General features: G+C 37.6%; 1 protein-coding gene and 1 long non-coding RNA gene across 4 annotated transcripts; one reads left to right on the forward strand and one right to left on the reverse strand.

Annotated features, from left to right (window-relative positions):
- Window positions 1-20,691: 20,691 nt before the first annotated feature.
- Megf10 (multiple EGF like domains 10) lies at window positions 20,692-191,814 on the reverse strand. Of its 3 annotated transcripts, XM_005324140.4 has the most exons (25): window positions 191,423-191,814; window positions 141,930-142,064; window positions 135,348-135,449; window positions 133,793-133,893; window positions 104,157-104,249; window positions 81,184-81,430; window positions 79,541-79,661; window positions 75,699-75,835; window positions 69,062-69,274; window positions 62,267-62,441; window positions 60,773-60,893; window positions 59,778-59,941; window positions 57,542-57,644; window positions 46,464-46,610; window positions 45,102-45,236; window positions 44,449-44,577; window positions 41,001-41,129; window positions 38,196-38,324; window positions 35,957-36,085; window positions 33,611-33,847; window positions 32,301-32,428; window positions 31,384-31,507; window positions 27,612-27,656; window positions 26,105-26,311; window positions 20,692-24,846 (listed from the first exon to the last, which is right to left on the reverse strand). In XM_005324140.4, the coding sequence occupies exons 2-25, from the start codon at window positions 142,043-142,045 to the stop codon at window positions 24,662-24,664; spliced, it is 3,417 nt and encodes a 1,138-aa protein (XP_005324197.2). In that variant the 5' UTR covers window positions 142,046-142,064; window positions 191,423-191,814; the 3' UTR covers window positions 20,692-24,661. The 3 variants fall into 3 exon arrangements, with proteins under 3 accessions (XP_005324197.2, XP_077904231.1, XP_077904220.1); XM_078048105.1 differs by lacking the exon at window positions 69,062-69,274 and having other exon boundaries at window positions 191,423-191,525; XM_078048094.1 differs by lacking the exon at window positions 27,612-27,656 and having other exon boundaries at window positions 191,423-191,525.
- LOC120885263 (uncharacterized) lies at window positions 191,351-236,321 on the forward strand. Its single transcript, XR_005727751.2, has 3 exons — window positions 191,351-191,601; window positions 234,436-234,583; window positions 235,347-236,321. It is a non-coding gene; the product is annotated as an uncharacterized LOC120885263 (long non-coding RNA).
- The last annotated feature ends 52,037 nt before the right edge of the window (window positions 236,322-288,358 follow it).

Below are 288,358 nucleotides of genomic sequence, written 5' to 3' on the forward strand. Positions count from 1 at the left end.
TACCTTGTAGACTTTTAGGGAGATCAAAACTTAAAAATTATTTACATAGAAAACTTTATTAATTTCAGCAAATTAGAGAAATCTAAGATATTATTATTTCACATTCCATCAATGTTTGTTGAGCCTCTAAAATTTTTGAAAAGATAGACTTTTGTTATTTCATGGAAATGCAGAAAAGAACATTTGAAGAGGATGTGACTTGCATGCTAATTAAAATGACTGCTACATTTAAGGAGAAATAAGACTTACATGATGAAAATAGCAAATCTGAAGTGCACATGATATTTTAGAACTTGTAAAGTGAGAATATTTTACACACATACAAAAATTTCTTTATATTTAAAGGAGCACAGAACCAATCAGAAGGTAAAAGAATAATCTAGCTGCCTCACGTTTCACTATCTTATCTCATGAGCCAAGCATGTTTCCTCCCCTCTTCAGTATTATGATCACAGTATCTGTGAAAATACTCAAGAAAATCTGTAAGTTCTATAAAATTATTATTTTCTTAGTATGCATAGCTCAGTAGTTAAGAACCCAGGCTACCTGGATTAATGGCTGCCCCTTCCCTTACTGGCTGTGCAACCTCGGACAAGTTATTTGACATTCTGTTTTGTTATGTGTAAATTAGGAATAATAACAGATTTTAACATTAATTTTCTTCGTTGTTTAAGTGAATTAATATGTTTAGGGCTTAGGCTATCATCTGGTATGTGTACCAGTAGTAAACAGATACATAGTTGTCCCTATGTTCACCAAGAATTGGTTCCAGGACCCCCATGGATACAAAAATCTATGGATGCTCAAGTCCCTTACATAATATGACTTAATATTTTCATATAACCTATGCACATCCTCTTGTATACTTTAAATCATCTCTAGATTACTTATAATGAATAATACTATGTAAATGTTATAAATAGTTGTAATACATTATTGTTTAGGGAATAATAATAAGGAAAAAGATCTATATATATTCAGTATGAATACACTTTTTTCCCAAATACTTTTGATCAGTGCAGATTTGGTTGACTCTGTGGGTGTCAACCCAATGGATACAGAAGGCCAGCTCTACATTTACTGCTGTCAGAGCACTGGATTTGGTGTTGGGAATACTAAACAGAATTCTTAGAATAGGAAGATAGGAAACTGATCTTAAGCTAAATAAACAACTTTCAAAGGGTGTAAACTAATGATTAGGTAGGAACAGAGAACTTGGCAAGAACCTGATGTAAACTATCAAATTGCTTTTGATGCATTTAAGGGAAAGTAGATTCAGTTCTTATTACATGTAGTAATGAAAGGAACAGTGGTGCAGATAATCACAAACAGAAGATGACCTGAAGTTCATTTCCATTCAACTTTGAAAAATAAGATATTATCATCTAGGGTCAATTTGTCTTAGTGTGCCTTACTAAAGTCAATATTAAAATGACTTTTTATTTTATGAAGACAACAGTCCATGGTAGGAGAAAGTAAAGCACAACTTGGCAAGGGAAAGCCAAGCTGAATCGTTATTTGGTTGCAGATAATTAACAAGATATATAATATAGTAAGAGGAAAATAAATGTTAGTGAAATCTCCAACAAACAGCAATTCTCTTTCTTCCTTTGTTCATCCCCCACACACATCACACACCTCTTTCTTTATTTCTAATACTGGAGATTGAACCCAGTGCCTCATACATGCTAGGCAAGTCAAGCACTCTATCATTGAGCTACAACCCCAAACCTTTTTAATTTTTATTTTAAGACAGGGTCTTGCTTAGGTGCCTTGGCTGGCCTTGAACTTGATATCTGATCCTCAACCAAGCACACACCGTCACACCTAGTTTAATTGCCATTTTTTTAAATTTAATTAAAAATATTTTTTTGGAAATGTAGAATTTAATGTTGATCTAATTCTGCCCTCCCTTCAGAAGATTTTGTGCATCCCTATTTATCTTAGCTATTTTAATTTTCTTTTTCCTTTGGCTTTTGTTACAACTAGCTTGAACTAACAGTGAAACATTATGTGAATTGCCTGCATAGGTATTTTCTACAGTTACCAACCAGAAACTTAAAGTGGTCACCAGAGAATTCATTTAATAACTGAATTTTTTTCCTATATTAATTCATGGATTAATTTTCTTAATAACAACAGATTCTAAATATAGAAATTAATTTTTTTCAATATTTCTCATGATACTAAACAATAGACTATAAAGGGGAAAAAAAAAGTAGTAAAGTGTAGCGACACCAAATTCAACCAAGAATCTGTTTGTGAAAGTGCGGGAATGCAATGATGTTGGAGTCCAAGTACATTTTAGAATTAAAGGCATCAAAGCTCAACATGAGATTTCTGAAACTTTTGAGGGGATTCTGTCAAATGGAGACCTACTAACACAGTACTTTCACCCTCATAATAAGCTATTATGTTTCGTACATTTAAACATTCCATTATTTTTTCTTGCAGAAGCGTGGAATTCAGATTTCCAGCGGACAATGCACAGAAACCAAAAGATCAACGTGTTTCTAAAGGATTAAATTGCTGCCAATGCTTCCCAGACTGTTTATTTATTGTGAGAAACTTAACTCTTTCGAGCTTTTCAGTAATTCACCCCTTTGTCCATGTCAGGATGAAGTGGTCTCTTGTTTCTAACAATGGACTGTTTGATGATCACATCATCAAAGCCACTGGAAGTGCACAAAGCAAGGAGGCATGTCACACTGTGCAAATGGCCTTCAGCTTGACTGCCATGGCACAGTCACTATTGTGTCCCATGAGCAGGAAAGCCAGTGCCACCGATGGTGCAGAGCTATTGGGCCAGACCATCATCCTGGACCGGAGAGTTCACTTAACATGCAAATCCAGTCCAAGACCTTATTCATGGAACTTTTACTTTAATTATTGATAGAAGAAAGTCATGAAACTGATTCTCACCCCTCTGTAAAAGATGACTAGAAATAAAAGGAGAGAATGGGCAAAAAATCATCAGATAAGACTCTGCTAAAGAACTATGCTTCCCCACAATGAGAATGGCGTATTCTATTTCGAAACAATTCCTCTTGAGCTTTTTGCTTGCCTATGCTTTCTTTCATGAGAATCTGTCAGTTTTAAGCAGAATTGAATTTGATGTTTTAAATTAGTAAATGAGGTTCATTTTCTAAAAAGTTGAATGGTAATAGTAGAAAGAATAAAAAGGCAGCACCATTGTGTAACATTTTCTTTCACTTTTATAAGAAAATAGCTGTTGCAATAAGTTACTTCCTCTGCACTCCATCTGCACAAATATATTTTATTTTTCTTGTACTGCATTGCAATTTTTTTATACATAAGTGCTTATATACTTCATTATCCTGCAAGCTACTCATGGGCATATATGATGTCTCTCTCATCCATTGTTTTGTACTCAAAAAAAGTTGGCAAATCCAATATTTGCCATAGTTAACAAAAATTAGTACAGATGTACTTACCATGAAAAACAGCTTTCCCTCCCACTCTAGAATGGCTATTCTAATTTTGTCATTAGAAGTAAATGCCATTGTTTTTTGTGTGTATGTTCCTCAAGAAGTTTTCTGTGCACATACAAATGTTTATATATTGTTCCTCCAGGCTCTGGCCCAGGACTGCCCTACCTACTAGCTGACCCATACTGGAGCCCAGCCCCAGGCCTAGGACCACCCTGCCGACCCACATGGGATCCAAGGCCAAGGTTAGTCCCAGGACGCCCAACTGACTGGCAGGCCCACACCAGAGCCTGGCCCTATGCAGGAGCCAAGACCCAGGCCCTGGTCCAGAACTGCCCTGACAACTGGCAGACCTACACAGGATTCCAGACCCACCCCACCTCCATTTAGGTACATTGCAGCCATCACCATAGCCCTCCCATGCAGTAACCTCTACCTTGGGACAACAGATAGGGTATGGAGGCAGCTGCATCTGTGAACAGATAGCATACCCTTTCAGCCTCATCTCTGAAAGTGTTTGCATTCATCTTGGGACACCCTCTCCCCACCCCCCGCCCCTGCTATCTTGAGTTACCTCCGCTATTGCCGCCACTACCTTTAGTTGCAGTGTCATTTATCGTAGGACACCAGCTGAGGTCTAGAAGACCAACACCAAGGTGAGGTCCAGGTAACTGGCAGGGACACTATAAAATTATAGGATAGAAACTATAACACCTCAGATCTGCACTTCAAGAAAGGAAGACACATAGACAACATGAAAAAACAAAGGAGGAAAGCACCCCAAACAAACCGAGTTACTACAATAATGGAATTCATGGACAGTGCAGTTAATGAAACAGCAGAGAAGGAGTTCATAATTTATATAACTAAAAAGATCTACAAGTTAAAGAATGACCTAAGTGAGCAAATACAGGCAACCATTGATCACACCAAGAAAGAGATAAGAAAGCAAACATAGGTAGCAAAAGATTACTTCAAGAAAGAGAGATTCTGAAAAAAAATCAGAAGTCCTTGAAATGAAGGAAACAAACCAAATTTTAAAAATTCAATAGAAAGCATCACCAACAGACTAGATCACTTGGAAAACAAAACATCAGATAATGAAGATAAAATATATAATATTGAAGAAGATGGTATGAACAAAACATCCAAGAATTATGGGATAACATCAAAAGACCAAATCTAAGATTTATTGGGAGAGAGGAAGGCATAGAAATGCAAACCAAAGGAACACATAATCTCTTCAATGAGATAATATTTGGAAATTTCCCAAACATTAAGAATGAAATGGAAAATGAAATACAAGAGGCTTACAGGACACCAAATGTACAAAATCACAATAGATCTACACCAAGATACATTATCATGAAAATGCCTAACATATAAAATAAGGATAGAATCTTAAAGGCTGCAAGAGAGAAGAATTAGATCACATATAGGGGGAGACCAGTTTGTATCTCAGCAGATTTTTCAATGCAGACCCTCAAAGCCAGGAGATACTGGAACAACATATACCAAGCTCTGGAAAAAAAAAAAAAAAGGATGCTAACTAAAAATCTTATATCTACCAAAGTTAAGGTTTAGATTTGATGACAAAATAAAAACCTTTCATGATAAACAAAAACTTAAAGAATTTACATGGAGAAAGCCTGCATTTCAGAGCATTTTTAGCAAAATATTCCAGGAGGTGGAATGAAAACAACATTGAAAAATGAAAAACAACAATGAAAATCAGCAAAAGGAGAAACTACCCTAAAGGAAAGGCTGATCAAAGGAGAAACCAAGTCAAGTTAAAAACCAAAAATAAACCAAAATGACTGGGAATACAAACAATATTTTAACAAAAACACTAATTTGAATGACCTAAACTCATCAATTAAAAAACATAGATTTACAGATTGGATTAAAAAAAGACCCAACAATATGCTGCCTTCAAGAGACTCACAACAAAAGACATCCACAGATTGAAGGTGAAAGGGTGAGGAAAAGATAACCACTCACATGGACCACATAAGCAGGGATTTCCATCTTCATATCAGAAAAAGTGGACTTCAAACCAAAGCTAATGAAAAGGGATAAAGAAGGACATTTCGTACTGCTTAAGAGATTCATACAACAACAAGACATAACAATCATAAATAGCTATGCCTCAAACAATGGGGCAGCTACGTATTCCAAATAAATCCTCCTCAACTACAAGAACCAAATAGACCACAGCACAATAATACTGGGTGACTTTAATACACCTCTATTACCACTGGTTAGATCTTCCAAACAAAAACTAAACAAAGAAACTATAGAACTCAATAATACAATCAATATGTCAGACTTGACAGAAATTTATAGAATATTCTATCCATCAACAAGTGAATACACTTTCTTCTCAGCAGCACATGTATCCTTCTCCAAAATAGATGTGTTATGCCACAAAGCAAGTCTTAGAAAATATGAAAAATAGAGATACTGCATTATATCTGACCATAATGGAATGAAATTAGAAATCAATGATAAAATAAAAAATAGAAGCTACTCCAACACCTGGAGACTAAACAATACGCTATTGAATGATGCATAGATAACATAAGACATCAGGGAGGAAATAAAACAACTCTTACAGATAAATGAGAATTCTGATACAATTTATCAAAATTTCTGGGACACTACAAGGCAGTGCTAAAAGGAAAGTTCATTTGCATGGAGTTCATTCATTAAAAGAAGAAAAAGTCAATAAATAAATGACCCGACATTACAGCTCAAAGCCCTAGAAAAAAAGGAACAAACCAACACCCAAAGTAGTAGAAGACAGGAATTAATTAAAATCAGGGCAGAAATCAATGAAATTGAAACAACAGAAACAGTTTTAACAAATTGACAAAACAAAAAGCTGGTTCTTTGAAAAAAAAAATATAATAGACAAACCCTTAGCCACCCTAATGAAAAGAAGGAGAGTGAAAACTCAAATTACTAAAATTTGTGATGAAAAAGGAAATATCACAACAGACACTATTGAAATACAGAAGACAATTAAAAACTATTTTGAAAATTTATATTCCAGTAAAATAGAAAACCTCAAAGACACTGACAGATTTCTAGAGATATATAATCAACTCAAACTGAGTCAAGAGGACATACACAATCTAAATAGATCAATTTCAAGCAAGAAAATAGAAGATGCCATCAAAAGCCTACCAACAAAGATAAGCCCAGGACCAGGTGGATTCATAGCTGAGTTAGTGGGACTGCGAATTTGTGCAACCAATCTGGAAAGCAGTGTGGAGATTCCTTAGAAAACTTGGAATGAAACCACCCATTGACCCAGGTATCCCACTCCTTGGTCTATACCCCAAAGACTTAAAATCAGCATATTATAATAATGCAGCCACATCAATGTTTATAGCAACTCAATTTACAATAGCTAAAAGTGTGGAAGCAACCTAGATGCCCTTCAGTAGGTGAGTAAACAAAGAATCTGTGGTATATATACACAATGGAATAATACTCAGCAATAAAAAAGAATGGAATTATGGCATTTGAAGGTAAATGGATGGAATTGGAGAATATCATGCTAAACAAAGGCTGAATTTTCTCTCTGATAAGTGGATGTTGATCCATAATGGGGGAGGGCATGGGAAAAAAGGAGGAACTTTGGATTGGACAAAGAGGAGGGAGGGGAAGAGAGACCATATGGGGGCAGAAAAGATGGTGGAATGTGATGGACATTATTACCCCAGGTACACTTATGATGTGATGCTACATCATGTATAATCAGAGAAATGAAAAGTTGTGCTTCAATTGTGTACAATGAATCAAAATGCATTCTGCTGTCCTATATACCTATTTTAAATAAATTAATTAAAATTTAAAAATATAGAAATAAAAAAGAATCAAAGTTTCCCACTACAAGTGTGTTCCTCTCCTTTTCTTGTATTTCTTGTCTTGATCTATGAATTCTGATAGTATATTCTGATAGTTTGTTGAAAACACTTATTTATATAAATTTTCTTCTTATTTAATTATATCAATACTAAATTTAGCATTGTTTGATATTAACATCAAAGTTTCCAAATTTTGTAGTATTTTACTGGTATATTTGCTCATCCCTTTAATTGTAATATATTTCAGCCACTTTATTGTTCATGGATACTTTACATATCAAATATAGTTGAGTATGACACTTACATTATCCATGTAGTATTTACATTTACATTTTTAGGTTTATATATTTACATTTGTATATAACATATATGCTTGATCTTGTCTCTGCGATTTTGTTTTATACCTTTGGCTTTTAATACTTCTTTAGATTTTCATCTTTTACTCTATGAAATTTGTTTTTTTAAACCTTTGTATGTCTATGTTTTCCTTCTAATAATTTGAAAATTTGCTTTTCTATCAGTAAATGATAACCATTACAACTTTGTTTACTTAGACTCTTACTATTTTGATCTATCACCTGTAAACATTTATACTATGAAGAACTAACATATGATTTCTCATCTCTACTAAGATGGGGCATTCATTCAACTGCAAGCAATTTTTGCTGGCTGTATTATTATTTTCAGTTCTTCCTACTTGTATTTTAACTAAAATGTTGTAATTTTTCTTTCTAGATCTATTACCTTGAGGAAGTATCTTCTTAATGTCCTCCCACTGTGAAAGACATGACAGTTAAGTGTGTTATGTCTCACATTTTCCTTCTAGTTCCATCAGTGTGATTTTGTTGTTATATTGTTACTTGTATGTAGTGGTTGTATGTAAAATTTATATCCTATTTAAAAGCTTTAATTATAACTTTTACTTTGTATTTATTTTATTCTGAAGTTACTTTAATAATCAACTTTTTTTTCTTTACTCATATTGAATGGTTATATTTTATTTTTAAGTCCATTTTCTAAAGAGTTTTTCAGTATTGGAAAATAGCTTCTTGGTATCTGAATTGTTGCATATTTGAACATGTCTTTGGTTTTCATGAAATTTGGTAACCTAGATTATCATCTTGAGAGATGGATTCTCACTGGCTTCTTGCAAAGATAGCCTATCTGAAAGTAACCATCTCACTTGCCCTTAGATGGTGTCAGTGGGATCCAGGATGCTCTGGCTCCCCCACATGTTCAAATTCATTTTGATTTTCTAAACAAGAAATGTTGAGTAGACCTTCAAGGAAACTCAACATATCTTAGGAAAAAATATGGGTTTTGGAGAATTCATTGCAAAAAATGATCAGAAGAAAAATCTATTCTCTTGACTTCCTTCCTTGACCATGACCAATTTTCACTATTCTCAGTGATGCTTCCCCACAGATGGAAGACCTGGGTTATAGCTGTCTTCTAAGTGCATCAAGTGAACAAGGGAGCAGATGTAGCTTGCCAAGTCTATTTATTTGTCTACTCTTGGTGCCTAGCACAATGCCTGATACAAAGTTAATTCTTAGTCAACATTTATTAAGTTAAGAAGAAAAGGGATTATTTGTAGAGATTTTGTAGAGGGGCTTATTTATACTCTAAAATGTACTTTGCAAATAAGTAATTCCTACATTTGCTCTTATTGAAGTAAATGTCCATTCTGTACCCAGGACTCGTTATGTTGTTTCTGAAATTATCTTTCTTATAGCTTTAGGTTCAGAGCCAAAATTGTGACAAATGAATAACATGGATTTAATATAGACAAAAACTTCTTGATTAAGGAAAGAATAATTTTTTTTTCAATTATCTTTCTCACAACCTTAGTTATCAAATTAAGATCATGGTTTATGATACATTAACAACTGTTTTAAAAGACTTAGAAGATTGCAGTAACACAGGGAAGAGCTTATTTAAAATAGTTTTGTTTATTTTTATGTTTATTTTTTAATGTAAGCACATAATTCCCACACATCTTTCATCTCCACCCCTACATACAGACATATTTTCCTTAATACATCTAGACCTTTAGTCACCTGTGGTCTTGATTAAAGTGGACCAGTAAAAAGGTCTTTTGAGTCTGAAGGGCACCACTCTTATTTTTCTACTCTAGACCTTTTAGACATGCTTTTTTCCTTATTATTATTTTAATTAACACACATGCTCCCACACAGACATCATTAATTTCTTATGTTCCTAGACACTAGCAGAGACTCTGTAGCACAGAGATTAGTTACTAGATTAGATTCCTTACTAGCAAGAGATTTAGATTCAGGTATTTGTCTTATAAGTAAGGAAATCTCCCTCATTCATTTATCTCTCATTGAAGGAAAAATAAGGGAGTGTGTGGCGGGGAGAGAGAAACTGGTACCTTTCATTAACCACATTACCTACATATTGATGTCTGTTACCAGACATTTAAACTGTTCTACTTAATCTTGTATCAATCTCTGAACTTTCCAAATAAGAAAACTAGGCATTTTTACATTGATTGGAATTGGAATCTACTACACCTTTTTTTGTTATTATTGTTGTTGTTTAGCTAAAACATGAATAAATTATTGCTACCTCTTCCAGAGATTAATTTAGCATGAGATGTTTTTGATGTTTATGTGTCCCAAAAAGATGTGTGTTATAATACTGTCTTATTAATACTGAAAAACTAGAAATAACATAAATACATAAGGATAAATAATTAAATTGTAATAGTGAATAAATAGAACAAGCTAACAAAAACTATTAAAATATACTACATAAGAATATTAAGAACATTTAGTGATATAAATGTTCAATGAAAAAAGATTCAAAACATGTACAGTATGATTCTTTGTGTTATGAGTTTAAGAACAAAATGTTAATAGTATCTATCACTGAAAGGTGATTTAATTTTCTTTTCCCGAATAAAAGCAATTCACAATGAATTAGTAAATAAGACTAAAATATTTTTTAAAATAACAACTAAGATGAATGAGTTGGACTAAAAACATATCCTAAGCACAGGTAAATTATTTCCTATGATTTTTGTTTTTACCAGTTTATCACCCCCAACAAATATTTATCAGTCTTACCGTGATTGATTTGAGAGTGTGTGCTTTTAAACCATAACTCTTATAAAGCATCCCTAGTTTTAACATTATGGGAACACAGAACCCATTTCATGTAAGCTCTTGGGAGCTATTACCTGTAGCTTAATGGTGTAAGATTCTGTTTTCATTTGACCCTATAATTGTCTTCTTGAAAATTAAATTAAATTCTTTGTCAAGCCGATAAAATGAATGTCTCAGACCTTTTTAGAGAACCTCCATTCAGGCCTACTGGGTTATTTCCCTGATGATGAGAATAGTTTAGTAGGTTTAGGGATGAAAGTTAACTTTTAGATTCCCATTGACATACAGTAAAACAGTTGCTCCAACTTGGTTTCTAAAAAGAAAGTGTTAGAATCTTTCAAATCAATTACACTTTATTAAAAATTTGATAATATCTTAAGGCCAGAAGTCTAAGAAATTCTTCAGATTCAAGTATTTATAACACATTCCAATTGAGACATTCATGCTTGTTGCTAGCCCCAAATTAAACTGTGCTCTTGGTTATTAGGGGTCAGGATCAAATCAAACTGTTGCTTAGCTCTTTGAGTCTTCTCTGACTTGGATGTCCACACAAATAGACCTCTGCTGGGTCAGAGAGCACTCAACAGATGTTCATGGGATAACTGTGCAAATTGGGTTATTAATCTCCGCTGCGTTTATCCTCTGGTTGAACATAAATCTATGGCAGGAGCTTTGGTTTCTTCATTCCAACCTTGAAGGATGTCTGCTTCTTCCTGACTTTGTACAGGGGTAGAAGTCCACCTTTTGCAAAAACCCTTTGGTTTCTAAGTATATCTTTGACCAGCAAAACTACCATCTTATCATAAGCTTGAACTTTCTGCATTCTATATGAAGAGCTTTATGATGCAAAAAACAAAACAAAACAAAACAAAACCCCTCAAACAAACAAACAGCCAAACCACAGGGCATTGTGTCTATGTGATATGATAATGCATTGCACTCTAGTGTAAGCTTCCAATTGTGTAATAGCTGTAAAAAAGCCTATCTCCTTTTCACTGATGTGTTGAAAGATTGTGAAAAAATCATCAGCTTTCAAATGTGATAAATGGCTGTACTCCGTTTTAATTTAAGCCATGGAAATACATTTGAAAGAACAACTCAGGATAGATCATATATGATGCTGAATTTGTGTAAAACATTCTTTGATAGTAAAAAATAGAGATGATAGCAAGTATTAAAAAGTAATGAGACCATTGAACAAGGTATCTGAAAATAATTGTAAAGAAATAAAAGGTTAACAGGAGTATCCAGCCCTTTTTTTCTCTTGGATTTGTCTTACCAGTTTAAGCAACTATTTGAATGCTTTGATCAGAGATAAATGAAATCATTTATTGCTTAAAATAGAAAGTGATTTATTGCCCAGCAATGTCTTGACATGAAAGGATTCAGCCATTATTCCAGAAGGGAAAAAAAAAAGTATAGAGTTGGCTCGTTTGAGTTTTAGACTCTTTCAAGCAAATAAGCAACAGTCTGACTTAGGCAGTGAAAGAACACATTTATATACATTTGTTTTAGTGACTTTTTGAATAAATATTATGAGTCTTACTTGTAGGCTGCACAAGTAGCATTTTAATATTTTAGAACTTTTAATGAAATCTGAGACTAGCAGATGCCTAGTATAGATGAAGAACATTAACATTTTTTCTCCTGGCTTCATCATTATACCCCAGGAAGAATGGTTGCTGCAAAAGGGAAGAGAATTCAGTTTCCAATAGGAGCTCCAAAAAGGTAAGGGATATATATGTTTTTACATACAGTATTCTAAATAGCACCACATATATGAAAACCTCTACATGAGATTATAAAAATGAAACTTTTCAAAATACAAATTTATTCTTATTAAAAGGAAAAGACAGCTGAAGTATTAATCATTGAAATTTTACAGTAATACAAAGCAATTTCATTACCACCATCTTAGAATGTCAAAAAAGTGAATCTGCAATATGTATATGGGGTAAAAATTGGAGTTCATAATCTGCTTGAATCAAATGTATGAAATATGATATGTCAAGAGCTTTGTAATGTTTTGAACAACTAATAATAAAAAAGTTTGAGGCAAAGAAAAGAATGTCATTAATTGACTGCAAAGCAATATTTCAGATGTCCAGTTTCTGATCAGACATGTAAGGAACCAACATACTTCTTGATATTCTCCCAAATAAATGGGAAGCTTATGTCCACACAAAAACATGCACACAGATGTTTGCAGCAGCTTTATAATTGCCAAACATGGAAGCAATCGAAATGTCCTTTGATGGGTGGATGAGGATGAACAAGTGAACTGTGGTACATGCAGGCAATGGAATATTATTCAGTACTAAAAGGGAAAGAACTATCAAGCCATAAAAATATGGAGTAAACTTAATGGAAAAGACGCATACTGTATGATTCCAACTACACAACATTTTTTTAAGAAGGCAAAACCATGGAGCCAGAAAAAGGGTCAGGTGTTTGGTGGAACGGGCGGGGGGGGGGGGAGGGTAATAAATAAATGTAGTACAGAGGACTTTTTAGAGCAGTGAAACTATTCTGTATGATACTACCATCATGGATGTATTTGATTTATACATTTCTCAAAATCCATAGAATGGACTGCAACAAGGGGGAATTCTAATGTGAAGTATGGACTTTGGGTGATAATGGTATGCCAGCATAGACTAACTGATAATGTGTCACTCCAGAGGGGATGTTAACAGACTGTGCCTGTATGAGGACGGGATAGTTGTATGGGAACTCTACTTTCTACTCAATTTTTGCTGTGAGCCTAAAATCTTAAACATTAAAGTTCATTAATTTATTTTAAAATGGTGCTTCACTTACATAAGATTATCTTTGAATTAGAAATAATATTCACTTTTATAGCAGTATTATTCAAAAAAAATGTCGGAATCTTTCCAGAATTATCTCACAGACATTCAGCTTTTCCATCCACAATTTCTCTGATATGATTGGCTACTGCAAAAACCAGTTGTCATCAGTAAGTAAAAGGAAAAGCATCTAAACAGAGCTACCCAGAAACTTCATCTTAGAGCTGAGCAGATTAAATCAAGATGGGGGCACACTAATCTTAACCTTTGCAGGCTTACACCCTTGACTCTATGCTGTAAGAATCTACCAAGTGGTATGTCAGCTCTGTAATCTCCTTTATACCATTCTTTCAATTCTAGAAAATAACATTTGTCTTTTCTTTCTTCGTCATTCTCTAATGATAAATTTGATAGCTTGTAGCTTTAACAGAAAATCTCAAAATATTTCTTAAAGCTATTTCCAGTAGGTAACTCGTTCATTTGGAGTTTTAAGATATTATACACCTTATACATCATGCCATTTCTGTGAGGAAGAACAATGTAATTTTCATTTCAAGTGAATATCTCAAGTTGAATGAGATGAATTATCTTGATAAGGGCACACAAGGTATCATAAGTGGAAATGTTTCAACAATTCTTCCAATCCTACATTCCCTCCTATTTCTATCATCCTTAACATGAGTTATGAACTTAGAATATACACTCTTAATCCTAGAGAGAATTTAAAGAAGATGCAATAAAACTCACTTCTACAGTACTACAAAAATTGGAGAAGATAAACTTAATAAATACAAAGGATTAATGACTGTGACTAACCCTTACATGGAGATGAATATTCTTTAAATAAAATGGCAAAATCTCTTCATTAAAAGCAATGTTATTTGGAAGAGGTGGTGTGGTCCCTGTGTGGTAGGATGAGAGGAGAGTATGGGAGGAGTTCAAGAGAGATGAAATGCTGCTCTACGGAGAAGTCAAATCATCTTCATTATATCCTTCTTAGGAATGCTGTGCACTGCCTACTCTAATCAACAGAGTAATGGCTTGTACAAGTATTGTTCTCCACATTTGCATGCTTGTAGGTGATAAGATGCTGAGATCAGCTGTGAGTAAAATGTCAAGCCACTACGAGCCAAGGAATTGGGTGCTGGCTAACCAGTTCTACAGGGGCTGAGTTCTCCAGCCAGCTCTGTCATTGGATAAAGTGATCCCACATACACTGCCTCTCTGAGCCATTGGTGGATTTCTTAGATTCCCCTGAGTTCCCTTGGAGAGCTTCTTCTCCCTTAGTGTCTAGGCAATTTCTAACAGTGTAAGAACTCTGACCATGAAAGTGGTGAATCTAGTTTTTAAAAATGCATAATTTAAGATATAAATAGCCATGCAAAAACTTTCCTTGAAGTTATTATTTTGGGTGGTGACACTTAATCTAAGAGATATTTGCCTGCCAAAAACAGTTATAAAGGAAATTTGCCTCATAGTATGCAATAGATGGAGTTGCATGACAATGTTGTAATGGATTATGTTTAGTTTTTAAGCTTGTTTAATGGCACTGTGCCTTTTAAACATTCATTGTATTGAATACTGACTTTTGCCTTAGAAGAATCTACAGCATTTAATGACATATACAATGTCCTTTTAAATTTTATTTTAAAGTTTTATTTACTAACAATTGTTATTATTACTACTATTATTTTTGAGAAAGAATCTTACTATGTTGCTCATGCTATCCTCAAATTAGCCATCCTCCTCCCTCTGCCTCCCAAGTAGCTGGGATTATAGGCATGTGCCACCATGCCTGACCATAATATTCTTGTGTTTGTTCATTCAATCAGAAACATTTAATGGGAACTTATTTATGTGTACCAGGTGCTGAGCTCAGAGAAGAATCAGTTACCCCATTAAGGATACACACTCTTTTAATAACCAAAAGGCATTTTCGAGTAATTAATATAGCCATGTAGTTCTTCATTCTAGGTTCAAGGATATCCATTGACAATCTTTTTCCTCTAACAGGAAAGGAGCAATATGTTGAGCCTCTGCATCTTTTTTTCTTGATTCTTTTCCTCCTCTTCTATGCTTTTTAAATAATATATTGTTTCTGAAGATGAGCATTTCAACTTAGTCTGACAAAGTTTTCTTTCAACATCTCAGGCAAGTAAGAAAAATCTTTCCTTTCATTCTAGTGTTTTAAAATCATCTTTGGCACATGACTTAGCTCTAGTATGTTTTCTATCTGAATTAAAATCTACCTGCAATGCAAATAAAATACTTAGGACATTTTTATTTTACTTTAAATAAAGTTATAATCAAGCACAAAGACCAACTATTGCTATTTATCAATACCCAGCTAATTAGTGAGTAGAAGGATTAAAGTGAATCTTTTAAAAAGTAGTATATTATGAAGGAAACAAGCAGTTGGCCTTGCTCTGGAAACACAGTAATCTATTTTTAATGGCCTGCAATAATTGGGCATCTATCCTGGAAAAAGTCTCAAGTGGGTACCATTATAAAGTTAAGGAACACTGCGTATAGTTATAAACAATGACATGATTAAATAGTTTTGTGCATAAGTGCATTTTTTTCTGAATGGCAACTCATAAATTCTTGTGCTAAGAGTTTTTCTATATTAAATGCAGCCTAGGGACCTTGAATAAAGTCACCCTCCAATTCAATATTTCTCAGGAAAGCCACTGAAGAGGAGGACTCTTCCAGGGCCAAATAATTTTTAGTCTGAAATCTCAATTAAAAAAAATAAAATAAAAAGAAAAGCATACTGTTATATTAAGGGGGAAACAAAGAAGAAGAAAGAGGGATCTGGTTCCTCTCATCTTTTCTTAGTAAATAAATGTATACTTTGTAGATAGATATCAAAGACCTGACTTAAGCTTTTAAGTAAAAGAAGAAAACATTTTGCTTAGACTAATCAGTTTTTGTTATTCTACATCCCTTAGATTCCCAGTTTTCTCCACTTGCTGCTATCATCATGAATTATTACAATTGTAGGATGAGCAGGAAGGAACACAATTTTTAAGTCACTTAAGGATGCTGAGAAAGAGCAAAGCCAACTTGGCACCGGTGAAGCAGATGGAAGGCACTCTTCATTCATTCAATCAGAATTTAATGAGTAACTGATGTGCCAGACTCTATTGAGTACTCTGGAATGGAACTCAGTGAGCCATAAAAAAGAAGAAAAATCTTTCACTTGTGGAGCTTTTAGTCTAGTTGTCAAGATAAACAAAAAATGAATAAAATAATGAAATAAATATGACTTCAGATACTAAAGCTCATGAAGATGATCAAGCAGGTAGTAGAAGAAGGGAGGGTGTTTATACCACACAAGTGATCAGGGAAGACTTCTCAAGAAGGGATGATAAAGCGCAATCCAAGATTGATGTTTTCCTTTTTCATATTAAAAACTATAGTTCAAGGGCTGGGGATATAGCTCAGTTGGTAAAGTGCTTGCCTCACTTGCACAAGGCCCTGGGTTCAATCCCCAGCACCACACACACACACACACACACACACACACGAAAGATTATAATTCAAGCCAGACATGGTGGCATACACTTGTAATCCCACTGGCTCAGGAGGCTGAGGCAGTAGCATCTTGAGTTCAAAGCCAGTCTCAGCAAAAGTGAGACGCTAAGCAATTCAGTGAGACCCTGTCTCTAAATAAAATATAAAATAGGGCTGGGGATGTGGCTCAGTGGTTGTGTGCCCCTGAGTTCAATCCTTGGTACCCCCCGGAAAAAAAAGAGAGACTATAGTTCAACTCCTACTTGGGTACCAGTTACCCCCACCTTCACTCTATATGGACCCTATTTTCTGTTCACTACCTGCTCAAGAGTTCGTAACTTATAGATATACACATTGAAGTGCATTGGTTTCTACTAGTTTCTTAATTTCAAAGGCAATATTTTGGGAGACAATAAAAGAAAAAAAATTTAAATGATAATAACTAGAATCCGTGATTGTATAAGCAAGACATGAGGGTGTTTTAAATTTTATATTTTTTACTTTTATTTTTAAAACAATAGTAGTTATTTTATATGTCCCCTTCAAAGTATAAATGTGAAACATAAATAGTTCTTGTACCTTTAGATGTGTACCACTCAAGAATTATCTTGAATTATTAAATTCTAATCAATTTTGGGATATTTATTAATATATAAAATATTAGAGTCCTGAAAGAACCAAAACCCCTTTTTTTTTGTTGTTGTTGTTACACAGAAAACTCAAATATTTATTCTAAGGCCAACACTTAATACTTTAGGCTTTCTTCTACATTTGTATATTGATAGGCTAATTTCATTATTGTATTTAGTCTTCCATTGTCAAGCCAAGTTTCTTTTTGGTTTGGTTTCATTCTGCTTTTGAAAGGCGTCTCACATGCTAGGCAAGAGCTCTACCACTGAGCTACAAACCAGACTACATGCCAGGCTTATCAGCCATACACACAAAATAGGTGCTAAGAAAGATGATCTCTTTCCCATTAACAATCAAATCAGTCTTACAACATGACTCCCAACATTGGGATGTGATGACAAATACTCAGCTTTGTTCCCAAGCCTTTGTGGTATACCATGACTGGCAGAACTCAAGCATGGAAGCCAGTACTGAGCTTCCAAACCTGCATGTAATATGTAATGGCTATTGTGTCTGTCCATGGAATTTGGCCATAGTCTAAAGTCTCCCAATTCTTCACCTTAATTTCAACATGGCACTGTTCTCTTCCAAAGAGTTGGGAAGCAATGTCTCAAGGCCCTGATCATGGTTGGACCTTGAGAGAGGACAATGTTCCTGTCACTTCTCCTGTTTGTCCTAATGTCCAAGTTGCAACTAAAGCAAAACTGACCAGTACAGCTAGCTAGAAGGCTAAGAAATAGAGGTTCAATGGTAGTTGGGTGGCATATTCTTTGGTTATGGAGTGTTCAGTGGAGGTTACAAGATATTAATGGAAAAAATTCTGCTTTCAGGCATTTAAAGATCACATATCTTATAAACCTGAACATCATCTCCTAATCATCAAATGTACCCTGACAGAGTAGATGCTTTGTCGACTATTTGATTTTTCTGTTGCATATTGGTCAGTAAGAAGTTCAAGTTATCAACACTGGAGGAAATATAACATGTCATAAGCCAAGAGCTGTGTAGGGCTCCCGCCAATTTTGTGCTTGATTTTTTCCCCTTTTTGCTATCTCCCTAATAGCAATTCAGCAAAGCATGATAAATAGGTGCTTCTGCTTTTTTAGCTTCTTATCCCATGCCAGTCCACCTCACTGGCTCCTTTTCCCCTTTTCATGTGGGCATGGCCTCTGCCTGGTCTATACTAGTTGGGTCAAAGATTTAAAGCAAAACTGAGTGGGAGCTGTTAAACCACTTGCTGACAGGTGGCCAGGATGTCTTGGGAAGAGGGACAGCTGACGGTGCAACAGGAGAGCAGCAACAACTTAATTTTTCAGGCAGTCATTTCCCTTTCCTACCAGTATCTCCTCCCCATTCATGCTCCAACTCTATACTTTCTCCTTTTGATCTGACTTTCTTTCCTTTTTAAGAAATATGTTGGGGCTGGGGATGTGGCTCAAGCGGTAGCGCGCTCGCCTAGCATGCGTGCGGCCCGGGTTCGATCCTCAGCAGCACCACATACCAACAAAGATGTTGTGTCCGCCGAGAACTAAGAAAAAATAAAAAAATAAAAGGTTAAAATTCTCTCTCTCTCTCTCTCTGTCCCCCTCTCTCACTCTCTCTTAAAAAAAAAAAAGAAATATGTTGATTCTGCTTGTATGGGTTTAAGTTCTTCTATCCTTAGAATTTAGAAATTTCACCAGGATGTATCTTTCTTTCGTATCTTTCCTGGTAGATCCTTTTATATCTAAAAATCTGAGATGCACATAAGGAAAGGGTTCTTCTATTTTTCTTTCATTACTACTTCTCTATGTTTCCCTTTTTCTTCTTCTGGATCCGCAATTATTTGTATATGGGTACTCTTGAACTAGTCTTTTTTTCTGCCCACGATTTCCCTTTTTGAAAGTTAACTCCTGATTACATTTCATCTTCTAAAACACAAATTCAGCTCAGCAATTAACATGCTATTTTTTGCATTTACATTCCTCTAATGACTATTTAAAATGGGAAATCATTATGTTTTAATTCCAGGAAACTCTGGTCCTATAATTCAATCCCTTTATTAGAGTTTTAAATCACATTTAATCTAGATTTTCTTCCATTTTCTATATATGCTCCATAATAGAGACCCTTTATGGTTTTCTAGTTGGTTCTCTTTTCCTTCTGTCTAGGTGCCATGTTCACATTGTCTTCTGATCCTTCTCAGCCTATTCATAGGGATAGCATTGTGGATTTCAACCCCTCTGTGGATCCTCCCATTCTTATGTATCAACAATCAGGGTAGGCATGATCAGCTTAGTTCTTTTGTCTTTGTAAGTGGAAGAAGGCTTCTCCATTCACATATCCAGTAAGGATAAGCTGACCTCCAGTCCAGGTGGGAACTATCCTGCCTAAGATGTCTAAGATAACCCAAAGGACAGTTAGCCTCTGTCATTGCTGCAGAACACAAATGACAGAGACATTCCTGCCTTACTTTCTCCACCCAAGTCAACTGGCTCTCCTCACATACTGCCTCCATAATCCACCCTACATCAGCTGCCAGCAATTGGTACCCTCTTACTTCCCACTAGCATCCTCTTTCAAGGACTTAATGTCTCACTGTATATGGAAAGTCTTCAGGTTGCCAAGATCAGCCCTCAATTTTTTCTGGATGGTTGTATGTGCAAGGATAGGTATGTGAATCCAGGTCACCATCTTTCCAGAAACCACATCCATATGTTTTAATAGCATTAGAAAGATAATGTGTTATTACAAGATGAAATCATACTATTATTGCTTCTGTAGCAGTAAAACATATGTGGAATTTTGTAATAGTACAAAAATAGATCAGGATGGGGTCATATGAACACATTATATATTTTGTAATGTTCATTAAATGCTCGCTTCTGACTTACCAGCCTCATCATTCATCCAATTTTGGCAAACTGGCTCATATTATTGGATAATTTTTCATAAAAGTAATATTAGCTAACATTTACTAGGTGTCAACTATGTGCAAGGTGCTGAAACAAGTGTTTTTAAGGTACAAATTTATTGAATCCCCACAAAAATCCTATGAAATAGGTACTATTGTTTGTAATATATAAACCAAGGCCTTCAGATGTTAAGCAACTTACCAGAGCCATGAGCTTAGTAAGATGCTCTGTTTTCCTGACTGAATAATGGGGGCTTAAACATAGCTCCTATATATCTCTCTCTGAATCTCCAAATGTGCTTAGCACTCAGGTCCCGAGTAAATAAACAGCTCTTCAGGGAAGAAACAATGTTTTACTCATATTTGGTCCCTAGAACACAATGCTGTAAGTGAATGCTTCAAAGTATTTTAATTATTAATGAAAGTATTGACAGGCACTGAGATTTCAAACACAAATTCACATAAGATAACCTAAAGCTATTTACAAAAGACCTGACTCAGCCACTAACCAGGGATCCATAGGTTAATAAAAATTACTTCTGTCCTTAAAGAACAAGTAATCTAAAGGAAAAGCATACACATTAGAAATTAAGTACAATAAATCACTACTGTTTTTTTAAAAATAAATATGTAAAGTGCTATGGGGCCACAAATGAAAAAAATACTAACTTTTCCAGGAAGATCATAAATCTTTTCTTCTCATTAATCAATAATAGAATCATATATAGAAATAAACACTACTTTACAGTTTTTATAGAATGTTTATTGCATTAATCTATAAACTCATTTGGTGATGTAAATGATGATGTAAACTAATTCTGATGAAAGCTTATCATCTTTGGAAAATAGAGATATTTCAATACTGAAAGCATTTTGTTCACTGTTATCAAGTAAATTCTAATGTATTTTTGTTTTGTTTTGTTTTTTTTCCTTTTAAAAATACATATTGTAATTTGGTCATATCAAAATGAAGCCTAGACTAAATATAGAACTAGAATAAGTAGACTCAGTGTCAAGATACCAATAACAAGGAGACTCTAAATGGGTAGCTTGCTGTTCATCTTCAATTAATAAACAGGCGTCCATCTCACCTCATGATTCACACTTGTATATCTATGTACACTTCCATGACATAGAGCCTTTATGAGCAAAATATCTCTTCAATATTTACTTTGAATAATAGACACATTACCCAGAGATTGAAATTTTGCTATTTTAAATAACACAAACCGAAAATGAAACTTTTAAAATTATTTTGTCTTGTAAGTGGACTTGTAATATATAGGAATTATAAAAGGAGTTGTAATACTCTTATTCAACTTTTTGAATGTTTAAGTTTAAAAAAATCCCAAGAATGGACTACTCCTGTGTCACTGAGGTCAAATGTCTACATTGAGGTCAAATGACCACATTTTCGTCAAGTTGTTTGCATTTCTCACAATATACATACCACTCAGGAATTTAGTTGAGACAGGTTATACTACTCTATTATAAAAGCATATGATTGGTTGGCCTAAAATTGGTGAATACAGGTATCATAAAGAAAATGCTAAACACATTAAACTCTTGTTAACATTACTACTATGTCATGAGAGAGGAATTGATGTCAAACACTGTAAATAAATGTGAGATTTTCCTTATCATCATAAAATTAACCACAAATAACATCTTTTTCTTATTAAAGAAAGCATATGAGTTATCATTTGGGAAAGTTTTGATGTATTTATACATACACATAAATAATTTACAAATTGTCTGAGATATCAACTTCTAGGGAAAGAAGAATAGTTTGGCTCACATTCTTATATGGTTGGCCTTTGCAAAGTATCTCCAAACTTACTCAGTGCTTTGACTGCCACAGAATATAGGAGAGAAATTATAACAAAATATCTAGAAATTTTACTTCTCAACCACTCCAAATATTATTTATAATTTTGTAATATCCAAAGTGCTAATGTGTTCTGATGCTTGAAAATTTCTGAGTGAATTCTGATGAAGGAGAACTGCTGCAGTACAACACTTCAGGCATCAGGCAGCCTTTAGAGTACACCCCTATTGTCCAGTCTCTACGTAAGTTGCTGTTACCTTTGCACATGAACCTTTCCTTTCTTAGTAGTGGGATGAGAAAAGAAGTAGGGTTTTCTTTTATCTATCTCCAGGGAATAATGGGGAAACTGAAATTTACAACTCTGAAGAGACAATCCTTAAGAAAAAGAAGGGGGAAAATATCTTATTATTATTATTTTTTTATTTAGCAAAAAGGATTCCTTGTGGCTATTGACCTACACGTGTTTTGATTCGATGCCTATCCCCAGAGTCAAAGATCAGCCAGTGGTAAACAATTGGAACAAATAGTTTCTAAGTCATTTTCCAGGCAATTTCTTATTTCCATGAATTAACTTCAGGGTTCCTTAAAGGAAACAGCAATCAAAGGAGAGAGTGTCCTATGTGTGCTTATTGTGTTATCCATCTGACCAAACTGCCATCCCAGATGCAGGTGTGTGGTGTGAAATAGCTGATATTCCAACTCCAAAACTGTCAGGGACAATGCCTAAGGACACTACTGGTGGAAGGGGTGCATAATATATAATAATCAAGTGACTTAGACAGAGGGTCATGTCTTAAAGGATTGAAGACCATCGAATTTCTCTTATGAAGCTGCTTCCTCATTCAGCCTTTCATCCCATCTACTTACTCCTATAGGTTAATGAAAGAGAAACTGGACTTCCTGCATCATATAGGCACTCTCACAAGACAACTACCTTGAAGTAAAAAGTGTTATTGAGTAATTTTGCACAAGATGAACATCTATTCTGGTTTGCCTGGAACAGTTCAGATTTAAGCCTAACACAGGAGCATTACTAATAATGCCTTAATTTACTCTCAAGTGTCCCATTTTGGATGGTAAATTATATGATGACCACAATGGAGGTCTTTAGTAAGACTAGTCTGTAGTATTCACTGCTCCCCTTCCCGCTGGTTTAACTAAGACTCGGGGAACCAACCCATCAAAAGGAACTCCATTTGTAATATTTAAAAGCTTCTCTATTTCCATTAAAAACCATTCACCTAAGTTTACTATACTTTTAGTAATGACCAGTTTTAATAGATTGAAATGATATATTCTCATTTCCTTTCTCCAAAAGAAAATAGCAATACACTTTATCAAGCAAAAGATGAATGGCAATGATGCAAAAAACAATGAACATATAATATTTTTTCATTAACAATCCAAACACTACAAAACATGGAATATACAACTTAATGAAAATACAAAATTAATGAAAAATGGGGTACATATCACATTAGCAATGCAAAAGACCAGCTTAAGCATAGTTTATCTAAATCAAAAATTAATAAAAGGAAAGTGCCCGTTTTTCAAATATGCACAAAAATATTTCGGTCACTTCTAGGGAAAAATTAATCAAAACTTTCTGCTAATTCTATATTACAGCACGTATTACTAATGGTTTATAAAACTTAAGCATCTTCTTACACTTAAAATTTACAACCTTTACCAATCATCACACACTCATTCAATCCAGTCTGTCAAAAATAAAATTATTTCATTCCTATGTTTATGAAATAATTACTGATATGTTATGAATGCCAGGTGGTGACTATGTGTGATGGAGATAGTGATCAGAATAATGTCATGGATCTAAAGTGGGTCAAGGGTCAAAGAGACCACCTCCACCTGGAATATCTGTGTGTTGACTTCTGTCAATACTTCTACTATTTCTAAAATAATTCTCATTCCAAAAAAGCTAAAGCTTTCATACTTACATTTGCTATCCTCTTCTAGTGTTCGAAGTGTATACAATCCTGCCACATGACAGAGCTTTCCTACTCCATTCATACAATCCCTACAATTCTGAGTCCAGCAGAAAAAAATAAGCAATAAGACTCAATCATATGCCCCTTGTCTTCTGTATGTTTAGTGATTCTCACTTTTCTGAAGTAAATTAATGATAAACTGCACAATCCTAGGTACCGTTCTATAATGCAAATGAGAAAACATATTTAAAATTTCCAAGAATAATACCAGTGTCCATTGCAACCCATGTGTCAAAGGAGTTCTGTAAGTTCATGCTTTTAGCCAGTGCCTTACAATAATCCATGCCTCTTGAGTGCAGTTCTAAAACTAACGGCAGTTCTAATCATGTCACTATCTCCTTCCAAGCCACCTGTACAGAGAGTACCTACGATAGGTATCAGCCTCAGCTTGAGCTTTCTGGTTCATGTTCAACAACTGCCTACCAAGTTCATTAACATGCACCAAAGGTGGCAAACTCGAGGATGAAGAACTGAACTGCAGTTCTGGAAAGGGTTCCAGCAGTTGCTCAGCGGTCCTGTGGTGTCATTCACTGCTGCTGCTGTTGCTGCTGCTGCCACTGTCCTCTCGCTTGGGAGAAGATGAACTGTCCCGGACTGGTAGCAGGTCATAATGGCAAGGGATGTGACTGTTCTTTGGGAGGTCATATGGATCCTGGGTGAGATGCCCACTATTGCTGAATATTCCTTGGACAACACTCACTGTGGGTTCTGCAATAACACATTAATTTATTAGCAAGGGGCATTTTTAAAAAATATAGCACTTCTTGCAAATATCAAACTCACAAGATTCTTTCATAAAAGTATAAGAAACTACTTGTTTTAAAAATCTGATCTTTTATAATCACATAGGGTAGCAGCTCTGTAGTTGTTGGATCAACTGACAAATACAAATGGTGTTCAGAACAAAAGGACGAGGATGTGGTTGAGGTGAAGGTATAGACAGAATACACAGAAATCTTGGAGATAAGCCGTTGTCTGAAAATCTACCTTGAGAATAATCTAGTTCAAACCCCTGATTCTACAGGTGAGAAGACCAAGGTCTTTGGAGTTTAACTCAATTCAAGGAAACAGTCAACATATTCACAACTTTAGGCCTCAAGACTCAACCTCTGAGATGAGTTCATAGCCTACTGTGGTGGGCTTTGGGGATCATTTAAAGGGGAATTATTATTGACTTAAAAATAAAATCAGTTCATTACAATTTCTATTTTTAAAAGTTGTGTTTTTACTTAAAAACAAATTGTTTTTCTTTTTTGATGATGTGTCTATGACATAAAATCAATTATTAGTCTCAAATTGGACAATTCATTTGCAAGTAATACAAAATTATTTCAAAGTCATAAATACCATGAAAGAGAGAAAGAAAAAGGGAAAAATTAAAATATATAGCTTTACTATTTAGCCAGTGATGGCTGTGTTGTTTTATCTTTTTCCAAATGGTATTCACAAAGGGGAATCCAAATAGCTTATAATTTTAAATTGAATTCCTACTAATTTGTATCAGTCACATCTGAGAATATTACTGATAAATCAGACAAGTTTAAAATAAAATGTTACAATCCTGATAAAATCATTATATTAATATAATGATTAATATATTATCATTATATATAAATATAATGATATTTATATATAAATATCATTATATAAAGGAAATAGAAGCCTCTTTCTTAATCCATTTGAACTATTTGTTTTAGCTAACTCAATACATTAGTTAATATGATACATATTCTATTCCACATATATGGTAAAATATTTACCCTGGTTACAAAACACAAGATGGATGACCAGTTGGAAGATAAGGAAAATTACTTTAAATGTGCTAAATGGTTTTTCCTGGAAAGATTCATTTGACATCAATTAATATGATCACTGCAAACACAGGTTGCATCTAAAATATTGGCCACTTACAATTTTTCCCCAAATTCTTATGCACGCAGTTCTTTCAATGGTTGGGAGAACTCACCAACTTCATAGACATTCTTATTGGCTGAAGTTGAGTTATTGATCTCTGCATATGGGGAATCTCTTCGTGCTGGTGACTTCATCTCCACATAGCCACACTCGGAGTTTTTAGGGAGAAGTACAGGTGGGTCTTTAATAGTGGCATAAGGGTTTTCAGAACTGCTTAAGGAACAGTTACTTGAATTATATTCAGAATTCTTTCCCAGATCTATGAAGAGAAATGAAAGGAAAAAAAAAGTAAATTCTGTTTTATGGACAACATCATTTCTAGGTGACAATTTACTTGGGTAGATTATTTTTTCTTCTTTAAGGTGAGGTTTCTAAAATTTTATCTACTGAAAATAATCCTGTACATTTTCCACTTGTTTTTTGAGATAATTTGTTATAACATCACCCATCTATAAAGTAATATGGTTCATCTCCAAGGGGAGTATCAATAAAAATGCCATAGACTGGATTTCATTTTGATGGTCACAATTAAATATTATCAATCTCATTTTGATTCACTAAAAGAAACTTTATTGATTAAAGCCTTTGGATTTTCAAAAGGAATTTTCAAAAGCATCACTCTAGAAATCAGCTATTAATGATCACAGGAGTATGAGAAGCTTCTGTTATCATGATGAGAAAGAGATTTGTTCTGTGAAGATGCCTTGTTAAGACTTCAGTACTGGGCGCCATATTTCTCAAGCTCATCCTGAAGAGCAGATCTTAGTCGACATATAACCATACTGATCTCTTCTTATTTTCATATATATTTCCTATTTTACACCTCTCTCCCAATCATTCATACTTTTTTCCAAAGGAAAAATGAGTATTTCCTCAGCAAACTGAAAACTTTGTTCCCTAAGACTTTAATAAGATTCACCTATTATCACCTTTTGATGTCAGTCAAACATGTTTGTGTGTTGGTGTTATTGGTTAGATATCAGGTGTTCCTCAAACACTCATGTGTGAGATGACACAGGAACACTCAGAGGTCAAGTGATTTGATTATGAGAGGTGTAACCTATTCATTGAATTGATCCACTGATTTGGATTAAGTGGGTGGTAACTCTAGTTAGGTAGGGTGTGGCTGGAAGAGATAGGTCACTGGGACTATGCCTTTGGGGTTCTTTGGTCCCTGGTGAGCTAAGCTTTCTCTGTTTCCTGATGGCCATGTTCTGAGCTATTTTCCTTCACCACGCCCTTCTGCCATGATGTTCACCTTGGGCCCAGAGCTATGGAGCTGGCCATCTGTGAACTGTGACCTCTGAAACCGTAAGCCAAAAAGAAACTTATCCTCTTTATGTTGTTCTTGTCAGCTCTTCTGGTCACAGTGATGCAAAACTGAGTAAAACAGGTGGAGTAATCATTTACATAGTGACAATCCTGGATTATCTCTATCCTATTACTTGTTTAGAAAAGGATTTCAGTCTTTGAGATAAGTGGTGTTTAAATTGTGGTTGATATATATATATATATATATATATATATATATATATATATATCCCAAATATATATCATACCTTTTAAGGATTTTCCCATATAGCTTCTGTCAAGTCCAAAAGCACCTATGATGAAGGAAGAAAACAAAAAAACACTGAAAGGAAGAAAAAAACCCATCTAATGTTCCAAACACAAGATGCAGGGTGTGCACCTATATCTGACATTCACCTGTTTATTTTATAAGGACTTAGGGAAAAGCTGTTGATTCAGCAGAATCTGAGGCACAGAGATGATCCAATATTCTTGATTCAAGGTTGCATAGTAGAGACACAGCTAAGACAAAAACTTGAGAATTCACTCCCAAGGGCAGCTCTTTCAAGGCTCTGATAGTTTTCAAATTGTTTTCTCAGTAACCATTATTCAGCTATATCATTGTTTCCACTATAATCTCTTAAAGAACGTTATGGACTTAGGTTAAAAGCAGAGAGAAATGACTTGTGATGAGAATTATACATAAGTATTGAGAGTTTTAAGAAAATGATGCTTGTGTACACGTCTCTTAGAGTGATATTAAACTCAGGTTCTGATGGTAATGGCTACTGAGCAAGGCATGCTTCTGTAAAGAAAGAGGGAGGCTTCCCTTAAGGAGGAGAGTATGTGTAATTTCAATGACTATAGGATAAGACAAGGGAACACTTTCTTCTCTAGGTTGTAAAGAGTCTAGCCTGGCTCCTGGTTGGTGGGAGACTTACAGGGTTATACAGGAAGATAGTTTAGAAGGATTTATAGTAAAGAATTAACCTTATCAAAAGAGAAGTCTGACCTTTGCCTTTAACTCCTGGGAGGTGATCCCTATGTCTTTGGATTATCCTGCCCAATAAAAGTGTCTCTGCTTTCATGGAGATTACACTAGATAGCCTAACAAAGTAATATATGGTTGGGTCATGTGACATCAGCTTGACCTCAGGAGGGGTGCAAACTAAAGATCAGTCACATGCGCAGGTGATCATATCCACAGGACCAAGCCCCCCAAATCTCTGGATACCAGAACTGGGTTGAGCTTCCCTGCTTGGCCATACTCTGTGTATATGATCACATATTTTTGCCAGGAAAAGTTAGCCCTGTCCCTGACTCCTCTGGGAGAGAAGAAATAATAGCATCTTGCTTTGCCCTTTCCTGAACTCTCCCCCAGGGGTCTCTTCTCTTGGCTTATTTTAATCCTTATTCTGTAATAAACTATAACTCTGAGTATAAGAGCATTCAGTAAGTTCTGTGAATCCTTTTAGCAAATTATTGACCTGAAGGATAAACTTGGTGACCTGTAAACTTACAGTTGGATTTAAAAGTGAGGGTGATCTTGGGGGCTTCCAGACTTTGTAGAGAGACCCCCATGGAAGGGGCAGGGCCTGTGGCCTCTGAGAGCTGTCATAACAGGGAGCTCTGTTATTCTTTCCCTAATTCCCTGACCATCTCCAAACTATGGAAAGTCTTACTAGCTGTCCATCTTGGTCTGAGCTGTGCAGTGGCTAGACTTTCCCAAGGAGACAGAAGAGCAGCATGGAGTGGAGAGAAAACAAGGAAATAAGCTGAAGCTGTGAGACCAGCCACCCAGCAAGATTCTCTCTCCACTGACTTGTATGACCTTGAGCTGTTTTACAATGGAGCAGGCAGGCTTCCTCATGAACGCCTACATGTACCAATCCCCCAGATGCGTGCTCCATAGATCCAGAATTTTCAGTGAAGACAGTATGTTCCCAACAATTAGTCCCTAAGGTGTTACTGAGACAGAAAGGAGAGATGTTTATAGGACCAGTGAAGTTATTACAGTAATTAAACAGAACAAAAGGACCTTTTTCCTCATTGCCATTGGTTGGCATCTTACTGAATATCAATTCATATACTTCTTTGGACTAAATTATAATTTAGATACTTAAAAATCTCTTTTAATGTTAAATGATTTTTACCAATAAGCATAATAAAAATGTGATATATGTATAATTGTACTGTGTCTATAAATACAAAGCTGTTGAGAATATTGGTATAGAATGCAGATGAAAGTTAAAAATTTGCACTCACTTTTCTACTGAAACATTTCTATTTCTACAATAAGAGGCATTCTTGAGCCCACAGGGATTGGTTCCTACATTCAGCATTCACAGAGAAGCAATAACCAACTTTGAGCCCTAGCTTTCTTCCTTATCTTCTTTGAAATTTTGGACAATAGAGTCAAACCCTCTGTGCTTCCCAATTCATGCACCTTTAGAACAAGATTTGTGGAATGCATGCCCAGTAAGATTGCCAGATTTGTGCAAGGTGAGGTGAAAGGAGATGTATATCACATTATGATGTACATGTACCTAACATAAAGTTGGTCAGCTTCGTTAAACACTTGATTATTTTGATATAATCATTCTGTACTGAAAATGCACTACTATGTAAATCAGTTAAGTTTGAGTTTTGACAAAACAACAAGCATGTTTCATACAATCTTTGTGATGCATTTGTCCTAAAAAAATATTTGTTATTCATCTGGGCTTTCTGGCAACCCTACCACCAAATAAATACATGAAAAAAGGTTTGTTACCACTAAGGAATGCACACACATATTGGAAACTGTACCACAGTTTTCAGGAAACTGTGAATCACAGTTCTTTAAGTGTGACTAGGTACTCCCAACTCCTTTTCAGATGATGAAAACTTGATGAAAATGATTTTCATAATAAAATAAAGATCTTATTTGCCCTTTTCACTCCAATTCTCTTGCAAGTGTACAATGGAGTTTTCCAGAAGCTATTCAAGGTGTGAGATCACAGCTGACCAAATGTAGAAAATGATGAGGATCTAGGTATTTATTTTTCAGTTAAACCAGACATCTAGGAGATTTATAAAATATAAAACACTGCTATTTTTCTAATTTGAGGGGTTTTTAAAAATGCTATTTTTCCTAAAAACATGCTTTACATAATCACAAAAAGATATATTATTATTTTAAATAAGTTAATGTTTTGGTATACATCTTAATGTGTCCTGAAAAGCTCATGTTAGGCAATGCAGGAATATTCAGAGGTGAAATGCTTACAGTCTGAGAGCTAAAACCTCATCAATGGGTTAAACCCTTTGATGGATTAAAAAGATGAATGGACTATTGGCTGGTAACTGTAGTCAGGTGGGGTGTGGCTGGAGGAAGTAGGTCACCGAAGGCATGACCTTGCCCTCTATTTGTCCTTGTCCATGGCTCCAATTCCCTCCCCCATTCCTTTCCTGGCTGCCATGAGCTGACAGCTTTCCTCTGCCACCACCCTTCCACCATGATATTCAGCCTCAGCAATGGATCTGGTCAACCATGGACTACCCATATCAATGGAAGCATTTTGGGGTCCTCAATAATCTTTAAGAATAAGAAGGGATCTGATTGCAAAAGATTTGAAGACTTTTGATTCTATTCCAGTTGATATCTGTTTCCTCACCTGAAAGGAAGGGATGTTGATCATGATGCCCAATATTAAAAGAGAACAAAGAAGAGCACATGGCCTGGCACCAAGGGAACAGTATTAAAAAACCAGCTCTAACTTTTTAACAGGCCACCAGACCTTGTGCAAGTCCCTCAACCCCTTTATGACTCAGTTTCTCAACTTTCACATGGAGAAATTCCTGGCACTCAGTAGGAACTTAATAAATTTTGTTGAACAAATACAAGACTTAGGATGGTAGTAAGTCCTATACAAGTGCTGGGCATAATTATGTGGTTTCTCTAATGTGTTTCTAATATATCACTGTGGTACAGACACAGATCTGTGACTATTTCAGATGACAGAAGCTAAAGGATCTTGCTGGAGTATGGGGCGAACGCACCGAGCTCGTTGAGGTAGCCACCGTGTTTCCAGTCTGCGGGCAGGGTCCCTGTGCAGTCCACCACGGGGCCTCTCTTCCCAGGATTCACGTTTTTAAGATTCACAAACAACTGATTGTTTTTTGACTGTTAAAAACATAAACAATAAAACATTTAAAGACACGATATAATGTGGCACAACATAGTGTTGCCTATCTGAGGAAAAGCAAGCCCAGGTCTCACCAGAGAAATGTTTGGGGTTAGGAGCATTTAGGGGGTTTGGGGCTTCAGCCTTTGCACACATGAGTTTCTTTATCTATAAAATGAGGATAATAATCATATTGATTTATGGGATTGGTGTGAAGACTGAGTTTATATTTATAGAGTGGTTAGAAATGCTTAGCACATAGTATTAGATTGTTGGTAAGTGACTCTTTTTGACTTACAAAATTAACAATTCCATATGAGCCCACCCAAATAAACGAATATTGCTGTTACTGTAGTAGAAGGGGGCTAGAAAAGGGTACTGAAAGGAAATCAGTTGGGGGAAAAATGTTGGTGATTTTACTCAGACTTGATTTTGCTAGAGGGCTTTATGTTTTTATTAATGTCATTGCAAGAAATCATTTTAAAATCTCATTTAAAATTGGAAATATTTTTTTTTCCAGGAGGTATAATGACAGGGAGTACAGACAGGGAGACTGACTCATATAGCAGCTGCCTCACCCACTAGCTGGGCAGCCACTTGGAAGGGCGTGAAGCTCCCTGTTATACAGGATTTTGTCAGTAAACCTGAGATGCCATGCCATGCTCAGAGGGCTGTTTAGAGGAATTGGACAATGTATATAAAACAGAGCAGCATGTGCAACCACAGCCCTGACTAAACTTGCTCTTTTCCTCTCTCCCTGCCTGCCTTCCAACTTGAGCCCCTTCCTCTTACCTTGGCAATGGTCATCCTGTCCCTGTTGTTGACATGAGGGGATGTGGCACACTGGGTAAGGGTGTGGTAACTGGGATTGGTGAAGTAGTGGCTGTTGGGATTTCCACCGTTGCTGTGGGGCAGGGTTTCTGCAAGAAGAGAAAGAAATGGTAAAGATGGAAGGCTCCCTTGCATCAGTGGGAAAAAAGATAACCAAAACGACAGAGCAAATGTTTGGACTGCTTCCATATCGCAAGCTGGGCAGCATCCCCTCCTGCCCAGCCCACTCAGCAAGGCTCCTAGACAGAGCAGGCATCTGCCCTTCTACCTGCCTCTGTGCACAAAGTGTGAGAGCATCCAGAGACAGCTGCTTTTAGCTCTGGGGCTAGTAAGAGCTAGGACAGCATAATTTGAAGCTACTTCTGCTCCAACTATGCTCTTTTAATTTTTAAATACTTGATTTTTTTTTAAAATTGGGGTATTACGGTTAGAATTCATTGTGATGTACATGCATCTAACATAAGTTGCTCAACTTCATTAAACATTTGATATTTTGATATAATCATTCTGTACTGAAAATGTACTACTATGTAAATCAGGTACTTTACATATTCCCCCAGAATCATATTTATAAATATGCAACCAGCCTGAAATCCTTCATTAATTAATTGCTCCAAAATTAATAAGGATTTTACATTTTCAAATTCCTCAGTTTAAACGGTTACTTCTTTTGATGGTTGAATGGGTCAATTATATATATGTATTCATTCATATATATATAATTGATTTGTGACAGAAAGGAAGATTTAGAAGAGCTTTCTAAAGCACTGCCTTGGTTACTGATGATACCAAACAATGGTTTCAGATACAACTTGTTTTTGTTGTTGTTGTTGTTTTCAGTTAATGGCTCGAGTGGACTCAGAGAGACTGGAAGTCACTGTAGAAAAGACTGAAGGCCAGAGACACAAGACCTGGTCCACTTCCCTGAGCTGCTCCATGACCTTGGTAAACTTGGCTCCTGACTCCTTCTCTCCCTTCTCACACGGGACAAGAGCTTGGGACTGAGTGCCCAGCAAAGCCTCAATTCCCTAAATCCAAAGTAACCACACAACAAGCCCAATTTAAAAAGCCTCATGGAAAATGATGGGGTGGTGGTTTTACTGCTATTGAAATGTAAAACACATCTCTAGCAATTTACACCTGTTTTGAACATGCCGTCCTCCTAGGGAGAATGGACAGAAACAATGGACAACCAAACACCCAGTTTCAAAGACCCAGGACAGAAGCCTAACTTTGCAAGGAGTGAAAGCCTCTCATGACTCCAGTCTTGCCTGAAATGGTGTAGTCTGCATTGATGACCCGCATGGCAGGAGTGTAGGTCACCGCTGGCATGCTTGACTCCTTCCCCTTCTGCTTGTGTCTATAAATAATGAACAACGCCAGTAGGAAGAGAACAACGAGGACAAGAATGATGATGCCCGCAATGGCCCCGATCTGGTAGGAGTCAGCGGGGAGGGCAGTGCTGGTTCGGCTTAGACTGTTCAAATTCCCAACGATTATAACACCAGCTAGGGAAAAACAGAAAAAAAGAATCGGATAAAGAGGACCATGTGCAGGATAAGTGCTTGATTTCTATTTACAAAAATCTCCTACTGTGCTAATGCCTGGATATTTTCAGTTCATGAAATGTTAATTTGGAAACTTCTGGAAAGAGAGCAGGAAAAGAAAAACATTCTTCACTTTCAGATGTTGTTGGTTTGTCTGTTCCCAGAGAAGGTCTGCTCTAAGCCTCAAAGAGACAGGAGTTGAATCCAAAGATTCAGCAGTAGGGCTTGGGAGCTTCTTACATATTTCAAATTTAAACCTTAAACTGGTGATTAATTTGGAACACTAATTTATCTAATTGTTGCTTTGTTTTACTTATTATTCGTTATGGACCTTATACAGAGATAAATTACAAATGCCCAACTCTCTAACTTAATATTACATTTATTTTGGTGTTTCCAAGAGTAATTTTCTTTCCAAGCTGGCATAACTCCATTATAAATCTAGTCCAAGACCTAATTCCAGAGCCTTTTACCTTAGAAGAGATCCCATTCTGTGGAAAGTTATTTTCTATTACATTAAGATTTCTCCTGATAAAACCTGATAACATCACGCTATAACATCACCCTTACTCATTAAACTCAAAATTCAGTTTTACTTAGTTCTTCTATCAAGTGAGAAAGCTTAGGGTTCCAATTTGAGAGTCGAGAAATTGGACATCTGAAAAAGTGACTCCGATGTTAGGAACTTTCCCTTTAGCTCCAAGGCTGCAGTTTCATCATCTAAAATGAGAAAAGTGGCCTTTGGTGTAGCTGCTTTCTGCTTAGATAAATGCTCCTGTGACTTTATGATTCTTAACACTAGAAGAACCTCCGATAAACTATTTTCCCTGAAACATAGAGATCTCAGGTTATTCTAGTGAGATGACAGTGCATTTATAGTCATGATATGATAATGAGGTATAACATCCAGCTGTGATTACAATCAAAGATAAACTGTGAACATGTATGTTATTTTATGAAAGAAATTAAAATTTTCAAATATGAGAGCTTAGATGGTCTGCAGAACTTCATTTGTCATAGGTCCATGTTTGTGGCCTTTCACCACCCACCTGCTGATTGCCACCAGACAGCACTGTGTGCGGTAGGAGCAGAGGCCCCCTAGAAGGCAAAACCATCAGAAGCTCCTTCTCAGAGGCCCCATCCACCCCCAGAGTAAGAACTGCCCGGGTGAGACTATGTATATCAGAAATGTTCCCAGGTGACTACGATACACATCCTAGCTAAAAACCACAGACATAAGTTTCTTAAAGTGTTCAACATATGCCTACAGTGACTTGGTCATTCCACTCCTAGCTATTCATCCAAGAGAAATGAAGTTCCATACAAATGCTGGTACGCTGTTGTTCACAGTAACTTTATCTGTAATAGCCCCCTAAACTGGAAGCAATCCAAATGTCTACCTACAGGTGAATGGTCACCAAATTTCATTGTTGTCTATCCACACAATGAAATGCTACTCGACAACAAAAAGAATGGAACTATTGAGAATAAAAGAACATGGTTTATTTAAAAATAGTTAAGCTGACAAACATAGAGGACAGTATGATTCCACTTATATAAAATTCTAGAAAATGAAAACTCATTTATAATAACAGAAAGTAGATTAGTGATTGCCTGGGACCCAAGAACTAGTGGCAGGAAGGGGCACAAGGAGACTTATTGAGCTATGGAACTTGTCATTATTATGATGATGGTTTCATGGGTATAAACATATTCTAGATTTTGTCAAATTGTATGCTTTACATAGGTGTGTCTTTTCATATATTAGTTATACCTCAATAAAACTGAAAAAAATCATAGCCCCGATAGAATGTTTGTAGAATAACAGAACCTGGCATCAAAACTGTGACATTTTCTACATACCAGTTATGTGTCCTTGGGGAAATTACTCAACCCCTTTAAGATTTAGTTTCTTAATCTGTAGGACATCAACAATACAGCATCCATCCTAGTGAGTAAATACATAGCCAGTGAGGATTACACTGGATCATAAGTGAAAATACCTGCCATTGTGTGTGCCTGGTGGTCATGCAATATGAGGTTGCAGTTATTATTTACTAGTATCCTTACCTTGATCACATCGTGCCCCTTTCCATCCTGGGCTGCAGTAACAGGTCCCAGTGATGTGGTCGCAGGTGGAGTTGTTCATACAGTCACATATCTGGCGACAGCCATAGCCATAGGTCCCTGCAGGGCACTCTGGAAAAGGAGATAAAATCAGTGTGGCTCCCCAGTCTTGGGGATCTGAAGCAAGACTGTCTCTTACTGAATGTCCCTGCATATTAGGAGGTAAGTCCTTTCAGTAAGCTCCTGTTCCGGCAGACTTGTAATGCTCAGGGTGTCCCAGAGCTGGACAGCAGACCCTGAGTCTTGGTGGGTCTCACAACTCAGGCTGCACAGGGCTAGAGACTGAATTACTCAAAATTACAGCTCCTGCCACTTCCGGCTGCTGTACACACATACTTCCCTGATGCATATAGAAAGAGTCTGTGAAACTCCCATGAAACAGATAAACGTAATCATAAAGAGGAATTTGAGATGACTCTAGCAGGCAAAATTATGGTTGGAAGGGGCCTAAACTGAGAAGCCAACTAGAGAAGCTTCCTTAAGAACACCTGTATTTTATTGGAGATTTAAGGATCCTTCTAAATACACATACTCACTTGGATCAGAGGGAGTAGAAGTAGGGGAGGACAGTTTTGTTAATTTTCTTGGTAAGAACTTCATTTGTCAAACAAAGGTTCAGACTTTGGCTCTGCAAGTTGCAGTCAGACTAAAATAGTAAGATTCTTATGATGTATATAATAAGAATTATTATATACATGAAGTTCAAAGAATAGCATAGATAAGTCAAACCTAAAAATCTTCATGACAAAATACTGGTGTTTTCATAGAATGAGCAGCAGGGGGCAATGTGTTATTATTCGCTGAGGGCTCTGCAAACACAAGGATTCTGTTTACAAATGAGCACTGGGACAAGTCTTCAAAAATACAGACATGTAAATTTGATGTTCACAGTCATTGTGGAAGCATTTAGAGGCTTTTATTTAATAAGACCTTAATTAATCAGTCATCTGGCATTCAAGTGGTGGTCAGTTTAGAGCCCATTCTGGTTTCCATGCCTATGCTTAAAAATTTATACATATACACACATACACAAAGAGGGGTGTACATGCCACCATGTGACTCAGTATCTGCTTTATGATTAAATGAAACAGATACAAAACTAAAACTGGGCTCTCACTGTCTTGAGCTGAACCCTTATGTCACTCCTGTAGCATTTGCTAGAGGGAAGGTGTGCAAAGATGAGCTGGGATCAAGCACAGGTGACTGAGACCACCTTGCTGCCCAGAGGATAGTAGGTGCTGGTGGAGTGGAGGGAAGCAATGCTTTATTGCCAAAGTCCTGCTCTGCTGATCCACCCCTCCAGGTCACACTGCCCCTATAACCATGTCTTCCTTGCTGCGCCCTTGCTAAGACTGTACTCTCTGGTGAGCAGGAATTCTCCTGCACCTCTTCCTACCTCCTAGGTCTTGTACTATATATGAGTGTGCCCCCTATAGTTCTCAGTCCTTATTTACTCATCTTAAATACCAAATGAAAGTTATAGAACAAAGGAATGATAAGCAAATTTGAAATACTCAGTTCAAGGCTAAACCTGTGAGCAGATGCATAGCTGGGGGGTAAAAATGGAAAAACAAGGATAAGGAATTCCAATAGAATATGTTCTGAGTGGAATTTTTAAAAAAATAAGGTAATATGTCATCTTGAAGGTTAAGACTCTGATGAGAAGTTGTTAGTGGATATAGTATAAAAGAACCATGTAGAAAAAGCAGTCAAAAGGGTGCAACATTTGCACAGCCTTGCTCCTGAACCAGCTCCTGGGGCTGGTACTGAGCCCTCAGTCCCGCTCCCCATCTAACACCCTCCCCTCCAATTCGAGCCTGGCCTTGCCTCAGCCATGAAGCAAGCTTGATTGCCTCTGAGCAGCCACATTCCAAAAATAAAAGAGAGAGGAAGGGCGAGCCAGAAAGAATAGAATGGAAAATTTGAATTCTGTCCTCATCCTTGTAGTCACACCTCCTCCACCCAGAGTACTGAGTGATTTGCTCAGAAGAAGCATTTGCAGGGAAAGACAATAGCAAGGATCCCAGGGAGGAGAAGTCACCTGTGCTGGTAAGTAACCAGCCATCAGCTCAAACCACATAAAAATTGCAATAATTCTGCTCTTTAATATTTCCAAACATGTAGGAAAATTGACTCCAAGGGAAAGAATTCCTGTCTAGTGACCTCATGCTCTCATACTCACTCTGCTCACAGTGCCTCCCCATGAATCCCGTGCGGCAGGTACACTGTCCAGAGATGTGGTCGCAGTCGGCTCCATTTTGACACTGGCATATCATTGCACAGTCCTTGCCATAAAACCCCAAAGGACATCCTGTGCAAGGAGGGAAGATAGCTGGGGTCTGAAGGCTGCTGAGGGAAAACACAGCTCCTGCCTCCAACACAGTTGTGTTTAAACTTCAAGGCTACTGAACCATTTGAGAATAAAGACATATGTGCATATGTCAGCTTGTCACAGGGCTTCTTAGAAGTTCTAAGAAGGGGTTTTGCAAGTAGGTTGTAATTCACAAACAGGAGGCAGAAGAGTTCCATACCTATCAGTATGACTATCGCTGGTACCTCTGAATGCAAGACTTGTGTTTTCTAATAGCATCCCTTGAAGTCTATGCATCGACGCTGTGGAGTATTCAACATACTAGCTATGTGACCTATGCCATTTCTTCTCATTCTTCACTCAACTACTTTTTAATCCTGGTCTCAAATTCCATGGACTAAATTATTAATTATTATGTCACAATAATTAATCATATAATTATTTTAATTATATTAAAATTATCTCCATGCTTTTACTTGTAGTACAGAAAGCCTCCAATTCTGCTACTAGTTTTGTCCACTGTATCAGTAATTAATTTAGACAATATTATCAACTTCACCAAAGAGGCGTGGTTGAATGCTTAACTTAAAAACAACTGTGTTTCACTGGTACCTTGAAAAAAGCAATAAGTCTTCACACTGCTCCCCAATTTCCAAGGCTTAGAACACCAGGATCCTTGGGCTAAAGACAACGCACAAGCTCTGTTGGCTCACATGGGCTGGCAGCTGCCCTGTAGGAGTGTTTGGGGGCTCTCTGACACACAAGATGCTTCAGTACAGGCTGATTCAATGGCTGTTTCCAAATGTTACATCTGCCTTTTATTTTCCTGTTTTCTTATGGTGAGACCTAATGAAAGCCTGACTTTCAAGAACAGAGACAGCACACAGATGCCAGCCTGTGAGACATTCCCCAGTGTCATGTGTTTATTTAGCACCTACTATGTACTAGATTCTTTTCACACATTCTCTCACTTAATGTTTACAGCAGCCCAGAAGTACATGGATGATGTTCCCATCTTACAATAAGAACCAAGTCCCAAGTACTCTGTCACATAGGTAGCAAATGGCAGAACAGCAGGACCATGATACAAACACAGGGAGGTCTGTCTCTAGATCCTGTGGGGCTCCCAATATATCATATTATGTCCACTTAAAAAGGTCCTCTGTTTGAAGCAGACCCCAATTTTTAGAATTATAAATTATAGCCTATAAGTACTTTAAGGAATTCAAAAATATAGATGTATAATCTCTGGAGAATATGTTTGGGACAACCTCTTTCCTTACCTTTTATCCCTTTCAAATCTTGGTTAAATGGCTACTCTCCCTTCTAGAAAATTTGAAAAGTCTTGTTCAGACTATTGTCTAATTATGTTCACTAATTAGTATTAAATAAGAATCGCCCAATTTCTGACTTGTCTTTCCTCCTCAGTTCATTGCTGGAATTTTAAATCATATGCTATTAATAATAACTATAAAACTATAATTATAAAGTAATAATATTCCTCTCTTGTCTCCTTCACTCTATTGAAAAAATGAGGTGAAAAAAAATTTTTTTCAAATGATTCTCAGCTATAGAACACTTTGTACAGAATAGTCTATTATGCTGTTATGGTGTTGATATGTGGTATCCTCCAAAAGTTCATGTGTAAGACAATGAAATTCAGAGGTAAAATGATTAGGTTATGAGTATTGTGACTAATCAGTGGATGAATCCACTGATATGGATTAATTGGATAGTAACTGTAGGCAGGTAGGGTGTAGCTGGAGGAGGTAGATCACTAGGACTGTGCCTTTGGGGCCTTTGTCCCTGGTGAGTGGAGCTCTCTCTGCTTCCTGGTGCCATGTCCTGAGTTGCTTTCCTCCACCATGCCCTTCTGCCATCATGTTTTCTGCCTTATCTCAGGCCCAGAGCTATGGAGTTGGCCAGCCATAGATTGAACCTCTGAAATTGTGAACCAAAATAAACATTTCTTTTTTAAGGTGTTCTTGTCAGGTATTTTGGTCACAGTGTCACAAAGATCACTAAAATAGATGATAAAAAGTCTCAAGGAAGAAAAAATGGCTAAGACAGTATAGGACACAGAAGGTGAAAAAGAACTAGAACAGTGTCCTCAAAACATGGTCCTGGAGTGACACTATCACCAGTCAGCAGACAGGCAAATTCTCAGATCCCAGCACAGACCTACTGAATCATTCACTCTGGAGGAGAGACCAGAATGCTATTTGCCCACTCCTCTGAGCATCTGTGAATCTCACTAAAGTTTAAGAACCACTGAATTCCCTCTTCTCCAATGGCACAAAGTAAATTAGGAAGTGAGGCTTGTTGTCTTCCCTACCTTTCCAACCTCTTATCACTTACACTGACATGCACTATTAGAATAAGTGATAGGCAATTTGCATGATATAAATAGGGTCTGGATGAAGGAGAAAAGAGAAAGAAATTATATACCATTCCACATAGCATGATTCTACCTGATGTCCTGATATAACCTAGAGGCAGAATACTTGGAAAGTGGTATCTCTTAACTGCTTAGAGAAATTCAGATATCTAGAGGTCATTGGGAAGATGAAGTGCTCCAAGAAAAGACCCTTGGTGAGCTTAGGTGGTACAAAGGGTGAGGCTGTTTATTCCTGGATATGGCTCCCCTTAGTGGGCCTCAGAAGGCTCATTGCTTACTCTGAGTGCAGTAGAGTCCCGTCCAGCCAGGAGTGCATTTACATTCTCCATCATAGGCACTGCAGAAAGCCCCATTGTGGCAGTTGCAAGTGTGGATGCAGTTTGGGCCCCAGTGGGCAGGTGGACATGCTAAAACCATAAAAAGCATAGAGGGGCATGTTAGAGTTGAGACCAGCACCAAGCAGAAGGAATTCCATTCACCCGTGCATAGTTCCTCACATGTGAAAATTAGAGGTATACAGAGGACTAAAATAACATGTTAAACCCACAATTTAGTTGTACGTGGTGGCTCATCCTAGTAACTTGGGAGGCTGAGGCAGGAGGATCGAAAGTTTGAGGTCAGCCTTAACAACTTAGCAAGACACTATCTCAAAATAAAAAAATAAAAAGAGCTGTGGATGTGACTCAGTGGTAAAGCATACTGGGTTCAATCTCCAGTACTCTCCCACCCCCCCAAAAAAACAAACCCTCACAATTTAGTGAAGAAAACCCAAATTCTGCACTAAAACTCAAGAGGCAATTCTGACTGCAACCATGACCATCATTCCTGACAGACACATTCATTCAAAACTACAGAGTAAGGTGATGGCAAGAATCATCTCAAATTTACAGATTTGGTTATGAAACAAACACACATTCCACTTCTATTATGTGGCAAGACTGTTCTGGGCACAGGGAGATAGCAGAGCACAAGACCAAGTCCAAGGCAAACCACCCTCTGGATGCTTATATTTGAGTAGAGGAGGCAGCCAACCAGCCTATCACTCAACCAACTGAAAAAAACAATGATGGTAAGCGTCATGAAGGAAATAAAATCGCAAGGAGGACAAGAAGGTCGGGAGCTACTTCTTTAAAAGAAGCTTGTCCAAGGAGAGGCCATTCCAGCAGAGATCAGATGGGGGATGTTTGATTTGGAGACCCCAGGTCATGCAATGCATGTCTCTGACTTCGAAATCCTGCATTTGTCAGTGTGTTCCAGGATTGTGGCTATAGGCTGGTTTTCCACCCTAAGGCTGCAATTAAACTCTTAACTGGAAGAAGCAGAAAATAATAACTCAGAATCATTAGGGGTCACTGCCAATGGAACAGCAATCAATAAGTCAGATAATGGAAGATCATGAGGTAAAATAATTTGATTTACACCGCCGCCCCCCCCCCCGATTTTTATTTATACAAATGCTTCAGGAACATAATTTCTTACAAGGATTACATGTAATTTATACAGGGTTACCCCATAGGGAATATGGACCAATAAAAACAATAAATAATCTGAAATAATTTTTAAAAATGAAAAAAACCTCCCATAATTGTGTAAATCATTTGTGTTCAAGAGTAAGGGAAAAAAATAGCTGATGCTCAAGATCTAGAGTGAATACTAGAGTAGATTTTTGAGGACAACACTCCTCCTTTTTTTTTTTTTACAGAGGATTAGACTAAGGTCTAATAAAAGTTAACAGTGATTTATCCAAGGTCACACAGATAAATAATAATATCCACTATTTGTTTGGTTAATACAGTTCTTTTCTTCTAAGGCCATAGAAAAACTCAGGGTGGAAATGATTAAGCCTGTAGCTCATCTGACATTTGATGCAGCATTCTTTACCTGAAATAACTGATTCCTTAGATGATACTTAATACATTTTTGTAAACCCTTTTATGTTCATAATAGATTTTAAAAAAATTTTAGTTGTAGTCAGACACAATACCTTTATTGTATTTACTTATTTTTATGTGGTGCTGAGGATCAAACCCAGCACCTTACATGTCCTAGGCAAGCTCTCTACAGTTGAGCCACAACCCCAGCCCCTCATAATAGATTTTTTTTAAGGTAAACTACTTGCATTAGGCTTTACTCCCTATAGTGGTTATAATCAGAGAATGGGAATAAGAATCAGAATTTTTATATTTTAAAAAGTAAATGGAGAGAAAGGCTTGGAAAAAAAATCATTTTACCAAGGACACCTGTCCCTTTAAATGCATCCCTTTAATTTTTCAAAGTCTCTGTTTTCACTGTGTGGACTTTTCTCTTTCTAGACAGGTTGAAAATCAGCCAAGAAGAAATATTAGATGGTTCCACAGAGTCCATAAGGGAATCAATGAAGTCAATGATCCCCATGAGAAGCAAAGGCTTTTGCCAAATAAATCAGCATCCTCTAGAGTGATTATGGGAACAGGAGACACGATTGTCTCCATTCATAGTGGTGTTCCCATTTTTGTTCCCTCTAGCACATTCCTCCTCCAAATGAGGAAGTGACCAACTTCCAAAATAAAGAGTACTCTAAATGGAGCACAGTATACCCATCATGCAATGGCAATGATATTGGGGCTTGTTTTTCTCCCTAACTGTGTCATTCAGTTTCAATATCTGTTCCTCTACCCGTCCCTGTGTCATTCTGAGTTGGATTCCTGCAACTGATGGTAGATTTTAAATGTTTATTTGAGTAGTATGCTGTTATTTCTGAAGTGCTCCCCCCCCACACACCAAACAGTGAAGCACACACCAAGGAGTTATATCTGATAACACTTCACCAAAGAGCTACAGTGGGCTCTGCCTCCTTACTCTTCAGAAATGGGAACAGCCTGCCCTACTCAGGGAAAAAACAACATTGAGAAGAAAATCTTCAGACAAAATATATTGCTCATTAATTAATATTTGCAGATTATAACTATGGAGTCTGAAATAAGTAGCCAAAAAAAAAAAAAACACCATGTAAAATCAGTACCCAGTCATTGTTTTGATTTGCTTTATGTGCATGGTGAGTGGGTTCAACGTAAACTGAGTATGTGCTATGAAATTTATAGTGAATGGAATCAGAGTACAGCTGCACATATGTTATCCTTGGTCAAAAGTTGAGAACTAAAAGTTGCACTGACCCTTTCAAAGCATTAACCATTTATGGTCAATGGCACATTTTCATGACATTGACGATCTAAAAGTCATCTACACAGTTCCTCCTAGGGTCACACAATCCCTGTCTGAAATACAGTGGTATGGGGTAGGGTAAGGGGGTAGGGGTAGCAAAGGTGAAGTTGAGCATATGAGCTGCAGTGAGGTGGGTGGTCTGCTCACAAGCCCAACAGGTTTCTAACGTTCACCTCATTTAAGTTCTTCTTCATGTGTCCATAATTAACTCTCCATATAAAAACAAAATAAAGAGATAGACTTCTAAACACGCTTATTTTTTTTAAAAAAAAATCAATGGATGGTGAGTCATTGAAAAGCAAATAGGTAAATTATTATATATTTAGGTTTTCCCCAAGACATCATTTGGATTTAGATATAGAATCATTGCAGAGAATTCTTAATGGGAAGAAAGGAATTCAAAAACTAGAATGCATTTTATAACTGATCACATATTCTTTCCTGATTGTACAAACACTCGTAAGTAAATCCTAAGGCACCTGAAAACAAACAATGGGTAATCAGTTGTTCTCCAACAAGACTTACGTTGAGAGCAATCACTGCCAATCCAACCTGGGTAGCACTGACAAGACCTGTCAATGGGGTTGCAGGTACCGTTGTTGGTGCAAGTACAAATCCCTGCACAGTTCTTCCCAAATCTGCCACTGGGACACACTGTGGAAAAGCCACATGTTAGTAATTCACATCGCAACCCATCTCACAGAATCCTAAGCCCCTTAAGGACAAGAAACGACTTCAAAGGTCACCAACCCAGCTGCCCATTTATTAGCTGCCTCTGCTAGGCAGCATCCCTCATCTTGAATGGGCTTGTTTTTACAAACACATGAGCCAAAGACTCTCATTAAGACATCACGAACTAGGAGACCTCATCTCATTTCTAGAAATCTGATTTCATGGCTTCTCGCTCAGGGAGTCAACATCCTTCCTCGTATTGATTTTTCATGGGAGGGTGTTTCCAATTAAAACTGGAGAGTAACATAGTTCAGAGAATAAAGAGCTTTGGCTGGCATGGCAAGCCCATGTTTCCAAAGCTCCAAGGCATTTCAGAAGCTGCAGACACAGCATCCTAGAGGGCTTCAATGGCTGACAGCTGCAACGGTATCCTTCAGGAAGTCTGAGAACAGAGCATGGGGCTGGCTCAACTCCACGCATCTCTTTCCAAAACCTCCATGCCTCACCTTCATTGCAGAGGGCACCCGTGAAGCCAGGCAAACAGTCGCAGAGGCCTGTGATGTGGTGGCATGGCCCGCTACTGTGGACACACTGGGGACAGGTCTGGCTACAGCGATGCCCGTAAAAACCAGGGGAGCAGACTGAAAACACAATAGAAATCGTTACCTTTCTGAGATGCATTTACCTCATATTCTACATCAGAAGCTAGTTAAAGATTTTTGAGGTTTAAAAACTTCAATGAAACAATAATACTGAGAATTTTCCAAGTATAAAACAAGAACAAGGACAAGGATGATGTAACTTTTGAGGAAGGAAAAGAAGCCACTAAACTGAATTGCTCCAGGGCAAGCGAATGGCTTAGTCCTTTTTATTTTTCTATTTATTTTCTATCATTAGTTCCAGGCCAGGCAGGGAACAGGGACACAAATAATTTTTGTTGAACAAATAAAGAAATGAAAAAAAAAATTAGATACTAGTAAGTTCTAAATAAGCTGCTGATCCTTTTATTCTTTAGGAATCAGTATTGGTAATACATAGATCTATAGACAAAATTAGATCTTTCCTCCTCAGAATGACCCAGGTCCATGATCGTACTGGAAATCAAGTAAGCAAAATGCTACGTTCTTAGGTGCTTCCCAAGGCTTTAATCAGATTTAAACAGAGGGTAACTGCATGGACTCTTAATGGTAACAAAAGAAGCAACTTAAAATGTTAGAACAGTGTATCTTCTAATTAGGTATAGATTCTTTCCTGATAACCTTTACTAAAAGATGTAGTAAAATGTTATAGATCAATTCTTAACTTAAAAATTAGTAAATATAGTAAAATTTTATAGATCATTTCCTAACTCAAAAACTCTATCAACCAATGTCAACAGTCCCAATTTTTAACTTTGCAATTCTCTTTTCCCCGTAGCACTGACGTTAAGATTACTAGCAGATGTATGATTTGCCTCAAGGTTTGGCTGATGTTGACTTCTGGTAATTGAGGTAAGACCAATGCCAAATTGCTGAATAAAATATTTACAGGTCAGTGGATTTCTAGAACACCATTTGCAAGCTCTCAGGAAAAAAAAAATCAAGAATCATATCCGGTTTCTGGTGCCAATGTGGCAATGAAATCATGACTGGGAAGAAATGGTTAAAGCCCCATCTGTTAGGTTAGTCCTGAAGGGTGAAGAGAATAAAGTTGTGGGGAAAGTTTTATTGGGGACAATTCTGCAAAGGAGAGGGGACTATTACACCCTCCTCTGCCCTTGGCTGCAACAGAACATCACTAGACACTGAGAGGAGAAAGAGAGGTCATTATTTTGTATCTCGTGCCCAGGGAAGGACAGATGGAAATTATCCCTCTAATGAGACACTTACTTCGCTGACAAGTGGTACCTCGGAATCCTGGCGCACACTCACAGATGCCGTCATCTGGGGAGCACGAAGCCCCGTTTTTACAGTAGCAAGGCAGGGAGCAGTTGGGACCCCAGCGTCCCTCAGCACACACGCTATCACAGTGTACACCTGAAACAACGCACAGGGGGCAGGGCTGAGGGAGAGACCACGTGGGGGCTTCTGCAGAGGCTAGTTAAACAGGAGGACTAAGTGCACAGTGTTAAAACTGAGTATCCTGGGCAACAGATGGTCATCTTATCAACACCCAAACACAGAAACATCCAGTGTTAAAATAACACCCAGAAGTCTTCTCTATGAAGTCACAAGGAAGGAATAAAACACCTTTGCTTTATCGATTTTTCTTCTTTAATAGGAAGGAAAAACAGGGGAGCCCAGGGCTCTGTCTACTGAAGGTAAAATTGATCAAAAATACTATTGATTTCCTTCTTTCCCCCATTTTTTGTTTTCACAGAGACATGAACAAAGTGTACAATGATAAGGCACAGCACAGAGTAGCTAAATTGTTCTACCTCGAGAAAACCCTATTGTGGAGTAAACAAATAAACACGGTCTTAAAATATTTTGTGGATAGATTGTGCAGAACAAAAAAAAAATACACTAACACTTTTCACCAAATTCCTCTTTAAAAATTTAATCTCACATTGAATAGAGGCAAAGTTTCACATTTTCACAATTATTGCTTATAGCTATGGGCTAAGCTATCGATAATTATGAAATGGTCACAGATGTTGAACTCTTGTTTTGGAAATAGAAAAACTTCAGCATCAATCATGAATGCATATATAAATGTCCAAAGGAAATATCAGGAAAAACCAAGATTTCAAAAAGGAGAATAAAACTGGTTTTATTTGAAGTACATGGAAGTCTCTCACAAGGTTGCATTTAAAGTAAAATGAGGGCCTCTTTTTTTTTTTTTTTTTTTTAAGTCAGAATTCTTCACAACTCAGAGAAATGCCCTTCCCATTGAAAGGCAATGAGTTACAATTAGTAGTGAACTGGCGACTGCTGGCCTCAGACCAGAGGGAAACACGGGAAGAACAAGCATGCACACCCTCCAGGATTCCAGAACACGATCAGCTCTAAGGGTGCTGAGCAGGCCATGTTCTTCTGCATTCCGGTTTTTGCTTCAAAAGCAATTAAGAGAAAAGTCATTGTGGCCAGAACCTTAACACGGAGCACTCCAACACTCCAAAGTGGGTGCTGCTAGTTGGTACACAGCCATTTCTTCTGAATAATGGTTTCCCACTTTTTACTGTTCCTGCTTTGCTCCTTCTGAAAGTCTCCCACGTGGTAAAGTCTGTTAAGTAGGCATGAAAGCGCACAGACCTCGTTGTGTCTAACTTGAATCAACAATAGACTTCATTTCAGCTTGGAATGCTGGCTGAAGAAAGGAGACCGGGTCCCTTTGTAAAGCTGATTGGGATTTAAATGTTCCCCATAAAATAAAATATGTGATCTGGGCCCACTGGGTTATTTTTCTCTCATGTTCAAAAAATATATTATCTTTCAAGTCTCTTTGAGAAAGCTGTAAGGGAACTGCAGACTCTACCCTCTCCAAATGTGATACACCAGCAATGGGATCTTAAGCCATTCATTCCAGCAGAAGCACCAAATACACTGAGTGAGAGTCCACCTCATACGGAAGCTGCAAACCTAAGCTTTGTTTTGTGAATGTAAAGAAAGTATCAACAGGTCTAACCAACTAGGCTTTACTCTCAGTTCCAGGAATTCAGGTCCTAATCTCTGACTATAACCAGGCTCCTGTTAACAACAGCTAAGATGGAGACCACCGCTTCACAGAGATTCAGACAACCCTAGGCATTTTAGTCTGGAACCATTAAGGGAAATCTCAGTAAAAAGTTTAAAGAAGTATAATGATGCTGCCACATCAAAATTTATAACAGCTCAATTCACAATAGCCAAGCTATGGAATTAACCTAGGTGCCCTTCAACAGATGAATGGTTAAAGAAAATGTAGTATATATACACAATGGAATATTACTCAGCCTTAAAGAAGAATGAAATTATGGCATTTCCAGTAAATGGATGGAACTAGAGACTGTTATACTAAGTGAAATAAGCCAATCCCAAAAAGCCAAAGGCCAAATGTTCTGATATGTAGATGCTAACTCACAGTAAGCAGAGGTAAGGGAAAGGAGGATGGGAATAGGAAAGACTGAATTGGACATAACTTTCCTATATTCTTATATGAATACATGACCAGTTTAACTTCACATCATGTACAACCACAAAAATTGGAAGTTATACTTCATATATGTATGATATGTCAAAATACATTCTACTGTCATGTATAGCTAAAAGAACAAATCAATTTTTTCAAAAGAAAAAAATAAGTTTGATGATATAGAAGTTAAGTGATTATCCAGTTAATCTGATAATAATCCTGAAAATTAGTACTGATTTTTGATACTTTTTTTGGTGGAGTGGCATTTGGGAGATTGAGATTTAGCCATTTAGTTCATCTACTACTTGCCAAATCATTACTTACACATTCCATTCTTAAGGGGTAGAGTACGTTGCTGCTCAAAGGCATCTGCTGCTCTTTTACATTATAGACATCATGATTCACACACAGCTTAGCACACTCTCAGTCAGAGCATGTTAGGAAAAATGACAACAGGCCAGATTGGCACTCTGAATAAAGTGATGCTTTATCTCATATCTGCTTCCTCTTCCCTTAAGAGGTTTGTCCAGCTAGTTAGCATAATCATCAGTCATAATCAACTTTATCAAGGTAATTTCCATATAAGCAACAAGGCAAGGAGATCTATTGCAAAGGTAAGCTTGTCTCAGTGATTTACCCATCATTTCTTTACCAGAGACTCAATTCTAGGGGTCATCTATCAACCTTCAGCCTCCAATCATATCAGCATATTTCAGCCGAACAGAGCTTACTTTTAAATTACTTTTATTTTTAGACTGCAAATAAATCTTTCCTTTGGATATAAATTATAAACATTCTACTATCAAACACTTCTTAAAAATTCAAACCCTTTTAATCTAGCATCAGTAAAAATAAGTCATCATTTTGCTGATATTAATGCTTAATTTCTTTGAAAACAAATATCAGGTATGTCTCTCCAGGGGTCAAGTCCAGCAAAAGATGGAAAGCCCACTTCTTCCTTATCCTTTCTCCCACAGCTACTCCTCCCCCATGGTCCCTCCCTGCCTCTGCCACCTTGCCTTCCATTTTATGTTCTGGGAAGGACAAGATAAATCTATTATTGCTGAGGTGTGCCTGGTCTGGAGAACATGAATATTTATCTAATTGTGGAATTTATCTAATTGTGGAATTTATCAAATATCTAATTGTGGAATTTCTGGCGATGAGGTTCATGGTGGAGTCTTTGGTAAGTGCTTCTCTACGATACACCTAAGTATAAGGCTGCTGATTTGACTTCCATGTCAGAAAAAATGCTGCGGTGAGGTGTGTTCTAGGATAAATAGTTGTAAGTCTGTTTTAACCATAAGGTTTTGGTTCTGTGTGTACGTGTGTCTCTTATTCCTTAATTATTTCTATGGGTCTCATCTTATTCTTGGCCAATTTTGCTAAAGTCTTATAATACATCTTTTTGTTTCCTTGATTACCAAAGATGGAGAATAGATTTTAAGTTAATAAATATTCAAGAAGTCCAACCAGATGCGGCTTGCTGGTGAGACGTTCTTTAGGAACAGTAACTCCAGGGCAATAATGGCCACAGAGATATCTAGCCTTGTCTAGGGACAATGGCCAGGGAAGGAGGTGGCTTGTCAAAGTGGGAAGAGGGCTCTGGGCTAAGGGAATAGAGGATACAAGGTTTAGAGGCCCAAAGAAGGATGTGTCTAACCTTTAGGAATTGCAAATTTCAACTGAAACTCAGGAGCTGGGATGAGCAGGTGAGGTGGGCGAGCAATCAGGCCTTGGCCACATTGAGGGAAACTAAGAACGCCATGATGTGGACTGTGAGCCTCCTCCTGGTGTTACCAAAGGAACAACTTTTAAGAAGGATAGAGTGTAACTACATTTGTGTTTTATAGGAGGGCAGAAGATGGTGTGCAGAGGGGATCTGAGAACTCTGAAAGAGAGGTTGGTGCTTGTACATGGATTGTGTTACATTAATATTTGAATCGATCAATAAGCCCAGTTCCTCTTCTCTACGTGATTCAGGACTCCTTTCCAATTGGGGAAGCAACCACAGCATGTTTTGCTTCCCTGAAGAAGTTTTTATTCAAATCAGGAAGCCCAACATCTTCCAGGGTAAGTACCTAAGTGGTCGCTCTTTCCAGCTACGGAGGTAGAAATGGCTGACCTCCTTGTTTTTGAGAGGATAAACTTCCAGGAGCTCAGGCCTGTGTGTTTTTCATGTTGAACCAGATTAGAGCAATGAAAAATTATGAGATAACTTAACAAAATTTCCTTGGAATGTTTTTTTTTTTTTTTACAAAAACATCAATACTAATTACCTTAGGAAATAATTTCCCAAAATATTTAGTAGAAGCAGCAAAACGGGAAGGGGGTTTAAAGCTTTTAAATTTGTGGAGACCTATGGTTCAATAGAAGCATCTTTTTTTCCCTGATAAATGTTCCAATGCTGATAAGGAGATCTGTGAGGAACTGTTTTTGCCAGGACGGAGGACAAAGAGCTCTTTGATAGCCCTCATGAGTTGCTAGGCGATGGCTGAGTGATCGTGATAAACTTCAGCTAAGCAGCTCTAAAGAAATGTCCCTGCATTTAATGCCTGATGCATTATGCCGGGGGGCCTCAATGTGAAACCAGCATTCAGCAGGCATTGCTTATGGTATGAATGCAGTAAATAGATCGTCTGGGGTGTCATTATTTCCCCTCTTAGACATACAACCCCCAGTCCTTATTTGTTTATATTGTTTTATATTGCTTAATTGTTTACATTCCCTAGGCCAGTATTGAAATATTTGGTGGTGTTGATCCTGGCCAAAAATCTTTCAAACATATATTAAAGGGAGAGATGAGTTAATAATAATTGAGTTTGATAATTATAGAAGGGAAGTACTCTAGCATTTAGCCGTAACACTTTTTCTGCTTTTCTGTGGCATGAGAAGTGATTCATCCTGTCTCCACCTCTATCTGTAGTGTCTGCCCTGGTAGAAGGTGAGCTTTGTGCAGGATGGGGATTGACAACCTCTATCTCCCATTCCCAGCCCCCACACAGTATGGTGGCAGAGAACTTCAAGACAATTGACAGATGGCTGCTAAATCTTCCTATTTGGATACTATGGATTTTAAAGATCCACTAAAACAGAATTTCTTCACATAGGTAACCAAGTTGAGATAAAGTCTTGGTCATATAAGTTAGCGATGTCTGCATATGTAGATGTAAGACCAAAGCACTGGAGAGTACTGACTGTCTGTATCTGAGCCCAGATAAAATGGCACAGAATGGGCTGCTGGGTAGCTGGAGCCATCAGGAAGCTTTGGATTTTTTTCCACAGCCTCTTTCCTTTAGGTGTGGGGTGCAGGGGATGAGCATCTCCTTCCATCATCACTTCAGGGACTCAAACTTCTGCTTTAATACGACTTCCTCTCCTAAAATCACACAGATACCAGCAGACATGTTATTCACCACTGGGTGCCCAAAAGGGTCAGATAGTGAGTCCTTTCCACTATGGCTGACTGGGTGCATGTTCATCAACCCTTGACAACGTTATTGCCTCCAACTTGGTTTTGCGGGTATGTGTCACTGGACAGAGGAAGGGAGGTCTTCCCTTATTGTAACAATTCAGGTATCACTAGCCTCATGGGAGATCCTGGGGACAAATCAGTCCCTGAAGCAGCAGTTTACTTGTGGTGATTGGGGACACTTGGAAAGGAGAGCTGCACAGAGGGGCTGGACCACAACAAGTCTTGTTCTGCTTGCTGGGAAGAGTGAGGAAGCTGGATTCTTCTCAACTTCACTCAGGGGCTACTGCTCCCAGTTCTCCTCTTCCTAAGCTGTTATTCTCCATTCCCCTCCTTAGCATGATACCCTGCCTTGCTAGTCTCTCATTCCCAAGAGGCCAAGAGGTTGCTTTGGTGTCCTGACCTCTTTTCTGACAGTTCAGAATTCAACTTTTATTCTAGTGTAAATGCATATTGAAACCTTCTCTTTACCATTGATTTTTCTTGTGTCACAGAAATGCCCCCTGCACCCCAAGTTCTTCAATAATTATAGTAACAAGGAGCAGCAAATCCACTCTGCATACTGGTAACTGTACTGCTTAGACTACTGGGTAACTTTTAACATGACAGACTGGGCTGTCAAGTAAGGCTGTGCAGGTTGTATGCAGCAGAAGAGCTCAGCCAAGGAGCTAAATCAGGCAGACATCCAGCCCTCACCCCTTGTGCTAAAGAGTGCATCCTGAGGGATTTCCGAGTTGTTTCCAAATTTGTACAAAATTGCACCTGTGGGGGCTCCATCCTCCTCCCCTTGTATCTTCTCCTCTTTCCCACTCCACAAATTCTCACTCAGTTGGTGTGAGGTGGTGACTGAGAATATGCAAGTGAAAAGAGTTCCCAGGTGATGGTGATCTTAGCCAGAACTGGAGACCAGGCTACAGATTACATGTGTCCCCAGACAGCTGGAATGAAATTGTGATTAGCTGTAATACTCAGCAAATAGGTGTTCTGTCTGACTGAATATATTTCTATCACTTTCAGGAAATACTTTATAGAGTATATCAATCCATTACTTTAGGAAAATACATATACATTTATATATCTATCTATATAAAACTAATATTGACAAGTAGAATTTCAGAACGACTTTGGAAAAGCCAGTCTCATTTTATAGCAGTGTGTATGTATGTGTGCTTACACGTGGGTATGTTATGTGTATGTGTGCATGTGGAATGTGTGTGAGTGTGTGTAGCAATGGTATAGGAGGAATTCAGGACATAGCCCATGTCCTTGACGTTATTTCCTTTTCCCCTGTTTTTCTACTGCAGTCTGCCTCTTTAAAAAAAAAAAAAGAAAGAAACAAAAATAGTCTGTTGAGGCCAAGAGCAGGGGCACAGGCCTGTAATCCTAGTGGCTCAGGAGGCTGAGACAGAGGATCATAAGTTCAAGGCCAGTCTGTGCAACTTAGTGAGGCCTCAGAAACTTAGTGAGACCCTGTTTTAAATGAAATATAAAAAAAAGACTAGGGATATATCTCAGTGGTAAAGCACCACTGGGTCCAATCCCTAGTACAAAAAACAAAAATCAGTAAAAAATAGCCCAATAGCTGAAAATGTTAATAAATTAGGGCTCCAAATAACCACATATCATAAAAGTGCACATCCTTATTTTCAAAAAAATTGGTGATCTTCTTTTGGAAACAGTTGCTGAGGTATCATGCAGCTTTTGTTTTGGTTATCTTCATAATAGCACACATTTTGAAGACTTTTTGTGAGTAGGCACTATCAATTATAGTGAAATAAAAGAAATTTAAAAATAAATAAATAAATAAATAAAAGCCTGTGGCCACTGTCCTAGAGGAGGAAAACAGCCAGTTAATGACAGGGTGAAGCTATGAGTGGTGATGACCACACAGGCCTGTTGATTTCTCTCACCCTTTCCATGGCTCCAAACCAGCTGATCCTGAAACAAGCACTTCACACCATCTGGACATGGCCAGCGGTAGAGCCCAGGCCCCTGTGCTGATTTCTCTGACTTCTTCAAGAAACCTTGCCGCTATACCCACACTGCCACCCTACCTGGCGATGCTCAATGTGTCAACTAGAGCCATCTTGGCGGCGAGAGGAGAGGAAGTAGAACTACTTGCTTCCTTGGGCTTCTGTTCACAGTGTGGCCCCCACCTGGTGCCTAGATGAAAAGTGAAGCCTTCTCTCTATTGACAAAGGCCCTAACAAGGAAAATACTGACGACAAGTTTATCAACGAAAGGTCATGCGTCTGTCCAGTGTCGACAACAAAATGATGTCCTGTGTAAATAACACACACAAGCTGCTCTGTCCTCTTAGAAAAATAAGCCAAATCTTGGTCCAGTGGTGCTTCTGAAGCTTTGGAATTTTATTTTCCTCTACATATGTTTGCTTGTACCAACTGGGTTCTGTGAGTGTGGCAGACAAACTCACGCAGGCTTAGATACTGACAGATGTTTGCACATCAACAGCCCACACAGAGGTCCCAAAGAAATGAGGCACTGGGACAACTGAGCTGGCCTAGGAACAATACAGACACACAGGCCATGTAGCAAAGACGCAGTGGGCAATAAGAGATATAGCCCTGTGCCTTTTAGAGAAGCAAGCCAGTCACAGATGGACAGAGGATTACAAGATTACGTTGTGTGACAAAGCCACTGCATTCCCGCAGGAGCTTGATAGGTCTAAGGCCAGATGCGATCATTTGTCTTACCCCATGACCCAGACTGTGGAATGCAACCAACACATTTTCTGCCTGGCTTCAGGCCAAATCATCTCTTGCTTTTCCCATGTCTACTAGTGTGTGCCTTTCACAGGCTCAGTCTAAATCAAAGCAGGTGGACACCTGAGTACTGATGAGGTATTCCAGGATACCTTACACTTCTATATATTCATAAGACAAAAGTGGATTTGGTAGCAGATGACCCAAAACAAATGATGAGGCCTCTCAGTTAGAAAACTTCTGAATTGGCCAGAAAGTTCAAAATGTTGTTTTGCTTAATGGTGGTCATTGAGAAATTAGTACCCGTCAGTCCATTTGAGGACTTCAAGAACTCGGGTAACGAAATCCAGTTTAATCCCCGGTGTGATTCAGTTTTAACATGGGGTAAACAGAGAGTCAACAGAAACTGAAAGGTAGAATTTTCATATTGTAAAGTCAGAGTTTTGCAAGTCAAGAAGGAACCATAAGGTTAGGAAGTCTTCTGTCTGTGGTCTCTACCAACAGAAAATGAAGTTCACGGCACCAGCCTTGGCCTCTTTCCCAAGGTGGTTCTCGGACACTAGAGATCAAGCTCATGACAATTCATCTCAGTTTACTCCTATCACAAAGTAAAGAAACTCTACAAATCCTAAGGATCTGACAGATAACCCTGAAAAGATTGCCTGTAATATCCCATGCTTATGCATCTGAAGTCTGAGTATGGCCAAGTTGGCAATACTCCCCAAATTGATCTATAGATTGAATCCCCACTAAATTTCCACCTTGCTCCTTTGTAAAAATTGATATGTTGATCCAAAAATTCATATGGAAATTCAAAGGAACCAGAACAATCAAAACAATCCTGAAAAACAACAATAACAACAACAAAAAACGAAGCTATAGGGCCGGGCACAATGGCACACACCTGTAATTCCAGCAGCTTAGGAGGCTGAGGCAGGAGGATTGTGAGTTCAAAACCAGACTCAGCAAAAGAGAGGCACTAAGCAACTCTGTGAGACTCTGTCTCTAAATGAAATACAAAATAGGGCTGTGGATGTGGCTCAGTGGTTGAGTGCCCCTGAGTTCAATCCCAGGTACCTGCCCCTCCCCCCCCCCAAATAGCAGGAGGATTCACATTTCTGAATTTTAAAACTTCCTAAAGAGCTATAGTAATCAAAACAGTGTGGTACTGGCATAAGGATGAGTATATAGACCAATGGGATAGAATAGAGAATCCAGAAAAAAACCTTTCTTACATTCATGTGCTTTTAATGGGATTTTTGACAAAGGATGTCAAGAAGATTCAATGAGGAAAGAATTTTCCTTTTCCACAAATTGTGCTTGGACAACTGGATAGTCACATGCAGAAGAGTAAAGTTTGATCCCCTCAGCATATCACATCAAAAAAAAAAAAAAAAAAAGAAAACACCTAACTCGAAATGAACCTAAAGCTACACCTACAAAATTTTTACAAGAAAGCCACAAACCTTTTTGACCTTGGATTAGGCAATGATTTTTTAAATTTGACACCAAAGCATAAGCAACAAAATTTACAAAAGAGAGAAAATGGATTTTCTCAGACTAAAAACTTTTCTGATACAAAGGACACCATTGAGAAAGTAAAAACACACACACCCTCACAAGAGAAAACACTTGCAAATCATAAATAATAAAGAATATCCATCTAAAATATACAGAGAATTGTTACAACTCAATAATTTAAAAAATTAAAAATGAGCAAATGATGTAAATAAATATTTTTACAAAGAAGATATCCAGATGGCTAATCAATGCATGGAAAGATCCTCAACATCATAAGCCATCAGGGAAACACAGAAGTAATCCACAGTGAGACACCCCTGCCGTAATAGAAAAGACAGATGTGGTAAGGTTGTGGAAAAGCTGGACCCCTCATTCATTGCTGGTGGGAATATAAAGTGGTCCTGGAAGAAGAACCGTGTTTTTGCTCATGATTTACGGACTCGGAAGATGGCACTAAATGAACAAACAAGTCTGTAGATCATGAGCAAAATCATCATCCTTCTTCTGGGACCACTGTTAGCTTGATAAACTTCCTAGCTAAAATCAGGAAGCCACATAAATAAAGAGAAATTCCCATGCTGTGGTTAGAAAATTTGTACTCAACCATATCATAAATTTGTCATGACTCCAACATAATTGTGAGAAAAAGAAAGTTTTTGAGACTTTTATTTCTAGGAAAGAATACTTAAGTATTTGCCTAGTAAAACCTTATTAATATTAATATTTTCATCTCACTAGGTTGACCTAGTTATATTCTTAGGGTTTATTTCTACCTTTCTTCCTCTCAAAGCCCAATTATACCATTAGAGTTCCTTCTGAGCTCTTCATAGCAACTCACATTCTCCCATCTTGTTGCCTAAATTCCAGCAATTGGAACCTACATGGATGATTAAGAAAACTGACCCTGCACAAATCAGCAACAACAACAACAACAAAAAAAACAGCATGGGGTGGGGGTGGGTTGCAGATTAATTACACCTAGTGATTACATTTCCTGGGTACAAATGTGTTGGCTTACTAAAGATTTTACTATATTCTCTGAAAAGTCGACTTGTGTATTTCTCTGAAAGAGTAAGGAATAGAATAGGTCATTAAGTTGGCAGGTTTCCCCTTCCAAGTAAGGACTCTGGGCTCTCACCTGACCATCCAGGGAGGCAACGGCAATGTCCCGTGGTGGGGTGGCAGCCATCTGCATGGCTGCAGTCACAACGCTCAGCACAGTTGAGCCCATACGTACCATCCTGCAAGGATGAAGGCACCAAAGACAGCAATGAGAACCTGGAGGCAAAAGGGCCACGGCCAGACATTTTGGATACAGTACCCCATTCCTCTAACACCTCTCAGGAGCGCACATTACAATCACCAAGTCCCAGATCTTCTTGGTTCTCAGAATGTGGACTTCAGAACATCAGTATTCAAAAATCTTTCAAATTCTGGTTGATAACTGACATCATGGTTGGGACAGATGAGTGGTAAAACCAAGTTTACCAATATGCTGGTGGGCATGTGTGCAATATATGTAAATATGCTGGTTAATTTTTTAAAAAATCATAAGCCACAATTCATAAAAATATTTTCTTTGTTCCTAAAAAGATTTTTATAACATAGTTCAGTGCTCCCTACAATGCATTCCTTTCTTAAGCAGAAAAGGAGAACTCTGGCCCACATAAATAAGCTATAACATTAAAAATAATTATAGTTCTAATTGCATTACATTTATTTCCCTAAGTTGTCAATGAGATGCATGGTATAGAAAAATAAAAATCTTTTGTTACTTTTGTCTAATATCCTCTTTTCCAATAAAAAGTCAACACCACATGAAATATTCTAATTTAAAGTCCTAAGGTGGTGATGGCACACCTTCCTCCTCTTCCCATTGCAGTTAGATGGGTTCGTAAATGTGTGTTGGTGTGGGAAACCCAACAGAGATGAGACTCTTGGTGAACATGATCATTTCATTTATGGGGGAAAAAATGGAAAGCTTTGCATTTGCAGGGAAAACCTTGCTCTTTCACTTCTATACCTGGGAACTGAGGGAAGATGCTACAAACCTCCCCATACCACACAGGCACTAAAGAAAACAGAGAGCACACACTGTCACCAGAGGGGAACATGAGAACCAGCATGAACAGTCAGTGGGTGTTAGATGGCATAATCATTTGTTTAGAACTGGTTAAACTAACAAACTAAACCCTTTTTTAGGCCCCACTAATATTTGATAAAGCTACATAGGATTTAGCTCTACGATGTGATGAACCCCTAAACTATCAGCCTTCTCTAATTTACTAATGCATCTAACATCCAAAAAAAAAAAAGACAAGGTTGTGCCTGGGGCTTTGCTTCGTCCACAAGCCAACGTGGGTGACCTTCCAGCCTGTTTCTAAGTACTGATCATTTGTTTATTGTTCTGAGAATCAGCAAAGCTAACTTAACTCTGTCCTGGGGCTTTGTAGAGCAGGAAAAGCTCAGGCTGGGAATCCTCTCTACTTTGGGAAGTGGGTTGGACTTAATGAGGAGGAAGCCCAGAGAGAGAAGAGCCTCCGTGGAAGTCCCTTCTCAAGGGGCCCAGTTCAAGGGGTCACATTGTTATCTTGCCATCTGATGATGTCCTGGAGGCAGAGAACACACACCACTGAGAGAATGCTTAATGGCTCAGGAGAAAAGAATCGTGACAGGAAGAAAGAGTGATGGAAGCCAGGGAAAGGAACCAGCCAAGTGCTTTGGGAAGAAAGAAATCGGCAGGTTACTACAGAAAACGCTTCCCATCTGCACCCTCTGTCAGCCGGGGAGGATATAATTTCTAATGATGCACATCTTCAAAGTAGGTCAAGGGAATGAAGTGGAGTGAATGTTGAACTTGGAAAATCTCAGGAGATTCTTGCAACCACAGAGATATTTACATTCAACCATGCCTTTTCCAAGCCTTCTTTCATCACTTCAATGAGCATTTCTGTGACGCCAGTCACCACCCCTTTTCAGCCCCCCTGTCACTTCTCATCCCAAAGGCTAAGGGATTTCCATTATAATGCAAACAAAATATTTGGAGAATGACAAGCATACACTGGGTGTTTGACCAGGGTAACTGGCTGCCACCATGAGATGAGTGTTTTAAGAGAAAATTCTTTGTGTAAGAGTGGGAAAACAGGGTGCAGATAAGAGAAAAGAAGAAAGAATTCTCATACAGTCTACCTAACCAATTGTCTTTCCTATCTTTTCCCAATCCTATGTCCAATTTGAATGCAAACACTTTGATTCTTCTAATAATTACTGAAGGTCGGTCCACATTCAGCCAATTTAAATCAGGAAAACTGCAGATAGAAGCCAACCCTTTGGCATCAGCTCCTCCCAGGAGTTCCCAGGCAGGGCTGGCATACCTGACAGGGGAGTTCACATTTCTCCCCGTGCCATCCAGGTGCACACGTGCAGGTCCCATCCAGGGTGTTGCAGGCTCCCCCGTTGAGACACTGGCATGTTAAGTTACAGCCATAGCCCCAGGTGCCACTGGGGCAGCTGATGGAGCAGTCCACCCCGTGCCAGCCTGCACAACAAGAACGCCAGAGCAATGAGGAAACAAAGGCAGCAGGGACTTGTGGTGACTTTCCGAGCCAAGTTTCCCTCCAGAAGCATCTTGCAGATGCATCACAGTGCCTCTCCGCCCCAGCCCCAGCCATACCGAGCCATGGCTCTGCTACAGAAGTCCTCCATCAGAAAGGAACAAAAGGCACCCCTGAGGACCCAAACATCCGTGTGTGCCATGTGACCTGTCAAGGATGCCAACACGGAGGAGCGCCACTGAGCCACTGGAGAAGAGCTATGGAGTGGAGCTCCTTTGACATGCAGTGATGCCCACTGTGGAAGCTGAATTTCATTCAGATCAGAAACTATGTGGGTGAAGAGGAAAGTTTGTGCTTGGAAAAAATTAAAAAAAAAAAAAAAAACAACCCCATCTTTGAAGCGGGTTCCCATTAACCATGAACAATGTGTATCCAAGATCCTGGCTCCATCTACGGATGGACACGTTCTGGGCCTCACATAGAATCTGTGCTTGGCTGCATTTCTTGTCATGATTCCAGGTCAGTCAATTTTGGGACACAGACACACGTCTGCTTGTTTACTCTTGCCCAAAGCAAAGACTCGCAGACTTCTAAAGCTGGCAGCAATTTCAGAGACCATCTAATGTAAGCCTCTTTTCATTGACTCATGAAGGCGTTAGACCTACAAGGGATGAGGGGCTTGCTGAGGTCAGCCACTGAATTTTGATGCAACTACAGCTAGAACCCTCTTCAAGATTTCTATCCCATGACTTTAGATGATAACAGGACCAGGATTAAATTTAAAAAAAAAAACAAACTCATTCACCCACTCTTACCTGCCTTGCAAGTACAAGACCCATCCACAGGAGAACAGACAGCATCGTTCTTACAGCCACATCGAGAGGAACAGTTTATCCCATAGGTGCCCTGCCGGCACGGGGTAGAGCAGTCACTTCCCTAAACAGGCACAAATAGCAAAAGGCAGGCAATTTTGCTGACTGAAATCAGGACAACACAAATAAACAAAAGTATATCATGGTGGTGCTAATTATGCTTCCTTTCTAATTTTAACACATTGCATTTTTTAAAAGTTGCTATAATGTCACCACTATATAAATTTTAGAGATGCAAGGGTAATATGATTGGTGCTCTGTTTAGGATAGAATATTAAATGGGATCCAAAGTCTGCTGCTTTCATGAGGTTTGCCTTCAGAGCATAACTAAAAAATAAACCTTTTGTCCTTGCTCAGACAAGTCGATAAATAAAAACAAATTGTAGCTGTTAAATTACCACTAGTAAATATACAAGCATAAATATGAACTATCCATTATTCCCAATGCTTCCTAGACATCCTTGTATAATATGTAATGTTTGTAGTGGGTGAAACAAAGAAATAGAACACACTCAACTAGCAGGGCAATTCAATTTATCTGCCAGCATTAAACACAGAATTGGTTTACTACCAAGGTGACTGAAGGGCATATCTTTAAAAAAAATTAAAATAAAGGAGGGACTCTTAAGGCTAATTAAGGGCTCAAAGAATTGGGACATAGGTTAGCAAACCCTGAAAAGATCTTTTCAGTTCTGTGACTGCATGACCTGCCAGTTCCACATGATGAGTTCAGGAATACCATAAACATTCGTCACAGTCCCATGTTCTCTTCTTTAAAATGGGAGGAAATAATTCCAAACAACACATTTTCCTTTAAAACAAAGATCCCTAAACTATAGGTAAGAAACCCTAGAAACTATAGACAAAATTCTGCTGTGTTAGCATACAGGTATATTTGTAGAGTCTTGGTTCTCAAAGGAAAAAGGAACCTAACTACTATATGCAACTAACTAAAGAATGTTAATACATTCAAGATCATTGTACTGTCATGTGTAACTAATTAAAACAAATAAAAAAAATAGAAAAAAAAGAATGTTAATACATAATAAATGATAACTTGATGTATGTTGTGTCTTCAAATTTCATTGAATTAAAAGAATAACTGTCAACAATAATAACTAATCTACTTGGAAAAGAAACTTCTTTGTTGCCTATAAAAGCACAGCAAAATAATTAATGAATAATTATAATGCATTATATTTCCTGGTATATTCATATATTAAATATTAATGACATGTTGAGAGTTTTGCTGGCTTTCCCATCATCATCCCAAGGTCATTACTTATGTCCCTATTCATACTTTATCCTTATTCTCTTCTTATTCATGATGTGAATGACTGGAGCACATTCACTGTTCTTTACAGCAGGTTGTACAAATCATGCTGTTGTTATGCTCCACATCCCTCTTCTCCTGCCTCTAGAGCCCAAGTCACTCACTTTGAATCCTGGGGCACAGGTGCACTTTCCAGTCACACTGTCACAGTCAGCCCCATTTTGGCAGCTGCAGATTTGTTGGCAAGCTTCCCCGTAGAATCCAGGAGAGCATGTCTCATTACAGTAGAGTCCCGACCAACCCGGCTTGCAGGCACACTCTCCAGACATGGGGTGACAGCTGAAAGACGTGGATAAAAGAAACAAATCACTCTGGGGTAAACATGACACCCAAGGCCCATGCAAATGTTGCTTTAGCCATGATCACTAAAGGATGTGTGGGTAATTCTATACACACTAATTTAAACTTCATTCCCAGGCTTGGAGTGATGTAATTAATTGGCTGAAACCTAATTGATACTGCAGAAATGTATGAAATCAACATCATGCTCTGGAATGATGACTATTACAACTCCATCTGTTCATCTGAAATTCTTTAAAGTTTCTAAAACAGAACACAACAATTCAATAAGAAGCCATCTCTATGAGAAACACTGAAGAACTCCATCCCAATGACAATACCTCATCAGTTAACCAGTGTGAAGTCCAAGGATCTCCAGAAACCGTGGCCTTGTGAATCTGTTTTTCCACTCAGCTTCCTCTACCTGATAGCAGAGCAGCTGTTGCTACCTGAAACAGCAGCCACATTGCCCGGCCAGGCGGCCAGCTGCTGCTCCAGAGCAAATGGACACATCAGCTGTGCTAAGATGCACGTGGATGTGAGTCTGACACAATAGGGCAGTCTGTGGCACACTGGACCAAAACACATGTGCTTCCCCCCAGAGGAAAACCTTAATAGTCACACTAGCTCTATGGACAACTGGAAGCCTGTTCAAAGATGATCTTCCTCCCCTTGACGGAACTCAGGCCCTCCCTTTAACTGAGGCAAACTGCAAAGTCCTGAGTGGCATCCAGAATTTGCTTAATGACCTCTCATCACAGGACTGCTCATGGACTCTCTACTCCTGGAAAGAATGATGGCCTAGAAGGGGTGAAGGCTGAGGATGTAATTCCACTTCTTGCACTGCCTCAGTAACCTCAGTGAAGGCACATAACCTCCCCTGGCCCAATGACTCATCTTTCAAACAAGGGTCTCAGCCACAACCCATAATCTCATGTTCTACGTTTATTTTTCTCCTCCTCCTCCTCCTCCTCCTTCTTCTCTTCCTCCTCCTCCTCCTTCTTCAGAAAAAGCATATAGGTTGGATGGTTTCATCCTAAATTTCAGAAATTTGTTTAAATTTTAGACCCCCCCTTCAACTAAAGGCCCATAGGCATAAACCTGGGCATCCATCATAAACATCCTCATAAAATATGGCCTAAAGAAACATTCAAATGCAATTCTGTAATTGAGATGCATTCTTGGGAGCAGAAAAAGTTCATCACTGGAACTTATCCATCCCAACGCCAAAATGCATTTTGAATCTATCCACATCTCTTCCTCTTTAATGTCACTATTCTACTCCATGCCAGTGCCAGACCTCCCCAGCTTCTCATCAGCCCAATATCCTTTCTCCCTGCTGCACACAGACTCATTCCCTAAACAGGAAAACATGTCATTCTCCTGAAAACCCTTCGAAGTTTCACTTAGAACAAGATCCACATGGTTTAATACAGCTAGTGTCACTATTTAATTATTGTTTAAACCAGGACATTTTAAAGAGTGAATAGGGAGCTCATACTTATATCCCGTCCTGTCAAAACAGATACATAGTCCCCTAAATATAGCCCGTGACACTCAGCATCAGGCCACTGTCTCTTCTCCTCCTCTCCTTTCATCATTGTTCCCTCTTTATTACTATGTTTGACCACACTAGGTTCCTTTTAGCTTATAAAAGCATCAAGCATTGTCAACTTAAGGGCCTCCCATGGGCTAGTCTGTTTTGCTGGAAAGGAATTTCCCTACTCTTTGCCTATCTCTCTCCATCTTGTCTTGCCAGGTTCAGCTTACACATCTCTTCTTCAGAGAGGTCTGCTCCAACCATCATCACCCCCCCCCACCACCACCCAAAATTTTAATGAAGTCCCTCTGGTTCTTCTCTTTTATTGCACTCTGATCTTTCTCTTCATCTCCCTTTTTCACAATTTGTAATCTTATGTTTACTTTTACAACTTCCTTCCCCTCTACAATATGGGTTCTATGAGGGCAAGAATTCAGTCTACTTTTCTCCCTGTCCTCAGCGTACCATAAAGTCTGAGTGAATAAATGAAAATGACAGTTGATGTATAGCAGATCTGACTCCAGATCTAACTTTCAGACACAGATCTGCTCCTCTCTGACATCTCTGCCATTGAGCAATGCTAAATAATAATCAATGTACCTGCATATAAATTGAGGCTTCCCCTAAAGTTAGTATTAAAAGGAATTGCTACTTATTGTAGAACACACTTCTGTGGTATCTCTGATGATACTATATGTGAATGCACAGACCAGCAGCTACTATTTATGGAGCTCTGAATGGGTGCCACTCTGATAAACACTCCATGTGCATTATTTAATCCCATCCTCATGACTGAAATAATCATTTGGGAAGAAAGAGTGAGAGAGAGACTGGGTCTCAACGGAAGTGCCCATGAATCACTGAAATTCAGATAGGGCCTATAAACACCTGCAACTCCTGAGTGACATGCCTTGGTAATATGAGGGCAATCTGCAAAAACAGGGAAAACTGGTGTGAAATTGTAAAGCTCTTCCCTGGCGTCACCTCTAAACCAGCTCCTAGCAACTCTATAGATGTGAACACTCACACCAGTGGGTTGCTGTCTCTTCCTCTGCAGATGGATCTGCATTCTCCTTTGAATATGTATTCCTAACTTTACCCAAAAGGTATCTCTTGAGATTGTTCTCATTCTCCCTTAAATATGTGTCTACTGTCCTAAAGAAAGCTCTGTCTATGCCTTTGACTGGCCCATGCTGAATTCTTTCTTGTCGGGAATGGCAAGAACCACCCTGGCCCTAAGTCAAGTTTCTCCTTTTCTCCAGGAACTCCTTGGATCCTCCTTCAGACACATCTTTTCTCCAGGGACATAATGCATGATCTCATTTTATAAACAAGGAAATAGAGGACTAGAAAGTGTAAGATTTGTTCGAACAGGTAGTGACAGAATCAAATTTAAACTCAGGTTTGTCGGTTTTTATACCAAAGAAAGCAAGTTCACTAGCAGCCTGCATGGGGGAACTAGATATAAAAGACAATAGCTAAAGTTCTGGCTTTTGCACTGATAAGAGGTCATCAGCCCCTGCAAGCAAACACAGTCATATTTAAATTTACTTCAATAACGCCCTACATTTAAAAAGAGGAACAGAAAATATTTCAAGTGATGGATTAGGTAGTTTACCTTATACTACAAAAAGGGACATTTTTGGTAAGAAACATTGGTTTACATTCACAACTTAGGCATAAATATTAAACAAAATAGATAATCTGGGGACAGAGAATTGAACTGAGAGAGAGGCAGACAGAGAAATTGATATTCAATGCCCCCCAGTGAGTAGGAATGCAGCACACTGGTTCTCAGATTGATTGACACCAAAATTAGTATTCTGCAATTTGTAATTAGATGTAGGAAGCCAGAGCACTTTGGAGGCATTTGATGTGTTCTCATGCAGGCAGCTTAATTGGTAATGAGATTTACGTGTTTATGTAGGAGCAGCAGACTAGAGGTTGAAGGGTGATACACTCAATATCTGTTTTCCATCTAAAGAACAGATTGCTTTGCGTATATAAAAATAGGATTATACACATAAGGGAATATTTGTCATTTCATATACAGATATAACTTAATACACATTTTCTAGTAAGTTTTCAATTTAATAGCTAAATTATAGCAACAGTCCTAGTATTAGACTGTATAATCCTGGCTTAAACAGAATGAGTCATTGAACTTCCTTTAATTCACTTCCTTAGATGTTATTAATGCTCAAAGGCAATGGCAATTAAGTGGCATTTACTAAGAGGCACATCCTGATTGCCAATGGCTATTGAATATCCTTATTAACAAGAGCTAATATACATATCCCACAAGGCTTTTGATTAAATATCAAATTTTATTTTATTGTTAAAAATCATTTCCACCACAAAAGTTAGTTTTAAGTTGAAAAGTTACAGTGAAATGTCTTCAGGTTCAACAATAGTACTAAAATTAAAAGTAGCAATATTGGTTATAAATGCATTCAAAGTCATTTCAGTTTTATAATTGATTGTAAAATAAAAATAGTTACAAATTCTTTGTAACTTCTCCCATCAAGAGGTGGAGCCTGTTGAGTTTGGACTTGCTTTGTCTTATAAACAAACATTAGCAAACATGACAAAACCAAGGCTTGAAATATGTTTGCATGTTGGTGCTTGCCCTGTCTAGTGCTGTTTTTAGAAGCCAGTCATGATGTAGAAAAGCCCAGGCTAGCCTGCTAGATGCTGGAGATATGTGGATCAGTCACTGCAATCACCCAGCCAAATGCCACACATGTGAGTAAGAATATCCAGGACCAATCAGCTTCCAGTCAACCTGCCAGCTGCAGGGGGACCAGCAGAAGAACCACAAAGCTGAGCTCAGTCCAAATATCCAATCAGAAAATCATCAGCAAATGCTGTTTTGTGCTAAGTTTAGGGAGTTTGTTTTTTTACGATGCAGCAAAAGCTAATCAATACAAACAAACCCCTACCCAAATATATGGCCACAATATATATCAATATGTAGATTCATAGAAATAAAAATTTACCTAAAAACAATGTAAACTATTAATTTAAATTGCATTAGTTTTTCTCAATAATTATAATGAAAGGCTTTAGGATAAATATATATCATGAATTATGTAACAGCACAGCTCAGCTTGCTTGATTAAGTGGTAAGTGAACAAGTTAGACTTTCAATTAAAACAAGAATTTCATGCCTTTGGTTTGAAGGGAACTTGTGTTTCCAAGAATTTTAAATGGAAGTTCAACATACAAGGAATTAGCAAGGGCTCAAGATATAGCTCTGTGGAAGAGTGCTTGCCTAGCATGGTGTGAGACCCTTTGTTAAATCCCTAGAACCACAAGAAAAAGAACTAATGAATAGTCAAGATATAAGAATTAACGAATGGCTACAACTGTGAGTTCAAAAAAATAGAACGATATAATCAATATTCAATGTGTCTTAATAGAAATATGTAAAAGCTAATCTTCAAAAACAGCTTTCATGATTTAGGGAAATAATAGACTTTTAAAATCTTCTATTTTATACACATTATTAGACAGATTTTCATGTTGTTTGATCTATATGATTGTAGATAATCTCACACACTTTGTTAAAGCAAACATACTTAGTTACACATGACCTGTGTCACAATTATCACAGGATTAGCATCAATCAAATAACTCTCCACCTGCATCTTGCCACTATCAATATTATCTCGGTTTATCCAACTGTTCTCATAGCAGAGCTCTTTCTTTCTATAGGTTTATTGTTCTATGTGCTTCAGCTGTATCTACATACAGCAAAGCACAATGGACAATGCTCTTGGCTAATACTACAGGACACTTACCTCTCACTGCAACAAATCTCATACTGTAGGAAAGGAACTCAAACTTATCACTTTTCTTTAATCCAACTACCTTCTTAGATATTATAGTTGAAAAACAAATAAAACCTTTCAGAGATTATTCACTTTTACCCTCCCAAATGTTTACCTAAGCCTGTCATGTAAAGAATGACAACATTTTCCAATGAGCAAAACCAGAAGTTGACTAACTCGGCTTACAAAAAAGTTACTTGAATCACATTAAGAATACAATTCTTTGATATGTCACACTTAAACATATTCCACCATAAACACACACACACACACACACACACACACACACTACAAGGGTTTTGTTGTTGTTGTTGTTTTGTTGTTGTTATTGCTTGGTTTTTGTTTTTGGTTCCTAACAACGGATTAAGGAAGAGAGACTGTCCACGTTTCTGTTTACTTTTAACTCTTGTGCTTTTGGGATTCCATGCAGCCATGAGTTATCTTCAGTTGTATAAATGAAGCAATATCTGGGCTGAATGCAAATAAAAGTAATTCTAGTAACATCCAGTCACATGCAGCTTTTCCAGAAGTCTGCAAATAAGGCCCCAAATTCTAAGTTATGTGTTTCTGGTCCTTAGAGGAAGAAAAAGAAGAGAATTGGTGGGGAGATATTTTCAGGGGCAGACTAGAAACAGTAGGGTGGGTGGGTTTGTGGTTTCCTGTTCTCAAATTCTTCAAGAGAGTTTTGAGCTAACAGACCCCTGTGGGTTCTGTGTTAAAGTAATCAATCCTGAAAAGGTATTTCCCAGGTGACAACCAAATGTGAAATACTTGCAAAATATTTCTACCTTCCCACTTCCTCTCTGTAGCCCCTTTTGCTTGCACAGACTTGTTGTCAAGTAAAAGATGTTGCACTGAGAATGGTTTTACGATCTTTTACATCCTAACCTTGGCATAAGCCCTTGTTCCTCCCCTGAATCTTTGCTTCTAAAGGCATGTCACAGAATCCCTCTCTCAGGGAAGAGTTCGACTAATCTCAGCAAATTTAATTTTTGCCAGGGGCCATTAATAGATAAAAGAATTTAATGTCAACCAATGGCCATCTAACAATTTTAGTACTTCTGACATGAGTCATCAATCACTAAGTGAAAACGTTCTCCTTGGATTTGTTAATTCCTACCCAGGACAACCCAGAGGCAGGAAAGGTCTTAGGGTGCCAAACTCTATCAATCCCTGTTTCCAAATCCTGGACAACTGAATTTAAAACTTTGGGAGGACACATTCTTCCAGGGGCAGCCAACACTCACCTGTGAGTGTTGTCCAGATGGCAGGGACATCGCTTGTCACATTTAATGCCATAGAGCCCCTCTGGACACAGGCGAGCCTCACAGAGCTCACCAGCAAAGCCGGCTTCACAGAGGCATGCGCCACTCACATGGTAACACTTCCCTCCATTGACACACCGGCAGGTCTCAGCACAGCGAACCCCATAGGTTCCAACAGGGCACTCGTCCTGACACCTATCAAGCAAGAAATGGGGACAGTAGATAGACTAGTCAATGCCAGGTGAAAATAAACGAGTTGTCTCATGGTGCAGAAGCACACCACTGTAATCCCAGCAACTCTGAAGGCTGAGACAAAAGGATTGCAAATTCAAGGCCAGCCTCAGCAATTGAGCGAGACCCTGTCTCAAATTTGAAAATGCATTGGGGATGTAGTTCAGTGGTATAGTGCCTCTGGGTTTGATTCCAGTACTGGGGTGGGCAGGGGGAGTATCTATTCAAAATGGTTATATGATGTAAAAATTAAAATTGCTTTTTGAACTTCTTATCATATAGCAATTCTCCCATTATAGGTAGAAAAACATTGAGGTGGATTACTTGGCCACACAGTAGTGACAACAGTTTGACTGTTGAACGAAGAAATTAACCAAAGCAAAATAAAATGATGAGCTCAGGACATGAAGCAAATTTCATACTTAATGCTTGCCAAAGGCATACATAGTGCGTTAGTAGGTACCAAAAAAGGGAGAAAAGCAATCGCCCAAATGTTATTCACAGTCTATAATTAAGAAATTTAAAAGCATGCGGCCCCTGTTCCAAAGGGGCGGGGGGGGGGGGAAACTTGGTAGCAAATTTGATAGTAAATTTTAATTCTCTTGGCTTTCCATGTAGAAAAAAAAAAGAAATTAATTTTTAACCTGAACCATGTCTCCACTCTCTTTAAAGTTGAATCACTGTATCTCATTTAGAAAGCTAAATAACTCATGAGGATGCCCTTTTTAAGTTTGGGGGATTCTGAGCTCAGGTGTCCTCTATTCCAACCTGGGAAGCCCAGCCAGGAGATCATACGGAGGCTTGGAGTTTCCTAACCATATTCTTGGCAAGTGGAATATTGTCCTCTGTTATGAAGAAGGGCTGCCAAAGGTCAAGGAAAAAATATCAGACCTCAAAACTTTACTTCATTGTTTGTTTGTTTGTTTGTTTAATGGCATTGGAGCTCCATCCTGGTGGAAGGACTCACTGTAGGTAAGGTGAGTGAGATGGGAAGCTGAGTTGCTGGAGGAAACCATGACAGAAAAGAGAAAATTATTCATCTCTGCTCCACAGAAAGTGCCAGTGGCTCTTGGGTTAGCCAAGTTTCCTCTTGGCAAGATGAGGTGACGGTGACGGGGCTCTCCACAACAGAAGGAGAGCTCTCTGCCAAGGGAGAGGGAGACAGGGTTTCATCTAGCTGAGCATTCACCACAAGGAGGGTACACTTTGTCTCAGCAGCCACTTCCCATGTGGCTCTCAAGTCATGCCAGACCCAGAGTCAAAATGTAGGTCAGCATTGCATTTTTCAGATCTGTATAATGCAAGCAACAAACCATGACAACAAATTCCAGAATGCTGGAAAGAAACAGTAAAAAAAAACATTCTCAAAACAGCCTTTTTACAAGGTTTTGCATATCCTGAACAGGGTATGATTGCTAGAACCACAATTCTCAGAGCAGAGGACAAATGTTGGGAATTCTCTGGTTACCTCTGGCTCTAGCATATATTGAATGTGATGGAGACAAGGAAAAGGGCCTCCTCTTGTAAGTTTGGCTTTGTTGGTTCTAGACATCTTTAGGTTCACCTGTCAACAGTTAAAGTCTTCACTCCTAGACCATTAGAGAAGTTCTGGAGAAACTGAGCTAACACTTGGCGTAAAATCCAATGTATTCTTTAGAGTTACACATGAGTACACCTATTTTTAGACCAAAGATTTTTTTTGTTTTGTTTTTTCTTGTACTGGGGATTGAACCCAGGGGTGCTCAACCACTCAGTCACATCCCTCGCCCTTTTTATTTTTCACCTAGAGACAGGATTTCACTAAATTGCTAAGGATCTCGCTAAATTGCCAAGGCTGGCTTTGAACTTGTGATTCTCCGTCTCAGCCTCCCAAGCGGCTGGGATTCTATGTGTGCGCCACTGCTCCAGGCTTTCAAAAGGTTCTCATTATTTTTAACATGTAAGGAATTTTAATGAGCCAAGTCATCTAGTTTATTCCTTAAAGATATAAACTGTAAAGAAAGAAATATTGAGATTCAATGCTGTGACCCCACCAGGGTTTCCACTGAAAGCTGGCAAAACAACTTGACAACCTGTTGGTTTTTATTTCCTTGCAAGTCAGTAACAAAAGGAGAAAGATAAACAATGTGAAATAATATTGCTTTCTCTTCTTACATGGATTTGAAGACAAACCAAAATTTATTAAGTTTTGGATTATCTGCGTGACTCCATCTTTGTTTAAAAAAAAAGCACTGTTCTAGAAGTGGTTGAAAGTGGTAAAGATAGAAAGCCTGAAAAGTATCTGCCACCAAATTACAGGGAACCAGTGTGCATAATTTATCATATCTTGGCAGAGATTTCCTTTTCTCTGGGAAAACAAAATGCATAATAACAGGTTCTGACCCATATTTATGTTTTCATTCTGTAATTAAACACGCTAGTAATTTGTATTATAAATACATAACACAGTCATTTGAATTTTACTTTCGAAAGCAGCCATCATGTCAACTTGGTTCTTTTTTCATCAGTCTGTACTTGTGTCAGCATCTGTTAATAATACTCAGGCCATCAACCACGCCAAGATGGCGGGAGGTCTTTCTAGAAGTAGACATTTTCCATCTTTTAAAAGCTTACTATTTTAATTGCACCAAATCAAAGGGTACAGTATAATAATCCTATACATGTATATGGGACTTTTTTCATCATGAAAATAAACATCATCATGGAGTAGCATTTCTGAATGGTTCCTTTATCTTAAGCTCAACATGTTTTAAGGCCTTCATACTGCTCTTGTGGCCCCAAACAGAACAAGAAAAATTCTCTCAGGAAACAATGAAAAGGGAAATACATTTTCTTAAGAGAAATGAAAGAGAACTAATAAATACTGACCAAAATAGAAATATAGAAATTTTTGATATCTACTTTTATTTATCTCAAATAATGCCCTGAAATTGGGAAGGATGAATAAGCACTCGGTAGATGTACACTAATAAAACATGACACCAATTCCCAAACCAGTGGCATCACAGACTTGTCTCAATGACATTTTGATAATTATGTCGCATCTCATTGTAACTTGAAAAGAAGGAAGTAAGTTTGTGTGAGGGGTGGCAGATCCTCCTTCCTCCCTTGTCCTTTTGAGCACACTCCTCCCTAAGAGTGACCAGAATAGTTGGGCCAATCATCATTTAGTGTGAGAGAATCATGTTCCTCGTTTAACCTAGACTTAGAGGGTCAGCTGCCTGCCTTTCTGACATCTGGAACTGCTGCTCTGGGAGAACATCAAAAGCTCTGGGAAGGAGCCAACTCTTCCATAGTTATAGTGACAGGAAAGAGCTCCTCCACTGAAGGCCAATGCTGCCTTCCCTGATGCCTGGCTTCCATGTCTGACTACCTCCTTTCATCCACATTTATCTTCATGTTTAGGATCAAATGGAACAGGCTTGGCAGAACTGCCTTGGGCTTCTACCTTAACGGAGTCCACTATTGAATCTCAGATTCCTTCATCCATCCAATCCTTACTAAGCACCCATTATGTGCCTATGTGATTGCTAGGGTATCAAAGGCCCCAGAGCAATTCTGTGATAAAACCATTAACATGAGGCACACTTTCTTAACATCTTCAGAAGAACTTCCGAGAGGATCTGCAAACATCCTCTCCTTCACTCTTAATTGACTCCCCCACATGACATTCCCTCACCACAATATCCTCCCGACCTTTCCACAAACCCCAAAGCCTCCATTTGGGTATGCCCCGTGCAGCTCTACCAACTGCAAGGTGCCTGTTGGGCGGTATTTCGCTTCCCTGTGGCTAGGAGCCTGTCCCCACATCCTGAGAATGCTTTGCTGGCCACTGCCTGTGGTGGGATCTGCCCCTGGAGCAGCAGCCATCTGTCCTAACCTCAGTGGTCAAGTTACACTGACTTCTCAAGTCAAGCCCCCTGAGGTCTCCTCCCCCACACCTCCTGCCACAAACTGCCCCAGAGCCCACTCATTGTTTTTCTTTCACAATGACAAATATGCTTGTTGTCATTGTGGTGGGTATGTAGGTTCACTCTAGAACCCAGATGGGGGTAGCCATTGAAAACAGGAATCACACCATCATCAGCCTTGGTGCCTTAGAAAACAGTAGTTATAAGAGCAATAGTTCAAGAAGCAAGCTCTATCATCATTCCTTTCTCTGTAACTTTTGTCTTCCTTGCTTTTAAAATTTACCTAACAGTTAACTGTTACTTCCTTCCCTTATATTCCAAATGAGTGTGAGCTCACTGGTTTTGTATGTGTACTGTTTTCGCTTGTCTTTAATTTTAAATTTAAATCCTTAAAGGACAATAAAATAGTTACATTCAAATTTTTAATGGTCAAAAAATGTGACATAAAATATTACTTAGGGTTCAGCTTGGTCTTGTGTCCTCCCTCATTTTTCTATAATAAAATGTTACCCAGGGCCAGAAATTACCTAATAACTTCATCTGCCTAAAATATTTCCTAGAACTAGGCTGTTGGTCACACACACACACACAAAAAAACATTCTGAGTAGACCAATTACATGTTATAAAATAACTATGTCAATAATTCATAACATCAAATAATTGAAGGAAACATATAATTTATACTAACAAAAGATTTTTTAAAAGCTTTTAATAAAATTAGGTTGATACTACTAGCAAAAATACTTAACAAAAATAGAGACTAAGGGAAAAAAAAGTATGTAAGCACAAAGAAGACAATTTACTAACAACCAATAGCAAACATGCAAATTACACTGAAGCCATTTCCAGTAAAATTAGGAAGAAGATGAGAATTCTCAAGTTGACCCCAATTTGTCAATGCTAATTCAGAGGTTCAAATTCATGCAATAATTCCAGAAAATGAAATGAATCACTATAAATATTGAAAAAGGTCAACTTAATCTGCAGATGACTGAATTGTACAACTAAATAATTTTAGTGTTTACTAAAAATAACATTAAAATTAATTTAGAAGTTTGGCAGGGTGACTAAATTATAAAGTAAACATTCACAAGTGTTTTTCTTTATCTAGAAATATTCAATTAAAAACTGAATTGGAATTTTAAAAATCATACAGTTCTTAGAAGTATATTAATCAGAAATTTCAGGGTGTATGTGGGAAGGAGAAAAAAACAAATAAACCCTACTTATTAAAAAAGTCATAAAATAGAATGTTAGAAAAAAAGAGGCAAAAGGGATTTTTAATTCACAGGCATCACAAAACCCATGACAGCTAATTTTATACAGTTCACAGACATCACTTAATTATAACAACAACTATTTGTATCAACTGCAGGACTGTCCTGAGGCCTGAAGGCTTTAATGTACTAACTTCTAATTTCATTCTTATGATACCCTTAGGGTAAAGTATGATTACGACTCGAACATTACAAATAGAGTCATTTCCAAGGACACACTGGCCTAAACCCAGGTTCCAAAACCTTTTGTTCTTAATCATTATACCCTTCTGCCTGTCGAGTCTTTTCTCCAATTTACATACACATCCAGTAAGTTTGAGTCCCCAGTCTTCTAGGATAAAACAGATCAAGAGCAAATCAGAAGTAGGGTGAGCAAACCCTGAGGTAACAGTTTAGCGCCTACACAGGAAATGACAAACCATGGTGCAAGAAACACCTGAGCCAGCCCTTGCTCCTATTTCATGTGGGTCAGAGAACCCTGGAGTCCCAGGGGTCTGACTGTATCACCACCACATGGTATCACATAGTAGGATGACTAATATTCTTAACAGAATGGTATATCATAGAAAGGTAAACTTTATGCTCTTTAAAGGTACCTAAGTATACATCCCATTTTTAAATCAATTGATCCAAAAATACTTAAAATGTAAATGGCATCCTGAACACTCAATTTTTCAGGATAACACATTCATCTTGAGTTCTGAATAGCTGATATTTTATGATCTCTCTCTCTCTCTCTCTCTCTCTCTCTCTCTCTCTCTCTCTCCTTTCTCCATGATATTTCTCTCTGGGTTTCATTGTTGTTGTTATTTTGTCTTGTCTCGTACTAGAGATTGATCCCAGGGGTGCTTTACCACTGAGCAACCTTTTTACTTTTAATTTTGAAACAGGGTCCCCCCTAAGTTGATGAGTTTGACCTCAAACTTGTGATCATCCTCCCTCAGCCTCCTGAGTCACTGGGATTATAGTCACGAGCCACCAAGCCCATCTTCTCCATTATCTTCAGTTCATTAACTGTGATTCAGTTTCTGCATGTTGAATTAGGATAAAATCTTTCAAACACATGAATACTCAACAGATGCTTCTGGAATCTTATGTAACAGTTATAGACACATGGTTCTAAAGATGCTTCCCAGACACTCCAAACTTTTCCTCCATGCCATTATGAATAGCTGGAGAAGTACAAGAGTGTCCCTTACCGTTCCCCTGTGTATCCTGGACTGCAATGACATTGGCCTGTGGCAGCATCACATGTCCCTCCGTTGTGGCACTGACATTCTTGGGAGCAGTTCTTTCCAAAGCGACCCTCAGGGCAAGGCTGACCGCACACTGTGCCCTGTATTCAAAGAGACTTGGAAAATTAAATGGGCTTCCAGCCAGAGAAGGATGGAAGGAGGGAGAAGGAAAGAGAAGAAACAGAATGGGAAGGAAGGAGATAGGAACTGGGCTGCAAGAAAATTAAAGAATATTAAAACACATAAACTGATCATCATCTCATAAATGTTAGAAATTTTAAGTGGGCTTATTTACTTGGTAAGCTCAAATCTCCAGGTACATTGTAAGACAGCAGAATAGTAATCCTAAGAAAAATCCATATTTAAAACTGAAGCCTCAGATAAAGTTACGTCAAATTATTATGACAACCTAAGGAATTTATAAATCCTCCTAAGTGTTCTTCCTTGTGTCTTACATGCACAATAAGTCAACAATACTTACTGAGCATCCGTTACATAAAAGGCAACATCTGGTGCAAATGGAATATCCAAATGTTTTACCATATGTTCCAGAGAAAATACACATCCTCATCGGCTGTATTTCTTAAAATCTAACAAAACATAAGTCTGAAATTTTATGTACCTGAATTAACAGCCACATGGCATAAGAAATACTTGCACAGGAATGAACCTTGGCATTTATTTCAGAAGAAAAAAGCTTTTATTTTCAGTAGGTTCAATGGGTACTTCTGAGCCAAGATCAATAGGAAAGCTTATTCCCAGGAAGAAAAATTGAGAAAAGTAAATTGGACATTTCTCCTTACCCTAGAGAATATCCATCTTGTCAAGTACAATCCTTGTATTTATTCCAAATCTGTTTGGATATGAGTAAGATACTATTCTGAGAAGTCAAAGAAATACTCTAATATTTATACTCCACTTAGCTACAAACTTGGTCTTGTAGCTCCTAATTTCCTGGGGTTATAGCTAGTGAGGGTATTTATTGTAGTTATAATTAGAGTTAATATCATATCTCCCATAACAGGGATTTTTCAATGGTTTTAATGGTCAGAAGCTGCTTTGCCCTCTCTCTTTCTCTTAAAAAAAAAAAAAGGCAGACTGTGAACACTCTGAAATTGGAGCCTAGCAAACACCAGATGGTTTTGTAAATGTTTATTCTGGATAGCATAAGAAAATACATTTCCTCTAACTACTGGCTACCCACAAAGGCAGTTGGTGTGCTAATTAAGTCTCCTCTGGTGGTTTCTAGCTATCTACAAACAGGGAAAGTTCTCCTACAGACACTTGGAACCGAAAAATCCTTTGAGAGATGATTCAAATTAGTGCTTAACTGAGAATCATCTATGTGCTGAGCATAGTGCTAAACACCGAAAATCAAAGAAAAGTTCACAACCCCTAATTAGTTCACAGACAGGTGTAAAAATCATTCTAATCCTTCTGTTCTAACACAACACACTATACTTAGTGTAAGGTGGAAACATGACTGAAGGACCTTGCCGAGGGTGGAGAGTCTGCACACGGTGAGCAGGTGTGCTGGTGCAAATCCTCACTTGGGCCTAATCCTCACTACCCATCATGGTTAAGCTCCAGGGATGATGTTGAAATCTTGTTTATGAATAAGGACTAATGTGAGCCAGCAGCTTTAAGGGGGACATTATTTTTATTAGTTGAAATATATGTGTATGTAGGGATAATAGGAGTTATGTGCTTACCTTTGAAAGATACCTAAAATGATAGAACAAATAAAGTATAAAGTTGGAAGCCCAGCCACACACAGAGGAGTTCAAAGAAAGTTGTTAAGGGAGGCAGCCCAGAGCCTAGAGGAAGTGGTGGAGGGCAGGCTGGAGGGGACCCTGAGAGAGGGCCCACCTGTTCACCTGTGGGACACAATGCAAGGTTATGGTTACCACTATCCCACATCAAGACCACCCCAGCTGAAAAGAAAAAGCTCCAAATGTAGAAACATTTGAATATTGCGCCCTTTGTGCACATATTGTTCATGATCAATATTCAATTTTTTCTTCTTCAAGATGAAGCAGTCCCATAAAGAGTATTTACACAAAAGTCCTAGGAGCAGAATGCCTGTAGTTGCTCATCCACAGAGCTCTTGGGACACTGACGCTCCAGCAAAATCCTTCCCTCGCCAAGAACCAGTGTTGGCAAAAGGCCAAATACAGGAGATGAAAGAATAGGAGGAGCCAAAGATAATCTAGCATTTCTACCTTGGACAACTGAGAAAAAAGTGGTGGGTTTCACTCAGATTTTTTTAAAAATTAGAGGTGGAGTAGCCTTAAGGAAGCCTTCATGGGCACATGACCAATTTGAGTTTATTTTCATTAACTTTGCAGGGCCGGCTGGAATGAGCCCCATACTACTCCAGGGGCTCCCTCTTCACCTCATCCTCAGGCTCTCAGTGAAAGCTCCCTTCCTTCTGACTCATTTCCTTATGAAGTTTCTCTACCCTGAGCTTCTAGAATCAGACATGGTCTGGCCTATTCACCATTTCTGACCCCACCTGGGGTCTGAGAGCCATGTATACTTGCCCCCGTGGCCTTGACATTTTGAACTCTCCAAGACCTTCCTTGAGAGCAGACTGCCAGTTCTCTGTCCTATGCCCACAATAAAGAAAATTTCCAATTATCAAGCCTGAGGTGTCTAACACGAGAGTGACAAATACACATCTGGGCTCAGGGCAGGGAGATCAAGATCTGGGGAAATCAATATCTGATTTTTAAAGTTTTGGGTCTATATGAGATTTTTGGAGAGTGTTCACAGTAACAGAAGAAAGATAAGACTGAAAACTAGGAAATGCTGTAAATAAGTGGTATATAAAAGAAAGGGAACTAAGAGATCATTAGTAAGAGAAGCAGGAAGGGGAGGGTGAAGAGGTTAAGGAAGGAAGACGTGTGATCCACCAGTCAAAGCTCTGAGAAGTGAAGCAGGGTGGGAACAGAAGAGTCCTCAGTGGATCTGGCAATTAAGAAGTCACTTGAGATCTTTGCAAGCTTCTGGGACCCTTGTCAATAATAGGAAAGCAAAGTGCTCTTCTTACTCAATGATTAATGAAGGAAACATACATTGGTCATTCATACTTCTGCCTTCGAGCAGGTATATGCACAAAGCACCCCATAGAGATGAGAACAAATGTTATTCCAGATCTCAGATGAGTCTAATTGGCAATGCTCTGATGTTGTGTCTTCCACCTAGCACTAAGCTTGTGAAATTGCTATGTGAAAACAGGGTCATGATCAAAGTTTGGAAAGTGTCGTGAAGCATAGCTTCCCCCTGTATTATTACACCAAAGGCCCTGAGAAGTTCTACAGTACTTGGTAACTGGAGGTACACTTGCTTTACCCTTGGGTGTCTCCAGACTTACATAACCAAATTATGTAACACTTTCTCACATAACATTTAGAATAATGTTCTCAAAGAACAACAGCAATCCACAAACCTAATTATGGAAATGACTATTAAATAACTCCAGTGTTTATCAGCTCTTGCTATCGTGTGTGAGACCAGGTATTTGTCTCCTTTTTATCCTTAGGGAAAATACAGGACAGATGGCTGCTATTTTTTTTCCCTAAGGATCCTTAATGTGCTTCAAGTCTAGGACTAAATCACCTTCTGCCTTCTCTGGACTAAAGGATTTGAGTTTTTAAATTAATAAGTAATTTCAATTCTGGAACCTTTAACCATCATTGCTACTTTCTTTTGCACTAACTAATGTCCTCCACAGGGTGTTTGCCTGAGTGTCCTGGATCAGGTGACTTTGTGGGGAGTGGTGCGGGGGTTGAAAGGAAGCTCACCATCCAGCCAGAAGGGCAAGAGCATTCTCCAGTGACGTGATGGCACACTCCTCCATTTTGACAGGGGCATCTCTGCTCACACTGGGGGCCATGTTTGCCAGGAGGACAGAGATCTTCACAGCTGAGGGATTAAAGTATAACAGAAGACACCATTATTTACCCAACCACATCATCCTCAGGTTCACAGACATAACAGCACCCAGGAACCTAAAACCTACAAACTTTCTCCATTCAATGATTATTCATTAATTAATTCCAAGAACATTAATCATATTGGCTGATATATCTTTGAGGGGCCACCCAGTCCTTCTCTTGTTTGGGGGTACTTTCTAATGAAACCTGTTCAGTTCTACCTGAGAGCACCTGGAAGTAAAATGGCCAAACATGCATTGGTGACAGGAACCGTCCATAAAACTCTTACAAAGAACTTGCACTACAGGTAAGTCTACTTTTGTTAGTGTGTTTGTTCTAACCTCAAAGATCGTAGAAACATTTGCAAATCGCCCCCTTTGTGCACATATTGTTCATAATCAATATTCAACTTTCTCTTCTCCAGACTGACAAGTGTCCAATCCTTTAACCTATGTCATAAGGACCTTCTTCTCCAAGCCTTTGTCTTTTTTGCTCTCCTGTGAAACCACTCCAAGTTTCACACACCCCTATTCAACTGTGACCTTCATGAAAATCCATAAAAGCAATGTTACCAATTAAATAGTGTGAGCTGATCGTCCATTCTTCTGAAAATCAGGGCTCTCCAGGATATTGCAGTTTTTTTTTTTTTTTATTTAGTCCTGTTTCATAGACATTGCCACTGCTGGCAGGAAGTATTTACCTAATCAGCTGCATTTTTTCCAAGTGTTTGGTTTGGTGATTTACAAGTGTAATTTTCTCAGTAAGGAAACAAGGTTTTTCTCTCTCATTTTTTTTTCTTTTTTTGTGGCAAATTCTCTTATTCTGTTTGCTAATGGAAGCAAACTGAAAAATGCCTTTCCCACAAAATAAAGAAAGTAATGGGAGGTTAATTAATTGTTTCAATGTTCTCCAGAAAAAAATAAAGTATTTGCATTTATTCTACATGGATGTGATACATATATCTTTATATCCACAAAGCAACATGTTTCCATGGGTATTAAATAACCAAGTTAATCTTTTTATTATGAACTATTTGTAACAGAAAGTCCTCCTTTCCTTTGCTCTTTTGTAAGATAATAAATCCACCCAGCTTATCCAGCTAATTAATTGCCACAAAGAGCAGAACAACCTGGACCACTAACAGTCACCAGTAACAGTCACCAGTCACCAGTGAATGCAACTAGATTGAGAGATCTCTCTCTCTGAGAGATTCAGAGCAGAAATGCAAATCTGCTGCAATCTCTCACAAATATTGCCATTCTAACTTCTTCACCTCACCAAAAAGGAAGCTGGAAAGCTGGCTGGCCCTAGGACTTTAACTAAGCTCTGACATTCAAAGTCAAATAGCAGGATTACCTACTGGTTATCTCCTTATCCAGGCCTGAAGTCCAGACTGGTCAGTAGCTATTCAGGCAGCAAGAGAAACCAGGCACAAGGAATACAGTGGTGGCACAGCAGGAATGGAGAGAGTGGGTGGGTTCTGCCACACTGCTCAGCAGTGTGTCACTTACAAGGCTCCAGTGTATCCCGGTGAGCAACGGCATTCCCCAGTGACATGATCGCAGGTAGCTCCATTCTGGCACTGGCATTTCTGGTGACAATCATTACCATAGGTGCCCTGCTCGCAGCGGTCCTCACAGCGCCAGCCCCGGAATCCTGCAGCACAGTGGCAGGCCCCTGTGATGGGGTTGCACAGAGCCTTATTTTTGCACTGGCACCGGCTGCTGCAGTGAGGCCCCCAATGATCACCATCACAGGCTGAGGTTGGAGAAAAACAGAGGAGGGTATCAGAGAACAGATGTGGATCATGACAAACTCTGCAGACAGTTTCCTCTCCTTAGAGAGAATGACTGGCTAACCCTGTCACCATTCCTTAACTGGGCACCAGAGCCCCGGCACCAACTCATGACAATGTTGCACAAACATGCCTAGCACCAATTGGGCTACATCCTATCACTCCATTGCTTAAGGATCATCACATTTTCCAGTACCACTTCTTTGCCCAGGCTTTTTCCTGTACCCAGAGCGTGGAGTTTGATGTGGCTAGAGTAATGAATGAATGAGCTGAGGAGGCTAGGGGTGTGGCATCGAGAGCAGGCTGGCCAGGCATCTGGGATTGATCTCAGATGGTGGCTTTTATACACGTTAGATTGGGATGTGGATTGCATCTCGAGTAAAAGCGACCAGTAATGAAGGATTTAAACTTGGAGAGATGGTACAGATATGCTTCCTGCTAAATGGGAGAAAGGGCAGGAAGGGACTAACAATGAGAGGCAGACAGATGGAGCAGGGAGAACTGCAATAGTTCAGATCAGTGAGGGAGCCTGATCCTTAAGATGACAGTGAAGAAGGAGAAGGGACGCAGGGCAGCTACTGGGGAGCAGACTGACTCTGCTGCATTCTGGGTTTCTCTAAGGAGGAAACTGCAGATCTGCTTTCAAGGTATCAGTCAACATGTGTGTGATTGGGTAAACCAGCTACCTTCCAAAGAAACAGAAAAATAATGGGCTAATGTCTTTAGTTAAACTGACCTACTAAAAAAAATTTGGACAAACCTGAAACTGAAAATGGGCAGCAAATAAAAATAAAAACAGGTAAGACACAGGCTGCAAGACAAAGTCAATGAGCACAAAAGGAGGAGTGGGGAAGGGGGAAAACCTCAGTTGCAAATATTCTAAAAAATTACAAAGGGAGTTGATAAACAAAACCTACTCAATATGTATTGCCCAGCCAGCATTGCATTTATTTATTAATTAGATGCTATAAAAATCACTAGAAGAAAGGCACCCTATCTAGAGCTCTTAGGATAAATTGTTTTATGATTTAAAAAGTCATTTCATTCCATAAAAATTTTGTAACTTCAACAGATCTAGAATGAACTATTATTTTAAAACAATAACTCTAGATACACAGCAAACAACTCTTTAGAATTGCAGGATCCATCTTCCAATACTAGAGTACACCTTTGATTTCATAATATCAAAAGGTTTAAATGAATAATTCTATTTTTAATCAGTATGGCTTTGGTCTCATTAGTATTTTAATAAACACACTTTAACACAATTTAAAACAATGAGAGAGAATTATTGAACCTAAAGCAGATCAAGAAAGCAATTACCTAAGAACTCACAATCTTCTTTCACTAAATAAGATTAGGTAATAATTCCAAAATGAGCTTTAAGCCCATTGTCATTCATATCAGTTGTTTCTTTTATTGCCTCTGGATAGGGAAACAGAACTTGGTTTTTAAATTGTAACACTTTTAATCTGAGATCTTAAAGGAAAAAATATATATTTAAAAAAGTTACATGGTGTGTTCCTTTAGGTCCTCTTAGCTTTCCCAAGTAGGGAAAAAATAGGTCCCCCACAGTAAATTCCATAGACTTTTATAACCCATTTCCTGGTTCATCAATCCTTAAGAGTATGGGGGAAATCTTCCTTCCATGAAGACAAATCTATTATCCCATCTTGTAATCTTTTCCCCCGTCTTCCTCACAATAGAGTTGACGCAGTTAATCACCAATGTGTGTATCATAAAGGATCTTATTCCCGATGCATGAGTGTAACCTTGACCCTGTTCTTTTCTAGAGTAAATACTGTTACTCCAGTACTTCTACGTATTTTCCAAAGGTTTGTTTACTTTTTGCTATTCTTCTGTGCTAAACCCTTCCCAAGGGTTTCATATCCCATATTCCAAGTTTTAGAACCTGAGATACTGAATTAGTACCCAACTGCTGCCCATGTTCAAGGAAAATTGGTTGGTTGACATAAAAGACAATTTTAGCCAATAAAATTACCTTGGTAAGAATACCAAGATCATGTCAAAAGCACTTTAAAAAATTGTATTAGTTGAGTCTAGTTATTTTCCACTGTGGCATTACGATAAGAGTGAGCTCTGGACACACACATTTTATAGAACATGTTTTATGACAGAAGAGTGGTAGAAAGAAGCAGTGAGGGGACAGAACTTGTCTCTCCTCCGCTTCATGACCCTTTTCTACGTCCCATTCAACAATTTCCCAGAAAGGCAGTCAGATGGAAACCAGTTCCAGCTCTATTTTCTTGGGATCACACACACACACACACACACACACACACACACACACACACACACTTCCTTACGACATGTCCTCATGATAGAAATGAGTTTATAGCAGCAATTGATAATTATCAGCATAGAAAAAAGAGTCCGGGCCTTTTAAAGAAATATTATCACACCGACATGGTTAATTTCTCAGCTATATCTAAGCACTCTGGCATGCTTTGAAGTGACAGCTTCCCTGCTTTGGGCTGTGTTTTCCTGAAAAGCCACTGATACACAGACCTCACAGTGTGAATACTGTACATCAATATGAGCTATTCTGAGGGTGAAAATCCACCCAGAGAAGTTTACAGACAAATAGTCAGGAAGTAGAGCAGGGAGGACACAGAAGCCTGGGTTGAATTCAGGCATCTCTGTGACTTCCTTTCCTTTCTTCAGTTGTTGTAGTTAACTACTTCAAAACACTCATTCTTAAATGTATTCCAGCGAGTTTCACAGTCTACATCATAAAAAGCCAGCTTTCTTCCCTAATTCCTAAAAGTTCCAGGGTGTGCTGACTTTGTCTAGACAAGAAGCAGAATTTGCTCTTTATGTTAGTTCAGAATTTGCCCAATTATCCTAAGTTCACACACTATGTTTGAACAGAGAGTTTAGAGAAAGTCTAAATTCAAACAATCTGACATCTTTTTGTTAAGACTTTAATCTCAAGGGGCAGGATCTTCTCCACTCTTCAAGAGAAAGTGACTGGCTGGTTACTCTCAGACAGCTAGAAAAACTTAGATAGCAAGGAAAGAGCTGGAAGATCCTAAAGGGAAAAAGAAGTAAAGGAACAAAATTTTGTTTCACATTAAGTTGAAAGGAGCCTAAATGCTAGTGAATGATGACTCATTTTCAGCTTCTGGTTTCAGCTCTTACTGTGCTAACAGCTGGAAATGGGCTCTCAGATGCAATATGCCCAGATTCATGCAGATGTTTCTAGAGACAACTTAATGAGGGTCTCAGACAGGCACAGACAGCTTGCTCTAATAAGCTCTCATAATAGGTCAGAAATAAAAGGAATTTTAAACTACTGTGTAGAATCAGAACTACATAATCCACGCTCCAACCCTTAGTGAAAAATTGTTAAGCATTGGATTCTGCCAAAACAATGAACTCACACTGGAACCCTTAGGGCTGCAACTTCCAAAGACCCCAGAAAACACAGGTCACATTCATTGGCTGAGCTGAGATTTATTCAGTTGAAATCTATTAAATACCTGCAATGTGCCAGATAAGGAGCTTCACCTGTGGTTCAACAGACAACGATACACTACATCTCTAGAAGCTTTCAGTTTAATGGAACAGACATTACATTGTTAGGTAATAAAATACTGTGTAATAATTAGTAAGGGAAGGATATAGGTAAGACACAATTGGAAACACAGCAATGATACTTAACCATTGTTGGAGCATCAGGAAAGCCTTCTCAGCTAAAATGATGCCTAAGCTGAGTCCTAAATGCTGAGTGTACCATATTTAGATAAAGGAAGTAGGGGTGTGAGGGGGTGAGGTCTGCTGAAGGCATTACGCTCAGAGAAAATAATGCATGTAACAGCCAAATGTCCATGAATATCATCTGGACTTGTATGCAATTGCAATAATTATCATCTTTTATACTTATATGCATAACAAAAAGAAAGAAGTAGAACTGTATTAAGTAGAGATAGTAGACCTGTCCTCTCCCTCTGTCAATCCTTCCCAGTGTTCCAAAAATAGTCCATCAACCTCTATCCTTTAGGCACATTTTTGAAATCCAATTTAAGATGTAATATATTTTCCCTTACTTATTTTGTACTTAGATCACGATTTTTATTTATGTTTGCCTGTTTCATATCTTCCCAGTGAAACTGAATTTCATAGATGTTAAGACACACCAGACACTCTTTCTTGATCTTAGCAGGTGTCAACAGAAGGTTTTGTACAAACACTTCATGAAAGTCACCTGGTTGACAATGATGGTTGGATGCTTTCTGACTTCAAGGATGATAAACTGTAAAAATTTGTGCAACCTGAGTCATGAGTAGGATAATTATTGCTGAGGGCCATTACCAAGTAGGAATGACGCATCGAAATTTCCTTGCCAAGCGTACCCCATGCTGCTTAGAGGACATTCGATGGGACATTGCATGCATGCTTTTTAATAAGGTGACCTTGCTCAAGGACCAAGGCAGATCCGGGTTTAGAGCTGATCAGGTTTGAGGAAGTAACCGGCTCCTTGAGTTTAAGGTGTTGCCAGTTTAAGATAATGGGTTTTAGGGAAGTTGGAGATTGAAGATTATTGCTGGGATTAGGGTGTTCCTGTTGCTTGTTCCCGTTGAGTTCTCGTGAGATTAAAAGGGGATTTGGAGAGAGCCTCGTGGAGTAGGTGAATTGTGCGGGCAGACGGCAGAACGTTTTGCCCCTGGACCTGTGTGGAGGCGGTGTGAGAGCGGGAATAAAGAATTGCTGTTTGAACCTACAAAGCTGTGAGTGCCTCGTGATTCTGGTGCCAAGCCGAGACACTGGCCTTTGGCAATTATAATGTCAAGACCAATACAGTGACAATGCTAACCTTTCCCACCATGTAGAAACCAGCACTCTTAAACAGTACTACAGGAGAGTAAATAACCACATCCTTTTTAGAGATTTTTATATACTTTACTCTGGCAAAGTATTTCAAAAGCTTTCTTTCTAGCAATTCCTCTTTGGGGAATTTTTCTCAAAGAAATGAGTATATACATATGTAAAGACACTAACAACTCATAATAGCTGAATATCTAACTCATTAATAATACTGAAGTGTTTCCACGGACTCTATTCTGAGCACTTGAGATGAAATAAGTCTCAGGGGCCTACATGGAATAGGTACCATTGTTTTCCCTGTGTCAGATAAAAAAAAAAAAAATCAAGAACCAGGTGACTTGCTCAAAGTTTTACAGACAATAAAAGATTGAATGCAGACATATCGTCTCCAGAGTCTATGAATGAAGATACTATATTTTACTCTCTCCAAAGTTGTAAGGATGTTTATCTCAGCACTGTTAATAACAAAAAAACAAACAGGAAGCAACCTAATTTTCCAGTAAGAGGGGGCCTTTGAAAAAATTACATGATCGTGCAACAGAATACTTTACACAATTAAAAGTTATATTATAGGAGTGGCATAGAGTGCACAAGAGTTACTGACCACCATGCATATTGAGCCAAATTACAGGGAAAAAAAAAAAAAAGGTCTTTTAATGAGTATGCCAGGCTAGGAGCAGACTCGTGCCTCAAAGAAACTCCCAAGTACCTGAATTTGGGAAGTACAGAGTTTATAAAGACAAAAACCATAAGAACAATTGAGGTACACATAGGTTAGAAATATCTGTTCAGACAAATATTTGGATTACATAAGAGAATGTTTTGATTACACATTTCAGAGTCATTTTGTTATACTTCAGGGCCATAGTCAGGGACAAGGGAAGATCCTCCTGTACTGGAAACATAGATACAGCTGTCAGGAGACTGAAAAGAAAATATTTTAAGTAAGCATACAATGGAGTTAGGTCAGAACAAAATGGTGTTACTTTAGTTCTATTTCACTTCAGAAGAATATTTAATGAACTGGAAGAATGTTTGCAACATCATAATTGTACAAAGTAGATTAAAATTTGTATGGAAAATATTTAATTTTAGCAATGTATTAGAACGAGCCAGATAAAACTGTCAATAATTTAGGTTAAAAATGGCCAAATACAGTAATCACCTATGGTTGGACCTGATATGTGGAGGATGGGAGAAAAGGGAAAAAATGACTAAGACAGGGAAATAGTGGGACACTGAACATTTGCACAGTAAAATGGTACTACTGGGTATCTCTGTGTCTTGAGATTATGCTTGCATTTTCTTTCATTCACTTAGTTTAACTATCTTCTTAATGTTCTACAATAAGTATGTAGAAGAAAAACAACCGTACTAGTCAGCTTTCCATTTCTTTGACCTGAGATAAAAGACTTACCTGAGACAAAAAACTTAAAAGGAAGAAAGATTTATTTTTGGTACACAGTTTCAGAGATTTCAGTCTATGGACACTGACCTGTTGCTTTTGTGAGTATGGCAGAGCATCATGGCAGAAATGTGAGGCAGAGGAAAGATGCTCACCTCATGGAAGAGAGAGAAAGAGGAAGAAGGGCCAAAGTAACAATATCTCCCTCAAGGGCATACCCCCAGTAATCTCACCTCCCTCCTCTAGACCTTAGCTCCTCGTTTCCATCACCTCCCATTAATGCCATCAATTGTGGACTAAGCCTTTAACACATGAACTGTGGGGACATTTAAGACTCAAACCAGAACAACCATCAAGAAGTCGTTTTTTTTTTTTAAACGATTCTATGTGCTGAACATTTATATCATGACAAGATCAGTGCTTCATGCTTTACACACCTCTTTCTAGTCTTCCTGACATTTAAAGCAAGATGAGAATCCCCATCACATATAGCACAAAGAGCATATTTAGGATTAGAACATTTAGATAAAATGTCCAAAAATGCCCAACTAGCAAGTGGTGGTATCAGTACCTAAACACAAGACTTTCTGTTCACAAAATAACAAGTTCTTTTCATGAGGCTCTTCTACAATGGGAATACTGAAATTACATTTTGTGTAGATAGAATATACTACAATTATGTTTTTGCCCAACATGATCCATTAAGGCAGAGCAGCAAATGATACTGAGCAAGACTCTGTGATTAACAATTGACTTTAGGAGTTTAGGAAGAGTTTAAGAGGACTGAAAATAGAAAGTTACTTTAGAAGTGAGAACATTGAACATTTATCAAAGGAAAAATAAGATTCAGGATATGGTCATATCTGAAGAGCTTCTTCAAGTTGGTAAGAATTTTATGCAAACAAACAAACAAAAAACCTGAAAGTTCACTGTGAAAATATTACTGAAGCTCTTAGTTTTAGGAGCATACAGACCTGAAAACTAGGCCCATGTAGCACCTGACACATGAGCAGCACTCAAGAAATACTTGGTAAGTGAATAAAAGTGATTGTGAATGTAGAGAATTGCAACTTTTCTAAGCAGAGAAGTCCATAAAATCATTAATAAAGATTCCAGGTATATTTTCCTCTCCTAACCTATCTCAAACCCTGAGCCCAAGTCCATGTAAAGAATATGGGGAGGGGGCATATGGAGATACGTGAGTTGGGGAGAGAATTTCTGAGAGATATCAAGTTTCTAATGTGCACCAAGCATTATTGGAGACACTACAAAGCTATGTTATTTAAATCTTACAATAACTCAATGAGACAGGCATAAGTATTACAATATTTCCATGTGCAAAATAAACTCAGATGGTAATTTGCTCAAAGCCCCATGGTATTCAAGTGGCAAAGTGAGAGTTCAACCCAATCCTATCAGTGTGGTGCCTCCAAAGTTGGCCATCCCAAACAAATGGTGGACACCAAATACAAAATTAAAATCAGTATAGATTGATAGTTTCTGCTGATTTCCAAAGGGGAAGATTCTAGAACAAAAGCTTCACAGCTGAGACTTAATACTTGGTTGACTAAAATGACAATTCCCAGGCTTTAAGGTATGTTAATGAGAATAGTTATGACCAAAAAAAATATACCAACAAGTCCACAATCACATTTGACATAAAAACAAATAAACAAAAAACAGGCATTGGGTAGTCTTTGAACACATGGAAATAATCTATTAGGTCTCCTGCCTTCATGTAGACAAAGGGCAATGAAAGGAACATAATGAGAGAGAAACAGAAATGCCAAACTGAGAGGCACTCTGGAGGAAGGAATAAGGGCACGCTAATGCATTGTCTCATCATCCAAGGATTCCTTCAGCTCCAGGGGATGAAATCATTTTGGCCTTAAGTGATGTCTACCTCCAAATTCACCTTGTTATAAAACCCCTCAATCACTCTCTGGCTCAAGGAGAGGGTGTAACCATTGAACATCAGACGCACCCAGGGCAGGCCAGGCCACATGCACTTCACAACTATGGAAACACGGGCAAGGCTCTGATCCTTGTTATAACTAACTTTATTTTTATAAAATAAGACTGGTGGAACACACTCATGATACAAATTGCCCTTGTTGTCGTGTGTGGCACAGCAGTGATCCAGTAGCAGCAGAAATTTTATTCTGTGGTTTGCATATTAAAACATTCTACTCCTAGGACAATTTCCACCAGGTGTAGATGAAGCTGGAACAAGAAGTCTGACATTGGATTTTATTATATGTTTGTCTTGCCAAAAAGAATGACTTGTTTCTCACAATGCAAATTTCAAAAATAAAGTTACTAAGTAAAAAGCAATCCCTGGACCCCTCATGTACTTTTATAAAGGCAACCAGAAAAAGCACAGATCTGCAATGAAACTTAGCACTACCTCACATCCTTTTTATAATTGCCAATTAAAAATTGGGTTTGGAAATACTCCACTTACTGATGACTCTATGTCCAGCAGTATAGGCTTAGACATGGGGCCTATATATGTAAAAGGAGAAAAAAAAAAACCAAACACATGAATTTCTTAGTAACCCCCATCTTAGTGTAAAGAATAGGTTGTCATAAATAAAATCCGGGAAATTCTACCAAATTAGTGTGCACCAAACTTCAAACTGCCTTGATTTTGCCTCAGCTTATCTGTGCCCTGGTTTACGAAGTAAGGCCTCAGAGGCAACCTTGAAACATGTTCTGAACTACATGATGCTTCATTTAAGTAACTCATTCTGAATCACAGAGAGCAAAAAAAAAAAAAAAAAAAGTATTGTTGTGTTAGATCTAAACAAATCTAGATGAAGTGAATAGGTCAGGATTTAGTTTAATAATTCTGAAATCTAAGCCTAATTGTAAAATTACATGGGGATCAGCAACCATGGGGATAGTTTTTTACCATAACCTTACAGGTGGATGATATACTGAATCTTAGAACTCAAGCTCATCTGGGGAAAGAGATGTCAGCTTTCAATGTATGACTACCCTCAGCAGGTTGCTGTTTGACATAACTGAGGCCGTAAGTGCCCTTACCATGCAAATGTCAAGTATCTTTCAGGGCATATCAATGTCTGCATACTGACTTGAAAATTTTTACATGAAGTTTGGCCATGGATGCTCTCCATTGGCTTTAACAGGAAAATCCATGACTACAAGAGAAATTAATAGGAGAGAAAATTCAGCCCTTAATCTTCTAAGATCCAGACAAAGCACAAATAAGTTACTTTACAAATTACTTCTACAGCGGGTTTTTTTTTTTTTTTTTTTTTTTTTTTAAGAAGAGAACAAAATAGTTTTCTGCTGTCTCAGAAGATAGGAAACCAGGGTTCTTCCTGAAACACACACCCTTTCTTCTTAAGCCTCCATCCTCAGGGTCTTTTATCTCCCTATGATTTCATTCCTCGTGCTTCAGGCTAACAAGGCTGTGGTGTGTCCTTCCCTTTGTTAACACAGAAGAAAAGACCCTCATTCAAAACATCAAGCGCTTTAAAAATAAAACAACTTTGTAAAGCTTCTCCATCCATGAAGAAGAACAATAAAAATGTATTTTCCAGATCCCCTGAAAGCACTAAAACCCCATGCCCTTCACATGTCAAAACCCTCCAAGAGCTGACAGAGTGCCAGCAATCATCACGGACAACCACCCAGTGCCATTTAGGTTAATTTCATTCATTGACTGAAAAAGAATCTTTATTCTTTGTTAAAAAATGTTTGTTAAATGAATTTCAAAGCATGAACTGTCATTTTATAACCTCAGTTTAGGTTTAGCTCAAATTACAAACCAGAAAAAAAAAGGATGTGAGATGTTTGTGGTTTAAAGCACCTAAATATATATGTGGGTGTCTCTCTATGAAAGCATATTGATGACCCTAGATCCTACTAGTGGTACATAAAATTCTCAAGGATATAAATTATGAGCTAAGATTAAGTAAGGATTTGGGGTATTACATTTATTCATTAACATCAAAAGAATAACAACCACCTTGGGAGTTGTTACAGGATGACTTATTTTATGAAGTCTTATCCTATTTGTATTATTTTGCTTATTTATTCTTTCGTATTCTCTTATAGTTGTAAGCATCTCCTTTGGCTACTAATCATATATACTGAACATGCACTACTTGTCACTAACAGAGACTAGCTAGGATTTCCACCGTGAGATCTATCATTTAATAACATGCTCAGGGTTCAAGTGCACATGATTTGAAGAACACAGAAGACCTATGTCTATAGCACCCTTGGACACAGAGGAGGGAGAAGAAAGGGAGAGAGGGTTCCCCAGAGGAGGTAGGGCTTGAGATGAGTATTGAGGTATAAGGATTCGAGACCACCGTCGTGCAAGTACTTACCACCTTCATAATGATTTGCCTAAAATCCCACGATAAGAAAAGGAGGCCCTCAATGCCAAAATGATGATTTGAAACTTTTAATATAGTTTTTTTTTGAGAAAAATTTAGTCTCCTGTATACAGGAGACTATATATAATATCCATGACAAAGGCCCAGGCATCCACCACTGAAAATTAACTGTTATGAGCATCACTGCATCACTGATTGCCAGAAATAACACACTGTAGAGAAAGCAGGCCTGGCTTCCAGTTCCTTCTTAATCCCTTCTCTAAAGGTAACAATGTCATGGTTTCCTTCTAGTCTGAGGGTGTGTATTTGAGCATGTGTTCAGAAACAATACATGGAATTGCCTATGTACTTATTAGTTTTTACATAAAATACATATGGGAAACAGCACATCACTGTGCTTTTTCTGCCCAATAATATGATACCAACATCTCCCAATATTGACACATCTACTAATACAGTAGAATGTTAGATACCAGTTCATTGTAATGGAATATTTAATTTTTCAAATGAACTTGTTGGCATTGAGGGTTTTGTTTTCTTACTGTGGGATTTTAGGCAAATCATTTAAGGTCTCTGCCTTTAGTCTCTCATGTCCAAAATAAAGATAGTAAGTATTTGCACAATGGTGGTCCTAGATACTTAGCCTTCAATACTCACCTGAACCCCATCTCCCCTGCGAAGCCTCACTCCCTCTACTCCATAACTATTCCCCACTGCACAGCATGTCATCAGATTAACAGCCTCACAATACATTTAGCTATTACCCATACTTGGTCATGTTATTTCTACGTCTTCCCTATTACAAACATGCAAAGATTATATCCTCCTCCATACATGTATGCAAGGATTTCCCTAAAGTATATACAAGAATTATAAAGAGGTCTGGGTCTATAGCTCAATGGCAGAGCGCTTGCCTACTACATGGGAGGCACTGGATTCATTCCTTAGGACCACATTAAAATAAAAACAAAGTCATTCTGTCCATCTACAACTACAAAAACAATTTTTTAAAGAATTATAAAGAGTTAGAAATAAAATTGCTGGGTTGTATGGTGCACACATACTAAAATTTACCCAGAAGAAAGCCAAACTGACATCTAAAGTTCCTCAGACAACCTACTTTCATGGGAGTTCTATATGAAAACTTCCTTTCACAACCTCACTAACTCTTGATATTTTTAGACTTCTTAGCCTTTGCCAACTAGATGGTGAGAAATAGTATCTGTTCCTTTAATCCGCATTTCCCTGGTTATTACAAACACAACCATGTATATGTTTATTAGTTAATCAGGTTTTCTAGCCTCTAAATTGTCTTCTTGTATCCTTGGCCTGTTCAAAACTAAAAGAGATTTTTTTTCTTATTAATTTGCAGGAGTTTTTTTCCACATTTTCTATATACTAGTTAGTTGTTTTATGTAGTACAAAATTCTATTCCCAGTCTCTTGCTTCTATCTTTAAAAAAAATCCTTCTCTCTTAAAGAAATTTTAAAATTTGATGTGGTCTGAATAGTCTAAGAACTGACTTACAGCATGAATAAATCTGTTTATGTAGTACTAATTTTACAAAGTAAGGTTATTTTTTTAAGTGGCTGATTTTCTTGAATGTATGAATAGAATATTGGGGTTATATACTAGGCTAGAGTTCAAATCAATTCCATTAAAATGTGAACTTTCTTTGAAAGTTCCCTCCACTAGTTTTGTGCAATGACAATATCATTCAGTTTTCACACAATTTTTTAAAAATGCCATTGGTTCATGGACCAAGAGGTATGCTCTTATAACCTCTACCATTTAACCTAATAGATTAGTCTTTATAAGTAAGATTAAATATTGCCATTTTATTATTTTCTATCCTTTATTAGTTTCATGCATCTTAAGTATGTTTAATTTGCTCCAGGCTCCAGGAACAAATGTTCAAACTCTTTGAAATCAAGTAGGTTTTCTAAGAACTAAAAGATGCTCTGACTATAGAAGAAAAAAGGGTGATTAGTTTTTTAAAACAACAACAACAAAAAATTGCCTCTAAGGAAATCTTCAAGTATTAAAAAAAATTGTTTGTCACAATCACAAACAATAAGGTATCAGCTATAGCCATGAAAGAGAATGAATTACAAATAATTAGAAAATTTAATTTCAGCCAGCTGACAATATAAACCTGTATGACAAGATGAACATGCATCCATTAGAATCAGCTGTAGCCTAAACAATATGAGATGGGAACAAGAGGGTCCACAGGATCATCTGAAGAGCATCATTATCTCATTCTAAACAGAGGAGCCAAGAAGCACATCACCACATCCAGAAAAATGGTTCTTACATGTTTATATGCAAGAAATTATTAAGATTTATGATCTAATATTTCTGTTCTTTGTATGAATATTTTTTTAAAGTGAGCTAAGTTATTCCTTGCTATTTATTTGCTAAAAAGGAGAGTCTAAAGATGTTAATGAAATTCTAGTCATTGCTGTGTGATTTGGAATAATTTGTCGTCTGAATTTCCTTGCCTAATTTCTCACTGTTCATACTGCATTTGGGTACAAATGAACAACTAAGGTCTACACTGTCACACAAAATCCTCACCTTGAAAAGGAATATACAAATGTTTAGATGGCAAAACTGTTAAGCTTTCTCCATTCACATAATAGTTGACTTTCAAACAAACTTCTTCATCACGTGATCACCATTTCAGAAGTCTCACCCTGCATGAGTAATACCCTTGATGCTTACCCTACCATGTATTCTCTACTGCATGTGAGGAGCTCCCGATTTCACATTTTCCTCCACATTCATGAAAACTATCTGTTGTATTTGGCTTAGCTTCTACAGTTTTATTTCAGCTCCCAGTTTATGGGCAAGGACTCTTCTGCTAAGTCCCCAGGATGATTGAGCCTACTTTGCACAGAACCGGGGTGAATCCCAAAGCCAAGGAGGCCGTGCTTCTTAAACCCACAGATGAAAGGCTTCATCTTCTGCCCTTTTTCTAGAAGACCTTGGACTCCTGCAAAGGCTTGGCCAGTTTGTTTCCAACATTCAGTTCCTTGATTAAGCTGAAAGAAAGCCCCTTGAAAGAAGAAGCAATCTTACTCATTTCTCATATCTCATTTTTATGTCCATTACTGCTCCTGGCACATTTATACCTTCATTCTTTCCATCTGTAAAAATTTACTGAACATTATTGCATGCCTCACACCATGCTAGACATTGAGATAGCTAGACCACAGTGAATAAAACAGACAAAATTCATGTTTTTATGTGGCTTACATCCTGGAGGAGAAGACAAACCAAAAAGAAACAAATATTTTCAGAGAGCCATTTGGAACAAGATTAAAGAGGAGATGTGATAGAGTCACAGGATGCTCACTGTAAGTAGAGGTCAAGGAAGTCTATCATGGTGAACCTTAGGCTAAGATCTAATTGACCAAAGGAAGCCATGCAAGGCTCCAAGGGGAACAGCATTTGGGGCAGAAGAAAGATCAAGAACAAAGGCAAAAATGAAACTCGTGTGTTCCAGAGGAGACAGTCAGAGGCTATAAAGCAGTGTGACATCCTCAAAGGAAGGAGGACGGGAAGGAGTCAGATCATGCAGGGGTTGGTGGATCATGGAGATTATTCTAACCTTATGGGAAACACTGGGGAATTCAGGGAGGAAAAGCATCATGCTCTGGTGCATATTTTAACAAGATCACTCAGGTCTCAATACAGAAAACTGACTCTAGTGAAACCTGAGGAAGAAGCAGGGAGCCCAGCAAGGAGACTATCGTCATCACCTGTGGAGAGACGATGAGATGATGGCTTGGTTGGAGTGGCAGCCCTAGACACGGCGAGAAGGGATTAGATTTGGTCAGAATTTAGAGTTAAACCAACAAGATGTGCTGATAAATGAATATTGCACAAAGTTAAAAACAAATCAATAAATGATGTGGAGTGGAGTTAAATGGCTTGACAGTCCAGCCACTGCCTACAAAATCACTAGCGTGAGTAATGTAAACGTCTATAGTATTTTCACTGTGCCAGAAGCAGTATAAGCCAGACATGAATTCATCGGGCTTGGATATCCATGACCAGAGGTTGGAAATAATGAAAAAAAGAAAAAAAAAAAAAACATTTCTGTCTGGAGAACCTCCTGGCAGAACACCTGTGGACAAAGAAGTACCGGCTAATGATGGGTGTGTCCTGCTGAAGACAGAGATCCACAATGATGTCCCATTCTTAAGCATGTGAGAAGAGAGGCACAGAAATATCATAGAAAGGAGGGCAGCAAAGATAGGGTTGAAGGAATGGGGCGGGGCCTTTCTCTGCCCCTCCAGGTAGTAGAAAGACAAAGCCAGGGCTTTCTGTCTATGACTTTCAAACTATTTGGACAATCCATTATTGAAATTACCTTCAGGGTTGGTTCTGTTGAACCATTCTTAGCTCCATTCTTCCAAACCTATCATCAGTGTCTGCCCCCTCCCCACCACACCAGGGAACCCAAATGATTTCCTACTCTTTGCTGCTCCATCAAGCTGATTTCTAAAGTCATTTTGACAGGGCTTTGGGCATGTTAAGGGGTAGCTGTGGGGACATGACTTCCAGGGTCTTTTCTCCTCAGACGACATCGATCCCACTATTGTGTCCAAGCACTAGATCTATACAGCAGACCTTACTAGGGAATGTCAGCTCTTGGTGCCTTACAATTTCTGACTTGTAATACATTTCAAATGGATTCCTTTACCCTAATACCCTGCAGGCAAAGTCTTATTACTGACTGCACAACGCACAGCATGCCTTCTTTATACAAAAGGTTATCAGTGTTCCTGATGTTGCACCTGAAAAAGCTGGAGATAGTCTTGCCTCTGAGGCATATTTTCATCACTTAGAAGGACCAGAAATGCTGTTAGTGACCAAATAAAAACCCAGTTTGGATTTGCTAGACCAAAATTAATTTCCCTCTTTGCCCCTATTTGGTACTAATGTCAAAAACAAGACGCCTGGGGAATAAGCATTTGAAAACCATTTGCTGACTTCTGACTGCTGGAGGATTTAGGACTCCCCCATCCCTGCCCTATAGCCAGAGGAGAAATAAATTTCTCTATAGACACTTAGAACATTATAAATAGGATTATATAGGTTAAGAAAACAAATATGTTATTACTACTCATATAAAAGGTCCAAAGGGTTTCCAAAACAAATAAAGGTCTCAGGAATTATATATACATATCCATTAAAGTAAGTCACACATGAAACCACTTCCTGGAAACAAATTGTGATTGTAATCTGGCTCAACATTTTTAATATTATAAATGAGGGAACTCCACTCCAGATTGGTGCTATTATTAGTTCATCATCTCTAGTGTCTCTCAGAAGGTTGATTTTTTTTCCAACATGACTATATCATTTTATGTCCCCTTAACGAGAAACGGTTCTCTGCATCTTTACAAACATGTGACATTGTTATTATTTTTTATTTTAGCTATGATTTTTAAATTTTTTTATTTGTTACAATTAGTTATACATGACAGTAGGATGCATTTTGACACGTCATACATAAATGGGGTACAACTTCTCTTTCTTCTGGTTGTACATATTGGGAAATACACTGGCCAGTTGGTTTTCATACTTGTCTCGTGTGTCTACTTCTGCCGCCTGCTCTTATTCCTCTGTGGTTGCTAACTCTGGTTGCTTTCACTCATCCTCCTCTCCAAATCAGAAGACAGTGTGCCACTGTGGTTAAGGTTAGTGGTTCTGCATGAGATGTGAGTCTGGCTCCACCATTTGCTAGATATATAAACTCGGGTAAGTCAATTTTTCAGCACACCCTCCCCTCCATTTCATTAGCTGTAAACTAGGAACTATAATTCTAACCAGCTCATAGTATGTTGTGAATATTAACTGAGGTGATTCTTGTACTCCTACAATGATGCTTGACCAACCACCAAAGGTTCAGTAAAGATGAACTTCCACTTGCAATATCATCAACAATGTGACCCAACTTCTCCACCCTTGGTGTCAACAGATGACCTCTCCTGCCAGTTTGCCAAGAGAAGAAAGGTCACAGACTACCCACTCCCTCAGGTCCTCTTTTCCACTGTCTTCATGCCCCACACACCCAGGAACCCATCTGCATCCACTCCAGCCACTCTTTCCATCCTTGTTCTCTGGGGACAGGAAGTGCTCCTTGCTAATGCCTTCATCATTGGCAAGGATCCACACTCACTCATCTGCCAGCTATTTTCTCAGGAGCCCTGTTCCCGTATTAAATGACCCCCTCTCGAAAATGAGTCACCAGTATCTCCTTCTTTTCTTTCAGCATCCTTCCATCGTCTGAGTCATTTTCATCTTAAAACACAAATAAAAGAAAAAAATAAAAGTTTTTCTTGACCTTACATTTACTTCTTACTTCTTACATTTACTTATTTATTTCTCCCTCTTCTTGGATTCTCAGAGAAATTTCTGGAGAGGTATTTTACACCTTATCATCCTCTTTCATAGCCTCCCACCTCATAGCAACCTGCTTTTATCCCCCAGCATTATACTAAGCCCTTCTTGCTCTTGTGGCCTCACAAAACCTCTTAGTCCATTACCCAACTCCATGTACTTTTTCTCCTATCCACCTCTTTACCTGGAGCCATTCTCTTGGTCACACTTTGTTACCTTTCTCCTAAGGAATGAGCTCTGTAAGACCAGGAACCATTCCTCATTTGCTCTTTCATCCCCAGCATCCAGCATGATACTGTGAACATAGCAATTACTCGATGGAAGTTCACAAAATGAACACATGAATGACCTCTGAATTGTACAGAATCATGCCCTTCATTCAATCTAATTAAATGGAACAAACATTTCTGTGCTCTACCATATGCCAGGCATGATAGAGGCTACAGAGATTAATAACAACGGCCCCTGCCTTCCTGGAGTTGTTTATCATCCTGTGAGGGAGGAAGAGGAATGGAGGTTTATGCTTGGACAGATAGATTGATGGGGGTAAAAACAGAGAGAGAGAAGAGGAAAGAGGGGAGGGAAGAAAGAGACAGGTAAAATAGATGAATGTCGTTCATTCGTATAGGTGAGGGTATACATTAGGATGCCAATAAAAGTAAAAATATGTGTGTGCTTTTTCAAGAAAATCATTTTAATCAAATTTAAAAAGAGGCAATATGTCTGACTGTAGTCAAGTAAATCATGATTTCATTCCAGGGGAACAAACTTTGTACAGCTCTCTGGCACATCTGATTTTTTTATACAGAGAATACACTGAGACCTAGGAACACCAACTATCTCATAGGTAATCTTTTTTATTGGCATGGTAAAGTCTCAAATGGAAATCTTTATAAAAACTAAACCTTTGAAAATGTTTCCCAATCTCTTAATCTTCCATGTATTTTAGAAAGGAAAACAGTGTAATAGTTATTAATTTATTGTCATCTGACCATTTGGGATTCTAAACGTCAATAACTGGCTGAGTGAGTGATTCTGATTATCAAGGGGAGATTGGGTTGCTGCTGCACATAGGGGAAGGAGAACCATATCTGGACCCCAGGGATCCTGGGGAGTACCCTTAATGCTTCCATACTCAGTAAGTAGTAAAGGTTAACAGAAAACATCAACAACCCAAAAAAGGCAGGGTAGGTAGGAACTCAAACCTTTCTGGATGAAGGTTTGAGCCAATCCATCAGGTAAAAAACTTCAAGCTTCTAAGGTCCTTGATAAATACAGGGGAAATATTGAATGGAGAGTAAAAGAAGGAGACCATACAAACCATAATTATAGCCTTGTTACTGATTGCAGAGAGGAGGGATGTAGTAGCTTTTAATATTTTTCCATTTTTTTGTTATGTATATGTATTTATTTTATTTTCTATTTTCTCTTTCTTTCCATTTTTATTTTATCTTATATACAAATTATTGGAAGTTAACTTTAGTATCTTGGAAACAGAATATTCAGTCAAACTGTGTTTGGATTTGAAAAAAATTAATGTATCCAGTAATGGATACAATTATTGGGATTTGCATCTCCTTACACTGACAAGAGAGTAAAAACACCTTGTAAAATGAATAACTATTTCATATTAGGTGGGAATACAGAGTTGTTTTGTTGGTATGTAGGAATTCAAATGCATTTAGAATAATGCATATAGGAGCCAAGTAACCAAAGGTGCAGACTGCAACAGCTATCTATTTATTGCCTTCTAGCTCTAAATTTATCCTTCATTGCCTGTTCTACAAAAGTGTATATGGGCCCTTTAAATCTTTTTTTTCTTTGCCTGCTAGTTGAATGTTAAGCATTTTCAGTAGAGGGCGCAGGAGGGACACTGCAGATAAGGAATTGTCTATTCTAATCCCAGTGTGTTTGCTCTGCAGCCAACTCCTGCAGTCTAAGTACAATGCCAAAGGCTTATCTAGGACCTGCTCCCCAGCACCTACAGCTTCTACAGTGCTCTGTTTCTGCAGCATAAGGGGCTGCTCTAGCACCAAGATCTTGAAGCATGGGCAGCTTCTTTAGCATCCAAATCCTGCAGTACACTGGCCAGCAGCAACCATCAGCCAACATCTGCCCTCCCTATCCCCCTGCCCTTTTTTTTTTTTTTAAACAGAGTTCTTCTGGTGAGATACCACTCCATGAAGAGCTTTCTCGGGTATCCTTTAGGACAGATTTCCAGCAAGTTCTGCTAAAGCAGTACCACAGCGACCTCCCTGCCAGTGAGCTGTGGCTGTGCCCTTTCCAGTGAGGTCTAGTCCACATATCTCTGGGACTTCCTTTCTGGACAATCCATCTACACTGTAAGGGTAGTGACTACTCCTTATATCTACTATTTCTGAGCTTTATAGCTCAATCTACCTCATCATTCAATCCCTCATCATTCCAACCACAGTTAATAATTCTTTTTATCAAACTTTCTCTTTTCAATTCCCTGTGCATCATCCGAGTAGCAATGGGCACATGCAGCACCCAGATCCTGGTTTTCAAATATCATTCTCCAATAGAAAGAACTAGGGCTTCTTTCAGAAATGGCCCAAGGCTAAGACAGGAAAAATACACCAAGGGCCTGGAGTATCGTATAGTAACAGAAAGGAATGCAGTGCTCAAATTCACAAGGACAGGCATGTCCAAAGGACACAATGGCCAAGGCTGAAACTATTCAAGCAACAATATAAATAATGTGATATTGTCATATAACTCAATGTACGTGAGTCCAAACTGATATAAATTATTAAGTAAATGAAGGAAAAGAAACATGTCTTTTTTTTTAAAGAATTCCAAACAATATAGGTAGATGTTCCTTCCTCAATAAATGGGTAGATTGTGTGGCTTGCTTTTACACAATAGCATAGGAAAGGGGGAAAATTCTACGTTTACATGGAAAAATCTGGCCAACACAACTTCATCAAACAGTGAAGGCTAACCAGGTGATGGCATCATGGGTGAATCTCCTGCGACTCTCCTGATTTCATGTGATGAGAAAGACACTTCAACTCTGCACTGTTCTTTTCAAAATTCATCACCCTCAGCATGAAAAATACCAGACAAGCACAGACTGGGGTCCTGTGCAGTCCCTCCTCCACACTGTCAAGGCCATGAAAAACAAGGGAAGATGGAGAAACGGTCACAGAGGATACTGGGGAGATGTGAACATGGTATGAGGCTCTGGATGGGAATCGGGAACAAAAAGAGGACATTTGTGGAAAAACTGATGAGATCCAAACAACTTCTGGAACTTATTCACTACCAATGTGCTAATGTCAGTTTCTCAATTTTGATAAACTGATGGTAATTTAAGAAGTTAACGATAGAGGACATTGGATATAGAGATATAGAAACTTTCTGTACTATCTTTGCAACAATTCTGTAAATCTAAAATTGTTTTGAAATAAAAATTTTACTCAAAAAAAATGACTGTGGTTTCTGTCTCCTGATTGAAACTTACCGGGTACCAAGAGTCCATCTAATTATAAAAGCAGTCATTTTATGAATCTAATATACATCATCAAAGATATGCAGTAACCATAGAGAAGGAAAAATGGAAATAGAATCACTGGAAATTAGGCAGTTTTAATTCTGATATATAATAGATGACTAGAACACACATTTTGTTTCCCAAGTTATGTGACCAAGAATAAACAGCTCAGCACAGCTTTTGAGATAGGGGTAACTGCCACAGACAAAAATCCAGGTAACAAAACCCAGTATAGTACTTTCTTGTGCTTAATAAAGGTGTTAGAAATGATTTTTCTCTGAACATCTTTAAAGTCTTTAGACATCCGTTCATGCTTATTTATGCTTTTGTTCATTATAAAGCCAAAACATGAGTTGTAGAGAATATACTACAAGTAGTATTAATTACCATTTTCCAGTATTAAAAGAGCATGTGTTCTCAGAATTCTAGAGTCTTCGTTCAAAAGTCAGTAAACTCTAAAACAAAGCAATGATTTTTTTTTTTAACTAGAAGGCCCAAATCAGTTCTATAGTCCAAAACCAATGTAGGCTTTTTGCACACAAACACTATTCAGCCTGATCTATTAGCTTGAGGTAGGCTACAGTTTTTAGCAAAGTATGAGTAGAACTGAAATTATTCCACAGCATTCTTTGCCCTGGAAGTAGTAACAAACCTCACTTTGTAAACAAAGAATACATCCACTCTCTCCTTTCCCACTGGTTTATAACAATGTTATTTTTTCTCTAAAATGTCTGGGCTCGACTGATTTTTTAAGTTGGAAAAGTTAATGAAAGCAATATTGCATTTGAGGTCAGTCGGCCAGAAAGATGGACATGAGCCAAATCCCACATCCCAAACATTCTGCCTCAATGGCATGTGAACAAAATGCCCACTCTCCTCCTGCTTCCCAACAGAAGCAAAACAAAGCCCTGCAAGACAGTTACCCACTGGAATTGAGATGCCTGTCCAGAGCAGAAAGACACACACACACACACACACACACACACTCCCTGTCCAAGGTACAATAGCGGGGCTCTTTCACACCAAGAATTCTGTGCACAGGCAGCACAAGGGCTTCCCCTGGAGATGCTGCTTCAGAGAAAGCCAAGAGATCACAAGTTCAAAACCAGCAGTCCCAACAAGGTCAAGAGTAGCTTCCCATACTCCAAAGTAAGCAACTAAAATTCTTAAAACCAGTTTATCTAGACAGCTTAAAGTCCTTTCAGACTAATCTCAGAAAATCATTTAGTAGCAATGAAGAAAAATCTGTGCTAACACAGGAACATGCTAATTTTTAAAAACTATTATTTCCTTTTTATGTGTGTAATGTTCTGTGCACTACAGCTTAGTTGCACTTTAATTTCCTCTTACATTTTTCAAGGCCAAAAAGGAAGAGCAGGAAGTGGACACAATTAAGTGGGCAGAATGAGTTAGCCAGAAGACTTAAATTTTAACTATGAAATTTAGAAAAACAACTGTATTCCATGACATTCCATTATTTAAATCTGCACAACAATGAATATAGGATTTTAGATATAGCCTGCCCGTATCATTCTAGAGTTACAACTCTAGCATAATGAAGACACATTGTACACTATGTTATGATTTCATTTAGCAAGTATCAAAACATTCTCGAATTTTCATATATTACAAATTTATCTCCCCAAAATTAACTGGACATACGCTCATTATTTCCATCTCAGAATTCAAAGACAAATTGATATATTAGTATCAAAAGTACCAATTTTACTTCTAAGTTAAAACCAACGGGTGATAAATTTTAATCACTAAGAAAGCATCTTAGATAAACCAAGTTAAAAACAAAAGTTAGAGTATTATCCAACTGCCTTAAAATAAAGAATATAAATTTTGGACCTACTCTAGAAAACACACTAATACTCATAAAAGTCTGAGTATCAGATCGTTAAAATCTCCTTTATACATACTTTTCTTTATGCCTAATTAACAACAGTTCCGTATGTAATACATGAACGTGTTTAAAAGGAACTCATTGGAATGAATTGGATTTGGAATCCACACCATGCTCTGTTTGGGATGAAGAGGGAAACTGTAGCTCTGGGTAATCTGCAGACAAGGGGCTCATACAGCAAAAACATCCCCAAGACAGACAACAGCAGGTGGAAACTTACCACTGGAGCAGTTGGTCCCACCCCAGCCAGGCTCGCACTGACAGGTGTTTGGAGCAATGCAGCGCCCATGGACACATTTATCAGCACAGTGAGCTGTCAGAGAGAAAATCAATCAAATAAAGAAAGTTGGCACAAGAAAAAAAAAAAAAGCCAACAACACAGCTGTTGCACATCCTAGGCTCAAGTGTCACTTAAAAACAACATGCATGCTTGATAATTTTCTTCAATCCATTCCTCAGTCCTCTTACAGTCCACTGGCACAACTAAACAATTTCCCTTCTTATTGTGATATCTCCAAATAAATTCCTCCAGTTCTATTTGCTTAATTCTACTTCATGCTAAATTAGGAAAGAAGTTTCAAGGAAAATTGCCTAATCCACTTTTTTTTTAAAAAAAGAAAATTTATAAAAGACCACCAAATGTATCCTGTTTGGGGAGGAGAGTATGTGGAGAAACAAACCAGAAAGCAAAACACCAGGACCACAGCAGCACAGCAGACCGAGAGGTGATTGCCTCCACAAAGCATTCACCACAAACAAGTCACCTTCCTTTGTGAAGACCCTGTTCACATCTCTGATGTGGCAGAATGGCACAGTCTTTATCTGTTGAGGAAAATACTTGACAAATGTCATCTGGGTCTTCAGAAAATATTAAATCTCAATTCTCTTCCATAAGTGACTGTCTCAGCCAGGACCCAGCACTTGGAGACAAGGGGACACCACTGCAAATGGTCTGAAGACTACTTTCCAAAAGCAGAATTCAGCTGAATGACAGGAAAGAGATCAAAATACTGTCGGTGAACACTGACATCATCTTCCACCTTGTTCCTCTCTCATTGTTTAGACACCATCCAAAATATCTAGGTAGATGAGCAATTGTGAGGGCAACTTGGAAGAGTCTGGGGTTCAGGTAGTTCAAAATTTTATTTCAGGGTGGGGTAAGACACCCTGTGCTCTGGATGTGTCTCATTAATATATTCTTATTACAAAAGTAGAACAGGTTTCCTGCCCAAACATAAAATACCAATAAGTGAAATAGACCTCATCTCAATTCCACAAACTAATAACATTCTGATGGTTATAGAATCCTTCAGGAATTGTTTTCCCTATATATTTTTCTCCTCATAAAAAATAAAAGTAAAAAAGCTTTCAAATGATTTTCTACTCAATATAATGAGAAAAATATTTTCAAGTCATAAAATATTCTTTTATACATTTTATCCACTAGCATATATGTAGTATATATATAATGTGTGTGTGTGTGTGTGTGTGTGTGTGTGTATATATATATATATAAAATGATCCAAAATGATGATCACTTCTAAAATCCTGATCTTTGACATGAAGAGATCTATAGGAAAATAATTTAGCTTACCTTTAAACCAAACAGAAACTGGCTGTGGTGGCTGATTTAAAAAAAAAAAAAAATGCCATACAAACTGAAGAACATCATGCTAAGTGAAATAAGCCAGACTCAGAAAATCAAGGGTTGAATGCTTCCTGTCAGGTACAGAAGCTAGAGAGAGAAATGGGGAAAATGTAATGAACAAAAGGGGAGCAAAGTCTCAGGATAATAGAAGGGAAACCAATAGAGTAGAGGAAAGAGGGAGGAAGAGAAGGTAGGCATAGAAAAGTACTGGGGAAAGAAATTTGCCAAACTGTGCTATGTCCATGTACAAATATGACACAACAGACCATGCACGTGTGTGCGTGTGTGTGTGCATGTGTATACACAGATGTATAATTATAATGCTCTAATTTAAATGGCAATCACAGAAGGGAGGTCAGTAGAACAGAGCAAGTGGGTGGGAGTGGGAAGAGGGGAGGAGCAGGGGAAGCACTGGGGAATGAGATTAATTAAATTTTGTTATGTGCCTGTAAGAATATGGCATCCAAATCTTCAAAGTTCAAATCTTTGTGTCTGTTGAATATAATAGTGTAGTCCTCTCTAATTAATTTTTACTAAGGGAATGTTATAAAGTTAATCTCTAAGGTAAATTCATATTGGTAAAATTTTCCTTTATTTGTGTTTATATCTTGGAAATCCATACAAGATTCCATATCACCAAAAAAATAATTCTAGCACTTGAAAAATCTGAAAATCTCTGGGTTCCCATGAAGCTGGATCTGATGGGAACCACCTAGGTTTCATATGTGTTAGGGGCTGGCTATGAAAGGAAGATGTTCAGAATATTCTATAGACTGGTCTCAATTTCTGCTTTCCCCTTTTTTCCCCCATTTTTTCTTTATTTACCCTCTTTTTCATTTTCTACCACTCATCTTTCTATCTCCACAAACTACTTCTTTGATCTACACAATTATCATAGAGGCCACAGATTAAAATTTGACTTCAGTTGTAGTTGGGTTCAGTCTTAACCCCAGGGTGACCCCATGTGATTTCCCCTGCACCATGTGAAAGGTAAGATTGGGTTGAAAGGAGCAGGGTAAGATTATTAAGGAAGATTGAGCAAGAAGGCCTAGTACTTTGCTCCAACATCAAGATAACATTTATTAACATGGGCAAATAAATGTATATAAATTAAGCCTATGTTCTAGAGAGTTAGGAATCAGAATTGCATATTCTTGGATCTCAAGCCATTGTTTTCTTTTGTTGTTCTTACTGTTTTAATTCTGAAAAAGGACAGTAAGTATGTTTTCATATACAGAATTAAAATAGACCTGCTTTGGAATGCTTTTAGATTGTTGGGTAATTATACAAATGTTCTTGTGTTCCTAATGAGTGCAAACTTTGTGTTTTTATGAAAGAAATGTAAAGTCCAGTCATGTACGATAAATGAAAAAAAAATGATGGTACTTTTAAAATATGGATTATTTTTATATATAAAAAAAAAACCCTGGCTTATTTTTACGAAAACCTGGGCTAGCATTTGGGCAAAATCTGGAACACAATGTGGGTAGGTCATTAACAGAAAAGAAATTTCCTGAAAGTTACTTAAGAATTGGAAGGGAGAATCTGCTTTCCTAGTGCTTTCCTTTTTTTCAATTATAGCTCAAGTCAATGGAATCACCTTTAAAAATTGAGTCCTGTAGTCAAATAATGGCCTTAATGATGGGAAAGATTGTTGGGATCCACTCTAAAAGAAATAAACACAAAATTCTACTTCTGTGATATAGTAACTTCATGCAGCATTAGACTCTGTCATTCAAGTGCCATCTCTGCCCCATTCTCTTCTTCTGCCACCTCTGGACTATTACCAAGTCCTCACACAATGGTCAGAAGAACAGGGAAGCAAGAGAGAAGAGAGCCATGGAACTGTGTGTTCTGTGATGTCCCAACTCACCAAGCTACAGAAACACTGTGAAATATGTGATAACACTGACCCCCTTGGGACTCAGCAGAGTTAGATCCTACCCCAGGCTCATCTTTCCTTATTCAGCTTTAGATGCCAAGCTTAAGTGCTGAGCTTCCAACAGAATCCACGTGGAAAATCAAAACAAGCTTCAGACACAAAATCCTGTGGCATACCAAAGGGAACTAGAAAGGAACAAAGGAAACTGAGGTCCCCTTTAGCAAATGTTCAAAGCTTGGCTCTCAAGCACAGGTACAAAGGACCCTCATAATTGTGGGGTGTTTTTTTTTTTCATGCCTGAGAGATTCCTTATCCATGTCCTTTCTTTTAAATATTTTAAAGATGTTCTACCCAATATAATTTATTTTATCCTATCTCTCTTTAAGAAAATCACTAAATATTTTATAATAAATTTTTGGTGACTTTTTTTTTTTTTGAGGCCAGATAGAAGCTGGAAGCTGAATCTCCACCCACACTTAGTATCGTGCTGTAGACACATCAAACTGCAGGAGGCAAAGGTCTCCTCTCCCTCAAGAACTGGGAGACAACAGGCACTAATGAGAAGAGCAGGCCATGTCTTTGAAGTGAAAGCTGTGGACAGTCTGTCTGCTTGGTGGACAGGTGAGGACTGACATGATGACCCTGGAATCTTCTCTAATTAGGCTCCTGTTTCAGCCTTAGTTCCTAAATCCATCTAAATCCCATTACCAATGCCATGAACCTCATTGTTTCACTTGTAAATACTTGGCTTTAATACCGAAAGCCATTAACTATAGTCAATTGTTTTTTTCCTCTACCACATATATTTTTCTTTGGATTTACACCTAGGAATGGAATGTATGTGAAAGGAAGAGTAAGCAGAATAAAAAAAAAACTCCTTTAAAACCCAATTATATCTCTAAAGAAAATACAAGCCATTGTCCTAAAGGATATAATGTAATAAATCCATTTACATTAATTTGGAAAATGTTTCTAAGGTTAAAGTATCTCCTGAAAGTCACTATCTAACAGATACAACCTTCCAGCTAATCTATCTTTTCTCATTAGATCCTTTTATTCTGAGTTATGAATAAAGAGGATGAGTCACAAATTTTATTTTTTGAATGTATTCAGTGAGTTGCTATAAAAGAACATAAATTTTTAGAATTAAAGGTAACTTTACTGAATACCATCCTTGTATTTTTCAGGGAAAGTGAATAACTTCATCAATATTGGTAGCTAGGGTTTAAAAAAGAAGTAGGATTAAACCTGGATCTCTAATTTTGGGGAGTCCAAAACATTATGATGGTTTTAATGGTAGTGGGAGGGGAGCATGGGTAAAAAGATGGTAGAAGGTGTGTTGGACCAGCTACTAAGACAGGTGTACCACAAGGCTAGGAACCAGGAGTCGGAAGATTCAAAGGAGGAAAAGTGAGAAAGCAAAGAAAGTGGACTTCCAAGGTAAACTTCATGCCCTCACACTTCTGTCAGAGGTCAATTATGTGCAAAGTCTTTACATAATTTAATTGGTACTATAAGGTTCAGTGCAGACATGAGTCATCTGTTTTCATATTTTCAAACATAATATTGTAGACTACACTATTGTATTTGTAAAAAGGGACGGGGATTCTTTTTCTTCTGCTTAACATTTACTGATGTAGCAGTCACATTTCTAAGCTCTGCTGTGGATACAAAAATGGCAGATTAGGAACTCTTAGTCTGCAGAGGAAATCAAATATAGGATCACCAAATCCAACAAACACAATGCATGATGCAGGGGTAATAACAGAGATATGAGCAAAATAATGTGGGAATGCAGTGAATGATTCCACCGGTATGAAATGGCTGAACAGGCAACTCTATATAAACAGAAAATATATTAGCTGGTTATCTAGGGCTTATTAAATGTGAAGTGATAGCTGATGGATACATTTGTTTTACATGATGAAAATGTTTCATGCAATGATTGTACAACTCTGTGAATACACTAAAATCCATTAAATGATATAAATTGTTCAGATGCAAGATGTGTCAATTATATATTTTTTAAATTGTCATAAAAATACTATGGGATTTGAGGGAGGGGAATAATTAATTATAGCTGGGGTGAGATCAAGGAGAATCTCATGAAAGAGAGAACATCTGAGCTGAGGAAGTGGATACCTTTATAACAAAGTTTCAAGGAAGAATGGCCTATGACAACTGCTTCACACTTCATCCTCCTTGTACCCTTCCAAAGTTGCATAACATTGCTTGGGGTCATGGGCTCTTACCTCTAGTGGCTACTAGTGGCTGATTGTACAAAGATGAATAATCAGTCATGGAGAGAGCAAGAGAACACTAGGATCCTAGAAGTTTACATATAGTAAAAGTAATGAAAAAAATTCTATATCTAAAATCCCTTTTCTGTCCATTCCTTAAAAGGCTTCCATGTCTCTTAAGGACAAGTACAAATGACTAATATTAACAGTATCTTTGTAGACATTGCTAATTCTTCATCTAATGTTCCCTCTATCCTTATTATCAGAATCCCACTTTTACCAGTGATGGCCAATTGACCAGCAATGAACTACATTTCTTGGCTCTCTTTCTAGACTGAAGTGTCCATGTGGAAAATGGTGCAAGGTAAAAGATTCAGTTGGTAATTCCAGTCCCCTACTTTTCCTCCTTTCTGATACCTGGTATATGGACAAATGACTGAATTCAAAATCCATCTATGACCCTTTAAAATGGGACAAGAGAACTATGGAACTCTTTACTCTGAATTCCTTCCATGGATGAATGAATGTCATAAACCACTTCCTGACTTCTCCTTACATGAGGATAATAAACCCTAGTATGTAGAGATTTCTGTTTCAGATGTCTATTTCTTGCAGCCAAATATAATTCCTAATACACTCCGGTTTTGGGAGATCTTTCAGTTGAGTCCATTACTAAACTAAATAAGCAACTATACTAAAAGAATAAACTGAAGACGAATCTGTCTGAGGAGAAGATATAAACATTCAGAATTTCTACCAGACCTTTGCAGTAAAGGTGTCAAAACCTAAATCTAAGTGGGATGGACAAAAAATGTGAGAAAAATTAAAATCCTACCATTAGATATATATATCCTATCTTTTTCCTAAACACCATTTGACTCAAATTACAATGTGAGGAGAGTTAAATATGGACACTACAAACCCTAAAACAATGACAGAAACAACAAAACTAAGTTATAGCTAATAAATCAACAAAAAGATAAAATCAAATCATAAATAATATTCAACTTAAACAGAAGCCATAAAAAAGGAAAATGAGGAAAAAATACTGATGGGACAAGCAGGAAATAAACTTAACTACATCAATAATCACATTAATTGTAAATGGTCTAAATTTCTCATTTAAAAGACAAGAGATTATCATATTGGATTTTTTAAAAAAGCAAGTTTCAAGATAATGCTACTTATAAGAAGTACACTTTAGGGGCTGGGGATGTGGCTCAAGCAGTAGCGCGCTCTCCTGGCATGCGTGCGGCCCGGGTTCGATCCTCAGCACCACATACCAACAAAGATGTTGTGTCCGCCGAGAACTAAAAAATAAATATTAAAAATTCTCTCTCTTGTAAAATTGGGAGTTCATAACCCACTTCAATCTAATGTATGAAATATGATATGTCAAGAGCTTTGTAATGTTGTGAACAACCAATAAAAAAATTTAAAAAAAAAATTCTCTCTCTTTCTCTCTCCCCTCTCTCACTCTCTCTTTAAAAAAAAAAAAAGAAGTACACTTTAGATATAAAAACATAAACAAGTTAAATGTAAAATAATTTTAAAAGATATATCATACTACACTAATCAAAAAAGCTGGAGTAGTTAAATTAACATCAAAGAAGATTTTAGAATAAAGACTATTATCTGAGAGAAAGCAAGTCACTTTATAATTATAAAATGTTTAAAATGTTTCAAAATAGGGTAATAATTCTAAACATCTGTCCATTTAATAACATAGTTTTGGAAACTTCAATTAGAAATAGACAAAATTAAACTGGGAAACTTGAATCACTAGTCCCAATATTTGATAGAACAACTAGACAGAAAATCAGAAGAGAATATTAGATTTTCACATAACTATCACTTCACCCAATGGCAGAAAAATACATATTCAAGTGCATATAGAACATTTACATGGTTATATCATATTCTGAGAAATAAATCAATAATAAATATTTTTAAATTAAGGCATAAAAATACTTACTGATCACAATGTAATATAGAAATCAATAACAGACATCTGAGAAATCCCTTAAATAATTAAAAACTAAACAACAAGCTCCTAAGTAACTCATAAGTCATTGAAGAACTAAAAAAAGAAGTTAAAACATATCTTAAAGTGAATGAATATGAAATCACACGTCAAAATTTGTGAAATGCTATTGAAGCAGCTTGTGGGACTAAATGCCTACATCACAAAAGAAGAAAGTTATCAAATTAATTATTGCAGCCTTCATCTTAAGAAACTAGAAAACAAAGACCAAACTAAACCCAAAGGAGGGGCTTCTTTCCTTATGAGAAAGAAAATAATACAAATCACAGAAGAAAGCAATGAAATAAAAAGAATAGAGGCAAAAGAAAAATTAATAAACAAAATCTGATACTTATCAGTAAAATGGATCAGCTTTCAAAGAGGCATATCAGGAGAAAATACAAATAATACCAGTATCAGAAATGAGAGAAGTGATATTATTATTATAGAATCTGCTGATATTAAAAATAAAATAAAGGGATATCATTAGTAATTTTATACCAATAAATTTGATAACCCAGATGAAATGAAGAAACTACAAAGCTTATTATAGTGGAAATAAATAATATGAATAGATTTACATATTTTAAAATATAGTTAAAAATCTTCCCATAAAGAAAACCCAAGTTCCAGATGGCTTTAATAGTGAATTTTACCAAATATTAAAAAAGAAACAATACCCATTCTACAAAAATTCTTTTAGAAAATTGTAGAAAAGGGAATATTTCTCAACTAGACAAAACAAAGGCATTTATAGTAAAAGAAAACTACAAACAAATATGAAAATTCTCTGCAAATATGAACAGAATGGAGTTTCCTCAACCTGACAAAGGACAAATACAAAAAGCTTGCTACTAATATTATACTCAGGGGTAAGAGAATGAATGCTTTCCCCTAAGATTAGAAAAAAAGGCAAAAAAAAAAGTCTGCTCTTATAGTATTTGAAACTAGCCTGAAGGGCTCAGCAAGTATAATAAGGCAAGAAAAAGAAATAAATGTTAGCCACATTGGGAAGGAAGAAGTAAAACTGTCTTAATTTACAGACTTTGTAAATATCTGTGTTTATTTAAAAAATCTGATGGAATCAACAAAAAAGTACTAAGAATAACAAGAAAGTTTTAATAAGGTTGCACATAAAAAATCAATATATATATAAAACCTACATTCTTTATACTAGTAATAAATCATCAAAAAATGAACTTTTAAAAGCAATTCATAATAATATCAAATATGTACAATGCTTGGGCAAAAATCTAACCAAAGATGTGAAAGATCCACACACTAAAAACTAACAAGAATGCTGTGAAAAATTAAAGTATAAAACAAAACTATCAAACAATTTGACCTATTTGATATTTACAGAACACTCCACCAAACAGCAGAATATGCATATTAAATAGTGAGGTAGACCTTGCTTACTAGTCAGATGACTTGATATTATTAAGATGTCAATTCTTTTCCAAATAGATCTATAGATTCAATATTATACCAATCAAAATTCCAGAAACTTTTTTTTAGAAACTGAGAAGCTGATTTTAAAATTCCTATATATATATATGAATTACTTAGAGTAGTAAAAGTCACTACAGAAAAGGAAAAACAAAAAACAAAATTGAAGGACTAACATCACCAGAGTTAAAGATTTGTTACAAAGCTAAAATTATCAAGACAGTGTAATGTTGATATAAACATAGACAAATAAATCAATGGAACAAAATAGATAACCCAGAAATAAGTCCACACAAATTTTGACAATTATTTTTTGACAAAAGCACAGAGGCAATTCAGGGAAGAAAGAAGTCTTTTCAACAATGCTGAGAAAATTGAATATCCATGTACAAATAACTTGAATATGCAATCTTATAACACATACAAAAATTAACTCAAAGTGAATTATAGATCTAAATAAAAATGGGATTTTTTAATCTCTTAAAGAAAATAGAGCAGTAAACCTTTGTGATCTTGATTTGGGCAAAGAATTCTTACATATAGCAACAAAACACAATCTGCAAAAGAACAAACTAATAAATTTATTAATCAAAATTAAAGGACTCCTGCCCTTCAAAAAACACCACTAAGTGAATGAACAGACTAGTGACAAACTGGAAAAAGTATTTTCAAAAATACATATCTGATATAGAACTTGTATCCAGAATATATAAAGAACAATTAAGAAAAAAATAAACAGATAATTTTTTTAAAAAAGTTCTGTTAACAGAACAATAAATAAATGGGCACAGGATTTGACCTTTCACTAAAGAAGACACAATAAGGATAAGTAAAGCTCATGAAAAGATGTTTAATACCATTAGTCACTACAACGGTTCAATATAAAAACACAGCAAGACATTAATAGACATGTATTTGAATGATAGCAATTAAAAAGATTGTGTATCAAGTGCTGGAAAGGATGCAGAAAAACTTGAACTCTTTACATATGACTAGTGAAAATGTAAATGAACGACCACTTTGGAAAAGTTCGTCAGTTTCTTAAAAAACTGATAGACATTTGGGTTGTCTCTAGATTTTGGCTGTCGTCATAAATAAAGCAGCTCTGAACACCTGTGTACAAACACCAAGTGATTCAGCCATTCCATCCCAGGTATCACTCAAGAGAAAAGAAAACATGTCCATGCAAAAACTTGAACTTAAATTTTCAAAACAGCTCTTTTATAATTATCAAAAACTAGAAACTATCCAAATACGCAAGTTGGGTGCAGTGGTACACACCTGTAATCACAGTAACTCTGGAGATGCGGCAGGGGGATCGCAACTTTGAAGTGAGCCTCAGCAACTTAGTGAGGCACTAAGCAACTAAGCAAGACCTTACCTCAAATTTTTTGAAAAGCAATAATAATTAAAAGGCTACAGATGTAGCTTAGTAGTAAAGTGCCCCAAGGTTCAATCTCCAGGATCTTCTCAAGATGTGCATAACAATATGAAAGGATAAATAAATTGTGGTATATCCATGATAGCAAACTACTTGGTGATAAAAAGGAATGAACTAATGATGCTCAGGACAGTACGGATGAATCTCAAGGGGACCATTCCGAATGAAAGAGACCAGGCACAAAATAGAACATACTGTATTATTTAATTTATATAAAGTTTTAGAACATACACAATAATCTAGAGTGACAGAAAGCAGATCCATGGTTGCCTAAGGTAGACAGAAAAGAGAGGAGGAGACAGAGGAATTACAAAGAGGTTGTGAGGAAACATTTGTTATGTGATGAGCAGGTTCACTACCGTGATTGAGAGCTTCACAGTTGTATATGTATGTCAATACTTATCAAATTGTACACTTCAATATGAGCACTTTATTTTGTGTAACTTTTATCTCAATGAAACTGTTTGTTTGTTGTTTTTAACTAACTAGAGTGTGAAGAGAACTTCCAGAGAGGAGCAAAGAGCTCTCTCAATATAGGAAAATTGTCAGGGAGGAAAATTTAAGCTAACATTAAAACACACATTGCAGTTTCAGTAAGAGTCCACGGTTGTGGATGTGGGGACTCTTCAAAAGCCTATGAAGCATTGACTTGAAACTCTCTCAAGAAATATGTTTGGGGAAATGCTAATACATTAAAAAAAAATCACAATGTGAATTCCTACCAAGCTTTTCCTCTACAAACTAAATTACTTGTACTGAAAAAAAAAAAAAAGTTTGTGTTGAAATAGACTTGTAATGGATCCTGCACAAGGGATTGAAATACCATCTGTGGAGCACATAATCCTATTCATTTATTTGAAAATGGAAAGAGTTTTTGTCTAATTCCACACTGACATAGGCATTATCTATTTTGGCCACGACTCTCACACTGGGTCTCTGAGTTGAATCAGATTTAAGAAACATAAGTAACATGATCCTAATGAACCACAGTTTCAAAATGGTGACAAGTACTGAAATAGGCTTTAGTTTGCTTAGTAGAAATTACTAACAACTCAGCCTATAATAGGTCGGATGATACAACTGTAAATCAATTCAATCTGAGAAAGATTTAAAAATCATCCACATACAGTTTAGAAAAGACACCAGAATGAAAGGGCTTACATTTGAGACAAATTATGTCCTGCTTGGCCTGTTCTGTCTGTAAGAAATACATAAGAATCCTACAGGAAGTGCCATACCAGGCACTTCTGATTTTAGAATGGCATTTCTCTTGGTCTGACCACTCTCTGTGCAGGCACAAAATTCTTTCAGAAATACCCTTTCCCACAGCATGTTTTCTGCCACATGGTATTTCCTCTGGTCTGGCCTGCTTGGTCTTGCTGGAACTTTCTCCAGACACTTTGCCCAATACATCTGAATCACATGATAATAATAATAATTTTAAAAAGGCCAGCATTAGAGAGAGCTAAGAGGGAAGTGAAGTCACAGTTGGAGCTACCACTTTCCCACTCAGTCTCCTCACCTTCCTGTCTCCCCTATGGTGGCCTCTGAACATTTCCTTGTGGACGACTCATATTCTTTCCACTCTCCTTTCATGTCCACACCAGTTTGAGAATACATGAAGTCTTCTTGCCCAAGGCTCAATACCTAATAATGACAGCTAATATTATTCCCCTCGTCTGAAACATTTGCTTTTCAGTATAGAAAGTTTGAGCCAAATGTATTAGTTAAGCTATAGAATTTCTTCAGAAAGAAGAGCAAAAGCAGGCTTCAGTGTTTTTGCTACTCGGATGCCCTACCAAAATCCAGAGAATATAAACTCAAGTGCCTTCAGGAGCCAGAGGGTTGGATGAATCAGGGGAGTACTATACATCAGTGGGGTCCAGGAAAACTCATAGAGCTTGCTTATGAGCAAGCTGAGCTGCCCTCAGTCTCCTGTCTAGTGTCGCATGCGAACATCAAAGACAGTGTCCAAGTGGCCTAATGAAAGTTGGAAGATGAAAGTTCTAAGTTTTATGGTAAAATGTGTTAAAATATAAGACACTGTATGGACCAAACAAAACATGATCCTACATCAATAGATGGGCATGATGGTGTGCCCTGACAGTCCCAGCTATTCAAAGGGTTGAGGCAGGAAGACTGTTTGAACCTGGGAGTTCAAGGTCAGCCTGGGTAACATAGCAGGAGACTGCCTCAAAAAAAAAAAAAAAAAGAAAAACTAAAACCTGATTATATGTCAGATCATCTAGCTGCTAGTGGGAAAACTGAAACACAGACTCATTTACAACTATTTACAAAAATATAAGGGAAGTTCCTGAAAGAACATACAATAAAGGGCCCTTAAGTTCTTCCAAGGTCATATTTTAAACTTAACTGTCCTTTTTTCTTGAGTTTTAGTGTTTGACCCTGCCAAATCTGTCATTTATATAGCTATTCTAAATTTCACATCAAGAGGCTGGGGTTGTGGCTCAGCAGTAGAGTGCTCGTCTCGCACATGCAGGACCCTGGGTTCGATCCTCAGCACCATGTAAAAAAAAAAAAAATTAAAAATGAGTGAAATAAAGGTATTGTGTCCAACTATAAAAGAAATATTTTAAAAATAAAAATAAATAAATAAAATAAATTTCCCATCAAGAGCCACTTTATACCATACATATTGACAACTTTACTTTGAACAATTGGCCATGAAATACTTCTATTGGTAATAGTTTGAAATTTGGAAGAGCGGTCCAGCTGACACTGTTCCCATCAGGGTCTCCCTCCCTGCCACAGCAAAGGTAAGGAAGTGTCTATTATACCCTCTGAGACTGAACTCCCATCTTCCCTCTCTTTGGGTTGTTAAAACAGATGATTGTCCTTAGAGGAAATTAAAGACCCAAAGAAAGAATCTCTAGTCAAATGTAAATTTTTTATTTCTAAGTTTATAGAAAAGAAGACTAAATCCCTTAAAGCAATGTTTTGCAAATAAGTAGATTCTGATGAAACTAGTCTATTTCATCAGACTCTAAGGAGAAAAGGGGGAGGGAGGAGGGAAAAAATTTCATGGTCAAATAAATTTAAGACACTCCTTTACTTCAGGCATTCTGGGAGCCTTTAACAGGCAAAAGTAATCTCTAAGAACTGGATCCAGAACGTGGCACTTTACAGCCTAACTGAATAATGCAACAGTGAACCCTGCAGGATGAGTATCCCATGGCTCATGCCAGGGACAAGAAACTACAGGCAATGCCCAGGATCCAACTTTCTGGAAAGCTATGATCCTTCTGGGATCAAAAAACAGGTTTCATGGGGCGGGGGGCGGGGAGGTGGGGTCCCATTTCCTTTTAAGTCCCTTAATTCCATGCTAAGCAATAAACTAACTTAGTTATTGTTTTTAAGCTTAAACGGTCATTAGTTTGACTACCATATCTTCAAACTAGCTGTAACTGCCTTTTCCACTGCAATGTATCCAGCTGGGCTTTCAAGGAAGCCTACCTCCAGATGATGCTGCCCTCTGTGACCTAAAAAAGAAGTCTTCTTTTCACTCTCTAGGCATTCTAGCTCATTTCCCCCAGGGCTTATTTTAGAATTATTTATCAAGGAAAAAAATATAGTTCTGCAACTTAGGATAAAGCTACAGCTGAGAGAAAACCAGGGTCAATGTAGCATTGATTCTACCAGCACATCAGCCTCTCACTCCCCTTGGCATCTCTGTGTGTGGCCCAGATGGATGCCCTACGTTTACCACCAGATTATCTGTAAAAAAATGCTGGCAGTCGCTATCCCAGGCTGAAAACAAGCAAGTCTGTCACCACCTGGTCATGTCAATGCTTTGTGGTGGCTCATTCAGATCAAAATGTGGTTTTTTCCCATTATTTTTAAATTACTTTGCCCTAAAAAGATTGAACCGTAGTACAATAAAAATTGCTTCTCAGTTCTGGGCTTTTATATTAGCTATTATCTGTTCCTGCAAGGATATTGCATAAATTATTAAGCCTGTAAAAATTCTACCTGTCCTACAAAGACTGCAATTTCAGGAACTCACTTTCCAGAGATAAAGCAGGATTCCTCATTGTTTCTCTTTGTCCAGTCTTCATGGCGCTCTATAGTCAGGCTTGCTTTAGCAAGAAAAAAAAAAATAGGCAGCAGACCTTATTTCCATCTGATTAAATTGGGACTATCTTGAATTCATAGAGGATTTTTTAATTAAACTCATAGCTTCTATATATAAAATTTTAAGTAGCAAGCAAGCGTTGGCAATCAGTGAAACAACAAAGGTTTCCTGCATTATTTATTAGATCCTATCTTCATTACTAGCAGAGTCCAACAACCCAAACCAGAAAACATAAGTTTAAGTTCCAGTTGATGTGTGGGAAAATTGGCATTTCTGCTTGTTGCAGTTTGTGGACAAAGGGCCTTTCCCTGCATTTACTGGTAGGTTCCTCTGAACCAAGTTGGACTCCATAGCAACAGAGTGCAGGGTCCCTATGGAAACGTGAAAAAATCCACTGTCGGTGGCAGGAAGGGCATCATGGGTAGGTATACTTAGGGGCATGCCATCTGATTGTTGTCACTTCAGGGTCTCTGGCTAGCCTAACAGGATTACCTCACTTTTATCTCTATTCAAAAGGGTCTACTAAAAAGAGCCTGTACACTCGTGTTTTTTTTTTTTTTTTTGGAAATACTTGATAAGATCACAACTTTATTATTAAACAAGCCTGTGAGAATCAAACAAACCCAGAACAGAAGGTCCTGCCTGCCTTGAACTTGAAAGAAAAGTGCTTCTGCTTTCCTACAGCCCTCACCTGTCTCCCCAAATCCACAAGCTTTCCCCTAAACAATCCTCTGCCATAGGCTGAATCTTCATGGCTCAAAACAGGGATCTTGTCTGGCATTCAGCAACTCCCAGTCTGGGCCCAAAGATTTTTAGCAGGAAAATTTCAAAATGCACAAAGCCTGAAATGTGTCCTTACATCATCGCCGGGCGGGAAAGAAAAGACCTCTGTGCAGCTTTGCCCCAAAGCCTTGCTTGGTTGGCCAATTGTTCAAGCCTGTCCATCCTGCTCCTAAATAGACACCCCCTGTGGCTGACACATGTGACTACTGACAATCATTTTCAATCCCCAATCAAAATTGTGGGCAACGGTTAGTTTAACAAGTATTCGGGCTCACAAAGAGGAAGTTAATCTTTCCTGGGGACAATATAGCAGGCACAGTAAATATGATTTCTCCATTAAATGATAAAGCTAAGTACAATAGAAGTCTACAACCCGGTGAGTGATTTAGGAGCCACAATTTGTATCTCCCTGATTCTGGAGGTCCAAAATGCCAAAGAATGCCAGGCAGTCATTACAAAGGTGACACTCCAGGTATGGTGGGGGGGGGGGGCCTCCAACCACCCACTGCATCACTCTACATCACTCTGCCCTTCCTCTCTTAACCCTGACATGGCCTTAGAATTCTTTAAACACAATGTTTAGGAAGCCATTTCTAAGAGTGGCTCTCTCAAAAAGAAAGGTAATTTTTTGTTGTTGTTGTTGTTAATTCCAGCATAATATAACTTAATGTTTCAATATAAAAAGAAGAAATAGGGCAAGAGGTATAGGATAGAGGGCAAATAGCCTAATGTGTGGCCTATCTGTCTCCTAGAAGGAAAGGAGGCCTGGTAAATAGGCTGCAGGTGTTTGCAAGCCCTCTCCCCAGCGTGTGGGTTTAAACTCGCTGCTTTCTGAACCATGACATTCAAACAAGAGCAGAGTTCATCTGCAGAACATCTTTTCATATAAACACCAACCACAGTTCCAGCTCCTTATTTGCCTACAGCCAGTTCAGTTTTGCATAAAGTTGGCCAAGTTAATAATCAGCTGTGAATATTTATTCACTGCTCTGGTAATCAATTGTCACACTCTTCTCTGCTAAGAACAGGAAATCATATAGAGTTCAGTGTGTGGGAGTTAAGGCTTCTTATTTACGGTCCCAAAGTTCTCTTAACGAGTGCCAAAGACAGGCCGGGCACTTCCATGGGAACTGATCTCTCACCATCAGAGATAGCCTGCAAGGCAGTAGGGAGGGTGACCCAGTTCCCAAACCTCTTCCCACAGTCTTCCTTGCAAGTCACATAGCCTGAATGCCCCATTAGAGTTTTTAACTCTGAGTGGGCATTTGACTTCCATTGAAGAAAAAAATAGGGTAACATGCTTAAATCTACCCCAAGGAGAACAATTGTCAGATGGTCCCTTCCTTCACAGCAGCATCCAGCAGGGGAAGACAAGGCATCTGGGGCAAAGAGAATGGGAGCTAGACTGGAGAAGGGACCCCTGACCATCTCCTCTGTCCATTCATGATTCCGCTGCAGGCAGCCCTGCTTACAATGATCTTCTTTGTCTGCCATCAGCCAAGATGAAGCCAAGGGCATCCGAGGGAGAATGTATGGCTGGCTTTGTGTCTGGATTTACCAATCCTTCCCACACAGGGGTAGTTGCCAACTTCCCACTCTGCCGTATTTCCTGTGAGCTTTTCCAAGTCCCATGTAACCAAATATCCAGGCCATCTCCAACTTGGTAAGAGTCCGTTTCCAAAGATCTGCAGGTAGCTCCAAGCACCTGAGAGTGTTGTCAGTGATGGTGACACCCCCAAGGCAGCCTCCGAAGCTCACTTACTTCAAAATGCTCCTAAATGAACCACGGTCGTGTGGGGATCATGACTGTCAACTCCTCCCCACGGGTCAGCACGTGTGCATTTCGGTTTGTCCAAGAGCTCCTGTCACTGCCATGGGATGAGAGGCTCCTCCTCTCCCTATGGAGCTTGTGGTTGGGGACAGTGGGAGATGATGAGACCCCTCTGGCTCCCAAGCTCCCCTAGGCCTGCAAATAGTGGAAAAGGAAAGGAGCCCTGTGGGACTTTGAGAGGAGAAGAGAACAGGCACCCATGCTGTTGCTGAGGGTAAGGGGCTTGGCCTTCCCGCCGGTTTAGACCCCGGGGCCTTCGTTAATCAAGCATCAGTCTCAAACTGTCTCCTTTACCAGCTGCCAAAACAGGCTTTTTACGTTTTTACTTTTGTTTTCCTTTTCTGCTCTCACCTGTTCTTTCTACTCAAGCCTCTCTGTGGCTTTCTAAAGGACAAGTGGTCCCCTTTGACCTCCCGCCCTGCTCTTATCTTTAAGCCAAATAAAAATGGTTAAAAAATACAAAATTTTTAAGAGGAACAGTGTCACTAGTAATTAAAGAAATTCAAAATAAAACAAGATACTATTTTTTTTCCATTCAACAGATCAGAAGTAATAATAATACCTCCTGCTGACAGAGATGTGGGGAAATGGGCAGAAGGGGGAGGCAGGTAAATTGTTGCAACCTGTCTGAACAGTAATTTAGGAATTTGTATCAAAACACATTAATACATGGTTAGGGTTGTTCTTGTCTCTCAATATGCAATATCTCCTTCCCACAGAAATATATTATACAGATGCTCTCGAAGCCTGGTTAGGCCATGTGACTAAATTATGGCCATGTGATATAAGAGGAAACGGAAGGTGATCACTTCTAGGAACCTTCCTTAGGAAACAGCTGGAAGTGTTACTTGCTTCCTTCTCCCACCTTTTCCATCTGCTACTTGGGACCTAGACTGAGGTGTGAAGGTCAATAATGGGAATGAAAATAAAGACCCAGAGATGGTGGAACAGATAGATTCCAAATGGCCCCTGTCCCTCACTGGCTTCCCCACCTCCGGGCAACTCATAGTCAAATCTAATCCTATGTCATTCACTATGTATACTCTTCGCTATGGTTTGGCCCTCCCAATAGTTTGGTTTTGGTTAGTGTGTCCCCCCAAAAGGGTTCATGTATTAGAGTCTTGGTCCCCAGGATGGTGGTGTTGAAAAGTAGTATGTATAAACCTTTAGGAAATGGGGTTGGGTGGGAATTTTGGATTGGTGGTGGTATGCTCTTTAAAAGGGGTTGAGGTAGTTCTCCTGGGACCCTGTCTAGTTCTCATAAAAGGGTAGTTATAAAAGTTTAAGCCTGTCCCCCCATCCTCTCTGGCTTCCTGTCTGATGATGTGATCTCATATTCCCACCACCATGTGATACAAGCGAGAGAGTCCTCATTAGAGCTGAGCCAATGGCAGTGATAACTATGCCTATGAACCACCAGAACTGTGAGCTAAATGAACCTCTGTTCTTTATAAAGTTAGACTGCCTCAGGTATTTCATTATAGTAACACAAAACAGACTACTATACCCTTTGTACCAGAAGTTCTACTTAAAAGAATTTATCTTATGAATCACTTAGGTGTGCAAAGAAATATATAAAATAATGCTCGCTATAATCAATAAATTATTTAAGTGACTAGCATTAAGATACATCAATATAGTAATATCTAGCCACAAAATGATTAATTTATTAGTCATTAAGAATTAATTTATCAGATGTAATTTATTTATAAGGAAATATATCCACAATATAAGGACTAATGAACTAAATAGTTTGTTGAAAAAAATGTAAGTATGCATGATACAATCTATATATTTGTTTTGGATTTAAAGAAATGGAAAAATATTTATAAAACTATACACCAAAATGACAGGACAATGAGTTAATTATTTTCCCCTCTGTTTTCCACAGGCCAAAAGAAAAAATGGCTTCCCTGCGAAAGATAATTTTAAGAAAAATTTTTTAAAATACGACAAATTCCTCTCTGTTTAAAAGTAGACTAAACAGAATGGCAAATATCAAGAATTCAAGCAATAATAAGCGCTGACAAGGAAGTAAGGAAAAAGGTACACTGATTCATTGCTGGTGAAATTGCAAAATGATGCAGTATCTCCATACTTTAAAAAATTTTAGATTCTTTAAAAAAACTTAGACGGGAACCACCATGTGACCCAGCTATAAGAAAGGGAAAGAACTGAAAAAGGGAGCGGGGGAGCAAGAGGAAAGGAGGAAAGAAAGGGGAAAAGAGAGAGGATGAGGAAGGAAGGATGAAGTAGGAAAACAGAAAAGGGAAGTGAGCAAGAAAAAAAAGACAGAACAGACACTACAGATTTTGGGACACACTTGACCTATTTGTGCTTTGTCTCTTTTCATGTTAAGAACACAATCAAAATTCTAAATTAGACAACTATATGGAGTCTTGGGCAAAATGCAGAATGAGGACAATGAGAAGACAAGAGATAGCTGATATTTGTAGAGGAAATTAATACCCTGAAATAGAGCCCCACAGCTGGTACTCTCATAACTTCAGACAATAGGTGGGATGAGCCAAAGACCAAGAAGGGAAAGAGCAGACAAGATGACCTGAAAGGTTGTGATTTCACTTCCAAAATAACCATGAGATTTGAGAAATGCAATTAATATTATTTAACATTTACAAGACAAATGTGATCATAAAAGGTAAGAATTATATGAAAAGAATACATGACTCTGTCGGCTATCATGGTAGCTAGGCCAAAAAATAGTACATTTATTTATTTTTAACAAAGATATGCAAAATTCAATACACTGAGGTAGTCAACTGGGTTGAACATTCTTATTGAATTTGAAACATACTAAGAAATAATGTCTCCATTAAAGAATACAAGATAGGCCATCTGGAATAGAAGACGGACTCTGAATGCTGCATCCAGATAGTAATCAAAGACAAGTTCTTTAAAAAGTCAGCAACAATACAAAGGAAGACCACTCAGCCTTAAGAAAGCAAGAAATCCTGACACATATAACAACATGAATGAAACTCAAGAGCAATATGCTAAGTGAAATATGCCAATCACGAAAGGATGAATACCATATGACTACTCATGAAGTGTTTAAAGTGTCAGACTCATAGAAAGTAGAAAAAATGGATGCCAAGAGCAGGGCAAAGAGAGGGAGGAAGAGTTCAATGGGTACAGAGTTTCAGTCTCACAAGATGAAAAAGTTCCAGAGATCTGTTGCACAATAATGTGAATATATTACCACTACTAGACCGTGCACTTTAGGATGGTTAAGATGATAAATTTAATGTCATTTTTTAACCACAATAAAGGTAGGTATCCAGAAAAAGTCAATAAGTACCAAAATTATATTAAAAAATAAACTAAAAAACGTAAGATGCATGATTATTTGCTTAAAGGGTATCTTTTGACCTTGTTAAGATTTTAAGATTTTGAAATAAGTACAGAAATGTACTTACATGTAGAAACAAAATGTATAGTGTTCATAGTTTTACTTTTAAAAAAATTTGTAATATTTAAGAAAATATGTCTGTAGAATAAAAGGTCAGCCTTCTAATTTCAGTTTTTAAATATGTTATAAAACAATTGATGTACAATGCTATTTTAGAGTTGAATACTAAATATTAAAACATTTTTAAATATCTAAGATTTCATCTTATTTACAATTAAGCCTTATAAGATTTATAAAATTTATTTAAATACACAGGAAGTTCTGTCAGTTTGGAAGATGAGTTAATTACAATGAAAATCAAACTTATTAAATGTGTAAACTCCATTTTAAAAACTTCAGGGTGTTTAAGTTTGTAAAGCAATAGTCAAAGGCCTCCATATTTTATTAAAATTTGTGAGACTGATGAATGAAAAACATCTGTAAGCTGAATTTTGCATAAAAAGCAACTAGATTTTTGGATGTATAATGCTAGTAAGTCAAATATTAATTATAAATTCAAAGTGAATTTCTAAGCAGGCTTTCCTACATTGCACATGCTCGTGTACACAGGCACACCAACACACATACGCACACATACACACACACACACACACACACACACACACACACACCACAAACTAAACATTTAACAATACTAAATAGCAGTTAGAATACCCAGGTGGTCTGGCTTATTGTACCAAGAAGTCATTGCCTTTATAATTTGAAGCAAAAATTTTTAAAAGTATTTTTGTTATAAAAATTAATTCCACATTTAAACTTGATTGCATTTCAAATTTAAAATGGCTATGTGTGTATTACAGATTTAGAATCTAAAAACAAAAATGGGCTTTTTCATTTCAAGAACACTCTGTCTATTCAGAGAAAGAGCAAATGAAAATACATTTTTATATGACTAGACAGGAACTGATTATATTAATTATCTCTAATCACAGTAATCACAAACACATGGAAATAAATTAATTAATTGAGATGCAAGTTTTGGCAAGTCAGCTTGATATTCATGATAAAGAATTGCTGTGAAGCTAGGCACAGTAGCACACGCCTGTAATCTGAATTTGGGAGGTTGAGGCAAGAGAATCACAAGTTCAAGGCCAGCCTGTGCATCTTAGGGATGCCCTGTCTCAAAATATACTAAAACAGGGCTGGAATGTAGCTCAGTGGCAGAGGACTTGCCTAGCATGTGCAAGGCCCTGGGTTCAACTCATTGCTGAAATAATAATAATAATAAAGAACGAAAAGAAATTCCATGGAATTATTTAATTTCATGAAATTATTTAATTTAATAATAAAAAATTATTTTAATTTTTTATTAAAAATTTAATTATTTAATTTCATTTTCTTTCAACTTAATGTTTATACAACTTAGAGCTATGGTAGAATGATTCCAGAGTATTTTTAACTGATATTCAAACACTATTAAAACCAAAGCTTTTAGTTTGTAATACTCACTTTCAGTTTGTAATACTATACATGCAAGTATCTCACAATGTTCAAAACACTTTCATGTCTTACTTGATCCTAACAGCAAGCCCATGTGATTAATAGCTATTAAAACACATTTTACACATAAGAAAGTAATGTCCATAGAAATTAAACCCAGTATTCAAGGATACTGTACATACAGGGTTAGCTTTGGGATTTGTTCTGTGTTTAATTTGCCTGTTTCTTCCATTCTAGATTGAGAATCTGGACCTTTTTTTCTAGGAAGCCAGAAAGATGAGGTAATAAATGTAACAATTTTCCTTGGAAAACTATATGTAGCCATGCACATGATGCTTAGGGTGCTCGTATGTGCATTTATGGTCAGATGATGAGTATATGGAAAGAAGAAAACAGTATCCAGAGGTTTCTCAACCACAAACTTTTATTTTTTATTTATTTATTTTTTTTAAGAGAGAGGTGAAAGAGAGAGAGAGAGAGGGAGGAGAGAGAATTTTTTTTAATATTTATTTTTTAGTTTTTTGGCGGACACAACATCTTTGTTTGTAAGTGGTGTTGAGGATCGAACCCAGGCCGCACGCATGCCAGGCGAGCGCGTTACCGCTTAAGCCACATCCCCAGCCCCAACCACGAACTTTTAAACTATCACACTTCTTACTTCCTTCTCTCCTTAACATAACTGTAGATCTATATATTCATTTTGATCGATGTAGGCAACAAAAAGTATTGGCTAACTCTCAGCCATCTCATGAAGAACACAGAAAATAGCAATGTACACAACAGGAATATTTATTATAAAACTGATTATGTTAATAAAAATATATTGGAGCATTTCTGAGTCAACATTTATTTAAGTACCTGAGATTTTAATCGATAGCACTTTTTAAGAGGTCATTTTTGTGGCATTAAAAAACATGTATCAGTATACACACACACACACACACACACATATGAAAACATATACACACATATACATGTACACATACACATATACATTAAAAACATTTCTTCATTAATACTTAAAGTTCTCCAAATAAAAAATAAATAAACACATCCATAGTGTTTCTTAACACAGATTAGGCAAGAATACTAATCCAAGGATGAACAAATTTAGGGTTTAATTAAATTTATGACCAGAGTAAAATCTCCTCAATCACAGATTTCTTTATGTCCTAGTAATCTTCTTTATAAAAATTTTTCCAACCTATTCTCTTTGCCAACCAGTTTCTTAGAAAAGGCTTCTGGCCTTGCCATACACCACTCTCTCTTTTTTGTTCTTCGTGCCTGATAACAGGCCTTTATCTGCAAGACAAAAAGCCTGTTCCTCAAAGTGTGCTCTGTGGACCAACAGCTTCTGCACAGCCTCAGAATTCAATAGAAATACATATATTTGGGCCCCAGACAAGACCTACAGAAACAGAACCTGAATTTTAACAGCCTCCCAGATATTCCACTGGCACATTTCAGTCAGAAGCAGAGCTGGTCTCTTCATTGTGCTTCATACACAAGAAAACTAGGTTTCTTTCCCTCCAAGAAACCCCACAGCTGATGAAATGAACTACCACTTCAGCGGGCACCAGCTGCCTGTTGTATGTGAACATGGAAAAGGAGCCACATCCTGAGACAGTTTCCACAAACCCCAGGCCATCCCCGCCATGAAAGAGTAAGTGAAGAAATTTCAAGATCTTTCTGAGCTACCCTTCTTACTGAAAGTACTGAGAAGGAGGAAGCACCTGCCTAGGCTCCTGTGCTAGATTTCTGGAAGGTACTTATGTAGCAGTAAGCACTATCCTGAACACCCACCAAGTACACCTATGAGGTTGGTTGGCCTCAATCAACACATTTGTGAACTATTTATTTAATTTCTCTAAAGTTCTTTGTTTTTAGAGACCTTTTAAAAATCCAGTTTCAAAAGAACACTATTTCATTGATTGTAATTACTTTTAAAAGAAAGAATGCAAATAACAATGATTGCTGGTGAGGATGTGGGAGAAAAGGTACACTTATACCTTGTTGGTGAGGCAGCAAATTTGTGCATTCCTTCTAGAAAACAGTATGGAGACTCCTCAAAAGATTAGGAATGGAACCACCAAATGACCCAACCATCTTACCCCTTGGTTTCTATCCAAAAGAACTAAAATCAGCATATTATAGTGATACATTCATACCAATGTTTATGGCAGCACAATTCACAATAGCCTAGTTATAGAACCAGTGTAGATGCCCACCAATAGAAATGGGTAAGGAAAATGTAGTATATATACACAATGGAATTTACCCAGTTATGAAGAATAAAATTATATCATTTGCTGATAAAGGGATGAAACTGGAGCTCATCATGCTGAGTAACATAAACCAGATTCAGAAAGTAACAGGTCAAATGTTTTTCTCATATGCAGAAGCTAGAGAGAAGTAAGGATTAAAAAAAGGGTGATCTCATAAAAATCAAAGGGAGAAGAGTGGAGTAAAAAACGAGAATCAAGGAAAAGAAGGGATGGAAAAGGAGAAGTAGTGGGGATTGAAATGGAGTAAATTATGTTACATGCATTTATGATTATATATAACTATAACTCACAAATAAAAACATAAGAAGTTTTTTAAAAGATGTGCATTTCATATCAAAAAAGAAAGTCTTGAATGTAAAGAACATAGAATTGAATTTGTGAATAAAAGTTAATTTCTTGACTGCTTTTCAGAGGCAAAATTAGCTAATAACATTCTCTTTGTTTGTTTGTTTTTATCTGTGAAGTCATATAACCACGATGGAACTAAGAAATTATTGACAAAATATGGACAGTATTAGATAATCCTTGGTTCATAAAATGTTCTGTCACTTTCATTTCTTTTATTTTGGTTAAGCATCTCATTTTCCATTTAGAGCATATACCAGCACCATCCCCCACCATTCACCACCAATGAATCAAACTGGAAAAGTTATTTAATGTCTCAAAGGCTCAGCTTCCTCATCTATAAAATGAGTATAATTATATCTGCCTCACAGTGATCTTCTAGGAATTTAATAAGATAATACGTGTGGCCGCTCCATAGAAAGCACTCAATAGGGTTAACTATAACTTTGTTATGACTTAAATACATTTTAAAAGTGCTTAGGGGAAGCACTATAGGATCAGGAAGTATATCTGGCTCAGATATCTTTATAATCTCCAGAGCCCAGCCCATTGGTTTTTACATTATAGATACCAAATCAATGTATGTTAAATTTGACTGAGTTGAATCCATTGTGCTGAATCTGATTTTTCCTATGAAGAAGGGGAAGAAATGACTTGATATAAGAAACAATTAATTCTCTTACATGAAAAAGTAGACTAGAAACCTGCATTCTTCCCAAGCAGAAGTTCCACTAAACTGCATGGCCCTAGCACCCTATTCTGTGGTCTCTGTACACTATCCTTACAGTTCTGAGATAGACACTATTAATAGACCCTTCACCAAGTTGAGCCTGGCTAGGGGTTTTCTGAGGCCACCCCTCCATTGTCCCTGCTGATAGAGAACAGACTTGAGTGGTGGGAACATGAGTTTAAAGGAATAATCCTATTAACAGAGCCCACTGTGCTAGCCCCCACATACTTTCTTTTTTAAAAAAGAAAGGAGGCTGGCTTTGAACCCTTGATCCTCCTACTTCAGCCTCCCAAACCACTGGGATTACACGCATGTGCCACTGCGCCCAATTTAAAACAGCAATTTACGGCTGGGGACATAGCTCAGTTGGTAGAATGTTTGCCTCACATGCCCAAAGCCCTGGTTCAATCCCCAGCACCACAAAAAAAAAAAAAAAGAAAGAAAGAAAGAAAGAAAGGAAAGGCAATTTACCTGCAGCCCTGCCTGATAAATTATTCCCCCTAACCACAAAATCTTTAAGAATAGGTTCCGGTTAGAACCAGCAGCATGAGCCAAACTAACCTAGGGTGGGGTGGAGGCTTGAAAGTCTGATGCCATACTGAAAGTCAAAAGGTGGACTTGGGCAGGACTCTCTCGAAACTTCCCTGAGATCCCCAATAAAACTAGAGGGCAGGAAGGGCACGCTGTCCCTCTCCCATCTGAAAGAACCCACTCTCTCCTTTGAGGGTATCCCCTTTTCCCCTTGCCTATCCTTTGGATACACTTGTACCTGTAACTCTGAGCAACATGTCTGAAATTTTTTGGCTTGATGTAAGAATGGGTCTCCACGCTGCCTCACTTTCACAGCAGGCCTCTGCCCTGTAACAATGGCCAGCTCTGAACTAGTAGGCAACTCTCCAGAGGAGGAGGACTAGAAAAGATGACACTTTAGCATGCATGTCCTTAACAATTTCCTGATGAAGAGCTAGGGTTTTTTTTTTGTTTTGTTTTCAAGTAGATAGAATATTTATTTATTTATTCTTTTTAGCTATACAGGACAGTAAAATATGTATTTTGACATATTATACATACATGGAACCTAATTTCCCATTCATGTGGTTGTACATGATGTGGAGTTACACTGGTTGTGTATTCATATATGAACACAGGAAAGTTGTCTGATTCATTCTACTGTCTTTCCTATTCCCATCCAGTTTTTATATTTGTAAAGCTTTCTAATCTTTGAAGCTAGGAAGGAGGATAGGGAAAGGTAAGAACCAAAAGTACAGGTTGCTAACAGTAGAGCTGGGTGGGCCAGCCAGGTCCCCATAGGAAGGGGCAGAAGGTGAGCCCAGGTCAAGCCTCCAGAATGGCCCTCAGCAGTGCCATCTACTGTGCCAGGGCTGTGTTGAGGGACAGGAGGATGGGATTCGGCTCCCCTGAAGGGGCTACTTAAGCTACACAAAAGAAACTCTCTTCAAATACAGGCATTTATCTGTAGAAAAGCATCCTTTTTTGCCTTTCAGGTAAACTGAGTACCAAACATTAAACTAAAACAAGGACTGACTCCTGCAATGGAATTCCTTTGGTAACTGGAAACAGTTAAAAATGGTGACTGTGCTATCCGCCTAGCAGCAAAACCTGGTTGAAAAAGAGCTGATGAAAACACTACCCAAAATCCTGTGTTTGTTCTTCCTTCTCCATTCACAAGGGTGCTTCACCAGAGCCAGCTGTGAGAGCACAGAAGAGTGACTACAAGGCACCCCCAAGAACAGGGAAGTGAGAGAAGAAGGCAGTCTGTCTCTGGGGGTTCAGTAAAGAAATCAAGATATCACAGTCAAGAGATGCAAAATACTCTTAAAGAGACCAAATAGCTCCCAGGCTGTGAGAGGAGAAAGTAAGCTGATTAAATATATTAACATATCTAAAGGGAAAATGTTTTAGTCTCCAGGGGCAGCTGGTCAGCTGGAAGGCCTAAGAAAAAGAGAATTCCAGTGGAAAATGCCAAAGGTGTCCATCCATGCAGTCCAGGGGTCACCTTGCAATCTGTCTGGTAGAAGACAAAGATTTATTTTGAACCAATAAAATTCCAGGCACTGTGTGAACTTCCTTAACTTTCCAAGAATGGCTGCACTATTGAATCAAATAATAGACAGGCTGAGCTATGGAAGGCTGTGGCTCTGAAACTCTGAAACTCTAACCGACCTTGCTTGGATCCACACTCCCTGCAACAGGTGGCCAATAAAATCTGCTTCCCACCTGCCTGCCGGCCTTCAAGAAGATGATTCTGCAAGCTGTATACGGGGTAAAATGGGAGTTCATAACCCACTTGAATCAAAATGTGAAATATGATATATCAAGAACTATGTAATGTTTTGAACAACCAACAATAAAAATAAATAAATAAATAAATAAATAAATAAATAAATAAATAAATAAATAAAAATTAAAAAAAAAAAAAAGAAGATGATGCAGGGCCAAAAGATAGAGGGAAGAAAACTCCTCCAACTCTGTGTAAGGTGTGACATAGCATCTTGACTTTCTGAATAGGTCCTATGATCTGAGTTAATATAAATGCATCCTGGAAGACAAAAATAGTGTCTCTGTGTGTTGACAAATATGCTTTACAGACATCAAAATAACAACAACAGAGGATTCTAGAAATGGGCCAGCCTGGCCAGCCAGGTCTCCACACCTCAGCACTGTGTGCTAAGTTTTGCTTTCTTTTCAAAGTTTCACATAAGCCTGGGGCCAACTGAGATCAGTTCATGATTATTCTCTAAGATGTTTGATATAAACATGTAATTTTTCTTATTCAGCATCATTATTAATCAAAGACATGCAAATTAAGAAAAAATTGCAAAGGGAAAATTGGCACTGGGTAAAAGCTAAAAGGCATTCTCATTTGCTGCCGGTGTGTATATAAACTGGAAATATTCAAAAGTCTTAGAAATATGTACGCCTCTGACCCAGCAATTCTCCTTACAGAAATTTAGCCTTTCTCAATTAAAAACATGAGCAATTATGTAACCACAATGATGGGTTTCGGAGTAGTTCATAATAGGTCTAACTTGGAATTATATAAATATTCAAATGTTAAAATAAGTTAAATAAATAGCTATAATGCAATAATATACTCACATTGCAATATGTTTCAAAAGTACATTTTCTGACCCAGAAAGCCATTCACAATGTATTTTTTAATTTTCTTTTTTTTTATCAAATTACACGTTCTGGGTTTGGGGGGGGGTGTTAGTGTTTTGTACACTTATTATCATGTATAGCTCTATAGGTTCTGAATCAAAGTTGAGGAGCTGCCCTTATCTGCACAAAGAATAGAATCTAAAAGTTGGAAGGAAATTGAGGTATGTACTGAACCCAAGTCTTCTATGAGACACAAAAGGTACAAATGATTTATCTGAGGCCACCTAGCTGAGTGATGGCAGAGCCAGTGTCACAAACTCAGATCTGTCCAGACATTTCTGTTGCCTGCAAATTACAGTAGAACCTTGTCTCTATGCTAATCAACATTAGTGTCTCCACTCAGAAAGTGGAGGTTCCCCTCTCGCTGTATGTCAAGCCAAGAAATTTGAGTAAAATACTTCTTGAGGATCTCTAAGAGACACACAATAATAAGAAACCTCAACTGCAAACTGTATCCTTTATAATCTTCTAGAATTTTCTACATGTGTCATAGAATACCGGACCTGTCTCAGGACAACTCAGAATGAATTGGAGAGATGCAGAGTGGAGAAATGAGGGGAAATGACCCCAAAAATGAGGTTGTACTTTGTGACTCATACTTAGTCATTTCTTAATGTGAGCACTCCCCTACATTTAATAACCCCCATCATTCTATGCACCAGAAAAGAATACATCAGCCTCCCAGCAGTTAACTGGGGTCAGCAGCAGCAAAATTAAGTCTCTGTTCTCTTCTGTGACCTAAGTGCAGTGACTCCTGACCAATTTCCAAAGAAACATTTATGGAAGAACTGCAAGGCCACATCCAACCTTGAATCATCTTTCTGCAAGAGCTGTTTTCTCTCCAAGCAATATTTATTTGAAGGCTTTTGATATGACAGGGGGATACAGTCGATGCCTCACTCCTTAGAGAAGCCAAGAAAGTAGCAATCAAGAGTGAAAGGGAATGTTCCGGACGCCCCATCTCCCCAGGCCTCCATCTCACTGTCACTGACAGAAGCAAAACAGCACTGAGAAAAGCAAGGGCATCTTGTAAGGAATGAACGTCTTACTTACGGACACACATGTCCCTGCTTTCATAAAATCCAGGACAACACTGGGATTTGCGCCTATACATAGTTTTTTCCCCATGTCGATAGGCAGTCCGATAACTGATTCTATATAAAGAGAAAAAAAAATTACATGTTAGTTCTTTTGACCCACAATTTTGTCAAAATAAATTTCTATTTTAATTTTAAAAAGCTCTTAATTATAATAAAAGTAGGCAAAGAAAGTACTTTCAAAAAATAAGAAGAGGGGCTGGGGTTGTGGCTCAGTGGTAGAGTGCTCACCTAGCTCATTCAATCTTTAGCACCACATAAAATAAAATAAAGGTATTGTGTCCAACTACAACTAAAAAACAAAATATTTTTAAAAAATTAGAAGAAACATAGAAAATTTGTCTTAACCTATTTTATTCTGACTCCAGAAAATTTTCTGAGATTATGTTGTGATTCCTTAAGTCAACCTACATTTTAAGGCTACACTTTATTAGAAGTTTCATGGTTCCCCTGCTTCATTTATCTTGAAATAACTTGAAAAGTTTTGATCAGTTTCACATATGATACCTGCCTAATCATCATTCACTTACATATGTTTTAAAGAAAGGACTCAGAGAATTTCTTTAAAAATCTCTATGCAGTCTCTTCCCACTATAAAGCAGAAGGCAAATAGATGCCTTTCTAGTTAACTAAAGCATCATTCATTCACTGGTTCACATATATAATACATGTTTATTAAGCACTTACTATATTCCAGGCACTGTTCTAAGAACTGAAGAAATGACAATGAGCAAAACAATACAAAGTCCTTACTCTCAGGAAACTTTCACCTTACTGAGGGAAGACAGCTCTGGTAGAATTTGTTTAATAAAGATGTATTTTAAATAGTTAGGTCATAAAATGGCTGGTACTGGTATTCTAGGGAATAGAATTTGACAGGAAAGGAAGACTAGTTTAGATAGAATGGTTAAGGACAACTTATGTGAAGAAATGACATCAGGCATAACATCATTCAGTGCAGTATAAGCCAGCAGGTGCCAACACTCGACTCATAACTCATACTACTATAAATACTTTACCTACAAAACTAGGGTATCAGGGTTCCCTTCTTTAAAAATACTAATAATAACATCTAATAATAGTTTCATTTTGTTTCTACATTCACATTAGTAGAATAAAATATAAAGTCTATTTTAATTAAGGGTCAAATTTAAGCATAAATTGAGCCTGATCTTCAATTAGAAACATGCTGAAACATGAATCTCTTGCTCTCTCTAGTGATGTCCATGTTTAAGAGTGTCTCCCCCAGACATGCAAATAAAGAAGCTGAGTGAATACTTGCTGAACAAATGATGGTAAACAGCATGCATTTCCTGTAGCTGTCAGTTCCCACCAGGCATGGGCCATCTCTCGGCCTTCCTGTATCAGGAGCAAGGCTAGGACAGTAGTGAGCCCTCCATAACTAGCCACTGAATGCATAGCTGTGCATTCTCAAGTAACTGATACCTAAGGTGGTATCTGACTCCACTGCCAGGTAGCCAAACTCATAAGCATATCTGAGTCTTCATTACCTGTGCCGTGTGCATTTAAACCAGTTTAGGATGTCAGTACAGCTGGTGTAGTAAATCTGATCAAAGGGATGCGGGTATGACTCTTGCACAGTCACTGAATAGCTGGGGAAAAAAAAAAAAACAAGGAAAATAAAGTATCCATATTTTTTCCTTTTTACAATAATGACATAAACCACACTATAAAACAATTGTAGGCTAAATTGTTTGCAACTCCATACTGACTTTTAACAGAGAATCTCTATATTTTCATAGGATTTTATTTGAATAAGAAGCCCCCAAAGACCAGTCTTAACAATATCTTTCAATGACAAGACTTCATTCTGTACATTTCAAAGGAAATCAACTTTCACTATTCACTATAAACCCAAATATTCACCAATTTAAAGCATTTCACTGTATTTTTTTTTTTTTTGTATTTAATTCCCTCCCCTTATCCCAGGGCTCCAGGAATAGCAAAAGCCTTCCACAAAAAAAGTTTTTGATTTACTTCTGCATGCAGATAATAAGGTTAATCAGTGAAGAGACAATTCAAGTATTCATAACAGAGTACATTCGCTACTGATTCTGAAAAATCAGAAAGAACATTTTTCTCTGGTGGGAATTTGGAATAATTTGCTTTCATGTTCCTGTCCTACTTCTATTTCTCAGGCAGCAGAAGAGAATATACAACATCTAAATAAAAACTCCAAAAAAAATTCTTTAAACTTAGCTCTAAACATATGTCTGAGACAATTACTCTGAAACAATCATACCAACAGCTTGTTGCTACTTAAACATTCTGTTTTCTGACACGTTCTCACTAACAGCTTCTTGTTAGAGTAAAAACATACAGTCTTGTCAGCTCCAAAATGTGAGTGGATTACTTCCATGAAATACAAAGAACATTCAATACTTGGTCCCATACTTCTTAACTTTAAAGTTTACTACATACTCAAGAGCTTAATGGCTCCCTACAAGAAAACCAGGAGAATTTTATTTTTCTAAACAGTTTATTCTATTCTCTTTAAGTTTCTTAAAGATTTCCACTGAAGTCTTCATGCTAACAAACAAAATGGGCCATAATTACAGACCCACTTGAGCAAATCAATAGCTCAAGTTCATTAATAGGAACTATCCACTAGAGAAGGTATGGGGGGAATGAGGTTGAGATTTCAGCATGAAGAGTTCAGGTTAGACAAATGACAGAAACTTGTGATTTAAAAAGCTCTGTGGTGCTGGCCTCACAAACAATGGGTCTTCTTTCTGAAGCTGGCTTCTGGTAGCTTTTATATAGTTAGGCTTCAGTAGGAGATACATGAAATAATCATACTATACATGTTTGTATATATTTCATTTGGGGGGATAATGCAATTTGATTTCTAGATAAATTCATGAATCTTTCACAAATGTTAGGCAAAAGAAAAAGGTCTTATTAAAAAGACCACTGGCTTAGAAGGTGAGGTCATAATCTGACCTGACACTAGGAACTGGATGACCTTCAACAGAAAACCTCACTTCCCTGGGTCTTAATTATCTCATCTTGACATAAAGAGGTCAGACAGTGTTGAAGATCCCTTCCCATTTGGAATCCTAAATTTCTAACATACAACCTATATTTCTACCCCAGCAAAAGATCTTTGTTGCTACCAGTAAACATAGGTTCACACGAGAATAGTTTGTACAACTGCCTGTATACTGTGATATAACTCATTTGGGTTAAAACAGGAGACCTCTGCTAAAATATTAATGTTCTTGTAATTGTTTCTCACAAGAAGCTATTGATATTTTCCTCAGATCCAAAGCAGTGTCCTGAGGTTCTGGTTGGTGCAATTCTAAGCCTTGCATGTCAATAGTTTTTTCCTGCCTGGCCAGCTACTTATAGATAACTGAATCTTGAGACTAATTGTATCAACCTCTTTTGCATTAGTAGTGGTGAGTGAACAAATGTCTTCCATATCTGGACCTGATGTATAGGTGCAGTCCTACCAGCAGGAAAGAGACTTCCCACCACTCTGAATGAATCTGGTGAAAAGCCCTTCTCCCACCAGGCTGTGAGTACAAATTGAGCTGAATTCAATCAGTTTATTGGATCTAGACTAGATAGAACATTCCCAGAAAGTTCCAAAGACTATATTATTATATAAGACTCTATTATCCTGGCCAGTTCCATTTGAAATGGGTGGGAGAATTGACTCCATAATCAAACATGAAAAACATTTCACTTCTACCAGCCATGAAGATTCCTTAAATAAGGGGAAATGTTCAAGTACATTAATTTCCTCATCTTGCCACTTGTTGCTCACTAACAACACACATTTCACAGGATGCCTCGCTGGTGTAGGACATAAACAGACAAAATAGGAGAAGTGTGCCAAGCCTCTCCAACTCAAATTTCATTTCTTTTACTTTTTCATACATTCTTTTCTGTACAGAATTCTTCTCTCTCTCTCTCTCTCTCTCTCTCTCTCTCTCTCTCTCTCTCTCTCTCTCTCTCTCTCTCTCTTTCTTCATTTTTAAGGGTATTATACTGCAAAATTTGGAAAAAAAATTTAAGAGGCAGAGAACTCTATAACTTTTAAATAACCACCAATACTGTTTTGCTCTGCTTCTTCTTCTCTAGGGTTTTCCAGTTTTTAGTTTGAGGGTTTTATTTACATTTTTTTCCATATTGTAATCATGCCATGCCTATATTTTTGAAACTTGGCTACATCATAAGCATTTTTCATGTTGGTAAATATAGTCTTCAAATGATGATTGCCAAATGTTCTGTAAGTGACTTTATCTAATTTGCTCAATACCCACCTATCACCAGGCAATTAGTTGGTCATTGTTCAGTGGGCCCACTTGCTGGAGGCCCTAAGTTTGCAGCATGAAGACAAATATCTTTGATGCAGGCTGACCTCCTCTGATCATCACTGCTCTGGCCACTATTTGAACTGAATTAGCTCCTCTGCTGACAGTCCAGGGAACTCTACGTTCTTCAGCAGCTGCTCCTCCAGCCATAAAGTGGGAAGACACCTTCCCACTGTCTAGTCTATTCTGGTTTTTGTGGTAAATGAGGTCTCAGCGCTAGTGAGTCAGCCCAGATTCAATACTCACACCAGAATAACTAGGCACCATCCTACCCCTGTCACCTCTCAAATGTCACCATGTAAAACACTGATTTAGAGTCTCTATAAAGCAGACAGTGTGGAGCAAACTGTGGTGCAAAAGGAATCTGATCCCAATTCAGCACTATTTTCAGCATTAGAATGCAAAACTCCTTATTTCCTGGTTGTTTGTTGAATCTTCTCAAACACACTGAAAACATATCATCATCATGATTTTAACCTATTAAGTGTTATCCAGGAGAAACCGCAGCAAGATTTAATTTAAGGTCAAAAAAATCGGGGTGGGGAGAAGCCATTACCACTTGGACACATTCCAAAGTGGTTAATTACATGTTATCTGCCTAAATTATCTTGTTACTTTAATCAGATATGGTAATAATCATCATTTCTTAGCTCACTTCAGTACTGCTGATTCTATTATTTCCATTTCTGTATTAGCAATTGAACGTTTGGGCAAAGAGTGGTTTCTCTTTCTTAGTGCCTTTTTGAGAAGAATCCTCACTAGATAGAAGAGCTCCAATTCACAGAATGGAAAAAGAGGATGGGAAGGAGGAACAGAGAATTTCACACAATTATTCATTTTCCAAAAGGATGTTGTGCAGAATTCCTTTAATCACAAAAGTGCCTGTGTATTTTTAATGATTTCATTTTCTTTCTTTTCATTTTATGCACAATTTCTTAGACTCACAATTGCCGCATTCAAACAAGGCACAACTCTATTTAAAAATAAATATTCAGATATCAGTGGGGGTGAAACTAAAGGGCACTAATAGAAGCATTTTTGTTTGATGCTTCTCAAATTTAATGTGCAGACAAATCCCCAGGGGAGCTTGTTAAAATTCAAATTGTGACTCCATGGGGCTGGGGTGGGGCCCAGAGTGAGTTTCTCATGAGCTCAGGACCCAGGTCCACAGATCACACTGAGAAGCAAGGATCCAGGTGATTCCATGGCTTTGAACCATGGGGTACAGGTGAATTTTAATATAAAAAAAGGATACAATGACCCCTACTACCAAGAATTGTATTCTTGGAGCTAATTTTCTCTCCTCATTTTAATTCAAGCCCATTTTGAAAGTACAGAACCTATCACCTGTACCTTTACTAGATCATTTTAATTTACCTTTCTATACCTTTTTCATTCCTTTAGAAACAATTCCACTTTCTTTTACCTTTTCTCTAGAAATCATTAGTCTTAAAAGAGGAAACTTATCAATAAGACTACAATTTGAATCCTTTCTAGCAGTCGTTTTAAAAACTCATTTCCCTATTTCTCCCCACTCAAAGAGAGAGTTTGCCTTAGTCAGTTGTGCAACTGCAGAATTATATGAAGTTTAAAGATTACTGTGCCCCTTGTCTATCTGTCATGATCTCTACACCCCATCCCAATGGATGTTTGTATTTGGTCATCTCATACACTACTAGGAAGTAGACTCACTCACTTGGTGATTATATGTTGAGCCACTGCCACATGCAAGGCAGTGTTCTGGAGAAAGGGAAGGATCAGTGGTAAACAGAACAACACAGTATGTATTGACAGCCTTGGGAAAATGTTGAGTTGAGCAAGGAATTAGTACACATTTTGTACCTATAAGCAGGTACTAGATTATTTGAAGCCTTGGATTTTTTTCCTCCAATACTCTTTCCTTCAGAACCTATTTGTTTATATCTCATCATTTTGGCTGCTCCCATATCTACTATCCCAAACACTTCCAGGCCCATGACTCAAGCTGTTTTTTATGAACACAATATGGCAAACACATTCTCTTCCCTCTCAAACACGCTCTCCTTTTAGTTTTCCCTATGTGCAATGAACCTCTACTCTTTCACACAGTAGGTGCTGAATTCCGGCAGACCTCTTGCACATCCTGTAGTCAATGCATCATCAAGATCTGTTGATCTGTTGATTCAGAACATCTCACAAACTTGACTTTTCCTGCTATCATCCTCTATGAAATTAAACAACCAATAGTCTTTCCTTTTTCTAAATTTGATATGTACCCACTTGTGTATTCATAAACTCATTTCTATTATTTTAATATTAATTGCATACTCTCTTAGTGAGATGTCTTAGGGGAGGTTCTGTAAAAATCATAAAGATAATTAATAGGCTGTTTTCCTCTTCAGTTCTACATAAAATAGTTAATATCACAAATATGTTATACACATATTTACAGCTTAACATTTCATAGTGATATATGACTTCATCGATGGAATGAGTAATTTTGTTTTTGTTGTCCTTATTGTAATACTATCAATGAGAGGAGGACCAGGCCTTACCAAAAAGTAATGCTATGAGGAAGGAACCAGAGATCCCAAAGAAGAACACCACTGAAGTGCTAGAAGAACCTCTGGACTTTGGGCTTCCTAACAGCATGACAACAGATGAGCTCTGGTTTACTAATTATGGTACTGAGGGTAACATGAAAACCAGACCAAGAGTTTGATATAATTGTACTCCCAGCTAGTCAAATACATTTTACCCTTTAGTACTTAGCACCTTTAATTTGTTTGAAATGCTTGCATTCACATTGTTATTTTTAGATAAAGATAATTTCTTGGGAATAAAAGTAATACATAAGAACAGAGCAGACTCTATTTGTGCTACCAATCATGTTTGTCCTACATATCACCAATCACTTGTGTTACTTTTGGTTCCAAAAGGAACATAAGATCCCCGAGGTTGACTGGTTTTTTGTATTGTTGTTGTTGTTTGTTTGTTTTGTTTTAATTTTTGTTTTTTCGAACTTCTGTGTTTCCTACTGCAAATTGCAGAAACCTGGACACTGCTAATGTTGGGCAAATGTTGAGCAAGGAATCAGTACAAATTTTGTACCTATAAGCTGCTTTCCCACAATGCATCCAATCTCCCCCTCCTCCAGCGCTGTACTTGCTCTGGGCACAGTCCTAATGGTCCACAGCTACCGGTTTCAAGCTATCTTTGATTCCTAGAATTCTCCCAACCATTGCTATCCACTCATCTTTCAGCTCTTCAAGAACCATCTCAGGGGAAACCACCCCCATGAGCCTTGCCCCATCCTCCAAAACTGGGGTCTCTCTTTTTAAGCCATCAAAGGCACAATTTTTTTATCTCAGACGTTCTAACACTTTAGTGTTTTGTTCCCTGCTGCCTCATGCTGCTCCCTCATTGTTCCCAAGCATAGGCCCAGCTCTCCAAAATTACTGCAAATAGAGTCAGAGCAGGCAAGACCTTAGGGACTTCATTCTAATTGAGGTATTAATGTTTTCCCCAGGTCTTCAATTGCACCTGTATTAGAATCAGATCTATCAAGGGTTTTTTTTTTTCTACACAATATATATTCTATAAGACCAAAGTGAGTAATACTACTCAACCTATTAGATATGCCTAATGATTTTTACAGAAAAGCAATTTCACAGTCTCCTTGAATTCTAATTTTATATGTCAGAGTGATAATGATAATATACAGAGGAACTTCTGGGCAATTATTCCTCAGGCTGCTTTGAGAATGGTTACCTTTCCCAATGGCTGCACACATTAGGGTCTTCAAGATTCAGAGGCAATGCTGTCTTAATCCAGTGGCACAGCAGTAAACAGACAAGGCTCAGGCATGAATTCAAAGAAATAATCATTTTTTTCCTGAAGAACAACCTGCAAAAAAAAAAAAAAAGAACTGCATTAAAATCACCCAAACAGAATTCTTTTTAGTAGAGCAATCACTCAGTACCAGTTGTCTCTAGGGCTGACATGTGCATAACAGTCCATGTATTTAAATAGCCAGGGCACTAGATTTTGTGGTTCACAAAAGAGAGGTGTTTCTTATGTTGTGCAGAGTGCCTACGGAATTGTAAATCACTAAAATGTGCAGATCATCATTAATCACCACCACCACAAAAGCCCTTCTCATCCACGCCAGCTGATTATTAAAGGAATCCACCAGAACAACACAGAGCTTCCAGATTCTCTCACCAGGCATATTCCCTTCTGGAAGAAGAAGGCCCACAGAGAAATCTGGCCTCATTTGTCCTAGAGAATAAACAGAAGTTCCTTTGACTCCAAGAAAGGCACCTCTGGCTCAAGCTGAGAGTCATTCAATAATTCTTTCAACATGGACTGAATGCCTACCCAAACTTAGGTGCCATGAGAAACTGGTTACAAAATATAGAACTAGTCCCCTTCCCTATCCTTTAAGATTCTTATAATGTATTGATTGTGACATAAGTATCTTAAATGCACTGCTTCAGTTTCTCCATTTGCTGAAAATAAACTATCTTGTAGTGGTTTCTGCAAAAATAAATAAATAGAAAAATAAAAGGTGTTTAGAGGTCCATTTTGGGAAAAAAAAACAAAGCTAAAGTTCATAATCAAAAAACAAATGGCAACATATTTGGAAGCCTGGAAAACAGGTAAGCTGGCAAAAGAGAGGAAAAAGAAGAGGGAGAATGTTCCAGACAGAGAGATCCAGGGGTGAGGGAGGACCAGGTGCATCTGGGGAACTCAAATCAATTCATAGCAAGAGAAAGGAGATAGTTGGAGAAGGAGACTGGGGGCATACCACAGCAGGTTTCATAAGCCATTGTAAAATATGGAACTTCATCCCAGGATAACAGGGAGCTAGTAAAGGGTACTGAGTGACACTGGAAAGATGACTCTGGCTATAGGGGACAACAGGTCAGATGCCAATGTGGCAAACCAGGAAGCAGATCTGGGCTGGCAGGGAGTTGAGTGACTCTAGGAGACTTTTAGAAGGTGGAACCATAGGACTTGGCTACCAAATGCAAGACCAGGGGAAAAGAAAGACTTCTGGTTTAGTCCTGGTGGAAATGATCAGTTGTTCATTGCGATTGGAAGCACAAAACCCTCCTCCTCTGGGGAGGGAAGCTTCAAGTTCAGTGTTAGATGAATCAAATTTGAGGTTTCTATGAGGTATTCCAGTAAAGCCACCTACAGGAATTTGGTGAACATCTACTATTTGCCAGGCACATGTATGTAACAATTGTAATATCATATGCACCTGGGAATCACAAGCATTTCTTCACCTCTTGGAAGTTAACACTCAGAAGGAAAAGCTCAATTGTCACACTGTGTCATTGTAAAAATGGACATCAAATTAGAAATAGCTGATCCATTGACTAAATTACAGGAAAAAAAAGCATTAACCTGCCTGTTGTGAAACTAATAACAATGGGGCAGATTATTCAATCCAAGCTATCATTTCCAGACTTTAATTTTCCATACCATGAAGTTAACAGTTCTTGGTATTTGAGAATCAAATGTATTAAATGATAACTTTTTTTATTTGAAAAGATAATATTAAATAAATAATAAATGAAAATGAAAGGGAAAAAACCAACTAGGATGTAGTTTAGCCTTCAAATTCAGGGGGACAGATTCAACAAGGAAATAGTAAAATAAATTCTCCAAGATCAAGACTGCAGAGAAGGGCAAGTATTTTAAATATGTTATGGCAAATTATTTATCTCTGACTCCACAAAGACTAAAGTAAGAGAAAGTGATTTGGAATAAAAAAGTATCTGAGTTTGTAAGATAATTTTAAAATAGTGTTTGTCATTAAGAGAAGTTGTGAAATCTTTAGGAAGCATATTCTAATGCAATATATAAAGCATAATTAGCCAAAATATGACTTATAACATAACTGCAATTATTGATATTTCTCACTGGCTTACATTAAAAAGTTGTAAAATCTGAAGTTTAACATTATGTAACAAAAAAGCTATTCCATCTAACTGGAATGAATTAAAAATGATGATGATGAGGAGGAGGAGAATGATAAATAATGGCTAACATTTCCTGGCTTATTATTGTGAGCTAGACACAGTACTGAGCTCCTCATGAACTATCTATTTAATCCTCACAGCTTGCCCAAAAAGTAGGGGTTTTATTGTTCTCATTTTACAGCTGAACACATGTAATATATGCCTAGTGTTTCCCTCATCTGTCAGAAAAAGAAGACATTTATTATATTTGGTTGTAACAAATAAGCAGAGCAAATATCTCTCTGTCTCATAGCTTTTCTTTGCCAGGGTAAGCATTTTGTTTCAATGAAGTGTGAAATTCATATATTAACTTTCATTCTTTCCTCAAAGACAAAATGAAGGTTGGTGAGCAGTAATCTGCTATCTCCTCATAAACAATTACCCCAAATTGAGGAGTTTATTTCCTGAGTCACCATCTCAGATCAAACCATCCATTTACCAATTAGAAATGTTTAGTCTGTAAAGTTAGAAATTACCCCCAAGCAAATAAAACTGCCAAGGAAAACAATGAGACTGTGTGATCTCTCAATGTAAAAATTGTGACACTAGACTTCCAGTTTCTCTTTTTGCTTTGCACCTGACGCAATGCTTGTGAAAGTGGATGGCAGGAAAAAGGCAGAATTTGGTCACCTCCTCATTGCTTTTTAAATTCAGCATGTAGAAATGTCAAACTGCATCACAAAGTCACAGGTGGCATTTGTGGAAGGAAAAAGATCAGTATGTTAAAAGATGTGTATATGTAGAGGATAGGAAAGGCAGCAGAATACAACAGACACTAGTATGGCAGTATGTAAAAACGTGGATGTGTAACCGATGTGGTTCTGCAATCTGTATACCGGGGAAAAATGGGGTTCATAACCCACTTGAATCAAATGTATGAAATATGATATGTCAAGAGCTATGTAATGTTTTGAACAACTAATAATAAAAAATAATAAATAAATAAATAAAATAAAAACAAAAGATTTTTTTAAAAAAGATGTGTATGTGTGTGGTTTCCTATATAAATTTGATCCCTTCATCCCCAAGCAGTTTATTAATTAAAATCAGAAAATTAACTGAGTTCTAGAACAACCTAAATTAGAGAATAAGATGTCAAAAGTAAAAGGAATGGCTAGATCAATATACGGTGATCAAGCAAACTCATGTAAGATGGTAAAACTGAGAAAACAGTGCAAATGTTATAAATGTTGGAAAAAGAAGACATCTCACAAATATGTTAATAAACTATACCTATAGAAACACAACATTTCACTATAATAGAAAATTCAGACTGCCCTTTTGTTCCATATTGTTTAATGAAGGCTCTGATATGCAATCCAACAGTTAACAGAGCATTACATTGTGCTCTATTTTATTTGTTGTCTTCTATAGGTGAGCATGCTTTTTTCTTTAAGCCTGATTTGGTGAAGGAAAAGTTGAATATGTTTTCCCCTATTTCTGTCTTCTATGCTTTCATATAATTTTCTACACTAGAGTGAAAATAAAAACAAAATATAATTTTTAAAAAATAGCATTATTTCAATTGGAAAAAAGCAACACAGTAGTAATGTGCTTCATTAAAGAGAAATATTTTGAATATATTCAAAACTCTAAATTGAATATTAAGATACCCTCACCCACCCGGTCTTCATCGTCAAATAATTTTCCTTATGATTCCATTTAACAAAATTTTAAATGTAAAAAATATAAGTCATTTGCATGAACCCCCTAGTGCCAAACTTGATTGCATCCCAGATCATTCACTTAATTATTATGAAAAAATCAAAACAGAAAATCAGTACAACTGATTAGCATTGCTAAAGTGCTCCTATTAGAAGAGGAGACACAGCCCGCAGAGTTAACTCTTCCTGCCTTGCAGCTCCGCTTGGAATACAGGCTTGCTTATGCCACCATAAAAGCCTCCATAATCAGGTTGAATAAAATCCTTGCAATGGATGAGTCTGGTACTCATAATAAACAGTATTTTCTTTATCAGTGTGTTAAGGAGAAATAAATAACAGGGTGTCTGCTTACTAATTTATTTTGCAACAACAGAGGGATAAACGATTCTAGGCAAATCCTTTTGGGCTCTAAATTCGATTACCTTTCTAAAACCATTAATTGTACACATAGAAATAACTAGGGTCCCCACATCCAGTTTTTTTTCTCAAGCTTATTACCTATCTCCAAGATCTTCTCAAAGTATTCTAGATTAAAACCAATTTCTTAATTAAGAATAGCCACTTTTCCACAATCAATTTTCCCCTCTGGATGCCAAGAGCCATCTATTCCACTTGGCCACTCTATCAGGCCTAGAGAGGTTGTGCTGCTTGCTTCTCCTCAAACGACTCAGACAGGCTGCCCAGGTGGGGGAGAAGGCGATGTGCTGTTCTTCCTGAGGCTTCGTGCCTATGAACATGGTGTCCATAGTTCAGCTTCAGCATATCAATGATTAACTTTTTCTGCTTGCCCTGAGAACACCCTCAGATGAGAACATCTATGGAAATACAACTTTGCTGATAAAAGGAATCCTTGAGGCACAGTCATGATTTGTATTTTCACCACTCAATGTGTGTCACTCAGCTTTGTGCTAACAAACCAATTGGCCTTATTGCTTTGGGTCTGAAGTGTCAGGTGCTCAGGTGGGGAAGGCCTGTTTACCTCATGGCCAGGTGTGACAGAGAGAGGAAGGCATGAGGTCCCACTATCCCCTTCAAGAGCACACCTCCAATGATCTAAAACCTCCTTCTAGGACCCACCTCTTAATGTTTCCACCACCCCTTAACAGTACACGCTGGGGAACAGCCTTTAACACATGCACCTTTGGGGAACATTCAAGATCTAAACGAGAGACTAGTCATTCTAACAGCACATTCCATTGCCCAAGCATGACTCTTCATTTCAAGCTGTACATGTGTAATGGTTAATTTGAATTGTCGATTTGATTGGATTAAGCGATGCCTCTGATTGAAAGGCTTCTGGGTGTGTTAATGAGGGTGTGTCCAGTAATGACTGGCAGGTGGGAGAGCAAACTGAAGTGGAGACCCTCTCTAAGCATGAGCAGCACTGTCCAACAGGATGGTGGCTTGGATGGAATAAATGTTGGAAAAACAAGGAAGCAGCAGCAGATGCAAGCTTGATTCTTCTTGAAGGGGTTCGTGATTGCTGCTGTAATCACCTGAGGATATCAGACTCTTGCTTCTTCACTTTTCCAAAGAGGACTCTGCCAGTGATTCTCCAGGGATTTTGCAGAAGCCTTCCATCTCAGACTAGGGTAGCATCATTGATCCCTCTTGTTCTGGGGTTTCAGCCTCTTGGACTGCACAACTACTGGTTCTTCCATCTCTCCAGGATGCAGACAGCCACGGTGGACTATCCAGCTTCTGGCTGTGTAAGCCAATCTAATAAGTCTCCTTTTTATAATTATACTGTTGATTCTGTTCCTCTAGAGAACCCTGATTATATAATATGTGATTATATAGTTATATAAACAAGACTCCCCAAATCCCTACACATTAACATGAAGAGAGTGTTAAAGAATGGTTCTAGAATTTCTTGGGCAACTTCCCATCAAGCAAAAACCAGACAAGGTCCTAATGATGTCTGGCATTGAGCTACCCTGAGAGAGCTCACAATCCCATACTGAAGACAGCTACAAACTGCATTTCAATACAGCATGATACACACTGTGATTAAGACCTAAATGGCTGCCGTGGGAACATAAGGATAAAGCCTCATCTATGTAATCAGCCAACCCCACAGTCATCATGTAGGTGGAGTTAAGGGATAGCCTGGAGAAGATCGTGGTGATCCATTTATCAACTTTAGAGATTATAATGTCCCTATGAATCCATCATTCACAACTTTGGGGAAAATCCACCAACAGTACTCATTAAAGATCTAAATGCAAGAAACTATGGGGACTATTGTGATTTACAAGCTTTGACTCTGGCCTTAATAATTCAAAATCTACTGGGGAGAAAAATGATAAACAAAATATGAATATTTGCCAAATGAGTCAACTTCGAAATGACTTGCCAGGACTTTAAAAGGAACAAAACTCAACATGAGCATGAAGACTCATGAAAAAAGTTAATCTTGAACCTAGGATTTAAAAAGAAAAAGAACTAGAAGTTCTTGTAATCTCACTAGTCCATAGGGTAGGATCTATTATCCCCATTTGAGAACACTGAGACAAATAGGACAAAGTAGAGACTACAGCAAAACTGACTGACAGCTGCAATATCTGTGACCTATCTTAACATCAGCCTGGATAAAAGGAAGTGTTTGGGTAAATGAAGACCTACCAGGGGTCACAAGGCAAAGAAAAACATATGAACCAAGGCTTGGAGGTGGAGAGCAAAAGGTTTTGTTAGGGGTTATGAAAAGCAATGTTAGAAAAGAAGGTAGTGCTCAGTGATGAAGGGTCAGTCTTAAGCATTGGGCTTAAGATTAATTTATCCTGTCTGCAGTAGAACTTACTTGAAGTCTTTGAGCAGCAGAAGAAGAAAGAGAAGGAGGAGGAGAAACTGAGGGGAGGGAGTAGAAGAGGAGCAGAAAGAGAAGAAGATGTGGTTTGGGGAAATTTAACAAAGAATGTGCATAAAACCTCACTGAGGGACCAAATCCTTCAGAGACAAAGACTGTACAGAGGGGACTGCACTCAGGCGTGAAGTGGAAAAACCTTCCTAGACTGATAGCCTAAGGTATAGGAAGTATGTGAGAAAAATAAAAGAAAGATAAGAAGAACTGGAAGAAATAATAGAAATTAGAGTTGCTGTCAGATGAGCTGTTTTGGGTTAAGCTTTTCTGAATCCCAGTTTTATTTTCTAGGTTAAGTGCATCTCTTACTAGGCAAAAATCAAACAACAACAAAAAGAAAAAATAAAAGAAAAATAGTCCTTTTGTAAAGCTTACTCATTCTCTCATGCTGTTCATAAACTATGCTCTACTACTAACTGTAACTGTACCCTATTATTGTAGCTAGACTCCAAGATGGCCTCCAATGGTCCCTGCATTATGTAACTCTACTCACATTCAATAGAGTAGACTTGCATAACCAATAAGGTATTGCAGAAATGACAGAGTAGAACTTCAAAGCCTAGGTCTTAAAGATACTAGTTCCATTTTGTTCTTAGATCTCCTTTCTGTGGGAAGTCATCTATCATTGCAAGGAGTTCTAGTGAAAGAGTCACATGGGTGAGGAACTGAGACCTCCTGCAATAGTCATATTCATGATCCACTTTGGAAGCAGATCCTCCAGCCTCTGTAAAGTTCTTATTTCCTGCCTACATACTGACTACAACCTCATGAGACCCTGAACCACGAGCATAACTACTCCCAAATGTTTAAGCCACTAAATTTTGAGGTAATGTTATACAGCAATTAAAAACCAATATACTTATATATAAGTATTTCCATACCAAATTATTTTGTTTTACTTCTAACATATCATCCAATAATGCCCACCATTTTGTTAGCATTGTCAGTAGTGTATTACACAGAGGAGACTACCTGCAATGATTCTGAAGTCTCTTCCCAATATTCTAAATCCTGGCAAGAGCCCATCATCTTCTAATTACAGTTTGTTATTTTGTGCCTAGAGGCATGACCTCATCAATGCCTGTGTTTGAGGCACATCTGCTGTTTTTTTACACAAAGCACTGTCCTACATTGTTCTGCCATTTATCTTTAACCATTTATCATGTGCTTGTTCACAAAAATTGACCTACCTTATAATAACTTGGAGAGTTAATCATGTACTTTGTGCTACAGATTATTTATAGAACATTTAATAATTGATTCCAAGCTCTTCTCTGGGTTACTTTTTCATCTGCTAATAAAATGTTCCTTTTATCTTCCTGCATTTGAAGTCGTTTTCTATGATTATCCCTGATTAAACAAATATAAAAATTTTAATAGTAAGGGCCTTTAACACCCTACTTTCAGAATTGGATAGATCACCCAGACCAAAAAATCAACAAAGAAATGACAGAGTTAAACTGCATCCTAGACCAAACAGATCTAAAGCATATCTACAGAACAATTCACCCAACACCTAAAGAATATATGTCCTTGGGCTGGGTTTGTGGCTCAGTGATAGAATGCTTGCCTCCCACACGTGAGGCCCTGGGTTCAATCCTCAGCACCACATAAAAATAAATAAATAAAAATAAAGATACTGTGTCCATCTACAACTAAAACAAATTTTAAAAATGAACATACTTCTTAATGGCACATAGAATATTCTCCAAGACAGATAGTATATTAGGCTACAGAACAATTCTCAAAAAAAATTTTTTTTTTTTTAAATTCTGGGCCCCGGAGATACAGTTAAGTGGTAGAGTACTTGCCTAGCACACATTAAGCCCTAAGTTTGATTATCAGCACCACCACCCCTCCCCCCCGAAAAAAAAATTAGTTAAAATTGTATCTTTTCTAGTCACATTGTGGTAAAACCAGGAACCAAAAAATAAGAAAAACTTTGGAACCTATGCAAATCCTTGGAAATTAAAAATATTAACTCTTAAATAATCAGTGTCTCAAGAAGAAAATTAAGTAGGAAATGGAAAAATTTCTTGAACCAAATGAAAACAGAAACAGAATGTACCAAAGCTTACGGAAAAAAGCAAAAGTATAACTGAAAGAAAAGTTTACAGCAATCAACACCAACATCAAAAAAAGTATAAAGATCTCAAATAAACAACATATCACTCTGCCTGAAGTAGCTGGAAACACAAGAGCAAACCAAACCCAAAATTAGTAGAAGAGAATAATAAAGATCTGAAGAGAAATAAATGAAATAAAGAAAAAAAAACAGTTGAAAACATCAACAAAATGAAGAGCTGTTTCTTCAAAAAGATAAACAAAATTGACAAACTCTTACTAGACTAGGAAAAAGCCTAAAAATTCAAATCAGAAATGAAAAAGAAGTCATTACAACTGACACCATAGAAATACAAAGGATTACAAGAAAATTATTATAAACAACTATATGGAACAAATTTGGTAACCTAGAAGAAAAGAAAAAATTATGGGACACTTCTTACCAAGACTGAACCATGAAGAAATAGAATATCTGAACAGATTAATAATGCAGAATGAGGTTGAAACAGTAATTAAAATTCTCCCATCAAAGAACAGTCCAGGGTCAGAAGACTTCACTACTGAATTCTACCAAAAGTTAAAAAAAAAAAAAAAAACTAATGCGAATTCTTAAATGATTCCAAAAAATGAAAAGGAAGGAATTCTTCCAAACTCACTCTATGAGGAGAGCATTGCACTAATACCAAAATCAAACAAGGACACAACAAAGAAAGAAAGCCACAGGCAAATATCCCTGATGAACAGAGATGCAAAAATTCTCAACAAAACAGTAGAGAACAAAATCCAATAGCACATTAAAAAGATTATTCATGGGACTGGAGTTGTGGCTCAGTGGTAGAGCACTTGCCTGGCACATGTGAGGCCCTGGGTTGGATCCTCAGCACTGCATATAAATAAATAAACAAATAAAATAAAAGATCTATTTAAACTAAAAAATATTTTTAAAAAATATATTATTCATTATGATCAAGTGGGATTCATCCTAAAATACAAGAATTTTCAAAATAATCAATGAATGTGATACATCACAGAAATATACATCAAGAAGAAGAACAAAAAAATTATCATCTCAATAGATATAGAAAAGGCATTTGATAAAATGCAACATCACTTCACCATGAAAATTCTGAACAAATTAGGTATTGGAGGACATAATACAGACCACTTAATGAGCCAATAGCTAACATCTTACTGGAATGGGGGAAAGGTGAAGGTTTTCTCACTTAAGATCTAGAAGATCACAATGCTCACTTTAATTTCTTTTATTGAATGCAGCACTGTAAGTCTCAGCCAGAGCAATCAGGCAAAAAACAGAAAGAAATTAAAGGGCATTGGAATCAAAAGCAGGAAGTCAAATTGTCACTGTTTGCAGATGACATGATCTTATGCAGAGATCCCCAAAGACTCCACCAAAATATTATTAGATTTAATAAACAAATTCAGCCAATTTGCAGAATACAAAATCAATACACAAAAATCAGTAGCATTGCAATATGACCAAAGACAATTATCTGAAATAGAAACCAAGAAAGCAACTCCATTTACAATAGTCACAAAAAAATAAGATAAAATACTTACTAACAAGTTTAATAAAAGAAATTAAAGATCTCTATAATAAAAATAATAAAATGATGATGAAAGAAATTGAAGAAGTCTTGAAGAAGTAGAAAGCCTTCCATGTTCATGGATTGAAAGAATCAATATTATTAAAATGGCCACACTACCCAAAACTATTTATGGATTCAATATAATCCCTATCAAAATACTAATGATAATTTTCATAGATCTAAACTAGGGAAAACAATTTAAAATTTATATGGAACCAAAAGGAAAAAAAAAAACCTAATAACTAATGTCATCTTAAGCATAAAGAACAAAGCAAGAGGCACTATACTACCTGACTTCAAAACAAACTATAAGACTATAGTAATCAAAACAGCATGGTAGCATGGTACTGACATAATAACAGACACATCCACCAATGGAACAGAAGAAAGCCAAGAAGTAAACCCACAAATGTATAGCAAAGTTTCAACAAAGTGCTAAGAACTTTTACTAGAGAAAGGACAGACTTTTCAATAAATCATGCTGGGAAAATTGAATACCCATGTGCAGAAGAATAAAGTAAAAATGAATTAAAGACTTTAAGTGTGAAGCCTGAAGCTATGAAACTACTAGAAGAAAACAAAAGGGAAATGTTTCAGGACATTGAGACGGGCAAGAAATTTTTAGAAGAATCCAAAAGCACAGGAAACAAAAGCCAAAATAGACCAATGAGATTACATCAAACTAAAAAACTTCTGCATAGCAAAATGAAAAATCAAGAGAGCAGAGACAACCTACAGATGGGAGAAAATATTTGCAAATGGTGTTTCTGGATGAAATAACAGAAGCTCCATGTGAAGAAGATAGATCATGACCACAGAGCCAGTTTGTGGGTGGCCCAACACTAGAACATAGAACTCAGGTCTCTTCACTTCCACTCAAATTAACTCTCCATCAGAAAAAAACAGTCATTGTCTTTCTAAAATAACAGTCCCTCTGTATATTATAATAACAACTGTTTCTTAAAATATAAATTCATTAAATGTTAGATTCTCCAAGTGACTGAGCTACTTACTGGTCAAAACTGAAAACGTGAGTTATTTCCACATTTATACTGTACAGATGTCTCAAATAATCAATGACTGGTGATTCAGCCACCATTCTTTCCGGTGGACACTGTTCAACCACTAATCTAGACCAGGATATAGAGCAACCACAGGTATCTCTTTCAGCAGGCATTGCCAAAAAAGAATCTGGACATTTTTATACTTGTGGTTTGGAGCCCACATGGTGAAAAGCTTTGAAGATTTGAGGCAAAAAATGCAAGGAAACTGCTGAGAAAGTGTACCTAGGCAAAAGAATGTAATTATTCAAAGCTGAATTTGGTTAGGACATTCAAGAAAAATGCTTAGTTAGGCAGCCTCTTCTCCCATCTCTGCTTCTTTACTAAACACACACACATATATATATATGCAAATATAAAGAGCCACAACCCAAACCCCAACTTTATGACCCTTAAAATAGGGCTTTGTTTTAGTAGATAAAATGCCACATGCTGAATTAGCAGCACCACTTCCTGTGGTATCCAGACAGCTCTTTCATTCAAGAATTGACCCTGTCTGACCCCAAGTAATAGTTAGAGAACAACTTCATATTGATGGGGAAACTGAAAGCTATTCTCCATACTACTTCCTTCATTTACATTATCCATAATTCTCTCTTCTGATTGCCCTGTGACTTCTGAAGTATCCTCTTCTCAATTTTAGTGAAATTCATGAACTAGAAGCCATGGAACAGGAGGGTGTGGTGATGGGGGTAAATTCTGGTCTGGCTCAGGACCAAACTGATCTTTGTCAGACCAGTTACTCCCTCGCTTCATTATTTTTCTTTCAGAAACATCAGCAAGGAAAGCATTTTCAATGGCAAGTAAACTTTTAATGAGAGTTGTGTTTTCCCTTTGCCTAAAATCTAATGCCTAAAATTCATTGACTTCAATGTTAATATACCTTATATATTAATGTAGCAATAAGTTGGTAGAATACTCTAATTTCACAGATAATGATACTGTGATCTAGAGATTCAGTGTACGTACAAGGTCACAAAGCTATTTCTTAAAGAGCTTTTTCTTACCCTGACATTGGGCCAAAATTTAAGATCCTGTCAGTTTGTCTTGTCCAATAATATGAATTGCTACACATAAAAATAATAAAAACACAATTACTTTTTTTTTCTGTGGCTGATGCAGTTCTTTAAATAGAGTACAAATGTAGAAATAATGAGCCCTGGGGTGTTTATAAAAGTTTAACACTGAAAAATTGATTAAATGGCCAAAGACTTTCATAAGGCAACTTGTGAATGCTCCTTTTCATTCCTAAAATGAGGAGTTTGCAGTGAATTATGTCTACCTAATCTATGTTCAAAGGAGCAAATAAGATGGCCATGAAAGTAGTTTTGCTAATAGCCGCATGAAGGAGTTGATGGGAGGGAAACTGACACAACCCAATTTCCTCAGAGTAATGATGCTATTTCAGCTCTCTGCAGTATCCTCAATACCTAGAACAGCACCTGGCAGAGAAGTCAGCAAGTGAATGAATGTTATGTAAAGAACATAAAGCATAGAGCAAAGTCAAGTATGTGGACTTGAACAATGAACACAAGAAAAACAACAGAAGAAAAGAATTTGAGACAAGATTTGGAATTAATGAATTGGACAAATAGTCTGTTGTAAATGTGCATTTTAAGTCTCAAGCTTTTTAGGAATCGGTAATTTCTATGTACCATGATGCAGTTGTGCATCCCATAAGTACCTTAAAAATGTGCCTCTTTTTTATTTTTTAATAGTTCTGGGGGAGGACTTTGAGTTTGTTTATTTGTTTTAAATTGGGAATAATTTTACAAGTTTTATGGCCTCATTGGCATTTTAGTTTTTCCTCCATCATTGTTAGCCAATTATGCTTGATCTGCCTACTGGAAATATTTTTGTTAGCTTATTTTTCATGTTTAATGAAAGCATTTTCAAGTCAATTTTCCAGTGGCAAAATTGTTGAGGAGTTCTCTCTCACTTCATGTATTTATAAGCCCTGTATATTATAAGATGATTTTACAACTTTTTTTAAACAAATAATTTGGCAATTTCATCTGTTTTCTGAAGTTTGGGGCCTACTTAGTACAGTCTCGTCATTTTAAGCTGTTCAACACTTTTATATTTGAGCAAAAAAAAAAAATTCCTTTAGTTTGGTTGGGTATTCCTGAAAAGGTCATGAAGTTTGTATCCCTTAGTTTGTTTTGTTTTTGTTTTTCATTGTAAAGATTAAATTGGTATCCTAGTCAGCTTGGATTACTATAACAAAACGCCATAAACTAGGTGACTTAAACACAACAGAAATTTATTTCTCAGAGATCTGGAGGCTAGAAAATCCAAGATTAAGATACTAGCACATTCAGTGTCTGAGGAGGGTCTATTTCCTATTTCCTAGACGGTGCCTAGCAGTATCCCCAAGTAGCCTTCTGGGGTCTCCAATTCCATTTACTGATTCCTTTACCAATAGCACGGTTTTAAAAACCAGTGGCTAGAAACACTAACTTTGACTAGTTTTTTTCAGTTTGATGAATTCAACTTTTTTATTAATCAAATTCCAAATTTGATTGATATACTACCATCAATTCTTCAAAAACAAAACAAAAAAAATCACAGCATCACATTCTCTTGCTTAAAAGTTTTTGTACTGGGCACGATGGCACATGTCTGTAACCCCAGTGACTTTGGAGGCTGAGGGACAAGGATCTCAAGTATCACAAGCTCAAAGACAACCTCAGCAACTTAGCAAGACCCTAAGCAACTTAGCGAGACCCTGTCTTAAAATAAAAAATCAGGCTGGGATTGTGGCTCAGTGGTTAAGCATCCCTGGGTTCAATTCTTTGTACAAAAAAAAAAAAAAAAAAGCTTTTGAGAGCTTACCTTTGAGGTCAAGTCCAAACTGGAGATTAAGATGATCTGAGTCTGCCTCATAATTCAGCAGACTCTCACACAGACCCTCACTGAAACAATTCTCAGGTACTTGAATTATCTAAAATATTTTAGGTTTCCATTTTCTGTTTTTGCCCATGTTATCCCTTTCGCTTTGGAATGCCCTCGCTTATCCTTCAAGGGTCAAATGTCACTTCCCTTTAGCTGGGCTGACATGACCTCCTTCTTTGCTTCCATCTCACTCTGGAACATCCCGAGTGTAGATGATTCAGTGTCAGAGTAGCAGCACACACTGTCTCATTCATCTTTTTGTCCACTAGCTGGTGCACTCCTTAATGTCAGAATGGCACACTGTTCATCTCGACATGTTCCTGGTACATGTGGAAAGCTCAATAATATTTCTTAACTTCTAATGAATGAGCGTTGAATGAAACATAGGAAAAATAAAGCTCAGGATATGCAAATCAGTTCTGGATTGAAATATTTTTTTCAAATAAAAAAGGAAGAAATGGAAAGTCAAGATTATTCCATTTGACTGCTAAACTATAGAAATGCAGTGAAAAATTCTAGAGTTGAAACAAAATGACTGCAGTGCTAGTGATTATAAACATACAAAGAACAATGAAAGTTTTGCTTGGAAAATATTTGTTTTAACTGGAGAAAAATTTATGTAGTCTGAAGAAAACGTTTAAACTCTTCTAGGACTTAATTAATAATTGTTCTATAAATTCATTTATAAGCTGAAGCGTTTCTTCTTGAGGACATTCATCAACTCTTAGTGTCTCTATTGCCTTTGGTCATGATTCCTGTGGGCTTGGAGTTTGTCTCAGTTGCGGGCAAGAGGAAGTGACCATGAGCCACACATTTGGGGGCAGCTAAAGGAGCATCCTGTGAGCCTGCTGAGAATAAGGAAATAGCAACAAGAAGCAAGAAAGACAGACTACAGGAAGAGGGATAGTCATTTGCTGTGCTAGGAATTTTTTGACATATTGCATCCACTGCTAAAAAGCATGATGCCCGGGGTCTACCTGAGTGACCTGGTAGAGGAACCATTTCAGCAAACTTCATCAGGAAAGCAATGTCTGAGAGAATCCAGAATGAACCTTCAAGAAATCCAGATTATGACAGTTGATAGCAACTGAGGAGGGCTGTTGGCTTCAGTGTGTTCATGAAGTATCAATACAGTTTAGTACAAATGCAGCTTAGAAAAAGGAAACATTTTATTACAAAGTGATTTAAAATCTATACTTGAAATAAAGACTGAAAGGAAAAGAAAAAGATTCATATCTCTGTAAGGCTTAATTTTGAGAAGTAGTTAAAGTATATGATGATCTCTGATAAAAGTCACACTGTGACTGAAAGTAAAAGAATATTTTAATGGACCCCAAATGTATATAAACATTTGTACATCACCCAAAGAAGGCAAGAATTCCCTTCATGCACAGGTAGGCATAAATATTAACAACAAAGAAATAAACTTAATGTTACTATCAAAATAATTACAGTTTCCATGGAGGGAAAGCACTTTTACTCTTAGGCAGTTTCCTAATAACTCTTAAAGCGCAATCTGAACCAAGGCAGCTGAAGGTCTGTGAACTGAAACTGTGAGTTCTGAACTTGCCAAGACCACAGGCTTTTGAACAATGGGCATTTTCCTTGATCTCTTTTCTTCCATTCTTGTCCTTACCAAATATCATTTCCCTTTTGCCTTTATTATAAATGTTCTGCTCTTCCTCAACTCAGGTATTTTTTATTTCCAAATCTCTAATGGCAGCATCTTTACTTTATTGTACATACTGGAAACTACAGGTAGCTCAAAAAGGGACCCCATCACACTGGGTACATTCATTTCCTTCTTACAGAGAATCAGCCCCCATAAACTATATTACTGTAATTTGTTCAAGTTTTTAAGCTTCCAAATCATTTAACTTAAAAGGGGAAATAAAATCTAATGGGTTTAAACTATACACAAAGCCTATCTCAATTAAGGGTCTATGGAGGATGGAAATAGTGTTCAGCCGGATATATATTTTTCCTGCCCTGCTAATTTGACACAGTCTAGAATCTATTTCTGTGATTCCCTCAGGTCAACATATAAGCCTCCCTAATTGTTTTGAAATGCAAACATCATATAAGCTCTATGTCAACTTCTTTCTCTCTTTGCAATAATTTGTTCTATCATTCCATATCTAGTTAATAATGTGTTCGAAGCACAAGTAAAAATATTCCTTAGACTTTTTACTAGAAACTACAGAGAAATCTGTAATAGAATCAATTTTCCACATCCTTCATCTAATATCTGATACCTGCATGTTACTTGGGGCTGCTGGTCATCTTTCTCTTTATAATTATTAACACATATAAATGATACAAATTCATGTGTTTCACTCTGACATTTCCATATATGTACAAATTATGCTTTTTTCACGTCCACCCTATCTTCTACTGTCTTTTGTGCCCCCCTCCTTGTATCTCTCCTCCCAGTACCCTTCTTTTCCCCCTAAGATTCCCATAGTTCATTTTCTACTTCCAGATGACTTTTTTAGTTCTACACATGAGAGAAAACACGTGATACTTGTCTTTCTCCTTCTGAGTTATTTGCTTAATTAACATAACATCTTACAGTTCCATCCATTTTCCTGTAAATGACATGATTTTCTTCTTTATGGTTCAATCAAACTCCACATATATAATATTTTCTTTATCCATAAATCTTTTAACAGGCATCTAAGCTGACTCCATATTTTAGTTATTGAAAACAGTGCTGCAATAAACATAGGTGTGCAGGTATTCTTTGATATGTTGGCTTCATTTCCTTTAGATAAATATTCAGGAGTGATATAGGTGGATCATATAGGAGTTCTATTTTTAGTTTTTTGAGGAACCTCCACACTGTTTTTCATAGTGGCTGTACAAATTTACATTCCCACTAATAGTATAGAAGAATTCCTTTTTCTCCATATCCTTGGTAGCACTTTTTTTTAATTATAGCCATTATGAGATGGAATCTCAATATAGTTTTTATTTGTATTTCCCTAATGGATAAAGATATTTAGCATCTTTTCATATATTTATTGATCATTTGTACTTCTTTTTTTCCTGCCAGTACCGACAATTAAACCCAGGGGCCCTCTGCCACTGAGCTAGCCCCAGTCCTGTTTTTTCATTTTGAGACAGGGTCTCACTAAGTGGCTGAGGATCTCACTAAGTTTCTGAGGCTAGCTTTGAACTTAGATCCTCCAGTCTCTGCTTCCCAAGTCACCGAGATTGCAAGCATGCACCATCATGCCTGGCTGTACCTTCCTCTTTTGAGAAGTATCTATTTAAATCATTTGTCTGTTTTGATTGGATTACTTGTTCCTTGGTAAACAACAAGTTTTTTGACTTCTTTATATATTCTGTATATTAATCCTCTGTCAGATGAATAGCTGGCAAGGATTGTCTGTTTCACTTTATGGCTTATTTCCTTTGCATTTGGAAGTTTTTTAATTTGATGTGATCTATTTGTTAATTCCTGGGCTATTAAAATTCTGCTCAGGAAAATGTTGCCTATACCAATATCTTAATGTGTTCCCCTATGTCCCAAAGTTTCAGATCTTATATTGAAGCCTTTGATCATTTTGAATTGATTTTTATACAGAGTGAAAGACAGAGGTCTAATTTCAATCTTTGGTATGTGAATAGCCAGTTGTCTGAACAGGATTTGTTGAAGAGGCTGTCTTTTCTCCAATGTAACTTTCTGGCAACTTTGCAAAGAATCAGTTGGTGATAGCTGTGTGCATTTATTTCTGGGTCCTTTATTCTATTCCATTGGTCTATGTATCTCTTTTATTCTAATACCATGCTGTTTCTGTTACTATAGCTCTGTAGTATATTTTGAAGTCAACTATCGAGATGTCTCCAGCATAGCTCTTTTTGCTTACAATTGTTTTGGCTAGGGCTGGGAATGTGGCTCAGGCGGTAGCGCGCTCGCCTGGCATGCGTGCGGCCCGGATTCGATCCCCAGCGGCACATACCAACAAAGATGTTGTGTCCGCCGAGAACTAAGAAATAAATATTAAAATTAAAAAAAAATTGTTTTGGCTATTTGGGATCTAATATGCTTCTATATGAATTTTAGGATGATTTTTCTAAATCTATGAAGAATGTTATTGATATTTTAATAGGAATTGCATTGCATCTAGATTCTTTGGGTAGTACAACCATTTAAAAAATATTAACTCTTCTAATCCATGGAAATGGAAGGTCTTTCCATCTTCTAGTGTATTCTTCCACTTCCTTCCTCACTATTTTGTGATTTTTATTGGAGAGGCCTTGCATCTCCTTGGTTAGATTTATCCTAAGTTGTTTCTTGTTTTTTTTTTAAACTATTGTGAATGGGATGTTTCCCTGATTTCTTTATCAGCAAGTTCATTATTGGCATATTAAAAAGTTCTTATTTTCTGTATGTTGATTTTGTGTCCTCCTACTTTGCTAAATTTGTTCATTGGTTCTCAAAGTGGAATCTTTAGGATTTCTAAGTATAGAATCAGATCATGTGGAAACAAGAATAATTTGACTTCTTCCTTCTCTACTTGATCTCTCTTCCTCTTGTCTGATTGCTCTGGCTGAAATTTCAAGTACTATATGGAATAAGAGTGGTGACAGTAGACAGCCTTGTCTCCTTTCTGATTTTAAAAGAAATCCTCTCCATTTTTTCTATTCAATATGATGTTGGCTATGGGTTTGTTGTATGTAGCCTTTATTATGTTCAGGTAGAATCCTTCTAGACATAATTTATTCCAGTTTTTGTCATGAAGGTAAGCTGAATTTTATTAAAGGCTTTTTCTGCATCATTGAAATGATTATGTGGTTTTTATCCTTTATTCTAACATATGTGCTAAATCATGTTTATTAATTTGTGTAGGGTGAACATCCCTGGAATAAAACCAACCCAATTATGGTGTGAGATCTTTTTAATGTGCTGTTGAATTCAACACAAGTATTTTATTGCAAGTATTTTATTGGGGATTTTTGTGTGATGTTCACAAATGATATAAGTATATAGTTTTCTTTTTCTTTCTTTCTTTCATTCTTTTTTGTTGTTGTTATTGTTGTTTTTGTTGTTTCCTTATCAGGTTTGGTAATAGGGTAATACTGGCTTCATAGAATGAGTCCCTTCCCTTTCTGTATTATGAAATAGCTGGAGGAGTATTAGCATTAGTTCTTCTTTAAAAATCTGCTAAAATTTAGCAGTGAATCAATCTATCTAGTCCTGGACTTTTCTTTGTTGGAAGCCTTTATATTACTGCTTCAATCTCATTGCTTGTCAATAATCTACTTAGGTTTTCTATCCCCTTTATTCAATTTCTGGTAGGTCATATGTGTCCAGAAATTTGTTAATTTCTTCTAAACTTTCCAGTTTATTGGCATTTAGTTTTTCAAAATATTCCTTAGTTATATAATGAATTTGGGTGGTATATGTTATAATATCCTTTTTTTCCATTTCTCGTCTCATTTGGGTCTTCTCTTTCTTTTGGTTAGTTTTGCTAAGGGTTTGTTATATCTTCCAATAACCATTGACCCTTTGTGTTATTCTTTTAGTCTCGATTCCACTTATTTATGCTCTGACTTTTGTTATTTCTTTCCTTTTACTGACTCGAGTTTGGTTTGTTCTTGTTTTTCTAAGACCTTCAGATATCCTTAGGTTATTTTTTTTTCCTGAGAATTTTTTTTTATTGTTGGTCGTTCAAAACATTACATAGTTCTTAATACATCATATTTCACAGTTTGATTCAAGCGGGTTATGAACTCCCAACTTTACCCTGTATACAGATTGCTGTATCCCATCAGTTACCCTTCCATTGATTGACATATTGCCTTTCTAGTGTCTGATGTATTCTGCTGTCAGTCCTATTCTCTACTATCCCCCCTCCCCTCCCCTCCCCTCCCCTTTTCTCTCTCTACCCTTTCTACTGTAAATCATTTCTTCCATTTGTATTATCTTGTTTTACCCCTCCTTTCCTCTTATATATCATTTTGTATAACCTTGAGGATCACCTTCCATTTCCATGCGATTTCCCTTCTCACTCCCTTTCCCTCCCACCTCTCATCCCTGTTTAATGTAAATCTTCTTCTCAAGCTCTTCGTCCCTACCCTGTCCTTGTTTACTCCCCTTATATCAAAGGGGTCATTTGGTATTTGTTTTTTAACGATTGACTAGCTTCACTTAGCATAATCTGCTCTAATGCCATCCATTTCCCTCCAAATTCTATGATTTTGTCATTTTTTAATGCAGAGTAATACTCCATTGTGTATAAATGCCACATTTTTTTAATCCATTCATCTATTGAAGGGCATCTAGGCTGATTCCACCATCTTGCTATCGTGAATTGTGCTGCTATGAACATCGATGTAGCAGTGTCCCTGTAGCATGCTCTTATTAGGTCTTTAGGGAATAGACCGAGAAGGGGAATAGCTGGGTCAAATGGTGATTCCATTCCCAGCTTTCCAAGAAATCTCCATACTGCTTTCCAAATTGGCTGCACCAATTTGCAGTCCCACCAACAATGTACAAGTGTACCCTTTTCCCCACATCCTCGCCAGCACTTATTGTTGTTTGACTTTGTAATGGCTGCCAATCTTACTGGAGTGAGATGGTATCTTAGGGTGGTTTTGATTTGCATTTCTCTGGCTGCTAGCGATGGTGAGCATTTTTTCATGTACTTATTGATTGATTGTATGTCCTCCTCTGAGAAGTGGTCTGTTCAGGTCCTTGGCCCATTTATTGATTGGATTATTTGTTATCTTATTGTCTAATTCAGCAAAGTGGCAGGATATAAGATCAACACGCATAAATCAAAGGCATTCCTGTATATCAGCAACAAATCCTCTGAAACGGAAATGAGGACAACTACTCCATTCACAATATCCCCCCAAAAAATAAAATACTTGGGAATCAACCTAACAAAAGAGGTGAAAGATTTATATAATGAAAATTACAGAACCCTAAAGAAAGATGTAGAAGAAGACCTTAGAAGATGGAAAAATATACCCTGCTCATGGATAGACAGAACTAACATCATCAAAATGGGAATATTACCAAAAGTTCTCTATAAGTTCAATGCAATACCAATCAAAATCCCAACAGCATTTATTGTAGAAATAGATAAAAGAATCATGAAATTCATATGGAATAATAAAAGACCCAGAATAGCAAAAACAATGCTAAGCAGGAAGTGTGAATCAGGCGGTATAGTGATACCAGACTTCAAACTATACTACAGAGCAATAGTAACAAAAACAGCATGTTACTGGTACCAAAACAGGCGGGTGGACCAATGGTACAGAATAGAGGACACAGTAACCAATCCACAAAACTACAACTATCTTATATTTGATAAAGGGGCTAAAAGCATGCAATGGAGGAAGGATAGCATCTTCAACAAATGGTGCTGGGAAAACTGGAAATCCATTTGCATCAAAATGAATCTGAACCCCTATCTCTCGCCATGCACAAAAGTTAACTCAAAATGGATCAAGGAGCTTGATATTAAATCAGAGACACGGCATCTGATAGAAGAAAAAGTTGGTTATGATCTACATACTGTGGGATCGGGCCCCAAATTCCTCAATAGGACACCCATATCGCAAGAGTTAACAACTAGAATCAACAAATGGGACTTACTCAAACTAAAAAGTTTTTTCTCAGCAAAAGAAACAATAAGAGAGATAAACAGGGAGCCTACATCCTGGGAACAAATCTTTAATCCACACACTTCAGATAGAGCCCTAATAACCAGAATATACAAAGAACTCAAAAAATTAGACAATAAGATAACAAATATCCTTAGGTTATTTACTTGTTTTTTAATGCAGACACTCGTAACTAAGATTCCCCTCTTGGTACCCAGATTCTGGTGTGTCGTGTTTCCATTTTCATATGATTCTATGAATTTATGAATGTTCCTTCTGATTTCTTCAAAGATCTATTGTGCATTCAGAAGGGTATTGTTCCATCTCCATGTGTTTTTACAATTTCTATAGCTTCCCTTGCTGTTGATTTCTAGTTTCATTCTATTATGATCTGATGAGATGCAAGAAATTCTTTCACTTTTTGAACTTGTTAAGGATTACTTTATGGCCTAATATATAATCTGTTTTAGAAAAGGTTCCATGTGCTGATGAAAAGAACATGTATTCTACAGCTTTTGGATGGACTATTCTGTAGATGTCTTTTAAATCCATTTGATCTATAGTGTAATTTAACTCTGATGTATCTTTGTTGACTTTTTTGTCTAGATGATCTATCAGTGAGACTGGGGTAATGAAGTCACCCACTATTGTTGTATTGGAGTCATCTCTCCATTTAGTGTTTTATAAAATCGGGTGTTCCAGCATTCAGTGCATATATATATTTATAACCAATATATCTTCTTGATAAATTGTTCCTTTTGTCCATATGTAATGATCTTCTTTGTCTTTATGACCAATACTGGCTTGAAGTCTACTTTATTAGATATAAGGGTAGCTACTTCTGCTTTTGGATTCCATTTGCTTAGAATATCATTTTCTATCCTTTCAGCCTGGGTATGTCTTTGGCCAGTGAGGTGAATTTCTTGCAGGTAGCAAATTTTCAGGTCTTGCATTTTAATCCAACCAGCCAGTCTGCATCTTTTAATGGATTAATTTTCAACTATTTACATTCAGAGTTATTATTGAATGGTATGAGATTCTTGTCATTTTGTTGTCTGTCTTTTGGCTGTTTTAAAAAATCTGTGTTCATTTCTCTCTTATTCATCTTCGAGGTCTATGATTTTCTGGATTAATTATGTTGGATTCTTTCCTAATTCTCATTTGCTTGTATGCTCTTCTAGTGAGGTTTATTCTTTCCCATGCTTTCATGACTGTGTTTATCTTTCCTCTTCTTGTGGGTGTAGGATTTTCTCAAGTGTCTTCTCTATGCTGGTTGAGTGGTCTGCTTATCATAGCAGGTCTTAATTTCTTCATCAATTCTGAAAGATAACTTTTCTAAACATAGTAGTCATTGGAAGTTTTTTTTTTCTTTCAGAACTTGAAATACATCATTCTCTACTCTCCTGGCCTTTAGAAATTCTGCTGATAAGTCTGCTGTTATTTGGATGACTCTGCCTTTAAATGTGACTTGATGATCCCCTCCCGCACTTTTAATTTTCTTTCTTCATTCTATACTTTTGCAGTTAATGTGCTGTGGGGAGTTTCTTTGCTGGTTATGTGTACTCGGGATTCTAAATGCATCCTGTAACTAGATGTCTATGTCTTTGCCAAGATTTGGGAAATTTCATGCTATAATTTCAATAAGTTTTCTATGCTTTCAGCTTATGGCTCTTCTCCCACATGTACTGTAATTATGCATCAGCTTGGTCTTTTCATGGTGTTCCAGAGATCTTTGATGTTCTGTTCATTCTTCCTTATTTTTTTCCTTATTCCTGTTTGAATGTGATAATTCCTTAACCTTATATTCAAGCCCTTATAGTCTTTCTTCCACTTGATCTAGTCTATTGTTAAAGTTTTCAGCAGAGTTATTAAACTGGCTCGTTTAACTTTTCATTTCCAAGATTTCTGCTTGTTTGTTTTTTCCCCAAATCTCTTTTGGTTGAATTGCTCATTCATGTCCTGCATTGTCTTCCTCAATTTTTCTGGCTGTTTATTTGTATCTCCTTGGAATTCACTGAGCTTATTAAAACTCATTCTTTTGAATTCTTTGGCACTTCACTCATTTTTGGTATCTTTGGAATTAGTTACTTAGTTGATGTGCCCAGGAATATCAGGTTGTTGGAAGGTGTTGAGATTAATTCCAATTATACATCATAGTGTAGGGTACAGGAGTGACTTACGCTGAGATATCTTGTCGATGCATTATCCACAACCATTGTGTTACTTCTCTTTGCTGTTGTTATGGGGTTGAAAATCCAGGAGTAGGATTTCAGCACTCCTCTCAGTTATGGGTATTTGGGCTGGATTAACAGCTGAGGATTTTTATCTCCCCTATTCTTTAAGTTGAAGTATCTAACAAGGTTCAAGAAAGGCTAGGTCATGAATGGAGGAAGTTGAAGTTTCTATAAGCTGGACTGGGAGTGTAGGTCAGTGGAAGAGTACCCACCCAAAATTCGTGTTCCTTAGCACTGATTAGAAAGAAAAAAAAACAAATGGCAATATCACACACACACACACAAAAAAAAACAGGAAAATAAAATAAAAACAATCACAACATATCAACAATAGAAAATAAAAATATTGTTCAAACAAAATATTGGGGCAAAAATAATATAGCATAAACTAAAAAGTCTTTTAAATAATAAAAGTAAAATTAATTTTAAAAAGAGAAGTGGAAAAGAAGAAAATTAAAAGACAAAGAGGAAAGCAGGAGAAAGGTAAGAAAGTAAAAAAAAACAAAAAAGAAAAGAAAAATATTAAATATCAAAAATTTTTAAAAGAAAACAAAACTATATACACAAATGAAAAACAACAACAATAAAGTATTAATTAAGAAATAACAATTTCCTGTCTGCCAGGATGCTCAATTGTGCAGGCAAGAGTGGATGACTGCAACCTATGGTAACCAGAGCCACTTTCTTTGTCTTCTTAGGGTGTGTCCCCCTTGGAGAGAGCAAAGGCTGGGGTTATTCATTCCTCTCCTCCATGCTGGACAGGCAACCTGTGGGAGTGATTTGTGGCTAGAGCCCAGTGGAATGCCTCTCAACTTCCCTGCATGTAAAAAAATGAGCTCCAGCAGAAATCAGAGCTCCCAGGCAAAAATTATTTGTGCTGTACCCTCTGAAAGCAGGGAGAGATTATGGAGTCACAGCTATCGGTGCTGTGGCATGGAAGTGGGCCCCCTGCAGTTCACTGCCCCTGATTCCCAAGTTGGGAAACAGCTCCCACTCAAAATCACACCCTACTGCTGTTTCCTCAGATCTCTGCAGCTGGCTTCCCAAATCAGTGGTTCTGCTCCTCATCTTTTGACATAAACAATCCCATCTCCTTAACTAGACTCCAAGGTTGTTGGAAACAAAGCCTATGGTTTTCTTTTGTCTCCCATTCCACTCCTCCCTGATTTGTCTTTCTCTCCTCCATCTGTAAGAATATAACAGACGCTCAAATGGTTGCAGGGTTAGGAGCTATGAGGTCACAAAACATTAACATATTGGATATGGAGCTGAGAGGTTGCAGACAGTGAGGGGATCATATCCTGTGAGTCATAATCAATTCTCATGAGTCCAAAGGGATGAGGTGAGAGATAAATAACTGAGAATAGAATCCACAACTGAGAAAACAAATGCCTCAGCTAGGAGCTAAAGAGTTTGGGAAACAATCTTAATGTGACCTCTTCTGCCAGGAGGTAGCACTTGAGCTCAGGGCTGCTCTTGGTTGGCCAAGTTTCCACTTTATGTAAAAGCATCTCCTGAACTAACAGAAATATGTCCCTCCAACAGTACAACTGGAACTGGAACTAGAATACAAACTGTATCAACCCAGAACTTCTTGCCATTCTTAGGAAAAACATAAGCTACTGTTCTGAATCTTATTTAAAAAAAAAAAAAATCTTTGCTTTTCCAGCAACCAATGGTCCTGAGGACAGTATCTTTGAACCATAGGTCTTTCCCACTGTACCTAGGAGTTCTCACTTTTAGATTCATGCTATATACAGAAATAGTTTCCTTTTTCTAAAATTTGTTCTTTTTAGATATACATGACAGTGGAGTATATTCTGACATATCACACATACATGGAGCATAACTTCCCATTCTTGTGGTTGTACATGATGTGGAGTTACACTGGTGATATATTCATATGAGAACATAGGAAAGTTATCTGATTCATGCTACTGCCTTTTCTATTCTCATCCCTTCTCCTTCCATTTATTCCCCTTTGTCCAAGCCAAAGTACTTCTATTTTTCCCTGCCCCCATTCACCCCCACCAATTGTGTGTTAGCATCCATCTATCAGAGAAAACATTCGGCCTTTGATTAGGAATGGTTTCTTAAAACAGATTTTAATGTGACTAAATCTGAGTCTGCATGTTGCTGATTTTATATTTAGCAAGAAACACATTTGGCAACAATAGAAGAAAAGATTGCCTTGATGGATAACAATGGTAAAAATAGAGTTATAAATATTAGATTTATAACTCATGAGTAAACAAATACAAAATACCATCAAGGTTAGTATTGCCTTTATATGTGTGTGTACAAATGCAAAATGCACACCAATGACTTCTTCATGCAAACTGGATGAGCTGGTTAAGTTTATGCTGTTTTATACAAGTATCAAAATTAAATTAAACCTTAATTCTGTTGAGTCATCTGTTAAAAAATAAAATTAAGAACCCAGTCAACTAGAAATTATCTTGGGAATATGCTGAAAACTCAAAATTACATTTGGAAACAAGTAATGAATAATTTTACAAAAGGGATGCATGAACTGGATGAGGAACAAAAAAAAAGGTCATCTCCATAACATAAATATCGCTTCCCAATCTTCACTATCCAATGGAGCCACATACAGCCATGTCAGAAATGGGCCGAGCACCTGGCTGTCTTTACCAAAAGCCCCACAGTCACACAGTCCCAGGTCTTCACAGTCCAGGAAGAACTCAAGAGAAAGTTTTATGTCATGCGCTCTTAGTATTGAGGACATGCACTTTCTACCTGTCCCAAGTCATTAAATTCTTAGATTAATTTCCTTTAATGATGAGCCAGACTCACATTCATCATTTTAAAAAGAAAGGAAAACAACCTTAATGAAGACATTTGCTTTAGAAACTGCCACAATCAAAGATAGGTCTTTTCAGATGTAATTAACTTTTTTTCCAAGATAATTTATCCTATTAAAATATGGTAATTTACTATGGTTTCAGGTTATCTGAAACCTTTCTAAGATTGAAAGCTAAAGTTAACTTCTTGCTACAAGCAGTATTATATGAACCTAAGAGCATTTTATATACAAATATTTTATATTCACACAAGACCATAAAACCCTTTGTTTATATCCAACATTCTTAGAGGGATCTGGTTGTGCCCAGGAATTTGCACATGGTTTGATATGGAGTGCAAAGGGAAGCCCAGGAAGAGCGTAAGGATTCAACCTTCCCCTGGCAAAATCCTTGACTGACATAGACTTCACAGGAAAGCCCTTGCACAGATGTAATTTTTGATAACATCGGTATGCCCAGTTCAAAATTCAGTGTGATCGAACGTTTAATGAGGCAATTTGTTATTCTCTGAAATAAAATGAAAAAATAGAGACAGAGTTCTTCAGGCTTAATTAGCACATCTGTTATTAGGCACTTTACCATGATTGACTGGAGTGTATGTCGGACACAGTGCCAAAAAGCCTCCATTAAAGCAACTTCCCACTCACTGCCTGAATTGCATCAGTCTCTGCGACATACAGGATTTCCATGGCAAACAAGCAAAGCCTAGTGCCCGAAAGCCCCTGTGCCAGCTGAAGGCACTTTATCCTGGTGCCAGTTAAGAAGGAAGCAGCCCTGGGCTGCTTGCTCTGACTCCTGTCTCTCTTTGGCGTTCTCTTCCACCCTTTGCCTTGTCCCCACATCCTTCCAACACTTGATAAAAAGGTGCACCTTGCAGAAGGAGCAAGGTGAGACCAGGACGGGCTGAGCTACTGTTTTGTTCTGATGCCTGCATATGGACTTTAAAAGTCAGTGAGGATGGGATGAAGATTAAAAGCATTTCCTGGCTCCTGAGGTAATTAGGACATCAAGAAGCCAGCTTCTCTGGATACCTAGTCCCTCAGAGGTCTTAGGCCCTTATGAACAAAGATGATTATTTCTGAAAACCAACAACCAAATGAGATTTCAGGAATATAATGTCTGCATATTAGAGAAAGTTATTGCCATCATTTCTTGTCCTCAGTAAAACTATTCAGTGATTCCTTCAAGTATGTTATTCTGGCAAGTGGGAGATTTACTAATTAAACTGCAGTTCATTTGCAAAAGATTGCCTGTACATAATGTGCCATCATTCAACTTCTTTAAAAAAATACCAAAATCTGGACACCCACAGCTCTCTGTATCCCTAAGTCAAGTTCCTATGCAGGCAGGAGAAAAGGGACAATTTACTAGTACACAAAACCACTCTTCAGACCAGACACATAAGCATAAAAGCCACAGTAAGCAACCTCCTATCTGCACACATGCTGAGTAGAGAAATACACAACCACTCACCTAACTCAACCCTGGATGTCTAAAGCAAACAGCAAGTCCAGTGACTCAGAAGTTCAAGGTGCGGCTGAAGCAATGAGAAAAGACTAAAACACATACACCATTTAAATGCATTCTGCCGGTGTAAAGAGAAATGTCCTTCAGGCATTCTCTGTTTTAAATTTCCTATCAGAAATGAGACTGTATAAATTATGACATACTCCCCAGTTGCTTTTTTATCCCAAGCAATATCTATAGCATTTTGGATGTGTGGTTGCTATTAATGGTGATTTTGTACACAGAAGATAATTCAGAAACAATGGCAATTAAAGTGGGAGAAATTGACAAGTAGGGAAAGGGTTTTCTATTTAGAAGGATCTTCCCAAAACTTAATAAAAGAAATATATACCATTTTATAAAAAGGTATAAGTATTTATAAAATGTTAATGGGCTATACACTTTGAGAAGATTAAGATACGGAATAACTCTCTCTTGGGATGGGAACTGAGGGTTAGTTCCCTAGAGATTGCTCTAAGGGCCGACCACTTCTAACAATCTATCCAGTTGAGCATGATAGGGGAAGTGGGCTTTAAGAAGTAGAACTCAGCCTTTTCAGGTAAATGGAGCCTAGTTTGGAGCCATCTACTTCTGGCAGGGCAAAATTGCTGAAGGGCTCTTCATATTCCTCAGACTTTCTGAAATCTGCCCTTTCTATCCCAGGCACCTATAATAAAAATGATTGAGGCTATTTTCAAACTAAGCCTTTCCTCCTTACTCACAAAGGAACCCTTGGGATTCCCTTGAGAAGAGGAAAGATAATAGAGCATGGCAAAAATGAAACTGACGAATTCCAAAGTCACATAAAGGTCATTCTCCAAACAAGCAAAGAAGAGTCATCTCAAAGCATAATTCCTTCAAAAGAATTTTTACAAACAATGGCTTTTTGTGGTATTACAGAGAAGCGAGCTATACGTTTAAAGAATCTAAAATCAATTTGGCAATGATCCCTAACATGATACTAAAACCCTTGCTAATGAAACAAAACACAGATAAACAGAGTTCTCAAAATTAAAAACTTTTTGTGCATCAAAGGATGTCATCAACAGAATGAAAAGACAAAACCCAAAGTGGCAGAATCAGAATCTAGAATAAGAACTCCTACAATTCAATAAATGAAACAAAGCACCTAATTTTAAAAATGGGCAAAGGATTTGCATAGACTTTTTATTTCAAGGTTTTGTTTCTTTTAAACTTCACAGGATTTTTAGTCTGTAACATTTCAACCATACTTTATATAATCCATTTCCTTATTATAGATTTTCAAAGAGAAAACAGCAAAATTGAAAGCAAAGTTTCATCTGTAACTCTCTCTTCTTTGCAACGTGGAATTTCATTCAGTTCAGTGGTGTTATTGTTGCTTGTAGGGTGGATGCCAGGGATGGGGTGAAGGCAGGAAGTTGGGGGCATGGAGAGATAATGGTCAAAGATGTGAACTTTCAGATAGAAGATGAATAAATTCTAAAAATCTAAGGTACAGTGTAACAACTATAGTTCATGACACTGTATCATATATTTGAAATTTGTTAAGGGAGATATTAAGGATTCTCATCAGAAAAAAAAAAGCAGCTAAGTAAAGTGATGGATGTGGTTAAACAACTGAGTCTGGTAATCATTTCACACTGGAAACATCTGTAAAATCATCACATTGTACACTTTCAATATATCCAACTTTGCCAGTTATGCCTTCAAATGCACATAATTTATGTCATATTTAAAATAAATTGTTTTTAAATATCAATGATAATTATCATTTTACATAGATATTTCCTTAAAATTGATACACTAAAGACTAACAGGCACATGAAAAGATGCTTAAGGCCACTCATCATTAGAGAGGTACAAATCAAAACCACAGTGCGACACCACTTAAACTCATTAGAATAGCTATGAGAAACACCCCCACACACACACTCACACACACACCACCCAGTCCAAGGACAAAACAGAAAACATTAAGTGTCGGTGAGGTTGTGGAGAAACTGGAGCCTTGCACACAGCTGGTGGAAATGTAAAATAGAGGGGCCACTGTGAACAAGATGGCAGTTCCTCAAAACAAGAATAACAACAAATCATGGTGTTAGCATACAATGTGGTAATGCCACTTCTTGGTATACATCCCCAAAGAACTGAAAGCAGGGACTTGAAAAAATATTTATATGCCAATGTTCACAATAGCATTATCTGTAATACTCAAAAGGTGGAAATGGCATAAATGTCTATTATTGAATGAATGGATAAGCAAAATGTAGCATGTACACACAATACAACAATAATCATCCTTAAAAAGAGAGCAAACTCTGACACATGCTATAACTTGGATGAACCTTGAAATACTCATATAAGTAAAATCACAAATGGACAAATACTATATGATTATACTTACACAGAACCTAAAGCAGTCAAAATCATATTGACAGAAAGTAGAATAGTGGTGGCCAGGGGCTTAGGAGAGGGGAAAGGGAAGTTGCTGTCTAACAGGTATAGAAATTCAATTCAGGATAACAAAAATTGTTCTAAAGATGGATGATGGTGGTTGGTGCAGAACAATGTGAAATGTTCTTAAAATGCAATTCGGTTAAAAGTGGTGAATTTTATGGCATATGTATTTTATCACAATAAAAAAAATTTAAAGCAAGCCAAGTTATAAGGAATAGATAATAAATATCTGCCCCAAAGTAAACTCCTTGTTTACTTCTTTTCACTGTCCATCTGCGTAATTAAGACAGACATCCATGAATTCTTCCATGGATTGCACAGATTACACAGGGACTGGCAATCCAGTTGCTGGAACCTTAGTGGAAGGAGGGAAAACCTATCAACAGTCAATATTGTTGGCCCAGTCTCAAAGTTTTCTGCTTCTAGAAAGCTCTTTAACAGATGGCAATCTCTCCAGAACCCAGACACAGAAGCCAAAACAACAATGTAACTTTCTCTTAACTTCAAGCAAAGGGAAACCAAGAGGGCATCAACCATTCATTCAAAGCCATGGTACCATGCCACATACAACTCCAGCTCCAAACCACTGCCTGCCTGAATTCAAACTTTGACGATTGTTAAACTTGGAAACCCTTAGGAATCTGGACCTGCTTGTATTCCCTACTGTCTCAGAAAACTTCTAATGAATTTGAGATTTAAAAGGAAATTGTCTTCCTCAATTTCAATTCTTAATTCCTCACTTCAGATTTTCTAGGTCATAACAAAGCAGCTTTGCTTTCAGATTTCATGTTTTTCCTCTCCGGTAATTGCTAACAAAGTTAGGATTACAGAAAACAGTGCTTTTTGAGTTTAGAATACAAATGTCAAGCCCTTCTGGCAGGTACTCCCACAGACCAGTTGTTATTTATAATACCTATAGGGAGAAAAGAGCTTAAAAGATCAGGTCACACTGCACTTTCCAACAAAGCAGGCCACAGCTGTACAAGAGATTCTGAGCAACTGCTCTGTGAAGAGACAGCAAGACCTCTGTTTTTCTGCAGGGTCTGCTCGGGTCACGACATGTGGCATGGATTAGAGAGTCCTGGGCTCTATTACCCCATGGAGCTGCACTGGGATCTGCACTCGGTGCACCAGAACAGAGGCTCTGGGCCATCACCTGGCACCCTTCAGGGTCTCTTGGAGAACAGAAGCAGATATTATTAGGTATTAAAATTTCTTTTAATCCAACAATTTTTTCATGAAAAGTTCAAAAAAGAGAGAACGTAGTTCATTTTTTTTTTATACGTTTTCCCCCAAGATCTGTCATGGTGGGGTAGAAGAAATTGTGTCCTCACGAACAGAAGATTTGGATTTGGTCTGTTTCTAGCTAAATTTTGAGACTCGGTGAAAGGTATACTTTAACAGAAATAGGTTCCACAGACATGTTTAGGCTGTGCCCTAACCATGAAGCCACATAGAAGAAAGCCCAGAAAAACAGCTGCCCATAACGCATCTCAGCTTCTCCACAGCACAGAAGAGGCAGAAAGAATGGCTTTGTAAGGCCCCCAGTTGACCCTCTTCCATTTGGTGTCCAGCTCCGGGGCCAGGCCAGACACTGTCTCAGGCAAAGGCAGGCTCTGCTGTACATGCTGCCAGGAGGGAGTCCTCACCTGTACCCACAATCTGCTCAGCTGCACCCCCACAATGTGGACCCAGGCCTTGGGACTCCCTAGTCACTTTTATGGGATTGAAGAGAGCCTTCCTGATCTCTTGGTCTTATAAGTAGACTGAAGCACAGCAGCACTGTTTAAGGTCCCTAAGATCAATCAGGGGGCCAGAGCTAGGAATTAGGGCAAGCTCCTTGGGCTCTTGGTGCAGTGATCTTTCCACTACTTTGGGCTTTCCAATAGAGCTCTAGAGGAGAAGTATGATGCCTTTACTCTAGGAGCATTTTCTTACTTCACTCAAGGCCATGCCAAAACAAAACAAAACAAAAAAATTAATGGATTGGTGACATAGTCCTTGAGATCTGCAGCACAGTCAATGCTTTTCATTGTACCAGGATTAGAAAACAAAGCATTACCTCAAATTGATGCAATTCTAAAGTCAGCAGCTATGCTCATGAGTAACACTGGAATTTTAAACTCAGATGATTCCAGCACCTCCCACAGCTCAGCATCAACTACATTTAAGATAAACCTCACACAGAGTCAATGAAGTGACACTTCCTAAAAATGAATCTCTCCTTAAGGAGCTTAGCTTCATCTGGACTTTCTCCTGTGAATTCCCCACTGGACCTTCAGTAATGAATCTGAGACCTGATGCTAACCATCACCACAAACACCTTCACTCCCCCAGAGACCGGCCCTGCTGGATGGACAGTATGGCCACTATGCCCAGTTTTTTTTATTTTTTTTAACCCCTTGGGCACAGCAACCAGAGCCAGGCAGTGAGACCCAGTCTCCTCAGATGTGAGAGAGCACACCATGGATGAAGCCACACAATGGATCCCAGTATACACACCTAGGGTTTTGCTCTCTGTTATTGTTTGGATGTGAGGTGTCCCCCAAAAGCTTACATGTGAGACAGCACAAGAAGGTTCAGAGGAGAAAGGACTGGGTTGTGAGTTAATTCCCAATCAGTGAATTAATCCCCTGATAGGGATTAATTGAAAGGTAACTGAAGTGATAGGGTGTGGCTGGAGGAGGTGGGAATTGGGGAGTGGCTTTGGGGTATAAATTTGTATCTGGCAGGTGGAGACCCCTCTCTGCTTCCTGATCATCATGTGAGCTGCTTCCTTCTGCCCCACTCTTCCGCCATGTTGTTCTGCCTCATCTCGAGCCCCAAGGGATGGAGCTGGCCTTCTATGGACTAAGACGTCTGAAACTGTGAGCCCTCAAATAAGCTTTTCCTCCTCTGCGATTGTTCTGGTCAGATCCTTTAGTCACAACCGCGAAAAAGTTGACTAAAACACTCTCCCAGGGTTTTACTCGTGAGGCACAGATGTTGGGAAGCTGTCCTTGTTTTAAAAGGGCTGGTTCTGAGAACTCAGTGATAACACTTGCCCAGCTTCTAACCGCCCTTTCTTTACTCACCAACACCTTGTTCTGAAAAACTACCTGTCAGAACTTGGTTGCCATCCTTCACACCAATGTCCTACTTACCAGTGAGTCTTACCAGAAAGGACACGGTCAGCCACTAACCCATGAAAACACCGCAGTCTCCCCTAGTGCCAGTGAGTGAATCCACACGCCATTGTGGCTCCAACGGCACGGCCTCATCCTCACAAATGGTACCACCTAGCCCAGAAATGAAAAGTGCTCTTCCAAATTCTCCAATTTGGCAGGATCCTCCTGAGGTAAAGCTACAAGAAATCCTCCTAGGATAGAAAGAGTTACTGTCTGCCTGCCCAGAAAAATCCAGAAAGATCCGAATCCTCTCCCACTGGGAAAGGACTATATACATGCACAAGCTTAAAATTCTGAAACTTAACTTACACTAGCTTCCAGAAGGTACTTCGACTTCATAACAACACAATACCCTCAACCACAGACAACTGTGCTGGGAGGCGACCCTGGGAATAGAGTATTAGCTTACAGGATGATCAGGATTGTGAAGGCAAACTGCACCGCAGTGCTGGGCTGCAGAGAGGCCCTCTGAACCATCCCCAGGGGCTGCACCAATAGAACTTCAAAGCATCATTTACATACTGCCTGGAAAGAAAGGCAAGGCAGTTTTTTTCCAGCCCTCAGCTTGGCAGAGCTCCACATCACAAGCCCTTTTGTTTTTGTTGTTTTCTAAATGGCAGAAGAGAAGTGCCTTGGCTCCAGGTTGGTCTTTGACATAATAAAGGAGACCTTTAGACTCAACTGTACTCAGGAGTACTGCCCTGCCCCCCACCCTTGGCTCATCCAGGTGCAGTCATTCCCCTCCTGGAAGGAGGTGCGAGAGCCGCCTCCCCTCTCCTGGCCAGGTTAAGTGCTGCCTTCCCTGGTGACTGGTGACGGTGGCTTAGCTACTCACCTTCCCTCTCACTGCCAGTCTGGCTGCATCCTATGAAGGAACAACTATAAAGCCAAGTTCAAACGCTAAGGGTCCCGTGCATTCCATGTCCTTACTTCGTCCCTCCCAAGGACAATGAGTACTAGCTTCTGACTGTGTCACTGTGAATTAGCACCTGCACCAGCAGAAGCACGGGCTGGGGAAGTTTTAATCAAGCCATGAATCGAGCTTTTAGCCTCACTGGGTTGTCGTGGGAGATCAAGTCAATATTGGACATCTAGGTAGTAGGACTATGGATTAGGTCCAGTTTTTTAAGTTACTGGTATGTCACCACAGTTCTGAATAATCTTGAAAGTAGTCTGGCCCACAAATGTTTTTTAAATGTTTTGGTCTATTGGGGTTGGTCTGCTAGAGCTGCTACAGTGAAATACCATGAACTGGTGTTAAACTAATGGAAATTCATTTCTCTGAGTTCTGGAGGCTGGAAGTTGGGAATCAAGGTCCTGATGACTTGGTTTCTGGTAAGGTCTTTGTCCTCAGCCTATAGATGACTGTCCTTCCACTGTGTCTTTAAAAGGCAGAGAGAGAGGATTCTGCTCTCTTCCTCTTCTTGTAAGGGCACAATTCTGTCAAATCAGAGCCCCACACTTACTACTCCATTTAACCTTTATCACCTCCTTACAGGATTTATCTCCAAATACAGTCACATTGTTGGAGAATAGACAGATGAGGATGAGGGGGGGGGACATGAGGTTAAGAGAATAATTCTATAAAATGGGCCCATTGTGCTGATCCCCACATGCTTTCTAAGAAGCAATTTACCTAGAGCCCTGCCTGGCCTACGTGAACAGGATAGGTCATATTCCTCAGCAACCTAGCTGTTAACTGCAGGAGAAACGCAGACCTAAGTTGACATCAATGGGAGGTACCCAAGAGACTTTTGTGACCAGATCCTGAAACTCTGGGAGGTAAGGAGAGTTCCCTAAACATAAAATCTGTAAAGATGTATGGTTAAGAATCCAATTAGAGCGGGTCAGCATGGACGGAGGTGACCTAGAGTTGCCATGGTAGTGGGGACTTGAAAGTTTGATGTCACTCTATTGTCAAGTCAAAAGTCAAGGGACAGATCTGGGCAGGACTCTCTGGAAGCTTCTCTGGAATCCCCTATAAATCTGGAGTACAGGAAAGACACATTGCCCCTCTCTTCTCTGAGAGGACCCACTTCTCCCTTCAGAGTGTCCCCTTTCCCTTTTGCTATGCATTCAATAAACTCACTTCTAGACTCTGAGAAACATGTCTGAAATCTTTCTGACTTGATTGCAGGAATTGGGGTTTGAGGAGGGGGTCTTCACACTGCCTCAGTATCTCAGAAAGCCCCAGCTCCATAACAACATTGGGGGTTAGAGCTTCCATATGTGAATTTGAAGGGGATGCAATTCAGTCCATAGGACTATACTTCACCATTCAGAAAGGAAAATGTGATAGATCCCCTGTGCCCAAGGAACTTATATTCTAGAATCAATTTATACTAGAGATAGATGAGCCTTCAAGGTTTATGTAGTTTCTTCCTGCAAGCTCCAGGATTTCTTCTAGATGCAACCCAAGAATGGATCTTCTGCTGTAGTGTCAACTATTCACCCAATTTGTGCTGAGGTAGCCTATGGCACTTTTGATAAGAGAATGCAAAGACATTACATTCAAACTGTGACTGTGTCCCCAGACAGAGGCTAGCTGTGCAAAGGTCCAGGTCATCCACCACATTCCTGGTCCTCAGACTCCTAACACTGAAAGGGCAGTAACTCTCAGGCCAGGATGTTTCCCAAGACTTCTTGGTTTAGAGTGTAGAGGGAGCATTATCTGGAGGTTCTGCCCTAGCCAAGATCAAGACTTTGGCTTGTTAGGAGAACTTTGCTGTTTGCCTGAATTATAAAGGCAAGATTTGTATGCTAATTAATTCAGCAAGTTCATAGCCAGAATAGCATAGCACATTAAAGAGAGCTTAGACCTGAGAAATACAAGGATTATGGAATAGACTCACTGAATTAAAAGCAGAAGTAACCTAAATAAATCCTTTGGTAGAAATTAGTCAGTGACAAACAAATCAAATTTCCTGAGCACCTGATATATGCCAGGTATTAAGTCCTTTTCATTTATAATCTCAATCCTCATAGTAACTCTATAAAGGAGTGACAGTCATTATCCCCATGTAAATGATGAAGAAGCTGAAATACAGGATACTTAACTGTCTTCAGGACATACATCTAATAAATAAGCAAGTGAGCCCAAATGAGAAAATCTGATTCTAGAACCTACACTCTAAGCCATTATCCTATGGCACATCCATGCCTTTATTTTACAATTACATTTTTCCTCTGAAAGTAGCAATCAAAGTTTGAAATGTATACTAGAATGCACATCCCAGAAGACAGAACCTGTTTAAATATTACCCTATACTTAGCATTTAAGATCACACAGAACATAGTAAGTGCTGAGTACTTATTGACTAAATAAATAATGGGTTAAATTTAGTGAAATTTCTATGATAGTCTCATCATTTTCTCCCCCATTTTTATTTCATTTTGTATTCTTGTTATCAATTGCAAACCCTTTCTATCTACTGATTTAAGCACTGGCAGACAGCATCCTAGGATTCCTCTTCTTGGCTCCAAACACACTTCCAACCTTATTTCTTAATATTTTATTACACAAACACTCCACTGCCTGTTCCTGCCTGCTCCTGCTCCTGCCTTGGCCAACCCCCAGCCACATGCATTTCTACCGGTTCCTCTTCTCTCATCACATGAAGCTCATTTATCTTTCAAAGTTTCATCTCTTTCAAGAAGCCTTGTGTCAAGTTCAGTGATCTCCGTTTTTTGAGATGGATTCACCCAAAATGTATTACCTGTTCCTCATCCTTTCATATCTTCATAAACAAATTCATAATGTGGTAAAGGCAAGGGCCATGTCTTGCTATTTGTAGTATTCTCCCCAATATGCTGTGAAAGCTTGCCTTATAGCAGACACATTATGAACTCAGAGCAACTGAACAGAGCAGGTACATCTTGCCTGAATGCAAAACATTTTCTTCATTTTTAAAATAAAGGTTCAAATATTTTTTCATTGAGATTAAATTCACATAACCTAGAATTTATCATGTTAGCCATGTTATGCATTCATTGTCACTACTTGTCCCTATCTAGCTCCAGAACATTTCCAACTCTGAAAGAAAACTGAACATTCATTCCCCATCTCTCACGTCCCCCAAGTACCTGCAAAACATGAATCTATCTTCTGCTTGTAAGAATTTGCCTCTTCTAGCTATTTAATATAAAAGGAATCATAACCTACGTGGTTTTTGTGCTTGTCAACTTTCATTAATCATTATCTTTTCAAGGTTCATCCATGTTGTAGCATGTATCACATTTTCTTCCTTTTTATGACTGAATAATACTCCAATGTGTGGATATATCACATTTGGCTTATCTATTCATCAGTTGATGGGCATATGAGTTGTTTCTACCCCTAAAATTATTTTTTGATATTTTGAATTATGCTTTTGTGAACATTTATACACAAGATTTTTATGGGAACACCTGTTTTCAATTCTGCTGTTATCTTGGGGAAACAAGTTCACACTAGCACCTCATTGAATTCTTTAGTCAAGATAAATAACTCTGGTAAAACACTATTCTCATTTAAAAAAAAAATGTATGCCCATGAGTGAACTTAACTGAATATTAAATTCCTTATAGTTTGTGTTAGAGACTACTCTTTCTAAATTCTGTTTTTAATTAATTTGATCTTATGTAAGCACTTGAATGATTCATTCATAAGAAGCATAAGCCAAACTGATTTACTAGATGTGTTAATTTTTCTTCCTCACTTAACATTATCTGGCATTAAATCATGACAAGCAATAATACTGGGAGCTTACTCTGAGCCTACCACTATGCTAAGTGCAACACGTAATGAAAAGAGGTTCAGAGAACTTCAGGAACCTGCCCAAGATCATGAAGCTTTAAGGATTAGGGATGAGATCCCAACCTAGATTGTCATATTACCTGCAGTAAATGACGGGGCCATTGACCAAGACATCAAAATTTAGTCTCTTCAACTACAACTTTCAATCACATGGTTTGTGTAGTCAACATTTAACTTTAAAAGCCTACATTCAAAAAGAGGTATACAGAGTGGATACTCAGAGAGGTGATAAGACATTCCAAAGTCAAGGGCCCCAAACTCTCCTTTGGAAAATAAATTGCTCACATTTTCTCCATTTAAGTCTATCAGCTCCATGTTATACAAGAAAACTGGAATGTTCTATGAATGCAATGGCCCAATCTGGTAGTCCACCCAGCCCCACATGGATGAATGACAGGAGTCCTCTAGACAGAAAAAGGACCACAGGCTGCTCTGGGGCAGGAAGCATCTTTTGGCTTCCAGGGCTATTCTGCCTGCATAAATGATGCTGCTGGAGTTCACTGTGGAGTTTAGCAAGTGACAGCTGAAATAAGTAAGCAATATCACTGCACCTCAATGAAAAAACAATGGGAGAAAAAAATGGGAAGCATTCCAAGTTAGACTTTAGGAGAGATGGCGTCTAAAGTTCCAGAAGGATATCCATGACCTAGAAAGCCTTTTCCTGATTTTTTCTGGCAGATGACAATGAAGGGAGGACAGTGGAGAAGGAGATTTACAGCGTGGCCAACTCTGAGGGGTGCTTTGCTATAGATTCTAGAGGGGTTCCCTGACACTGTTGATCTCTAAGGCACCAGATTTGCTGCCTGCAAGAATATAACAATGGCTTTGACGGTACTGGCCCAGTGCTTTCTGACACTTGGCTCTTCTGGCTATGGGTGAACCCACAGATATTTAAAGCTCTAGTCCTTTCCAGACCCAACAGGATCCAGAGTATGAGGCAGATGGGGTTCCCGGTTGACCATTTCCCATCATAGCTAGCGTTCAATTCTACGTTGAACATAGGCTTTAATTTTTGAACTTTTTATTAAAGTCTGAGATGCATACAAAAATGATACACAAATGTCAGCTGAACTGCTCAATCATCTTTCACAAACCAAACACATCCATACCACCAGTGCCCAATTACACCTAACAGTATCAGCAACCCAAAGACCCAACACGGGCACAGCTTTTGATTATGACAGAAATCTAAGTCTCAGCAAGCATCCTATGCCTAAAAGAGCATGTCATATTAAATGCGCTACCTGGGGCGTGAAAAACAACAAGAAGGAAAAAAGACCCGTGTAAATGTTCCTATTGTTTTTCAGCTGCACCTATGCAGAATTTCAAGTACAGCACAGTGATCATCCCTCAGAGCATTGAGGGATAACCTCTAGAAATCACACAAATTGCCAAAGGAAAGGCCTTAATGACAATGAATTGAAAATTAACTAATCAAGCTAGTGTTTAACACAGTCCTTTGACCACCTGTGAATTCCTCATTTCTCATTCTCCACTCCAAAGGCATCTTATATCATTACCAAAACCAAATATCCATTTAGTAAGGAAGAAACAAACTGCAGGGGGTGGGGGGGTGGGAAGACAAGGAAGAAAACAAAGGCACTTGCCCCCTTGCAAGCCACTTGTTTCTCCTTCTTTAATGGATTTACAATGATAATCTATAATCAAGGTACAAGGCAGCCTTAATTATAAAGGAGCTCTAAGTGACCTCCAACAAATCATATATTGCCCTCTCCTGGGTACAAACCCACTTAAGTCAAATACTTCCAGACAGAAAACATTGTATCTCAGAGACAAAAGGATGCTACTGGCCCATGAGCACCAGCTGCCCAAACACTCCATATAAATGGGCTCTCCAGAATCATCACATCCAGGAAAGGCCTTCCCCAATCTACCTAACCTAAGTTTATATTCTGTGCTGAAAGAAAGAAAAGGTAAGGAAGGAAAGAAGGAAGGAGAAGAGAAGAGAGAAATGAAAAAGGAACACCATGCCCACAGGGACTAGGGACTAAGTCTCTTTGAAGGAAACCCAAAGGCAAGTTGAATGAATGACATACTTTTTTTTTTTCATAAAGGGAGTAATCAGGCTCAAAGAACCATCCTGTTCCAAAAGTCTGTGACCTTTGTAAAGGCTATGACCTTGAATTTGAATCTTGTGACATAAAGAATGTATCCAATTGTTGAGCTCAGGATTAGATCTTCACAGGAAGTTTGCAACTCTCCCTCCAGGCTGGAATCCAATTTGGATATTGGGGGTGAGGAGTGGTATCTAAATGGCATCTAGAGAGTCCCAGCAACCTCCTATCTATCCAAATCATATCAATAACTTTCTAGTTAATTTCATTGTATTTGAACCCCCCAAAAAATTCTCAGCTTCAATGCTGCTATCCAAATCTAGATGTGGAAGGGAATTTTTTTTCTACTTCATACACACAATGACCATACCCAGAGCAAAGAACTTTGAGGCTAAAAGCCTTGGTTTAGGTGAGCCCTCAGATCAGACCCCTGTCTGCAATAAACCTGGGGGCAGAAGAGATTGAGAAGTGCACCCATGCCTGTAATAGATTGATTGAGATATTTTTACTTTTAAAATCCAAGTAAAACTGCAATCAAATATGTCAGTGGACATGGCTGAGAACAATCCTTCCTTGGCCAAAGACCCACTAGAGTTGTTACAGCCTTGTGTCTTCCTAACACCATGTCAGCTCCTCCAAAACCAGCAGATTAATGAAGCTTCTACAGAGTTACTTTTCCCCTTCCCAAATCCTACCTCTGACACATTGCTGAAGTAGTTTAACTGCGGAAGGCCTTGACCTCCTTTCTTTGTCTCTCTGAATCAAGTGTGTCTGTTTCCTTGGGGCTACCAAGCTCAGTTGGAAGGCCGGACGGCTGGACAGAGCAGAGTGGAGCATCAGCCAACCCCCGAACAATGGGTCCCTTTCTCTGGCTGTCACATGAAAAGCGTTGTGTTACAGCCATTGTCCCTCCAAGTAAGGAAGAGAGGCACGGGTTTTCACAGACCAGCTATTCTCTGTGATCCCCTCTGGCCAAGTCACTAAAATTTGGGGAAAATATGGGGGCTGGAGAAAAGCATACCTTTCAAATGGGGTGGGGTACTATAACCCTGACCAGGATTCTGGTGCAATCATGGACCATCTGCATCAGTTAACCTGGTTAAAAATACACATCCCTGCTCCCACTCCATTCGTACCTACTGAAACAAAACCTAGAGAGACACCAGTATTTGTAGGTGATTCTCATGCCTCGGAAGTTTGAGAACTTGGACTGAACAGGTACCTCTAGCATTTCTAACCTCATTAATGGTCTTATGTTGCACATCTGTTTAAGTGACAAACCAAGGGTAAGGAGGATAGTGAAAGGACTTTGTACCTCAGTACATTATATCATAGTTATCAAATTTTAGTGTGAGAGGCAAAAGAAAAAAAAACCTAGGAAGAAGAGAGGTAAAAAAGACAAGGGCACCAGGGAAATATGGAAAAGGAGACAGGGACAATTTTTAAATGCTAATGGCTATTCAGAAGACAATAGGAGTATGGAAGGCGGGTCATCAATGATCAAGAGAGGAGAAGGAATGAAGAGAGTAGAGGGAGGGCACTGGAGCAAGCTGGTATAGGCTGAGATCTACAGAGAAGAAGGGACACTGAGAAAGTTCCAATGGCAGGATGAACTTTTAAAAATGCTTAATATTCTAAGTTTTAAAATATGAACTTTTCCCACAATTACAAGCCTTAAAAGTAAACTCCCAAGCCACATGCTTGGTGGCATTTTATGAAGTGAAGGAATCAGAGTGATGTTCATGGTGGAGTGGAAGACTTCATGATAAAAGAGACAGTATAGTCATGTGGCAAAATAACCTTTAAACTTCATAACAACAAATATAAATTCAGATCCTAATGACACTAGAAGAAACAAGAGCTCTGTCTCCATCCCTATAGTGATTTATAGAATTCCCATAGTGATTGAAAGGAAAAACAGTTTCCCATTTCACACTCTCTCATGGAATGGGGTGGTGAACCTTTAGCCAATTTTTACTTGAATCTCAATAAGGTGTCCCAAACCATCTCTGGTTTATATAATAAATAATGGCAGTATAACCTGAGGAGTATCTTTATACATTTAGTGCTATGGGTAGGGGAAGAATCCGCTTGTATGAATCCATAAATAATTTTCATAAAACAATTCTCAACTGTTAACCCAGCACTCCTGTGTAATGGTTTAGTTACTGTTATTTGAAGTTGTCTTGCAAATTTCTGCCCACATATGTTGGCTGAGTCCATTCCCCTACCTAAGATACGCTATACATTGAAATCCTCTCTCTCACACTGCCAGGAAACCCCTGACGAGCACACAGAGCCATCTCCCTGGAATGAACTTCAGAGCAACTCTCAAAACTGCCCAAGTGACCCCTAATGCAACTAGCCTTATCTGGTCAGGTGTATTTTTTTTTAACCTACATTTTTTTTTTTTTTGTAGTTACACGTAGTATTTACTCCTGGGCCCTGTATACCTAATAAATATCTGATGGATAAGGAAAAACACAAACCTCAAACCAATTAATTTCTTAAAAAACCAAAGTCACATCTTGTCATCCAAAATTTGAGAAGACACCCCTCAAGACATCAATAGGATGGGTACTTAAATTTTTTTGTTTTAATTAGAGGACTAGGGCAAAGATTTCATAGTTCTATTTCATTCCCTAAGAAACAAGTTAAATTTGTGTATTTTGGTTTTCTTTTTTTAATATTTATTTTTTAGTTTTAGGTAGACATTTATGTGGTTCTGAGGATCGAACCTAGTACCTCATGCATGCTAGGTGAGCACTCTACCACTGAGCCACAACCCCAGCTCTTGTATTTTGGTTTTCAATGTGCCATCAAAAATTTTCTGTAAGGGGCTGGGGGTACAACTCAGTGGTAGAGTACATGGTTAGCATACAGGAGTGCCTGGGTTCATCTCTAACACCAAAAACATTATTTTTTTTAAAACCAAAAAATGAGTCTTTACCAGAAAGTATTTAAAAGGTCCACTACAGGAACTACCAGCTATGGCCATGCTTGAGAACCAGCCAAATGTGTACAGCTCATCTGCATAAGACATGATGTACATGTCAAGGCCCTTGGTGGGTCCCTACAATGGGGCCTCCTCACTCCCAATGGCAAGATGTTTTTAACAGATGTTACTATCCTGCAAAGTACCCATAAAAACGAGGCTTTCCATACTGAAATTCCATTTTCTCTGTCTTAGAAATAGGGAGGGGTACAATTTATTACCCTGTGGGCAGGAAACTGAGGTGGTTAAAATGCTTCACATAGTTTCTTTATCTAGGAGAATAAATTACTAGAAATGAAACCAGAGAGGAAATTGATAGAGATAAACGGTGATAATAACAGGACATATTATCACATTCACACTTTCAGGGTGGCTAATGGTACAGAGTATGCAGCATCAAACATGGCAACTTATTATAGTTCTGCAAATGAAGCCCTTCAAGGGAAGGTTAACACTGGTTTGTATCTTACTGTTTTCTTCATAGTGTGATAAATCCTTTTATTAAGTCCCCTGAATTAATCCACTACAATAACTATGTTTAAAGAGAGAAAGAATGATCACATGAAATGATCACCTTTTAAGCTAATTTAAAAGGTGAAGAAAAGAGAGATAAGAGATAAATATAAAACTTGGGGAAATTCAGATACAAGGAAGGAAGGAAGGAAAGAAGGAAGGAAGGAAGGGAGGGAGGGAGGGGAGAAGGAGAGGGGGGAAGGGGGAAGGGAAAGGAGGGAGGGAAGAGTGAGTTAGGAAACCAGTTAAAAAAAAATCATGCAAACGTCCTGGAAGAAAATGATATGAGCTAACACTAAAGTTCAATTTTGGAAACAATTTAAAAAGAAGACAAGTCGGCGGAACTCAATGAATCTAACGTTAACTCTTAAAACTAAGCTCATTTTTAAAACTACAATACACACACCACTGAGAACCTGAGTACAGGCAGTCCTTAAGATGACTGTGTTAGGTTAAATAGTCTGGATTCTGACTATTGATGCTGCTACTTCCGCACCCTGTGTCACAGATACTTATAACCAGCCTGTAATGGGACATTTCCTCTTGTTTATTTTAAGGTAGAGCTGCCCATCAGCTAACAGTTCAGTTTTTATAGCATGATTACCTTTGTCTTTACCCTGGGAATTGTCCACTCACTTATTCAACTGTTTCAGCATATTTTCATTATTACAAAAAAAATGGGGAATAGGGAAGTTAAAATCCTGAGAGTAATTATGAGAAGTATTTTTCTAATAAATTTAAGTGAGACAAAGATGAAAGTTATTACACATATCAAAAATGGCAAATCCTTCAAAGCCAGCCTCAGCAATTTGGCAAGGAGCTAAGCAACTCAGTGAGAACCTGTCTCTAAATTAAAAAAGAAAAAAAAAATACATAATAGGGCAGAGGATGTGGCTCAGTGGTCAAGTGCCCGAGTTCAATCCCTGGTACCCGACCCTCCAAAAATGGCAAATCTTTGACCCAAATCAGACCTTTATTGAACTTGAACAGTTCAACCTTTTTTAAATTGGGAGGGAATAACCAAAATTATAGAAATTTTAAAGAAAGTAGTATATACACTAAATTCTGTGTCTCAGTAGCAAGGGTAATTAGAGATTTTTGCAATATATTTGGCTGTCTAGGGTCATCATCCCTTATAACACCCAGGCTGTGCACAATCTTTGGACCTACTTTCAGAAATGCATCCTTTCAGGAAAGTAGGAAAGACAGGGTCAAACCAGTCACCATGTTTCTGATCAAATTCACAAATACATGCAAGATACGATTTATGTTTATAAACTGAAAAGCATGAGGCAAAGTTGGTTATTTTTATTGGCATTGGCACTTGCATTCCCAGTTCCCTGACACTGTCATTTGCAACCAAAAATATAAAGGCAGCTCTTTTATCATAGTGCCTGTCACAACATCGAACATGGAACATTAATTCACTGGGATTTGGTGTTTCATATGTCCACCTGAAACAGTCTATCTTGTATTTTTTTTCCACTCCGGACTATTGAATTTGTAGATTATGTCTGGCCAAACTGCAAATTCTCTACTGCCTTCTCCACAACACTTCATAGGTACATGGTGACTGTCCCAAACAATTTGTATGCTAAGAAAATATAAACCATCATTCATTTATTCGTTCTTCTCCCACACTCTCTGGACATTTATTATATAACTACCATGTGCCAGCCACTTGGACAAGGGCTTTCAATAAGAACAAGGAATTCACCAATCTTTCAGGGATAAACATTCAGATAAAAAGGTGATAGATTGCTATGTAAAAGTTATCCACAAAGAGGAACAGGACTCTTGAGATACCCCTGGGTTAATGTGAGAAAGTGAGGAAAAGATCAGAGGGAAAGTCTGATTTAAACTGTACCTTGAAGGCTACATGAGTAGTAGGTTGTTGGTTAGAAAAGAGGAACAAAGACATTTCCAGCAGAGAGAACAGCACACATAGGTCATAGAGGAGTGAAAGAGCACAATATATTTGGAAAACTCACAAGATCAAGATCTGTGGGGGCCGGGGGGGCTGGAGAGGGTTGTAGAGAAACAACCCTTAGAAGAGAGTGCAAAGGGGGTCTCATGTACCACAATAGAGAGGCTGAGCCTTATGCTATAAGCCAGTGTTTCTCCAAACGTGATTCTACCAGATTCACCTGTAGATGGGCTCAAAACACTGATTTCTGGCCCTTGTATCTGGGATGAAGCCCTGGAATCAGTATTTTCAGCAAGCACCTGGGTGACCCTGATGTTCATAATCCAGAGAGCTACCAATGATTTTTAAAGGAGGCCATAATGTGATCGGATTTGTATTTTATAAATACACTTCTGGACAAAGCAGTCCGTCTTGAAGAAGGCAGATCCATGGCTGCTAAAAGAGCTTGAGGCTTGACTTTGCATTAGAACCACCTGGGGAACTTGTAAAATCACAGATTTTTCACACCTCACTCAAGACTCACTGCATCTGAAGCAAGGTGGAGGGGGCTAGGATTTATATTAGGCTGAACCACATGAAATCTCATTTTTTTAGCTCAAAAATTATCAAATATTGGCAATTTCTCATATCTCAATCCAATATTTTTAACAACACCTCATCCCCATGTTTCTGATACAAATCAATGTCTGAACATAGCTGATGAATTACAAGCAGAGCTAAATGCTTTCCACTTTTTATTAATCACCTCTGTCATTACTCATGATGATTAATGTGCCAAGATAGAAGTTTCATAATTTATGTACCTAAAACAGATGTTTAAAGAAAATGGGGGAGGGGTCAAAATAGCTACCAATGAGGTAAGGCGACCAAGTAAAGATTTCAGAGTAAGAAGGAACACTGAAGATTAGCCAGCTCTTTCCCGAACACCCAACACAAGTTTATACATGAGGAAACCAGTGTCTAAATGGAGAAGCAACATGCTTATAGTCATACTGAATGTTTTATTCAGTTCTTCAACAATATTACTTCCACATGCATTTTAAAAGCTATTGAACTAGGCACTGTGGCCTACACCTGTAAAATTGGTGTCTTGGAGGATAGAGGTAGGAGGATCAAAAGTTCAAGGTCAGCCTTAGAAACTTAGTGAGAACCTGCCTCAAATTAAAAAGGGCTGGTGACTTAGTTCAGTGATAAAGTGCTCCTGAGTTCAACCCCCACTACCAACAAATAAATAAAAGCAAAAGCTTTTCAAATCATCATAGTTTAGAAGTATCTAGGATTTAATTTAAAGAGTGCTAGTATCGCATGAAGGAAGCCCTAACATAGTTGAAATGAGATGGAGGTAGTCATAAGGCAAATACTTATGTGCATCCATTTTTAAAATCAAACCAAAGAACTTAAATAATACAAAATCCAGAACAGTGCTTGGAATATAATAGATGCTTAATAAATATTTATTGAGTGAATGAAAGACCTCCAAAAAATAGGTTAAAGAAGTATATTAATGCAAAGCGTTTCTAAGGAAGAGTCCAGGAGGTGAACTGAGTGTAGATTTCCCATCTCCTCACGGGTTCCAAGCACCCTTTGGTGTCCATTATCATTGGTGGTAGTGAACCTCACAGAGGAGCAGTCTTTAAAGCCCATCCAAATAGAAATAATAACTAACACTTACTGATAGCTCATAAAAGTTACATAATAGCAATACACCCATAGTTAGCGCTAGCTCTATACTAAAATAATAACTAGCACTTGCCTACTAGGAGTCAGGCTTGTCAGGACTTTGTGTACATTAACTCATTTAATCCCTGCAACAACCCTCTAGTGTAAGCACTGCTATTATTATTTTGATGTGGATGGAGAGGTTAAGTAACACAAAAGCACACAATTGGAAAGTAGCAGAGTGGAGTGTTAAACCCAGGTGACCTGGTCCCCAGAGTTTACCAACCAAACTCTCCAACTTCTCTGTGGGAAACAAAAAGCTGCCTGCAAGCTGACCCCTTGTAGCACTCACGTCAGGAAGATGGCATTTCTGGATAATGAAATTTGGCCCTAGTCTTTTCATCCATAGGAATGAAACATGTTTTATTTGGAAAGACTATACACAAAGTGAGAGCCAGGAATCAACAAAATAAGGCAAGAAGAACCAAGAAGGACTGTTATTATTATCTGCCTTGACCCAGAATGGTTATCACTGCCTATGAATAGAAATAATGACTAATTTGAGCTAATAAAATGCCAAACTTGGACTCCTCCCCTTAAGAATGTGAGTCTTCATGTGAAGACACTTTCAAAAGATGCAGCAAATAAGGAATTTAAAATAAAAAGACCAACACAGGATAAATGTCTTCAAAATAAGTAACTATGGCTTGAAGAACTGTCCTTCCAGCACTCCCTGAGGAGCCGAGCGTTCTGACCAGGACCCCCTGGTACAAGCCATCCAGCCTGACACCCCTAAAGAACACTGAGAATGCAGGAATGGGGAGCATCCTGCAAGCCTGATGAGTTAACTGCACAACCCGAATATCAAGTACTAAAGAAAGAAAAGTTTAGAAAACAAGTCAAGATCCCAGAGAAATGAAGCAGATCTAAAGAGAAGGGCCCAGTTGAAACAGCTTTTCATTCCAGGATTCCAACCCCACCTCCCCAGTCTCCCTTCATCCAGCTATGTCACGGGTCAACATGAAACCAATACAGGCTAGGCAATATAAAAGCAGAAATTATGCAAAATAAAATGCATACTGGAGATGTCTTCCCAGGAAAAAAAAATACTCTTAAGAATTCCCTACACTTTCCCATAATAACAAACCATAACAACAAACTGCTGAGACACACATAAACAACCCCAGACTGCGCCCAATTCACCCCACTTCAAATCGTACTAGAGTATCCTGGCTGAGGGATAGGTGCCCTGTGCCCATAAGAAGGCTCTCAGAGTCCGGCCAAGTCCAATGGCCTCTACAGTTGAGTTTGCCTAACTCTTACCCAAGTCCCAAGATCTTGAGATTCTCAGCGCCACCTTTTCCCCCACGGCCTTCGCTCAACGCCAGCCAAGATACAAAATCTGTTCCAAACCGCGCAGTTAACCTCCAAGCAGTGTCCCAGAAGAAAGCAATACTTGCGAGTCTTCGCTTAGGCGCAGAGGTGGGAGGCGCGGGAAAGAGGTAGGTCGCAAAGTGTTTCCAGACACTGTGTTTTTCGCACCGGAGAAAGTACTCGCGACAAACTTGAACAAGGTCTTCCCTGTCTGGCCCGAGATGCTGGAGGAGGAGGAGGAGAGTAACCCGAGCTGGGGCCGGGATGCGCGCAGTTGCCGCTGCTGCAGCTGCTGCCGCCGGGGCAGTGGCCGCTGAGGGGGTGTCGTTTGGCGCCGCTCTCGGTCCCTACTGCAATAGACAGAATCCTTGTGGCGGGACTCCTTCACCCGGGTCGCAGTTCTCCCCTCTCTGAGCAGCTTCCACCGCTTGGGGTGACCCCGCCAATGGCCGGGTCACGAAGTTGGCAAACCTTTGGGGTCGCCGCAGGGGTTGAACGAAGTGGTGGCAGAGTGTGGTTCTGGTCTTCGTCCTGACCCACTTTCAGTGCGAACCCCTTGTCGAAGTCCACGGGAGGTGTTCTATACACTCTCTAAGGATTTGGGGGACCGGGCCAGCGCCCGAGCGGCCAACTGGAGTGGACGGCGCGTCCCCACTAGTGTCAAGGGAGGGAGGGCAAGTAAGAGACCGAGAAGGGGTAGGTGGCCACGCGGTGCCACCGTGCGCTATGCAGCAGCAAAGTGGTTGTGAACGTAGGTCAGGGAGGTGGGGATGGAGGGCGGAGGATGGGAGAGCCCGCTTTACAGAGGCGGGCGGGGAAGAGAACTCCTGGGACGCGCGAGAAAATCCCCCCAGGCCCTCTGCGAGGCCTCGCACGGTGATTTCTTGGGGAATGGCTCCCTCTGCTGACTTGGCGAGGAGGCCCCGGGAGACCAGTGATGGAATGTTCACCCCGTGCACACGCTGTATCTACTCAGTGGATTGGACGGGAATCTGCTTCTCAGACTGTCCACCTTTAGCTTCCAGACTGAAGAATTTTCCCAACTCTAGACGACCCAGAAAGATACCAGCCTCTCTAACTGCTAGAAAGTTCTTCCTTATTATTTCTTATGGTAATTATACACACACCCCCTCCAAAAAAAAAAAAAAAAAAAAAAAAAAAAAAAGACTGGCTTGGGCCCCATAGTCACACCAAATAATCCTCTCCTACCAGGCTTCTTTTCTTCACGTTAATGTGAGCTCGCTCTTCCCCTCTCTCTCTCTCTCTCTCTCTCTCTCTCTCTCTCTCTCTCTCTCTCTCTCTCTCTCTCTCTCTCTCTCAAGATCTCAAGTGCATATGTGTCCCTAGTCAGTAACCACTCCTGGCAAATAGTCTGGAATCTGATTTACGTTTGAATGAATGCATATAAAGAATGAATGAGCATATTCATCGTGTGAACAAAAATGAACGTGTTTGAAACCTATCCGTATCCTCCTGGCTCTCCCCTGGAAACACACTGGGGAAGACCGTTTCTGCGGGTGAGGTAGTTGGTTGGTTTAGGAGACATCATTGCCGGTTCTCTGGTAACAGTACCTACTTTTGCCTTTGGGTTACCACATCTGCCACACAGTACGGTGGGAAGGTCGTTTAGGATGGTTAGGTTTTGCCCTGCTCAGAAGTAGGCACCTCACCTAAACTAGCCCCTCATGCCTTCCCTGCCAGAAACCTGAAAGTTGATCAGAAAAGTCAAAGAGAGATCAACCTAGAGCTGATTGATCCATATCAAGGATATCAGTAAGTAGTTTATATCACTTATTATCCAAAGTCATCCTGCTTTTGCTTTATAAAATTTGTTCTCTGCTTTCCTTTGGATGTTTTAATTGGCTTTATTGGAACAAAATTAATGTACATTCCATATATTCTCATATGAAGTGCACAGTCTGATGAGTTTCCAACAATGTTCACACCTGTGACCACTACCCCAATCAAGATAATGGACAATTACAATTCCCCTAAGATGCTCTTTGAAGTCAGTCCTCCACCTCATACCACTCTAGCTCCACTGAGTTATTTTTATAACTACGGATTTATCTTTTCTAGAATTTCATGTGAATAAAATAATATAATGCATATTCCTTCATTCAGCATGTTTTTGAAATTTATCCTGTTGTTTTGCTTGTATCCAATTTTTTGATCATTTTTATTGCTGAGTTGTACTCCAGGAGTACAACACCATTTGCCCATTTACCAAATGTTGATGGACATTGAGGTTGTTTCCACTATAGGGGCATTATGAATAAAGCTGCTAGGAACATTCTTATACATATTCTTTGTAGACATATGTTGTGGTTTCTCTTCTCTCATAGGAGTGGAATTAATAGTTCATACACAAGTGTGTGTTTAACTGTAGAATACACTGTTGAACAAATTTCCTAAATGGTAGTATCAATTTACATTCCCATCAGCAATGCATGAGAGTTATTCTATATCCTCTGCAAAAACTTGGTATTTGCTCTTTTTATTTAGTCATTCTTTTGGCTATGTAAAGGTATCTCATTTAAATTTGCATTTCCTTAATAGTAATAATGGAGAGCATCAAAAATGTTTACTACCATTAAATTTATTTTAAAAATTTATTTCATGTGATTTTGTGACATTTGTTCTTTGGTAAAGTGTCCAAATTTTTGCTTGATCTTTATTTTTTAATTTTTTTTATTTTTTTAATTGGTTGTTCACAACATTACAAAGCTCTTGATATATCATATTTCATATATTAGATTGAAGTGGGTTATGAACTTCCAATTTTACCCTAAATGCAGATTGCAGAATCACGTCGGTTACACATCCACAATTTTACATAATACCCTATTAGTAATTGTTGTATTCTGCTACCTTTCCTATCCTCTACTATCCCCCCTCCCCTTCCCTCACATCTTCTCTCTCTACCCCATCTACTGTAATTCATTTCTCTCCTTGTTTATTTTCCCATTCCCCTCACAACCTCTTATATGTAATTTTGTATAGCAATGAAGGTCTCCCTTCATTTCCATGCAATTTCCCTTTTCTCTCCCTTTCCCTCCCATCTCATGTCTCTGTTTAATGTTAATCTTTTCTTCCTGCTCTTCCTCCCTGCTCTGTTCATAGTTGCTCTCATTATATCAAAGAAGACATTTGGTATTTGTTTTTTAGGGATTGGCTAGCTTCACTAAGCATAATCTGCTCTAGTGCCATTCATTTCCCTGCAAATTCCATGATTTTGTCATTTTTTAGTGCTGCATAATATTCCATGGTGTATAAATGCCACTTTTTTTTTATCCATTCATCTATTGAAGGGCATCTGGGTTGGTTCCACAGTCTAGCTATTGTGAATTGTGCTGCTATGAACATCGATGTGGCAGTATCCCTGTAGTACGCTCTTTTAAGGTCTTCAGGGAATAGTCCAAGAAGGGCAATAGCTGGGTCAAATGGTGGTTCCATTCCCAGCTTTCCTAGGAATCTCCATACTGCTTTCCAAATTGGCTGCACCAATTTGCAGTCCCACCAGCAATGTACAAGTGTACCCTTTTCTCCACATCCTCGCCAGCACTTGTTGTTGTTTGAGTTCATAGTGGCTGCCAATCTTACTGGAGTGAGATGGTATCTTAGGGTGGTTTTGATTTGCATTTCTCTGACTGCTGGAGATGGTGAGCATTTTTTCATGTACTTGTTGATTGATTGTATATCCTCCTCTGAGAAGTGTCTGTTCAGGTCCTTGGTCCATTTGTTGATTGGGTTATTTGTTATCTTATTGACTGATTTTTTGAGTTCTTTGAATACTCTGGATATTAGGGCTCTATCTGAAGTGTGAGGAGTAAAAATTTGTTCCCAGGATGTAGGCTCCCTATTTACCTCTCTTATTGTTTTTTCTCTTGCTGAGAAAAAACTTTTTAGTTTAAGTATTTGCTTGATCTTTAATTGAGTCATTTGTATTCTTGTTATTGGGTTAAAGGAGTTCTTTATATATTTTAAATACTAGGCCTTTGTCATACACACACCCCCCCACACACACACACACATACATATATATATACATATTTCTTATAAGGTATCTTTCTTAAAGGTATCTTTCAAGCAGTAGTTTTGCATTTTGATAAAATTCAATTTATTAATTTCTCTGTTTTGTGGTTGTACTTGTTATATAATCTGAATAATCTTTGCTTACTGCAAGGTCATGAACTAAAATAAGTCAATTTTTGTGCATGGTATGAGGTAAAGACTGAGGTTCATTATTGTTAACATGCATATGCAGTTGTTTCAGCACTATTTGTTTATAAATTAACTTTTTCCTATTGAATGACTTTGCTACTTTTAGTGAAAATCAATTGACCATATGTGAGTGTGTTTATTTTTAGTCTCACTATTCCTTTCATTTGATCTATATTTTTACTCTTTTACCAATACCCTACTGACTTGATTATTACAACTTTATAATAAAACTCCAACTTTGATAAAAATAAGTTTTCCGACTTTGCTCCTCTTTTTCCCAAAATTTGTTTAGCCCTTCTACTTTGTTGTTGCTTTGATTTGGCTTATCTCTTCCATATGATTTCAGAATTAATTTGTCAATGTTTTAAAAACTCACTTTTGAAATTGAGAGTGCTTTGGATCAATTGACAATTTTTTTTTCCTTCTGTTAGTTTGCTCACCTTTTTTTTTCTACTGACCAATTTAGGAGCAATGACATGTGAACAATATTGAATTCTCCAATCTATGAACATGTTATGTACCTCCAACTAATTTATATATTAACTTACCTCGAAATATTTTATAGATTTTAACATAGCAATTTTGCACATACGTAAATGTTATCCCATTTTTATATTTGATGCTATTGTAAATGGAATTATTTTTTTAATTTTAGTTTCCAATTGTGCAATGCTAGTATAGAGAAATAACATGGATTTTTTAATATAGTGGTTATACTTTGCAACTTGGCTAAATTTACTTAGTCCTAGTAGCTTTCAAGGAATCTTTAGGATTTTCCACATGTAAATAAATACAGTTTTACCTTTTATAAAATAATTTCCTACAGTGTTGGGGTTAGAAACAGGGCCTCATGTATGCTAGGTGAGCATTCTACCTCTAAGCTATATTCCCACCCCCTTTTTAAAATTTATTTTAAGACAATATCTCACTAAATTACTCCAATTTACTTGCAATCTTCCTGCCTCAGCCTCCTGAGTAGCTGAGAAAACAGGTGTGCTCCACCATGCCCAGCCAGTTATATTTATTTCCTAGCCTTATTGTAGTGGGTAGGATAATCAGTGTCGTGTTTCATAAACTGGTAATAGTTAATATCTTAGCATTGTTATTCATCTTAGGTCAAAAGCAGTCTCTTATCATTAGTATGTTGTATGTTTCATAAATCCCCTTTATTGACTAAGAAAGTTCCTTTTTATTCGTGTACTTCATTAAAAGTTGCTTATTTTACCATAAATAACTTTCTAATCTTGTCAAATGTTTTTCTGCATCAATTGAAACTATTTTATTATTTCTCTCTTTTTTGTGTGTTGGTCTATTGAATTAATTGGTAAACCTGCCTTGAATTGTATTAATTGTATTAATTACAATTATTACTAGGTCAATGTGCATTATACCCTTATTTGAAACTAAAGACTGGTCCTTTGAATAGGTGGGAAAAAAAAATGGATGAACCTCCAACCAGGTAAAGAACAAAAATACAAACAAATGTTCTTCCTGAATATAGACACAAAAATCCTGAATAAAATTTTAGCAAATCAAATTTTAAAATATAAATAAATAAAAATAGGAGAGGCCATTGCAGAATGTAAGCTTATAAATATGGCAGATGATTAACTCTTTTTTTTTTACTTCATTCAATCCTAATAATGACCAGAGGTATGTATCCTTATTTCTTTTTCACAGGTAAGAAATAAAAGACTCAGAGAGATCAATTAACTTACTCCTGATCACAAAGCTAGTAAGAGGCAGAGGCAGGGCTGACCCCAGCTGATTTCAAAGCTTAGGCTCTCTCCACCTCTTCACCTCTCTCAGAACTACCTTGATCTATTCTGGTCTTCTCATTACCCACCATGTTTCTTTAGAGTTCACTGGTGTGCTATGTCTATTTATTTTTCCCCGTGGAATTTGAAGATATGCTCAGTATAGTTTGATTTTTCTTAGACAGAATCTTTGCTTAGGAGACTAGGGAGCTCTTGGGTAAATGCAGTTTCATCTCTCCTCACAACACAAACGCAGGCAAGACTGGCATAGGTCATATCTCTAATCACAGATGGGGAGAAGTGGAAAAGTGGAGTTCTTGGCCCGGGAGGGCCCCCTCCTTCCTCTTGTAGATTTTCTTTACACTCACTTCTCCAGGATGATGTTTGTCCAGCTTTTTTAAAAGATTGCTCTCTTGAGGCTGTATCTCAGTGGTAAAGTGCTCTTTCAATCCCCAGTACTTCAAAAAACAAACAGTGAAAAAAATCACTCTCTTTTAAAGGTAATGGGTTTAAAAAGGGAGGAGAGGGCAAAGGATAAGGAAATAATATTTGTGGCACTTGACCCTCTAACAGAAACTGTGGGTAATTTTCTTTCTCCTTTATGTAGCATGTCTCCACAGATAGAAGACAATCCTGGTAGTCTTATGAAGAAGGGCAGGCAACAAAGGGATCCATATGCAGTTTTTCATTCCCCTAGTTCAGTGTTTTCTTTTTTAATTTTTTAAATGTGATCCACAGTGAGAAGTATATCTATCATCGTGACCAAATTCATTTCTTCATATGTATATGATTACAGCAAGTTTCATGAAACAACACTTACTATTCACAATGTACTCTGATGGTTTCTGTACCAGTGCTTCTTGACAGTTAATGTGCACATTAATTCGTTAGGAAGTTTATTAAACATGAGATTCTGATTCACAATCTGGGATGAGGCTTGCAGTTATCAAACTCCTAGGTGGATGCCTCTCTTTCTGGGACAGCACCTTGGGCAGCAAAATTCTATACTATGTAAATTTATATAAATGATAAATTACTTTTATGACTTTGAAAAGCATTTGCACTGGCAGATTGTAAAAGCATTGCTGTTGTATTTCCTTGTGTAACACCATGCTTAGGGCAGCTCTAGGATTGACAGCATGCCTGTCTAGGATATTCTTGTAAAAGTAGCTTTCCTGTAGAGTGGTGTCATATACCAAGAACAAAAATGATAGAGGTCAAAAGAAGGATATCTTTTTGACATCTTTTAATTGCAACACTTCACACAATTTAAAAATCTATTACAATTTGGACTAAATAAATATAAGCATTCTATCTAATGAGGACTCTTGTGTATATGAAACAAAGTCCACAGAAGATGATTGAGGGTGATGGTGACAATGACATACGTATCAGAAAAAAAATTCTGTGGCCTCACCCTCTTTAATCTTCGATATGAATGCTTTCTGTGTCCGGGTCTCTGTTTTCAAGTAACAAAGGTCACCTGTGACTAGCCTAATAAAAACAAAACTGCGGAAAGTTTTTGAGGGATTCCAGAAAAATGGAATTTCAACCAAAGTTGAAAGTGAGCAAGAACCCCTCTAGAAGACTGGAATGGAGGAATCAAATCCCTGGTCCATAGTCTCAGAGTAGACCAGCCTGGGTAGGCTGCCCCCTCAAAGATTAATGAACTGGAACCATTTCTTTTCTTGGTCTTCACATCATGCTCTCAAGATCAAGATCAGAGTCACAGGAGAAAGCATCCACTTGGCTGAACTTGTATTTCACATTCCTTCCTGGCTGTCCTTGGGAAAATAGGAAGAATTTGGCCCTTCAAACTTCCATAGCGGGGCAGATACTGAGAGATGATTCCTCCAGGAGCACAGGAAAGTAAGATGAAATATGCCAAAAATAAGTCAGACTGCCAGTGAGATGAGGCAATGCATGCTCAGCCATCAGTAAACTATACTGGAAGCAGCACTGTGAGTCCGTCAGGGCTGTTACGACCAGTGTAACAGGTGGTGAGTGGGGTTTTCCAGAGGCTACTATGTCAGAGCCAAGGTGGGGTCAGTGACCCTATTCTAATGAGTGGATCCAAACCTTGCAGGACTTAATAAAAGGCATCAGAAAACCAGCTCTAAGAGCACCAGCAACCACTGCCACCTGTCCCCCACAAAGACCCAATCCTATTATTTTACTCTCATAGGGAAAAAAAAAAAAACAACAACTAAAGAGTTCTAGCAGAGTTGTCAGAATTTCAGTCATGGGAACTCATTGCCCAACTGGCCACTTATCCCTTCCCAATATGAGAGACAAGGGCAAAATTTCTTTCCTCCCTGTAAAGGGTACGGATGGAGAAGAAGCAATCAGAGATGAAGAGTGCTAGCAAGAGGTGAAAGCTGGCACCTTCACCCCTTGTGAGCCTTCTATTTAGTGCATAAAACAGGCCGATCTCTCTCCACATTTGAACAGGAAAGGAATTGGAAAGAGACAACAATTGGAAGCTTCTGTTCTTTTCTGTGCCTCTCCCAAGGAGAGGCAAGAGCTTAATGTTCTTAGGGCCACATGGACATCCCTGGAGGGATCCAGATCTAAGCAATCTCACTGCCCTGTCTAAAAGGTTGCTGGTAGTAGAAAAGCAGGAGTTGACAGGGCAGAATGCAGAACTCAGCCTGCAGTGTGGCCCACATTATAGGCCTGTACAACTGGGCCCCAATAGGATCTCCACCCATGTGCTGCCCTTTGACAGGGCCTAGATATATGCCACAGGCACGATTGACCCATCCACTGTGACATACAGCTGCAGTGATCAAGCAGGAGGCGTCAATCTCTTCCCTCATCCCTCTCTCCAGGATCTCAACACTGTGTTTAGAGTCAGAAAGATGGACCCAAGAGAGGAAGAAAGAGAAAGAAACAGAGGAGGAGAGAAGCAAAGTACACCCAGTTCCCCCCTGTAGGGCCATTTGCAACATTGGTCAAAGCCTTGACTCATTAAAGTCTAAAAGTGTCTAGAATGCTGCAGGAGCTTCCCAAGATGATGTGAAGGGACAGCAAACTCTACATTAAAGCACACCTGAAGACAATGTAGGGAAATAAAATAAAGGACTTCATGCCAGCATCCCACTGAGTTCAGACTCTCCAAGAAACTAGCTATACAGCACAAGAAAGTGGCTTTGAGTCATTTTGGCAATAATAATAATAATAATAATTTATTGGGATGCCACTGGAGCTCAATATAAAACACAAAAGGCTTGACAACTAGATTGGGAAGGTGCTCAGGGACAGAGGGAGGCTCTGCATCTAGAGCTAAAATCACTCCATGGAACTGGTCTGAGTAATCCTTGTTCCATCACCAAATGCCAGATACTGGACTTGTCAGCATCAACACCTCTAGCCCTGGACACCAACTCTGAGGAACAGAGGGTTGTTGCCTCCATTGAGCTGCCAGAAAGAATTCTCCATTGTCCAAGATCCTAATTCAAAGTCCCTGGTAAATGCACTTGACTGAGCCTCAGTCACATGCCCAAGGCCCAGTTGCAAGAAGCAAGTGTTTGTTCTTTTTGTTGTTTCTTTTCTATAAGGAAGGCTCTTCTTCTCATGAAGTTTCACAAGCAGAGTTGCTATTTTGTCCCAAATAGGGATAATACATGTCTCTATTAGCCAAATTAGCAAGTCTTCCCTTCTTACAGTGGTTACAGGCCATCATCAGGGTTAAGGGGGGAAAATCACATCTGGATTGCAGCCTCATTTCCCTGTCTGCTAGGAATCTACACCCAGTGCACAAACTGAATGCTCATAAGGTGAGCACTTCTCAAACTCAAAAGGCATTACAACTGAGGTAGCAGCTGAGGGGAGACATCCGGCTCAGGGAGATGGATGATGAGCATGCCGCTTGGTGAAGAACAGTTGAGAAGTGCTGTTAGGAAAGCAAAACAAGTGAGTGAGCGAAAACCTGGCAAAAATTGGACTTTCACACATCAAGTGAAACTTGATGGTTCACACATCAAGTGAACCACCATCATGAGATGAGTGTGTCTTGGCATCATGTGTGCAATTTGACCTCTGAAGAATGAAGGCATCAGTGCCGTTGAGAGTGGGTAGGCACATCTGAATCGTCATGCAGAGTTACTTGGAACCAGTAAAAGCTTAAGGGTGTATTTGTTAAGATTTACATTGACTCCCTGCTGAGGGCCATTACCAAGTAGGAATGACGCATCGAAATTTCCTTGCCAAGCATACCCCATGCTGCTTAGAGGACATTCGATGGGACATTGCATGCATGCTTTAATAAGGTGACCTTGCTCAAGGACCAAGGCGGATCCGGGTTTAGAGCTGATCAGGTTTGAGGAAGTAACAGGCTCCTTGAGTTTAAGGCGTTGCCAGTTTAAGATAATGGGTTTTAGGGAAGTTGGAGGTTGAAGATTATTGCTGGGATTAGGGTGTTCCTGCTGCTTGTTCCCATTGAGATTAAAATGGGATTTGGAGATAGCCTAGTGGAGTAGGTGAATTGTGCGGGCAGACAGGAGAACGCGATTGCCCCTGGACCTGTGTGGAGGCGGTGTGAGAGCGGGAATAAAGAATTGCTGTTTGAACCTACAAAGCTGTGTGGTGGCTCGTGATTCTGGTACCAAGCCGAGACATTGGCTTTGGCAACTCCCTTCCTGAATCAGAAAATAATTTTCTCAAAAAAGATTTATGAAAAAATATTATATTTTTATTAAAATTAATATTCATTTGTTCCAAATTATTAAAATAATTTTGTCAACTGTGAAAGAAAAAGGCAGAAATTGTTTAGTACTACATAAAAATTAACATGCACTTTTACCTACATATGCATTAACTTAAACACAAATAAGTTAGTACTGTTTTCATTCTGAAAAAAAAAAGAGTAGAAAAGAAAAGCAGATTGATCAGATCATTTGATATTGACTAATTGGAGAAAGTAGACTTGATTCAATTAAATGATTTGTACATAGCATTTCCCTGCATCAGATCAATTGTACTGTCCATGTATTACATACTCGATGCTTCTGGGTTGGTGGACTATACAGATGCTATGTCTGTAAAGTTTCCACAGTGGAGGAGAGGGTTGAAAGTCTCTTTGGAGAGAGTTTACAACAGAATGGAAGGAGCAGCATCGCTAAGTGGGTAAAGAAAACAGAGCTGGGCAGAAGGAAGAATGGACTGTAATCCAGTTGTTGTAGTCAGCTTTATCACTGCTATGATGAAAGGACCTGACCAGAATGATTGTAAAGGAGGGAAAGTTTATTTGGGGGCTTGTGGTTTCAGAGGTCTCAATCTATAGAGAGCAAGCTCCATTCCTCAGGGCTCAAGGTGAGGCAGGAAATCGTGGTGGAAGAGTGTGGCAGAGGGAAGTGGCTCACGTGGTAATCAAGGAAGCAGAGAGAGAGATTTCCACTTGCCAGATACAAATATATACCCCAAATCCAGGACCCCAATGAACCACTTCCTCTAGCCACACCCCACCTGCCTCCAGTTATCACCCAGTTAATCCCATCAGGGATTAATTCACTGATAAGGTTAAGGCTATAACCCAATGATTTCTCCTCCAAACCTTCTTTCATTGTCTTACATGTGAGCTTTTGGGGGACACCTCACATCCTAACCATAACACCAGTTAACCATGGGTTCTTCCAAGTGGGCTTGAGTTGAGGCAAAGGTACCCAAGTTTTACCTCATTCATGGAAGAGTGAAGGAATGCAAGCTGCCCTCAGAGTAAGAGTATAACCATGGGGAGGAAATTCTCTGCTGCTGAGGGGATTCCTGGTACAATGCAGCTGGAAGTCACCACAGCCAATAAACCTTTACAGCTAGGGAAATGAGTGCCTTGCTCCTGAACGTGCCTCGGTTGGTATCCACCACCCTATCCCCATACCTCTCAATTTCACCTCCTGCTGTTCGTCTGTTGCTCTATGCTCTAGGGACTTTGGTCTCCTGACTTTTCTTCAGATACAGTCGACTGGTTTCCACATTAGAGAGCCCTTGCTGTTCTCTGCCTGCATGGTGTGGTTTGCTCTCTGACCTCCTGAATGTCTTATTTTGTGAGACTTCCTTTCAGTATGGCTGCCTACCCTGGCTTCCCCCACACACCTGATCTCCTTTTCCACACTCTAGTTTTTCTTTTTTATTTTTGTAACCCTTTTCACCTTATAATATCCTATATAACTTACCTATTCATGATAAGTATTGTTTGGTATCTGTCTTATCCCCACTAGAACATAAGCTTCACCAGGGAAAGGATCTTTATCTATTTTGTTCTTTATCTGTTTTGTTTACTGATCCATCTCCAGCACTGAGAGGTGTCCTGGTGCATAGTAATTCTCAAATATAACGAACATATTTTAAATGAAAGTTTTACAGCTCAGTGGAGGATTTTTATTTTCCACTTGGAAATTATCTTTTTTAACTAGGAAATTATTTTTAAGATCAGAGTCTTCTGAAAATGAATTTATTTAATTCACTTAATACATCTGCCCAAACCACAGAGTTGCCCAAAATACAGCTCTCAGGAGAGGCAGGTTTATCGCTCAGATTATAATCATTATCTCATTCCTGCTATTAAAGCAAAGAAAAGGAGGAGGAGCTGCAGACAAAGAATTAATTAATCAAGGCTTTAACTTTTCTGGAAACCAGGGAATTTGTATCAGCTTGCTCTGTTATTTACCTAACATTATCCTCCGGAATATTAATATTACATCTTATGATTTACAGCCTTCTATGGCTACAACATGTACACAAAGGCAAAGAGCGAGTGCCCTGGAAAAATCTCTTCTTACAGAACTCGTACATAATTTGCTTAAGAGCCTTCACGCCTTGGAATATGATTCGCATTAAAATGACAGACTATTTTACTAAAATTCAGTGTTTTGCAGCCCTTCCCATAACACAGTAAGAAAAGGCTAGTCATGTTCATATGGTATGCTGGGGTGAACAAGGAATTGGAGCCCTGGGCAAGGCATCTCTGGTCACCCAGCCCTGCTCTGCAGCCCCTGGCAGCCCTCAGGCTGGTTGACCTATCAGTGGGGAAGCTCTGCAAGATCAGAGGATGTCAGAGCAAGTTAATTCTCAAACGGTGGGTGAAATCAGTTCTCCATGACAAACCTGATTAACAACTTCAAATTACTTTCATCCTCAATTTTCTTACAAATATATTTTCCTGTAACAAACAGACTCTATTCTCAGTGTTTCAAGTATCAGCCCCTTGAATTTTTAAAGTGAACATTTGAATATCATAGGAAAGTTCTTCACCTTTTCTATTGGATTTGTCCATTGACCCCCATTCCGCTTCATCAATTCTCTCTCCTTTACGTTTCAGAGGCAGCAAGCCCAAGAAGCATTTTCTTTCCCTGATGCTCCAGCTAGCATAGTCCTGGATGCATTGTTATGCTGCATCTTACAAGTAAACTCACATGATATTTGAAAGATAACAGGAGAAAGAAATATTTTTCTTCTTTCTCTGGGCACAGCAGAAGGCACAGCACCAGCCTCCCAGACATGAGTTTCTGCCATGACTTCAATGACTTCTCCAGCCATTCCACCAATCCTGGAGCAAGTCCCATGAGATAAGTAGGAGCTCTGCATATTCCAGACCCTGGGAAACAGAGGTGCACCTAGAAGCTAGTGGTAGACCCTTGATGCACCCTCTTTCTACCCTTGATCACCTAAGCACCTGAGGCCTTGTATTAAATCCTCTGCTTCGAATATCTACAATGTTTTTCTTGTTCTAGTCTAAATCTTGACTGAAACGCCATTCTTGGGAAACTGACATAGAGACTTTTTTGATATAAGGCAATAATAAATATACACCTTTACCTTTCATTGCACGGTAACATGTTACCCCATGCTGAATACTCCCAAGCTTCATCCTAACTATTTACCAGGATGAAGTGGCCAGCAAAGGGCTGTCTCTTCATGTCTCAGCAGACTCTCACATTCTTTAAATTTCCTATTAAGGTACCAACAAGAGCTATGGATTCTACTCTAGTTATTTCTTGGCTTAAGATAAAGAAAATCAAGCTTATAATTTAATTTCTGTACCACCCAAAAAAAAAACATAACCAGAAAACAAGAGAGATGTGAGTATCTAAATGAAAATCAAGGGCTCTTTCTAGGGGGGGGGGAAGGCAAATGAACTTAAAGAAGGAAACAAAACATTCACTATCATCTAACTATATAAAATAAAGTAATCTTTATCTCACATATTACAAATAGGTAGATAAAAAATTTAAGTGGTAAAAGAAACAAATAGGTAGATAAAAAATTTAAGTGGTAAAAGAAATAACCCATAAAAAATACTAGAAAATAAATAACCCATAAAAATATTAGAAGATAATCTCAGTGACTGTTTTTAAATTGCTTATTTGAGAAAACATTTTCTAAGTATGATGCAGAACACAGAACCTACTTTTTAAAGATAGAGGTTTTTCAATTTGGAAGTTTTAAAAATACATCAGAATTAGAAGCAATAGTACCTACCAACTAGATTTTAAACTTGTTTGCATTGGGCCAGTCTGTTTGTTCCTCTCTGTATTTTCGTTTTATCATGCCAAAGCAAATTTAAAATATTAAAGATATTTCACTCCCAAATTCTTCAGCATGAATATCCAAAAAACTAGAATATACTCCTACAAAACCATGATATCTTTGTCACCTAATGAAACTGATCACTCCAAAACATCATCTATACTTGATCCACTCTTAAATTTTCTCTTTGAAATAAATAAATAAATATATATATATATATATATACCTTAGCTATTTCTCTCAAGACCAGCATCAAGCATTACATTGGATTTTTATCTCTCTTTTAAACCTTTTAAGATCTGAAATATTCTCCTCTACTTCCACTTTTTCTTAGGGCATTGACTTTTCTAAACTCAGATCATTTTTTCTTATAGAAAACACCACATTCTGGATTGATTGTTTCTCCATGTTGTTATTTAACATGATTTAGACTGCAAGGTCCATTCTAAACAAGGAGAAAGAATTGATGCAGATATCCAGAGCTGTTCAATGACCTGTCAGTTGTGGTGGAAATAGTTCCTATCTATGTGGTTCACCGTGGTAACCACTAGTCACATAGCTTTTCAGCACATGAAGCGTAGCTTGTGTGACCAAGAACTAGATCTTAATTGAATTGAATTTTAATTAATTTAATTTTAAAACTTAAATAGTCATACCTGGCTAGTGCCTGCTGAATCATTTGGGTAATATAAAAATGAATATAAAGTACCTATACTCTACATAAGTAGGTATTTGAAAAATGTTAACTCTTCTGCCTCCCAAATATATTTTAAAGAGAATATACTACAAAATATAGTATCCTGTAGTTGTAAATAAAGCTGTATGCTTGACATTGTTGTATGATTAAGATCTTTTCAATAGGCATCTGTTTTCTTCAGGAATCTTCATGATTGGCACCAAGTGCTATAACTATCTAGGAGATGGATAGATAGATAGATAGATAGATAGATAGATAGATAGATAGATTGATTAATGTATTTTTTCAGTACTAGAGATTAAAACCAATGGTGCTCTACCACTGATCTATATCCCCAACCCTTTTTATTTTTTATCTTGAGACAGTCTTGCTAAGTTGCTGAAGCTTGCTTTGAACTTGTGATCCTCTTGCTTCAGCCTCCCTTTAGCTGGAATTGTAGGTGTTGTGCCACCATGCCCAACTTGGAGTCTGTATCTTTAACACATGTACCTAAGACTTAAGAATTAGAATTCACATTTTCTGAAACACACATTTTCTATGTGTTCATTTTTCTTTCAAATTGCTTTATAGCCTTGTGTTAGAATTACTTTGAACAAGCCAAAACAGTGAGATTCAATCCTGAAACATTTATTCCAATTTAGAAAGAGGATTCTTTTTTCCTCTGGGAGTGAGACTGGAAATATTGAAGCTGGGGCCCCCTGCAAGTACCAGATAGAGAGCACAACAGTGAGAAAAGCAGAACTAAGACACAGAGGAGGAAAAACTGTTTCATTTTATTCTCTGGATCCAGCCATGCCTGCGGCCCAAAATGTAGACTGTGGAAGATCATGTGTATACTTTTCTGTTTTACAAGCCAATAATATCTTTTTTTTCCCTAAACTAATTTGAATTGTATTTCTGTCTTTGGCACTGAAAGAGTGTTATCAAAATGTAGCCAACAAAAGATCACAGAATTTAAAAGGAGACGAACTGGATTCTAATAAATTTCAGATCTAGTTTCCACATGTAGAGATAACAATGGCCTAGGCCTTGTCACCAAGACTACACGAGAAGGTATGTTCTGCACTTTGGAGATGCTTCAAATATGCTAGCTCCCCTTTTGAAGTTCCCTTGACAGCTATGTGGATACTAAATCCTTGAGCTCTCGCATACTGTTTTTCTTTTCTGTTGCTCGTTAAAAATTTCTCTGTTTATACCCATAGGAAATGTGAGATCCTCTGGATCCAATTTTAAAACGGAGAAGAGCATTTCAAACAACTGGTAACAGAACATTTCCCACCTAGTTTCTAAGAGAACCAGTTTAGGGAGCAATGAAATTTTCTTTGAGCCATACAAACCCCACATGGTGGCTGTGGACTCATGGAGATCTTCCCACAGTCTATTTTGATTTCTGTCATCAACATGATGGGGATTGGATTGTGCAGGCTCTAGCCACATGATTCAATTCCTTTTGCCTTCTCAAACAAAACTGTGTGTGGAATCTCCTTTATTGGCACTGAAGATTTATTCACTTTTTATGATCATACTAGATTTAAGTTAAGTAGCTTAATAATCAGCCTGAATATAATTAACTAATCATTTACAGGATTACCTAGGCTAAAAATCGACACAGTAAAATAGAGTAAGCATGCTCCTGCCCATCTAAATCCCTGTGTTAATAAAGGTGATCAGATTATACAATTCAAATGCTTTTTTAAGGAAATATCCCTGGCATAAAGGATTAGAAATATGTTTAAACTAAATTTAGAATTCAGGAAAAGCAATCCTACAGCTTACTTTACCTTATTTTTTTGCTCCAGCTAAGCTCTTAAGCTGAATAAATTAAAGTCTCCAAGATGTTTAAACAGTTCGGTATATATTAGTATGCTATGGTTCATTATAAAAATACAGTTGTAAAATTATTGCCAAATCACCCCTAATACCTGCTTAGTCATACCTGGAAATCCCTAGCAAAGGCATGAATGTCCTGCTTACCTGTTCATTTTAGCTTCTTGTCTATAATCTTTCACCTTTCTTTCCCAAAGTCTCATCCCTGGCTCTGACACAATGCATCACATTCATGAAACTATCTATCAAATCTGTCAGGAAAAGGGCTGCTTTCTACTAATAATCTATCTAAAATAATTTCTTGTACCTTTAATATTGTCTTTCATTCTTTTAAAAGTTTACCAGAGTATGTTTCAAAATTTAGAAAAGCAATGTCTTTAAAGATAAGCAACACCTACTTCTTCATATGTTCTTAAAGGAGTAGGAATTGGGGTGGGGGTTGTGCTAAGGACTGAACCCAGAATCTTGTGTATGCTAAGCACACATTTTCCACTGAGCTACTCTCCTAGCCCAGCAGTAGCATGGCCCCTATTGTTACTCTCTGCAATGAATTTGACCAATCTGTACCCGTCTCTTCTCTACTTCCACCCATGAATGGTAGAATAAAGCTTCAAAGCATTATTTGATATAAAATTTTCTTCATCTCTTCCAAGGCTTTTCTTTTTAGTCCAGGCAATTTCACTTAAGGATCCAATTTAGGAGAAGAAAGAGATAGAGCTAGAAAACAAAAGTATGTTAGACAGAAATATCTATAAAGAGATATGACAATTTTTCTTAGACTCAATTTTAGAATTCTCTGGACTGGAATGGGAAAAGAACATAGAATATGATGACAAATGGAATAAAGTCAATTGGTCCCTACATCTGTGCCCCTTCCAAGATCATGGAGTAGTAAATTGGTCCTTGATAGAGATGCGTGGACCTTTGAATAAAAGGAGGCTTGTGGCCTGCTTTCCATCTTGATACCCCAGTGATGGCAAGCCAAGCCCCCACAGAGTCCTGGCATTGATGTTAACCGTGTGCCAGAGACTGTTTTGGTTCCCACTCTTGAAGCTCTCCCTTGTAACATATGTTTCTTAAAACAGTAGAAATTGGGGGGGGTGGGGCGCTGCTAGATATTTAACACAGGGCCTTGTGCATGCTTAGCGCACAGATTACAGGGGAGAAAGAAGGCAGAGCCACATCCTCTGACCCTGGCTCTGACAGCAGAGGAACTGCACTGGCTCTGAAGGGACAAAGAGCATAGGTTTGGAGGAATTGGGGATTAAACAGGTGTGGTACCTGCAGCAGAAATAGCAGCTTCCCAAAGTTCATGAATATGGGATCATGAATATGGGGCTGGGGTTATAGCTCAGTTGGGAGAGTGCTTGCCTTGCACGCAAAGGCCCTGGGTTTGATCGCCAGCATCGCAAAAACAAACAAAGTTCATGAATATGAACTAACGTCACCTTCTCACTCCCTCCCTTCTTTCTCTTTCATCCTCTCCAGTGATTTTGCACTTAATTCCCTGTGCTAAATCCCACTCTCATTTAAATCTCTAGAGTGGTTTGTTTTCTTAACTAGATTCTGATTGATATTATTGCCTAGAGAGCATCCATCCTCTTTATTCTCTGCCTAATAAATTCTTTATTTGTTCAGTCTTCATCTTTTCCCCAAGGATCTTAAGAGACAGTGACTCCACCCTCAGCTTCAGGATTTGGCCTGGTTTGGGTCAAAGGATAATTTCAATTCTCTTACTAGAAGATGATTCAGAAATGGGCATGTGGCCCTGCTATGCCAATGAAAGAAGAGGGGGCTTTGCCAGAGACTTCTGGGAACGCTCTTTTTTGGGGGTGTCGGGGGTAACCGGGGTTGAACTAGGGCACATTCCATCCATAGTTTGTATTTTATTTAGAGACAGCGTCTCACTGAGTTTCTCAGCATCTTGCTTTTTGCTGAGGCTGGCTTTGAGCTCACAATCTTCCTGCCTCAGCCTCTGAGCCACAAGGATTAAAGGTGATCACCACTAGGCCTGGCAACACTCTTCATTCTTAAGTGAGGATCATGAGAAACCAAATAGATATAAAAGAGAAAGCCCTAATTCCTGGTGATGGCTATAATGCAATCAAAACAGGAGCTTCATTTTTTAATGGTGGTGATAGTATAGAGGCAGGGTACAGATAGAGAACCTAAGCATTCAAGTGCATTATTGAACTATTGGAACAATTCTGCCTAAAGCCCACCTCACTTCTTGACTTATATAAGCAAGCAACTTGCCTTAGGTCAGTGGAGATGAGTCTCCTGTTTTTCAAAGCTGGGAACAACTTACTAGATAATTTGAACCACCATGGTTCGGCAGAGAGTGCTTAAGACAACTCTCCAGTTTCCCTCAGCCCCAGAGTGGCACAAGATATCATCTAAGTTACCCCTAAAGGCTGATCAACTACAGAGGCTTCATAGCCATGATGAGGGGACAAAGCAGCACAAGTCACAGAAAACCTTATAGGAACATGGGCATCACAATTGACTCCACAACAGGAGATAATGACCAGGAACCAGGTGGTGCCCACATTATGGCAGATGCATACAGGACAGATGGACCACACTCTCTCCCCTTGACATGTTAATGCAACTCAAGATATCTGCCCCCATCCCTCAAACCTTGGAAGCATGATGAATTGACTGTTCATTTTCCACCAGCAAAAAAATGGAAGCTAAAAATAGTGATTGTTAGATCATAGAAAATAAAGTTATAGGTTGAGAAATTAAAACCCTAGAAGTATACATCCCAATTAGGCAGAACTCATTCTATGACTGGAGATAGCAGGTAGATAAGTCGTGGTTATGTTGGTCATCTGAAATAGCTCCCACCAGCTCTCTTTTTATCAATTATACCCTCATGGAGAGTCACAGTCAGTCTCACTGCATCCTCCTCTGCTGCCTGTTCTCATCTGGGACTGTTTAGACTTCAAGGTCAGACCAATAGAACTGATGCTGTGATGGGTCCTGATCACAAGGCTTACAGTAGAATGGCCCCTTGGCCACTCTGCAGTAACCCTCACCACCATTGGCTTCTTGATCAAAAGATGGATGCATAACTAGGTGTCTTAGTTTATTTTGTGTTGCTTGAGTAATTTATAATAAACAGAAATATATTATTTCTCATGGTTTGGGACTGAGAAGTCCAAGATCAAGGTGCTGACATCTTTTGAGGTCCTTTTTGCTGCATCATGCTTGACAGGAGCATCACAAGGCACAGGGGGAAAAAAAGGGCAAGAGAGGAAAAAGAGGAGTGCAGTGACCCCAATTTCTCAATAACAGCCCTGGTGCATTCATGAGGGGGGAGCCCTGAGGCCCTAAACACCTCTTAAAGGTCCCCCTCCCGATAACATCACATGACAGTTAAATGTCAGCATGAGCTTCAGAGGGGACAGACATTCAAACCATAGCCTAGAAATAGAAAAGAGAAATTTAGAGCATGCCCATAAATTCTATTCTGCAATCTTCTGCTTCCCTTCTAGGTCTTCTGAAATCACATTGCTCCAAATCTGAGGTAAAGAATAAGTTTCACATAACTATTGGTGCATGATATTCAACTCAAAGTTGGTCTAACATTGAACATGAAAGCACCTACAACTACTTTCCCTAATTAATGTTGTGGAATATAGTATCTTGGAACACCTGCTGTCATCATGTAATTCCTTAGTTCTTAACTTTTACTTTCCTCATGTATGTGTTGTAACCCCTTAAAGCCAATCCCATTTTCTTAGTGTTGCTGTACATGACCCTAAGGAGACAGAAACTGATGCTAACACAAAGTCCCAATTCTGAGAGGAAATGTTTTCCATGTTTTTGTTCCACAGGAAGAGAATTTGCTGTGAGAACAGGAATACTAAACACAATTGGAGGAGTAAAACTAAAGGTCAGATTGATGGGTCTCTGTCTGATTCCTACTCAAACTTTTCTTAAGCCAGGTGCTGTGTCCCATGCCTTTAACTCCAGCCACTTGGGAGGCTGAGGCAAGAAGACTGCAAGTTTGAGACCAATCTGGGAAAGTTAGTGAGACCCTATCTCAAAAAATAAAAAGAGCTGGAGTGTGGGTCAGTGAAAGAGCACCCCTTAGCTAAATCCCAGTACCAATAAAATTAAATTAAAATTCTCTATTAAAGAAATTTAAACCCCTGACTTGCAGAAAATAATCTCATTTTTATATTTAAACACTCTATTTAAAATATTTTTTAGTTGAATTCTTGGAAGATAACGTTCCTAGAATCATAGAAACAGATATTAATGTTTTTAAAAATGTGAAAAAAAATTTGTTTATTCTCTTTGCTAGCTCTCACAATTTTTTAAACAGGTAAGTAACAGTTAATTATTATGTACATTCCCATTACCAAAAAATTTAAATTACAATTATACTTATTCTGGAACTCACCACCAAAAAATTGAGTTTCTTCTTAGGCTTCCTAAAGACAAAGCTTTCTTACATTTGAACATTTATTTAAAAAAATTTTTTTAGTTATCAATGGACCTTTATTTAATTTATTTATATGAGGTGCTGAGAATCAAACCCAGTGCCTCACACATGCTAAGCAAGCACTCTACCATTAAGCTATAACCCCAGCCCCATTTATTTTTATTTTTTTCTATTTTTTTTTCATTTTTCTTATTGATTGTTCAAAACATTACAGAGCTCATGATATATCATCTTTCATATATTTGACTCAATTGGGTTTTGAACTCCCCAAATACATAATGCAGACTCACTTCTGTTACATACTCACATTTTTACATAATGGCATATTAGTGACTGTTGTATTCTGCTACCTTTCCTATCCCCTACTATCCCCCCTCCCCTCCCCTCCCCTCCCATCTTCTCTCTCTACCTCCTCTGCTGTTGTTCAATTCTCTCCCCTTTTTCCCCCTCCCCCTTGCCCCTCATAACCTCTTATAATTTTGTGTATCACTGAAGGTCTCCTACCATTTCCATATGTTTTCCCTTCTCTCTCCCTTTCTCTCCCCCCATTCGTCTTAGTTTACTGTTAGCCTTTTCCTCATGCTCTTCCTTCCTGTTCTATTCTTAGTGGCTCTCTTTATATCAAAGAAGACATCTGACATTTGTTTTTTAGGGCTTGGCTAGCTTCACTTAGCATAATCTGCTCTAATGCCATCCATTTCCCTGCAAATTCTATGATTTTGTCATTTCTTAGTGCTGCATAATACTCCATTGTGTATAGCTGCCACAATTTTTTTATCCACTCATCTATTGAAGGGCATCTAGGTTGGTTCCACAGTCTAGCTATTGTGAATTGTGCTGCTATAATCATTGATGTGGCCGTATCCGTATAGTGCGCTCTTTTAAGGTCCTCAGGGAATAGTCCAAGAAGGGCAATAGCTGGGTCAAATGGTGGTTCCATTCCCAGCTTTCCCAGGAATCTCCATACTGCTTTCCAAATTGGCCTCACCATTTTGCAGTCCCACCAGCAGTGTACAAGTGTGCCCTTTTCCCCACATCCTCGCCAACACTTATTGTTGTTTGACTTCATAATGGCTGCCAATCTTACTGGAGTGAAATGGTATCTTAGGGTGGTTTTGATTTGCATTTCTCTGACTGCTAGAGATGGTGAGCATTTTCTCATGTGCTTGTGGATTGATTGTATGTCCTCCTCTGAGAAGTGTCTGTTCAGGTCCTCGGCCCATTTGTTGATTGGATTATTTGTTATCTTATTGTTTAATTTTTTGAGTTCTTTGTACATTCTGGATATTAGGGCTCTATCTGAGGTATGAGGGGTAAAAATTTGTTCCCAGGATGTAGGCTCTCTATTTACCTCTTTTACTGTTTCTCTTGCTGAGAAAAAACTTTTTAGTTTAAGTAGGTCCCATTTGTTTATTCTTGTTATTAACTCTTGGGCTACGGGCGTTCTATTAAGGAATTTGGAGCCCGACCCCACAATATGTAGATCGTAGCCAACTTTTCCTTCTATCAGAAGCAGTGTCTCTGTTTTCCCATTTATTTTTAAAGTTTATATAGAATGTGATTCATAGACAGGGATTTATACCATGTGTCATTGGCTAATTTTTTTTTTAATTATCAATGACACTTGTTAAAGATGGCAAGGCAGATTTCATTCAAAGGGAAGAGGCCAGGACAATAGCTATATAGACCAGTGCATCAGAGTCTTGTAGTAGGGGACTGAGATTGGACTCAATTCTAACTCCAACAAAGACGTGGGGATTTTTAACTGAGGAGCATGGTTTTCTTTTTAAACCAATTTGATAGGATTATTGCTGGAAGAACATCAGGAGGATATCAAGAGTGGTTGGATATCAAGAATGAAGGATTTTCCCCAAACTGACTTAGCAGGATTCTTGCTCTTAATGGATTCTATGAGAACAGGGAAGGTCACTCAGGGTCAAACCTAGTTCAGCAGAGGACTCAGAGGAGCCTGACTAATATCTTGGTCACAGGAGAGTCTATCACTACTTTTACTGAAATAATCGCTGTTAAAAAAATACAACTGTGTATATTAAACTAGGTTTGTCATAATAGATGGTTTTACCCACCAACTTAGAATTATCCCGCTCAGGTACCACCTGATTGAGCTCAATTTTTTCCATCCTACATGAACAGAATGGGGATTTTTCTTAACATTAACATGTCTTAACATTTAGAAACATAAAGATGTATTATTTAAAAAGGGCTTAACAGATTAATTTTAGAATACAGTGACAGAGTTTCTGGCATGCAAGCTGCAGGGGCTTCTAGGGTCTAAGGGGCAGTGATAGGAGCACAGTTCCCCCAGAGGATACCAGTCATAAGTCTGAGATGAAAGAGGCAGAGTGACAACAGTTTTCTCTAGGACCTAGTAGGACAAGAAGCCAATACTCTCACCCAGTTCCCTGGACTCTAATGAATAAAGTGTTTCCCATGTACAAGAGTGGAATTCATAAAAGAGGAAGACACAGAACCCAGCAAATCGGAACTCCAACATCAAAAAAGGAAAAGTTCTATTCCCAGGATGACAAGGAGAGATCCTCAAATGCAGACAGATGACATATCCAGAGAGTGGGCATTCCTTTATGGAGTGGAAGGATGGGCCCACAATGCACATTCTCAAAAACTGAAACTCTTTTATTTATTTTTATTTGTTCCAATTAGTTATGCCTGACAGCAGAATGTATTTTGACTCTTTGTACACAGATAGAGCAGGACTTTTCATTTTTCTGGTTGTACACGATGCAGAGTCACACCATTTGTGCAATCATTCTGTACCTAGGGTAACAATTACTATCTCATTCCACTGTCCTTCCCACTCCCAAACCCCTCCTCTCCCTTCCCTTCCCTCTGCCCAATCCAAAGTTCCTCCATTCTTCCCTTGCCCCCACCCACTCCATTATGGATCAGCATTCATATATTAGAGAAAACATTTGGCATTTGGTAAAATCTGGAATTCTTGAGCTGGTGTTGTAGCTCAGTGCTCGCCATGCATATGTGAGTCATTGGGTTTGATTCTTCAGCAGCATATAAAAACAAATAAAATAAATAAAGATATTGTGTCCATCTACAACTAAAAAATATATATATTTTAAAAAAAGAAAAATGGAATTCTTAGATTTTTCTCAAATGCTTAACTATACTGAGAAATTCTATTGAGAGATTTTTTCATATTCATTCTCTCTCTCTTCCTCTCTCCCCCCTCCCTTCCCACTCTTTCTGCTTTTCCCCATCTCCAACAATAATAAAACAACTTTAAAAAGTAGATAATTAACAACAGGTACGGTTACAAGTTGATGGGAGGAATAAGTGCTACTGGTCTATAGCACAGTAGGGTGACTGTGATGTATTATATATTACAAAGCAGCTAGAAAGGTTTTCAGATGCTTTCATTGCAAAGAAATGGTAACCGTATAAAATGATAAATATGCTATTTACTCTGATTTAACCATCTTATAATGTAAACAAGTTCACTTTGAACCCAATAAATATGTACAACTATTGTGTGCCAATTTTTTTTTTAAATGCAAGCAATTTTGAGTCCTAGAAAAGCAAGTTACATAGGAAAGAAAATAAGATGCTGTTACACTCACCTGTGAGTAATATTTACATAGACGTTCTAATTTTAACATTGGATATACATAGAACCAAAAATATTAGAATGGGAAGAGAAGATGAAATGCTTGTTTTTGTGTAGTATGTTTGAATGATAAGAGTGTGACAGTTTGGGATTTGAGAGGAGGGTAAGAAAATTAAATCTATCTTCCACTTTAGGAAATCAATAGGTAATATTCAAAACAAAAAGAGAAAAATGAAACTTAAATAGCTGAAAAAATCCACTTGTTTGAAAATATAGATATAAATACCAGTAAAAACTGCTTAAAGTGTTGAAAATTGTTGACTTGGAAGTGGGTATCAGAAGCTGGAAAGAAAAAAAGCTAAGTTTTGCTGTTCTAAGATAGCAGAACTCAGCATATTTAGAGTGAATATTTGTATCTTTGACAAAAATAAAGATTTATTCTCATCATGAAGAAATGATGAATGCTTAAGATGATAGATAACCTAAGTAACTTGAGCTGATCAAAACACAGTATATAGCCAGGCACATTTGCACAGGCTTGTAATCCCAGCAGCTCAGAATGCTGAGGTAGGACAATTGTGAGTTCAAAGCCAGCCTCAGCAAATTAGCAAGGCTCTAAGGAATTTAGCAAGACCTTTTCTTTAAATTAAGTATAAAATGGGATTTGACTCAGGAATTAAACATCCTTGGGCTCAATCCCCAGTACCAAAAATATATATGTACATATATATAAATATACCAAAATTTCACACTGTACCTCATAAAAATATGCAATTATTGCCAATAAAATTTTTCTAAAAATTAAATAAGAATCACTTCTAAATCTCCCCAAATCCCCTTACTCTTTTCATTGGAACTGCATTGAGTTTATAAAAATATAATTTTTAGGGAAAAAACATCTTTATAATCCTGAATATTTTCCTCTAGAAACATAGTGAAGACTTATTTTCTTTCCTCAAAAGAGTGTATCATACCCAAAGCATTCCCAATCCTGGTGTCGAAGAAGGTGGAGATCACTTAGTAAGGCAGCTGGGAAGCCTCTAGCTATGGAGACAAGTAAGCAGAGAAGACCTCTGTCCCACACTGTAAGGAACTGTGTTTTATCTGCAACCTTAATCTTAAAAGACCACCTGTGGTCCCTTACCCCAAACCTCCAGATAGCTCAATCTTGGTTTCAGACTTCAAGGCCCTGAACAGAAAACCCAGATAAGCCATGCCTAGATCCCTGACATACAAAGCTCAGAACTAATAACTGGGTAGCTTTAAGCTGCTAAGTTTGTTGTGGTTGTTTATAGAGCAATACAAAACTAGTACATGTGGTGAACTGCACTGATTGATTTTTCTGACGTTGAATCAATCTTTCACTCTCAGAATAAACCTCACTTAGTCATGATTTATTACCTTTTTTATGTGTTGTTGGTTGTGATTTGTTAAAAATTTGTAAGGTTTTTGTGGTCATATTTACAAGGACTATTAGCCTGCAGTTATTTTTCTTGTAATGAGTTGTTTGAATTTGACCTAAAAGATAATACTGGCTTTACAATAAATTGGAGAGTATTCCCCCTTTAAAAAAAAAAAAAAGAGTCATGTTTTTTTTCTAAAAAGTCCTATGTATTTTCTGCCATTTATGCCTAGGCACAGTATAATACTTTTTTTGTTACTGTGATGACATCTTTCCCCATTGTATATTATAAATAAATGTTGCTAATACATAGGGAAGCTCTATATTTTCCTTGTAACTTACCACTTTACTGAATGCTTATCTCTTAATACTTTTTCAAATGATTATCTTCCATTTTCTAGGAAGACAATTACAAAAATATGCAAGTAATTATAATGGTGTATTATCATTTTCTTTTCAGATACATATCACTCATTCCTTTTATTATCCTATTGCATTAGATAGCACTTATGGAATACAGCTTTAATAATGGGGACATTTTGTTGTATTGTTCCCAACTTGAATGAGAACACTCCTGGTTTCCCCAACATGCAATTTTTTTTTTGGATTAACATTAATCTATTTTTTCTATATATAGAACTTCCCCTACCTAAAAATTCCTCATATTTTAACATATTAGTGTTTGATATCACACCACAACTAAGAATAATCCCTGGCCCAATAAAAATGTGTTGGATGAATGAATCAATGAATAGAAAAGTCACTATAGATAGCCAGGTGCTTTGTCTCTTTTAACCTATGAAAACATTAGTATTTGTCATAGTATTAAGCAACTGTTTTATTTGGAGAATAAGTATCACCTCATTATCAACGGGATTTTCTAGTACTTCACTTTAAATGCTTGCCTCTGTGTTTACAAGTATGAACTGTAGCTTTGTTTTTATTACCTTTATCAGATTCACTTTCAGCATTACATTACCATACCAAATTAATTAATTAAAATATTGCATGTCTTTGCTCTGCAACAACTTTAGTCCTAGGAGTTAGCTATGAAGTTAAGAGCATTTGCCAAGAAACAATCTGCCTCATAGTGCAAAAACTTCAACTTCTTTCATAGATATTCTGTTTCATTGACCTTTATAATATAGGATGTGCATCAGCAGGTTTTCGTTATAAAATGTTAAAACTATAGCTAAGTGTGAAGAATAAAAATGTGAGGATATACCTCACATCCCTACTTTTGCCCAGAATTAACCAGGGTTAAGAGTTTAGTACTTTCCTTTCAGTATTTTTCTAATGTCTTCACATACTTACAGATAAACACATAATGCATGTGTGTGTGCATGCACACACACATGTAAAATAATAAATGGATGAATTATTTGGAAACTTTACTCTTTATCTTCCTACCAACAGATTATCAGTGGGCTAATTTGCCACATCCTTGCCAACTCTGGGTATTTTCAAGCCTTTATATTGTAGCTAATCAGATGAGTAAAAAATGATTAAACTGTTATCATATAAATTTACATTCTAGGATTGCCAATAAAGTCAAGCATTTTTGTAGGGTTTTCTGATTATATTTGTATTTCTTTTTATATGAATTGTTTTTTAATATTTTCTCTCACTTTTACATTTTAGTGTTTGTCTTTTTCCTACTGATTCATATTGATATCAATCCTTTCTAACATAATGCAAACACATTTCCAGATGTGGGTTGGCCATTGACATTGTACAATATGGGGTTTTTTGATACAGAAATTTATTTTTAGTTTTTAATGTATTTAAATAAGTGATTATTTTCCTTTGTGGCTTTAACAGTTTATTATTTTTTACTTACGTAGGCTTCTTCATCCCAAGCTTATGAATATATATATATTCTTTCTACAGTTCCACTTAGTTTTATATCAGTTTTGTCTAGTTTTTATACAGCTTTGTGTGTAGCTCTTTTGGTATGACTCAAAGTATATATGTCTAACTGTGTTTAAATCAATCATCTCTAACTATTTCTTTCAAAATGGGCAACCAAACTTTACCTTAACTAGTGGACTAATTCATCATCTTCCTACTAATTTGTCACCTTTATCATTAATAGCAATCACCCTCACATGATTCTGACTATATTCCACCCACTCATCTAAGGTATATTAACTTATTTAATATTTACAGCAACCACAAAGTATTGGTAGTATCATGATCTCCATCTTACATATAAGGAAACTAAGGCACAGAGAGTACCATTCCAGGAATGCATAGCTACTATGTGGCCTGCCTGGATTCCAATGTCCATATTACTTTCTCTAGATCATATTAAATCTTATTAACTAATATCTCTGCCTATACTTGCACGAACCTTCACCTTTACAATGATCTTTTCGAATGTGTTTTAATTTCTGAAAGAGAAGTTCTCCATTTTTTTCCTCCCAGAATTTTCAGTCTGGACTTGTTATTTTCTCTGCCTTTTGACTTATAAGATCAACTTTGCAAATAATGACTTGTATTGCATGACATTTCTAAATTGACTTAGGAAGGATTGATATTTCAAAATATTGTCTTTATATTTGGGAAGGGGCTATTGATTCTAATAAATTTTTCAAGTAATTTCTTGGATTTTCAAGGAAACTTTTTGTTTGTAAATAATTATAACTAAATCTCTCCTTTATAATATTCATGTCATGTTATTCTTTTTTTGTCTTCTTGCATTGAGTGAGGTAAGACCAAGTTCAAATGGCAACAATGCCAGGAGGAAGTTCATCTTACTTCTAGACTTAGTAGGAGTACCTCAACATTTTATATCAAATATTGTATTTGTTCTCAGTTTATGCTAATCTTTGTTTGTATAAGGAAATTCTTTCTATTGCTAGCTTACCAAAATTTATTTTTTACTTGTTAAAAACAAGTAAGAAGTGATTATCAAATTTTAGCAAATGAATTATATTGTTCATATTGATAGGTCATGAATTTTTTTCTCTTTTGATCTATTTATCTAGTAAATTACATTGAAGGATTTCCTAGTGTTGAGTCATCTTTATGTTAATAATAGCTACACTTAATGTATTCTTACTATGTGCCACAGTCTTTATTAAACCTTTATTACATAAATATACATATACATTTAAGCTTGTTGACTCTTCTGGATGAACTGACTTTTCCTATATAAATTTTTTATCTGTAGTAATAATAATCATCGTCTTCAAGTCTACTTTATCTGATGTTAATACAGTCACATAAATTAATTTATGGTAACTGTATATATTCTTCATGTCTTTCAACCAATCTTCATGATCTTATTTAAAGAGTACTTCTTATGGATACCATTTAGTTGGCTTCTATTATAAAAGTCAGTCTAATAATCTTTACTTTTAATTATATATTTGGTACATTTTATGTTGAATATAGTTATTAATATGGTTGCCTTTAATTCTGTCATTTGCAATTTCTTCTATTATCTCATCTCATATTTGTTTCTTTGGTGGTAATTGTCTTCATTCTTAGATTAATAAAGTATTTTTTAATATTCCATTTTATGGAGCTTGTACTCATTCTGTGCTCTTGCATACTCTTTGTGCATGTATGTGCACACATTTGTGTGTATTAATGATTGCTTTAGAAATTACTGTATAAATCCCTAAGTTACAATAATCTATTTCTAATGGATATTGTTACATTTAACATAGAATTTAAGATTTTTCCCAAAACAGAATTTCATTTACCCCATCAAATTTTAGTGCTGTTGTCATAGTTTAGCATTACATATGTTATAGTAATGCCACAATACATTGTTATTACTTTTACTTGAACCAATACCTTATCTTTTAAAAAAGTTAAAGTTTAAAAAAACAAAATTCATTTATGCTTATATACAGATGTACTAGGTCTAATGATCTTCACTCTCTCCTATAGTTTCAATTGTTATCTTCAGCCCTCAGAATTTTCTTAAGCATGTGGTTTAGTGGCATGAATACTGTAGACAAATTTCTTCAACTTATGTTCACCTGAAAATATTTTTTAACCTTCACTCTTGAAGAATATTTTGAAGGAGATACTGTTTTGGTTTGTATGAGTCTCTTAAAACTAAAAGATTTACCTTTTTCACCAGTTTTTAATTTTTGTTATTGTTTCTTTTTTATTTTAATTAGGTATATATGACAGCAAATGCATTCTGATTTATTGTACACAATTGCAACACAACTTTTCATTTCTCTGGCTGTACTTGATGTAGCATCACACCCTATGTGCCATCTTATATATATCTAGGGTAATGATGTCCACTCCATTCCATCATCTTTCCTGCCCCCATGAACCCTCTCAACCCTCCCTCCCCTTTGCCCAAAGTTCCTCTATTTTTCCCATGCCTCCCCCTCCCTCTTCCCATGCCTCCCCCCAGCTCAGCATCCACTTATCAGAGAGAACATTCGACCTTTGGTTTTTTTGGCATTGGCATAATTCCCTTAGCATGATATTCTTCAACTCCATCCATTTACCTGCAAATGCCATACTTTTATTATCTTTTAATGCTGAGTAATATTCTATTGTGTATATATATACTACATTTTCTTCATCTGTTGAAGGGCATCTAGGTTGCCTCTACAATTTAGCTATTGTGAATTGAGCTGCTATGAACATTGATGTGGCTGCATTACTATAGTATGCTGATTTTAAGTCCTTTGTGTATAGACTGAGGAGTGGGATAGCTGTGTCAAATGGCGGTTCCATTCCAAGTTTTCTAAGGCATCTTTATACTGCTTTCCATAGTGGTTGCACCAATTTGCAGTGCCACCAGCAATATATGAGTATGCCTTTTCCCCCACATTCTCACCAACATTTACTGTTGTCTGTATTCTTGAAAACTGCCATTCTGACTGGAGTGAAATGAAATCTTAGAGTATTTTTGATTTGCATTTCTCTAATTACTAGAGATGTTGAACATTTTTTCATATATTTGTTGATCGAATGTGTATCTTCTTCTGAGAAGTGTCTGTTCAGCTCCTTAGCCCATTTATTGATTGAGTTGTTTGGTTTTTTTGGTGTTAAGTTTTTTGAGTTCTTTATATTCCCCGGAGATTAGTGGTGTTATCTGATATGTGTGTGGCAAAAATTTGCTCCCGAAATGTGGGCTCTCTCTTTACTTCATTGATTGTTTCTTTTGCTCAGAAGAAGCTTTTTAGTTTGAATCCATCCCATTTAGGAATTCTTGATTTTATTTCTTGTGCTTCAGGAGTTTGTTAAGGAAGTCATGGCCTAATTCGACATGATGAAGATTTGTGCCTACTTTTTCCTCTATTAGGCACAGGGTCTCTGGTCTAATTCTAGGTCCTTGATCCACTTTGTGTTGAGTTTTGTGCATGGTGAGAGATAGGGGTTTATTTTCAATTTGCTGCAAATGGATTTCCAGTTCTCCCAGCACCATTTGTTGAAGAGGCTATACCTCAACATTGTAAAAGCTGTATGTGCTAAACTCAAAGCCAACATCATTCTAAATGGCAAAATATTGTAAGCATTCCCTCTAAAAACTAGAACAAGACAGGGATGCCCTCTTTCACCATTTCTATTCAACATAGTCATTGAAACTCTAACCAGAGCAATTAGATGAAAGAAATTAAGGGAATACAGGATACAAATAGGAAAAGAAGAACTCAAATTATCATTATTTGCTGACAACATGATTCTATACTTAGAGGATCCAAAAAACTCCACCAGAAAATTTCTAGAATTAATTAATGAATTCATCACAGTAGCAGGATATAAAATCAATACCTATAAATCAAATGCATTTCTATACATCAGTGATGAATCTTCTGAAAGAGAAATTAGGAAAACTATTCACAATAGCCTCAAAATAAATAAAATATTTGGGAATCAACATAGAAGTGAAAGACCTCTACAATGAAAACTACAGAACACTAAAGAAAGAAATTGAAGAAAACCTTAGAAGATGGAAAGATCTCCCATATTCTTGGATAAGCAAAATTAATATTGTCAAAATGACCAAATTACCCAAAGCACTATACAGATTCAATGTGATTTCAATTAAAATCCCAACCTCATTCCTTATAGAAATAGAAAAAACAATTATGAAATTCATTTGGAAAAATAAGAAACTCAGAATAGTCAAAGCAATCCTTAGCAAGAAGAGTGTTATTGTTTCTTGAAGTAGTTCCAACCCATTCTCTTTTCCTTTGCTTCTGAGACTTAGATTACATGTGAACAATTGATATCATCTCATTAAATACTGAGGTTCTGTTAAATTTTTTTAAAAGAGAGAGAGAGCGAGAATCTTTTTTTTTTTTTTGTAGATGGACAAAACACAATGCCTTTATTTTTTTTTTAATGTCGTGCTGAGAATCGAACCCAGGTCCCGCCAGTGCTAGGCGAATGCTCTACTGCTGAACCACAATCCTAGCCCTCTGTTAATTTTTAAATGTCTATTTTCTCTCTGACTTTCAGTTTTGATGTTTTCTATTGATATGTTATCAAGCCTTTTGACCTTTTATGCAGAAGTGTTTATTCTCCTCTTTAACCATTGACGGAAACTATAACTTCTAATATTTTTAAAAATTGTTTTTTTAATTTTAAATTTATTTATTTATTCTAATTTGCTATACATGACAGCAGAATGCATTTCAATACATAGTACACATACAGAGCACAATTTTTCATGTCCCTGGTTGTTCACAAAGTAGAGTCACACCATTCATGTCTTAAAACATGTACATAGGGTAATAATGCCCATCTCATTCCACCATCTTTTCTACCTCCATACCCCCTCCCTTCCCCTCCCTGCCCTTTGCCCTATGTAAAGTTCCTCCATTCCTCCCATGCTCCCCCCACATCCCCATTGTGGATCAGCATCCATATATCAGAGAAAACTTTCAATAATTGGTTATTTTTAATATCTTATATTTCTTTTTTGAGAGTTCCTTATGTCCATATTTTTCTTTAAATCCTCAAACATGTTTATATTTGTTGCCTTTAAAACAGTGTGATACAAGGGCTGGGGTTGTGGCTCAGTGGCAGAGCACTCACCTAGCATGTGCAGGGCACTGGGATTGATCCTCAGCACCAACCACATAAAAATAAAATAAGGTATTGTGTCCAGCTACAACTAAAGCAAAATATTTTTTTAAAAAACAGTGTGATACAGTGAGTCTAACCATTTCTATATCCACAAGGCACTAATTAAAAAAAAATACTATAAGTAAATAGCAGAAATATCAATAGAATAGAGGAGAGGGAGGTGGGAAGGGAAAGAGGAAGTACTGGGGACTGAATTAGAGCAAATTATATTCCATGTTTTAATATTTATGTCAAAATTAATCCTAATGGTATGAATGACTATAAAGAACTAATTTTTAAAAACCATGTGATAACTAAAATTTGAGCCATCTTGGGATCTTTCTATTGCATACTTAAAAACCATGATTAAGCTGAGCACAGTGGCATACACCTGTAATCTCAGCAACTTGGGAGGCTGAGGCAGGAGGATCACAATTCCAAAGCCAGCCTCAGCAACTGCGAGGAGCTGAGCAACCCAGTGAGACGCTGTCTCTAAATAAAATTCAAACTAGATATGGAGACGTGGCTCAGTGGATGAGTGACCTTGAGTTCAATCCCCAGTACCAAAAGAAAACCATGATTACAAGTCACATTTTTCTGTGTCTTTGCATATGTCATAATTTGATTATCAGGCCATGTTATCTTTCTTTCAAAAGTGGAGAGTTTTCTTCTGGCCAATGACTACACTATTGACTCGTACTTGATCTTTCTGGCTTCATCATATACTTTTCTTGAGATGAATTATATAGATTGTTTTTGTCTTAATCTTCAGGTAATATATTACTCCTTGCTCCCTAAAGAGCGCCCTTTCTGAAGTTTCAATTGAATGACTGACATACTTGATAAAGTCTTTCACAACATTTGGATTAAAGTTCCAATGTCTCTTAGCACTGCAGACCTCTGGCATTTCTATCCATGCATTAGTTCCATAGCAGCCATTGCCTTGCAAACTCTTGACATCTTGCAGAATCTCAACCTGCACATGCAAAACTCATCCAAAGAGCTAAGAAGAATGCCCACAAAAATCCTGAAACCTCCTTCTGTATAGTTCCCTTTTCTCTGGAACCCCAGCTTAAAAATCCCAACTACCTCCCTAGTCCTATATTTGAACTTTTGCCTACTCAGTAAGATAGGTGATCTTTACTTGGGATCCACCCCTATGTGTCATATTCAGGAAAGTACCCTCGGACATAAAATAATAGAGTCCACCTCATGTATTTTCTGTCTCTAAGACATGCCTGCACTGCCCATTTGCCAATGCTAAAAATAATTACCTCAACATATTTATGTTAGTTTCATAGTGGAAGGTGAAATCCAATAACGTTACTCTATTGAGGCCTGGAAATAAAATTATAATAGAGAAAACTAGTATATTCGAATAATAAACCTAATATTTCTTTTTATTCCTTTCATCTTATTTCATGGATTCTTTTAATCATATTTTCTTGTTGAACCTCCACAACACACGCGCACACACACACACACACACACACACAATTTGCCATCCTTTGGAATAATAAGAATGTCTTTATTTTTTAAGTATTTTTTAATTTATTCTGTTTAATTATACATGACAGTAGAATGTATTTTGACATACCATACATAAATACAATATAACTTCCCATTCTTGTGGTTGTGTATGATGTATAGTTGTATTTCTTTTTCTTCTTTCTTACATAGTTTTCTCTAATAGTCTCATTAAAATTAGTTTTATTTAAAATTCTTTAAAATACATTTTAATTTATTCTTTACTAATGTCAAGAACACAGTTAAACGCATAAACCCTCCTAGTTTTAAATAAAAATTTTATCTCACTTTACTTCCTCTTTCCCCACATCTCTCCTTACCATACACAAGTAGGGAACTGTAGGTCTTTTTTAATATTATAGATATTATATAGATCTAACACTGTTTTGTTAGAAATTGAAATTAGTTTCACAACCACCTTTCAAACAATCTTTACACTTAAATCTAAGTTTTTATTGCTCACCTCTACTTTTTCTAAAATATGACCTTGCCTTTCTCAAATCCTCTTTTTTGAATAGTTTTTATTCAAGTGCCTACTTTAAATTCTTTTATCCAAAAAGCATACATGAGTCATATAGCTTCTGAATTCTTATTCCAGTTCTGGAATTCAAATCAGGGTTTTATTTACCTTCATATTTAGATAACAATTTGGCTTGGTCTAGAGTTCTTAGAATATAATGCTTTCCCTTCAGAAGATTCCTCTGAGGTCTTCTAGCATTAGTATTGCCAGTAAGGAGTCTAATGCCAGACATGTGTGTGTGTGTGTGTGTGTGTGTGTGTGTGTGTGTGTGAGAGAGAGAGAGAGAGAGAGAGAGAGAGAGAGAGAGAGAGAGAGAGAGAGAGAATTTTCCAGCATTTCCTCTTTTTCAAAGATATGGTAAACCTTATAAATACAATCCCTTTTTTTATTATACTCAACTGGTCTTTGATAAAACTTCTTCTTCAACTCAGAAAAATTGTGTTCTTATATTTCTTCTATTACTGCCTGTCAGCTATTTCTATTGTTTTCCCCTTCTAGAACTCTTACAATGGCAATACTGCTACTCCTCTTCCAATCTTTTAAATTTCCAACTCTTGGAGTTTGTACTCAGAATTCTGGAAGAATATTCCATAGATACTCTTCTTTTTACTTCCAAGAGATAATGCTTCTTCTATATTTTTACTTCCTTATAGAACTCTTTAATTACAAAAATTAATATAAGATCCTTTTGAATCTAAGAAAATTAGCTCCCCAAGTTCATATTTAATGGCAACTTGGTTTAATAGATGTTATTTAATCTGAGTGCACACATTTGATCCACCTCATTTGAACCACTGAATTTCTTAATTTATCTGGCAGTTTTTCTCTTATCATTACAGAGGAAGAATTAATTTTTCCAACATGAGCAGCCTAAATGTGAAAAGCAGGTGGTCAGTGCCCTCCTCATTCACTCCCAGGGCTCCACCATTTCCAATCAAAAGTCCACAGTCTCATGGATAAAAATAAGAATTTTCTGATGATGATACACAGTCTTGCTATATCCCTTTTATATTCCTTGGCCTGGAACAGGGAAGAGGAAAGCATCAAACATGTAATTAGAATACCATCTTTTCACAGAATTTTGCATTTATTTTTCCTAGATTGTGATAAGAAAAAAATTTTGTATTTGTTTCTAACTTATGAAAAATAAAATCCCTTAAAAGAAAAATTGAATATCCTTTAAATTCCTTCTTATAGAGGTGTAGAAAAGCTATTTTTATTTCAGCATTCTTATGAAAGAAACAGTTTTGGAAGGGATGAATTTTTAAATTACTTCCCCCACTAAAAACATTTTGAAATTCTTTCCGTGAAACCATCTTTTACAATCTTGAAATTACTGTAGACTTTTGTGTCCGACTGCCCAAACAAGGACTGGGAGATATGCCCATGAAAGTTAACCTCGGCTGAAAACAACCATGAGGTAGAAAAAACACTGGGAACATCTGTATTTTATCCTGCCAATATGTTCTCTCTTGTGCTGGGAGCACAGGATGTCTTTACTCTGTCAGCTGGAAAAATATTATCTCTCTGCTGGAATGAAACAAGTGTGGAATATATATTATGCTACCACATTACATGCATACCTAAGCAGAAAACAAAGAAAATAGCCATTTAATATATAACTCAATTTTGCCTCCAGGGACAGATAAAAAATTTTATTATAATACCCAAATGGTACAGTACATAAATATACATGGGAAATGTGATAGGGCTAAGTTAGGCTATTTGGCCAGATACCTGATGGCTAAAAATTTATCATCTGATCTCCATCTTAATCCTTCCTTCCTAGAGACATGAAGTAGGCTATATTTTTTTTTATGAAGGCCAGGAATTTGGGGCAAAGGAAACCAAAACTCATCACCATTTTTCAGCAGACCATTAATTTTTAAATGTCTGTGGAAAGTAGTTATTGGCTGATATCTCTCAGTTTCATTTCAAGCATCATACTTTATACAGTTTATTTAATAAACAAGCAAAATATTTTAAAAATGATAACGGAGGCTAAATTGGTAATTTAATAACTTTAGATGATTCTAGGAGCTTAGCTATGTTTGCCCTTTTGGAAATCAATAACTTTTCATTTGGAATTTAAATCCACTTTAATGAGCATTCTGCCAGCAGCAGTTTTATTCAGAATCTGAGCTTACACAAACAAAAGTAATAGAGGCTTTTACCTAGATAACAATTTACAGTTAACTTTTACAGACAATGTGACTGATTTGAATGTATAAGTCCCTTCAATTCCATCTTTATATGTTTCTTAAAACTGTTAAATATTTTGAACCTGAGAAAAGGTTATATGAGAAGAGTGTTCTCAATGTGAGAAATCTTTTTATTGTTGTTCTTATAAGTTATACATGACAGTAGAATGTCTTTTGATATATTATACATATATGGAGTAGAACTTCCCATTATTCTGGGAAGTTCCTGGCCTTCGTAAACATGATGCAGAATTACATTGGTCGTGTATTCATATATGTACGTAGAAAAGTAATGTTCAATTCTCAATGTGAGGAATCAATGTTGCTCAATTATTTGTAACGGTACTCTTCCAGTACTGGTGCTCTCTTTGGAAGCCCATACAAAGCAATCATTTGGCTTTCTGATAGGCAGTAAATGAGAAACATCCTATTTTGAAACCACTGACTTTCTATATAAGTTGCCTATTTTAGAGTATCATCAAATTGAAATATTTGTCAACATACAATACCCTATTTTCTTGAATCTTTTCATTTATCCTGATTCAACACTGGTAATGTGCTCTGTATTGCTTTCCTCCCAATAAGAAACCATTTGGGGTCTAGCAGTTTATCCCATAAAACTAATTAAAAGACTCTCCATAAAAAAAGGGCTAAGTCTACCATTTCTATAAGCACAATTCCCTGGCTCTGAGCCCCAGGGACCCAAGTATCTCTGGGAGTCTCCAGAGGATGTTCAAGGAAGAAACTATAGCCTTTACACTCATCACTGCTTCTCTGTGAGATGCCATCTTGTCTTTCAGCGACATAGCTGCAAAGCTATCACATCTATAGTGCACCAAGGTCGTGCTACATTCCCTTCGTAATTTTTTTATGAAATTCTTTGTAAAAAAGCAACTATTTCACCCTCTTATAACTTAGACCCAAGGCTATATAAGTCATAGCTCCCATTTTGCCCTCTTCCCAGCAGCCTTTTAACAAAATCTCTGCATAAACCTAATTAATTAATTAATTTGAATAAACAGAAAATAAAGCATATCACAAAATAGACATTGAGGCACACTCTAAATCCCAGTTTAGGTTCAGCTGAAACCCCTTTCCCCACTTGTAAACATCCAAGGTCAACCTATATCAACACTTACTGTGTTGCTTAATGAATATTTCCTTGTTACCTGTAAGGAGAGAGATTACCTGAGAATGACAGTAGCAAAATGGAAAGCAAGCCAGGAGCTGAAGAGAGGCCCCTGTCCCTTCATCTGAGCCCCTGAAACCAGCATCCCAACTTAGGTTTCCCCAGTTACAAATGCCAGTAAATTTCCTTTTTTGCTTAAGTCAGTTTGAATTTGGTTTTATGTCACTTTCAACTGAAATGATCCTGAATAATATACTAATAATTACCAAATTTTATAGGGTTATGTAAATATCACTGCCTCAGGAACTTGAAACAACAAATCCCAGAGATTTCCAACTATAAATTCTATGGCCTAATAAGTGATTTAATTATGCATGCACATACAGATCACTTTCCAAACTATATATATAGAGAGAGAGAGAAAAATAAGGAGAGACAAATCTGAAGAAGGAATGAACTTTTGCATCTTGAAGCAATGTATTAAGCAGAAGACATCTGCCCAATGTCTAGAACCAGGAAGATAAATGATTCCACTTTATGTTGTTATTAAATTGTATTACTCTTCATTAAAGTTAAATGCATTTAGAGGAATTAAGCTTATCAAAAAGTTGGCAGTGCAATATAAGTGATGATTCTTTGTTTATTTGACAACATCCTCCTGTGAGTTGATTCACAATTTTAATTTTGGAAAACAATATTTCCTTGATGGGGGCTGACAGAATGATGTGAGTGGCTGCATCATTTTGCATGAAGTCATATCAATTGTGAAGGGAAACAGAAGCCAAGTGACTTAAACAATTTTTCAGGGAGCATTCTGACAATATAATGTTTCTATATTGTGAGAGAGAACCACATAAATTTAAGAATTGAAATTAAGCCTCAAGAGACTATCTTCGATCTTTTTAAGAAAACAACAATGGAACACTATAAAGACAAAAAATGCTAAATATTTTTAGTAAAAAAATATTGATAAAAATATGTATCAGGCTGGGGATATAGCTCAGTTGGTAGAATACTTGCCTCAGATGCACAAGGCTCTGGGTTCAATCCCCAACACAAATATATATATATATTACAAGTACCTACTATTGACCCAACAGTGAACAAAATAGATATCAAATAGCTAGCAACCCAGTGAGAGCAAAGTATTAATTCAATCCTAGAGAATTATAATTCCCATGGGAATATTACCATGGAAATTTTTGCCCACCATACTGGGGCTTTATCCTAGGCAGATAAGCCAGGAAAGAAGCCCATGAAAAGTGGTAGTAAATAATGAAGAAGCACTAAGGATCCATGAGCTGGTAAACCAGTGAAAAAAGCTGCAGAATATGGAGGACTCAAGCTGAACTTGGGTGGTAAAAGGTTTCCTCCAAATACAATTGGCAGACCCTGAAGAGTTTGGGGGCAAGGCCTAGAATTTTGCATTTTTTAAAAATCAATTTGGCCTCCGGTTTAGAAATGCAGTGGGATGGGGCCAGGGTCTAGTCAAGAGAAAATGGTAGCTGGAGCTGAATAGGAGTAATGTAAGTGGTTATGAGATACAGAAAGAGAAACCCTCTATCCTTCTTATGGAACAGCTATTGAAATCAGCATCATAAAATCCAAATCATTCCCTTTTTAAATCTATTTTTGGGGCAAATCTTGAATATCTAAAAATAACATAATGAATCCCTTTGTACTCAACATGAAGATTCAGCAACAGCCAACACTGGATTAATCTTGCTTGATTTTTAATCATATAAATAGATAAATAGATATCTCAAGCTTTCAGAAAAGTTGGGGAAATAGTACAATAATCATTCATTTATAATTTATCTAAATTTAGATAAATTTATAATTTATCTAAATTTAGTAATTGCTAACATTTTGCTAACTTTGTATTATGCAAACATATATGTACAATAAACATAGATTATTTGTTTTTTTGCATTATTTATTTCTCAAGAAAAAAAAGACAGTCTTATATAAAACTATTATATAATTATCACTCCAAAAATTTAACATTATCTAACATGCAGCACATATTCAAAATCTCCCATTTGTCACAAAAGTGTCCTTTATATTTGTTTTCTCCCCTGATTCAAGATTTTAAAAAACAAAGATCATGCATTGCATTTTTTTGTTCTGTCCCTGTCATTTGCATCAATCTTAAGAGTTCCTCAGCCTTTTTGTCTTTCGTGACATTGATGCCTCTGATGGGTCCCAGCCAGTTGCTCTGTAGAATGTCCTTTGATGTGTATTTGGCTGATTGTTTCCTCATGATTACATTCAGGTGAAACATTTTTAGCAGTACTATCACATAGGTGATGCTGTGTCCTTCTCAATGTATCACATCAGGAGCCATATGATGTCAGTTGTATCATTATTAATGATGATTCTTTCACTTTTTCAACCGATTGAATTCATATCCTGTAGACATAATCCATTACTGAGGAAACCAGACAAGGACTGCAAAATATAATTTCTATTTCCTCATGAGCCATCATGCCAAGAGACATTTACACAGGTCATTTATACAGACAGAGCTTTATTAGTTTTATTCAGGAAAGAAGGATATAGATCATAAATTGACACCCCTGGGGGATGAATATTCTGCAACAATTAGGAGAAATCGGCTTGCCTGGGAAATAGAATCCTGAGAGGAAGTGAAGTATGCAAATGAGGTGCATGCCCTCAGGAGCCAGACTATCAGGTGGACATCCTGGTCCTGCTGCTAAACCTGTGTGATTTGAGGCAGGTTCTTAACCTTTCTGTACCTGCATGTATGAGCACTGAGTTGTTAGGTGGGCCACATCCAGCACATGACAGGCTCTCAATGGTGTGATATTGGTGACAACAATGTTTCTAATGAACTCCCTGTTTTGACTAAAGGAAGACCATAGATCTTCCTTATAAAAGATACTGTCTCAAGTTTAGACCCTGTTAAAATTACTATATGATAAAATGTCAATGTTTGTGTAAAATCACTAACATCTTCAACTAATGAGAACTACTTTGGGCAGGCAGGAGAATTTGATCTTCACAATTAGATGACCAGCATTAATATTTCCCAAGCAATAAATGTTAATCTCAACAATGAACAGTGTCCAACACAGGAAAATTCTTTAAAAGTTTTCATAGACCTCAAGTGCCACTTAGATACTTTTAGCATAGATATATACAAACCTACAGCTAGGTGGAAGTATCTTACACTTATAGCTCTTGCAATTGTGAAATTTTGCATATTAAATTTCCCATTGATACAATGAAAACACACATGTATAGGCAGGTACTGAAATCAATTGTCAATACTCAGTTCTAAGGCAGACTTCAGATAATTCACAATTGCTTATATTTTTTAAATGTCATCCAAATAGAAACACAATATTATTATTGGTGGTAATTTTAAATTTACCAATTATTTTCAGATCCTGGAATATACTGCTATGGAAGAAATCTAAGAGTCAAATATTAGTGGCACAACAACAATGCTAAAAACTAGGTAAACCTAAAAAGTGGCAATGGATTAGACAGAGGGGACATATTTGAGAATATTCAGTACACTATTTGGACAAAACTCTAACATCAAATTGTTGTGGGTGGGAAGGAACATGATTCAGGAGCAACTCCCAGGTTTCTGTCCCAGGCAAGTATGTTCAGTAAGGTGAGCAAACAAAGAGGAGATAGAAGTTTGGGACATAAAGACACTGAACATGCTGAATTTAAGGCATCTGTGAAACTAAGTCTGGCCATTAGAAGAAGCTGAATGAATAATTGCAAAAAAAAATGCATCTATGGATAAAATAAATTCAATGTTCTATATTAACAAATTATAATTTACATAATATTAAATACCAATATAAAAATCATATATGTGTCTTTGTGGATGCATTGAGGAGAAAAGAATTCCCAGAATATATACTCTGTTACCCAAAACTTGGTTTGCTCACTCAGAAGGCACATTAACTTGGATAAAATGGTATGGAATGTAGCAGTCACTGATGGTTGATTATTAAATATCCATTTACCCTTCTTTATTAACAGAACCTTAATTTTTTCTCAGGGTGGCAATGTGCCAATCCAAAAATGTCAATTCCAGCTCCTGTTGTACCCGTGAATGGCCATTTCACACTGTTATGGCCAATGCAATACAAGCAAAAGTCAGTGGCTAGAACTTCTGGGACATCTCCTGAAAAGGAGCATGGACTTAGGTGATTAAATGTTTTTTTCTTGCCCTTCTTCCTGCCCAGAAACATAATGGTGGAGGGTAGAGCAAGTATATTGTGATCGTGAGACCCTAAGAACATGGTAAGAATTACTGAATGCAGACATAGGAGAATCTTAGGGACTTCATGAAGCCCCAGTATCAACCCTGGATTTCCTGCTTCCAGATATGAATAACTAAAAATAATAAACCCCTAATTTCATAACTCACTTTTTTTTGTTTCTTGAGGTTTGGTGAATTTCTACCAACACAGAAGCCCTATTTGAAACAGTCTTAAGTAAAAACTCCCTGCAGTTAATATAATGTCCAGGAAAAATTAAGGAGTTGATTCCCACCTAGATGCAACAAGAAACTTCTCAACCAGACTAGTATGTCTCCTGGTTCAGCCTCTGATTAGACAAAGTGAGGGGCTAAAGAAGGCTAGCAGCCAGATTATCAGGCTATGATAAAGGAGTTCCAATAAGACTGTACCTACCGAATCTGCAAAATTTTAACATCCTCCACCATTTTCTTGTTTTTCCTTTTTTTTTCTTTTTGCTTTTCCCTTCATTAACCTAAAGATAAAGTTAATGAAAAAATAAAGTAAAAATGTTTCATTTTTCTTAACAATTATGATTATCTCCTCCCGCATTGCGTGTGCATGTGGGGGGGGGGGGAGAGGCGGTATTGGTACAGGGAATAGAACCCAGGGACATTTTACCACTGAGCTACATCCTCAGCATTCTGTCTTTTTTTTTTTTTTTTTTCAGAGACACAGTCTCACAAAATGGATCAAGGACCTAGGAATTAAACCAGAGACTCTGTGTCTAATGGAAGAAAAAGTAGGCCCTAATCTTCGTCATTTGGGATTAGGCCCCAACTTCCTTAATAAGATTCCTGTAGCACAAGAACTAAAACCAAGAATCAATAAATGGAATTAAATCAAACTAAAAAGTTTCTTCTCAGCAAAAGAAATAATCTGTGAGGTGAACAGAGAGCCTACATCCTGGGAGCAAATTTTTACCCCTCACACATCAGATAGAGCACTAATCTCTAGGGTATATAAAGAACTAAAAAAGCTAAGCACTAAAAAAAAAAATTACCCAATCAACAACTGAGCCAAGGACCTGAACAGACACTTCTCAGAAGAGGATATACAATCAACATATATATGAAAAAATCAACAAATATATGAAAAAATGTTCATCATCTCTAGCAATCAGAGAAATGCAAATCAAAACTACTCTAAGCTATCATCTCACTCCAGTCAGAATGGCAGCTATTATGAAGACAAACAACAATAAGTGTTGGCGAGGATGTGGGGAAAAAGGCACACTCATACATTGCTGGTGGGACTGCAAATTGGTGCAGCCAAAATGGAAAGCAGTACGGAGATTCCTCAGAAAACTGGGAATGGAACCACCATTTGACCCAGCTATCCCTCTCCTTGGTCTATACACAAAGGACTTAAAAAACAGCATACTACAGGGACCCAGCCACATCAATGTTTATAGCAGCACAATTCACAATAGCTAAACTGTGGAGCCAATCTAGATGCCCTTCAGTGGATGAATGAATAAAAAAAAATGTGGCATATATACACAATGGAATTTTACTCAGCAATAAAAGAGAATAAAATCATGGCATTTGCAGGTAAATGAATGGTGTTGGAGAAGATAATGCTAAATGAAGTTAGCCAATCCCAAAAAAAAAAAAAAGTGCTGAATGTTTTTTCTGATATAAGGAGGCTGACTCATAGTGGGGTAGGGAGGGGGAGCATGGGAGGAATAGATGAATTCTAGATAGGACAGAGGGGTGGGAGGGAAAGGGAGGGGACAGGGGATTAGCAAGGATGGTGGAATGTGATAGACATCATTGTCCAAAGTACATATATGAAGACACGAATTGGTGTCAACATACTTTATATACAACCAGAGATATGAAAAATTGTGCTGTATATATGTAATAAGAATTGTAATACATTCCACAGTCATTTATTTTTTAAAATCGATAAAAAAAATTGAAAAAAAATAAAAAAGAGATACAGTCACACTAAATTCCTGAGGCTAGCCTCAAACTTAGAATCCTTCTGCCTCAACCTCCCTGGCCTATATATATCTTAAAAAAAAAAATCACTGAATAACTGTTATGTACCCTAAAGACACTGACTATTTACAGCACCTAGAATAGTATCATGCATGTGTTTATCCAGCAAATATTTTATAAGAATCTGTGTTCTGGATCCTGGGACATAAAATGAACTGAACATGGAACCTGTCCTTAAGGTTCTAGAAGTCTACAGATAATGCTCAAGGCTCACATGCTTGTAAATAGTAAATTCTCAGTGAGTACTTACTTATATTAATTGCTACCATTTTAAAGCTTCATTTAGTTACTCACAGGGAAATTTAAGCAGAATGGAGAAGATAATTGAGTTAAGGAGGGAGCTTTTAGATGCTTCTCTTACAAACATTATTACACTTACGAGCACAATAAAATAGCATGATAACTTAAAAGTGTGGTTTAATCATTTCCATTTTGAAAATAGATCATTTTTATTTACAAAGCAAATGTGCAAAATAAAAATATTGCCGACTTATTTGAAATCCACGAAAAATGCTGAAAGGAGGAACTGTTCTTGAAAACTCATTTTCTCTTCCTAGGGTTTTTTTCCCCTTAGCCTTTTATTATTTTCTGCAATTATGGCTGTTTTGGAATTCACTGTTAATGTGTAACAAGATCCCATCAAAAATGTTTGTGGATGAATCAAGAAACACTTACTGGAGACCGTGGCACAGGCCACAGTGGAGACAGAATTCCTGGGCTCCCTCTCTTCAGTTCTCAGCCTGTGTGCAGACTCTTCCTCTCCAGTTCCCCGTTCTGTGATTCTACTTGCCTTCAAGGGCAATCTTTCTGTTTTCAATCTCCCAGGCATGCCACACAGTAGGCTAGTAAATGGATGGATGGGGCCTGCAATTAAGAAGGCTGAGATAATTTGGTTGTTTATTCATTTAACAAATATTTTTGACCATTTATTATGTGTCTAGCATTGATCTAAGCCCTGTAAAACAGTCATAAACAAGATAGTCAAATGTCTGCCCATTAGAGCTTGCATCTCATGAAGGAGGATAAAAGTAAGTACATACACAATCTAGGAGATTATAGACAGAGCTATGAAAGAAATAAATGGGGTTAATGAAGCTATGAAAGAAATAAATGGGGTTATGTGATAGTCATTGATGTTTTGATATTTAAGGAAAGACCTGATTGATGGAAAGTTGATAGATTCCAAGGAAGAACATTTCAGGCATCTCGTCCTTAATGTGTCTAAGGCACAAAAAAGAAAGAGAGAGAGAGAGAGAGAGAGAGAGAGAGAGAGAGAGAGAGAGAGAGAGAGAGAGAGAGAGACCAGTGTGGCAAGAACTGGGAGCAGGAGAGAGAGAATTAACTGGTTAGGTCAATAGAAATGGATTAGCTTGTGGAGGACCTAGCAGTCATGCTGAGGAATTAGACTTTTATTTAAGAGTATAGAATGTATTTGATGTGGTTTAAGCAGAGGTATGAAGCTATTTGATTTTTAAAGTATATCTATGATTACTAGGTGGATAGTAGAATTAGAGATAGCAATTAGGAAAACACTTCATAAAGTCAGGAGAGAGAAGGGAGAAAATTCAATTCTTTGGAATTGGAACTTATGGGACTTTCAGATGGAGTCACCAAGATGCTGGCTAGAAGACTTGGGTAGATGGCTATGCCCTTTCCTAACACAGGAAAACATTCCAAACCCATCTTGTCTAACAATAAGCAATTTGGTTTGTTCAACTTTGAAATGAAGATGTTGAGAGAAATGGAATAGATGGACCAAGACACCATTTCAGCACTAAAATATCACACTTTTACCAAACACTAGGGCTTGACTATGTTTTCCTTGCTTTCCATTAGGAAAACAGCATAAGCTTTGGAATGACAGAAGCTAGGATTCAAATAAAACCTCCACAGAGCCATGTGACAAATTGCATTTGTTTGCCTCAGTCTCCTCATTTGCAAAATGGAATTATCAGAGAGACCTGCCTCACTAGCAATATCATCATGTAAGGCCCCTGCAATATAATGGTGCAGTTAAGCACACATTCTTCTCCTGACAGACTTGGCTTCATTTCTTCTCTTCTTTCATTCACTTCACTTTGTACAACTCCTAATTCGGTAACTTCTCATTTCCTCTGAGGTTAAAATAACTCCAAGATTGAGGACTTCCAGAGCACAATTGTCCTATGTCCCTTCCTCCCGATGATGGTCTCTTTGGTCCTCTCAGACATCTCAGCTGGATGCCACGCATTGCAAGGTGAGGCAACACAGGCAGCTGGGGATGAGAGGTTACCAACACCAGGTGTTTAACATTTAAGCTTAACTTCAATTTCTACCCCTCTCCCTGTTTGACGGATCTGAGAAGGGAGAATGTGAACAGCAAGCACTCCATCTGAGAAGAAAAAGGGAAGGAACACTTTGGGCTTACTGGTGAGGTCAGTCTGAAATCTCACCAATATACCTTTTCTGCTGATGACCATGTTGCCAGACATTTAGAGGAACAAGACAGACAAACTACAACAAGGGATACTATGGTCTTATCGGCTGCCTGTGCCACATGTTTAGTTACCCCAAACTCAGAGTTTAGTAAAGAATGATTCACTTTTTTTCATTTATGCCTCTCCTTTTCATTTATCTTATCACTCCATTCCCCCCCACCCCTAGAAAGAGTTTCCCAATAAAAGAGTTCTCCAAGTGTCCACCAAAAGGTTTTTGAACATTTCTTGCTATCCAGCCAGAAACTCCTGTGGTTTCTGCTCTGGCAGCTAGAGGGCAGTGTAAGTCTCTCCACCCTCCCTTAGCCTCCTCACACACTGCTTCTTGTGGCCTCCCAGCTAAGAGCATAGTGAGAGAAGACACACTGGAGAGTGGGGGTAGATAACCATGTTCCAGAGCAGCAGAGGGAGAGAGAGAGACTTGAAGAAAAATAAGCACCACTTAGGTCACACATGGCCTTTCTGGCCTCTGGCTTCCTCCTGGCTCACACAGTAGTAGCTGCCTTCATGCTCATCCCCAGCAACCTCACCTTCCCTCAACTTGCTGGACATCCTCTCCCTACACCCAGTTTTTCAAATTCTTCACCTATGAGCTCATGTCAGCCTCACCCTTTCAAGTTTACACACAAACTCACTGGGCACCTCCCTTAAGGTCATGCTGACAGGCCTCTGGACCTCTCCACCCTGTGTTGGCCCCTCAGGCCTCGTGGCTCTGGCTGGAAGAGGTGACTCGCTCTTAGGGCTTGGCGTACTATAACAAGGTTGGCCACACCAGCAGAGCCTAATTCCAGAGAGGCTGGCTGCTGGAGGGCTGCCAAGCGCCACAGGCAGGGAGGAGATAATATGTGAGTAAACCACAGAGCCCAAAGCACGAGTGCCCAAGATGCCACCAAGGGTCACAGGCGAAACAGGAGCAGCTGGTTTTGGTGGGCAGGTCCAGGTGTGGAACTAGAACCAGGATGAGAGAAGCAACGATAACATCACATCACCTTACAATTACAGAGAGCACTGTGCTTCCTAAATCTCACTCAGAATACCCTGCTTTACCTGTTACTTTGTGTAAGAAGGGCACGTATTATGGATACCCTTTTGATAAGTGAGAAAACTGAGCCCACTGGAAGGTCAAGCAGTTTGTTCAGATTGCAGACATTAATGACAGAGTTGGGCTAGACTCCATTACCAGGGTGACAAGTTTGCCCAAACACCACTGACCTATATAAAATCACCTAGCAGGAGCTTGGGAAGAAGGAGGTCAGATTCCTCACCACCTCAAATACTACAGAGCCTTTACTGTGCCATTCAGTATGTCCAGGTGCTGAAAGGAAGGAGCAAGGAAGGAGATCACAGCTGAGGCCAGAAGATATAAAAGGACTTTGAATGTGAGGGTTTCATCACCCTCACACTGCAGACCCACTGGGCACAGCCTCTCACAAGAGATTGAGTCCTCTCCCCATGGGTTGAGTCCTTATAACCAGAATATTGTAACTGCAAGAGCTCATGGGAAAAAGGCTGTAACCCACTCACCCAAAATTTCTGCCCACAGGAAACTCTTCTGTTTGCAACTCAAATACAGGCTTTTTCCAATCCCCCCCTGAATGTTTAAGGAAGAGAAAGAAAAGACCAAATATGAAAGCTCTCTTGTTGATAATCTATGGTTTGGAATGAGAAATGGGTGTTTCAGTTTTGTTTTTAAGCAAATTCTCCTTTTCTAAAAAATTTTCTTTCAAAAAATTTGGTAAGAGTCAAAGTGAATCAATGTGTATTCCATATTTTTGCATCCACTTTAGTAGATTTTTAATGCACCAGGTGTGGTGGCACACGCCTATAATCCCAGTGGCTCAAGAGTCTGACAGGAGAATGGCAAGTTCAAAGCTAGCTTCAGCAATAGCAAGGCGCTAAGCAACTCAGTGAGACTCTGTCTCTAAATAAAACACAAAATAGGACTGGGGATGTGGCTCAGTAGTGACGTGCCCCTGAGTTCAATCCCCAGTACAAAAAAAAAAAAAAACAGGTGACATAATAGGTAAAGTCAAACTGACACTTATGTAAAGAGAAAAAACTTACTAGAAGAAACTATCTTACATACCTTACAAGAACCCAGTTGTATTAACAAAGCTCTGCTGCCGTGAAGAATACAGCTCATAGACAGGTGGATGAATGATTTGTACGTTTTCAAACATTCACTGAATATCTTATGTATACATATATATTAACTTTGAAAAAGCTTTAATTGATAATTCCCAGATATACTTCATTTCTGTTCATCTTGTGGAAGAGGTTGTTTCAAGAGAAGACCAGGCAGGTCTGATTCAAAAACCCAGCCAAGACGGTTGGACACCAAGTCTCCTTTACCCTCTTCAGATATCAGATGGGTTTGAGGTACCAAATTGGAAATTCTCTTAGTCACATGAAATGCTAATAGTTTTAGTACTTGTCCTAGTTGTGTATCAGCTTGTGGCCATCCCATAGGAACAGTGGGGCAGGAAATGAGGCACACTCAAAAAATGGGCAATGACTCAACTAATACCTGATTTTAGTCAATTTTAATATAATGTTTTGACTCCTCTTTGAATTTATCTATGACCCGTGTCAAGCTGTTCTCTTCCAGGACTCACCTTGGTAAAAATGAAATTATAGTTTTCATCCACATCACAAACGCTATGTGAAGTGAGGGAGGTAACCTATCAGGCCATTTGTAGAATAACCAAAACTAAACTAAACTTCTGTTACTACCTCATGTCTTTAGAACACCTCCTTAAATTACCTATAGGAGTCTATTTTTCTTTCAATTTGGACTTTATTTTACTGAAGGAAAAAAAAAAAAACTAGAGTGCAAAGAGCCAAAGTACATGTTAAGGTATCATGAGTCACGGAACCTCGCTCCAAGGTAGAGATTGCAGTTCTTTTTCCTGAAGAAATGTTTCATCTGAGAAGACAGCAAGTAGTGTGGCCACTTGCTGACCTCTTGATGAACTGCAGATCCTATGAGAAGGATCCTTAAATCACATTTCAGGATGGCTCCCTCAAAAGTCACAGGGCATCTACAATAAAGAAATGATGCAAGAATAGAGGCAGGACACCTCTGTTCTTGGGAAAAAAAGAATTCTTGAGGAGTATATTTTGAAGAATTTCGTGGCAACAAAAAAAGAAGACAGAACCACATTATTGGATGAGCCAAAGCAAAAGAAGTCGAGGCCCAGAACACAATTTGGAAAAAGGCTACAGCTCAGGTAGTAGCCAATTCCTATGGCAAAGTCCTTGCAGAACTTAGATTTGTTGATGGGGAAAAAAAAAAATCAAAAGTAGAATGGAAAGCAGTCATCAGTATAATTAATTAAAGGACTATTTATGAAATACCTGGTCCAGGTAGTCCCTCCCACTGCATTCCTATCTCCTTGCATCAAAGCAATTAGACTGTGGAATTTGAGCTGCAGAACAGCTGCCTTCTTATGCCTTCCACACCCATAAGTCCTGAAGAAAAGCATGTCCCACCCACAGAAGAGCTCACAGTCAGACCTCTCAGCCCTGAAGGTCAGCTGAGAAGATTGTAAAACAACACAAAAGCAAGGAAAACTCATGACAGCATTCATAGGATTGATCTCTCAACACTTAAAGATATCCACCGAAGAGGTAAGAGATTAGAGAAGGGACCCAAGGGAACTTTGGGGATTGATGAAACTATTTACTATGTTGATTATGGTAGTAGAAAAAGGACTATGGGCATGGATGTTAGTCGACTTTATTTTAGGTATGTATGTTGGTCAGCTTTTCATGCTGACAAAAAAATACCTGAGAAAAATAACTTAGAAGGGGAAAGATTTATTTTGGCTCATGATTTAAGAGGTTTTAGTCCATGGTTGGATGACTCCATTGCTTTGGGCCTGAAGTGAGGCAAAACATCATGGTGGAAGGGTGTGGCAGAAGAAAGCTACTCACCTCATGACAGCCAGGATGGAGAGAGAGAGAGCAAGCAGAGGGGATGGGGACAAGAAATATCCTTCCAGGGCACACACCCAGCGGCCTACTTCTTCCAACTAGGTCCTACCTCCCATAGCCTGCTCTACCTCCCAGTAATGTCATCAAATTATGAATCCATCAATGGATGAGTCCACTGATGACCTCAGAGCCCTAATGATCCAGTCACCTTCACAAAGTTTCCACCTCTGAATGCGGCTGCATTGTGGACCACACCTTCAACATATGAGGTTTGGGGAGACATTCCAGATCCAAGCCATAACAGCATTTATCAAAAATCATCAAACTGAACACGTTAAAAGGATAAATTTTACTGTCTATAAATTTTACTTCAATAAAACTGAACTTCAAAAAAGAAGCAGAAAGCATGAGAGGAAAAAGAAGTAAAGTTGTTGACATTCATCGTGGCCCTGGAAAGTTTGCTTTTCTGATAGTACAGAGGAGAGGTGAATGGAAAGTTTGGTTCACCTTAACAAGGGCATTAGGGTTACCTGGTTGGCTCAGAAGCAGGAGGAAGAGAGAATACTGACTAGACAGAGAACACACCAGGCCAGGCATTCCAAAGGACTTTCTTTTATTTAATTCAGTACAGTGAAAACATCTACTCAGAGAGAAATTTCTCATCTCCCCAGGCAGGACGTTTCAAGATGTCTTACATTAACCTAAAACATCTAGATAGATGCCCAATAAATATGAACTAAATAACATGGAAATAAAAGTAACACTAGAGTCTTCTTATTAAAAAAAAAAAGAAAAGAAAAGAAAAAGGAATAACCAGAAAACAAGAAAAAGTTACTAAAAATTTAAAATATGGCTGATTAAAGGCCTTACCTACAACAGAAGGGCGGAAAAATTAAGTCAAGGAAATCTACCAAAATGATAAGCAAAGAAAAGAAAAAGGAAAAGAAAAATCAAATATTCGAAAAAAAAAAAGTAAAAATCATGGAAAATCAATAGAACTCCTATTTCCACCTATCAGAAATACCAGGGGAAGAGAACTGGAAAAAAAAATGCACAGGAGAAAATCATTAAAGAAACACTAGTTGAAGAATGGATAGGAAGAATGTAGTATTATACTATATGCATACAATGAAATGTCAGCCACCCATAAAAAGGAACGAAGTACTGATACATGCTACAATGTGAATGAACTTGGGAAACATTATGCTAAGTGGAAGAAAACAGGCACAAAGGCCACCCATGTATTATATGACTCCATTTATATGAAATATCCAGAAGAGACAAAACCATAGGGATGAAAAGTAGATTTAGTGGTTTATCAGGGGTTAGAAGAAGAAGTGACTGGGGAATGAGTGATTGCTAATGAGTATGAGGCTTCTCTTGGGGGTGATGGAAATGTTGAAACTAGATGTGATGTTTGCACAGATTTACAAATATACAAAAACAATTGTGTTCTTCAGAAGTATGGATTATAATTTCTATGAATTAGGTACAATTTTTTTAAAAAAGAAATGGTAAAAGGAAATTTCCAGAAATGCAAAAAATAAGAAGAGTATGATGTGAGTAAATATGCAGATTCTCAGTCCTAAGTCCATTCTTATAGAATCGAACACTAAAAAAAGCATGAAAGCTAAAAAGATCAGGAAAAATAGTTATAGAAATATTAAAATGAAATTGGCATCAAACTTCTCATCTCCAATATTGCTGGAAAATGGAACAGTGTCTTTCCATACTTCTGTACAAACATGTTATGGACTGATTAGAGTAGAAAGTCAGACACCTAAGAAAATATAGAAGTTCCCTCTAAGATATCATCTCACTCCAGTCAGAAGGCAACTATTATGAAGACAAAAAACAATAAGTGTTGGTGAGGATGGTGGGGGGGAGGCACACTCATACATTATTGGTGGGACTGCAAATTGGTACAGCCAATATGGAAAGCAGTATGGAGATGCCTTGGGAATCTGGGAATGGAACCACCATTTGCTAGTCCTCTCCTCTATCCATACCCAAAAGACTTAAAAACAGCATACTACAGGGACCCAGCCACATCAATGTTTATAGCAGCACAATTCACAATAGCTAAACTGTGGAGCCAACCTAGATGCCCTTCAGTGGATGAATGGATAAAAAAAAATGTGGCATATATACACAATGGAATTTTACTCAGCAATAAAAGAGAATAAAATCATGGCATTTGCAGGTAAATGGATGGTGTTGGAGAAGTTAATGCTAAGTGAAGTTAGCCAATCCAAAAAAAACAAATGCTGAATGTTTTCTCTAATATAAGGAAGATGACTCATAAGTGGGGTAGGGAGGGGGAGCATGGGAGGAATAGATGAATTCTAGATAGGGCAGAGGGTTGGGAGGGAAAGGGAGAGGGCAGGGGATTAGCAAGGATGGTGGAATGTGATAGACATCATTATCCAAAGTTTATGTATGAAGACACAAATTGGTGTCAATATACTTTATATACAACCAGAGAAATGAAAAAAAATGTGCTGTATATGTGTAATAAGAATTCTAATGCATTCCACTGTCATTTACTTTTTAAAAAATCAATAAAAAAAGAAAAACTCTTAATGGAAATATTCAAAAAAAAGAAAGAAAATATAGTAGTTCCCACTTATTCGTGAGGGATAAGTTCTAACTGCCCCCAACAGAATGTCAAAAACTGCAGACAGTTCCAAACCCTATATGTAGGGGTCCCCCCGCCCCGTGCCTAAGATAAAGTTTAACTTATAAATTAGGCATATTAAGAGATTAACAACTAATTCTAGAATAGAATAAGAATGGCAATATATCATAATAAAGTATTATTTTCATCTTTTAACCTAAAGGAAGCATTTTACAGGGTCTCTGGCTTATCTTGACTTTCAGCATCAATATTCTACTGTTTTGGGGGCATTATTCTGTAAAATAAGGGTTACTTTGAACACAAGAACAATTCATACAACAATTCATCTGCCAAGACAGCTACTAAAATATAAATATGTGTAACATAGATTCACTGGACAAAGGGACAAGTCATGTCCCAGGTGGGATAGTATGGAACAACATGAGATTTCATCACGCTACTCAGAATGGCATGCAATTAATTTATGCATTGTTTATTTTTGGAATATTTTATTTAATATTTTCAGATCATATATCATACAGTTGACCATAGAGAACTAAAACTTTGGAAAGTGAGACTGAATAAGATGGGGCTTCTATAATATCTTCTAAGAAAATGCTTTTCATTCAACAAATAGTGTGATTAATAAACTGGTGGTCTTAGTGATATAATGAAAACTCTGTACTCTCAACAAGAAAAATACAAGACAATAAGCAATTGGGGATAAATTGGTGGCATGATGACATCACCAAAGACCCAGGTTCCTCCCATCTTTTTGCTCTACCACCTAAGTGCTGGTGAGGGTCTCCACTCATGATCCAAATGGCTGCTGATTCCAGGTACTAGTTTTTGTACAACCATATCTGACATCAGGAAGGAAAATGGCAGAGACAAAAAAGACTAACTCCCACAAGATTATCTCCTTTTATTTCTTTTTCAAAAGTCATCATCCCTTCCCAATCCAACCTATTCAAATCCTTCCCTTTTGTTACATTTTGTTGGCCAGATTTAGGCCACCTCGTTTCCCCTAGACCAATCACCAGGCCAAGAAAATTTAGATTACTATAATCAATGTGTAACAATTACATGGTATCATCTGGGCCTGAGCACATTATTCCCTGAACAAAGCTCATGTTTTTTGACAAGGAAGAATAAGGGATTGACTATGGAATAGGCAATAACAAGGTCACCAGGCTGACTGACTGACCAATTAATTAACCAACTACCATCCCTCATGAGGACACCACTGCCAACCTGTCTATCAGACTCACAAAGCCCAAACTCCCTCGTGACAAAAGGCTCCACAGTCATGAGGCCTCAGTCCTATGTTAATTTAATGTATATTAATCTTTTGAGATAAAACCATTAGTCATGTGTTGGCATCTGCAAATTAACACTGGCTTCTGAGGAGAAACTCTGGAGAAAAAAAAAAAAAAAACCATACCACTGCATTTTTCAAAGGTTTAACATCAAAAATTTATCAAGTGTAAAAACCCAGTCTGTTTGATACTGTTAAAATGATTAATATTACAAATAGCTTCTAGAAACAAGGCACATCTGACAACCTGAAGAATTGGAAGAGGAGGCAAACATTTTCCTTTCCGAATTAAGAAAATTTAGTTCCATCATTTGCATTTTCCCTCCCTCATATTATTTTCATGTCTCTGGCACTCTTCTTGATTCAAAGACTTTCCTGAGGATTCTATTTATCAGACAGGTATTGACTTGTTTTTCAGCAACCCTATCATGGTTGATTTACTAATACATCCCACAGACTTTCTGTGAAATCTATATAGGTAAGGCCCATAGTGCCTCATAATTCCCACCTATTTTAAGTGAAGGACTTAATGCATAGATGGGATCTGACATATGAGTGTTGCTCACCGGTTCACTGTCAGAGCAGGTCTGAATAATTAGCACGAGCTGCTCTTCTTTCCAGATATTAATACCTTATATCATAAATGTCAAGCATTGCACAAAGATGCAACTGGAAAACCTCCGAAGGGAAGGGAGCCCATAATTCATGAAGGTTTCACTCTATTTTCCTTCCATTTTACTATCAGAAAGTAAACCCAAGGCAGTGAAATTTTAAATCCTGCCCTGTCTTAATTTATTACTTAACGCTGTGCTTTCCCTGAAGCTGTACCCTGAAGAGAGGGCTGAGAGGGGCGGAGACTTCTCAGCTGGGCCATGGGAGGATAAGAATGCAAGAGGGGTTCATAGAAAACAAAGCCTCATGAGGTTCTCCTGAAAAGTGGGTGCTCTTTACACCCAATGCTGCATCCTGGGTCTTTGGGACAGGGAGACCTAGCACTTGTAGAACACAGTCCCATGTGAGGAAGGTGTTTCTAAGACGTCTTAGCCCCTTCCCTACTCCGTAAAGAAAATAATCTCTTTTATGGTTAGAGAATAAATATGAGAATGAATGTTATAATGTGATATTCATAAATTTTAATGAACTTGCTGAGGATATCAGGCTTTAAGTAAACAACCTACTCAAACTTGGTTCTGCAGTGAGGGCACATGCAAACCCAATAACAAGGATAACTCTTGCAATTGCGATCATAGGGTCTCTAGTGAAGAGATGAAGTCCCTGCTTTCTAAAAAAATAAATAAATAAAAACTTTAAAAAACCAATCAATTCTATCTTTAGAGACTGCTGGCCGTTAGATAGTTCCAATCTTACTCAGCTGAGGTCAATTTCTCCCAAACTCCTGTCAGTCCATCTTATTTATCCCTTCAGGGTCCCAAAGGGTAATTCTAGCTTTTTTTTTTCTTCTAGAGTCCTTTGTGTATTTGAAAAATGCAATATCTAAAACTCCTATAACTCAAGCTAAGCTCCCTAACCACTCTGCCTGTGACTCAGTTTCAGTCCCTCCTCTGAATTAAACCCGGTCTCACTGTCTTTCTTAATGGGAGTTCACCCAAACAATAGGTAAAATAAAATCACAGCCACAAAAATAATTGTGCTTATTATTTCCTGAGCAATCACTATGTATCACACACCTTTGCTATGCACCTCACATTCATCATCTTATTTCATTCTTACAAAAATAGTATTATGGAACCTTTTTAATACTTCCAACATACAGATGAAGAAACTGAAACTGAAAGACACAAGTCACTACCATTAGTCTCAAAATCCTGTATGGAACAAAGCCAGGATTAATCAGGGCAGAGCTTTTAGCCCCTATGCTATCTCCCATCCAAATCCAGAAGTATCACTTCCCTTCTTTTATGAATATGGATGAAGACCAAGTTTGCTCTTTTTTGTGGCTCACAGAATTTGTTCCCAACTCTGTATCTTCAGCCCACACACATCTCTTGCATCCTAGGTTCTTATATCCAACAGCTCATTGGACATCAATCACTTAGACAACTCCTAACTGCCTCCAGCTCAACGTATCCAATGCTGAATACATCATCTTCTCTTCCAAATATGCTCCTCTCCTGCTATTCTCCAGAATCAGAAAGTGTTTTCATTATCCTCTCAGTAATCTCAAGGCCGAACTTGGAGAGTCACCTTGAATTCTCCTCCTGCCCCGACATCCACATCACCAAGTCCTTCATTCCTCTTCTATGTCATTTTCATCTCTGCCCACTTCCCATCTGAAATGTCATTGTGGAAGCCACCAACAACATCTCACCTGAAATGGCTATAATAGCTTTCTAACAAGGTCACCCCTTGGGAGTGATGTTGGTGGGGAAAATCTGACCAAGTCACTTCCTGGTTTTCCATCCCACAAAAATAATATTCAAGCTCTTTAAGTGAATTGCAAAACCCTTTGACACCTGCCCCAGTCCTCCCTCTCCAACTTCACCCCTTGTTAATTACCTCACACCCTTTACACCTCAATGTTAACAAACGTCCTCCCATTCCTTCAGTGATCTGTGTCATCTTACCTCCAGGCCTTTACACATGCTGTTCCCTCTTACTGTAACATTCCTTCTTCTCCCCATTGCCTAGTGAGCTTTGATGTCACATTCTCAAGGTGAGCTTCCCCATGTTAAAGTGACATATTCCATAGGATACTGATTTTATTCTACCATTGCATATGCCCTCCTTTTTGGTTACTTCTTACTTAATTGTTTTCATAAAGAAATAAATTTATTTCTATATTGTTCCTCATTAAAACCCAGGACTGAGCGAAGAATGAGCTTAAAAAAAAATGTTTGTTGAACAAATGACTGAAGGAATGAAATAATAGCAGTCAAAATCCTGCTCAGTCATGATGCACCTAAGTTATGTTTCCTTCAGTATATATTTATAGTTGTGGCATTTGGATTCCAAAGAGGATATTATATTTATCCTCCATCCTAACCTTTATGTCATTAGGTTCAGTTCATCATTTCAGATTGCTGAGATGTTTTTGGATCTTGATGCTCTAACGTATTCTCTAGCATATTAGCTATCACCTACCAATTGAGTGTTATCTGAAAACCTGATTAGCATACTTTCTATATCTTCATTAGGCAAGGACAGAGCCTAGTGACACCCATTAGACACCCACCTCCATTAATCAGCACCCATTGGATATGCTAATTCAATCAGGTTCAAATATGCTACATTTTTTCTTATCCTCAAAAATATCATGGGTAAACTTGTCAAGAGCCTTGATGAAGCCCAAATAAAGATTACTATAAACCTTCAATCCCATGATTCTTTTTGGTAATGTAGCACTGACAGATAATATTCCAATAATATCCCCCGGGCATACTAAAGTTTTTGTGAAATTTCCAGAAGCACATCTAAAATTCTACCTTTTTTTTCCCCTCTCCCATTAAAGAAATTACATTGGAAAGCAAGTGGGTGACTGAGGTACAGGGACAGACCAAGCAAGAGTCCCAATTGTTCTGGACTTGAAGTTCAGATGGTTTCAGATGGTAGCTGGAAACTGGTCACCAAGTGGTTATCCCACCCCCACAGCCTGCAGGCAATCTGTACTTGGTCAGCCAGTATTTCTCTCTCCTCCAAGGAAACACAACAGCCCAGCTCCCTTTCCTCTGACCTTGTCTCGGCACTCATTTCACATGGCACTATATTCTTTCTATCATAGTTCCCTGGTAGGACTATGTTATTAAACTGAATTCACTTAACATTAAGAGAGACTAAGAAAATGCAGGGACCTGAAGAACTAGATAGTCCACCAAAAAAAAATTATACTCTGAAACCATGAATTCACTGACCAATGTAGCACTCTCCTTTCCTCCTAGTCGACAGCCTCTGAATTACATGAGGTGATTAGTGCCAGATGGACTATGTCCATGAATAAAGCAGAGATCAGTGAGACAGTCACCATCCACAACACAGCATACTGGTTTCAGGGGGCATCAAAGTAAGGCAGAAAAAAATTAAAATATGTTTTTTCTTCTAGTGAGACCACTTTAGCTCCTGGTGCTAGGTAAGATCTCTGGGACAGGGTCCTTAAGGAATACTAGAATTTTATTTCCTTGTGAAAATGGGCTCATAGAGTTATAACATCCTATTTCTAAGATACCATGCTTTTGGACAAGACTCTACTTATGACCTATAAGGTCAGCAGCAAACAATGGTTTAGAGGAACTCAGAAAAAACTGAACTGCCCCATGCTCAGAGAATGAGGAAAAGTGAATGTGAGATTGAAATGAAGAAAGTCATATTTTGACTCAATAAACTCAGAAACTAAAAATTAAAGAGATCTTTAACCCACAAACTTGTGACAAAGGGAACACAAGGGTTAGCTAGTTGTGGCAGACACTGTTAGTTGCCTCCCCCAAGCTTCTCCCTATCATTTCCTCGTAAAAGAACCCTGAATTGATTTTAAGCAGGACACATTGTTATCCAGCTAAAAGATGACATGTCCCAGCTTCCCTTTCCGTCAACTTAGGACATAACTAGTTTGGGCTAACGAGCTGAAAGAAGAGGGGTTTTGTGCTAAGTTCGGGGAATCTTTTTGTAAGGGAAAGGGTACATTTCTTCGCTCACCTTCCTGCACCTTGCTGCTTGAAATGACAATATAATGGCTAGACCTGAGTAGCCATTGTAGGCTGTGAGGTGGCCTTGAGGATAGAAGACACACTGAGAATACAGAAAACTATGTGCAGTTTCCTGACATTGTTCCTGCCATACCAGCCCTGGATTGCCTTATCTCTGTTTCTTTTATGTGAGGGAGACATAAACTATCTTGTTTAAAATGTTATTTTGGGGATCATTTTTCTTACAGCCAAAGCTCAAAATCATCACTGATCCTTCTTCCATATGTTCACAAAAGACTCGGGCTCAGCCCAACTGTCTGACTACCCAGGCTTATCACAAGAGGAGCTAGGCCAATTAGGCATCACTCTTGCCAGGGGAACCAAAAGTAAACTTTTAACCTCTTCTCCAAAGAAAATATTGCATAGAATTTTGTGAGATTTCTGATCTAAAAAGCATTATTTGTCTTGTCTGATGTAACCGAAAGGTGCTGCCTCATTTGGAATCATGTTTTGGAAAATTATTTCTTTTTACTGTTCCAAGAACCTCAGATAAAGAGAAGTGACCCAAAGTCTAGTGGAGCCTGTGCTTGCTACCTTTGCTCTCCTACCAGTTGTGCTACAAAGCCCATTCTGAAATTTCTAGTCACTCATTTCCTCCAATCATCCCCAGAACAGGGTCCTGAACAGAGGGACATAATGCCAAGGATACCAGTGAAGTTAGGGTTTGATCATTTAAAACTCATGTTTAAGGAAAGGGAGGGAAGAACAGATTATTCTCAATTGTGGTGACTCAGTTCCTAACATCTCAACAGGGGAATAGGGAGGTAGGTTCCACACCTCTGATGAAGTTTAAGGTGAATGGAAAGATGCCACGTGAGAGAGGAACTAGACAATGGCTTCTGCTGTCAACTCAGGACCCTCAACTCCAGCCTTTGTCAGAGAAGCTTCTTCGGGCTGGGGATGTGGCTCAAGCGGTAGCGCGCTCGCCTGGCATGCGTGCGGCCCAGGTTCGATCCTCAGCACCACATACCAACAAAGATGTTGTGTCCGCTGAGAACTAAAAAATAAATATTAAAAATTCTAAAAAAAAAAAAAGAGAAGCTTCTTCCTAGTCAGCAGCCACAGTCACCATCTTCTGAGGAGAACCAAGCTCAGGTGCTACAGGTATCTCCTCCAAGGAAAGATGTCACTGAAAAACAGGAGCCCTATGACCATCTGAGGAAAAGTTGCTGTGGGATCCCTGGGAACTATGGAATGCACCCTTCTTCCTGTTTCCATATAATTCTACAGACAGCCTCACTGTCAACCAGGTGGCAGAGCTGATAGGTCAGATGGCCATTCCTGATGCCCTGCTCATGGAATGATATGATCTAAATGGTTATTATCCTCAATAAAAATTGGGTGAGGAGAAAAAAAATTGTCTTTCCCTGTGTTAGAAAGGCAAAAATCACATCCCCAAATTCCAAACTCTGTCATTTGGAATTTATCTACATCCTTCTTAAAAACCTTTATACTTTCAATTTCTTACCTCTTGGGATAACATGTTCCATGGTTTCACTATCCATCATGTAAAGGGACTGGTAGTTCTATTGATTTGTTCTAAATTAACTCAACATCTTCAGGCCTGGATAATGCAACCTTGGTGACATGATAGTCATCCTGATTAAAAAGGCAAGAGACTGTGTCTGCCCGTCACAGGATTACTATTGAACTTGAACCACAGTCAGTGCTCAACTGGCATTCACAACCTAAGCCGAGTGCTTCAAGGACCAAGTGGCACCTATTCCTCTCCATCTTCTTGAGAACTCTAGAAAGCCATTGTTCAATCCTCTGTGCTCCATTTAATTTCTACTCCATAAGAGATGAAACTAGGGATCAGCCTCTAAGAAAATCATTGGGAAACTATTTGGTATTACCTTCAACAAAACAAGATTATTTGCTAGTGTCCTTCTTCAATGTCACCACCTCCCTGGGCATCTGCCCTGTCCCCATAACAAAAGTTAAATTGCCAAGGCCAATGTCTCGGCTTGGCACCAGAATCACGAGGCACTCACAGCTTTGTAGGTTCAAACAGCAATTCTTTATTCCAGCTCTCACACCGCCTCCACACAGGTCCAGGGGCAAACACGTTCTTCCGTCTCCCGCACAAACCACCTACTCCACGAGGCTCTCTCCAAATCCCATTTTAATCTCACGAGAACTCAACTGGAACAAGCAGCAGGAACACCCTAATCCCAGCAATAATCTTCAACCGCCAACTTCCCTAAAACCCATTATCTTAAACTGGCAACGCCTTAAACTCAAGGAGCCGGTTACTTCCTCAAACCTGATCAGCTCTAAACCCAGATCCGCCTTGGTCCTTGAGCAAGGTCACCTTATTAAAGCATGCATGCAATGTTCCATCAAATGTCCTCTAAGCAGCATGGGGTACGCTTGGCAAGGAAATTTCGATGCGTCATTCCTACTTGGTAATGGCCCTCAGCATCTCCCCCCTTCTGATTAATTAAACAACAAGCAATGCGGCTTAGGACCGTGCCTGGTAGGTTGTCCAATTCAACATATGGTTCTTACCCGTCATCGGATGAACTGACCTCTAGGCGTCAGTCCCCTGTCTTAGGTTGAATCCACTGCAATCAGATCAACCCGTCGCTGACTACCGGTCCAACATTCAGCCATGCTTGTGGATAGGCCTAAGCACCAGTGGGGGGGTGAGGTTCTTGCCTCACCTCTGTTGGCCCCCAAATTTAACCTTGGTGCCAGTGGGGGGGTGAGGTTCTTGCCTCACCTCTGTTGGCCCCCAAATTTTAGACCATCACTAGTAGAAGGGAGGAAGATACAGAAATGCCACAACACCAAGCCAATTGACGGCTCCTTTGGAAAAATTGCATCACTGGTGACACCATCAGCAAAGATGTCAGCATTACCACAATTAACATGGGGTGCGCTGGCAAGGAAATTGCATCACTGGTGACACCATCAGCAAAAATATGCCAGCAGTACCACAATTCGCTGCACCAGACGATAGTTCACAATGCATGCAACTGATATATAGTCCAGGCAAGTTCTGCAGGCAGTTCAAATCGGAGGAGTCTATCAATATGTCCATTTCCTCCCAAAGTAAATCAAGTCCTTGATTGAGCATTACTTGTTGAGTTATATTCATTGATGCATCAGTTTATACAGTTTACTGTGGTAGCTATCATAGAAGCTGTAGTTTGGTTTTCTTTGTCTTCACCGGCACTGGGATGGAGATGGGAATTCTGGCAATGATGTTAAAGAGACATTATCCTGAACAGAATTATTAAATATGATGAAAAGGAAAAGTGAAAGTAAACAAACAGATCTGTTAATCACCTTTAAAAACAATAGTAAGCAAACAGATCTATTAACCACCTTTGAAAACAATCATTAACAGCTGTTTACCTAATTAGATTAAACCACTTAAATCACGTGAATAAAAAAAAAATTTGGATCCATTTTTTCATGAGCGCTCCTCATATAAAAATATGGACATACACACATACTGACATGCAACACAAAACAGTGCAGACATAACATACAACACATAAGACAATAATAACGGCCTTGTAGCTTTACCTAGGTAAAATCTCCATTGCAATGTTTAAAAACTCCACAGTCAAAAAATAAAACACAGTCAAAAAACAAAACTGATCAGAAAAACATTAACCTAGGTTTGTATGAGCTCAAAAAATAAAATAGAACTACGATGTGGGAAAAATGCAATAATAAAATAGATATTGAAAAAAAAGGCACCGTGGTTAATCACTGTCGCAGATGTAAGAATAGCCAAGCTGGAGCTCTGGATTTCAGCTGTTATGGATTTCAGTCAAATCATCTTCTTTTTCTGTAGAAATTGTTTTGGTTAACCTCTCTGGAATCCAAATCGGCTGCTGTTCTCCCTGTGGGAACACACAAACGGAACCCCGACTCCAGACAATAACTGGGTCGGGACCTTTCCATTGTCCTGTTAGAATATCTTTCCAAAGTACCTTAGGCTTATGTACATTTTTCGGATACATATGTCTTTCCGCAGCACTAAGTCCTGATGAATCCAAATTTAGAAAGTTTAGAGTAAAAAGGGTTATTTTAAGTTTATCTTTGGGGGATATATACCCCTTTCCAATTCCCTCTTTTTGCTTTAATAGGTACGTTTTAATAGTTTGATGAGCTCTTTCAACTATGCCTTGTCCCTGTGGATTGTATGGGATTCCTGTTATATGAGTAATACCAAATGATGAGCAAAATTGTTTAAAAGATTTAGACGTATAACCAGGACCGTTATCAGTTTTTAACTGTTTAGGAACACCCACAGTGGCAAAATTTTGTAAGCAATGAGCTATAACATCTTTAGTTTTTTCTCCGGCATGAAGGGAGCCCATCAAAAATCCGGAAGAAGTATCAACTGTAACATGTAAATATTTTAATTTTCCAAATTCTGGCAAGTGTGTGACATCCATCTGCCAAATATGGTTAGGTATCAGTCCTCTAGGATTGACTCCAAGATTAACTTGTGGTAAAAAGGTCACACAATTTTGACATTGTTTTATTATATGCCTGGCTTGTTCCTTAGTTATTTTAAAACGCTTCTGTAAAGTATTAGCGTTAACATGAAACCTTTTATGAAAATTTGTAGCTTCTTCTACAGTAGAAAAAATATGTATATCATGTGTAGTTTTATCTGCTAAATCATTGCCCAAACTAAGGGCTCCAGGCAATCCTGTATGTGCCCTGATATGTCCTATAAAGAATGGATCTTTTCTATCCCAGATTAGACTTTGTATAGTGGAAAACAAAGAGAAAACAGTAGAGGAAGGGGAAATCCTACCAGCATCTTCAAGGGATATTATAGCATTAACTACATACTGGCTATCAGAGAATAAATTAAATACAGAATCTTTGAACATCATAAAAGCTTGTAGAACTGCATTAAGCTCTACCTTTTGAGCTGACTGTTTGGGAACTAAAAATGTAAAAGTTTGATCAGGGGTAACTACTGCAGCTGTACCATTATTAGACCCATCAGTGAATATATTTGGAGCATTCACGATAGGTGTTTTTCTTGTCATTTTAGGAAAAACTACAGGATGCTTAGACCAAAAAGACAACAAAGGATTAGATGGTAAATGATTATCAAATGAAACATTTGATTTACACATGATTATTGCCCAAGTATTTAATTCATTAGCTAACTCATCAATTTGCTCCATAGTATATGGAGTAATAATTTTATTGGGAGAAATTCCAAACACTGCCTTTGCTGCTCTTATACCTTTGAGTATTAATTGTCCTACAGCCTCAGGATACCTAGTAAGAATAGTGTTAGGAGAATAAGATAAATGTATCCACAATAATGGACCTTCCTGCCAAAATACTCCTGTAGGAATATTTCTTGTTGGTAGTACAATAAATAATAAAGGCAAACTTATATCAATTCTATCTAAATGCATATTTTCCATATATGTCTCAATAATTTTTAATGCCTTTCTAGCTTTAGGAGTTAACATTCGGGGTGAATTTGGATCTGATGGACCTTTTAGAATATCAAATAAAGGTCCCAACTCTCCTGTTGGTATGCCTAGATAAGGCCTTATCCAATTTATATCTCCCAACAACTTTTGAAAGTCATTAAGTGATTTGAGTTGATCTACTCGTATTTGAATTTTAGGTGGACGGACCATGGTTGAGGATAATAGAACTCCTAAATAATTAATTGGAAAATTTAATTGTACTTTGTCTATTCCTATCTCTAGATTATAATTTTTTAACAAGTTTGTAAGTGTGGCATAACATTCCAGCAATGTGTTTTTATCTTTATGTGCCAATAATACATCATCCATATAGTGAAATATTTTTAGTTCAGGATTTTGATTTCTAAGTGGCTGGATTGCTTTATTAACATATATTTGACACATAGTTGGACTGTTAGCCATTGTGTCCTGGGCACCACCCTGATGGGGTTTCTGGGTTCCTCCACTGCCCCGTATATTTGTGGTTGTGGGCCCCGGAGCATTGGGCCCCCCGGTCCGTTTTTTGGCAATGAAGCCTGGTGCCTTTCTCCACGATATCGTGGGTAAATACCTGATCCTTGTCCATTTTTTGATAGTAATGGACTCCACCATGCTTACCGTGAAGGGGGCTTGAGGACCATAGGTTGTTACAGCCTCCTTTAACTGCTTCACTGTGTTAAATTCTAAAATACGGTGAATTCGCCGCCCTCCTGCCTGTTCAAATACAGGGCATGCTAATCTTTGAGGTCCTGTCTCAGGATCCCATCTATCAACTACGGGGTTTGAGGGCCACTCAGCTGTCTCCATCGGTGGGGCTGTTGGTTGAATTACACCCTCTGGTAAAACGGAGTTAGTGACAGCCTCTTGTTGTGGCCTTTTTTCTAATAACCCCTTTTCCTTTAAATTTTCTCCCTTTCTCTGACTAGCTTGAGAGACCTTCTCTTTTGCTTGACCTAAAATGTCTTCCTCCATGGTCTGAATCTCTAACAATTTACTTAACACTTTTTCGGCTTCTTTTTTAATAATTTCTAATCTTCTATAAAGATAGCGCAATCCAATAAGATAACACAAAACAAAACCACAACTGAATGAAACAAAAACTGAATAAAAATTCACTGTATCAATTTTCTCTTTCTCGGGGCTAACAAACTTCAAACCTTGAGCCAACCATTTTTCCCAGTTTGCCTGAGAAATTTCTAGGGATAGGCAGCTTGAAACAAAAACGAAATAAATCAAAACAAGAACACATTGTTTTTTGAAATGGTCACCCATTCTCTCGCCTTCCCTCAGGGGGGAGCGATTTTACTCACCTCCAAATTTTAGACGTTCCGCGTACGGGCCACCAAAATGCCAAGGCCAATGTCTCGGCTTGGCACCAGAATCACGAGGCACTCACAGCTTTGTAGGTTCAAACAGCAATTCTTTATTCCAGCTCTCACACCGCCTCCACACAGGTCCAGGGGCAAACACGTTCTTCCGTCTCCCGCACAAACCACCTACTCCACGAGGCTCTCTCCAAATCCCATTTTAATCTCACGAGAACTCAACTGGAACAAGCAGCAGGAACACCCTAATCCCAGCAATAATCTTCAACCGCCAACTTCCCTAAAACCCATTATCTTAAACTGGCAACGCCTTAAACTCAAGGAGCCGGTTACTTCCTCAAACCTGATCAGCTCTAAACCCAGATCCGCCTTGGTCCTTGAGCAAGGTCACCTTATTAAAGCATGCATGCAATGTTCCATCAAATGTCCTCTAAGCAGCATGGGGTACGCTTGGCAAGGAAATTTCGATGCGTCATTCCTACTTGGTAATGGCCCTCAGCATTAAATGATTCATCATCAAATCAAGACACAATTTATCTTCATCCAAATAGAGTAAAGCAGACTCAGGCCACACCTGAGCCTCTGTGTTAGGTATAGAACTGAATTCTTCCCGTGTGAATGTCTGTCCTTTCTGATTCTTCTTAGACTCTTTCTTCTCTGTGAACTTAAGCAATCCTGTCGTTTTAAGCCAATGGCTGAACAAAAACAGATAAACTTCTGAATCCAAAATAGAGAGCAGTAGATCAAAAGAAACATTTTAAAGGATTTCGAGATACTAAGGGTATCTCAACATCCATATTTGAGCTTCATCTCATTCTTGTGTATTTCAACTGGGAAATTTTAAAGTAATTCTTCTAGTTTTTACAAATAGTTTTTTTTTCAGCTCTAAGAAATTATCGTCTGATATACATTATGATCAGAAGTTCAGACTACTACAGGACTATTGTGACTAGTTTGGAAAGAGTCAATATTTTTTAGTTGGAAAAACTGATTCTAAAATTTCAAGTGGGCATTGGTTGGCCATGCATTCAATTCATTCAGCCTGACAGTACTGATAATATCCTGAGTCACTGAGAGTTATCATTTACTTCCAAGACCTTGGTTACTTACCATTGTCAGAGGCCTCATTCTGTGACCTATAAAGACTTTTCTCCTAGTTAATATCTAGGAAGTTTTCTGTTAGCACTTTTCGCATATAAAGTCATCCATGTCACCCACCAATTCCATTTATCGTTTCCTAAAATAAAATAGACATGGGTCTATGAGTTTGGAGAATCTATCCACACCCAAGTTTCAAGGAAATTTGAAACACAGGTTACCATTGGAGCTGGCTAACTTGGAATTGCTGAGCAATACTTGATGCAAATATTGTACTGATGCTAATGGGAATGGCATTTATAAAGATCTCACCTATTTTGGACATTGAAACCTAAATGTGTGACCATTTTAGGACCCATTGTTAATATCATTGATCAGCTTGAAGAGTTAGTAAGACATAACATAGGCTCCCTTAGCGTGCTTCCCTCTCTGGGAAAGATATTTTTGATCTTTATTAGTAGGATATTTTTCTTCAGTATATCTGAAGGTATTCTCCAATATAATGCCAATTTGTGGCCAAATTTCCCTTCTGAGAGACATTTTGGAAGCAGACATCTGACTTCACTTTATATATATCATTTTTACTCCACACATAGCATCTAGAGAACAACATACATTGCACATTTCTAACAAAAGTCTTTTATACATTTCTAACAAAAGTCTTTTAAGGTAAACTTGTGGACCTGGCATGGTGGTGCACACCTGTAAACCCAGCAGCTCGGGAGGCTGAGGCAGAAGGATCGCAAGTTCCAAGCCAGCCTCAGCAAAAGCGAGGCCATAAGCAACTCAGGGAGACCTTGACTCTAAAAAAATACAAATTAGGGCTGAGGATGTGGCTTAGTGGTCAAGTGCCCCTGAGTTCAATCCACGGTACCAGGAAAAAAAGTAGACTTGTAGTTGAATCACAGAAGAGCCTTTATTTTGAATATTCATGAAACTCCTCTCACTTGGTTCTTTTTCAAAGAAGAATGAATGAGAGAGAGAGGAGAGACAGAGAGAAACAAAGAAAGTAAAGCAGCCTGACAATAGAAGTAGTATATTGCTCTGACAGAGTGGGGAAGGATATATAAAGACTGTCTGAAAGTCCCAGTCCCTCCAGTGTGCCTCTGTGTCCAGTGGGCAAGCAGCAATTCGGCAAAATCCTGCTGGTTTTTAGTTTTTGCTTTGTCTTTTTACGAGCATAGCCCGCATGCTCTGGGCCCACAAGATGAGTGATTAGGGACGTGTCAAGTGGAGAGATGCTGCCAAGCCTTGCAAATGAGTTTGTAGTTAATGCTGTCGCCAGTTGCTTTCCAGATGCTTTCAAATACATGAAGGACGCTCCTTGAATGACGAGCTTTTAACCTTGCAGCTGGTCATTTATTTTTCTGATGAGGACATGCCACTGTCTCAACTTCCAGGTGGTTGTTCACTGTAGGCAATAATGGCCTCTTGTTTACTAATCTCCAAACTGCACCACGTGTCCTCGGCTCATTATTGTGTATGATCCTCTGAGAGCCAAACAATTGTGAATAATCGCTTTTGATCCTTCTTTGTTGTGTTATAGAGAATCATAAAGTCTAATATCTACTGAGAGAAACAAAAAATCGTATGGGAATGACTGTGTATGCGTGTGTGTGTGTGTGTGAGTGTACCTGTGTGTGTTTTAAGAGCAAACTTGGAATCAGAAGTTCCAAAAACCAGAGCAAACCCATCCAACAAAATATGCTTTCCAAAATAAAATAGTGAAAGACAAAAACCCCAGGTAAAAACTCTACTCCTTAGAAATGTTTGATGTTAGCCAGTCAAGCATAAGGGTTCCACATTCCTATTTTACAGCATACATTCCATTTATTGCATTTATAATTTACTTAATTTCTATCCCTGCATACTCATACCCCTTGTGAACCTTAATAAAATCAGGAATTTTATATAAATCCCCAGTGGTGGATGCTTTCAGAATTAGGCAAAATCCTTTCATTATAGTAGATTCTGAATAATTGTTTCATTCTGTCGATGAGAGAAAGCCATGATTGCTAAGCCTACAGTGGTGCATAATATGGTAAATCAGCTTAATGATGTGTGAATAAAACTATATTAAGAAAAAAAAAGCTTGTTTCCCTGGATTCAAAAGGGGAGAGAAAAAAAAAACAATCCTGGGTGCTTCAGGGAGACTGAAAAATCTATACTGCAGAGTTCTAGGATTTTTTTTTTTTTTGGTTTTTTGTTTCCAAAGCCTTAAAACAACATGAGAAAAACTGAAGTAACTTGGACAAAAGGCAGTCTCATGAATAACCCACTAGGCGTGAGATCTCAGCTTGGTTTATATTTACACATTATATCCAGAAGTTAAAAATTTAAAAAGCTCTGAAGAACTAACCTTGGTTTGAAAGGCTGGGTAGGGGAGAGAGCTCTTTTTTTTTCCATATCAATATGAAATCCCAATGTTTGCTGCAGTTGTCATAACAACTGTTTTTAAATAAAATTTCTATTATTCAACAAATATTGGCATCCACAACATGGTACCACCTAAAAAGTGTTACCTTTTCTTATCCCCATAAAAATGGCTTATGTGGCTAAAGACGTAGGTGGAATTCCATGTCTCGGCAGAAATTTCTCAGTTAGGGGTGGAAGGCTTCCAAGAATATATCATAGCCTCAATTTGATTCTCTAATTTCCCATTTTCACAAGTCATCACCTACCTGGGCCAGAAAATCGATGGGGGATAGAACACAATGGTTTCACCACCAAGACCGTTACTCAAGCTGCTCTCCACCAAGTGGGAAAATCTAGCAGCTCCAAATGAGGAATTTTTTTTTTTTTCAGGAAAACCTGTATCTTGGAATTGCTGAGTTCCAAAACTCCTCTCTCACAGAGACTATATGAGAGACTTTATTTTGAATGTAAATTATAATTCTTACACACACATAAAAATTTCAACAACATAAATGACAATATGGTGAATCACAGCCCCTTTCCATCCTAAATTCCCTCAAAACTAATCTTAATACTAACTTGTACACATATTCAAACAGGTATTTTTTCCCCTTTTTTCCCTATTTAGAATAGTATGTGCATTGTTCCACACTTGGCACTTTTCACTTAATGTATGTTGGAGAGTATTCCATATCAGTATGTATATGGACAGTTGCTTTATTCTTTTTCAGAGTGGCATGATTCCATTCCTAATGTTTACTATTTAAGTTGTTCAGGTGTTTTACCCCTGTAAATAATGCTGCAACATATGTCCTTGTATTTTTGTCTGTTTATTGTAATAGTTATTTAACAATCCCCTTGTCTTGTATATTAACCCTCTCCAGTTTTCTAACCTTCCACATTCCTGGCAGAGTAGTACGTCTATGAAGCAAGATTGATCATGTCACACTCCTACTTTAGCCCATCAACAGTTTTCTCATTGCCACAGAATATATCCAAATTCCTCAGCAAGTAAAAATCCACTGTCAGATCCCATCTGCCTTTTTAGCTTTAACTCCTATCACTCCTCATCACACATCCAAAAATGCTACTCTGTTGAAACAACAGTCAAAATTTTTCTGGCTTGCTCATGCCCCTCATGCCCTACATCATTTATCTTTGTCCCTTCTGGGGACTGGTTGGATGGGCAAGTGGTCATGTTTGAATTGGCCTTTAGTTCTGAACAGGAACCCTCCAGAAAAGCTTTATTTATCTACTTGATTCCCACTTAGTTTCTACCTGAGGATCCCAGCTAAAACTCATCCCAGACATTGTAATAAACCCACTGCCACTTTTGCATGGGGTGGGAGTTGAATGTTGATGTCATCTGTCTCCAAAGACCTTGCCTGGACTTCTGATCTTGCTCTACTATGGCCTCTGCAACCCATAACATGTGCGATATCCTTGTGTCCCCATCCAAAAACTAACATTATTATGTGCCACAGACGATCAAATAGAGAAGCCGAACACTTTAAAACATGACTGTAGCTAATTGTATACCACCAGGCTCTGTGTTCAAGGGTGTGCTTGATATTGATATAATATGCCAAGCACAAGCAGAGAGATCTTTAATCAATGCCAGCTAAAATGAATATTGAGTCTGCTTCCTCCCTTCCCTCTACAAGAACATTCCTGGGGGAGGTAGAAGAAATATTTTCTTTACAGTAAGGTCACTGTTATGGGCAAATGGATGGACTGTCTCTGTGTCATGAAAAACACGAGGAAACTGCTTTAAAACATACCCCCACAGGACCAATTGTTAGATTTATTTCCTTGCACTAAGGAATTGTCTACAGAAAAGCAATATTAAAATACAAATATCTCTTTTAGCAAGAGAAGCAATACATTAATGCAAAAAGAAAATCACCAAACGTTTGTATTTAGCTTTTACTACTTTGTTCGAAAATATTTGAAAGTAGATTTTTAAAAAGAGTAAGATGTAAACCCTTTAAGAAATACATTTTTGTAAGAAATATTAATTATATCCTGTCAGGTGAAAAAAAAAGATTATAAATGAGTGTTATAACATTATCCCATTTTTGTAAATGAAAAAAGAATGTGAAAATGCCAGACTCCCCTTTCTCCTAAAAGGATGGTAAAAATTGGCTTCACAATGTTCATAGTATTAATAAGTAACTGGTAGAATAGGGGTAATTTTTAATCCTCTTTTTATATGCTCCTTTTGTTTTAATTTTTAATAAATATGCATTTCTGTAAGAAGAAAACATCCATAAAATTTATAATTATATATATATATATATATATATATATATATATATATATATATATATATATTTCATACACTTTTCTGTATCTTTTGGGGAGTTAGGTTTTTGATTTCTCTTTGTTTCTAGGTTTAATTAAAGCATGCCCTCAATGGAGATGAACATTTAATGTGAAGGAAAATGAATAAATGGGATTTGAAAGAGAAAAGGAGGCATTGTACAGATACTTTATCTCCTGAGAACTGAACCATGTGACCTAAGGGAAATTTTTTCTTCTCTGAACCAAATGAGAGTCAAAGAGGTAAAAATCAGCAGAAAAACCCTGGGAATGCTTAGGGTACATGAGCACACCTTGCTTTTTTTTAGGGAATTCCGTGAACATAACAAAATGGGAAAGAAATTGCCTTCATAGGCTTTGACATTTAAGCAGAAACTTCCTGAGTCATGTGAATGGCTGTACAGATTTCATTTTTAAATTTTATTATTATATTTTACTGTATCAAGAATACTTAACATGAGGTCTTCCTTCTTAACAATATTTTAAGTGTGCAATACATTGTTGTTATTAGAGGTACAATGTTATACAGCAGATCTCCAGAGCTCATTCATCTTGCTGAACTGAAACTTTATGCCTGAGATTTAGTAGCTCCATATTTTCCCCTTCCCCCAATCCCTGGTAATCACCATTCCACTCTTTGGTTCTATGAATTTGACTATATTAGATACCTCATATAAATGGAATCATTTGTCTTTCTATGACAAGCTTATTTCATTTAGCATAATGCACTCAAGTTTCATCCATATTGTTACACATTGCAGAATTTCCTGCCTTTTAAAGCTGATTAATATTACATTCTATATATTCAACACATCTTCCTTATCCATTCATCTGTTGATGAACATTTAGATCATTTCCACATCTTGGCTATTGTAGGCAATGCTGCAATGAGTGTGGATATCTTCGAGATTCTGATTTCACTTCTTATAGATAAATACCTGGAAGTGAGATTGCTGGTATGGTAATTCTAATTTTTAAATATTTTAGGAAACTTCATGTTTTCCTTAACACCACACCACTTTGCATTCTTACAAGCACTGTGCAATGGCTCCAATTTCTCCACATTGTCATCAACAGTTGTTGTCTTTGAGTTTTTTAGTAATCATCATCCTGATAGGCTTGAAGTGACTCCCATTATGGTTTTGACTTGTATATCCCTGATGATTAGTGACACTGAACATTTTTTTTCTTTATCTATTGGCCATTTGTGTATTTTCTTTAAAGAAACCTATTTATGATCCTAGCCCATTCTTTATTGCATTATTAGTTTTTGTGCTTATGAGTTGTGAAAGTTCCTTATATGCTTTGGAGAATAACCTCTTATCAGATGTATGATTTGCAAATATTTTCTCCCATTCCATACATTGTCATTTATTTGCTGGGCAGAAGCTCCCACTTGTTTTTTTTTTTTTTGTCTATGCTTTTGGTGTGATATCCATGGTATTAGTCAGCTTTTTATCAGATCAATATATCTGACACAAACAATTTGGAGGAAGAAGGGTTTATTTTGATTCATGGTTTCAGAGGTCTCAGTCCATGATCGGCTGGCTCCATTGCTCTGGGCCTGAGGTGAAACAGGCCAGTCCAGACAAAATCAATACCAAGACTGATGTCAGGAAGCTTCTGTCCTATGAGTTTTACAGTTTATAGCTTCACATTTAAATCTTTAATCCATTTTGAGATGATGTTTGTGTAGGCATAAGATTTTTATCTAATTCCTTTATTTGCATGTTTTTATACACTTTTCTCAGTATCTTCTGTCCACGATACTATCCTTTCCTTATAATGTATTCCTGGCATCCTTGTCAAACACCCAACAACTGTACATGCATAGATTTATTTTCTTCCACTGGACTATGTCCATTGTTATGCCAACACCACAGTGTTTTAATTACTGTTATTTTGTAAAAGATTTTGAAATGAGAAAGTGTGATGCCTCCGGCTTTGACCTTTCTCAGGATCAGTTTAGCAGTTCTTGGTCTTTTGTAATTTCATATGAATTATAAGGTTTTTTCCCATTTCTGTACCAAATGCTATTGAGTTTTGATAAGAATTGGATTGAATATAGATCACTGTGTGTAGTATGGACATTTTAACCATAGGTCTTCCAGCGGGTGAACATATCTTTAACTATTGTGAATGTGAACTTTAATTTCTTTCAATAATGGTTTGTAGTTTTCAGTATATAAGTATTTCACCTCCTCTGTTTATTCCTAAGTATTTTATTCTTTATTTTTGGTGTTATTGTAGTTGGGGATATTTTCTTAGTTTCCTTTTCAGGTAATTCATTTTAGCATATAGAAATGCAACTAATTTTTGTATGTTGATTTGGTATTCTGCAGTTGTACTAAATTCATTTACTAGTTCTTGCAGGTTTTTTTAATAGAGTCTTCAGGGTTTTGTAAATATATAATATTGTTTGCAAACAGAGATAATTTTATTTTTTCCTCTCTAATGTGGATGCATTTTATTTCTTTTGCGTTTTTAATTGTTCTGACTAGGATTTCCAGTACTATATTGAATACATGTTGTGAGAATGTGCATCCTTGCTTTATTACTGATCTTAGAGGAAAAACTTTCTGTTTTTCACCATTTTGTATGATGTTAGTTGTGGTATTTTTTATATTTGGCCTTCATTTTATTGATTTTTTATAATAAGTGTTTTTTCTGTATCTATTGAAAAATTTTATTCGTTATAATATTAATGTAATGTATCACTTTAATTGATTTTTGTAATGTAAACCATATATAAAACCCAGAAGTAAATTCCACTTGTTCATGGTGTATGATCCTTTTAATATGCTGTTAGATTTGTTTTGTTAGTATTTTTTGAGGTTTCTTGACGGGTTTCTGTTCTCGCGACTAAAAGGCTCAGGGGTCACTCCAGTTGAACTGGACTGACTGGGCTGCGCAAAATAATCACACAAAAGACACAAATACCTTTTTGTTTGGGGTCGCTGTGATGGCTCCTCTGACCTTAAAGGTCTGCAGAAAGAGAGCGAGAGCATGTGCTGACCCCTTTTCTTGAGGAGAAGCTATTCAAATGAGGCAAGGGGTCAGGTTTCAGGGGGCTGAGTATCTTCATGATGTCCACTGTCAGCAGGTTGACTGACACCTGGGTAGGCCACACCCAAGGGCACAGTAAGAGAAGGGGACACACACAAGGCACTTCCATGGAAGATTCTATCCTAAATAGGGCAAGGGGTTATATTACAAAGGAACAGGTGAGCATAGCTCCACCCATGGGGCTGCAGCAAGACACACCCATGCACGAGACACCGACCCTGGAACCCAAGAAGGGTAGGGAAAGCTCTACCACATTTCTGTGGCTGAGTGCCTCATCACCAGCCAGAGAGTGTGACTCAATCACATGCAAGGTTGGTCTCCCACAGTTTCTGTTTTGTTTTAATCCAAATTCTTCAGAAATACTGGCCTATACTTTTCTTTCTTATAGTGTCTTTATCAGGTTTTGGTATCAGAGTAATTCTGGCCTCAGAATAGGAGTTTGGAAATATTACTCTTCATCAGTGTTTTAGAAGAATTTAAGAAGAATTGGCATTAATTCTTCTTAAACATTTGGGAGAATTTACCAGTAAATCTAGTCCTGGCCTTTTCTTTGTTTGGAAGTTATGATTATTGATTCAATCTCCTGGTTAAAGAATTTTTTTTCTTAGTCTTGCTAAGCTATATGTTTCTAGACACTTATTCATTTCTTCTAGGTTACCCAGCTTTTTGGTGGGTATAATTATTCCTAGTGGTCTCTGATCATCCTTTTTATTTCTATAACACCAGTTGTAATATATTTTATTTCATTTCTGATTTTTATTTATTTGAGTCCCCCCCCCTTAGTCTAGCTAATGGCTTTTTTATTTTATCTTTTTTAAAAATCTGACTCTTAGTTTCATTGATTACTTTTTCTGTCTTCCATTTCATTTATTTCTGTTCTAATTTTGCTGTTTCCTTCCTTCTGCTAACTTTGGGCTTAGGTTGTCCTTTTTTCTTTGGCTCTTTCAGGTGTAAAGTTAGGTTTTTTATTTGAGATCTTTTTGTTGTTGTTGTTAAATAAAGGCCCATACCATTCTGAACTTCTCTTTTAGTACTGCTTTTACTGCCTCCCATAAGTTCTGAGTATGTTGTGTTTTCATTTTCATTTGTTTTGAAGTATTTTCCAATTTCCTTTTTTAATTTTTCCTTTGACTCAGTAATTGTTTAAGAATCTCTCGTTTCACTTCCTCATATTTGTGTATTCTCCAGCCTTCCTTTTGCTATTGCTTTCTAGTTTCATTCCATCATGGTAAGAAAAGATACTTGGTATAATTTTAATCTTCTGAAGTTTGGCAAAACTTGTTCTATAATCTCATGTGATTTCTCTGTAGAACATTCTGTGTACTCAAAATTATGTGCATTCTGCTACTGTTGGGTGGTATCTTTTGTATGTTTTTTTTGGATCCGTTGGGTCTCTAGTTTTGTTCATGTCTTCTGTTTCCTTATTGATTTTCAGTCTGAATGTTCTGAGTAGCAAAGTCTCTTAGTGTTGTTGTGCTGCTGACTATTTCTTTCTTCTTTCAGTGTTTGCTTTATATATATATGCATTCTCATACAGGGTACATATTATTTATTTCTGTTAACTTAAACTGTTTGTCATCATATAGTGTTCTCTTTTCTCTCACAACAGTTTTTTACTTAAAGCCTATTTTTGTCATACAAGTATAGTCTGCTTTGTTCTCTTTTAGTTACCATTTTAATGGAGTATATGTGTGTGTGTGTGTGTGGTTCTTTTTCCATTCCTTCTCTTTCAGCCTATGTGTATTGTTAAATCTAAGGTGAATTTCTTGTAGATAGCATACAGTTGGTCTCATTTTTTTTATCCATTTAATCATTTTGTGTCTTTTGATTAGGTTAAGTTAAAACCACTTATGTTTAAAGTAATTATAGATAGGAAAGAATTCATTATTACTCTTTTACTAATTGTTTTCTGTTAGTCTTATATCTTTTCCTCTCCTGCTATCTTCCTTTGTTTTGTTGATTGACTTTTTTTTTTGGAGGGGGGTATGGAAGCTTTGATCCCTCTCTCTTTTTCTCTTGTGTAATTTCTATAGGTATTTTGTATATGGATGTGGTTACCTTGGTGCTTATATAGGATAAAACAATCTGTTTTATACTAATAACAATATAAGATGAATTTTGTGCAAAAATCCTATGCTTTAATTTCTCCTTCCCCATGCACATTTTATGTTTGTTGTCACATTTGATGTTATTACTGTCATATTTTACATCTATCCATACTGTACATTTTAAACTATTTTAGTCATGTTTATTTTTAATATTTTTGTCTTTAACTTTTATACTAGAATTGAAAGTGGTTTTCCCATCACCATTACGGTAATACAGTATTGTAATTTGTCTATATATTTAAGTTCCATATTTTCTTATGTTAAAATGTTTCTGTTTAGCATCCTTTCATTTCAACTTCAAGAACTTCCTTTAACACTTCTTGTTAGGCAGATCTGGTAGTGATGGGCTTTGCAGCTTGTGTTTGTCCCAGAAAAATTATCACTTGGAATGAAATAGAGATACAGACTTCCTCAGACAAAAAAAAAAAAAAAAAAGGCTGAGGGATTTCATAATAAAGGAAATTTATCCATGAGTTGTGCTGAATTGATGTATTTGCAAAGGAGTAGAAGATCCAGGACTTCCTACTCCACATTTTGCTAATGTCAGTTTCTATAGGTTTCTAAATAGCAGAAATATATTGGAGAAAAAAAAACAAAAATTCTCTCCAAGAAACAAAAGGGAAAAAATAGAATAAGTAGCAATCAATTAAAGTTGTAATCAATTAAGTAGTAATCAATTAAATTTGATGCTTATGTGACAAATTTACCATATTATACATAGGTTAAATTGCATATAAATATTTATATAAAGAAAAATCAATATTTACTATTTAAAATAAAGCCTTATGTTTGAAGGGAGGAAAGCACATTTAGTTGACCATAGATTTTCCTGATATGCAACGCTATCCAGCCTCTCTTCACTCCCCTGACCTCCTCCATAATTCTCTCCTCCATAAGGTCAATGAAAAAAAAAAAAAACAAATAAACAAAAAAAGATAAGCTACAGCTTTACTTTCCCAGAAAAGCTATGCTGGTTTTATTTGCATGGGTTTATGTTGAATGATCTACTAATCAAATCAGAGTGCAGGCTTTCAAAGCCTTTCATTTCTAAAGTCTGAGTAAAGCAATACATCAATTAATAAAAGGAGAGCTTTTTTGAAATTGCACAGTACCTTTTAGTTTATAAAATGCATTTCATCTTCAAGTCAACTCAATTTAAATAGCTACTTCAAGTGTCCATCTCTAGTTTTTCTCTGATCAGAATCCATTCTCCCCACTTCTTTTGGTAATAGACCTCTTAGTTTTCCTTCAAGGAGGCACCTTCCCGACTCCCACATGATTCAGATGAGAACCCATGCCCAAATCTAAGTATGAATTATGTCTCAGGCTTGAGCAATCAGTGTATTCCACCTCTCTGGCCACAATGATTATTCTGAGACAAACATGAGACTTAAATCAATCACAAAGACTAAATTGTGGGATTTTCCTGAAGTGAATAAACCCAGAGGCAGGTCATAGAAAGAAAATAAGACATAAAAGACTAATGTTCAAATTGACTATTTTTGCTGGAGCCAGTACTGCCAAAGAATATTCTTTGGGCCTGACCGGGTTGACCCATTGTTCCAGGTAGCCCTTGACTGAGGCATTTCCTAGGACCTGAGATTTTCATTGCTAGAATCTGGAAAGTCCTGAGAAAGCCAGAGTGAACGGGTCACCACACTGCAGCACAAAGTGAGAGGACACAGCCAGGAAGTGGGATTCAAATTCTCTTTCTTTACCAAGGGAGACAAATTGTGATTCTCTTTTTGTGTTCCAAGAAAAAAAGTGTCCACAGTTCCAGGCAGAAATTTTAGAGAAAATGAATCTAGCAGCGATCAGTTCCTTTATTCTATCTAATCCTTAAATGATTAGGAAAAAAAATAATCTAAGTTCATTTTTAACAGCCTCATTTTTCAATTATCAAGTGCTGAATTAAAATGGAACGCAAACACTAAAATTTAACACACTGCTAAAAATGAACATGTCTAAAATATTAATAGCAACTCTAAATGATTTATCATGCCCTCTTGGGCGTATTTTATGATTTATTGATGTCATTTTAGCGGCTCCATGGGTGACAGTCACCTCACTGTGTGTGTGCTCTGGTGGGTTTCTAGGCTAGTTATTCAGTAAACTGCACACTCATACCTTTACTGCACACACATCAGATTGTAGATGAAGTAGAAAAAGTAAAGATGTTAATAGTTTCCATATATCAGAGAACTGTAGGACTAAAGAGCTTTAAAAGTGATTATTTCTCATTTTCTTGACTTCATACAGGGCCACACTGGAACTGTCTTCAATCAATCTCCCTTGTTAATTTATAATGTCAGTCTTTCTTGGCAAGAAATTCTCCTTTGAATCTAACCTTCGCCCTCTCTGCATCAAGCAAACCTGTTTTCTAGAGAATAGCTCACAATTTCTTTGTTAGTTAACTTCCCTTCTTTGACCCAATAATGCATTTTTCAAACCCTCCTGTTCATCTCACAGATAATACTGTTCAACCCTCTACTCTATAATTTCCTCCTAGCTCTCTAAAAATTTCCTAAGACTCTGAGATTCTGATTCTCAAAATCTTGTCAACTGAAACTGGGATTGCTTTTACTTCTTCCCGTCACACTAGTCCTGATATCTCTCAGTAACCAAAAGCTCTCATTCTGCCTTCCGGATGAACAGACCTTCTTTCTTTCCATCTTCTCTTCACTATAAGTCACACACATCCAAGCAGGAGTCACACAGGCCCAAGCTTCTGGGGAATGGCCCTGTTTGAAAATTACCAACCCACCCTCCACCTGCTTTGCCCTTCAAAACTTCACTCTCTTTAATATGGGAGTATGAGGATGGGGGGATTTGGGAAGGGGGCTTTCTGAGAGCCTACCAAATCAAATCATGTTGACAATTCTTGACTTCCTGTTTGAAATTATAACCAAACTCCAGAATTCTGAGTAGTATTAATAAACTAGGAAAAAGAAAACCTCATAGCCCTTTTATTCTGCGTGTATTTTTCTGCATCCAATATTTCACTTGTTTTTTGAATTTGAGTTCAGTATTGTTGACTTACAGTCACAATTTTTTTTTTTTTTTTACCAGACATGGCTAGCTACTTCTTCATTTTGGTGACGTTTGTTTTTCCTTATTATATTATTGTAATTATGTAGGCAGCAATCAATGATCCTCAGATGTAGTATGTGATTTCTAAAGTTTAACTTAGGCAAACAATTCACCATAGGAACCAAAGAAGAAATAGAAGCAGTGTGCTAAATCTGCCACATTGCTACTTTATGTCAGACATTTAAGAGATGATTATGCTTGTGAAGTCATCAGAACAACGATTACTCAACATGTACCTTGAGTACTTATATATAATTTAGTACTTTCCTGGTCATAAATGTGTAGGGAGTACAAGTCAGGCCTGGCCAGGCACCAGATAAGGGTCAGTGACTTGAATTAGGATTTCTGGCAGCTCCCATTTGAGTACTGAGAAGTGTTGGTTGGAACCTCTGGAGTGCAGACTCAGAGCTGGAGTTAGAAGTGCAAAAGACTCACTGCACTGGGGAATAACATTTATGAAAAGAGGAGGAGACAGGATTGCACATGGGGCACTGTCAGACTATGATGTTGATTTGACAAAGTCTCAGCTGGATGTGAAACTCTGAATAAAGACGACCCATTAGTAAGATCAGTGTTAGGGGATGGCTAGGCCTTATAGAAGCCCAAGAAGAGTTTGATGTGGAATCAAAAGCTGAAGCAGCCTGAAAAGAGTTAACATCAAGAATTGTCAAATAACTCTACTCTGGGAAGCTTTGCATGATGTTCTTTCTTGAAGCAGGGCTTGAGCTAAGACAAAAAAAAATTAAAGTACAGGAAAGCTGAAGATCAAACTATATATATGGAGCCAAGAATTCTAAACTCAGTGAAATAGGTTCAACTCAAATAGGGTCAGAATTATAAAGGATGGGAGGGAGGGTTATAGCTCAGGAAGACCTGAGCATTTTGTTTAACACCAGCTGGAATTTAAGTTATTCTTTTGTCGACAAGAGAAGGCACAAGGTCATTATGACTTAAAGAGTCAGGGATATGATATACCATTAAAAAAATATAAAGCATTCATCTGCTCTAGGCAGGGACATGGTTTAAATCCCTTTGGTCCTATAGCATTTGCTCTATGTTCTACTGCTTAGAAGCAGACGCTAAAATGACATAGTTACCACTGTTCCATAGACATGCAGAGGTCTGGCAAGGTGGTTAAAGATGCAGGCTCCGAAATGACCCAATCAGTTCAAGTCCTAGTACCACTCCTTCAAGTTCTGTGACCTTGAGAACGTTCTTAATCCCTACAACTTCATTATATGTAAAATATAGACCAAAAAAAAGCATCAGTCAGACAGGATTATTGTTAAGATTTAAACCCATGTTATTCAAAACGTGGGTCCTGGACCAGCAACATCATCATCATCAGGAAACCTCTTAGAAAGAAATATAGAAGAATTTTGGATCCCATCAGAGAACTTAAGAATCAGAATCCACACTGTACAACATCTCCAGGAGATTTTTGTATACATTAAAGGTTGAAAAACACTGGGTTAATGATATGGTGTACATCAAACTCTTAATATAGTGTTTGGCATGTTCTAAACCACACAATAGACATGACTTGCTATTGTTTTGGTTAGTATAGTTATTTTCATTCTGAATCATCTTGGAAAGGCACATCACTTACAAACTATAAAAATGATAATAATGATCATGTCCAGCTACCTGAGGACCAGATAAACTTTTAAAGTCCTTTCAAATTCTAGGAGACCCCTGTAATGTCCTCATGATCATATAATGTTAATAATTAATACTTCACACACATTTACTAAATGTTAGGTGCTGTTCTCAGTACTTTATATGTGTCATCTGATTTAATCATCCAAACAATGCTATGAGTATTATTTGTAACATTTATTTTATCACTAAATAAACTGAAACATGAGACATTAGATAATTTGCTCAATAAAACACACAGGGTTAGAGTCAGAATTTGAACTTTGGCAGTCTAACATAACAAACTACCTTCTCAATGTTGTCCCATTACAATCAGTGCAATCAACTATAGCAATGACACATCGTAGCTATAGCAGTTGACATTCAGACTGTGGGTTCTCAAACCTGACTGCACATTGTACACTAGAGTATTTCTCAAAGAGTGGAGATTTTTAAAAACGTATACATTAAGTCTCCTCCCTAGAGATTATTTCAGTAGATTAGAAAAGCAGCCAAGGTTCTTTTTTTTTAAGTTGTTGGAGATTAATCTGATGCAGAATCAAGATGAAGAATGTAGGGAAGACTGGATCAACTTGCCATTTCTTCTGCATTCAGTATGTGGTAGATTAAACTTCTTTCCAATAAAGAAAACAGAGAAAGAAGGGAAATAAAAGAGAGGGAGAGAGGTTGGTTATGAAAGTGTGAGCAATTCTCCCTAACTTTTGCAACAATCCTGGTGTTTACATGGCTTTCCTGCAGGTATGGCAGATGGTCATTGTGCATTTCCTGAGCTGCTGTTGCTTGGGGGGATGCTTAATGGCACCAATAGGAAATGTCTTGATGCCACTCAATGGACTGATCTATTTTCAATTTACCTCCACCAGGAAGACACATTTTCACCCAAAATAAACTGAATAGGAGCCTCCATATAACCTAAGACATCAGTGAGAGGACCACACCACTGCTGGATGAGAGAACATGAATAAGGAGAGTGAGTGATCAGAGGAGGAAAGAATGGAATCACAGAATCCACAGGTGTATAGGAGTGTAGAAGAACGACGACATTTTCCAGAGGGTTTCACATCTAAGCAGGTCTACAGAACCAGTTGACAAACCCTAGACTTGAAGCAAACTTTAGCCCTGACATACATAGAGCCAGAGAACAGTCTGAAAATAGCAATACAGACTCATCCCCACCCAGATAGGTAGTCAAGGGCATTGGTGAGTAGAGTGTGGAGACAAGAATAGAAGTGCAGGAGAACAGAGATGCTAACAGAAAACAGTGCCTGAACCACTCACCTAGAGGAGGGAGAACTGAAAATGAGATTAAATTCTACCTTATGATAGCTTGTAGTTTGTTGTCTACATTAATGCTGAAGTTGAAAGCTAGTTTTAATTCCAGGATTTGGTTTCAATCATTCTTAACAGATCATTTTATTAACTCTGTAAAGCCTTAATTCAAGAAACCCTGAAGATTAACAAAGATACCTGGACCAAGTAGACCCAGGCTGAACATGACTGCTAGTCTGATGCCCAACTTGAGTAAACAGAAATGCCTGGAAATCTCTGCTCCTCGTTTATTTCACTCCTCGTGTGTAACACATCACACAACTATCCCTCAAAGGCTATAGAAAGATAACAGGTTAGCAAACAATGAGGAAAAAATTGCTCTTTCTGTGAATAGGGTATTTTGAATTGGAAATGATGGAATGATGTACTAGACTACAGCATACTTAGTAAGAATACTAGATTTCAATGGAGTGAAATCAATAGCTGAAATTTAGGTGGTATTTGGGTTAAAAACAATAGATAATGGTTTATAAATAAAGCTTTAATTAACATTTATTCTTAAATAAGATATTACAGATTTTACTTTGTTGTTTTTTAGCATTCCAGAATTCTTCAGGGATGCTGTGGGTACAGGGACTACCCACAGTGGTGAATAATTCATGCAGCTGTAGAGCCACAGATAAAAAAGAGAAGAGAAGTTGATTGGGTTTTTTCCCAAGAAATTGTTAATGTTACATTACATTTTATTGAACTGGCCTCAAAAAATAACAGAGCCTGAACATTATTATTGCAGTTATTACCTTTCCTTTCCAAGTGCCATATCTTGTTCTCTCTTGAGTTGATACATTCTGATTACTTTTGCTTACTTTTGAGATTTGCTTTTCCTAGGAAAAAAATGTTTAACGAAAACCTCTCATATTTGAATTTCTTCAAGTTATAACCATTTGCTCTCAAATTTAAATAATTTCCGTTATCTTATTGGAATCAGTTTTTTCGTTTCCAACGTACGTCTTCTACTTAACATATAACTATTCCTTGGTGCCCTTTCTCCCTAACTACAAAGGACAAATGTGTCTTTCATTAGTCACAGTCATAGCTACAGCCCACATTGCCCAAGGAATCAGGACAGCTGACACTTCTGCACAAATATGACTACAGCAGAATTGAGTGTGACTGAAAGATTCCAAGAGTCCAATTCACCTTGGATTAAGCCAGAGAACCGATTTCCAGGACCTTGAAAACAGCTGTCATGAAGCAGACAGTCTATTCTGTGAGAGGCTCAGATGTGGGGCCCAGTTTGGGCTATTTGCTTCTTTCCATTCCCAGAGGAGCATCAGTGATCAATTCTACTGTTTCCCATCAGACTTATCACTGCTTTTTTGAAACTGTGTTTCTCCCCTGCGTACATGATACTTATGATGCTTCCAATGTTTTTATTTGAGGTTTTTTATTTTTTTTATACAATTTGACTGTTTTGTGTATGTGTGGTTTGGCAGGATGTGTTATTTATTGTGGTCATTTAGAGAAAAAGGTCAGAGATCTTTCTTTATGCTCAGTCTTAAACTGTTAAGCTTTCCCCTCTTATTGCTGACTAAAATTACAATTCTGCATAGAATAGTATACAAACTAGATTCAAATGTATCCGTGAGTTGCAGAAACTTCTCTGGCTCAGCAGGGGCAACTTGAAGCCATCTTTGGGCACAGAAAATCCATGTCAGGTTCAGGCTGCCCCCGTTTGAACTCTTCCTCTCCCCAGGCCATCATCCTCAAAATATTAACTTACGGATAACCAGAGTTGCTAATGTCAAGAGAAATGGAGAGATAATATCAGTAAAATATAATATGTGTAACCAGCATTTCTCCTAGTATGTCTTGAATAACCACCAGACTCATCCCAGCAGGGTTCCCAATGAGTGCTTGAACCCCCAGTGTCTCTATTAGCAGGAAGTCAACTTATTTCTTGAATCCCTTCACCCATTCCATACAACTAGAATTTCAGGGTGCTAACCAATGGGGAGAGAGTCCTGCTTGTTCCTGTCTTATTACTTTGTACTTTGAAGCCAAATGCACTCACTTACGGCTGGAGGTTTTGACAAGCATTGCAGAAGCTGCTTAATGAGAAAGAGCAGTAACACCAAAGACTGCTGAAGCCTGGACAACTTGGAAGTGGTTTCCTCCCCACTGATGCTGCCCCTTCCACTGAAGCAATCCAAAGAGATTGGCTGAGGCTGGGATTCTACCAATCTGCCACTTTTCTAGGCTATGGTGCCTTTTCCTGAGGCCAAAGTCTCCATGGAAAATTCCAATCCCTTAGTGTTAGTCTCAGCCAAGAAACTCCATCCTAACCTGCCTGGACTTCCAAATGCAGCACTTTAGTTCAGGTCAAGACTTCCGTGAACACAGAACTACCTGATTCCTTACTTGTTACCCTCTAGAAATAGAAGTTCCTTCTATTTTCAGACTCATGCCCAAGCTCACATCTTCCCACTAAATGAACAAAACATCTTTCAGAGGAGGAAGAACCCATCAACAACTGCTAGGCTGTGATCTCTACTGTTCCTAAATTCTGTATAGGAACAAGGCAGTCATCTACTTTCATGTATATTTTCTTCTTGACACTGTATAGCAGACAAATGTGAGAATATTGGAAGACCTTCTGGGATTCATTTCATATGCACTAAAAATGCATATGATCATATATTAACATATCAGTGGTGAAAGTGGTTTCTTCTGATAAGGAGATGCAGGGAATGAAATCAGAAAATAGCTGTTTCTTGTACGACAAAATGTAGAATACTTTGACATCTTAAAATATGACCATTTATAGATTTCATAATATAAAAACAAAACATCAAAGAATAATAATTCTTTGAGATGAAATGAAAGAACTTTGGAGAACAGAAGCAAGTCACATACATAGTCTCGGAAAAGAGGTTGACTCCAGACTTCTCAGCAATTGATTTCAAGAACAATGGGAAAATGTTTTCTAAGTTTTAAGGAAAATTGTTTCCATTAGAATTCTGTACCCAAAGTCATGCCTTGCAGAAGAACAGACTTCATTACACATGCAAAGCATATTGGCCAGGTTTAAGCTGAAAGGATTAGTTACAAAATAGAGCTCACAGACAGAGTAGAGGACTCAACACCAAGCTGAGGCTATGGCCTCTCACAAAACCAGGAGGCTGCTGTCCATGTCATCATCAGGAGGTTGCCAAATTAGGTGCATGGTCACATGTTGGATTAGAGTTTTGTCATGCTGTCTCACTCAGCTCTGCACTAGCAGAAGAGAAGCCTCAGGCCCTGTCTCCTTCCCAAGTCATTCAGTTCTGGATCCAGATTTTTGAATGTGGTAGTAATGGAGTTGACTGATGCACTCAGAACCACATGTCTGCAAACTAACAACTGGAAAATGAACTGAAAAAACTTCTTTGTTGATAATGCAGAATGTATAATGTAGGAAACTGTCAAAATAATGGGAGGGTGGGTTCAAATATTGGAGGAAGCCAGAATGACAAATCACTCACTACTCCACACAAACTTTTACTTCTATGAATTCATTGTTAGGAAGATGATAGTAGCTCAAACCAGAGAATGAATCATTGAATAAAGAGATATGAATTGGGAAATATGAGATCTAACATAAGGAGGCAAAGGAAATTCCCAAGGCGATGATGAGGGAAGATGTAAAAAGCAATCCAGAGCAGAGCTATAGAGCTTGTGTGGGAGAGGAGAAAGGGAGAAGGGAGTAATTGGATGCATTACTTGATGTGCTAAACTCTATTGAAAGTACCCAAAACTGCCAGAAGATTACAATAGGCATAGAGATCACTGAACAACTTTAGGAGCAAGAAAATAAAATAATAAGAAAATAAAAAGTTATATATAAGGAAATATAAGCCTGGAGAATATAGCTCAGTGGTAGAGCACAGGCTTAGCATAAATAAAGCCCTAGTTTGAATCCTTAGCACCAAGAAAAAAATAAAGGAGGTAGGGAGGAAAGGAAGGAAGGATGAATGGAAGGATGGATAAAAGAGAGAAAAAGAAAATTTTAGGTGCTGTATGTCTCAGGTGTGAAGAGCATTCATATGAACCTGATACTGTAAACACTGAATACTGTTGATAGAAGCAGAGACATAAGGGAGGATGGGAATAAGGAGGGGAAGAGAACCTGGGGGAAGGAAAATACTGTGGGCATAAGTGCCAAGACCTCTTCGTCCACTTAGGAGGTCAAGGATGATAGTCAACAATTCAGAACCAAGAAATAGCAATATAGACATTCTGTTGAGAATATGAAAGCAAATACCAGGGGAAAGAGAAAAAAAAGGTGAAAATTGTTGCCTCCAGGGAGCAGAATTTTGTAACGAGAGAGAGCAAGGACTCTGTTGTCACAGTAAATGTAAATCTGACAGCAGTCTCACTTTTGACCATATATATGTGTGTGTATATGTATGTATGTGTGTATATGTTTGTGTGTATATGTATGTATGTGTGTATATGTTTGTGTGTATATACATGTATGTGTGTATATACGTGTATATATATATATGTTTGTATATATATATGTCACTTAAAATACACACATTAATTAAAATTAAAATTAGATATAGGAAAAAGCACTTCTTGCCATACACCTGTAGCCTCTCTTTAAGACTCATACATCTTCTGTCTCCAATTCTTCCCATTCTATGATACACCTGCTCGTTCTATAAGCCATTCTCTCATCCTGTCAAGATGAAAAACTACATCGGCCACTGGCTCCTTTCCAAAAATCAACCCTAGAGAAACTATAGAAGCTAGAGGAAAATGGATTGAGGAACTAATAACAAAAAGTAAAATAAAATAAAATACTGTGAGGAGTCCTTGGGGAGCCTGGAGACTTGAGAGTTGCTATTTGGTGGAGGGGAGGGTGGAAGGAGAGAATAGATTCTGCTTGGAGGATGGGAGTGAGAGGTGGCTGTGAGAAGGAGGTCAGAGGAGAATGATGTTTTCCTTGTGCCACAGGACAATCATAGCCTCCTCAGTTATCACAGATTTGCAGCAACCACCAAGACTGAGAAAGGTACAATCAGAGCAGGGCAAAAGCTATGCAGGAGTAAGAAAGACTGACGGACTAACCTTGGGCATCAGCTTTTGTAACCCTCCCACACCAAAGCTGGGGCAGGGGGATTAAATCCGTGGAGACTGCTTAGAGAGAGTTTAAATGTGAAAAAACTAGAGGATGACAAGTGCAGGATGGTCACCATTAGCCTGTAGCCCCTGAGGCTCTGCACTCTGGGCTTCTCCCCTGGGCTTTAACTCACCTGGAAGTATTCAACTGGAGGCTAGGGTTTCGCACCCGTTGACTCCCCACACAACCATGTCTTGTAACTGATACTCCAAGGGAAAAAGGAGTTCTCAGAACATAGAAAGACCTGAATGGAATAGAACTACTCTTTTACACAAGAATTCTCAATAATATAAGCCATCTAAGTTAGTATTATGGGAAGAAACTGACAAAGAAATTAAAATAATGATGATGGTGAATATATTAGGAGGTTAAGGCTGATCAGCAATATGAAGAAAGAATATGAAAACATTAAAAAGGACAAAGTTGAATATTAGGTATAAGATATAGAAGAGTTGAGGTGAATAAAACAATAGATAAGATGTATACCCAAATAGATAAAGGTGATGAATAAATCAGCCAGTGGAAGATGAGATTGTAGAACTCTCCTAGAGATCAACAGAAAATGGTAGAGAGGGAGGAAATATCGAAGAAAGCTAGGCACTGTGGAGGGTGGAAATGAGAGTGTTAACATGTGTGGGCTGTGGCTTAGTAACGTGGCAGGGAGGCTGAACTTCATTTCCCCAAATTCCCTTTCTGTATATTTCACTTAGAGTGGGTCACAAGAACCTTGTGGAAGTTTTGCAGGGTGCTGTCTTTTTTGTGCTATGTGTTCCTTGATGTGAAGCCTCCAATTGCTGCACTTTCCTTGCTAAGCTTTTCTGATTCCTGGTCCAGGTGTGGGTTTGGCAACTGTGATGAAAGCCCCCTGTTTCTGCAAGAAATACACATTATCAAGGTTAGAGACAACAAAAACTCATATGAGTTTCAATCTGCCCTTGCAGGCACCAGTTCTTGAGCTTACTAGTGTGTCACATCTGTATTGGAGAAATACTGGAATGGCCCACTACTGTGTGTCTTCTCATATGCTACATTCAATGACATCATACTGGTAGCATGAAATTGGTCATAGGGATAGCATTCACAACACAAGGGCTGAAAATGCTGAAATCGGGACTTAAGGTGTTGTTTTGCTGATTGTATAGAACAGGAGTCACTGTGGCCTGTAGGACAAATCCAACCTACCACCTATTTTGTAAATAAATTTTGATGGATCACAAACACATCCACTAGCTTACCCAGTGTCTGTGACAGCTCTCGCTCTATAATGGCAGTTGAATAGTTGCAGTATACATCATCTGGACCAAACAGCCTAATATATTTCTTGTCTGGCCCTTACAGACAAAATTGCTGGGCCATGGTGTAGACTTAAGCAAATAATGGAGAAAATGTTAACAATGTGGGTTAAAAGGGCTTCAAGTTTATAGCTGTTACTTTGTAAATAGCACAAAAGACTGAAAATTAGTCATACAATGTTTAAAAATTATTATACTATTCAGTAAAGAAGTCACTTACATCATGGACAAATGAGTCAAGATTCTACTTTTGTTTTTTCATTTCACTTCTCTCTTATCCATTAGTGTAAATGAAAGCATTAACCTACAGTCATGTGAAAACCACACTCATCAATTGCAACCACAGGTTGGTTATGGTAGAAAAGTTTGGTAAAGACTTTTTGCAGGCAAGGTTATGGGTCAAGAGCATGGGGTGGATTGCTCAGGAGTTTCAGTGGTTCATGGGAGTTTTCTGAAATAAACCAGCTAAAATCTGGATACTAGGTGTACTTGTTTCTATTTGGTGTATTTGCTTCTTGGAACTTTCAGCTGTCGACCGTAAGGAATACATGCATGAATATACACTGCTATGGTTTGGATGCCACTACTAAAATTCATGTTAAAATTGAATCCTCAAGTGAGGTATGAAGAAGTGGGACAAGATAATCTAGTCATAGGGTATGGATCAATTAATTAATGGATTAATGAATTAGCAGATTTGGGAGTTATTTTAGAGGTGCTTTTGTTAGAAACGTGAGCTCCTCTGGTTTGCCAGGTAATGCCTCCCAGATCCAGTGGAAAGACCCTCCACAGATGCCAAGCAGATGCTGATAGAATGCTTTTGGACTTCCAGAACTGTGAGCTAAATAGACCTCTTTTCTTTATAAATTATCCATCGGCAGTATTTAGTTGTAGCAACAGAAAATAAACTAAGGCATACATACACACTCATACATATCGTATCCATACATACAAATATATATGCATATATACATACACATGTACATGTATATTTATATATATACATGAACACACAAACAGGTACACAACATATATATATACATTTTTTAGAAATTGTGGTGAGATGGACAAGAAGAGACGAGTCTTGTTAAAACAAAAAGAAAAAAGTTTGGTAAAAATCAAATAAAATATTCTGTATCTATTAACTATATGGAATTTACAATAGAGAATGTTGTCTATTTCGTTACTACTTAAAATCACCTGCTAAACATCATTTACATTAGCAAAATTAAAAAATACATACATATGTGTGTGTTAAACATTTACCAGTACAGCACTGGTTACATAGCATACTGATTCCACTTATTAAATGTTTATTGCCCTATAAAATCAATAAAATGGGATTGCATCAAATTAAAAAGCTTCCACACAGAAAGAAAATAGAGTGAGAATACAGCCTACAGAATAGGAGAAAAATCTTTGCCAGCTATTCCTTTGACAGAGGATTAATATTCAGAATATATAAGAACTAAAAAAAAAACTGAAAAAAAGAATATAAGAAAAATTTATTTTATAATAAAGCCAAGGTTTTAATTATGAAGGCCTATTACCTCATTTCAAAATATAAAGTGTGACAAGTACACCAAAAAAGATATAAAACAATGAAGTAAGTGTAAAACAAATGTTGACGTATATATTTCCCAGTTTGAGAAACTGACCATTAATAGATATTCTTTTAAAATACATTAATTTAATTTTTGCATGGGCAATAATTGTGTTTCAAGCAAAAATAGTTTTTATGATGATGTAAATTTTCTATAAACAATCTCTCCTGATAATACTATAAATTCAGGATAAAATGTAAAACCAACTAGCTGTGGATTCAGATGAGTAAATAAAAGCAGATAACTGTGAAAAAAAAAACACTTAATACCCAAAACACAAATACTCCAATCAATAAATGGGCAATTAAATGAATTGACACTTCTCAAAAGAAGAAATACAAATGGTCAATAATTACATGAAAAAAAAATGTTCAACATATTTAGATGTCAGGGAAATGCAAATCAAAACTGAATTGAAATTCCATCTCACCCCAGTCAGAATGACCATCATCAAGAAGACAAAAAACAATAAATGCTGGCAAGGGTGTGGGGTAAAAGAAACACTTATACACTATTAATGGGAATGTAAATTGGTACACCACTAAGGAAATCCGTATGGAGATTCCTCAAAAACTCAAAAATAGAACTACCATATATGACCCAGCTATCCCATTCCTGTGAACATACCCAAAGGAATTAAAATCAGCCTATTATACAGATACCTAGGAACCCATGTTTATCACAGCACAATTATCGTAGCCAGTTATGAAATCAGCCTAGGTACCCATCAAAGGATGAAAAGATAAAGAAAATATGATATATTTATTCAGCCATAAAAAAGAAAGAAAGAAATTATATTTTCAGGAAAATGGACAGAACTAGAGATCATAATGTTAAGTGAAATAAACTAGAAGAAAGACAAAGTATCACATGTTTTGCCTCATATGTGGACTCTAGGTCGGGGAGAGAGAGGATGAGATATATGAATGCAACAGAAAGACAGTTAAAGAATAGGAAGGGGACTGGAGAAGGAGGGAGGAGAGTGTGGAGAGTAATGGAGTATATGCAATGAAACCCAGATTTCTGTATAATTAAAATGCACTAATAATAAAAAAAATGAGTTTATTGCTCTGGTTTAACATGAACAACATAATGAAAACATTCTATGATACTCATCCAGAACTATAAGCCAAGGAATAATGCTTTTTAATAGTTTGGTCAGCTAGGTTCCATTAATACACATCATAATTAAATTTTCCTAGCTGTGCTCATCTTTCTTCCTCTAATACTAAAAATAGTTAATTTTTTAGAATTTCATCTTTCCTCACTGATTTGGGATGCTGCCTTTATTGTATGCTAAATTTCCATGTGCAAATTTGCATATTTCTTGTTTTTATTTTTGTCCCACAGTTTGTCTGTCTATTCATTGTCAATACCAAGCTGTCACCTATATGGGGTTGATGGCCCATTTTAACGTTTGGTACCAGCAGCCCCTTCACTCTCTCACCCGATTGCTTTTTCTTGTCAGGGTGTTTGGCTATTCTTGCTTGCTTGTTGTTCAAATTACAAATTTTATAATTAACTGGTCTGGCTACAGAGAGAAAAAATATCTGATGATGTGCTTACTGAAAACTTCATAAATTCATAAGTTAAAATAGAGAAAATTGATATTTTCATGATGCTGAATTTTTCTACCCAAGAACAAGGTCGTTTTCCATTTGTTAAAATTGACTTTTGTGACTTTCAAGTGTGTTTTCCTCAAATAGGCATTTTTTTTTTTAGGTTTATTTCCAATCAAGTTGATATCTTGGCACTTATTTTCTTTTTTATATCATAAATGTCATCCGCCTTCCCATTATAATTCGTATTTGCTTTTGTTTCCATCGTGAAAACTATTGACATATAAATGTTGAATTTCAAAGCTACTACTTTACTAATTATTTTAGTTTGAGGAAAACTTTTAATACATTCTTTTGTATTTTCTGGATATATAATCATGTCATTCCAAAATAGAATTCTAGCTTTTAGTTTCCAACTATTCTAACTTTTAGTTTTCTCTTGTCTGATTATAACAATTAATAGCTTCAAAATGATGTTTAGAAATAGAAACTGTATGATCCCTTTCTGGAACCTGACTTTGGTGGGGAAAATTTCAGTGTTTCCTCATTAAATAAGATGCCAGTTTGGGGGCTGAATTATATATATTTTATCATTTATAAAGTATGTCAGGTCCAATAATGGTCTCCAAAGATATCAGGTTCTATTCCCTAGAAATTGCAATTGTTACCTTCTAGGTCTAAGACTTAGCAGATAGGATTAAATTTAGGATGTTAGGATAAGAGATTATCCTGGATTATACACATGGGCCCTAAAAGTAATCACATGTATCCTCAAGAAGGGAGACAGGAGATTGGACATCTACAGTAGAAAAAAAGGCAATGTGACAGAGTGATTCTGCCACAAGCCATAGAACACTGGCAGCCACCAAAAAAGTGGAAGAGGCAAGGAACAAATTGTCCCCTGGAGCCTCCAGAGAGCCTGCAAATAAGCCAAACCTCAACCTCAGTCTAGTGACACTGACTCCATATTTCTGATCTTCAGAAGTATGTAGCAGTGTGTAAGAATAGCAGAACAATGAGCGAATACATTTCTGTGATTTTAAGTCACCAAGTTTATGATCATTTGTTACAACAGCCAGTAAATTGTAACAGGAAGTATCCAATAAGACTTTTTAACATGAATAGACAATGACATATCAAAAGTCTTCTTTTCATCTATGGATACAATCATGAGGTTTTTCCTCTAGCTCTGTTAATGTGATGGATTATATTTATGCATTTTCTTCGATTAAACCACCTTTGTATTCCTGTAATAAATTGCCCTGAGTAGTAATGTCTTATTTCAGACCTGCTTTATTAATTCTTTAAGATAGTAGAATGAAATGAATATTATTACTTTATATATACTTTATTTATGACTGCATGACCAATGGGATTCTACAACATGTATAATCAGAAAAAATGAGAAGTTATACCACATCTATATACGATATATCAAGGTGCATAAATGCATTCTACTGTCATGTATAACTAATTAAAGCAAATTTTATAAATTTTTTAAAAACAATTTTGCTTCCATACCATAGGAAGTAACATTGATATGTTTTCTCTTTTGGTGCAATCTGTCTCAAGTTTTGAGATCACTATTATTCTCAATTCATAAAACAAATTCAGAATTTTACTTTATTTTCTAGTCTTGGGAATGATTTGAGTAACCTGTTCAGATGCAAATATCTAGAGCTGGTGCTGCTTATTGTGGGGGAACTCATAAACTACTCCATTTCTATTTATTCAATAAAAATTGATCAATTAATTGTGTTTTTTAATTTTAAATTTTCTTTTAAAAAATGATTTTACCTCGGTATTATTTATACTTATTTGCATAGATTTGGGCAAAATTTTCTCATGATTTAAAAAATTTCACTTATTTTTTTATTCTTATTGCTCTCTTGTCACTTTTAATTTATTTGTATTTTTCCTTTCTCCTTCGTTTCCTTCATTACATTAATTTTTTTTCCGAACAAAAATGTCAGTTTTTTAAATTCCATTGTTTTAAATTTATCTTATTAATTTCTGTTTTTGTTTTTATTAACTTTTCCTTCTTCTTTCTTCCAAAATACATTTTTTTTCTAGCTCTTTGAATTTGGTGCTTAACTCAGTCTTATTTTTTAAAATCATTATTGCAATAGAAGTTAATGTCATGATATTTTCCCTGATATAGCTACACACCACAACTCTGATATGTTGTGTTTCCATTATCAATGTTTTAAAACAGTTTTCAGTTTTATTTTGCATTTCCTTTAAACTCCCAAATCATTTAATAACAGGTTTCAAATTTACAAATTGAAGACCTCTTTTAACATTTTGTTATTAATTTCTATTTGTTACATAAAACTCAGAAAAAGTATTTTATTTCTTTTTTTTAGAATTCATTAAAGCTATTTAATATAAGGTCAAATTTTCATGGCTGTTCTATTAGCACTTAACAAAAATATACAGTCTCCATTATCAGTGTTTGACACTTAATGTATCTATAGAATTATGTTATTTTATTATGCTGTCCTCTGTATTCTAGCTAAATTTTTTCCTCTTCTCTTATATACTTACAACATCTACCACCGTTTATCTTTGAAGATTAAATTACCTTGATTTAAAGTTCACAACTCAGTTTTTTCCTCTCCCTGATATATTTAGATACGTTATATATCTTCTGCCCTAAATTAGTACTGTCATGAAGTCTGATGATAATCCATTTTCCTTTTTAAAATTTTTTTTCTTTCTCCTAAATGCCCAGAGAATTCTCTTTCCTTTTTAAAACAAAGTCCAAAAGTTTTGCTAGGCTTTTTTTTTTCATATTAGACAACAGAGATTTTTTTATTTCAACTTTAAACTTCAGATAGAAAAAAAAATGTTTCCCTAATTGGATACAAAAATAAATTTGCATATGAGTTTATTTTAAAATCATGGAATGGCTAACTATAAAAGAGAACAAATGGATTGAACTTCATAGGATGGCTACTCCATGGAGAATTAAACTTCAAAATAACCCAAAAAAGTTGAATTACCTAACATGAAAAAAATAATAAAATAATAGCAAAAGTAATAAATAACAATAAAAAAAATGATAGCAAACACTATGTGTCAGGAACTTTTCCATGCAGTGTATTTCAAGAAAATTTTTATTTCTACAACAGCACTGATGTAGTTACTATTATTTTTTTTACTCTTTTTTTTTATTGGTTGTTCACAACA

The sequence above is a fragment of the Ictidomys tridecemlineatus genome, chromosome 1, assembly GCF_052094955.1.
Source record: "Ictidomys tridecemlineatus isolate mIctTri1 chromosome 1, mIctTri1.hap1, whole genome shotgun sequence".
Classification (NCBI taxonomy): Eukaryota; Metazoa; Chordata; class Mammalia; order Rodentia; family Sciuridae; genus Ictidomys; species Ictidomys tridecemlineatus.

Bases quoted from the DNA above. Each gene is read 5' to 3' on its own strand.
- Megf10 (XM_005324140.4), bottom strand. From the start codon at position 142,045: ATGATTATTTCTTTGAATTCATGCCTGAGCCTTGTCTGTTTACTGCTG. The intron at 81,431-104,156 runs GTAAGTTTCCAC...CTCCAACCTCAG, and splicing joins TGGGACCAACTGCTCCAGTG to CCTGTGATGGTGATCATTGG. The intron at 79,662-81,183 runs GTAAGTGACACA...TTAATCCCTCAG, and splicing joins CCGGGATACACTGGAGCCTT to CTGTGAAGATCTCTGTCCTC.